The sequence below is a fragment of the Podarcis raffonei genome, chromosome 2, assembly GCF_027172205.1.
Source record: "Podarcis raffonei isolate rPodRaf1 chromosome 2, rPodRaf1.pri, whole genome shotgun sequence".
Taxonomy (NCBI): Eukaryota; Metazoa; Chordata; class Lepidosauria; order Squamata; family Lacertidae; genus Podarcis; species Podarcis raffonei.
Window position 1 is genome coordinate 88,946,346 of NC_070603.1, and position 288,358 is coordinate 89,234,703.

The following is a 288,358-nucleotide window of genomic DNA, read 5'->3' on the forward strand; positions in this document are numbered from 1 at the left end:
GATGGAGCTATAGTCAATAATCCGAGAGTCTGGAAGCGCCCTTAGCCTCTGGCGAATTTTCTCCAAAATTTATGTGAAATGGGCAGGAGCCAGATTGACAGTCGAGATTTGTCAATGAGGCTGGATGGTGATGGGAGGAGGAGGAAATTATGTCATCCTCGGAAAGAACAGGAGTGCGCGAAACGGGTGGGGGTGGCGACGGCCCCAAAGTGCGCTTTAAAACGCTTCGCTCGCCCTTCCCGGGGCTGATGGGGCGCAAGGAACAGCTCCTCTCCAAGAGAGACGCTTCACTTTGCGCACTTGTTTCCAGTCCTTCTCCTCTCCTCACCCCGCCCCGGGAGCTGTGGCAGGAGAGATCGGCTTCCAGGTAAATCCCGCTGCCTCCCCTCCTTTTCCCAACGGAGATGCTCTCCTCTGGCGTAGAGGGCGGCTGCCCTTGCCCTTCCCACTTCCACCAGCGCAAAAGCACCTCCGGCTTATGTCCCTGGGCCTGCGCCTCCTACTATTAAGGGATGCGGTTGGGGGACAATTCAGACGACTGTCACGTCCCTTCGGCTTTTTACACTTCGGTTGTAGGCTGCGATCCTAGAGGCGCTTAAGGCTGTAATCCTGTACATATTGCCCCAGGAGGCAATATCTCACTGAAATAAGGAACTGACCTTATGGGAGACCTTACGGGAGTAAGTGAAATCAGTAGGGTTTACTTCAGAGTAGGCGTGTTAGGCTTGAGCCTGGTGACTTTCAGTGTTGACGAGGACAGGATCGGGATCAATGCAGGCGGCTTGTTTTAAAGGAGCGCGTCTGTAAAAAGAAAAGGAGCAAACGCGTTCACACGGGATTGCGCGTCTTTGGGTGAGGAAATCGAAGAACTAGATGGAATGCGGCTCCTAGGAGTCCCTCAGGGACCCGGTGAGAGCAGCTTAGTTGACTTCGGGACCGCGGGTGAGGAGCCTACAAGCCACGGTGGCGGAACGGGGCGCATCTAGAACAGGACGTTTGAGGATCGCAGCACAGCGCGCTTCTAGGATCGCAAAGGCGAGCCGCAACGTTCCTGAGTGGGCTTGGGGATTTCACGGCCGCGACTTTTGGGGATTATTGGAAATCCTGCAAAAATGTTCTTCCGCCAGTATACTATGTGCTAAAATTGGTCAGTACCAGTGTATGTGGAAATGTGTGTGCGCGCAGGGGGTGACATCACAGATAGCTCCTCAGGTGTTTTTTGGGTGGGGTGGCGGAGAATAAGAAGATAAAAATATATTGGTGTGCCTATGCACCTACATATTCACACACAGGGTTCTTTGTCAGATGTACACGAACGTCTTGTCTAATCTGAAGACGGAGTTGCTGCCAGTAGCCAATAACCACCCCTAGTCCCCCCTCCCAAATATTGCTTCCTTAGCAATAGTAATCGACAATCCTGTCGCGGGGAGTTCCGCGGAGCAACCCGAGACAGTCGCCGGGACTGGGAACCCGCACAATTCCTCTCCGCTTGCTTTGAACCTGCCCAGCGTCTGCTTAGCAGTGGGACGGCGGCGGCGTTGTCGTTTCCTCCTATTCTCTCCCTTTCCTCGTGGGTTTTGGTGTTTTTTTTAATCTCCGCGGTCTCTTTAAATCTCCGCTTGTTTTGGCACCCGCGCTCTTCTCCCCCCGCCCGCCGCCGCCTCTGTTTCTTTGCTGCCTTTCAATCTCTGCGTGAGCAAAAGGGCTTCCTCTGCAGGGAAGGAAGGGAAATGCCTGCCGGCCGGAGCAGCAGCAACAGCAGCAGCAGGGGGAGACCAGCAAGAGCAGCAGCAGCAGCAGCAGCCCTGGGCATCGCACGGCGCGCAGCGACCAAGGACCGTCCACTTGCAGCGAGCTGAGAGCGGCGATGGGGCAGGGCCACCACGGCTCCCCGAGGCACTGATCCCCCCTACACCCAATCCCTGTCCAAGAGGCTCCGTCCGGACACTTTTGGAGACAGAGGGAGAGAGATTTCTGCTGTTGCAACTCGCGTCTCTTTCTCTCCTCGCATTCCCTCCCGTCGCTTGCAACTTGGCTGGAGAGATCTCCTCCCCGCCCCTTTTCCCCAGTCCCTCCATGCCCCGACCTGAACTTTAGCAGCCCGGGGGCTCCGGCTTAGGGAGCAACCCTGAGCGCCTGCCAGGCGGAGAACATGATTTGAAGCCGGGGAGGCGGCCAAGAGGGACGCAGCGAGTCGAGCGCTTTGGCGGAGACTCCGGAAGATGAGCCACGCAGGTAAGGACCTGGAACGCGACCCGGAGAGGAGAAGGGGCTCCCGAGGGCGACCCCGGCGCCTGAGGAATACTTCCTGGCCGGGCGCGAGTCGAGGAGCCCGGGGAAAACTGTGGCGGGGATCGGGGGACTCCCTTCCGAAACAGACGTGCTGAGGGACAGGGATTCCTCAAGCAGAGTTTGCCTTTTTCTCATTCCTGCGGGAGGCGTTTACTCTTCCTCTCCCACCCACCCCGCCAGGGTTATATCCGATCGATCGATCCCGCTACCCGGTTTGGTAATCGATTCCAGTCCGTCCGTCGTTTCTTCCGCAGAATCGAGAGAGGGGAGGGTCGGCGAGAGCGGAGCTGACTCTCTTGCCCTGGCGAGGAAGGACCCGCTTCCCTTCTCCGCCCGCGCCCCGGGCGCGCACACAAGAGCGGGAAGCGGAGCCTCGCCAGGTCCCCCGAGTCCTCCGCGCCCGAAGTGTCCTCTTCTTAACGACCTGCTAATTTTATGGAGCTGAGAGTTTGTGGTTCTCTGGGGACTTTCCCCTTCCCAGCCTGGGCTGGACAGACACGCACCAGGCGTCTAGAGCGCGTCCAGCTCCCCAACCCAAAGATTTTTTGGAACTGTAGTTTGCTAGAGGTGCTGGGAATTCTAGCTCTGTGAGGGGAGGAACTAAAGTTCCCAGGATTCCTGTGTGTGTGTGTGTGTGTGTGTGTGTGTGTGTCGAGGGGTGTGTGCTTGGCCATCTTCCCAAGCTGACCCGCCAGAGGGATGATGGGCTCCCCGGGCTCCGTCTCTGACCCGAAGGATCGGCTGTGCCAACTTCCCCCCCCCCCCTATTTTCTCTTCCTCTCCACACAACCCGGTTGAACGGATCTCTCCGCGGCTGGCACAGCCCTGCCGGTCCGGCGAGGAGCCAGCAGCTTTGGAGGACCCGGGTGGCACACAGTGCGCTGTTTGTTATGCTGAGGCTGTCTCGCTGCAGTTTGTGTATGTGTGTGTGTGCGTTGCGGTGCGCCCGGGGAGCGCATTCGCGGCGGAGGTTAATTGGGGAGTGGGGTGGCGCTTCCTTTGCACTCGCCGGCCTTGGGCAGCCGAGGGCGGGCTCCGAAGAGCGAAAGAGGCTTAATCGACGCGGGAGGAAGGCAGGCAGGCAAAAGGTTAAAACTGCCCGTGTGAACGAGTTTTTCCAATGCGTGGGAACGAGGAGCAAGCTCTTGCACTCAAGTCCTCTTTGCGAGCTTTCCGTGGGTAACCGCTTGGCCGCTGCCAGAAACAGGATGTTGGGCTGGCTGGGCCTCCGGCCTGATCCAGCAGGGGCTCTTCTTATGTGGCCTTCCAGATGTGGATGGTCTCCCTTGGTAGAGCATGAGACTCTTAGTCTCAGGGTTGTGGGTTCAAGTCCCGTTTTGCTGCATTGCAGGGAGTTGGACTGGATGACCCTTGTGGTCCCTTCCAACTCTATAATTCTATGAATAAAGGAATTCGTTGCCAATGCGGACTTGGTGTTGATGGGAGGTGGGCTCCCCACAACATTTGGAGGGCCAAAGTGCCATATTGCAATAGCCAGGATTCAAAGATCAATTTCTCTGGTTTTCATCACTTGACCCATTCTGACTTGGGGCCTTTCCAGCAGAGGGCAACACTATGATTATTGCAATCCCTGCACCATTTGCTGCTTCTGTGATATGTAGGAAGCTGCTTTGTACGGAGTCAGACCTAGCTCTGTATTGCCTACTCTGACTGGCAGTGACTCTCCAGGGTCGCAGGCAGGGAGCTTTTCCCAGCCCTGCCTGGGGATGCCGCAAATTGAACCTGGGACTGTGAAAGACCCTCACGAACCAAAGAGAATGCATGGAGTCTGTGTGTGAAGCAGATGTTCTACCATTGAGCAACAGTGGTACCTCAGGTTAAGTACTTAATTCGTTCCGGAAGACTGTTCTTAACCTGAAGCACCACTTTAGCTAATGGGGTCTCCTGCTGCTGCTGCGCCGCCGGAGCCCGATTTCTGTTCTCATCCTGAAGCAAAGTTCTTAACCTGAAGCACTATTTCTGGGTTAGAGGAGTCTGTAACCTGAAGCATATGTAACCCGAGGTACCACTGTACTCCCCATAAGGTCCTTCCTTATGATTGCAGGTCTTCCTTGCTCCCCTTCCCACTTCCAAATGCTTTTCTGTGTGGCACCTGATAGATTGATGATAATACATCCCTGAGGAAATGTCAGATCGACTGCCGGGGGGGCAAGGGGGAAAGGCAGCGCTTCCATAGGATTCATGCTGCAGGGATTCCCCCCAGCAGTGCTGCCCATAAGACTGAGTTATGAAGTTATTGCAGCTATTTCAATCATCGGTGTGAAAGCGGAACAAAAAATGATAGTTCTAGGATTTTGAGTAAAAGACCTTTATCCTCCAGAGTAGAAATAATTGGCTAGAGAGGCTTTCCTTGAAGACAAGGTCCTCCAAGAACCTCTTAACCTTTGCCATAATTGGTGGTGTTTGTGCATGAGATCCAGGAAAGGAGACTGTAGAATATGTTCAGGGGAAAGAAACTGCAGCATACAAAGAGAAAAAAGTAATCTCTGAAATATTAAGATCAACTTAGTAACTGATGGAATTTCTCTGTAGCAGAACCCAATTGCTGCTTGTGATAGCTATTACTATTTAAAAAAAAAACAAACCTGTTCTGGCTGCTCTCAAAGCAGGGATGGGAAACATGTGGACTTTGGTAGACTACAACTCCCATCATCTCTGACTGCTGGCCTTGCTAGCTGGGGCTTATGGGAGTTCATCCCTGTCTTTAGTTGTTCCTGCTTTTGTATTGGGGGAATGGGAGATGCTCTCAATTGCCACACTTTTGTGGGTGCTTGCTTTGGTTTATGCAAGATATACCTTGAAAGGGAAGGGTGGAGCTCAGTGACAGAAGGTTTGTCTGCAGAAGTCCTAAGCTCAGTCCCCAGCATCTCCGGGTAAGACAGGGAGAGACTCCTGCCCTGATAGCCTGGAAAGCTGCTGTCAGTCAGTGTGGAAAATACTGGGCTAGATGGACCAATCATCTGACTCGGTATAAGGCAGCTTCCTATGTTCCTATATGCAAAGTCATTGTCCTTTATTGGCTTGAGATGGGAAGAGCTTTTGGGCATAGTTCCTTCGCTTTCCTTGAAGCTTATGTCATGGGCTCAGGTACTTTTCTCTTTCAACTTGCACCCTCCCTCCCGTTCTCCAAACCATCCTGCCACTTTTGCTTGACTTTGATTCAGTCTCCAGATAGTCAACACTTTTTTTTCTTTTTCTTTTTAAATGCTTCATTGTGCTCTGAAGGAAATGGATCGAAATTTGCCTTGCCTTTCTGCAATGCTTTGAATGGCAACCATAGGGGAATGACTGAATGCAAACAAAGGCGGGAGTAGATAACCTTCAGATATGTGACAGGTGCTGAATTCTAAGGCTTGATGATTTTCAGAATAGAGTTTTACAGCAGGGGCAGACATACTTCTGGCTTGCAAGATTTCCTCTTTTTTTTAGTAGAACAACAGTGTTTTAGTTAGATCACGCCCATAGTAGACACGTATTCTCAGATATCTGTCCATCTCATGAACAGCTGATCAGTGTAATTGTTGAGCATCTTACTAGCATTATCTGGGCAGGGTCCCAGCAGGGAATCACATGGGCTTGTGGGGGGGCGGGGGGAGAGGGAGAGAGAGGGAGAGAAGGCTTCTAAATAGATGGACCTAGCTGGATTGAGGTAATTGAACTTTGGGCGCTCAGATTTGAGTCAATCACTGTCACTTCCTACACACTGGGCCAGGTCCTATCTCATGCCAATGTCTGCCAGATATTACTTTACTGAATTACATTTATGGGTGATAACAAAACTTATACAGTAAAAATTCTGACCTATTGATTGGGCATCCCAGTAGCTCTGGGCTACTGGTTTCATCTGGTGAGGTGGAGGGGGAGTAATTTGAATTATTACATTGTAGTTCATTTTATCTCTGCAAAGTGACTTCCTGCTCTGACATTCCTGTCCAAATTCCCCATAAAATTTTACAGTAAAGCCGTTACTCTCTTCTTCTTTTTTTAATGCTTGGCCAAATCTTTCAAATGAGTATTTAGGAACAAAGCAGAAAATTAAACTCGAGATTGACCAAAGGATCTTTGACATGAGTGGAACACTTTCTGTTTTTTAAAAACAGTAGAATGAAATAGGCAGAAGAACCATTGATTGCATGTAAGAAAGAGAGAGGGGGACAAATTAGTCTTCTTTCTTTGGCAATCACTTGTAGCCGAGTAAGATTGTCTTCCATAAACACGGTTTTAACAATGAGTCCTTAAGTGACTGTGGAGGCCAATTCTGGATCCACACGTCCTTCCACAGTGGGGACATTGGTTTCCGGGCGGGAGATGTTCACGGCGCGGATTTGCCAAGCATGCCTTCCTCTTTAGCACGTTTCTCCCTTGCGTCCTGAGTTTGAGTGTCTTTAAAGCCCATGACACCTTTGGTAAAGGCTGTTCTCCAACTGGAGTGCTCGCAGGTCAGTGTTTCCCAGTTGTCAGTGTTTATACTAATTGGTATAAACATATTAGTAGCCACCCATCCATCTATCCATCCATTCTTATGTCCCAACGCCATCCCTTTGCTAAACCAAACTAGGGTTCACAATTGTGCAGGAGTTGCTGCAGTTTATCTTGGACTTGAGAACTGTCATTAGAATACACTGCTAAGAATACACTGTTAAGAACCCACCTCCCCTTAGCAGCCAGAAACATCATAGCCAGACACTGGAGAGACCTGTTAGGAGTAAGCATGGACCAATGGTATCAAAGAGTATGGGAAACAGCCTTATTAGAAAAACTAACCAATAAACTGAAACTGACAAATAGAAGAAGATGCCTTCACCCCAATTTGGTTCCCCTTTATCACATATACAGCCCAACAAGACAACAAGAATTACACGACAGCGTACAAATTAATCTGGCTAACCTGATTCAAAAATAGACACTCACACCCCACTCACATACAAAAACAATTCTCACTACAGCCAACCAACCACACCCTAAGCCACCCCCGGCCTCTCTCACCACCAAGGAAATACAAGTGAATAGCACTGACACAACCCCCCCCCCAAGTAGAATAATAGAAGCGTAACCACCCCACTCACCATTCTCTCTCCCCCTTTTCTTTTTTCCCTTCTTCCTAATTGTTTAAACCAATTCATGAACCAAGAACTTATACATTGACCACTAATAAGGAAACATATGTTGCAGATATTTTTTCACATTTATTATGCTATTTTTGTCATATACAAATGACATGAGAAAACTTGGTATACTTATTTGTATAACATTATTCTTGTCTATAAAACCCAATAAAAAAAATTAGATATAGAACACACTGTTAAGTTTTCATGTTGGGCCAATAATAAACTATATTTCTAACAACTGGGATTCCTTTTTCCTTTTATTTTTTGCTGGTCAGTGGTGCTACCCTAGTTTTTGTGCTTGTTTCACAACTGCACCTGCCAAACAGTCACTAACAGTAGCTTTCCTAAAGTTTCCCTAAACTGGATTAAGTGGATCGAGTTAAAAAGAGCTTTTCATAATTATGGCATCACCACAAAGAAGGACTTGCCGTTATGGTTGCCAAGGTAGCCTTGAGTCGTGCTGGCACAGAAGAAATGCCTCCACTGAAGATCTAAGGGATCAAAATGTATTATTCATTTATTCTTCTTCACTGCTCTTCCCTTGTGGACTTTACAGCAGGTTTTTCTGGAGGTCTACCATCTAGGAAGCTTATAAAGCCAGTCCACCCCCTGACTAATTCCGTTAGTGTTATTCACACCATTTTAGATGCCTTCTACATTGTTTAGATGCACAATTTGTTTTGAGGCAAAATCCAATAGCATTTTTTGTTTTGTTTTGGTAGAACTGTCATCATGAGGAACTGCATTAGTCATATTTAAACTCTCTTCATTTCACCTGAGGGAAAACTTCTACGTTCACTTTGTTTTTGTTTTGCTTTAGGTAAAAATCCTGTGATATCTCTCAAGGTCCATCTAATATCTACTTCTAGACATTATGAGGGAACCATGGGTACCACAGCAGCCTCTAGTGAGACACTTAGACTTGGCCTAAGTCAATTTCCTCTCTGAAGCAAGGGACGTGTTGCCCCTCCCATGCATTTTACAGAAACTAATAAGATTTGCAGCTGAATTTTACTTCAGCACTGCTATTGGGGCAGGATCTTCCACTGAACCTGAGGACAGCAAGCTAGCTAAGGGGTTCAGGACAGGTTCCCAGGTGTGTGTGTGTGCGCGCGCACACACACAAACAATATTCCTTTGCCACTGCTCACTGTACCACCACCACCTGCTGCCTGAGGTGACTGCTTCACTCTGCCCTATAGCAGGGCCAGGCCTGCTTGGATTTTAATGGCCTTTCAAGACCAACTCCTCTAGATGCCATGGGATGAAGGTGGGCTCCTTTAGATGATAATGTGTAGTGCTTCTCTTCAGAATATGGAAAGCCAGCCCTGCTGTACTTGCAGGCCTTCCTACTCATTTCGCTGATTGGGGCCTAGAGCTTCTACTCCAAAGTACTGCACTAATGGTGCCACTGGCAGCCACATCTCTCCTCCCTGAATCCTTCCAGTAAAGGAAGTTTAGTACAGAATGTGATGAAGTCTGCTAAGTTTCGCCACTCTCAGCAGCAGGAGTGGGGAACTTCAAGCCTGAGGGCCAAATGTAGCCCTCCAAGCAGAGGCGGTTTTAGCGTGGCATGACTGGCACAGTCACAGTGGACGCTTCCCGGCAGGGGTCGCCAAAACAATGCTGTAGAACAGAGCGTGAGAGACAGGGTGCGCTAAATTTTAGTGTTGCACAGGGCGCTACCAAGATATGAAAGCCCAAAGTTTGCCACTTCTCTCCATCTAGCTACTTCCCCTCTCCACAGGCCACATCCCTTACTTCACACGCCAACTATTTTTGTCCGGAATATGTTTTTGAACTCTAACAATGCCTCTCGCTTCCATGAGTGGAGGATACAGATGGGTGTGTGAATGTGTGTAAAAAGTAAGCCCACTGTACAAAGGGGGAATTATCATTCATTGCTCTACCTCCTTTGGCCTCTGGCCCTCAGAAAGTTACCCAGAAGGCAATGCAGCTCTCAGGCTGAGAAAGGTTCCCCAACCCTTGTCAGAGTTGGATTTAGGGCAGTGTGATCACAACTATGATGTAGTGAATTGAGCAGAATGGAAGGTAAACGATGAGGGATGCCTCACTGCTGAATTTTGGTGCCGCTGAAATTTGAAATACCAAAGTCTGCCTGTTCTTCAGAAAGCATGCTGAGCAGTGGCGGTGAAATTCTGAGGAAGCAATGGTGGCTGAAGTTGCTGGGGAGGTGTGGGGCTACGGCTTGCGCACACATCCCTCATAATCGTGATACCTAGTTTGGACCTCATATATAGACACAACTCATGAAAAAGAGTGAAACCCCAGGGGTGTGAAATCCATGACGTCTTGAAATTATTTACAGTTTCATTCCGCAATACCGTTGATGACAGCTCAGATGGTTTATAACGTCAGCGGAGCTCCTCTTGCTGGAATTATTTCCTTGTAAATCACTCCAACCCATCAATTTAACAATCTCTATAACATATGGGAATCAGGTCACAAAGCATATGCTCCAGATTTATCTAAATTCTGAGAGAAAAAATGATAATATGGCTTATCAGCACAGCCCTATTAAACTGTGGTTTATTGGGTGGTTAAGATAGCCTGAGGAGCAGAAATTAGCATTTGTAGACTTCATCTCAGTGCAGCACTTCTGAAATGAGCTAAAATAAATGAGGATAAAAAAATATTCATCTTTTATTATTATAGTCAGTAATAGTGGATTGCCAAGCCTTTGGTTTTAGCTTTACTGATCGTGTTAGGAAATTGCTGAAGGTCTTGGTGGACCACGTAATGGCTTTTATGCCTGTTGTAATGCCCTGTGCTAGATGCTGTATGCTTTTTAATTGTATTTTTATTGCTTCTTTTATTTCTTGTATATTGTATTTTATTGTATTACAATTTGAATTCTGCAGAATTCAGATTGCAATGCAGTAAAATACAATAGAAGAAATAAAAGAAGCAATGAGAATGCAATTAAAATCAATATGAATATTTGATGCAATGGATGTGCCATCTCCCATCTTCAACCGTAAATCCACAGACATGCCATAGATCACCTGAATGAAGCTCACGTACTACTGGTGGTCCACAGACCATAGTCTGGGAACTCCTGCTGCAGACCATTGCTGGTTCCAGGTGGTTTGGGTGTGGCATTGGGCATGGTGTCCTCACAGTGGGTGCTTCCTCTGTCTGAGAGAGGATGCTGCTCTGTCTCCTCACTGTTTACATGCTCAGAAAGGGCAGGCGAGAGGAGGAGCAAAGCCAGAGGTTAGCAGTAGTCGCCCTGTAGGTGTGAGTTGTTTGGCAGATTCCTAGTGCATTGGCAGGTGACTACCCCTGATGCCAGCCCTACTAAAGGCCCATGACTTTTAATGGGACTTAAAGGTAAAGGGACCCCGACAATGAAGTCCAGTCGCCAACAACTCTGGGGTTGCGTTGCTCTTCTCACTTTAAAGGCCAAGGGAGCCAGCGTTTGTCCACTTCCGCAGGCAGTTTTTTTCCAGGTCATGTGGCCAGCATGACTAAGCTGCTTCTGGCGAAACCAGAGCAGTGCACGGAAACGCCGTTTACCTTTCCACCGGAGCAGTACCTATTTATCTACTTGCACTTTGATATGCTTTCGAACTGCTAGGTAGGCAGGAGCAGGGACCAAGCAACGGGAGCTCACCCCGCCGTGGGGATTCGAACCACCGACCTTTCAATCAGCAAGCCCAAGTGGCACAGTCGTTTAACCCACAGCGGCAGCCACTGGGACTTAGTCACATCTTAATTTTTATGGATTGTGCCTATGCGTAGTAATTCAGAGACTCTTTGGTTCTAATGTCTCTATAAACCACCCACAGGAACAAATTGAATATGTTAGCCCATTTGGAGTGGACCTTTGGTTTGGGATCATAGGGAGAGGTACAGACTTAAGTCAATGTGACTCAAGTATTCCTAATAATGCACTTGATTGCAGCTATAGTCTTTAGGATCATAGAATCATAGAATTGTACAGTTAGGTCATCTAGTCCAATCCCCACCTCCCCTGCAATGCAGGAATCTCAGCTAAAGCATCTGTAGCGAATCCTCCCAATTAATACCACCCATTAATAATGCAGCGGATCTACTCCTGCTAACTGCCCCCAATTAATTATACTGCACCCACCTCAAGGTACACCAATTACACAAATTTCTACAATTTACCACAGATTGTCTAGTGGGGGACTTGTGTGAGGGAAAACTTGATGATTAGAGTCTTAGGCAGAAAATAATCAAACAAATAGGAAAAGTTTTATTAAACAACAACAAAGTGGGTCAGGAAATGCGTTCCTTCAGGTAGAAGTTACCTTGTTTACTTTAACTAACTCTAAGACGTTTCAGGCTTAAATGCAACACTATAGGCACAGCTCTTCTTAAACTTCAGTTACTGAAAATCTGTTGTTACAATTCAGGTGGTAGATGTTCAGTTTTCTGGAATAGATGGTAAAATGCTCAATTCAGTTTCTGTCACTTAGATACTACAATTAAATATTTTCAGCACCATACTTCTTCCTTCACAACTTAATACTTTGGTTCATGAGTGAGGGGCACTTCTCCGCAGTTACCCACTCTCTTCACAATCCCACACCTGAGGTGTTCCAAATGGTATAACTCAGAACCATTTCTCCGTATTTTACTCCCTATTTCCCAATCTGAAACCTTTCTAAACATCTCAAATCAAATCCTATCCCTCTTCTCAAATCCAGCCCTATATCTCATCTTAAATGCAGCCCTATCTAACTCTCTCCCTCAAAAACTGCTCCATTTATCCCCCCCCCAAAGTGCTGTTCCTCCCCCTCTGTGGCTAGCCCATCAGCGAGAGGTTCCAGCACTCTGGTGGAGTTTCAGGGGGACTGCATCACCAAACTCTAGTCCGGCTTTCATGTCTGTCACAGCATCTATGACAGATGGCCATCCAACCTCTGCTTAAAAACCTCCAAGGAAGGAGAGCCCACAACCTCCTAAGGGAGTCCACTGTCAAACAATCCTTACTGCCATAAAGTTCTTCCTGATGTTTATTCTTGTAACTTGAAGCCATTGGTTCGAGTGCTGCCCTCCAGAGCAGGAAGGTTGTTCCCTCTTCCATGTGACAGATAGATGTAAGAGGTTGCTCTTTTTATGATTTATAGAGTGGTGGTTTTCCAACTGTGTTCCAGGGTTACCTGAAAGACAACTTGCCCAATGGCACTGGAACTTCCCATACAATGCGTAGCCACAACAGTCATACTGGGGTTGGTTCCTAGGGCACATTTTCAAGATGAATCAAGCACTATGCAAAGGCAATTGACTTGTGGATATCCTGAAAGTGATTGCATTTGTGATGATTGAGCAGCTCTGTTCTCCTAAAGTCCCGTGTACTTTCCCTCTGCTGTGTTTCCACATTCAGAACGACACAAACAGGGTTTGCATTCTGAGATATGACTACTTTAGAGTCCGGACACTGCTTTGCAGATCTGTTCCTTGCATAATTGTGCAGATCCATGATGTGAATTTGTGCAACAGAGGTTTTACCACCATGGGCTTATGTATGCTTAACTTTTGCCCTACACTTCCTAGGCAAAGGCCCACACTTTAAAGTACTGGGTCCAAGTGCCTTTTTATTTATTTTTTTTGTTTTGCTCCAGTGCTTTCCCCATGAAAACCCACTCTTTAAGACTGAATCAGAACAAATAGCAATTCAGGTTTTCCATGAATTGCTGTTTGCACCAATGCAGCAGTAAAAGAGAGAGTTTTCATGGGGAAAGCACCAGGACCATTTTTTTTAAAAGGGTCTGGACATCGTGCTTTAAAGCATAGACTAGAAACTTGGCACAATAGGAAGTCTGGATGAGCCCCATATGAGGAAGAATAAAGAATTAAGAGCTTAACATTACCACTTCCAGCTTTTTTTGGGGGGGGGGAGGCAGGGAATTGCTTGCCTCTTCATTAGAGCATTTCTTTGCGGCTCTGAAATTGCAGTTGAATGGACTTTCCGAAAAGGGATGTAGCTCTGCTGGAACAGAGTCTCACCCAGAGGAAAGTGGACAAGCAGAGGAAGAAACAGATGCTGACAAGGAAACCTCAAACAATAAGGGGAGGAGAAACACAAGAAAAGCTGTCTGATCCAAAACAGTTTTCCATAGGTACAGGGTGTCTTTTTCTTCTCTGATCTGATCCACCCCCCTTCTCAACCCAGCAGCCCAGTGACAGATCTTTGAAACAAACAGGCATGTTTACCATTTTAAAAGCCTACATGCTTCTCGTGGTGCTGTATATTTTGCCCTTCACAAAGTCACAGCAGAAAAGCTCTGCACTGGCCAGCTGCAACAGAGGCAGAAACGTATTGGGGGTGAACTTGCCCCTGACAAAAGTGCCACTGAGATACTTTGTCCTGGGAGAGATTTTTTATTATTATTATTATTATTATTATTATTATTATTATTATTACTTGATTGCTTACCTTACACATGCACACCCTGATCACTGGTACTCAGAAGAAATGGGGAAGTGATTAAAATGAGCTTAGTCAATAGCAGGTCGTAACAATTAAAGATCTTGCAATCGTGGGAGGATGGCACTCTTAGAAATATTAGAACGTGGAATATTGGATAATGCCAGTGAGACACTGTGTGAATCTGGCTGCATATGGCTCCCCAAAGGCTTCCCTCTTTCGTACCATCTGGTTCAAACCTTTGATAAAGTTCTTGTGGCAAGCTGCTCATTTCCCATACGTCTCGTAAAGATGAGTCAAAAGCTTAAATCCTATTTGGTAATTAAAATAGTAGAATTGGAAGGGACCTCAAAGGTAATCTAATCCATCCTTCTTACTAATGCAGGAAACCTACTCTTACATCATCCCTGGTTGGTGGACATCCAGCCTCTGCCTAAAATCTTCTAGTGAAGGCAAGGCCACTGTCAACCATATGGCCAAAATCTCCTTTCTTGTCATTTGAACCTTGTTGCTTCATAAGGTAGGACCCAAATCAGTTGAGTACAAATTCACTCCATCTGGAGAAGATAGAGAAGAGGCAGCTGAGAGTCCTTTGGATATTTAAACATGGCTGTTGTGTAGTAGATGGAGCAATTTCTACACAACTATCTTAAAAAACCTGAAGGATTACCACCTGCCCTGTCTCTTCTCCAGGTTCAACATGCTTTCCAACTCCTTACACCTTTTCTCCTTGTAGGACTTAGTCCCTAGGTTTCTAACTATCTTTGGCACACCCCTCTGGATGCAATCCAGTTCATGGATCTCTTTCCTAGACAGCAGTGCCCACTTATGTATTGGCGACTTCATCTATACATTTGTAAATTGAAAAGAGAAACAGTAATGGATAAAGGCATTGTATTCCAGCTACTGAGATCACAAAAGTTCTAGACAAATTTGTGGAGGATCCATAGCTGTTATCATCTATGACATGGGTAGGCAAACTAAGGCCCGGGGGCCGAATCCAGCCCAATCGCCTTCTAAATCCGGCCCGCGGATGGTCCAGGAATCAGTGTGTTTTTGCATGAGTAGAATGTGTCCTTTTATTTAAAATGCATCTCTGGGTTATTTGTAGGGCATAGGAATTTTTTCATTCCCCACCCCCCCAAAAAAAAATATACTCCGGCCACCAACAAGGTCTGAGGGACAGTGGACCAACCCCCTGCTGAAAAAGGTTGCTGACCCCTGATCTTTGATATCAAAATAGAACTTAGAGACAGCCTTTATGTGAAAAATGGTTACAAATGGCAAGAGAAGGCTGTTTTTTGAGCTTCCTAGAGGCATCTCTTTGGCTGCATGATCGAGCAAGGAGATGGTTGTCTTGTTGTAGATAGTTTGGGGAAAACCTTTTCCTAAAAAGTCTTCCCATAATCTATATTGTTTAAAGAAAGGGTTTTGTTTTTTTAAGGGATAGTCATGGAGAACTACCAGCCTCAGAAAGTAAGCAAAATGTGTTGGGCAAATTGGGAGGGATTATTTCCCCTTTATTTAACCCTTTCTTCATCCCCCCCCCCAAGCATTACAAATCTCCTAAGCTGTTGTTATAACCACTGGTGTAGTTGTATTTAACTGAGTTGATGGGATGGAGGATTTAATGGCATGCACTCCCCAAGTGTGTTTGAACAATCAAAAGCCGTCATAAACTGGATTTTTGTTTATGTGGCATTACAGCAATGCAAGGGAAACCCACACCAAATTGTGATTTGGGATAATAAACAAGGTTCAGGAACAGCAGGAATTCTCTTGTATATCTCAAGCTGGCAGAAAGCAAACAAGTCTTGTTGTGATATCCTGCTCTGGGGTGTGGCAAAGAAAGCTACTATTCCCTCCTTTTCTGCAACTAAAACAGAGTCAATAGCCGCCAAGACTATCCATCATAAAGCTTTTGTGAGCACCATCAGTAACTTTAAAGCAAAAGAACGCTGCTTGCCAAGGAGACTTACCCTTATTGTGTTGCTCTTTAGAAGAAGCAAAACAACGGAAGGAATTATTTGGGGAAGGTGAACTTGTGTTGACACCATTTCCAGCCTCATGGCTTGATCACAAATATTGCCCACTTCATAGCCATTGGGAGGCGCTTCATTTAGCCAAAGTCGAGCACTTTTAAGTCCCATCACTTTCGGCGGGAAAGCAGTTCTTTAACGAAACTTAAAACGGGACTGGACCACGCCCACATTTTATTGACAATTATTCTTTATTGACTGACTTGCCACTGGAATATCTTTGGATTTGTTTGCTATGGTAGTCAGTGGAAGTAAGTGTTTTGGTTCATCAGTTGATTAAACATAATTTGTGTTCATTGTTTAAAGATAACTGTAAAAATAACCTTGCCAACAGGGTAATCTTATAGGCATGGTTCTCATGGAACACAAAGCCATGGCTTGTTTAACAAATCATGAGCTAACCACAATTCCCACGGACAGCCAAATAAGCCATGGCTTGTTTTGTAAAGGCTTGGTCCCCGTCCATCCCCCAGTGCTCTTACTACATGCCCAGTGCTCTTACTACATGCTGGCCACATGACCTGATTGTCAGGGATGAGGGTTGGGAGTGGCCAAGTTATGGTTATGAAAGGTTGCTGAATTTGCATAAACCACAGTTAAAACAAACAAGATTTGTTACCCAACAGCCCACTATGGCTTCAGGTCATGGTTTGTTGGCAGTACGTGAACCATAGTTAAGTCTGGATAGGGTTCAGATCATCAAACAAACCACAGTTTAGTGCTGTGTATAAAACAGGTCATTGTTATCCAGGGAATGCGGCTGTCATAGTTTTATTGCCACATTCAGTCACTATATATCTATCTATCTATATCTATATCTATAAATATGTGAACTATTAGGCTTATCTAATTTGTAACTCATTCAAATGAATATCACATAGCTTTGTTATCAAACAAAGGTGGGGTTTCCAAGCATGTGGCAAAGTATATGGCTGGGCAATTGTATTCAGCTTGGATGGGTCATAGGTTAAGAATGTAAGCAGAGCCATGTTGGATATATTGTCCAGTGTCCAGTTTCCCACAGTGATCAACCATATGCCTTTTGGGGGATGTGGGCAATTTTTTCTCCACCAATCTAAACTGATGTATCAGTGACTTTGTATCTCCATATTTTAAGTAGCACTAACAACTCAATATATATCGAAGCTTGCTAATATAGCTTTTCCTGTTCTTCCTTCCTTCTCCAGATCTTACAAAGCCACCATTAGCACCAAAGCCAAAGATTCTCAGTCATCTCGCTTCCATAGCTGCTTCCAAATTTCCTCCGTCGCTGTCAAGGTCTGGCACACTTAACAATTCAAACTCTATGTCTAGAGGTCCAAAACCACCCATTGCTCCCAAGCCAAAAATCTCTGCTGACAACGATCCATCGATTCTACAGCGATCCAGTGTTCATGCCAACAATACCTTGAACAAATGTACCAATGGAAAATTGGAGGGAGAGCTTTATGAAGGAAATCAGTGCAACAACACAGATTTCTTAGGATCAGAAGCTGATGATGAATATATAGTGATTTCTGAAGATGAATTGATTGATAAAGTTTATGACTTTGAACATGAGCAAGAATCAGCAGAGAATGAGATCTTGCACACTCCTGAGGAAGCACATGATGAAGAGGATGACTGTACCCACAGCAATGACATCGGTGATCTTGAAATAAATTTATTGGAGAACAATGAAACTGAACCATCTGAAATTCAAGCTCTTGGCAACGCTGAAGCCCTTGAAAAGGAGGATGCTTCTGAGGGTGGATATGACAAGGTGGATTGTGAAACTGATGCCAACGAGAAGAAGATGAACTGTGCAGATGAGTCTGATGAAGCACTCCAAGAACCACATCTGGTAAAGGATAATAACGAGTATAATGTGGACAGTAAGATTTTGAATGGAGATGAGGCTTTGAATGATGCCATATGTGAAGATATTATTTTACAGCATTTAGAGGTGCCAACATCATCTTCAGAGGATCAATCACCAATTTGTGAGGCTCCAGGAGAGGAAGGTCTATCTCAGGTTTTAGAAGAGGAGCAGTCTAATGCTGATGCAGAAATGGGCCCAATGGATAATGATGGGGATGAATCGGCCTCAAATATAGAAACAGAGTTTGCAGAGGATGCTTGTGCAAGCCTAAGCGACCCCCTTGCTAATTATTCTGAAGAAGTAGATACTGGATTAGAACTACATGAAGCTGGTCCTGATCCTGAAGAGACTTTGGGGGAGGCCACAAATGAAGCCGGTGCTGAAAAGGAGGAGGAACTAGACCCAGCGGATGAATGTGAAACAAGCGTAGAACAGGAAGAAAATACAGATGATGGCTACCAAACCACTGAGATGAAGAGCGAGGAGGAAACATCAGAGGCAGCATGTGATACAAGGGAAGACTCCAAAGAACAAAAGGATGAAGTGGTAGACACAGAGACCATGGATGACAGCTGCCAGATCATTCCCTTTGAAAAAGAGTGCAGTGAGGATGCTCCTGACTCTTCTGAAGAAGATTTGCCATTAGAAGGGACTGAAATGAACAGTGATAACCAGCTCTTCAGCCTTCAAGAAGTTAATGAGCTCGAATCTGACTCCCAGCTGGCAGAAAGATCCAAGTCAGATGTTTTACCTGGAGATCACAGCATAAGTGAGTGTGCTTTGGAAGTTATACAATCAGATAACCAAATGCTTGCGGTGGATCACAGCAGTGTTGAAGATACTGCCCCAAGTACACCTGATGAAGGTACAGCTGAAGGTACCTGGCACTCCACAGGAGAATTGGACATTTGCCACCCCGGAAAAGCGGAAATAGACTCAGGCAGTGAATATGTGATTGATGGAACTTCAGCAGTCCCTGAAGTGGTGGTTGTTCCTGATAATGATGGAGAAATCAGCAGTGACTCCCTAGATGACCCATACGTATTGGGAGACAGCTTGCCTTCAGCAAATGAAATCCTCTGTGCTGGAAAAGAAATGGGGGAGGCTGGTGTCCAAGATAGTTCAAGTGATTTCAGAGAGGGAGGGGGAATGGACAGCGAAAACCACTTGCTCTCCATTGATCGGAAAAGCATTGTTACTAGAACAAGGTCCCTCTCCGGGAAAGTGCCTGGGTATGTGCCAGAAACAGTTCCAGAAGAAACAGGCCCAGACACTGAACTGCAGTCCTCAGCCACCGCTTCCACCATGTCTGAAGATGTAAGCCATAGCTTCTCTCTGTCAGAAGGAAAGACAATGGAAATGAATAGAGCCCTACCTGCAAAGCCAAGGCGCTTTGTTTTATACCCTCGATCTTTTTCAGTAGAAGGCAGAGATATCCCTGTCTCTGTATATAGAGAAAGTGAGACCTCCATGTTGGATTACAATAGAATAAACAGAACAGAAGACCTCTCTTTGCCTTGCGTCATTGGTTCCTCAGGTAGTTTTTCCCAGAGGAATCACCTTCCATCCAGTGGGGTCTCCACCCCGTCCTCAGTTGTGGATATTCCACCTCCCTTTGAACTTGCCTGTATCACCAAGAAGCCAATAACGAAAAGTTCGCCTTCGCTTTTAATTGAGAATGACTCTCCCGATAAGTACTGCAAGAAAAAGAAGTCCTCTTTCAAGAAGTTCCTCACCTTAAAGTTCAAGAAGAAGACGGAAAATAAAGTTCATGTGGATGTTCATGTTTCTTCTTCAAGGTCCTCCTCAGAGTCTAGTTATCATGGGCCTTCCAGACTCATGGAACTTGACAGGAGGAGTTTGAGTAGCTCCCCTCAGCTGATATCACGGACCGGCAAGCTGAGGGCATCTGAGTCTCCAACTGTTCTCTTCTACAAGGATGGCAAAAGAAAAGGGACGCCCAAGACCTTTAGTAGGAGTGTGTCACGGGTGGAGTCTTTTGAGGATCGCTCCAGACCTCCTTTCATGCCCCTTCCTTTAACTAAGCCCAGGTCTATTTCATTTCCTAATGCTGATACGTCTGACTATGAGAACATCCCAGCTATGAACTCTGATTATGAAAACATACAAATACCCCCACGAAGGCCAACCAGGGCTGGGACCTTTACTGAATTTTTTGAAGATCCTAGCAGGGCATTATCTGCCGCAAACGAGAATGACGGCTATGTGGATATGAGCAGTTTTACAGCCTTTGAGAACAACAAGCAGCAACCTACCAGCCAGGAAACTGAAAGGTATTGTAACACATATTTATGTAAGGCCTGCTAGCCTTGACCGGAGAAGCTAGGCTTCCTGTGTATTGGGAGTTGGAGGCTTATTCTCAACTTTGCTGGGCTTATCTCCCTTTTTCAGGAAATGCTCTCTATAGAAGAGTGGGAAGAATACAGTATTTTTAAAAGGCATAGTATATATTTTTAAAAGCGAGTCACTAGAAAGTTTCAGTGTCCCCTAATCTAAATGCTTGGTTCATAGATCCCCATATATGGAAGCACTGGGAAAACCAAAGCTTAGTGTTAAAAGCGTTTTATAATGGTCTTATATATATAAAATAGTTGTTCATAAATGTACCAACCAAACACATACAAATATCTAAAGCACATGTCTGAAACCCACAGAAAAGTCCTGAAACTATTTTCTCTCTCCCAAAATGACCTCAAATATTTCTCTGCAAGGTTGAAGGAAATGGGAAATCTCCCCACTGTCTCTTTCCTCTCTTAAGGGCACATTTAAGATATGCATAGGGTGTGAGCCTGTGACCTGTGATCTGGATTTAGGAAATGAGTAGTTATCATAACAAAAGAGTGGCCAGGATGCCCAGGTAATCCAATCAGGTAACCTGGCAGACAGGAAGAAACAACACACCCAGATTTCCGCCCCTTCTCTGATGTATTAAGGCGGTGGTCTGGGGCTACACCCCTTCTGTGATGTGTGTATGATGTTTCTCGAGGTGGTCTTGGACTCCTGGGTGGGTCATTTAAAATGTCTATATAAGGGCTTGCGCGCATGACTTGGGGTCCCGCCTCCCCTCCTGTGTGTGTGTGGGGGGGGGAACACCCTGTTGCAATAGCTTTAATAAAGATCAGGCTTACTAGCTGCTTTGCTTCTCAATATTCTCTGGTTGCTCTCTGTTATTTTCTCCTACTGATAGAGAACCTACAAAATGACTCTATATGGGCTCTTGGGCACCGCATAAGGGAAAAGGAGCAGTTCCCCCCCCCCTCATAACAATAACAATAACAAGCCCATGCAAACTGATGTAAATATTGTCAGAACCTGTGTACACCTTCTCCCCCCTTTGTGCTGGATGATCTACTCTTTTTCTCATAACACTTACTTTAAGGAACTTCTTAACTTCTACAGAGATTAGATTGAATCTTCCTTGTTTTTATTCTGGATAATGTGTCTGCATGCTTGTTTGATTTAGATGCTGTCATTTCAGTGGAGCTTGTGGCTCATCCATTACCTGCCTCCTTAGCTCCCACACTGCATTCTACATTACCTGCTTTTATGCTATTCCTTATTCTCGTTTGCTCCTGTAAGGGTCAGTTCTGGTTCCCAAAAGTTAAAGGATTAATCTGTAGACTTCTCCCAAACTCACCCATTACAAACTATGTGAAGTTCGCTATTTTTACCAAAGTCTGTCATGATCAATGTTTGGGAGAGTTTTCGAATCATTTGAAAAACACATCCAAAGCTGTGAGATCTGAGACATCAGTGAGGCTTTTTTCTTTCTGATCATTTGGAGAGGGGGGGACCCCTATCTTGATCTAACCTTTAATTTCACTAGTTTTCTCTTATCAAAGCAAAGATTTCTTTTGCTTTGACATTCCATCTTAACAATCCCTCGCAGGTTTATAACTCAGAGGAAACACCAGTCAACTTGAAAGCAAATCTGTCCCCATACCAGTCAAGGCAGAAAAAGAGGGAAGGACAACTGTGTGGGAAAGAAGCATCTATTTCCTTAGCTATTATGGGCTATCCAAACTCATCATTGTATTTGGTGGCAGTCAAGGCAACCAGCCAGTGACACATTCACACACATTTCTATAAAAAAATGAATGGGATTTTCACTTTATTTACCATTTGTTGTACATTGCCCATAATCTTGGATAACAGCTTCAGTTAGCAGCTACACTATGCACAGCTAAACTATAATGCTTTAATACTCTGACATAATAAAGTTAGGATGGGGAACTGGTGATCCCTGAGGCCACTGCTTTCTTTCTAGAAATATAGGTGCTGGTACACACCATGAAGTTGTTACAGTAAATGCCACTTTTTTTAACAATAACAAAAAGAGGTGCCGGTACTGCGTGCCCTTGAGTGCCCCCTGAGAAAAAGCACTGCTTGATGTGTTGTTGGACTCCAACTCCCATCAACCCCCGCCATCATGGTAAATAATTAGGGATGATGGGAGATGTAGTCTAGCAGCATCTGGAGGACCAGTTTCTACATCCATGTAACATCAAGGATCCTATATCCTTTTAAATGTCTTTGTGGAAAGGGGGTTATTGTTTTGTTCTTGCCCTTGTTTTTATTATGCATTTTGTGTGTGTTTTTTCTTGTGTTTTTATGCTGTGAACCGCCCTGAGATTTTCAGATGAAGGGCGGTATACAAATTCAATAAATAAATAAGTACTAATAGAAGACATCGTGCCCATGTAGTTTATCCTTGGATGTGGGTGAAAACTGTCTTGCCTTCAAGAGCTAAATTCAAATCCTGATTTATTGATTTTTGCATAGATTTTAACATGTTTTTCTGGGGACCTGACCAAAGAAAAATCTTAAGAATCATACTAGTTAGATTCACTTGTCAATGGATGCACCATTCTGTTTTTTCATTATTATCAACCTGGTAGCCTTGGTTGGGCAGCAGTATATAGACACAGAAATGCATTCATAGCTGAACTCAGACACATGGCTTTATAGGTGTTTATCTCTGGCACTTTCGGTGGTCGCATCTGGACTGAGAAAACTGATATGTCTTCTTGTTGTTGTCAAGTGAAGTGCAATTTCAGAGTGTTCCTTGCGCATAAAAGTTAAAAATATTGAACAACGCAAATGGCTGTGACACATTTATGAACTTCCCACGGAAGCCTTGGTCTGTTAAGGGGAAGCCAATCAAAACTGGTTCAGGAAGTTTCAGCACAGTATTCAAGGCTGCTTCTATGTATGCCAGCACTGGTACTCTGGGAAAAATTGACAACTGCTTTTGATTTATTATTATTATTATTATTATTATTATTATTATTATTATATTTTATAAAAAAGACTTAACAGATGAAACCAGTGCTGGTTTTTTTCTTGGAGGATGCAGGGGTACGCATACCCCTGAACATTTTGTGAATCTAAGTTTGGCCTCATGGAGGGGCAGTATTTCAATATGAGTAGGAAAATGATAGTACCCCTAAACATTTTTTTTTAAGAAAAAAAGCACTGGATGAAACCACCCATTTCGTAAAAGAAAGACAAGAGACAATGATTTCCTCTATGGTTCTGGAAAACCCTGCTTCAATTAAAGCATTGTGGGTTGGGTCCAGACTTAGTCATGCTTAGAGTAGACCCACTGAAATCAATAAGGCCACATCCCAGTGGTAGACCGTCTGCCTCATATGTAGAAGATCTCAGGTTGAGCCCCCAGTTTCTGCAGGTAGGGCTGGGATAGAACCCTGCTCGAAACCCTCAAGAGTGGTTGACAGTGTAGGCCAGTGATGGCCAAACTTGGCCCTCCAGCTGTTTTGGAACTACAATTCTCATAATCCTTGACCACTGGTCCTGTTAGCTAGGGATGATGGGAGTTGTAGTCCCAAAACAGCACTTTATATTATCCAGTTGCAAACCTTACAACATTTTGTAATGCGGCAGTGTGGAACTGGTGGCCCTCCAGATGTTGCTGGAATACAACTCCCATCGTCCCACATTTTCTTTCACTCTTCCAGATATATCCAGTTTTGTATGCAATTATGCCAAATATTGAAAGAAATTTTGTACTCTGCTTTTGTACATTGTTTTCACTTCTATACACACTTTGCTTAATATAATGAATTAACATCAGGAGGCTCGTGGGATCTTCACCTCTCCTGTAGGGTGAGGCAGTATTATAATTGGGAAATGAAGACTAGGAGAGAGAGGTTTGTCTAAGATCAACCAGCGAGTTCATACTAGAGACAGAATGTGATCTGGGGACTTCCTGATTTGCACCTCAGTCTCTTACCTGCCTCTGTACTGCACCAGCTCTAGTTCTCATTATGATGGTTTTTCTGTATTGAATAGAATTCAAAAAACACCATCAAAAAACACCATTTAGATGCCTCGGAAGCCCCAGTGTCTGCAGGGGTTTATTACAACTGGCCAGAGAGAAGATTTCGGTTTTTAATTTCTTTTCTTCAGAAAAGAAAGGGGAGATAAAGGCCTTTGTGCGGGTGGGTGTGGTATATCTTGGCTAATATTTTTTAATTAGATTCCGTCAAATTGATAGCGAAAGAACTCGGTAATGAAAGCATGCAAGAGATTATCTTTCCTTTCAATTACTGATGTGGGGCTTAGTAACTGGAACATTGTCCCCTGAAGGGCAGTTACTAGCGTTAGCCAAAATTTAGCCAACTAGCATTAATAATTAAAATATAATTTGGTAATGCAGCATTAGAAATGCCGTTAAGGTTGTTCTTTCTGTGAAAAGTAGTTAGTCATATCGTGTGGAGAAGGCCTATGGGCCCCACAGTGATGAGTTTTCTGCTGCGTGATGTGGCCTAGCAGCATATTGCCTTTCACCTCTTGTTTTTGGAGTATCATTCTAGACTTTATATTTTCCTGGGGAAATCCCAACATTTTGGGAAGCAGTGTGTTCAGAAAGAAAGACAAATACCTCTGTTGTAATGGCCTCCCCGTGAGTAACCTGACTCACTGTCGGGAATTTCAGGAGAGAGGGTCTTCAGGTAGCGCTTGCCTCAAATCCTGGCCAGCTGCTGCCAGTTTGGGCAGACAGTACTGAGCTAGATGGAGCGTTTGTTAGATTTAGTACAAGGTCATTTCCTTCTGTTCCTTGCACAGGCAGCTCTTGGTTCTCTCCAGTGGCAAGGCGTGGTGGTGATGGATGAAGGTTTTTGTCCATTGTCTCTGAAAAGTCACACAGTCTTGTATGGCTTATAGTCTGTGCATGTGGAACCTGAACAAAATGTTGCAATGTAGAATTTTCCTGTTCAGGTTATTTTATCCCCTTGTCCCTCCCTCCTGATTTTCTGCCCTGCAGATGCTGTCTGCATTCTGCATCGATTGAGCATGCATCCTGGTGCTGTTTGGGGGCCAGGTTCCCACCTACGTATCCCCCCAGAAAATATTGCTTGTACTTCTGTAAACTTTGGGGCCCCCCCACCTGCTGATATCTCCCCGTTCTCCATGGATGGTGTTGTTTTGGATACATCAGAAACTCTGGCCTCTGAACATCAGAACTATGAGAGTGACTCCTATGTTTCAAAACAGAAGACAACGCTTCGTGGGATCTATAATGCTAGTTAGCACTGAATTCCCAATAGTCTGGTGCAGGGGGTGAGATAGTTCCTCTGTGGGTAAAGGTGTAAGAGTATTGAATAAGAGATCAGAATTCTGGGGATGATGAGGCCATTCCAAATATTAGGTTGATGAGAGCGCTGGGCAGTTTTAACAAGATGAAAACTGCACTGCCTTAATGTTTTCAAATAGCCAATTGTGTTTATTGCTCCTATTATATAGTTGTCAGCACAATCAGAGATGATTGTCAGCTGTCACTAGAAGCTAATTGGTTTCAAAGTAAAAAAAAAAAGAGGTGAAATTCAGGACTTGTAATTATTCTGCAAGGGACTAATTCGCAGCAATGGCAATCATTGCGATCAAAGTTAAACAAACTGACTGAAAGCTGTTGTCTGTATCCCACTTTTCAAGAAGCTCAGAGTGGCAGACATGGGTCTTACACTCCCCTTTATAACCTCACAACAACCCTGTGAGGTACGCTTAGGCTAAGAAACATCCACAGGCCCCTGACCATCATGGCTGAGTGAAGGCTAGAGCCTCAGTCTCCCAGGTCTCAGTCCAATGCTCTAACCACTGTGCCAGATGTGCTGTCTACGTTTCCAAGCACAATTCAAAGTGTTGGTGCTGACCTTTAAAGCCCTTAACGGCCTTGGCCCAGTATACCCAAAGGAGCGTCTCCACCCCCATCGTTCAGCCCGGACACTGAGGTCCAGCTCTGAGGGCCTTCTGGCAGTTCCCTCACTGCGAAAAGTGGGGTCACAGGGAACCAGGCAGAGGGCCTTCTCGGTAGTGGCGCCCGTCCTGTGGAAAGCCCTCCCATCAGATGTCAAGGAAATAAACTACTTTCTGACATTTAGAAGACATCTGAAGGCAGCCCTGTTTAGGGAAGTTTTTAATGTGAGACATTTTAATGTATTTTTAATCTTTGTTGGGAGCCACCCAGAGTGGCTGGGGAGACCCAGCCAGATGGATGGGGTACAACTAATAAATTATTATTATTATTATTATTATTATTATTATTATTATTATTAGCTTCGTAACTCACATAATGTATAACAAACACACAAAAAGGTGCAAATGGTGGACTAGTTCAAATGTTTGCCCTACTCACTTGACCCAATGACATTAACGGGCAGATCTCATTGGGATTCATTCATTTCAGTGGGTCTACTCGTGAGCAGAACTAGACATTTCCCTATCTTTCCCACCAGGCTCCTTAACTACCTAGAGGTGTGGAGCAGATGATGCATAAAAACATGGGGCCCAGATTGATACCCTCTTTCTAGCAGCACAAGGGGGTTTCACCTATGAGCACATTGTAGGTGCACTTTTCAAGCTTTCGTGAAAGAGCTTTCTGATGCATGTCACTCTTGCCTTTCCTTAGGTCTGAGCTTTACATTCCATAGCTCAGTACTATCTATTTGTGACGGCAAATATGTCTTACTATTATCTTGGTAACACTTCTTTTAATTGGTATTTTATTTTGTTGGTTTTTATTGTTGTTTTATTGTCTGTTTATTATGGTTAGCCACCCTGAGAGCTCAAATGGGCCATGTAGTGGAATGGAAATTGAGTTAATAGAAGCAGAGAATGAATATATTACATTTCCCCTTGACAATGCAGTATCTGATGCATGTTGCTGTAGGATCTCGCCTGCCCTGGCTGTACAGCTCTGTTAAGTCCTGGTCTGCATGCTATGGTTGCTTCTGCACTAGCCCTTTCCTTTGAAATTGGCTTCCTAAGTTTCTTCACTTTTTGAAAAACTTCATTCATTAAGTGTTTACAGAGCATTCTGATGTCGTCCTTCCGTTGCATTCAAATGGTTTTCTGTGCTGTCCTCCTTTGGTTTTTAATATCTGAATTGTGGCAAAAGGAGGGGTAGTTATACTTCATTGCAGCACCGTCCTGTCTAGTGTAGATAAGCAAAACACTACTGAGGTTTTTAAGGGCACCTGCACGTTTGATTAAACATTTCCTGTTTACAGGTTCAACCTCTGTATAGCCTCTGTTAATTGCCCCACTGTCAGTTACTGTTTCTGGAAAAAGAGGTGACTTTAATTATTAGTTTCCTTACATCACTTAGGTCCCCCCCCCACTGTAATAGAGAAATAGCATTATTTTGCTATAAAAATGACATAAAAAATAAAAGAGAAAAGTTCCCACCTGGAAGTCCGAGAGAGGTTAGTCAAGAAGTAATTAATAGGCCATTCATTGCTAATCCCCTACCTAAGCTTATCAGAAAGCAATAAAACAGGTTGAACCTACAAGAAAAAAAATTGCTGGGAATTTTTGCTGGCTGCAACTTACTGTTGAGCAGACATTACTGAAGGGTTTTGGCAGTGGGACAAAGGGCACTCTCTGATAATATAGTGGTCTTTTATGTGCTGTGTGGAACCTCCTGTTTAATTCCACTTCCAGCTGGTTTTGGAAAAAATAATGCACCACAAAAGGTCTGTAGAGAGCCAGTGTGGTGTAGTGGTTAAAAACAGTGGACTCATAATCTGGTGAACTGGGTTCGTGTCCCCGCTCCTCCACATGCAGCTGCAGGGTGACCTTGGGCCAGTCACACTTCTCTGAAGTCTCTCAGCCCCACTCACCTCACAGAGTGTTTGTTGTGGGGGAGGATGGGAAAGGAGAATGTTAGCCGCTTTGAGACTCCTTCGGGTTGTGATAAAGCGGGATATCAAATCCAAACTCTTCTTCTTCTCTTCTTCTGTAGTGTGGAAGAAACCTGCCTAAGGGCAGAGATATGCATGACACTGGCCATGGGTCTGTTGCCAAGAATGGTATCCTCTTTCACCCCCTCCTGTATCATAATGAGATAATGGTCTGGTGTGTTTTCCTCTCCTCCACTGCACACCATTGCCTACAACTAATAAGGGTAGGAAATGCACAGGTTGTGATGGTTGTCAGCTCGTGGGGGGAGTGCTCCATGTTACAGAAGAGTGAGAGACAATTTGACGCGGATATGCCATTTTCAGCACCTTCCCCATGTTGAATATTAAGATATAGATTTGCACTAAGAGTGATCATTTGGAGTGTGCTGCGGCAGGGCTGTGTCTTATCAGCTCTTTGGCTGTAGAGGAGACACATTTCGCTTGTGGTGGGGGGATAGAAGTACAGTAAGTAGGTGCCATGGCAGATGCTTATAAAATAATACATGGTGTACAGAAAATAGACAGAGAGACGCCGTCCCACCCGCACCCCTCAGCACATCATACTAGAATTTGGACTCATCCCATTAGGGCAAATTTGTACAAATTTGCTCTTGCAAATTACAAGACTTTAAAAGGGGGCTACACAAATTAATGAAGGAAAAGATTGTGATGGATTTTTAGGGTCAAATGCATTTTACATCCAAATATCAAAGGCTGGGACACAAGAATGGGAGAGTGCTGCTATTGCTTACATATTTTGACTGTGGACTTCCCAGATGTTTCTGGTCAGCCAGTGTGGAACCACAAAGCTGGATTAGATGCCTCTTTGGTCAGATCCACAGGGTTCCTCTTACAACTAGACCAGAAGGCAGCCTGCCAGGATTGCCTAGCAAGACTGAGTGCCAGCGTGGGAATTGTTGGCTGAATCCCTCCCTTTCAAGCTGATTTCCTGGCTGAGGGCATTTGCTGTCAGCTTGCCACTTGAAATGTCAGACTGGGGCATAAAACATGAGCCAATTTATCCACGAGTAAGTACAGTTTAGGTAGAAAGCTTTCTTGGAGCAAAATACCTCACCCAGTGTTTATCCTGTGATCATAAGGAACGTTGCAAGGGAAGCCTACCTTATACAATCAGGAAATCCAAGACTGAAAGATGAACAATATTCAGGGCGGAACCATACATTGTAGAATTATAGAGTTGGAAGGGATGTGTCAGGACTTTTTTTCAGCTGGAACTCACAGAACTTAGTTTCGGCACCTCTCAGGTAGGCGCCATTGACGTTATAAGAGAACAAGGGAGGAGTTCATGGTGAGTCCCAGCACCTCTTTTTCTAGAAAAATAGCACTGAATGTTGTGCTGGTTTGGTTGAATAATGGATACTAGATGTGGTAAAAGAAAAGTAATATTCCCTGAATGCCTAGATCCAGGTTTGGGGGTAAGTACTCATTGGTGAGAGATTTAAAATCCCAGCAGAGATTTAAAATCATGAAACATGCAGCAAAGTAAAGCATGGAAATATAGGCTGTTAGGCTTTTAAAATATCTCCTTCTAAGTTGCTTCTAAGTTCCTCACTTCCCTTAGCATAGAAAAAGACCACATGTTTGGTAAGTTAAAAATGGTTTACTTACAAATGCTTCAAAGGCAGGACACAGTAGGGCGTGTTGAATTTTTCAACTTTCAGGTTCCAAAAATGAGGGGTGCTAAAAGTTGTAACACAACTTATAATAACAGTAATAATAATTTTATTTTTTATATGTCACCCATATGACTGGTTTGCTCCAGCCACTCTGGGCAGCTCCCAACAAAATATTAAAAACACAACAAAACATCAACTATTAAAAACTTAACTGTACAGGGCTGTTTTCAGATGTATTCCTTAAGTCATATAGTTATTTATCTGTTTGACGTATGATGGGAGGGCATTCCACAGTACTTGGGAATACAAAATATATTTTGGTTAAATTAATATAATTTGGTTAAATTAATATAATTTTGTCTTACTTGGTAGGTAAAATGTGTGTAAAATTGCATAGAAATAATTAACAATGATTGCCAAGTACATGCAGTTATTTTACCTTTCAGAAGGTAAAATTAAAATTCCATGGTTTTCCAAAAGCAGTTTATGTGCTTCTTCATCAAACATAGATTTACCAAGTTAAATGTTGTCCAATCACAAAAATAATAGCAGATTTGAATTTCTCACACCCAAAATACTTATTTTAAGTCCCATCACTGAATAAATTTGCAAAAATTAAGTTTCATACCCTAATATAGCAAAAAGAAGAGACAGGCAATATAACATAGGTGCCGAAATGGTAAGAGTTTCTAAGTACTGTACCGTATTTTTTTGCTCTATAAGACTCACTTTCTCCCTCCTAAAAAGTAAGGGGAAATGTGTGTGCGTCTTACGGAGCGAATGCAGCCTGCGCAGCTATCCCAGAAGCCAGAACAGCAAGAGGGATTGCTGCTTTCACTGCGCAGCGATCCCTCTTGGTGTTCTGGCTTCTGAGATTCAGAATATTTTTTTTCTTGTTTTCCTCCTCCAAAAACTAGGTGTGTCTTGTGGCCTGGTGCGTCTTATAGAGCGAAAAATACGGTAATTTGCTTGGACCTCCTTGCTGGTAGGGTTCACATGGTGGAAGTGAGAGAACAAAGTGGTAATCCTTCCTCCCAAGGTGCTAAGCCTGACAAGACAGCTTACCCTATAGTCTTAACCCCCTCATGCAGTAGTTTCTTAAAAGTTTAGCACTATGTATATATGTACAGTGGTACCTCGGGTTAAGTACTTAATTCGTTCCAGAGGTCCATTCTTAACCTGAAACTGTTCTTAACCTGAAGCACCACTTTAGCTAATAGGGCCTCCTGCTGCTGCTGCGTCGCTGGAGCACGATTTCCGTTCTCATCCTGAAGCAAAGTTCTTAACCCGAGGTAATATTTCTGGGTTAGGGGAGTCTGTAACCGGAAGCGTATGTAACCTGAAGCGTATGTAACCCGAGGTACCACTGTATGTGCATTCACGGGATCACATCAGCTAAATTGTAACTCCATCACCATTATTGGTATACTGGCAGTAATAATCAGAGACGTGTCTGTGTGGATTCCCCTTTACCAGCTAATGCCTAAGGTAGCATGATGTGCCAGTAGCAATTAGTTGTGTACGTGATGCTGTTCCTTTATCACAACCAGTGGTATCCAAGCAAAACACTGCCGTATACAACAGCAACTGTAACTACTAGAGCATATTATGGCTTATTCCTTCCTGGTGCCATTAGCAACACTGACTGTATACTTTGGCTATAATATTTGTCTCTTCAGCTCCCGTCACTAGAGTGCAAAAATTGTTACGGATAAGAAAGGAGTTCATCAGCCTGCAAAACTAGTCCGGTATTGCCTGTAATGAGAAGAAGAATGAGAATATGGCCAGCGTATGTTCACATTAGAAATCACCAACTCCTCTTCTATCCTGCATAGGAATGCATTATCTTCTCTATATGCTGTTTGCCGACTCTTATTGCAAAGATTTATTGGATGAGGCATGGTGCATTACCACTCTGAGGCAGCCCGTGAATCTTCTTTTCCTTGCTACTTAATGATACACAGTGCCTATATCCCATAGCATTAAAAATGCAATTGCTTTTGGGTGTTGTAGTTGCAGTTGTTACAAATCTAATTCAATAGTTTATGGTCTGTTGTTCAATCCGACACAGTTATTTATAGCATACAGTCCACTTTTAATTATCCTGCAAGAACTGTGCTTTGATGGGACCCATGGGGGTTTAATGTAAAGCCCCTTAATATTGGCTTTTCACTGGCACGCAACAATTAATTTTATCTTAATGGACCAATTAGAGTTAATGGATGGGAGAATGTATTTAAGAGGCACGGTCTGCTTTGCCAGGACCCCTCTTAAAGAGCCAATAAAAGGACCCTTTCGCTTGGGTAATTGGTCGGATTAATTAGGGGGGTATCTCTTCAAAGGCCTAAAGTAAGCATAATTAGACCTATCACCACCAAACACCTTTCCATGATCTACAGGCCACAAGCTCAACTTCTATCAGCTTGGACTGGGTTTGTCACTGGGGCATCACCACACATACTGTAGGACATAATCAAAGCAACAGCATATTGCAAGAATAGTTCCTTCTTGCATCTTTGTTTCCTTTGATCTCTCTAGTGGAGACCGTCTACCAATGCAGGAAGTACTTAGATCCCATAACTAGGCCTCAGTAGCTTTCTTGAAGCTCAGTTCACTTTATGCCATGCCATTTCCAGATGTTCCAATTTCCCCTGTTTATCAGGGACAGACCCTGTTCAAGGAGTGGTGCCTGTTCCTGGTAAAGCACTCTTCCAGTTTTGTCCTTATTTTCCTTTTGAGGAAATAGTGAAGCCAGTGCTGGACAGGCCATTGCAGAGAAGAGCCTGAAGCAATGTGTCATGAAAGGGATGAGGCAATGATACGTGGTGCTAGTACAGGTGAATTTCCTCAGCCTCTTCCCGTGGCTATTCTGCCATTGGACATGGCTTTCAGATACACTGTCCAAAATATTGGTTCTTCACCATGGAGTCAAATAAATGGAGTGATGGGCTCAGAAAATGTGTACTGGGAGATAGCTTCCTATTCTTTGGCACGTTTTGCATTAGTACATGGTAGGTTATTTGATCTGTGCTGTAGGTAGCAATGTACCACACTTCGACTTGTTATCACATTTCCAAAGTACAAACATTTTCCAACTATGGATATATAAAACTGTGAGACTGTTTGCCCACCTGGATCAATATTGTCTATCTGTTAAGATTGGCTGTGGTTCAAGTGGAAGGCTTTCCCAGCTCTGTACTCATATGTTTTCAAGTTATGGCTGGGAAATCTGTGGCCTTCCAGATGTTGGATTCCAGCTCTTATCATCCCTGACTATTTGTTGGCCATGTTGACTGTGGCTCATGGAAGCTGGAGTCCAACAACACCTTTGAAGGCCACAGATTCCCCATCCCTGCTTTTAAGTGGAGATCCCAGCGGTTCCACCTGAGCCTTTAAGCATGTGCTGTACCTCTGGGTAGTGTCCTCTCGTGAATTCCGCAAATCAAAAAGCCAACTTGTTCTCTCCTGTACTTGTTTAGGCCACTGTGGAAATTTGTTCCTTGTCGTGAGGAATTCCATGGAAACAATGGACTAGGAAACTGGCAGGAAATTCAAAATAAAATGTAAAGAACCTTGATTCAAGTTTCATGATTAAGTCATGTTGCCAAACACAAATAAAGTAAAAGTAATAATTTGGCTTTGAAATTAAAGAAAAGGGAACCCGAGAAGGGAAATCTAGACAAATTAGGACCATGCTTACAGTCCTGGTTCTACAATACGTACAGTGTTACCAGTCCATATGAGAGTTTTTTGTCTTCATTTCTTCACTCCTGGGTTAAGAGTTCAGCAATAACTCAAAGTAAGCTTATAGTCAGAAAACTGACTATAAAGACTATATTTAGGCTTTGGGAGTTAAAATCACTGGCAGAATTATATCTATTGAGTATCAGTTCTCATTCTTAATATTGCTACTTCTTGTTGTTTCTTTGCTGCCTCTTATGGTACCACATGAGTAGTATAGAATTTCATTATACTGTAAATCTCCTTAAAAGTCAATCAATTTATCACGAAACCAATTGAAATCATTATATGTGAAATTCTGCTGAAGAGGAAACAGCAAACCTATTAACAAGGCACACCCTCCACACGCCATGTCACACCAGTGCAATGCTATTGGCTTCAGTAGGCTGATGCCTTTGTAACTGATCTGTGAATTGCTCTCTTTCATTCTATGTTTTTTTTCCTATTATGAATAGCCAGCTCTTGATTGTTGTGTTGGCCCATAACAGCCTGGAAAATCTGGAAATAATCTTAGCAAAACAATTGTCCTTTTTATACTCTCCATCCAATTGGTCTGCAAATTTATATCAACAAGTTGTTCGCCCCCTGCCAGGGAAAATTCCATGTTTTGTTCCACCCAGTATATGAATTGTATTATTCTTTGTGTGGAATTCCCCGTTATGAAGACAGCCGAGGTCACTGAATGGCTGCAAGCTACACTTTAAGAATAAATCCAGTGGGTCAGAAACAAGGAAATATAGTGTAAAACCAGGTGGGGTTTTTTTAGGGGGGGGGAATCCACATCTAAAACCTTTAAAAAATGCTTAAAATATTTCTGTACCACCTTCATCACTTCAGATTCCAGGTGCAAAAACCTAACATAGTACAATACAATACTAACAGTGACAACCGTAATAAAAGACAGCAGAATTACAGGGTAGACTGAGGGATTATGCAATGCCTGGGTAAATAAAAACATCTTAACCCAGTACTGAAAAGAGCAAAAAGCAGGTGCCAGCTAGGCAAGTCTCTTTAGGGAAGGTATTTCAAAGCTGGAATGGTGCTGCCACTGAGAAGGCCCTCCTCTTTGTGATTCCATAACACTAAGGAAGGCAGTTGGAGTAGGACTGCAGCAGAAGATCTTAAGACACAGGCAGGCAAGTATAGGGAGAGACTCTCCTTCAGGTATTAGGGGTCAGGCTGCAGAAAGTGAAGAAATAATACAGACAAGAAAGATTCTGGTTATATACAGAGTTTACTGGGAGTACTTCAGCTCTCTCACTGCCAGGAGCGAGCCAACAGTAAATCACATGGAATAAATAAAGTCAAGTCTTCATTAGCAAAAACAGGATCTGCATATGAGTGCCAGGCCTAATGAGCACAGCAACTCTTCTTGGGTAGGTCTTGCCCCTATGAGGCAGTTGCGGAGATGGCCTTTCCACATCTGCCTAAGTCTTCTCCTTCCCAGGGCCTTTCCCAAGCAATCTGAGACTGCACTTCTGAAAAGTTAACTTCTCCTCCACCCTTTTCATACCTCTTCTGGTTCTGGGAGACCAGCGGGGAGGGGAGCTTGTCGACGTCCCTCACTCCACTCTCCTACTTCCATTTCTCCAAACTCACTAAGCCATGTTACCTCTTCAGTTTCTGACATGTCCTCCTCCAAATCGTCTGTCTCTTTTCCCCCTGACCACTCTTTGCCACCCTACCATCAATCCCTGGGCTCTGAGCCTTCTTCCCTTGAGGGTTCCCTGGCTGGTTTTCCCCACCATTCCTCTGCACCCAGCCAGTCCATGACATTCACCCAACATTTCCAAGACTAGGAGGATTGTGGCTTTCGCATCACATGACCCAAATTGCAGGCAGGGATGAGCCACAGCCTATTTCATCACAGTAGTTGCACACTGAACAGCGTTCATTTCACCTTTAAAAACAGTCATCATATGCATACTGTACTTATTTGCAGTAAACTCCATGTGAGTTATGCATGGGTGGGTATACAGTGAGCTTCATACCAGAGTGTGGATCCAAACATGGGTTTCCTCAGTCCTCTAACCACTACACTACACTGCCTCTGGGCCAGCCCTTTCTCTTTGGCTTTGTCTGTTGTCTGCAACAAAGCTGCAAGAATGCTATTTGCTCATAGGGACATTTTGAGGCTGGGTGAGAGAAAAAAGTCGTACAGTGCTCTGAATACTAAAAAGTGCTGTGTAAGTGAGAATCATGGGCTCTGGGCATTGTTATTGCTTTGAAGGAAGTGTCTATCACACACTTCATCTCCCTTACTGAACAGCAAAGAGCAAACTAAGGATTTCTTGCTTCCTTTTAATCATTCTCTCAGAGATCCAGATCCGATTCCGTTTCTCCATATCTTCTCTTCTCCTGCTTTTTATCTGTTTTTAGTCCCTTTTTACACATGGCTGAAGGGGAAATGAAATCAATATTTTTTTTGCGATAATACTTTGCATTAGTTATTTGATTATGATTCACCCTCACACAGAGTGATTTGCAATTTTCACACTGTCTGCATTCTGGATGATCAGTAATTTTAGAAGTCCACCAAACAGAATCTGTGACTATGAGTGCACCATGTGAACATGCTGCGTCTGAGCTGTGAGCTGTGGAAGACCTGCTCTCTGCCTTGCAGCCTTTTTTTCACTTGGCCTGGGAGGGCAGACGCCAGCTACAAAAGCTGAGGCTGCTGAACAGAACCTTGGGCTGGGGTGTTCTTTAGGAGGCAGGGTTGGGATGAGGTTGTTGCTGGGTTTTTTGTTTTTTATCTTTTGATTTATGTGGAAACACAGTCATACCTTGGGTTTCTGACACTTCAGGTTGTGTTTTTTCAGGTTACGGACCACCGAAACCCAGAAGTACCGGAACAGGTTACTTCTGGGTTTCCCTGGCCGCGCATGCGCAGAAGCACTAAATTGCATTTTGCGCATGCGCAGAAGCACTGAATTGCAACCTGCGCATGCGCAGATGCAGGTTGCGAATGTGCATCCCGCACAGATCATGTTCGCAACCCGAGCGTCCACTGTAGTTCAATTCGGTTTTGTACTTTTGATATTTTGCTTATTGTTTTTGACTACTTTTGTTAAGTTTGCAGTGATGTAATTTTTTACGTGTTGTAAGCCACTTTGAGCATGGTTTTAACTTTGGAAAGGCAGCATACAAATAACATGATTGATTGAAGCCTTGATTGGGTTGGATCTCAGAAAGTAAACAAATCCTATGTAATGGAGTAATGGTTCTATTTACTTTGAGTAATAATTTCCTTTAATTTACCCTTATGACATCAAACATATTTGGAGTAAAGATATTGAAAACAGCTGAAATTCACCATTGGCAGCAATTTTGTAAGGGTGTTCAGAGCATTACCTTTGCAACTCTTCACTGGCAAGTTTCCCAGCAGTTACAGAAAAATAAAAGAAACCATCTTTTGCTGTAAAATTGTTCTTCCATCTTCAGCCAGCGAAGCCATTGCCTGAAGCCTCAGGGATTAGTTGGCAGGAAAGTCTATTAATAAGGAGGTCACTGAAAAGTGACTATCCGAAGGTGTTGTTTGAGACTTATGTGTGAACTGGTTGGTTTCTAAGCTGGCGTCCTTGATCTTGTTTTCTCCAGAGAGATGTGTTATGGGGGAATTCTGCTGGTTATTGTATATGGGGCCATAATGTGAAAGATATTCATTTGTTTTATGGTTTTGTGATCAGATCAGCCTTACCTACTTGCTGCCCTATGAAATGCGTGAAATGTCAAAAAGTTCTGCTGATGTTTTCTCATGCCTTACTTAACTTACTACTGCGGCTCATTTTATGTGGAACTGCCTTTAAAATGGTCAGGGATCCATCTTTTGCTGGTCTGAAAGCACATGAAGTTACCACCTTGCTGAAACTAAGCAGGTCTGGGTCTGGTAAGTGAGACTCTTATTCGCCCCAAATAGCTACAATTCCCAAAGTGTCCTCTGAAGAGGGATTGTTAAACCACACAGAATATTATACCTCTCTGAGGGGAGTAGGGGCCTCCTAACAAATCTCAGCACCCTTAACAAACTACAGGCACTCTTGAGTGCCCCTATTTTCCAGGGATGGCCCTGATTTAGAGAAGCCGCCCCGGTTTCAGATTTGATCCTAGAATTTCCTTAGGATGTCCCTATTTTCACTGGAGAAAAGCATGGAGTTATCCAGCTCCCGAGCTTTCTGAATGCAATCCTGTATAGAGAAGTTTTTTTAAAACTGTTTAGCGTTTTATTATGTTTTTATGTATGTTGGAAGCTGCCCAGGGTGGCTAGGACAACCCAGTAAGATGTGTGGGGTATAAATAGTAAAATTACCATTATGGAATGGGACATCCCTATTTTCATTGGAGAAATGTTGGGGGGTATGAAACTACAGCTCCCAGAATTCTTTGTGGGAACTCATAATTTGTGGGAACTCATGAAAGTGGTATCAGTGTGCTTCAAACTTATGGAGTAACTGTGGTCTAACTTAGGTTCATTAATTTCATTGGGTCTAGTTTGAGTAGAACTTCCGCTGAATGCTACTCAGTGTTTTCTCTTTTTGGTAAGTGTGTACATGAGTGTTATGCCTGTATACGTAAGCAGTCCCTAAATTTAAGCCTCCATTGACACTTTATAAATCTTAAGTACCTCGCACGTACTGTATATTGTAGACCTGCAGAATGATAATAACTTACTGTGCTACAGTTCATGATTGGATTCTCTTCTAAGTCCTGAGCAGTGAAAACAATCTCCAGTATGTGCCATTAACACAGCTCCAGTCTGTCTGGCTTTGTGGCCTGGTGACACTTTCTCAAGATTATTATGCTTTTCTACTATTCACTGAGATGCCTCTCTACTTTTCTCTCTCTCCCTCTCCCGTCCTCCCGCCCCCAAGTTGCAATTGTGTGGGAAGCAGCACTAGATAAATCTTCCAAGGTTGCTGCCCTTGTCTGGTGTGTGTATTTGTACAGAAACCATCAGGACAAATGCCTGCTTGGAAGGAGTCTCGACTGTAAAACTAAGGGGGTAGGGTGGGAGAAAGGCTCAAGAAGGTTAGCCAATTTTGCTGCAATATATCCAGACAATTTTCTTGCATCTCTGACAGACGGGCAGAAAAGGTGGTGTTTACACATCCAGTGTTTTGGGTGAGTGATGGCTTGAACCTGTGTGGTGCTCAGCTTAAGCTTCATGATAACTGCTTTTGCCCTTGGGCTGCTTACAGCGATGAGAGTTGTAACCTCATTTCCCCAGAACTTCTAGTCTTAAGCCCATATGGGCCTATTTACTGAGGAAGGTGGGTGAAATGTTCTGGTATTACTCTACAACAAGATCTGCTCTAGATCTGTCCATGCAACATTTCACCACCAAATTTCTGTTAATTGCCCAGCCCCCTGCACTGGCTTAAGCATCCATAAAATAGGGTGGGATCCTAATAAAATGCGTAAATGTATGAATTACTTTTCCAGTTGGCTAGGAGATGTGCAGTAATAACCCTAGAAATGTTTGCATTGCTTTATTTGACATAGCGTAACTACAAACAGCAGAGAAGAATAGATTCTGAAGAGGATACATAATAAAAGCCAAGGAGGGGGGCGGAGTGTTGATTTATCTACTAGTTCACTGCTAATTAGAGATGGGTGAATCTAACAGTGTTGGCTCTCTCAGTTTCTAATTTTCACAAACATAAGTTCAGTTCTCCACACATCCACGTCAGTGTGTGATTTTTTTTAAAAGCCTCTTGAAAATCCACCAGCCTTCGGGAATGAATTTCTCGTATATATATGTTTGAATGCAATTTTATCAAATGCACTTTTGCAAAGCAATTTCCCCCAGTAAAATGCATGTTATTCTCACTAATATATGCTTTCATATGCATACTTTACCATAGAATATACATTTTTTTACACATTACTTGACTGGAGAACAGCACTGCGGGGGGAGAAGTTAAATTTTTAAAGGAGGGATGTGTTTGGGTTATCATATTGTTTTGAAATGCATGAATTATGTAGGTTCACTTTTAAATGTGAAATGATCAAATCCCCCCTCCCAATCTCTACTACCAATGCAGCATCATAAACATTCATTCTGCAGTTTATACTAACTGCCCCCCAAGTTACGCTGCGAACTTCTGTTTTGCCCTCCCTTCCAAGCTTCTATTGGTTTCATACCATTTTAACTATCATGGCCTCCCCCAAAGTATCCTGGTACTTGTAGATTGGTGAGGTGCTGATAATTCTGAAAGAGATCCCTAAATTTCCCTCCAAGAACTGCAATTCCCACCGTTCTCCGAGAAAATGGAAATCCTGTTAAACCACTTGAAGTATCTAGTGCAGGCCTGCCCATAGATTGGAGACAGGGAACTTGTGGCCCTCCAACCCCTATCAGTCCCGGTTAGCATGGACAACGCTGAGGGATTAAGGGAGGTGTAGTCAAGCAACTTCAGGGCCAGGGGGCACAGGTTCCCTATGTGAAGGGATCTGAATTTATTGGTCTAAGCTTGATACTTAAGCAGAATGATATGTTCAGGAGATACCACCACAGTGAAAAGGTAGTGTTGAAACAACCAGAAAGCCTATGTTGATCATGTTTCCGCCATTTTGTTTTGTTAGAATAAAACCACATTTATGGCACGAATGAACATTTCCAGCATTGTCAGTGCTGGATACAGAAAATCCTATAACAGGCTCAGTGAGCTTTTAATAACTTATTATATGTTAACAGTCACCAATTGTACCTCCCAGCACAGCAAGGTTCTGGGTGTGGTGCATCCAACATCAACTATTGCTAGTTCATTGCCAGGTCATCTCCAGGGAGGAAGTGTTCCCTGTTTACAGGAAATGCAGGACGGGGGCCAAGACAGCAAGCAGAACTGCAAAGTGAGATGTAAAAAGCTTGTAAAAGCTTTTGGTTGAACGGAGGCGGATCCCAGGAGTCCCAAGTACAGAATGCTTTGAGATGCTTCTTTTTCAAACCTCCCTTCTTTCATGCTCAAAACCCAAAATTTTGTAAACGCAAGTCATCGTAGTACTTGCTTGCAGCTTCAGAGAGATGCATTTCAGCCCCATGTTTGGATTGCCACTGCAAGAAAAGTATATTTGGGGTGGATGGGGTTTAGAGCAGAGAAGTGATGAGTGTGGAAAACAGTTAAGGCCCACCTTCTCTGCCACGTCACCACTCCAGAATCCCTCCAATAAATTGTTTTAGAGCTCTGCTACATCTGCTTGCATGCAATGTGCAGGTAACCCCTAAACTGCTAATTGTAACTTTGGACAGGGTGTATAAAGCATTCCTCTGTAGCCACCTCCTTGTATCTTGGGGCCATATCAACCCCACTGCTTCCTGGAGTGACTCTGAACTTTCTCAGTCTTGGGTGTTTGCTTTCCTGCTCTTCTTAATATTTTCATCAGCCTGCCTCTCTGCTAAAGGAGCAGTGGTTGTGCATGTCCCAAACATAGCAGCCTAAGAAGAAATTTGGAAGAGGATCCCTGTGAATTGTCCAGAGTTGACGCTTGGCTCAGTTCCTCACTTTTCGAGAACCCTGGCCATGTGGTCAGAGGCTTCCCCAGCCCTCCTGTAATAATCCATTTTCCATGAAAGAGATGAAGGAATCTCCTGCCTGCCAGAATGTGTACCAGGAAGCCACAATCCAGTTGGCAGAGCTAAACGAAAGGTTCTCATCTTCATTATGGAGCCTGATCAGATTCTTGCAGTTGTTAAAATCTATTAACAAATGGGTGGTGCCAGTTCCACCTTTTCTCCTGGCTTCAACAATTCTTTCTCCTGATAGCTACCTTAACACTTGCTTGGGTTTGGCCCAGAAAGCTCAAATGGATTGCAGACATCCCCCTCATGGGCTGATTCAGTTTCAAATTGCTGTGTGTTACAGCTTGTAAATACAGCAGCAGCAGCAGCAGTACTGGCACTTGCAGGCTGGACACCCTTGAAAAAGCTGGCACTAAGATAACAGACCTAATGGGCTTTTTCCATTTTGACAGTCAGTTACCATCCTGTTCTCTATGACTTTTCTTCTTCTTGATGGAGAGGCTATATGCTTCAGATGCATCATAAAACATAACTGAGGTCATGAAGGGTGTATTACAAAGACATTATCAGATGGAAGTATCAGGCTAGGAGTGGTAGGAGCAGGAGTCATAGAGCAGAAAACAAGCAAGATGAACGTCCTTTGCTAGCTGATAAGATATGCCATAACTATAAAGGCTCAACGAGTCCCATGTATTATCCTGGGCAGCTGAAACCAGTCAAGATTGTGCCTGGTTTTTCCTTTTTCTTAATACTTCGGGCAACGCCTGTGGGCTTTGTTTTTCATTCCAAGAGTTGGCTGCATTCAGTGCATATTTAGAATAGCCCATCTTGCAGGGTTGCTGACATCATGAGCATTATTAGCGTCACTGAATTTGCTTTTGCAATTATTTTTAAAGAAGCTGGTGAAATGTAATGGAGGAATGCAAGAAAACCATTCACTTTTTTTAAGGTAATATTTATTGAAGTTTCAAATAATCACAAAAATAAGGGGAAAAAATAATAAAACAAAAAATACAAAATACTAAAAAATAAAAACAATTAAAAACAAATCAGTCCTCCCATTACTTGTCTTTCATTGGCTTATTTCCCTGACCTCCTCACACCTCCCTTTTTTGTATTCTAGGTCAATTATCCATTTCAGCAAATCCTTTCCCTCTTTTCAAATTTTTGTCCTGTAAATTTATCTTGAAACTAATATAATTTTACTTTCCCTCCTTTCACCAATTAACAGTCTATTTTTCCTAAGTCTTTAGCATATCTGCTAAAGTCACATAGATTCATTCCAACATCCTTCTAACATTCATTAATTTTACAATGTTTCTGTAAATAGTCTTTGAATTTCTTCCAATCTTCCTCCAACAACTCTTCTCCCTGGTCTCGGATTCTGCCAGTCATTTCCGCCGGTTCCATATAGTCCATCACCTTCATCTGCCATTCTTCCAGGGTGGGTAGTTCTTGTGTCTTCCAATACTTTGTGATGAGTATTCTTGCTGCTGTAGTAGCATACATAAAGAAAGTTCTATCCTTCTTTAGCACCAATTGGCCGACCATGCCCAGGAGAAAGGCCTCTGGTTTCTTCAGAAAGGTATATTTAAATACCTTTTTCATTTTGTTATAGATCATCTCCCAGATAGCCTTAATCCTTGGGCATGTCCACCAAAGGTGAAAGAATGTACCTTCAGTCTCTTTACATTTCCAACATTTATTATCGGGCAAATGATAAATTTTCGCAAGCTTGACTGGTGTCATGTACCACCTGTATATCATTTTCATTATATTCTCTCTTAAGGCATTACATGCCGTGAACTTCATACCTGTGGTCCATAACTGTTCCCAGTCAGCCATCATAATGTTATGTCCAATATCTTGTGCCCATTTAATCATAGCAGATTTCACCATTTCATCCTGAGTATTCCATTTCAACATCAAGTTATACATTCTTGACAAATTCTTAATTTTAGGATCTAGCAATTCTGTTTCCAATTTTGATTTTTCCACCTGGAAACCAATTTTTTTGTCCAAATTATATGCCTCCATTATTTGATAGTACCAATCTCACACTCTATTTTTTAATTTTTCAAAACTCTGCAGTTTTAATCTGTCTCCCTCTTGTTCCAGAATTTCCCAATATTTCGGCCATTTGGCCTCCATATTGAGCTTTTTCTGAGCCTTCACTTCCATTGGTGACAACCACCTTGGGGTTTTATTTTCAAGCAAATCCTTATATCTTATCCAAACGTTGAACAGTGCTTTTCTGACAATATGGTTTTTAAACGCTTTATGTGCTTTGACCTTATCGTACCACAGATATGCATGCCACCCGAAAACATTGTTAAAGCCTTCAAGATCCAGCACGTCAGTGTTCTCAAGAAGCATCCATTCTCTCAGGCAGCAAAAAGCGGCTGATTCATAATAAAGTTTTAAGTCTGGCAGGGCAAATCCACCTCTTTCTTTAGCATCAGTTAATATCTTGAATTTTATTCGAGGTTTCTTGCCCTGCCAGACAAATCTAGAGATATCTCTCTGCCACTTCTTGAAACACTTCGTTTTATCTAATATTTGCAATGTTTGAAACAAAAACAGCATCCTTGGCAATACATTCATCTTTATCACAGCAATTCGGCCTAGCAATGATAACTTCAGGTTTGACCATATTTCTAGATCCTTTTTCACTTCCGTCCAACATTTTTCATAGTTATCCTTAAACAAATTCACATTCTTAGCAGTCATGTTAACCCCTAGGTATTTCACTTTCTTAACCAGTGTTAATCCTGTCTCCTTCTGAAACCTTTCTCTCTCCGTCACTGTTAAATTTTTCTCTAAAGCTTTAGTTTTCATCTTATTCAACTTAAATCCCGCTACTTGTCCAAATTCTTGGATCAGTTCCAGTACTCTTTTGGTACTAGATTCTGGCTCCTGTAATGTCAATACCAAATCATCAGCAAATGCTTTCCATTTGTACTGATTAGCTCCAACTTGTATACGTTTAACTGTTTGGTCCCTCCTAATCATGTTCAAAAGAACTTCCAGGACCGATATAAAAAGCAATGGAGAGATTGGGCAACCTTGTCGTGTTCCGTTCTCTATCTTAAATTCTTCCGTCACTACATTATTCACAATTAATTTAGCCTTTTGTTCTGAATAAATTGCCCCTATACCATTTTCAAAACCTTGACCAACCCCCATCCCCTGTAGATTTTTCTTCATAAAACTCCAAGAAATATTGTCAAAGGCTTTCTCCGCGTCCACAAATATCAAAACTGCTTTAGTATTAATATTCACTTGTAACTTTTCTAAAATGTTAATTATATTCCTTGTGTTGTCAGACAAGTGTCTGCCCGGGAGAAAACCGGCTTGGTCCTTATGGATTTCTTCTACTAATACCTTTTTTAATCTTTTGGCCAAAATATCTGCAAAAATTTTGTAATCCACATTAAGCAAGGATATGGGGCGGTAATTCTTAAGCTGTGTCTTCTCAGACTCTACTTTTGGTATAAGTGTAATGTAGGCTTCCTTCCACGACTCTGGCACCCTTTTCCCTTCCAATATTCCATTACAAACTTCTTTTAATGGCTGTATTATCCATTCTTTCAGGGATCTATAAGTATCTTGAAGTCAGTCCATCCCGTCCTGGAGATTTACCCAGTTGCATATTCTGGATGGCCCCTTCTATCTCTTGCTCCGTTATTTTGTAATTCAACATTAGCTTATTTTCTTGAGAGATTTTTTGTAATCCATTTGTTTTCAAAAAACAATCAATGTCCATTTGTTTCTGGGTTTCCTGTGTATATAGTTGTTTAAAATACCTCTGAAAACACTTTCTAATCTCCACTGGATTCTGTATATTTTTTCCTTCTACTTCCAAATTTGTGATAGTGTTAAGTTTTTGTCTTTTTTTCATTTGCCAAGCCAGCAGTTTTCCACATTTATTTGCCGATTCAAATGTCTTTTGTCTCATCTGTTTAATTTTCCATTCTATTTCCTGGTTCATCATTTTCATATATTGTACTTGGTATAACTTTATTTCTTTCAAAATCTCCTGCAACTTTGGTTTCACTCTCAGTTTCTTCTCTCCTTCCTTTATTTGCAAGAAAACCATTCACTAATGGGGTGTGGGGTGTATCATAACACAGCTAGAAAGATGGTAGGAGGCCTAAGCTGCTTTTCTTGTCTGTCTAGAAATTTAGATAGCTGTGGCTAAGTCATTAAAAGCAATGAGACTTTAGTTAGTCAATAATCTGTACTCTTGGTTTCAGTGAGATGTGCAGTGCCATTCAAAGCATGTTCATTTAGAACAGGGATTGGGTAACTCTGGTCTTCCAGATAGGTTTAGACTCCAATCTCCCATCATAACTGATCACCAGTCACATTGGCTGGGTCTAATGGGAGTTGGGAGTCCAACAACATCTGGAGCGCTACAGGTTAACCATCCTTGACTTAAAAGATCATGCAGTTTAATGAGACTTCTTGTCTAGAAAGTCTATGTGGGAATTAACTTGCAGTTGCAGCTTAAATCACAACCAGCTTAAGCTAGACCGAGCTTTTGGTTCTAGTCACCATTGCTGTCACCACTCTAGTCATCCCCTTAATTTTATAATACCCTAATCAGAATACTTCTTGAAATGTAGACTTCAGGCCAGGGGTGCCAACTTGAACAAAATATGGGGCAGTAAGTCCCACCCTGCAGATTCGACGTGGTGCATGCACACCATTTGAATAACAACTTTGTGAGGGCCTGGCCCCATCAAATATTTTATTGGAGGGCCAATGGGACTGTGACCCCTAGGAGTTGGTTCCTATGTTTGGGACTGCAAAGAGGGAGGGAGGGAGAGGAAATATTCCAGCTGTGAATGCCTACCTTCACTTGGCTCATTCTTTATTAAACTCCTAGTTTTCTCAGTTCTGACTTCCTACAAACTACAACATAATTAATTTGCTGGTTTATTTGGTTCTTGCTAATGTTTTGATAATGCAAGCCCTACTCTCATTTATTATCCAGAGCTGGCTGAAATAATTAAAGATAAACCTAAATCATATATTCATTTATTAAACAATTGATGCACTGGAATTTTGCAAGTGATTTATAAGATGAGCCATATTTATCCATCTGTAGAGTGTAGCAGATTGTGAAAACATTTAACCATTAATAATTATTTTTTAAAATCTACTAACCAGCAGAATAAATAAGGGATATAAAAAGTTTATGAATGCTACTAACTGGCAATTTCTTCCCCTAACCTCTTAGGTAAAGGTAAAGGGACCCCTGACCATTAGGTCCAGTCGTGGCCGACTCTGGTGTTGCGGCGCTCATCTCGCTTTATTAGCCGAGGGAGCCGGCGTACAGTTTCCGGGTCATGTGGCCAGCATGCCTAAGCCGCTTCTGGCGAACCAGAGCAGCGCACAGAAACACTGTTTACCTTCCTGCTGGAGCGGTACCTATTTATCTACTTGCACTTTGATGTGCTTTCGAACTGCTAGGTTGGCAGGAGCAGGGACCGAGCAACGGGAGCTCACCCCGTCATGGGGATTCGAACCACCGACCTTCTGATCGGCAAGTCCTAGGCTCTGTGGTTTAACCCACAGCACCACCCGCGTCCCTCCTAACCTCTTACACAGGTACAAAAAGTAATAATCACCTTCTACCACCCTGAATGGTTGACATCAGTAGGCAATCATCCATTTGGCAATGTACAAATTCAAGTAGGCATTTTTTGTTAGTGGAAAATGAAAGGACAAGATAAGATGTCACAAGGCAATCAAGTAAATATGGCTGGTGCATAGCATCACTGAACATCAGTTTTCTTTGAGGAAATATTCCTTGCTTACATCAGAGAGGAGACCTGCTTACCTGGACTTGTTTGGATGTAACCTTAGCAACCATGGTTTGTCTGCTGGGTCTGAGCCTTGGACCCATGTACCGTATTTTTCGCTCTATAAGACGCACCAGACCACAAGACGCACCTAGTTTTTGGAGGAGGAAAACAAGAAAAAAAATATTCTGAATCTCAGAAGCCAGAACAGCAAGAGGGATCACTGCGCAGTGAAAGCAGCAATCCCTCTTGCTGTTCTGGCTTCTGGGATAGCTGCACAACCTGCATTCGCTCCATAAGACGCACACACATTTTCCCTTACTTTTTAGGAGGGAAAAAGTGAGTCTTATAGAGCAAAAAATACGGTATTTCATCCTTCCCTCACATGCTCTCTCACCTCTGATTTGGGGCATGCCATTATTTGCTATACAAGAACAGTTGTGTTTACCTTTGAAATCAGAATTGGAAGCCCACTTCAGCTTATGGTTTCCTGTTCTGGTTTGGAGGGCAAATGCAAGCCATAGTTTTCTAATTCAAGAAACAATGGTTTATCTTACCTCAACAAGGAGAAGAATCAATTGGGAGGGCACAATGACCAGAGGAAGGAGAGAGCATGCAAGCCTGAGGATAGAGGAACAAGAGTTTGTAGTTATCGGTGAACCAGTGCAATGTCTCTCTGATAAGCAGATGTTAGCAGACATGTAGAGGTTCTTCTTACCTCATGTTGCCAAATAACTAGTTATGCTGGAAGCACTGCTAAATAATTGTTTTCATTGCTCTGCCTCCACTTGTACTGATTCAGTCAGCTTGAGGTTAGCTTGTCCCAGAAGGCCTATTGCTTCCTCTGGTGCGCTGGCTAACTCTTGGAATGATTGCCAGCAATCATCAGAAGAGCAGGGGATAAAATGTCTGCAATCTGCTCTCATTCAGCCATATCATTGCTACAAGCAGGGAAATTAGTTGAGGATTAGAGAGTCTACGGCGATGCTGTCAGCTATGCGTCTTTCTCGTCCCATCTCTTCCCACCTTCCCATATACACTTTTACTGGCATATTCTCTCTTTCTCTCTCTTTGGCTGCTGCATTAAAGTTTATTGCTTGCAGTAAGTTTTACTTAGCAGTGATTTTAACGATCTAAGGAAGAATATCATTTAGCTGAATTAAGAAACACAACTCCCCTTTTTGCATAGGCTTCCAGCGTTTTATGAGCCTATAATGGTTAATTTTATAGAAAATCTGAGCCTTGTTGCAGCGGTAGTTTAAGATAATGACTTTGAAGTGGCCACATTTTATATACACTTAAAGAATATGCTGCATAAGTTGCTGGAAGGGTTTGGGAAACTGGAGTGCTCATACAGCACATTGGATGTGCATAATCAGGAGCTCTGTTTATTTAACGGTGTTTGCCAGAACTTCTCAGAGGCGTCTAAAGCATTCTGCCTGTGTCATGCTCCCAGAAATACCCTTCCTAGTGGGTAGTGGGAAGTGCTTCTTTTTAATGAATCCCTTAAGTGCTTTTCTGTCCAGTCTTGGGATGAGTGGGAAGCTGCTTAGTCCTATACTGATTTTTTTTCCAGAGAGTGGAATGATTGCATTCTGTTCCACCCAAGGATTGGGTTTTTTTAATCTATGTTTTTAATCCATTTATGTATGTCCATTACTGTACTCTTCTTCTTCTTGTAAGTTGTTTTGGGACTTTATTTTTTTGTGGGGAGTGATTTGTAAATTCAGTAAACCCAAAAAAGGGACATGGATGCTTATATGGATGCTTTAAGCCGTATTTTAATTAACTTTTTTTCCTTTGTTTTTTTCCTATTACTTATTGTAATTTATATTTGGTGTTAGCTGCCTTGAGCCCGGCCCGGGCAGGGCAGGATATATATATATATAATTATTATTATTATTATTATTATTATTATTATTATTATTATTATTATTATTATTATATACCTTTCTGTCATCTGCCTTGCGCAGATATTGTGACCTTAAGAGAGTCCTACCCAGCAAGGCCTTGATAACACACAAGGAAAATGAGCTCCCTGGAAAGACTGGGCTGGGAGTGGAGGTGTCATTCCCATTGACGTGCATATCACCAAGTCCTAGTCTAAGAATCTGAAGGAAGTTTCCCAGGGCACCACCATCATTTCTGAACAGCTTTCATTTTTTTGTTTTTTTAAAATATTTTTTATTAAGGATTTTCTTGTTTTACAGAAGTGTAGTGCCTCGTATTTTTTCTTCTTCTTCCATGTAACATTTTTACAAATCCGTTTCATTTGTTGAGGCATTAGGGGGAGAAGAAAAAAGAAAGAAAAAAGAAAGGGGGGGTGGAGAGAGGGAAGATGGATGGGGGTGGGGTCGGGTGGCGGTGTTTCTATTATGTTTAATGTATGTAGAGTTTGGTGTCAGCGTTGCTTGTGTTGTTCACTTGTGTTCCTTTGGTGGTGAGAGAGGTTGGGGTTGGCCTAGGGTGTGATTGTTTGCTTGTGATTGGCTGTGGTGATCTTTGTTTTCGTGTGTGAGTGAGGTGGGTGGGTGTTTTGGATCAGGTTAGCCATATTGATTTGTATGCTGTTGGTGGATTATTGTCATTGTCCTGTTGGGCCAGAATGTGGTCTAAACCCTCCTTTAAATCCATATCAACGAAAAGAAAAGAACTCACACTGAAACTCACCTACAGGTGGTACCTAACACCAAGGAAACTAGCGCTAATACACCCAGGAACTTCACCAAAATGCTGGAGAGGGTGCACCTCCACAGGCACATACCTCCACATGTGGTGGGAGTGTCCCAAAATTCAACTATTCTGGACAACAGCCATACAAGAAATATGTAAAATAACTAAGCAAGTAATAGACATTACCCCATAATTGGCCCTACTAAACATCTTCCAAGACAACAATGCCCATTTACACAACAAAGAACTCATAACCCACCTGCTCTCAGCAGCCAGAAACACCATAACCAGACACTGGAGAGACCTGTCAGGAGTAAGCATGGACCAATGGTACCAAATAGTATGGGAAACAGCCCTACTAGAAAAATTAACTAATAAACTGAAACTGACACGGGGACAAACAGAAGAAGACGCCTTCACCCCAGTATGGCTCCCCTTTATCACATACACAACCCAACAGCTTTCATTTTGAAATTCAGAGGTGTCTTTTGAGAAAATTGCTGCAGAACCTTTTGCAAAGGCCAAGCTTTGCCAAGAAGTCTCACTGGAAATGTTGCTGGAATTAAACTCCTAAGGGTGCCTTTTCAATTGTCAGCTTTAACCTGGCTTCACATCACCGATGCTGACCTTTGAAAAAGTGTTTGGGCTAGGAAGATATTACACCATGAGGGACCCTTTAAATGTCTCCATTCAACAGATTTTTCTTTTCCTTGCCATATGTCAATTGAGCTTTTATACAACGCTATCTTTCAAATAGTTTTGTGTCATTACAGTCTGCAAATATCAGGGCACTGCCCAATACTGCTTCAGGCCAAGTTCAAGATGTTACTGGTGGTATATAAAGCCTTTAACAGCTTTAACAGTTTACTTGTGGGTTCAGCTTACCCCATATTTGCCCACTTGGTTGCTTCAATCTGAAGAACTGGCATTGGCACAATATTCATTCCACACTTGTAAGAAATTATTCTTTTAGCAGCTCTCTGTATTCTTTTTAGTGTCTGCTTAAAATATTTTTATTTAGGCCAGGCTATCCAGAAACACATGAGGGACGCAGGTGGTGTTGTGGTCTAAACCACTGAGCCTCTTGGGCTTGCCGATCAGAAAGTCGGTGGTTCAAATCCCCGCGACGGGGTGAGCTCCCATTGCTCGGTCCCTGCTCCTGCCAACCTAGCAGTTCGAAAGCATGCCAAAAAGTGCAAGTAGATAAATAGGTACCGCTCCGGCGGGAAGGTAAACGGTGTTTCCATGCGCTGCTCTGGTTTCACCAGAAGCGGCTTAGTCATGCTGGCTGCGGACAAACACTGGCTCCCTCGGCCTGTAAAGCGAGATGAGCACTGCAACCCCAGAGTCATCTGTGATTGGACTTAACTGTCAGGGGGCCTTTAGCTTTTCCTTTTATCCAGAAACACAGAAGTTGATGCGTTTTAATCTCTTTAGTTTACTGCTAATTTTATTTTATTTTATTAAAAAACGATTGCAGTTACTTGTTTTCAACTATCTTTATTGATAATTTTAACATTATAAACCAGTTAAATGTTTTGCAGCAGTCAAGCGGTATATAAATTTTGTTAATTTTTTTAAAAGTGCCTAATGCTGCAGATGCTGTGAAGAGTATTGGAGAAATTGGAAAACAAACAAGCAAGTGACTTAAAATGGAAAAGAATTCATAAGACTGTGTCTATTCAGGACACAGGGAAGAAACTGAAATTTTTGATAACCAGGATTTTGCACAGCTGATCTTTGACAAATTGGGTTACAAGTAGGAAGTTTCCAGTACCACTGAGGATGCTTTCTCATTTCATCCAAGTAGTCCAAGGTCAGCCCATCAGAAACTTTCCCAAGTCCCACGGCAATTATTGTGACCCTGCTATGAGACAGAATGAGGTGGTCATACAGAGTGGCAGATGCTTAGGTATGGAGAGAGAGATGGCAAGAGCTGCAAGCATCACATAGCCTGCCTTGCACCCTCTAAGCCAGCCTTCTCAACCTTGGGTGCCCAGATGTGGTTGGACTACAAGTCCCACCATCCCTAGCTAGCAGTACCGTTGGTAGGGATGATGGTAGTTGTAATCCAACAACGTCTGGGCATCCAAGGTTGAGAAAGGCTCCTCTAAGCTATCCTGCTGCCCTCAGGTGCAGTGAAGGGTGCTGTCCCATTGCTAGTGCTGAAACTTCTGTACCTGGACTGTGGCGTGCTTGCCAGCCTTTCTTGTTTATCAGATTTTCCTTGGAACGGAGACATCTGGATTAAATGGGGGGGGGGAGTTACGTAATATGGGTTGGTACAAAATACTTCCTTGGATAGGGAGTACCAATCTCACGATAAACTCCCATTTTGGAAGCACGCAAGGTCACCACCCTCTGACAGCGATCTGACTTAATCTGTTGGAAGAGAAAAGCTTTTTTTGAATGGCTTAGAAAGAAAGGAGGTCATCTGGAGGGTAGACCGAGAGCCATGGAAATACTGTGAGCGACACTGCCAGCCCTTTGAAGACAAACCACCACTGTCCGATGGAGCTGCGCCCAAAAATGAGACCCAGCACCGTAGAAAGGCATTTCTGCAAGCCTTGCTACTGTACCAGTCATTAATAGCACCATTCAGAATAATTAGTGCCGTAATACACTTGAGACATTCTCCCCAGATTAGAAAGTGCTTCTACATAAGTGCAATGCAGCCATTTGTCTTGGAGCGGAAGAGAGAAACCTAATTCGGCATCTGCTAGGACAATCCATTACAAATGGCAAAAAAAGGGCACTTTCCTGGAGAGACCAGCAAAGCTGTTGCAATGGCTCTCAATCTGTTCCCGGGGTCTGTTTCGCTGCTGCTGCTGCTTTTGCTTGTGCTGAGCAAGCGGCTCATATTTTTTGCTCTGCCACTTTGCAGCCTCTCGGGTACTTTCCGAACGTGTCTCCTTTTGATGAGCTTCTAATGGGGAAAGATAACAGAAGGAGGCGAACATCATTTTACGATCATTAGTCATCATTATTACATACACTCTCGGAATGGCATCAGATGGTCGGTTTTTGTTTGATCCAAGTAGGAATATGGTACAAAATTGCTTGCATGTGTAATGTACTGGCAGCCTTTGCCAACGTGGTGCCCTCCAGATGTTTTGGACCATAACTCCAGGGCTGATGGGAGCTGTAATCTAAAACATCTGGTGGCACCAGGTTGGTGGAGGCGGGCGTGTGGCTCTTGTACATTAAGTACAAGGGGTGGGGTGGGGAGGAAGGCTGAGAATGCTGCAGCCTAAGAAAAACAAATCCAAACATGTCACAAAAGGGAATCAAAGCTGAAGGAGGACACATTCAGCGCTCTTCTACCATTGGTTGATTTCTTGCACAGCTATGAAATAAGGAGAATGCAAAGCTATGGGAGCTAGCAAAATCTGTTCCTCCACAACTCCGCCATCTAGTAACTCAATGAAAGCGCCTGCATAAAAAATATCTCCAAATGCATCTTCACTGCTTGAAGGCCCAAAGCATTTTTTACATAAAAAATCGGGGGGTGTTTCACTGGGCATATCTGGTAGAGAAGAGCACCCCCCCCCATTTCTGGGCAACTAAATGGTATTTTGTTCAATCTCACTACAGGGGGAAAAGGTAGGGGGTGGGGAAAGCTGGGGGTGGCTCTGCAACAGAGCTATCCTCCCGGTGTTTACAACTCCATATAACTCCCATTTCCAGTGATTGTGATCTAGTAACTAGAACTTTTTGCTCCTCCTATATTGGGGATGAGACAGCTGTGACCCTTCAGATGTTGGGGGGACTGCAACCCCCATCATCTCTGACATTAGTTGTGCTGGCTGGGGCTGATGGGAGTTGGAGTCCAACAACAAATGGAGGACCACAGTTTCCCCATCCCTGCCTTCTATCTTTTGATGCCATCTTTCGTCATGGTTTTCTCTTTCAACTGGAGGCCTTTTTTATATATACAACTCCCATCGTCCAAGACCAATCTTGTCTCTAGACGCTTTGGATTTTCCATGGTGGCTTGCAAATGGGTAATGTTTATGCCTAGCCATGCATCCCACGAGAACAGTATCAGCTGCAATATTGATATATTAATATTATAAATGCAATATTGATGCTATAAATGCTTGGTTTTTAGATTTCTTACATGCCCTTCGCAGTGAGGCTCCAGGGTAGGTTACAAGCATTTAAAAATACAATTAAATTGCAACCAAGAGAGCAAGGAGTGCAACAGGAGCAAGGAAGGAGACTCTACTGCACCAGGCCCTGCCCATCTGTCCAAAATGGCTGGAGGGTGGCTAGTTCCCCTTTCCTTCGCTAGTCCCTTCCTGGAGGATTACATAGAATACGTTATGATGTAATTTTTATTGCACTGAAGTTATATGGGTGTTAATTAACCAAAATTCAAACTTCCCCATCCCCTTCACTTTCAGTTGCCCTGAGGCTGAGTGTGTACCAGTATTGATTCACTGAGCGAAATTCGGTTGATTCTCACATGGTAGTTATTTATTATTAAGATGTGCAGGTCTGTTTATGGTCTTCTGCTGTTGCATTGAATGAAAAGAAAATATGTTTTAGAACTGTGAGTGCAGAGGTGGCCAGAGGAGAAAACTGGCATTTCTGCTCTCTGGGAAAGCGTTTATCTGTGCCTGCCCTCCAGATCCTTTGGAAGTGCTCTGCTTTCCCTGGGGTTCTTCCCTGTTCTCCTCCACTGAATCCTGCTGACTTCTCTGCTGTAGCAACCTTCCCTCTAGGCGTTCCTTCTCCCCGGCTTGCAATATAGCTTGTGCATTATTGGCCTGGAGAATTTATGCAGGTGTGAAGTGGGGAGGTGAGCAAGGAACCAGGGAAGCAAGTCCTGAATGCACAGCGCTGCTCACATCCCAGAATGGCTATAAAAGCAGCCATTCCAGAGTTACTCTCTGGATGAAGTGCTATCGGTCCTTGAAGGGCTTGGTCCTTGAGCGTTTATAGGAAGGGTCAAACTACACACTGCATTTTATATTTAGCGTTAAGGTCAAACTACACATTGCATTTAATAGATGGCTCTGCATACACACTATACATTTCAAACAACCCCCACCCCGGCAAAGAATCAAGGGAACTGTAGTTTGCTAAGGGTGCTGAGTATTGTAACTCTTTGATGGGTGAACTACAGTTCCCAGGATTCTTTCGGGAGTGCTTTAGTTGTTTGCTATCTACACAGTGATAGAGATAAATTGATCGACCAATCAATAGACTTAAGAGTGCTCAGCAGGGACCAGTTCATTTTTTCCAGAAAATAAAGACAGTTGTATCAGGTCTTGATGCAGATTAACCTGTTCCTCCCATTCACATTTTCACCAAAAATCACTCTCACCAAGCTTTTATTCCTCTCCCACCCACACCCCAAAGGTGCTATTTACTGAAAATGTCATTACCTATTTATTATTTATTGATTTAATTAGTTATTTCACAAGATTTATATACCTCTTGATTGTAATAAAACCTCAAAGCAGTTTACTTATAATGTCCTAAACCAGGGGTTGGGAACTTGTGGCCCTCCAGATATTTTGGACCACAACTATCATCCCTGACTGTGCTGCCTGGGACTCATGGGGGTTGGAGTCTATCCCTGCCCTACATAGCTTGGAATTGGGATATCTGAAGGATCATCTTCCACAGGAGCCTGCCTGCCCACTGAAAAAGTCACTGAGGTCTTGCTCTGCATTCCGTTGCCATAGGAACTATGGTTGGCTAGGGTGTGAGAGACAGGGTCTTCTTGGTTGTAGCACCCAGGATGCCAACTCATTTATATACAACTTACATGCTTACAGGGAATGTTTACAGACACCTACAGGAAAAAAAAAGAGGAGTAGACATGACACTTGCCTTAGGGCATCAGAAAATATCCAGATTTTCTGATTTATGAACAATCACCGTTCACCATCCAACCATCATTCACCAATCAGCAATCACCATTCCCCTAAATTGAACACATGCTGCATTCTTGAGAGCATTCTGGCTTCGATTTTTGTTTTAAAAATAATCTCTTACATGTGATCAGGATCAGGTGGGAAACCTTATGTGTGAACATGCCTACGTGGTCCTTCCACTGAATGTGTCTGTGTAGGTTTGGAGCAAAGTCAGCAGGCACTATCCTGCTCTGTGTGGGAGGTGGATAAGTGAACAGGGGGGGTGTTCAGGGTTTTGCAGTTGGAAAGGCAGGTGTGCGCTGTGTATTGCTTTGTCAGCCTTGTCACCACTTGCTTGTCTACCCCAACCAGAGGAGAAGATGGCAGCAAGCAGGGCAATCAATGAAGCATCCTTCAGCCAAGAGGCAGATGAGAAGACAGGAAGATCTTGCCTCTTAAAATTGCCTCTCATGCCCAGGGCCGTCTTAAGCATATCTGGGGCCGTGGTGCAAAGATCCCTCCGGTGTCCCCTCCCCTTTCCCAGAGTTGCCAACCTTTCCCCAAGCCTCTGCAGGGATCGCTCTCCTCCCGCGGAGGCTTGGGAGGCAAGCTGTACGCCCGCCAGCCATATGGTTGATGGGGCATAGCTGGCGGACGTGCAGGGAAAGGGGAGGCCACCGGCAAAGCTGCGCAGCTCCCCCATTCACTGGGGCGCTCCTGAGAAGCGAGCGCCCTGGCGCAATGCGCCACTATGCCCAATAGGAAAGACGGCTCTGCTCATGCCCCATCATCTCACTGGAATGAGTGGTGCAGCCTCCTCCTTTCTCAGGGGCCAAGCTAAGGATGCTTTTCCCAGCCAGAAAAGAGCAGAATACGGTGGGAGTAGTAGTGGCCATTGAAGGACAGGAGCAAAACTGATTCAGCTTTTTGGCATACAGACCTGTCTTCCAGCTATGGAGCTAGAAAGGAGCCCTTATAATATTCTGTCTGACTCTCCCCTCGCTTTCCCTGCGGAGAGTGTGTCATTGTGATAGGAGATGGCGCATATATGTTTCTGGTTCTGCACCAGCTCTCCTTTTCAGTGGGTTGATAGAAAAAGGAACTGGCTGTCTTTTTGCAGTTGTGCAATTACTGAAATCATTTGGATCTTTCGATACTGTTCTTAAATAGTGTTGCCCTGGGACTGCAGAGCTGGAGAGAAACACACTCTGGCCTCAGTTCCTCTCTCGCACTCTTGTCTTTGTTTATCAGCAGCAACACACACAACCCCTGCGCCCCCCCCAACCCCTCTTGAAATATGCAGAATACTTGCTGTGTTTGACAAATGTCATGACTTCATGGCACAAAACTGCTGATCGCATGAATAAGGAGTTCCGAAATGGAGCTTTGCTTGAGATCGCTGTACCAACACTGGTACCACTTTCAGAGACACAAGCTGAAAGATAATTCATCATCATTACCTCTAAATGCGGGAACAGCTAGTTCCTGTCCCACTGGAGCTCATTAAGTTATCAGCAGAGATACTGAGAGAGCAACAACAGAGTGTACTTTTAAGTTCCTTTATGAGCAATCTAAGGCAATGCTATAAAGTCATTCTGCTCTGTTTTTGCCATGAAACCCACTGCAATGTATCATCAAAAAGTTATTTTGGCATTTGTGATGGTGTTGTTTCATGGGAAACCCTACGTAACGATCGGGCTCCGTTAAGCAGATAGTTTCTTCTCAGGGATTTTGTCTTAGGGTAGGATAAAGAGGAGACATGCACATTTGTGAAAAGCAGGTGGTAGAGTCCTTCTGGGTAAATAGAGGGCTGCATTTCTGAAGGCTGCACATAAACACGGTCCTTGTAGGAACTTAGCCCCTGTATCAAGAGAAAGCGCCTATCTTTGAAGTGCTGGTATGTTAAATGCAACTGACTTTCCTAGAGTGATTTGACTGGATGGATGCAACAAACAGTGCAGCTGACAAACTGGGTCCACCACAGTGTCTACACAGCCCTGGCCTTACCACCGCCCTACCCTACCCCAGCCCCATCCAAGTATTATGCAGTGGGACCAATGTCAGGATGCTTCTGCTCTGGCTCTATTGTCCACTACTGCTGGCAACGTCTTCTGCAGCTCACCAGCTTCTTCCCAGTGTAACTCCCTCACAAGTCCTTTGAAACCCTATTCCTGTGTTGGGCAACAATACATTACATATATGGTGAACCCTTGGAATGGGTGGGCTCACCTAGGTCTTCAGTTGGTATTTGGGCTCTGCAAACCAAACTGTTTCCCCAAAAGTCAAATCTATAATTAAAAGCTCACCTTTTTCCACATTGAAAGTCCTGTTATATTCCTGTTGATGTAACTGAAGCGCCACAGAATTTTCAGACTGTACCTCCCGCTTCATATCTCCCAAACTTAGATCACACCATACATGGTCTAGAGATTGCAATGAATTTATTACACCCCAGAGTCCAGGACTGCAGCATACATAAGGTCTGCTGTTGTTTTAAGAGTTGAGGTGGAAGCAGTTGCCAAATCCTGAAGTTCTGCAATAGCATCAATATTATCCCTCTTCAATGAACACCTGAGGGACACTACCCTTTTCTACCAAGCTTTGTGTATTGGGGATGAAGGCTTGCAGGGAGATATTAACCACGTCCAGCTGCATGTGGTTAGAATCCTCTCTTCAGTTGGGAACCCTGATTGCTCAGGGATCCTCATTGCAAGGGGGATTCTAACCATGTTCTACAGAACATACAATAGTTAGAATCCTCTAACAGACTTTCATGCTCAATGCACAGGAGAGGAGCTCACACAGGCAAGGGCATTAGGTGGAGGGCCTGAATGCATACCCCTCCCTACTTTCTTTGGAAGAGCTAACGAAGGCTGCTCTGTTTCTCCAAGCCTAGAGCTGCTTTTACTCTGTCCCTCCTTCAGCCAAATGGAATCCATAGCCTGTTGACAAGTTCTACTGCCCTTTCTGGAAAGGGGTTTGCTTAAAATTCTTGTATTGTAAAGAATAATAGCCTTCCAACGTGGAGAAGAGATTGCCCATCATAAATAATCAAGGGTGAAGATGAATGCTTTCAAAGGGGATGCATTTGCAATCATATACTTTGTGTGCACCGAATATCTATGCCATGAAATATCATATCTCATTCCAAGACTATTCAGAGAGATGGTCTTACTAAATCACCTGCCATTTAAAAATGTATTGACAGAATTAATGTGATCTATGCATCTTTCATTATAATCCTTAGGAAACTGCTAGAATACTAGGTTTCTTTCCTTCTCAGGAACCTTTCTTGGCTAGCTCTTATATTATGTGTGATGCTGCTTTTTAAACAACTTTATTTTTCCCCCTTTTGAAATTTGCCGTGCTGACTATCCTCCTAACACATTTTTATTTTTGCCATGTGTTGAGTGGTGTCAATCTGTGGTTCCCAAACATTTTTGGGCCACTGTCCTCTTGGTTCCCTAAACTCATCCCCAGTGCTCCCTACCCTATAAAAAACATTGTTCAGAATCGTGGTTTGCACGATGAAGGTAAGAATAAAATTCATAATAGTAACAATTAATTGCTCCTTTGTTCAACTTCAATGCCCCTTGCCACCCTCTTAACACCCCCCACCCCGGTAATCCCACTGCCCCCTCTGCTGGTATCACTCATTTTGGGAACCACTGGCATAAACCACGGGCCCACACAGCCTCAATCTCATCAGGAATAATAATACAGAGATAGGAAAGACACAACGAAAAGGTTCATTTCATGCTTGTTGTGTTTTACAACCATTCACAAAACCATTCACATTCAGTGATCCAAACTTGAATGGTGCTCCTTTTTTATATTTAGTTTTATGTTTATATTTAGGTTTTTTTTTAACTTTCCCTTTGTGTTTCTTTGTCCATGAACTTTCTTTTGTGATAGAAAAATGAAGTCCCAAAATGTATTCACCTTACATCACCTTGCATCATCCTTACATGACCACATTTCCCCCTTACCAATACATAAGCTGGGAGTGGGAAGGAGGATTGAGGGCTCCCCATAGGCAACTGGCTGGCCACCCGGCAGGCTCTTATGTTGTTTTTTGCAGGTTGACACATTAATTACAACATCTGTAGAGCACCTATATATCCAGTTGCTTTTCGAGGCCTGTCAATCATAGAGTCATAGAATCGTAGAGTTGGAGAGGGCCTTGTAGGCCATCTGCCCCGGCAGGAAATCTAGAGAACCTCCAACAAATGGCTGCCCAGTCTCTGCTTGAGGACTCACAGCCTTGAAGAACCCACCACCCCTCTAGGTACTTGGTTCCATTTCCAAATTACTCTTAGTGTCAATAAGTCTGGTGTAGAGAACCCACTGTGTGTTTGGTTGTTTGTGTGAAGGCCTTTATGTGCATAAGTCAAGGTGCAACCTGCTGCCATCATCCCGCTTCCCCCTCCCCCTAACTATGGTGACTTGAAAATTATGGAAGTGGTGAAGACAGTGGAGGGAAATGAACAGTGGTGAGTGGATTTAGAGGGAATACAGAAAGGCTGTAGAGAACCATATGAGGTTACATGTGTGGTTGACCACCAAAAATATATTGCCCAGAAATGGGCTAGTAATACACAAAAGCGTGAAAACAAAGCTTTGGGCTTTGTTTTTGTGTAATTGGGTGCTGCAGCATTTAGGGTAAATTGTTACCAAGAAAAGTGACTGAAAATTTCTGGGTCTTTGGGAAAACAAAGGGGTCTCTTTTGTCAAAAGCAACTGTGAGAAACTTGGACCAAGTAATGCAAAAACGCTTACGGCAACCACATAATTGATAGTATATGAGCGATGGTTCTCAGCCCATGCACGTAAGGTCCCAATGACGTGAAGGAAAGTTTGGCTGTTCTTGAGCCTGGAGCTATTTACTGAATTAAAGGCTATAAATATCTAATAGCGGGGAGGGGGCAGTGGGGGAATCATAAAGGTGATGAGTTTCCTACTGCAGTGCTTAGGGAATCATAATGACTAGCATTTGCATAGCTGCCTGTGAAAATGTGCCACAGGTTTCTTCCTTAAGCAGTTGCTGTTCATTTTAAAGCCATTATGGCCTCATCGTGTACACCAGACATTATTAACAATTGTTATGTGCTGTTATCAGAGGTATTAGATGATTAGTCTAGAGCCTGCTTGGAATGAGATAAAAGAAATATCAGTCACATGCTCTTCCAGCCCAGGTTCTATGTATACAAGGCTGTATACATTTTGGGGGGAAATTTCAGTACATATGGCCAAAACAAAAAGCAAAACAAAAAAAAGTCTTCTGAATGTTAATATTGTGAATGATCATGGCTGAGTCTTCCTGCAGAACTTTTCCAAAGCATGCCTAGCTGTAATACTGACAAATGTTGGCACAGGGCACAGTTGCTGTGCCCCATCCCAGCATCCAGGACAGGTCAACTCATGCTACGGTCATAACGTAAATAAAAAAAGTAATCTTGATTTCCCTCATAATTGGAACAGGCAAGGTATCATAGGACCATAATTTTGAATACGGGATTGAGCTACACTGCCACAGGCATATCCAGTGTGGTGTCCTCTAGATGCTATTGGACTCTATTTCCCATCATTCCTGACCATTGACCGTGCTGGCTGGAGTCCAACAGCAAATGGAAGCACCATGTTGGTTACCCCTGCAGTACCAGAATGTGGGCTCCAATAGCAGGTGCCAACAGTTGAAAATTAGGATAGACAGATCTCACTTGGCTTAGGCACCAAATTCTATTAGCTTCTTGGAGTCAGTAGAACTATTATTCAGGAGAGATACAAGGATCACAAAACATTGTCTTCTCATATATGTATGCAGCATATTTACTACCAATTTGCCAGGGGTGGAGTGTCAGATTTGGGATACCTGGGTTTAATTCTCACTAAGCCATGTAAGTTACTGGATGTCCCTCAGTTTAGCCTACTTCATAGGGTTGTGAAGAATGGATAGTGCTTATAACCCAGTGGTAGGAGAAATATATTGCATTCATTTTAATTTTTATTATTTCCTAAATTTGTATATTGCCCTTCACCTGTAGATATCAGGGTGGTTCACAGCATAAAATTGCAAGATGAAAACACAAATTACATAATAAAAACAAGAACAAAACAATAACCCTCCTCTTCCACATTAAAAAGGGTATAGGATGTTAATCAGCCAAAGGCCTGGTTGAAGAGGAACATTTTTGCCAAAGGTACTACCCCTCCCTTAACACTCTAAACAGTCAACTGGTAAGACAGCCAACTGGTTTAACTCAGTTTTCTTTGTTCATTATGTTGTTCATATGAGAAAAATGACATAACTCCCATGCATGTTACAATTATGTGGAAGGAGGCTAGGATACATATATAATTCACAATAATTAATCAAATTTCGTTGATGTGTAATGAACTAATAATGATAATAATAATAATATAAAATCCAGATTCTGTTACATTAGATTAACTTCCTCATTCCAATAACATTTAGCTGTTTCTCAGAAATAAACATCTTAAGGCAGCAGCCCTATGTACATATTCTCATCTTCACTGATTGATTTATTGCCTTCTAAGCAACCATCTCAAGGCAAGTTTATACTGAAGATAATTAAAAGCAGTTAAAAACACAAAAACAACAAATACATTTAAAACAAGACAAAAAGCATAGAAAGTAGACATTTGTGGTAAAGACCCATTTATATAGTTGGGAAAATATCATCTGAAAGGGAGAGGTCAGGACGCTAGCCATTATTTGTTATGTACCTTCAATAGCTGAATACAGAGTAAAGTTTGATGATCAAGACTTCTCTCCTCACCATATCTCTAATACCTCTTCAGAAAACAATGGGCTTCCGTAGGTGACCTGTTTATTGAACATTTATCCTGATCTGCTTTCACAAAACCTTACCAGAAGTAAGATCATTGAGACTTTATTCTGACTTGTTTGTGGGGAGGTTATACGACAACTAGCATTCATCCCAATTTCCTTAGTGAGTGTTTTAGAATGTGTTCTTCTTAATCATTTGTCCATACCATATTTTTCACTGCATTTCACTGTTGCATCAAAAAGTAAATAGATAGATAGATGATAGATGATAGATAGGGATTTTAGGGTGACAGAGTTCTTTCAACTATGAAAATCTCAATTTCCAAGATGCACTCGAATTCCTCCCATCAAGTGATCTGGAGGCTACAGGGGCGGGGGGATGAATTCCAGTTACTTGAAGTAAGATTTGATGTAAGATCTGATGCATTTTGAAAGAATCCTTCCTCATGAGGTGCATAAACCAGTTGCTTTCTTTCATCATCATCATCATCATCATCATCATAAATTGTTATTTATATCCCGCCCTCCCCAGCCGAATCTGGGCTCAGAGCGGCTAACAACAGTAAAATGGTACAACATTCTAAAATCAGTTCATTCTAAAATCAGTTCAAATCAGATTAATGGCAACCATTGGGCTAGAGTTCTGTGAGGATTGCCAAAGAAGGGGGTCAGGCTGTGCCCTGGCCAAAGGCCTGGTGGAACAGCTCTGTCTTGCAGGCCCTGCAGAAAGATGTCAAGTCCCACAGGGCCCTGGTCTCTTGTGACAGAGCGTTCCATCAGATTGGAGCCACAGCCAAAAAAGCCCTGGCTCTGGTTGAGGCCAGCCTAACCTCTCTGTGGCCTGGGACCTCCAAGATGTTTTTGTCTGAAAACATCTTTCTTTCTTTCTTTCTTTCTTTCTTTCTTTCTTTCTTTCTTTCTTTCTTTCTTTCTTTCTTTCCTGCCAGTCATGCTTTCCTACTTCTGTGGTTCATAGAGTCAAAACTCAAGAGCTGGAAGGGACCTCAACCCCCTGCAATGTAGGACTCAAAGTGGTTGTTCTGTGAATGCCTCACTGCTTTATGAAGAAGGTGGAATAGTCTGCTTTTCTTCTGCCGTTCACTGTTAAAATACACACACACACACACACACACACACACACACACGGACCTGCTTGACATCAAACTTCTCTACAACACCAAAATGACTGACATGGAATATAAATTTGTAGGTTGTAGAATCTAGCAGGATGATGCTATTTACAATATGGCACAAAGCTCCTAGCACTCAGATTCCGGGTTAGCGCCATCGGCTAATGGCGGATTCTCTCCGAGCTCCGGAGGGAATCGGCTCCGCAGGATCCAGGTCTTGCCGCTGCGGCGACGCGGGGACCCTCAGAAATCACAGGCGCTGAAGCCTGTGAACCTGGTGACTCGGCGGGCACCATTTGCGCCCCCCCGACCCGCGAAGGAGCCTTTTTAAAGGCTTCGGAACGGGGGACGGGGTGAGCGGCGCGGTGCTGAGAGTCGACTGCTTCTCCTGCGGAGTGAAGCCGCATGCCATGGTCGGAGAGCGCTGACTTCTTCTTGTGAACAATTGGACTCTAAAAGCAACAACCCGTGAGTAATACGGAAATTGGATTTGTAAAGAAAAAAATTTTTTGAATTAGGCACGATCGGGGAAGGCGCAAACAGGAAGTCCGTCTCCCCGTCTTATAAATAATCTAAAGCAAGGACTAGCTAACTAAGGTCGAGAGAATTTCTTCTTCTTTATTGGGTAAAAGACATTAATTTCACGATTTGGCAATATAAGTAATTTTACTGGAGGATAAGAGCTAATTTTGAGAGCTGAAGTGCCACCCCCCCGGACCCGGGAGTGATCCGCGAGAGAGCCTGTTGAGGAGATAATAGAAGAGTTTGACAGCTGTCAAATTAGCTGTCAAGAAGGAAAAAGAGAACTTTGTTTCTGCTGTCTCTGCTGGATATATTTGCTACAATTTGGTTATATTTTGTTGAAAACAAGGAAGAACTGATACAAACTAACTTGATTTTTGGATTTGAACTGGAAGGAAGATAAAGTAACCAAAATCCCGCTAGAGGGGATTTTGGGACATTACAAGAATGGCTGAAGGAGGAAAAATTCAAGCTAAATTGGACAGAGTGTTTCTTCTCTTGGGAAAGTTACAAGGCCAAATTGATGTTTTGGCTACAAATGTTGCAACTCTGGACTTAACAGTAAACAAATTCATTGAATTTGATAAGGACTTGACTCATGAAGTTCATGCAGCTGGACAAGAAACTTGAAAGATTTGAGAGTGTGGACACAGAGATATATGTTGTTTCTGAGGAAAAGGAAGGAGGAGATGTAATGTTGCAGATGACAAAGGAGAGCCAGAGGCCTGACATGATGGCTACAAAGGAAAATAAGTACTGGATGATGAAAATCTGTTTTGAATTGAAGATTGAAGAATGGAGAGATCTCCTTATGTGGAGATCTGAAGACCTATGGATTACAAATTTGATTAAGGTGGAAGTTGGAGCTTTTGGGACATTTGGACTTAAAAGGAGTAAGAAACAAGATTCGGGCTCCACTTTTAAGTATGGAGGTCTGGCTGGAAGAAATATGGACCCTATTGGGACAGAGCTTCTCCGAGATCTGGTGTTAAGGACTACCAAAAAAACCGGCAGAGAGGAATTGAGAGAGAATTAAGAGCCTCGGACGTGAGGTCTCCAGGCTGATAGTAGACTAAGACTGATGGACATTTGTTGGGGATTGAAACCGGGAAAGGGGGGGTGGGGTTTGGGAATCCAAAGGGTGCATAATTATAATCTGTTTTTTTTATTTTGTTTTGTTATTAGTATGAAAATTGGGGAATTCGTGGAAGGGAATTTGGGTCGACTTTAGAAAAAAGTTTTAAGAATGAGCACTGATGTTTAAATACTGATGTTTATAAGTTAAAATTGGTTTTTCTAAAATGAATTAAATATAAAAAGGTCAAAAATTGGGGACAAGAACTTGTTGAATTAACAATTTGAATTGGAATATAAGAAGGGGAGGTGTGGGGAAGTCAGGGAAATATGTTATTGAAAATAAGGATTGTAAACTTTATGTTTTTTTAACTTTTTTGTTTTTGTTTTTTTGATTTTTTAATGTATAAAGGTGGAAAAACTCAATAAATATCTTTTAAAAAAAACAACAAAGCTCCTAGCACTCAGACCCAGCATAGTGATAGAGGACCGGAATCTAGAATCTGTTGCATGCAGCCTCTCTTGCTATCATCCATTGAGAGTGTCCTTAGAATAACTTGCTTTCCTCTGTCCACAGTGCCTACACAGAACCTTACAAGGTGTGCCCTATCTCTGTGATTCCTATTGAAGACGTCACATCAGATGAGGAACAGAAAAGTTCTGGAGATGAGGATGGGAACCAGGGAGAGTCCAACCTCCTCCATAAGGTAAAACACCATTTTTAATGGTGTGTGTGTAAATAAAATTTTGGAGGCAGGTCTTGCAACAAATCCAATAGATCTTGTGAGGTGTCTTGAGCCATTTCTGCAATAGATTCCACCCCTGCCCCTGCTCACTGACTGGATCCAGCTACTACCTGCAGGATCCCAACAACATACGATGTGCCTACATCACATTTGTCTGAACTTGCAGCCAGGATCAATGAACAAGTGGGGTGTCAGTATTACATGGTCAGAAGATGCACTGGACATATATTTATTCCTGAAAGTGTTTTTCCCATTATAAGCAGTCTCACTCTATCGTACTCTCAGTTCTGCCCAAAGCAGAACTGTGAAAGTAACTGATAATCAACTGGCAGCCCCTGAGGCAAAGCTGGACTCCTGGGAGCTGCCATCTGCCCTGCACAGCACCACAGGTACCAGATCTCCATTCATCCACTTGCCAGAAACAGGTATTTTAGATGGAGGAGAAAGGCAGATGTATACATGAAGGAGGCAAGATAAGGAAGAAGCCTTCTTGATTGTCCTGCCTGCTCAGACCCTCCAAGTGTCCCTATTTTCCAGGAATGTCCCTGATTTAGAGAAGCCATCCTAGTGTCTGATTTTATCCCAGAATGTCCCACTTTTCCTTAGGATGTCCCTATTTTCATTGGAGAAATGTTGGAGGGTATGGAGCTATCCAACTCCTGAGCCATCTGAAGGCAATCCTGTATAGGGAAGGGTTTTTTAAAAAACATGTTTAATGTTTTATTATGTTTCTATGTATGTTGGGAGCTGCCCAGGGTGGCTGGGGCAACCCAATAAGAAGTGTGGGGTATAAATAGTAAAATTTTCATTTTGGAATGGGAGTCCCTATTTTCCTCGGAGAAATGTTGGAGGGTATGCCTGCCCCCTTCTATCTTTCCCACTTGCTCTTCCACTCATGCCCGCATTTTACTTCTTTGTCTTCACTATGTGGCCTGCAAAAAGTTAAGATTGCAATAAAACATATTGTAAAAGCTGATGGTTTTACAGTATAAAAGCCATTGGGAGCAATAAAACAAAGTAGAATGAGAACAATGTAAATATTTTTTTAAAAAAAGCCTAGGAAAATAAAATGCTTCTGCCTGGCACTTTAATGAAATCTGAGTAGGGGCAAAGTGAGCCTTCCTGTGAAGAGCATTTCACAGCCAGGGTGCCACTACTGAGTAGGCCGTCAGATGGCTGACATACAGAGAGAATAAAGGGGAAGCGTTTGTAAAGTGCCCCTGCCATTTTAATTTTGATCTCCCTTTGTTGCATTCAGCCCAGTTACGGAATCATGTTGAAAGCAAGATATTGCTGAAACATATGATGCTGAATGAAAATTAGCTGCAGATGTTGGAAGTTTGAGTCTTATGCCTGGGCCAAATATATGACTGTTCTGCTTTAGGCAAAGGCAGCAGTTCAACGTGAGTCAAAATACAATTTTCTGCAGTGAAAAGGAACCAGGAAAACAGAAATTAGTTCATTGTTAGGCTGAGGTTTCAGGTAGTTAGCAGGGCCAGCCTTTCCATTAGGTACAACATGGTGCCCTTCAGATATTATTAGACTCCCGTCAGTCCCATACAGCAAGTCAAATGACCATGGATATTCAGTAACACCCAGAAGGTATTAGCTTGGCTATCCTTGCATTAGAAGAGTGAGGCAGCCACTTCAGACAACAGATTCTAGACTGAGGAGCAATGGCACCAGCCTTCTGGCCATTCCTTCTGAGCCCTGCTTAGGCATTCCTCGGTTTTTAGAAGACAGAGCTGTGTGCGTCAGGCACAGAGCCAGCCCTGTACCCCCTGAGCTAGCCTGCTGCCCACAAGTGTGGTGAAGGTTGCTGTCCCATTGTTGATGTAGAAGTAAGATTCAGCTGCATGTCCAGTTGGCATTCCAGGCTATCTGACAGAGTGGCCTCCCTCAAGCAGCAAAATGTCTTATTTAACTATTTATTTCAGGCGTCATTAAAAAAAGGATAGCAGAGAATAGGAGCGCCTAACCATCTTTTCCATTAAACTGCTGATCAACAATCGAAGAACACCCCCTTCATTGCTCATGGTTGCTATGCTCCCTATCAATTGCTCACAATGTGAGATCACCTTAGGCTTTCACCCTGAAGACTCTTGCAGTGTCAGTCACTGCTGGAGGAGAAAGCTGCCCAGACACTGTCATTCGCTAGTCCAGTATTTATGTGTCCGAATGGAGACAGCATCCCCTAAGTTATGGACATGGATTGGAAAATACTGGAGTAACGCTGGTCAGTGTGATAATTCTGCCCCGAGATCTGTAGATGAAGGGCGGTATACAAATTTTAACAACCACAACCACCACAAATTTTCTGACACTTCCTCCTAGACCTTTCAGTTCTTAAGAATTACTGATAAAATTTAGCATTCTCTAAATTCCCAAGATGAATGCTGTCAGAGACACTCCTGACAGGATTGAACAAGAAGGATGGCATGTCACTGATACCATAACGTAGTGCTTGCCATAGTTGGTAATATATTACGACTTTCTGAGGCTTTCACACAAAAAGCTCTCAGCCCTCTGAGAGAATGTTAGGCTTCCAGCCCATATATACTTAGCTCAGAAAAGGTTCCATTGAACTAAGTGGAACTTCCTTCTGCATTCATATGTAAAGAAGGATAGCAATATTAGCCATTTTATCAAAAAGCCATGTCTGAGTGATGAAGTGCAAGTAAATCATCTAAGTACCCAGCAAAAGTACTGTCTCTCTCTTGTAGGGAAATCCTTAGCGCAAGATGAAGTAGTTGTAAAACAAGAGCAAATTTCAGTGCACTGTCACTTAGAGAGAATTGGCAGACTTCAGTAGGTTTGGATGCCAAAAATAGTACCAAGGATTTGGAAGTGAGCTAATCTTGTGAAAACAGTATTTGGGCTGGTCTGGAAGCAAGAGTAAGTTTTTGGTTTTCTTTTTTAATGTTTTGCTTGTTAGTCTATGGTTTCCATCTCCCAGGGGAAAATCAGTCTGAATAAAGGCATGAGATCACCTAGCAGATAAGATCTATGGTTTTATCCAGAAAGTGTACTTTATTTTTATTAACAGTGCTTCTACTGAGGGTGGGAAGGATCTGCTATACAAGAGATTCTTGCTCTTCAGTTTTGTGAGCTTAGATTCCCTTATGTCTCTGCATGTAATTTTATACTGGTTAGAATGGGGCTGTTAAAAATAAGAACAAATAAGCATATATATTAAAAGTAGCCAAAGGCACAATCAGGTGAAACGTACTTAATTTCGTCTCACTGAATGGGAGAGACTTAAGCACCATCCCTTAAATTTGGCTGAATAGTGCCTTTGTGTTTTCATAGAATCACTACACTGTTTCAAAGCAACAGCCACTTCTGACTATGCCACCCTAGGCATGACCTCTCTGCAAATTTGGGGACATAATTTGACTCTTGACCACACTTTAAAAAACAAAGAAAAACCCAACATTCTTAGCAGGGGTGGAGGAAGGGGGTGTGGTGGGGGCGGTCCGCCCCGGGTGTCACCATGGAGGGGGTGACAAAATGCCAGGTGGCACTCACTGTGGGGCCTGCGCCTAAGCTATGCGTCTCTCCTGGGAGTGATGTGGTGGCTTGGGCGCGCGCATCCTCTGCACTGCCCCAAATGGTCCGCCCGCTGCCTCCCCCTTAGCTGTAGGGCTGCTGAGTGGGAGGAGGCAGGCAGACTCCTCAGAGGCCCCATGGAGTGTCCTGCCCCGGCTGGCCTAGGTGCAGGGCACGTGCGCCACCCCAGGTGCCCGATTGGCTTGCTCTACCGCTAATTCTTAGTCTGGAGTGTACATTTGGGTTACATCTTGTGGATCTCTGCTCTTCTGAGCTAACCTCTCTGAAATGAAGCATGCAGCATACCATTGTTATGTTTCAAGGCAGCTAATACATACATACATACATACATACATACATACAGTGGTACCTTGGGTTACATACGCTTCAGGTTTCATATGCTTCAGCTTACAGACTCCACTAACCCAGAAATATTACCTCAGGTTAAGAACTTTGCTTCAGGATGAGAACAGAAATCGTGCTCCAGCGGGGCAGCAACAGCGGGAGGCCCCATTAGCTAAAGTGGTGCTTCAGGTTAAGAACAGTTTCAGGTTAAGAACGGACCTCCGGAATGAATTAAGTACTTAACCCGAGGTACCACTGTACAAGCAAAGAACAAAATATTTTCCCCTGTGGTATAAAACAGCAGATTGCAGGGAGCAGTTTTGATCCCAGACCTGATGCTGGGGGAAGGATTGGGCCCCCTCTCATTTTGCAGCCCCATCACTCCAATCAACCTGGCAAATTCGTGCAGAACATTTTTGTTTTTAAAAGAGAAGGAATATTCTGGGACATCCAGAACGTCATGGGTTTTCCCCATAATAATATGTAGTTTGTCTTATATAATATGTAGTGTGTGTCCCCCCCCCATCCCACCCCCAGAGTCACATTGTATTCTAGGGGAGGTTTTTTGTTTAAAACTGGATTTTCTTATCAAGGTTGGATCCATGGGGGGGGGAATCCCTGGCAGTTGGTGTTGGGCTAGCAAATTTCCAACAAGATGCTGTCATTTTTTAAAATTGCCATGCTACTCCTTGGAGAAGGGGGTGCCCTTCACATAGACCCCTATAGCTCAGTTTTACCCAGCTTAAAACTACCTAAGAGGCATATTGAGGCCATTCTTCACATGTGTGTCTCTTTTATATATTTATTCCATTGCTCTGAGCAAAGGTGACCTTGCCTTTTTCCAGCTTGTTGAAGAAAAAGCTTGCTGGAAGCAAGCATCAGATTGGGGCACAAAAACGCCTCCTTTCCCTGAAATCCTCATTAAATTACCATTTCAGCCTGAGATAAGGAGAGCCCTTTGCAGGAGGGCTGCCTCGTCATTTCAGGTGCCAAGCACATGGACAATTGTAACCAGGGGCAAGCTATATCTACTCCTTGCATGCAGTCAATGGCACAAATCACCCCCAACCAAGCAGCAAACATCTGAGCTTAGTTTGGTCCAACAAGTGACATGTTCTTATCCTCAGTGAACAGGGAAGGCGTAAAAACTGGCATGGCTGCTCCATTGTATCTGGGAGAAAATAGATGCATACATTTGTACGAGCAGCTGAAAATTATATATGGGAAGCAAAACGATTTCACAGTAAAGATTAAAGCGGATTAATGTGATCTCAGCAGTAATGCTAATGTTTATAAAGACAAAACTCAGGATACAGATGTTTAAAGGTCATAATAGAGGCAATTAAGCGTGATTTTGGATTTATAGAAAGTCGTTTGCAGCTGTAGGATGGTCCTGCCTGCCATTTACTCTCAATGCAGGAGAAATAAAAAAAGTCACATTCATTATACTTAACTGCTGCCTGGGGTTTCAATGCAAAAAGTTAATGTGAAATGTGGAGCTAGGAGCAGCACATGTTTTCCCTTGTATGTCTACTCAGCTTGATTCTTCTCCAAGGGGAAGCCCCATTTATGTTAAGAGTAAAAAACAAATGCGGGGGGAGCATTAAGATCCTTCCCTGTGTGTCTCTTTATACCCGTTTGAGTATATTGTAGACACACAAATGGTTTCAGTGGGGTAACTATCACCTACAAGCACCAGAAATTTCTCACCCTCAGGGACCCCTAGGCGTTGGAGAGCTGCATCTGACTTGCACATTCCATTTCAGTTTTACTTATATGATTACAAACCCCATAAACATACTTCCCAAACATGGAGCTTTGTTAATTCAAGGCCTTCAGCAAAGGCTGCTCTGTTTGAACAAAAGACTGTGGGAAGCCTACCGTAAATTCAGATCAGCACCTGTATACAGGGCCGGAATTAGGTTTGATGAGGCTCTAAGCTACTGAAGGTAATGGGGCCCTTTATATGTCTAGCTGTCCTTTGTCAACAACAAATTGCCGCTGTTTTTTGTGTTGAATATATGCTATATAGTCATTTATGGACCTAATAGGTATCTAAAGCCATTTGCACATAACAAAATATATATTTTCTCAAAGTTTATTTGTTTGTTTTTTTATCTTATATTTTGGAAATGTGCATCCAGGTTTTTTTTCCTTTAATTTTTTTGGGAGCCCCCAAGAGAGTGGGGCCCTAAGCTATAGCTTGTTTAGCTTATATGTAAATCTAGCACTGCTGTATATGTAGACCTCATCTTACTCGGGGATTACATTCCTGGCTATCACGTGTATAAGTAAAATCATGTAAAACCTGGGAAGGGCCCCACGCAACCATCTCTACCTGTCCAAAACTGGCACTGAGAACACCTTGCCCTCTACCCTGCCCCGCGAGGCAGAGACCCAGCTCTGGAAAGGTTGTGTGTGGGCTTCCTTGAGGGCTCCCCCAAGATCTCAGATGGCCCTTCCTGGGGTGGGGGTGGGGTTCTTGCTATCCTGCCCTGTTTTGTTGTTGTTTAGTCGTGTCCGGCTCTTCGTGACCCCATGGACCAGAGCACGCCAAGCACTCCTGTCTTCCACTGCCTCCCACAGTTTGGTCAAACTCATGCTGGTAGCATCGAGAACACTATCCAACCATCTCGTCCTCTGTCGTCCCCTTCTCCTTGTGCCTCCATCTTTCCCAACATCAGGGTCTTTTCCAGGGAGTCTTCTCTTCTCATGAGGTGGCCAAAGTATTGGAGCCTCAGCTTCAGTTTTGTTTATTTCTAAATTTTCAGTGATCCACATGAAGCTGCGATTGCGTACGTGAACTTAATGTAAGATGCAATCTGCCGGTACCTTTATGTACCAGTTAATCAACGTATTTGGGAGGTGCATGCCTTCTCCTCTTCTTCCTCCACATCCCTCACCACAGCTCCCAGTGCCTCTTCCACACACACACACACACACACACACACACACACACACACACCACTTTGCTGAAGGCAGTGGGGGAACAAAAGGAGGCCAGAGAGTCCACAGCAGGTGGCAACAGAGGAAGCTGCAGCAGGGATCAAAGCGCTCTCTGAGGCCAGATCTGCCACCTGAAGTTACCTCATGGGTGGGCTGTCCCTGGGCAAGGTCTGCATGTAGGTTCCCACTATTATTGAGAATCCTGATTACTGTATTCTTCCGTCTATAAGATGCCCCCATGTATAAGACGACCCCCATTTTGGGGGACTCTGATTAAAGAAAATGGGGGAGATGGCCCCCATATATAAGATGCCCCCAAATTTTGGACATTATTTTTAAGGGGGGGAAACCTAGTCTTACACACGGAAAAATACAGTATGTGGAGGTCTTGGCAGTAGCAGGGCCAGGGCCAGCAGAGGCAAGCCTGCTGTCCCCTCATGTCCTGTACATTTTAATCCATGTGCTACCCCTGTGCACCTCAAATCATATCATTTCAACTTTTCTCTGCTTGGGGGAAAAATAGATACTGGCCCTTATTATCTGTATGCTCATTTACCTATACTAATTAATTTAAATGCATGTTGATCTGCAATTGCTGTCCTCCTAGCGCTGAGGCCAAACTGTTTAATGGGTTTAGAGACAAAAGAAATAAAATAAACCCAGCGAGGCTAATTTAAAACTTGCCAAGTGGCAATTCTCTTGCCGTTCTTTTAAACCACTCTTAGTCCACCTCCCAAGGAAAGCTTTGAAAATGCTGCTGTAGGGTTTCTTAATAAAGTCTTGAAAATGCAAGAACAGGCTCCCTTTCGCAACTTCTCCTGTCCCTCTACAGGGAAAGGCAGTCAACATCTTATCTGCTGTGTTGGCTTCAAATTTGGAAAAGTCTTTACAATGCAACGAGCTGGTGCCAAATATTTTAAAAATAAAACCTGAGACTAGTGTCCCCTCTTGGTGGGTCCTTCTGTCTAGGAAGGAAAACCTCTACATTTTAGAAAACCTTAATATACCTGGGTCCAACAACTGTTTAACAGGCATAGTGGGGTCTTCAGAATTTCACATCTTTGATACATGGGTCATCAGTGGGAATGAGACAACATCACCCCCACCCTGCCCTAGTGAGTTGCCAGAAATGTATGGCAACAACACAGAGCAAGGGACAGGATGGTGAACAATTGCAGCATGCAGAACAGATCTGTCTGCAAATAGAGGAAATAGCAGGCTAGGCCACAGAGATTTTGCAGAGAGCCAAGCGGCAACAGCCTCACTGTTGCAGCACGTCAAATTGTCTTTGCCGTTTCTTATCTTTCTACTGGGTGGGATTGGTTTCCAGGCTCCATTAATCATTCTGTTTTGCAAACCTTTAACCTTCGTATAATGAAGCAAGCCCACATACTTTTAAAAAATCCAAAAAAGAAAACCTCGTGCATAAGCCACGTATTTGGGGAGTGACTGTTTTGCGTCCCTTTAAGGAAGAGACAGATTTAGAAAGCTTCTCTCCCCCTACTCCACCCCAGAAAGAGGATGTGTATAATTAAACAGATTCCCCAGGAGATGGTGTGATATTCCTCCCTCCAAGAAAGGGAGCAGGAGACATAATTTTCCAGTTTGCATTTTTTAATTTTTAACTTTGAGGCACATAGGTTTTAGGTTCAACTGACCCTTCTGTGATTCAGCACTACTGTCCTGATATTATTTCCCATCCTGTATTGCCATAGTGAACTAATTCTCCGAGTGGGATTGAACGAACTAGTCTCGCTAGATGAAGCCCATGCAAGGACTTCCACCAGCACAACAGGGCTTGGACTGAAGGAACAATTGCCATAGTGCCATGTTGAATTCTTCCCTCTGAATACTACTTGTTTCATAGCCTAAATCCACCAGTGGATAGCAGGCTTGGGGTAATGGCACCCAGAGAAATAATGATACCACTGCCTTCAAAGCACTACTGTGATATCTAGAGTGGTAGAGCAGGTACAAAGGTCAGTGGAAATACTGCAGGTATTGGCTCACCAGCATTATATGCCCTCGCCCATTACAATAAAACAAGAAACTTCTGGAGATTTGTCCCCTGCCAATTTTGACTCCAAACCCACACAAATAGCAAATTTACTATATGTGGAGTAGGTTGGTTGCATGTCTTTTTATAAAATACAGGCCTCTAATAATTATATTTGTCCAGTGGCCACCATTGAGGCCAATGGTAGTGGTAGGGTTACCTATCTCTCTTGGATTCAGTGGCAAGAAAAAACTACAGCCAAGCGTATTACTTCCAGAAATTTGCTCTGTCTTTGCTTTAACTCCTCGAGAAATGGAGGGTTTCCCAAACTGTCGTACTGCCCAATATAAACTTACAGGTTTGTGAAGTCTCTCTCTCTCTCTCTCTCTCTCTCTCTCTCTCTCTCTCTCTCTCTCTCTCTCCCTGCTATAACTTGGCTAAGTACAGGTCCTATATTTGATTGCAGGGTGGATCACAGGGCTGTCTTAAGCATATGCGGTGCCAGGGTGCAAAGATTCCCCCCCCCCCCGGTTGCCCAGTCCCAGGTGTGTAGGAGGGCAGAGCCGGCCGGCCACCTCAGCATCTTGCTGGCTTGGTTGCCCCCGAACTTGTGGTGCATAGCTGCCTGCAGCAGAAGAGCCCGTTGCGGCGCTCTGACCGACAGGCAGGCTCTTCCCCGGACTCAACTCTCAGGCCCCAGACTCTCAGCCTGGTACCCCTGAGAGCCGTGCACCCGGGTGCCCCGCACCCCTAGTGCCTATGGGTAAGATGGCCCTGACTGAACAGTTTCCTTCTCCATTACTTCTTTCTGTAAGGCTTTTAGATTCCCAAAGAACGCTAACATGTTCCATCCTTTTAGCTTCTTATTTTCCATCATGCATATGTCAGGTCTATTAAACCAAAAAGGCAACTGGAACAGGCTGGTTTAAGGCATTGCACTGTTTCAGAATTGCAAGCCGCCTCCCTAGCATGTACATCATCTTTAGGCGAGTGACAGTAACTCTCAGAGGCAGAGCACTTGCTTTGCATGCTGGAGCTTTGATCTTTGGTACCTCCAGGTAGCAGGTGGTGGGAAAGAGCATTGCCTGAAACCCTGGAAGACTGCTGCCCATCAGAGCAGGTGGCCTGAACTAATGTAGCTTTCCAGGTTCTTATCAAATCAGTAAGCAGCTGAAAATAGTAGCTGCCTCAGACATGGCTACCTGGAACAGGCTGGAATAGGAAAACAGGAAGCTGTGTCACTAGTGAGCTAAGGCTCTCCTGTCCCAAAAATGATGAACGGATGTTATCCATAAAAGTGCCTGTACTAGAAAGGGTAAGCACCTCATGAATGAATGAAGAGCTGCTTGCAAAGTGTTAATGGCCTCCTGAAACACATTTGCTCTTGCTAATGCTTCACATCAGACCCTAGCCTGCATTTCCTTGATATTTATCCTGTTATTCATCCCTTTGGCAGACAGTGGCACAATATCAATAAGACACATGCATTTCATATATAGGGCCAAGTCTCTGTTTTAGCCATGCTGTCTGTGTCTTTTCCTGTCTTATCTGCTTGGGGTGTCACACCTGAGCATACAGAGATGAAGACAAAGGGAAGGGAAAAACAGCCTTGAGAGGGACGTTGTGCTGGCTGACACGGGCATGTAATTTCCACCACATGCTTCTCTCATATAGCATATATGAAGAGATTTAGGCACACTTAAGCCTGTTTTATACTCAAACGCTTCTGGTTCTAACTAAATGTAAATAGGACTTGGGCTAAGAGAGTATAAATTTCTAGTTGCAAGTTATGTTTCTCTATGTTTCTCTATGGTGGTCGTTCAGTGTATTCGGCAGTGCAGTTTTGACTTCACAAAGGTATCTCGTGCATTCATGGCTACACCATTTACTGAAACTTAAATCTTTTTAAATAACATTTTATTTTAGAAAGGCTGAGCACTCTCTTGCTCCTCAAATCTTTTCAAAGAAGGTGGCTAACATAACAAAGTCTACCCACCTATTCTGAACTGGCTCCATCTTTAACCAATAATAACCAACCATTTTAGCAGCAAATTCCAGAAGGGGAAGCTCTCCCCCTGTCTTCAACTTTCCTCTTTCATCATAACTGCTGGTGAGGGGTCAGCAGGATTTTGACTTTTTGCAAAGAAAACAAAACAACCTGTCATGGATAGCACATGCCACCACCTCCCGATGTCCCACATTTTGCGCTTGTTCCTTTTAAACAATTCCCACCCCCTGGAAATCTGGGTGTGTCACCTCCCCAATGCTAAAATCCATATCTCCTCTGACATTATATCACCACCACCAGTACTATTTTCCTTCTCTGTGGACTTATCTCCTTATCCCTTATTGGAGTAATAGCACAGCCGTTGCAAATATCATGCTAAAGGTAAAAGTATTTGGAGGGAGGGGGAATCTGGAAAGGCCCTTAGATCTTGAGAAAGATAAGGCTATTAAAAGCAACAGGGCTTGACTAGGCAAGAAGCCAGAACTTTGTGTCAAATCCATTGCTTCCCTCACCAAAGTTAACAGCAGGGGCTGGAGTCTCTGCAGCTACTGGGAAACACGAGTCTGGGAAGGAAGCGTACATTCAAAGCACTTACTGCTAGGCTAGAAAGCAAGCAGCTGGCAAAGTTCTCTAAAATGAAATGGCAGGTCTTCATATTTTCACCACCGCTTGGGTTCAGTGTTAGGAACCTGATAGTTGAAGGACCTGAGCTCCCTACATCTCCCTGTTCCCAGAAGTCTGTCTCCGGACACTGTCGTCAATCTCAGAGTTCATTTCCTGGTTAAACAAACAGCAATTAAACAACACAAGACGGGGCAACGCCTAGAGACACTGTCTCAGAACTCGCCCTAGACAGGCCATGTGACACCAGGGGTACCAGTGTTTTGGCTTTTGGCTCAAGACAAATCAATCACTAATAGAATGGCTGACTGTGACAAACTGTATACAAGAAGAGAGAGGGGGCCTTGGTCAGTAGTGAAATATGCTCCGCTTCTTGGCATATCTGAGCCAAGCCCATCAGTAGAGGACGTGCCGAGTGGCCAGGGTGCATTTCAAGGCTTTCTGGCGCTGCTGTTTAGCAACTTCCTCTGTACCCAAGTGGATGTGTGTATTATTTATATACATCAGTGCCCCTCTCTGTCTGCCTGTCCATCACTCTTTCAAGAAAGCTTATGCCACTGTAGCATTTTGCGATGTCACTGGAGTCTGTTTATTTCCTTTTTAGTGTGTGTTTCCTTGATGTTTGGTGACACTGGCACCATGCCATCATCCCTAGCTAGCAGGACCAGTGGTCAGGGATGATGGGAATTGTAGTCCAAAAACAGCTGGAGATCCAAGTTTGGGGAACCCTACCCTAGAGATTCTAGGGGCATACTATGTCTCACAAAAGGGACGCGGGTGGCGCTGTGGGTTAAACCACAGAGCCTAGGACTTGCCAATCAGAAGGTTGGTGGCTTGAATCCCCGTGACAGGGTGAGCTCCCATTGCTCGGTCCCTGCTCCTGCCAACCTCGCAGTTCGAAAGCACGTCAAAAGTGCAAGTAGATAAATAGGTACCGCTCCGGTGGGAAGGTAAACGGCATTTCCGTGCGCTGCTCTGGTTCACCAAAGCGGCTTAGTCATGCTGGCCACATGCCCCGGAAACTGTACGCCGGCTCCCTCGGCCAATAAAGTGAGATGAGCGCCGCAACCCCAGAGTCGGTCACGACTGGACCTAATGGTCCGGGGTCCCTTTACCTTTACCTTATGTCTCACAAAAGCAAGGAATGTGGTGGCAATAACTTTACCCATTTTTTCCGGAGCTGACCCTCTGTATATGTTATAATAAATGTCATAATTTGTTCTGTTATATAGTAAATTAAGAAATAGCTAGAACTTGGAACAATTTTTGTCTAAGAAGGGGCTCCTGTTCTTTCTGAAATTATCCATTTTTGCCTTCCTTCTTTGTTCCTTACGTACAGGGTAATAATCTATAGCTAAATTAACCATGCTGTTTTAATAGATTATTTTGAGTTTCCCAATAGCTCTCAAATGTCACCCTTGCAGTAATTATCATACGAAGAACCAGCTCCATGTGATCTTTAGAAATTAACATTCCTTGAAAAAGCAAATCAGAAGCGCAAAGCATAATTTATACACCATACTTTATATTTCCTGCAGTCATTCTTTTGTAAGTCATCCCCTTGGACGTGTGTCTCACATATGTGAAAAGATGAGCACCTAATCAACATTTTGCATTAAATGGATGAAATACCTTTTACATTCTCTTAGCAGACAGATGCTAGGATGTGGCCTATCAGTTGTGCCTACTTGCCCCATATGGAAAAGATTAACCAACCTTTTCATATTAAATGGTTGAAAGATCTTGCACATTCCTCTACCTGACAGATACTATAATGGGGTGTATATGTTGTGTTGGTTTGCAGGTGTGTATTGAAGTTTAAGATTCGCCTCCACTGTGCTTTGATGTTCTTAGACCACCAGGTCCAAAGAGTGTTCAGACTGAGAGGATTCTCTGTTATTTTACATTCTCTGTTATGAAGAATTTTTGACCTTTGTTTATTTTGTTTTGTACAGAAAGAAGGACAATCCAGAGCCCACCTCATTGCCCAGGAGCTAGTGTCTTCAGAAAAAGAGTAAGTCCACCAGCTAAAATTTGGTTTGCAGTAAGCTGGGCTGTGCATTGCGCATTGATTTATTCAGCGGTAGCTGGTTGACAATTAATAAAACTGTCTCTTTCCACAGATATGTGGAGATGCTCCGGCTGTTACATATGGTAAGTAAATCATTTTAATTGTCAAAACCTAATTGCTCTCTTACTTAGGTATAATTTAGAAGACAGAAAAGGCAGTTGAAGAGGCTGAGGTGAACTCATCAGGAGTGGCTTGTCGTGCAGAAATGCTCATTGGACCATTGCAAAGGAATCTGTCTTGTGATAAAAGCTATCCTGCTCTGTATGTGCCAGACATGTAGACTCTCGAGTTCCTCATCAGTCGGAATAGAACTTTGACCGAACAGCTTGATAGGATGATTTGTCTAAAATGACATACTTTTTCTTGAAATCCATTTCATGGACAGAAGAGAAAGAAATTTGGAGGCATTGTATGAGTATTTCCTTACAACTTTGGGATGGGAAGAAGGAATAATTCTTTAGAGCTGCTTTCGTCAGCATGGGATGGCTCCAGCAAATTCTTCCCCTATCTCTGTGCAAACAAATATTTTGTATGGTTGAGAAATACAGTCAGCTCCCACTTGGATCTCAGACCTTTGCAGTTCACAGGTCTGTTGTGGAGCCAAAAGCATAAATCATCTCTTAATCTAAAAGACATTTTCTCATTTTTGCACTAGTGGGAATTTCTTGTATGAATCATTTTGTGTGGGGGAAATTAATAATTACAAGGTCGAATAGCTCGTTGTTAACCAATAAGTCAGTTAATTAACTGACCATTGCTGCAGTCCTAATCACACTTTCTAGGCTGTAAGCCCTGTTGAGTTGATTGGGACTGCCTTCTGCATAGACAAGCTTAGAATTGCACTGTACGTAAATGGCGTGGAGATCTCACTGGAGATGGCATTCTGGGAAATAATGGGCGAATCTCTGTGAGGTCACCCTAAAGTACCAGTATCTGGAACAAGCACCTATTAACTAGTGGCTAGGTGGTCTGGTAGTGCTCTGGACTCCCTCAACCTGTTATCTTATCAACCTTTCTGTGCAAAACAGTCCCCACCTGTTGTGGTGTAAGTCCTTCTGGTGGAAAGTCTGAGTCTGAGCTGATGATATTCACCACTCACTTCCTTCACTTCTGCCTTGTTTAATTCACGAACTTTCCAGAAATCTTTGTGTAATATGGGGTTGACCAGATGTCACATAGCTCAAGGAAGGGGGGGGGGGAGAGATAGGCTAGAAGAGCATGCTACTCATTTCCCACTGCCAGGGATGTCAGCTGACTGTTTCATTTTTCTCCCTTTTCACGTACTTCTTACACAATACTTTTCTCCAATCAACATTGTTGATAGGTCTTGTCCTGGGCTTAAGAGCCTGTGATTGATATGCAGGGGAAAGTGATTTTTTAAAAACCTCACCTGCTTTTTATTTTTTCCATTGTTGGCATTGGTCTGTCTCAAGAGACAATGGAGTGTGCATCCAGGGGTGAAGTCAAACTGCTGCATTAGCAGCACCGAAGTGAGCTCCTCAAGGTGCATGCCTGGGCAGTGTGTATGGAGGTCCTGGGCTGCTCAGACCACAAGACCCCCTTCTCGGCCTCACTGATGTGGTCCAAAGGAAACTACATCCTGCTTGGCTGCAGGAGTTGCTGGAAGGAGGCGTACAAGACGCCATCCAACTGTTTTAGGGACACCACTCTGGATTTGTGTAGGCAGGGTATACTTCTGAAGATATTCTGCAAGGCAGCAGAGATCTAGGATCAGAGTTTTCTTTCTGCTAGATGGACTACCTTCCCAAGTGGATGAGCCCCATCTCCCCCTCACTTTACAGCACTTGCAGAAACCGCCTTCTTTGACCATTGGACCCACTATTTGTCTCGTCTGCTCCATCTGCTGGAGCCTGTCTTTGCATGCAGGGGATGTCCCTAAGTCACTGAGGGTTTGATACCCATTGGCTGCGTTCATCTGTTTTAGCTGGCCAGTCAAAGCTGTTTCCCGGGGTTCGGCCGCTGTAGCATACTGACAGCTTCTAGGAGCCACAGGTGAAAGTTGAGTGCAGGGTGAGAACCAAAGGTGGACAAAATATCCCAGAAGGAGCATGAAATGAAATGTTCCCTGACCAAAGGTGCTACCCCTTTCCTTACCCTATACACCCCAATTTTATTCATATTAAGAACACAGGAACACAGGAACACATTTTCTGAGAATTCTCCAGAAAAATAATCTTTCAAAGGACCTGTTGATGGCATTTTACCATTGTACTGTTGAGAGTGTATTAACTTATGGTCTGTGTGTGTGGTTTGGGAGCTGCACAGTCAGGGGAAAAACAATGCTGTCCAGGGTTGTAAAGACTGTGGAGAGAATAACTGGGTGTGTACTCTTCCCACCTTGGATCAAATCTATGCTTCCAGGTGTCATAAGAAAGCGGCAGAGATAGCGCAGGATAGTGCGAACTCCGGAAATGATCTCTTTCAGTTTCTGCCTTCTGGAAGAAAGTACAGGGTTATAAAGGCTAGGACTAGCCGCCTGAGAAATAGTTTCTATCCAAATGCGATATCCAGGCTGGGATAACTGGGATAGCAGGCTTGTTGGTTTTTGAATGTCTGATGTAGATTTTTTCAATTTCGTTGTTCTGTATGGGACAATGACAATAAAGATTATCGTATTGTATCATATCATATCGAGGGGGGATTGAGGCCCCAGGATTCCTTCTTCTACTTGTCAGCTATTTTAACATAGGTAGTTTTGTCATTATTAGGCACACTTTGAAAAGGTAAAGGTAAAGGTACCCCTGACCATTAGGTCCAGTTGCGGATGACTCTGGGGTTGCGTGCTCATCTCGCTCTATAGGCCGAGGGAGCCGGTGTTTGTCCACAGACAGCTTTTCTGGGTCATGTGGCCAGCATGACTAAGCCGCTTCTGGTGAACCAAAGTAGCGCACAGAAACACCATTTACCTTCCCGCCGGAGCGGTACCTATTTTTCTACTTGCACTTTGACATGCTTTTGAACTGCTAGGTTGGCAGGAGCTGGGACTGAACAATGGGAGCTCACCCCATCACAGGGATTCGAACTGCCGATCGGCAAGCCCTAGGCTCTGTGGTTTAGACCACAGCGCCACCTGCGTCCCTAGGCACACTCTTAGATACCCTTATTTCTGATTCATTATCACTGTTCCTGTCAATTCAACATTCGGGGGGGGGGCTTTTTTTAAAAAAAAAACACCCCACTTTGTGTCTTCTGTTGCATCTCAGTAGAGCAAACAAAAGTGCACCACACCTTCATTTAGAAAAAGAAACAATCTTTTTATTTCCTTAAAGTCTCAGGAACACCAACTTTTCCCTGACACCTCCCCCTCCCCGCAAATTGGAGCAGATCCCCACTCCATTCAGCGGAACTGAATCAGTTTGGCCTTTCAGCAGGGACCTTAATAGTTTGATTGATTGCCAAAATGATGACATTTCCATATACTCACTCTGCTATTCAACCGAAAGAGTGGAAACATTTTGTGAGCTCAAACTTTATATTAGCTGGTGTGGCTCAAAAATAAAGTGAATGATGTTAATCTGGAAGTGTAGCTGCTCTTCATCCTGCTTTGATCACAGTGTTTTAGTAAGAAGTTCAACAAATTGTGGGGAAAGGAGATTGGGCAAAATTAAGAGGAAAACTGACTTCCGGTCGGCGCCAGCGTCTAATGGCTGCCTCCTGCTGAGCTCCGCTCCAGGAGGCTGCTTCGCGAGTTCGGGTCTGACCGCTACGGCGAAGCGGGGACCCCTAAAATCTCAGGCGCAGAAGCCTGGGAGCAAGGAGGCTCGGTGGGTACCTTAAGCGCCCCCCCTCACTGCAAAGGAGTCTTTTTAAAGGCTCCAGAGCGGCATCGGGGAGCGCGGTACTGAGAGCCGCTACCCAGCCCGCGAAGTGAAGCCGTGCTGCCATTTGACGGAGAGCGTCGATTTCTTCCTGACATTCGGAACGTAATTGGATTATCCGTGAGTAAGAAGGAACAAAATTTTAAAAAGGAAACTTAGAAATTGGCTGAAAACGGAGAAGGCAAAAAATAAGGAAGTCTGCCTTCCTCGGACTGCATGTAAGCAAAGCAACGAAACAGGAGGCTGCAATTTGACAGGAAGCAGCTTTAAAAATTGACGGACTCGAACATTGGACCTAATCCCCCCTTTTAGCCGGCAGGAGCAGGGGGGGAAGACTTTTGATTTATTTTTCCTGCATGGAGAAAGCATAGAAGGGGAAATTTCTGCCGTCTTGAGCCCTTGGGGAGGGCTGCCTGGAAAGTGAGTCACCGGGACTGAGAGCTGTCACTGGAGGTTGCTATAAAGTTACAAAGTTGGTGCTTTGCCCATTTATAACAAGTTAAGACTTTATTGGTGGCAAGTCTGGCACTCTGGAAAGTTACAATTTGCCATTATTTGGATACAATTAACAATTGGTTATTACTTTTGTTGCCTTTGAAAGGAGTTTCTGCTGTTTTGCAATAGGAACTTTGGACTGCTCCCTCTAGAGGCTGCAGGGAAATTGTTATTACCTTTATTGCAAGGAATAGACTTGTGGAATTTTCCAACTGAAAGTAATTCCCGTGGGAACGACCTTGGGATGAGTGGCCCAACAGAAGAGAGAATAATAACAAGAGCTAAGAGTAAAGTTGAAATTAAAAGAAGGGGGTCAATTTCAAATCCAGCTGCAGCTGCTACAACTCCCTCTATGGATACAGTGACAGTGACAAGGGCATTAGTAAAAATAAATGAATCTTTGGAAGCGCTCACAAAGCAGAGCACTGAAAATTCCAAACAGCTGTCTGAGCTGTCAACAAAATTGGATTTAAATACAGAGACAATAAATAAATTAGTTAAAGAAAATGAAATAACTAGAAAAATTGCGGAGGAAGCTAAAACTTTTGCAGAAGAGGCAAAAAATTCTGTAGAAAATGTACAGGAAAAATTGGTACCGGTCAGTAAAAAGCTGGATGAACATGAGGCGGCCCTCTCTTTAATGGAATTACAGAGGAAAAATAGAAATTTGAGATTGAGATCAATTCCAGAAAATGAAAAAGACAATCTGATAGAATTTCTTACAAAAGAATTTCTGGAATTTTGGCAGGACGATTTGAAAGAAGAGGAATTTAAAATAATAACTGCTTTTAGACTGGGCAGGAGACAAAACAGAAAGAGTCCAAGAGATTGTTTGATAACCCTGAGATCTCAGGAAGAGAGAGATAAGATACTAAACTTACATTTTCAAAGACCCCTTGAGATTCAAGATTTCTGTGTGCAGATTTTTAAAGACATTCCTAAATACATCTTGGAAGTGAGGACCTACTACAAGGATTTGGTCACCCTATTAAGAAAAAACAACATACTATTCAGGTGGGAGTTTCCACAAGGCCTGTCCTTCAACTACAAGGGAAAGAAAATCAAGATAAAATCAGTGCAAGATAAAGAACAATTTTTGGCAAGGAACCAGGAGGACCTTTTGAAGGGAACGGTGGAACCTACGGACCTAACAGAAGTACCAGACATTTCAAACCTATCCTTTGGGATCAAAACACCAACAGAAGAAGACTTGCTGGGAGCAGCTGGGGGAGTAACTAAATAAATAACAAGATGTCTCTGCAAATTCTAAGCTGGAACTGTAATGGACTGAACCTCCCTAGAAAAAGACGTGAGGTTTTTCATATTTTGAAAAAAGAACAATTGGACTTGATTTGTTTACAAGAAACTCATGTGACCAGAGTTCACGAAAACTACTCATTAACAAAAGATTAGGACAAGAATTTGTTTCATCGGACAAAGTGAAGAAAAGAGGTGTGGTGATTTATGCAAAGGAAAAGTTGGTTCCTAAATTTGTATTTAAAGATGAACAAGGAAGGTATTTGGCAATTGAAATTCAAGTTCAAGGAGAAAAACTATTGATTATAGGAGTTTACGCACCGAATGAAGGGAAGTCAGAATTTTTTAAGAAATTGCATGAGACATTAATGGATTATTTGGATTATAATGTAATCTTAATGGGAGACATGAATGGAGTGGTCTCTACGAATATGGACAAAGCACAAAGACAGGTGGTCTCCAAAGATGGGAGACTACCTAAGACCTTTTTTGAAATGACTGATAACATGAACCTGATTGATATTTGGAGAACAAGGAATCCTCTTGAGAGAGAGGGAACTTTCTTTTCTGAGGCAAAAATGACCTGGACTCGAATTGACCAAATCTGGGTAACTAGTGGAATGGCATCTAAGATAAAGAAAGTAGAAATCTGCCCAAAGACTTGCTCCGACCATAACGCCGTAAAGATGGAAATGAACACAACAACAGCTGGATCCTTTAGATGGAGGATGAATGACTCCCTATTTAGAGATGAAGAGGTGTATAAAAAGGCCCAGAAGGCATTGAAGGACTACTTTGAGATAAATCTGAGAACACAAGTGGAAAAAAGAGTAATTTGGGACGCAAGTAAAGCCGTCATGCGAGGATTTTTAATACAACAGAACTCTATAAAAAGGAAGAGACATAATGAGAAGAAGGATAAGATCTTGGAAAAGATAAAAGAAGGGGAAAAGAAATTGAGATCCAAACCAAAGTCACATGAAATTTTGAGAGAAATTAAGTTTTATCAGAGACAATATATGGATTTGATGAACCAAGAGATAGAATGGAAAATAAAACAAATGAGACAAAGGTCATTTGAATCGGCTGATAAATGTGGGAAACTCCTGGCATGGCAACTGAAGAAGAGACAAAAACAGAATACAGTTACAAACCTAGAAGTGGAAGGAAAGAACATTTATAAACCAAATGAGATTAGAAACTGTTTTCAGAGTTATTTCAAGAGACTTTATGCACAAGGGCCGGTGAACGAAAAGGAAATAGAAGAATTTCTTAAAAAATATGGATTACAAAAAATTTCTGAACAAAGTAAAGCGATTTTAAACCAAAAGATTACTGATCAAGAAATTGAGGGAGCCATTCAAAGTATGCAATTGGGAAAATCTCCGGGACCTGATGGACTAACCTCCAGATATTACAAAGCTTTGAAAGAATGGCTTATACAACCGTTGAAGGAGGTCTGTAATGAAATTTTAGAGGGGAAAAAGGCACCTGAATCGTGGAAAGAAGCTTATATTACACTTATACCAAAGTCAGAGACTGAGAAGAACCAGGTCAAGAACTACCGCCCTATATCATTACTCAATGTGGATTACAAAATTTTTGCAGACATTTTAGCAAAAAGATTGAAAAGAGTTTTGGTGGGGGAGATTCACAAAGACCAAGCGGGCTTTCTTCCAGGAAGACATTTATCAGAGAATGTGAGAAACATAATAGACATTATGGAGTTACTGGAAGTTAATATTAACACTAAGGCAGTACTAATATTTGTGGACGCGGAGAAAGCCTTTGACAATATTTCTTGGAGTTTTATGAAAAAGAATCTCCAAGGGATGGGGGTAGGCCAAGGTTTTGAGAACGGTATAAGTGCAATTTATTCTGAACAAAAAGCAAAATTGATTGTAAATAATGTGGTTACAGAAGAATTTGCTATTGAAAAAGGGACACGACAGGGGTGCCCAATATCCCCATTGCTTTTTATATCAGTCCTGGAGGTTTTATTAAACATGATTAGAGGGGACCAGCTGGTTAAAGGGGTTCAGGTCGGAGCTAAACAGTACAAACTGAGAGCATTTGCAGATGATCTAGTTTTAACTTTACAAGAGCCAGACACTAGTACGAGAAGAGTTTTAGAGTTAATACAAGTATTTGGTCAAGTAGCAGGCTTTAAGCTGAATAAACAGAAAACGAAAGTATTGGATAAAAATTTAACAAGTGCAGAAAGAGAGAAATTCCAGAATGATACTGGTTTATTGATAGCAAAGAAGGTGAAATACCTGGGGATAAATTTGACATCTAAGAATGTGAACCTATTTAAAGATAACTATGAGAAATGCTGGGCAGAAGTGAAAAAGGATTTAGAAATATGGTCAAGTTTGAGACTTTCCTTGTTAGGCCGAATTGCTGTTATTAAGATGAATGTCTTGCCGAGAATGTTATTTTTGTTTCAAACATTGCAGATTGTGGATAAAATGGATTGTTTCAAGAGGTGGCAAAAAGATATATCTAGATTTGTCTGGCAGGGCAAAAAGCCCAGAATAAAATTTAAGATACTAACTGACGCAAAAGAAAGAGGGGGGTTTGCCCTGCCAGACTTAAAACTGTATTATGAATCAGCGGCTTTTTGCTGGCTGAAAGACTGGCTACTTCTTGAGAACACAGACATTTTGGACTTGGAAGGGTTTAATAATAGGTTTGGTTGGCATGCATATATATGGTATGACAAGGTTAAGATTCACCAAGGTTTCAAAAATCATATTGTTAGAAAAGCCCTATATAATGTATGGATTAGATATAAAGACTTGTTGGAAAACAAAACACCCAGGTGGTTGTCACCGATGGAAGCTAAGGAAGTGAAAAAATTAAACATGGAATCTAAATGGCCGAAATATTGGGAAATGATAGAGTATGAGGAGGGAAAAGTTAAATTGCAAAGTTATGAGAAATTGAAGTCCAAAGTAAGAGATTGGCTCCATTATTACCAGATAAACGAAGTTTTTAAACAGGACAGGAAAATCAGCTTTCAGGTGGAAAGGTCGAAATTAGAAACAGAGCTTTTGGAATCCAGTACTAAGAATTTGTCAAGAATGTATAACTTGCTGTTGAAATGGAATACACAGGATGAGATGGTTAAATCAGCTATGATTAAATGGGCACAGGACATTGGACATGACATTATGTTTGCAGACTGGGAACAGTTATGGACCACTGGTATAAAGTTTACGGCATGTAATGCCTTAAGAGAGAATATTATGAAAATGATTTATAGGTGGTACATGACCCCAGTCAAGCTTGCTAAAATTTACCATTTGCCCAATAACAAATGCTGGAAATGTAATGAAACTGAAGGTACTTTTTATCACCTTTGGTGGACATGCCCTAAGATTAAGGCTTTCTGGGAAAGGATCTATAATGAAATGAAAAAGGTGCTTAAATGCACTTTTGCGAAGAAACCAGAGGCCTTTCTCTTGGGCATGGTAGGCCAATTGGTGTCAAAGAAAGATAGGATGTTTTTTATGTATGCGACAACAGCAGCAAGAGTACTTTTAGCAAAGTACTGGAAGACACAAGAACTACCCACACTGGAAGAATGGCAGACGAAGGTGATTGACTACATGGGATTGGCTGAGATGACTGGCAGAATCCGAGACCAAGGGAAAGAGACGGTGGAAGAAGACTGGAAGAAATTTAAAGTTTACCTTAAGAACTGTTGTAAAATTAATGAGTGCTAAAATGTTTTGAGTAATGTAAAATAGAATTGCAGCGATAAACAATTGGACATGGGAATAAGGATTTAAAGGAAGTGCCATAAGTAAATAAAATTAGAGGTTGCTGGAAAAATTTTAAAACAAGGATGCAGAAAAAGGAGGTATGGGGAAGTCGCTGAAAGAAGGTTTAAGGAAAAGAAGGTTAAGAAACTATACGTGTTTATATGTGTGTTTGTTTTTGTATTGTTTTGTATTGTTATTTAATATGTGTTGGAAAATCAATAAAAATTTATTTAAAAAAAAAAAATTAAGAGGAAAACTAAGTGGAGAGTTTATTCATACCATGTTCATCATATGACTGCAGAATCAAGTGCTGACTCACATATATGCCACTAGAAAGCAAACACGATAGAGAGAACTTGCACTGTCACTAGGCGCCACTTCAAACAGGGCAGGCCCAAGAAATTTTGCTGGGAGATAAGCCCCAGAAGTGGTGGGAGGTTCAGCTTCCCACAGATTTCTCCTCCCACCCATGAAATTTGCCAGGTGATTCCCCCCTTGCACCCCTCAACCCCACTGTGGCTCACAATTTGAACTGAAAGTTCTTTGTTGAGAACATTTTTTTCAGTACCATCATAAGTCCTTCCATTTGTCATTTTGCTTTTGCATCAGTGGTTTGCTAGAAAGACAGAAATAGGTTAGACACTACGCATGAAGACCAAAATGAATACAGCTATACAATGCTACATGTGTTGCAAACATCATGAGATTTGAGCCAGTAATAATTAACTGGAAATGATTAGGAGGGGTAGTGAGCAATGAGCCAAAGCACACTTTCTTCTGCCTTGGGTTTCTTGGACAGCATTGAAAGTCCTGTTGGACTAATCAAGTGCTTGTTTTGCTAATGAAATCTCCCAATGAATGGGAGAAGTCTGTCTAAATGAAAAAAATACGTTGAATGTTACAGTGCCCAAAGCACTTGACAAAAGCTTAGAGGGATATAACATCTGAGAACAATAGGCTGTTTTCAGCTGCAATTGGCTGATTCATTTATTCTTCTGCGTCTTCATTTTTTCCTAGTCAGCAGGTGGGAAAATAGCTCTTCATGGGTCTTTACAGAGGGAACAGGAAGCCAAAATGGCTGTTCAACTACTTAGTGTCCCTCCTTTAAACGCACACACACAGAGAGAGAATGTGTGCCAGCCCTTCTTGGCCTTTGGCCAAGTACTTTGCAAACAGCCTACTGGTACAGTATTTGAAACGTGCATTGTACAGTTTGCCAGTGCTTAGCCTCATTTGATTTTGGTGCGTGCGCAAGTTTGTGTGTGTGTGTGTGTGTGTGTGAGTGAATGAGTGAGTGCATGTACTGAGGTCACGATCCATGACCTAATTTCCACCCAGCAGTTGAAGGGTAGTAGGCAAATTGTGTCTGCTGTGTTAGAATTTACTGCAGTTCATCTTCAACTAGAAAAACAGGGGTGGCCAATGAAAGGATTTCAGAGCATTGCTGTTCTCTGCTGTGCAAGGCCACTCGTTCTGCACCCTCAGAGATGCCTCAGCTTAGCTCAAAGCATAGACTGTGGTAGCTTGGTCCTTGCTCACCTTAGAGACTGTCTTGTACTCTGTGTGCCACCATGGTCTCTTAAATCTGCTAAGAACAGTGCAAGTTGCTGAATCAGTGTACCAAGTACATATGACATGAGGAAGCCATCAGGCTTTCTGGTTAGCTGACCAAACTGATAGCATGGTCTCCTGTTGTCTCCTTGGCAGTCCCCCACCTCCACAATGCCACTTCTACAGCAGCCTCTTGGCAAATAGGAGGTGTTGTTGATCTCATCCCATCCTTTATCCACCCCCCGATTCCTGGTGTAGATCTTCACTTACCTCTTCTTCCCTGGTGGAGTATGTGTGCCATTTTGTGGTTCTCCTCAGGTTGGGCTGGCCCTGGTTGCGATTAACCAGCATTTAAGGTTCAGACATAATGCTGCACTACTTTTCAATTGTGCAGCTGCACAGGTGGAGGGAAGAGGAAGAGGGAGCTTACAAGTCCCAAGCTCATTAGTGTAATAAGCCATAGTTTATTTTTACATCTGAATGCTGCCATTGACTAATTGACACTTCCAGCATTCATGAGAGAGAGGGAGCTACAAAATGCTGGGATTCAAATTCTCTTGCTTAGGTCTCAGGACCATGTCACATTTATGTTCTACACAGTGTCTAGAAAATAGCTGGCGCTCTGTGAATGTGAAATAACAGTTGCAATTTTTCTAATGGCAGAAATAGTGCCAGGAGCATACACTCCGGTTTGAGCCTCACAAGTCACTTAGAATGTAATTGGATGGCTCTAGTTCTTTCCTCAGTTCTCTAGCAGGGAATTGTATGAACTAAAAAATATTTTGTACCTTTTCCCTCTTCTTTCTTGGACTGTGTTTTTCAGATGATGAATTTGGAGACCTTTCGGGTACTGTGATTGATCAGAGTTATTGAGACTGCAAAAGTACTTTACCTGTGATTAATGGTTTCCCAGGCTTTCAGCACTTTAGGCAACAGCATTTTTTTTTCTTTTTATGGATGCTTACAGCATTACTATTAGGCTTTGGTTTTGCAGAATTAATCATTGCGAGGCTAGCCATCCTGGCTGCTGGAATTAATTCATTTGTCTGAGAATTAATTATAATCACACATCTATTGAGGCAATTAATAATATAGTAACATTTGCTTGAAATCCATGAGAAAGAAAAACTTTAGTTTCGTTAAGTGATTTTTTTTTACAGATTTGAGGCATAGCTTTGGCTGCTATAGTGTGATGATGTGTAGTGAACTCTCAGGGGGAAATAATCTAGAGAAATTCTTGGATTTCTCAATACTGTCAACCTTTAAACTGAAATGGTAAAGGGCAGCAACAGATGTAACACACAGTGCAAATGATCCTTCTGCTTTTTTTAAAAAGACAAATAGAAGAGAAGATAAATGAGCCTACACTACTTGCCTCATTTCATGCTCATTTTTGTGAGTGTTCACAATCACCTTCCATTTCCTGCTATATTCAGCACCTGTGATCACATCTGTGTTTCGGTGGTGTTCTTTGCAGCAACATTTTCCTTTTGCTTAAATCTTCTTCGCCACAGCCCTTGGTTCCACGTGTCCACATTGCCATTTGTTACCAGTGGCTTTAATAACCCACTTGATCTGTTCAGTGACACCACAACACATTATGTAATGTGATGGTATCATGGATGAAAATTATCAAAGTTTCTGGGTCACCACAGTCAGTAAGGCAGAAGTGTGGGCAAATGAGGACTGTGAGAGGAGTGAAAATGCAGCTGAGAAGCACCAGTGTCAGTCAGAAAGACAAAAAAGGGACATCAAATAGCATTGAAACAGTGAGAACGTTTGGTGAGCATTTTTCCCACCTAGGATTCATTCAGCTGAATGCGTTGCTTTCAAAGTGAACCCTGACATTTGAAAATGTTTAGTGCATCTCTGACATAGACTCGTGAACATCAGCCTTAATCCTCAACCACCAAACACCAGCCCACATGGAGAGTGGTATATGTCTTGGAAAATTCTCCTGTTAGATAAATCTTGCTCTTTTTCAGGTAGTTTGTGTTAGAAAGAAAGAAAAAATACATTTCAGATTAAAAGAGAATAATACAATTACAAAGATATATATTAAATATCTAAAAGCAGCAGTCAGTTTTAAAATCAAGAGCAGCAGATTCGTACATGAAAGCCTATTTCGAAAACACGTTAAGGAGGAAGCCTGACTTGTCTCCACTTGGAGAGTATTCCAGAGCCTTGACACCATCACTGAAAATGCTCACTTTTGTAATACACCGAGTTGATGGCAAGGAGGACAAAGCAGGTCAGTATAGAAGCAGACAGCCCTTAAAGTAATTATGTCTGGGACCCTTTGGCATAGGACTGGGCCATTTTTTCCAGTTCATGTGGGGCAAAAATAAAATCCCCCCCCCCAAATACAGGAGGGGGAATTCTGAGAAATAATAATAATATAATACTAATTTATTATTTATACCCCGCCCATCTGGCTGAGTTTCCCCAGCCACTCTGGGCAGCTCCCAGTTGAGTATTAAAAACAATACAGCATTAAAAAATGTTCAGATTGGCTTTCCTTAGTTAGATGAGATGGCCAAAATTGTTTTCATTTTTATAGATTATCATTATCAATTTTAAAAAGCCCAAGCAAACAGCTGTTTGCCGCTGATGTACAACTCCACAGCCACCCCACTGCATGTTCTGTAGCCTGTGACAGAATTACAATGGGAGTTAAACTACATCGCATCATGTCACATAGTGAATTCCATGATAAGTCTGGCCCAGGCTCCAGGAAGCACAGACCATAGAAACCCTGGTTGGTTGTGTGGCTGTTCACAGCAGCTGCACTGGTCTCTACCCACCCCCACCCCCCAAATCTTTCTTTAAGGGGGGGATATTTTTTTTAAAAAAGCCCTCGACCACTTTGTCTAACTTGGGTTAGCCAAACACACCCACCCTCAAATATTTCTCAGAATTTATCCTAATCCCACCCCGCAAACCATCAGAAAATCTACCTCCACTTTTTCAGGGATAGAATGGATCCCCCCCCCAAAAAAAAACGTAGAGGCAGATTTTCAGGATACCGTGGGTTGTATCTAACATTAGTTTTACTCAGAGTAGAGTATACCCTTTGAAATTCATGGGCATTGCTAATTTGGGTCCTTTCATTTCAGTGGATCTTAGTTGGATACAATCCCTTTAGTTCAGAGCTTGAAAGACGAATAATGTTCTCTCGGATTGGTATGGTGTGTTTCATGGGACTGAGTAACAGTCCCGATTAATTTGAGGTGAAAATACTAGAAGTTCCAGATTAATTTGAGAGGAAAAGCTCGAAAGTGCCTATACATTTTTTGAGTATCTGTGTAGTTCTTCGTGAGTGGAAATGGAAAGTGGCAAAGTGATACAGTGCTAGTATTAATGATGGAGGGAGATAATGTGCCAAGCTTTCGGAGCAATTTACCAGCAGTGGTAAAGGTGTAGCAGTAGAATGGCTACGCTGTGTAAACTTCACTTTTACTTTGTGCTTGCTGGGGAAAGTCAACATAGTTTTTGAAAGCAGCCATAAAATTTCGAGTTTCTTCACTGAAACCATGAGTGTTTGATTTTGCATTGCATCTAACCCGATCTATGAAGGTACCTAAATGCATGAAGTATGAATGGCATCTTTGGATGAGATATATGGCCATGGTAGTTTCCTATTAAAGCACTCTCTTGCACTCTCATAGCATGTTTTGCCATACTGCATGCAGTGTGACTGGGAAATGGTCATTCACAATTTTGAGAGGATGGTGGCTGCTATTTCTATTAACTCTGCTGAATCTTTGCTTTTGGTGGATTGTTAAAACAGCTGCACTCCCCTCTGCCTGGTACTCCACTCTGGCTGGCAACATTCTAAATTTTTGCTTGTTCTGTGTACAGTAGTCTGTAAAAACACAAACTCTCACCAGGATTTATCCAAAGTGTCTGGACATGGAATATCCTGTCTCAAGTTTAAAAGTGTAATGATATTAAGGCAATGTTTAAGGCTGCAGTTCTAACTCCACTCAGCTGAGAGTAGAGATGGAAAGACCTGTCCATTTTGATTCTCTCAGTTTCTCCTTTTTCCAATCTTAAATTCAGCTCTCCATATTCCTGCAGCAATCAGCAACTTTAAAAATATCCTCATGAAAACCCATCAGCATTTTAGCGTGACTTTCTCCTAATAAACATATTTTTTTGCTTACAGCTTTGACTCATAGACACATTTTCCCAAGAATTTTTCCTAATGTACGTTGTTTGCACTAAGATAGTCATTTTTAATGCATGCTTTTACCTCATGTATTCACTTTTGTGAACGTTGTTTGTTTGGAGGCCTGCATCACAATATTTGGATAAGTGTGAATTTCAATGGATGGCTACATTTTGGTTCTCATAATTGTTTTACAAAGTGTGAATTCAATAGATTTGTCTTTAAATGGGAACTGAATTGATTTTCTCCCTCATCTTCACCGGAACCCCACTAAATTCAGTAAGAATCACTTCTTAGTACACATGGCTAGAATTGTAATATAAACCCTTTGGGTCTTACTAGGGTTTGGCCCAGTGAGTAAACACTGGGTTGAGGATCATACACAGGCTGGTAAAGGCACCAAGTGAACTTCCATCCATGTTTGTCATCCAGTATAATGTTGGTGTTGACAACATCTTCACTGGATCCAGATGGCTTCCTAGTTTAATTCAAAGCACTCAGCATGACATTTGAAGCTCAAAATCAGCTCAGTCCATGACACTTTCTATAATATGAACTTATTCATATATTCAGATCTTTCTCCAGGAGCCCGGCCTGTGTGTGGCCTTCCCCATCTGAGACTGAATGGGAAATTCCTTGGGAACAGGCCCTCACAGCGGTGTTTCATCTCTCTCAGCTTTCAGGAGCCAGGCAAAGGTGGTTTTATTTCAGAAGTGTGGGCTGTTTTAAGTTTAATTTCTGGCTAGGTTTTGCTGCTTAGTTAGCTTCAGCTGTGTTAATTGTTTTTTTTTAAAAAAATGATAATTTAAAATAAATAATCTGGTTAGCATTTATGTGAACAGGAACTCCTTGTTCATTGAACATAACATAAGGACATAAGAAGAGACCTGCTGTATCAGGTCAATGGTCCATCTAGTTCGGCATCCTGTTCTCACAGGGGCTGAGAAGATGCCTGTGGGAAACCAGCAAGCAGGATTTGAACACAACAGCAACAACTGAATTCTCTAGGATTTACTTCTGATTGGGCAGGGCTGCCTTAATTTTAAACTGTGTGGCAAGTCATTCATGCTGGCTGGGCTACCAGTAAAACAATTTGAGCCTGCAAACAGGTAACTTTTAGTTCCAAGGAACAATTCCCCTCAGAAGCCCTAAAAGTGCTTTGCTGCAGTTGAATTTTGTAACAAAACAAAACATGGGAGGACAGCGATGCTGTGTGTGGATTCCAATACGTAAGGGAAGGGAGGACATCAATTCTGGAGAAAAAGGCTAGTGTACAAGCAACTGTGTAGACCAGGCATAGGCAAACTCGGCCTTTCAGATGTTTTGGAACTACACTCCCATCATCGCTAGCTAACAGGACCAGTGGTCAGGGGTGATGGGAGTTGTAGTCCCAAAACATCTGTAGGGCCGAGTTTGCCTATGCCTGGTGTAGACCTACATACAGGATAAAAATGCTATGACACATGAAAACAGTGACACTGAGGGAAAGAGAGGAAGTTCCAGGCGCAAGAACATTGTGTTCTTGTGTGTGTATGTGTGTCACAGGATATCCTTTGATCAGCTGGAATTCCCGTCACCCATAATCCAACTATGTCTCTTACCAGGCATATTCCTGGTACAGTGGTACCTCTGGTTACAGATGGGATCCATTCTGGAGGCCCAGCCGTCTCCCGAAAAGTCTGTAACTGGAGGCACCCTTCTGCGTACGCACGCAGCGCGATTGAGCGCTTCTGCGCATGCGTGCTGCACACAGAGCACTTCTGTGCATGCGCGTGTGGCAAAGCCCAGAAGTATACACTTCCGGGTTGGCTGCGTTTGCAACCCGAAGTTTACGTATCCAGAGGGATACGTAAGCAGAGATACGACTGTATTAGCAATAGCTACAGTGTCATTGTGATATTCCAGGTAGTTTTTGTCTGTTGCAAGAGTTATTGGTGTGTAGAAACAGCAAAGGAAGGTCAGATCAGTACAGATAAAACTTTTTTTTAAAAATGAAACCAAGAAGCTTTGTAACATCCACATCTGCTGTGGCTGCTATCAACGAAGAACCCCAGGGAGCTTTCAAACTCTGCAATTTTCAGAGGACATCTCTTTCATGCTGGCTTTCCAGTCGATGGGTCCCACTCTTCCTCTCTCGGTTGCTCGTTCTTCCTCCATTCCTTCCTCTTTCTTGTGCAATTAAAATCTCCAGGCACTTCCATGGTTTATTGGGATGCAGAGGAGGAATTGGGAAAGCGCTGGATGTTTTTCTAAGTGATTCCATATGGTCCTCCACTGCTAGCAGAAGCTTACAGTTTGCTTCCAGTTCCCTCCGGTGTGCATTTACTTTTGTAGACAACGAAAGATCCAGTTATTTTTCCCATAAAGATTAGATTGGCAGAAAAGAAGACATTTTGCCTGCAAGAGCCTTAGCGCAGGCCAGAACGAGGAACACCCAGCTGCCTGGCTCAGACTCCTCTCTAAGTGTATCCGCTCCAGGGGAATAAAGAGAAAGATTTATACCCATGAATAGTTCTTCAGGATACTTGCCAGGCACAGTAGAAATACTCGGCTAGCTTCTCTGCACAATCCCTGCCATGTTTTGTTACTGTCAGAAGGGCATAGGCTTATGGGATGATGCAGGATACCAGAGGAGGAGCAGAGATCAGTTTTGGACATCAAATCCATGGGCACTTAGGCACAGCAGTTTAATATAGATGTATGCACAGCATAGGGACGTGGGTGGTGCTGTGGGTTAAACCACAGAGCCTAGGACTTGCCAATCAGAAGGTCGGTGGTTCGAATCCCCACAACGGGGTGAGCTCCCGTTGCTCGGTCCCTGCTCCTGCCAACCTAGCAGTTCGAAAGCACGTCAAAGTGCAAGTAGATAAATAGGTACCGCTCCAGCGGGAAGGTAAACAGTGTTTCCGTGCGCTGCTCTGGTTCGCCAGAAGCGGCTTAGTCATGCTGGCCACATGACCCGGAAGCTGTACGCCGGCTCCCTCGGCCAATAAAGCGAGATTAGCGCTGCAACCCCAGAGTCGGTCACGACTGGACCTAATGGTCAGGGGTCCCTTTACCTTTACCTTTATGCACAGCATCCACATGGCATTGCCCTCATCAAGTATTTTCTTATTTAATCCAGATTTGCCATTTCTGCAGAAAATTGTATAATTAAAAAGAACACATGGAAATGGTAAATCCAGCCTCCCAACTAAACTTGGATAGCGTAACAGTGGTTCTAAACCAGACCAAAGGAATGAAGTTTTGGCAGAAAAGTGGCAGAAAAGTGCTTCGCGGAAGCCCAGTGAGGCCCTGATAGATGTCCGTGAATTTGATAGCAACATGCTTAACTCACGCCATGTCTTATGTGTTATCTGGGAATCAAAGGGAAAAGAAGTGAAAGGTGTGGGGGAAAGTGATTTTGCTACTCTGCTTTTTACTATTCAAACAATATAGCTTGTATTTAGCAGCACCAACCATTTTCGAGGTGCAAATAGTCACAAATGTATACCATTAGGCTGAAAGCTTTTGGCAAAAGTGGTGATGGGCAGTCTATGGTAAAGGAAAGGTGCTATGCATCCTATCACCATATGTTCCAGTGTTTAACCTTTTCACCAAACACAGTTCCTAGAGTTGAAATTTGATTCAAACGAAGCCTTCCTTGGCAGTGGAATAGTTTTGCCTATTGCTACCACAACGAAGAGGGATGCGGGTGGTGCTGTGGATTAAACCACAGAGCCTAGGACTTGCCAATCAGAAGGTCGGTGGTTCGAATCCACGCGCCGGGGTGAGCTCCCATTGCTCAGTCCCTGCTCCTGCCAACCTAGCAGTTCGAAAGCACACCAGTGTAAGTAGATAAATAGGTACCGCTCTGGCGGGAAGGTAAACAGCGTTTCGATACGCTGCTCTGGTTCACCAGAAGCAGATTAGTCATGCTGGCCACATGACCCGGAAGCTGTACGGTTCAGACTTGACATCTTTCCGCAGGGCCTGCAAGACAGAGCTGTTCCGCCAGGCCTTTGGCCAGGGCACAGCCTGTCTCCCTCCCTCGGCAATCTTCGTGGAGCTCTGGCCCAATGGTGGCCAGTGGCTTGAATTTAATTAATTTTATAATGAATGATTTTAGAGTGTTGTTTGTGTTGTACTTTTGTATTGTTTTATTGTTGTTAGCCGCCCTGAGCCCGGCTTCGGCTGGGGAGGGCGGGATATAAATAAAAATTATTATTATTATTATTATTATTATTATTATTATTATTATTATTATTCCCTCGGCCAATAAAGCGAGATGAGCGCCACAACCCCAGAGTCAGTCACGGCTGGACCTAATAGTCAGGGGTCCCTTTACCTTTACCTACCACAACGAAAGGACATGCACAACTTGAACATGGTCCCATTTGACATACATTTAAAAATCAACAATGACAAAACAATTGCTATGGGTTATTGTTGATGGGCACCATTCCCCCCATTTGCCTTGTTTTTGCTGCTGACTTTTGTGGAATAAATGGACCTGCTGATGTGTGACAACACAAGCCCTACTAACAAGGGCTAGCAGTGAGGCAAAATGCTTATTACAAAAAGGACAGATGAACAGTGATCTATGATTTGGTTCCATTGAAATGCCTTGGAGCTATATATTTTCCGATAGACACTAGCCTGCGGGACTCTGCAGAAACCGTACAATCATCTGTGAAAAGATGACTCAGATCCCTGGGCTCTGAAAGTCTGGGGAGCAAACTGCTGCATGCCTTTCACACTCTTTTCACATAGCATGCATTCTGCTTTGTGCCTTTCCAGATGTGTTTGCTGGTGGTGTTGACAGTGACACTGTTCAGTTCCAAGAGATTCCATCTCATGCTAGGGACCTTAACAGTGCAATCCTGTACATGTTTACTCAGAAGTAAGCCCCAATTAGTCCAAAGGGACTTACTTCCAGGTAAGCAGGAATATGATTGCAGCTTAAATCCAGTAGTGCTGCCTCTACGTCTCTATGATTGGGGCGAAGAGGAGTGCATAACTATCATAATTTTTAGTGGAGGGGTTTTGTGGTTTTTTTGAAGTGCCTTGACTATTGCATAAGGGCAGACAGAACTGAAATTCCAGTTTTCCACATGGATGTGCAAGGAATTTGTTATCTTGAAAAACAACACTATAATGAAGTCTGTTTTGAGGAAGGGTTTATTTAGCGAAGGCAGATGTTGTAGGGCAAGGAAGCAGTACTGAGGAAAGTATAAAAGGGCGCGTCAGTGAGGTGAACAAAGGGTGACCATAATGCATTAGGTTTTTTGTTTGTTTTTTACAAAGGGGATTAAGGGAAAGATGGAATTGAAATGTAGTTTGGAGCAGAACAGTAGGACGTCTTTAAATATGAAGACTAGGGGTCTTATTGATGCATAAAATTAAGGAAACTAGTACATAGGTTTTGGTAATGTTATTGTGGTGATACAAGACTAGACAAGTTGTTTTTATGGGGAAAGATTTTCTTTAGCATTGTAAAAATTGGTTCAAACCAACAAACAAGGAGACAATCATTGTCCGGCTGGTCTAGTTCTCTCATTTGTGACATCTCAGATTTCACACAGTGCCTCTGTGTCAAATTCGCACCCTGTTTCAAGGGTCTTTCTGAAAGGTTTTCAAGCTCTTGACAAGGGAGCGCTTGAATCCCACAAGAGGACTGTGTGGCATCAGAAAATTATGGTTTGGGTCAACCTTAACTTAGTTGAAGAAAAGTGAGGCAACAAGAGGTAAGGAAAGCAAATGGCTAGTCAGGAAAAGAAATGACCAAGGCACAGACAAGAAATTTGGCACTGAATGACAGGTTTTGAATATGGTAGTCAGGAACATGTGAGTAGGATTGGGCAACAGCCTACAGATGATATTCTGAATTGTGTGTACACAGGATTTCTATGAAGCTGTCTTAAAAGTGCTGGGAGATGAAGATAACAATGACCATGAAGAAGCAAAGCTCAAGGAAGGATTGAATGAGATCCCAGAAATCTACAAACTACACCAAGAAATACTGGAAGAGCTGGAAGAAAAAGTTCTCAATTGGTAAGTGATTTAGCAAGGCCTTTATACCATCTCAGGACAGCATCCTTTCCCGACATCCTGAAATCTTTAGGAAAACCAAGTACCTATTTCTTTTGAATAGAGGGAGAATCAAAAGTAACTGAATGTGAGACAACTTGCCTCTGTGATGGCCTCACCCTGAATGCTAAGAGGCTATCCTCCACCCTGAGATTTTACATTATATCTGTTACAAGAACATGGTAGCATGATCTGTAAGAACTCCAGATGCTATGCACTCAGGCATTATATATCTGGCTACTGAATGACCTCATTTTCAATAGATTCCAGATATGTTTCCTCTACCGTTGTTAAAGTACATTTTGCTGGAAGGTTGGGATCCTGATAACAAGATAGTAAGTCACAGATACCGTCTGCAGTATTTGTGTAAGTGAAAAGAGATGTGCAAAAGCCACACTGAGCCTGAATGGATAGGGTGGGATATCAACATTTTAAATATATAGAACCTATTTATTTGCCATCAAGACAAATAATAGCCCATCAACCATATATTGTGCTTGTGGGACGTTTGACGAAATCCTTTTTTTCACAGTCCTAGGCCAGCTCCCCGAACAGGAGGTTTGTTGAGGTTCTGCTGGGCCACCAGATGTGGCCAGTGGACTGTCTTCAGATAGGTGTGTTGCATCATGTGTGGACCTGGAGTATTAAAAAGGCCTGTTCTTCACAAAGCAGCTCAGGGCTGATAAATGGGAATGGCTGTGGGCAGCATCCAGTAGAGGTGGGAAAGATCCAAACCAAAGACCCCCTCGGCTGTTTCCCGCAGTGGCTAATATGGCTTCCTTGGGAAGCAAAGAATAGGAGATGAGGGCAATAGCACCCTCCTGCTCATGTTACCCAGCAACTGGCAGTTAGAGACATATTGCTTTCAGTTCTGGAGACAGGGTATACAGTCACCATGACTAGTAGCCAATGACAGCCTTATCCTCCATGAATTTGTCTAATCCCTTTTTAAAAAACAACAACACTCAAGATGGCAGCCACATCTTGTGGCAGTCAATTCCATGTGTGTGTGTTCCTTTTGTCTGCACACTAGTCTTCCACCATGCGACATCACTGGATGACCCTGGGTTCTAGCGTGATGAGAGAGGGAGAAAAACACCTCCCGGCCCACTGTCTCCGCACCATGCATAATCTTCATATGCCTGTATCACAGGCATAGGCAAACTCCGGCCCACCAGATGTTTGGGACTACAATTCTCATCATCCCTAGCAAACAGGACCAGTGGTCAGGGATGATGGGAGTTGTAGTCCCAAACATCTGGAGGGCCGGAGTTTGCCTATGCCTGCTCTATCATGACCTCTCTTACTTCCCTGTTTCCTAAATGAAAAAGCCCCAAATGTCGTAACCTTTTCATTTGTTTGTTTGTTTGTTTATCCTGATGTGGCTTTAGGGAAGATCACCAGAAAGTGGCTGACATTTTCCTCTCCAGGGAATCAAGGTTCATTCACCACACGGCTTACATTATGCAGTTTGATAGGAATTTGGCTTTGCTGGATGAAGCCCGCCTTAAAACTTCCCAGCTGGATACTGTCATTCGGGAATTTGAGGTAAGGGCCCTCAGTCCTTTCCTCACACTGCTTTAGGACTGTCCTGTAGTTCTCTTTCTCACTCTCTCCTTCCTTCCTTGTGTGCCCTCCCTTCAGAGCTCAGAAAGGGTCATGTAGGGGGGTATTAATGATGACTCAGTTCAGGGATAGCTTTGGAGGAGGGTTAAGTCTGGAGGAGTACCTATTAGATCCACTTGCACACCTTCAAGTGAGAAGAATTGGGGTTGCTTGTGCCCTTACGTATGGAACGCAAGGGCTGCTATAATAAAACAACAACAACAATGAATGTGTGATCATCCATTCTCACATAACTGTGGGCAGCTATGGGAGATGGAAGCAGCAAGAATTCTAGGTCAGGGATTGTCTTGTTACTGAGCACTCCATACCTGACACCAAATGTATGGGAACTAAGTAATTCCTTCATCCTCTGTCCTGCACATTACTGCAACCTGGCCTTTGCTAACTTGCCAACAGTCTCACAGGGAAAACCATAGGGCTAGTGTGCTCATGCTCAGTGTAGAAGGAATTTAGAATCCCTGAACGGGACTAATGCAAACTTTGTCCCTCTCTTCTGCTTCCTGCCACAGTGACACTTCTTCTTCTGGTGGTGATGCACACAATGTCAGCCTTAATATATATCCATTTCTCCATTTGTAAAGGGTAGGGGAGGAGAGGTAGTAATATTTACTTATCTGACAGAAAAGGTTACGAGGATAAATTGGCTGCTGTATTTTTAATGTGGCTTGGGCTGTCAGGCCCTTGAGATATGGATTATGTCTCCCTCTGCAGCACATCTGAAATATTAATAATGATAATTCATTAAAATGACCGTTTGTCAACATTTGCCCGTGGATATTTCACTGTCTGAACTCTTGAGGCCAAAAATATAAAAATGGAGTCTAAGAATGCTGCTCTGAAGGCTTTGATCGGAAAGGCAGACTTCTAATTGCAATAATTGTTTTTTGGGGCTTATCTCAAACTTGGTTATCCTGTGGGCTGTACTTCCTTGTTGCCCAGGTGTTCGATATACTAGAGTCAAAAATTGCTTGTCTCAAAGGCAATGGCAGTATTCTCACCAGCAGGGATATATTCACAAAATGCATCTCTGTGTGTTTGATATTCAGAGCATATTCCTACCACAGACTTTATCTGGTTTAATACTTACTCTCTTTCCCTAGAGAACCTTGTAAGCTATAATTTTGTGAGGGGATAAAGTGGAAGAAACTGAGAACTCTCTGTTAGAATAAAGACAGGAAGGAGGTTTAGATGTGCTAACAGCACCTGGCTTAGTTCTGCTCCTCCAGGGGGTGCATATTCATTGACTGTGAGAAGACTATGGGATTCTACACTTACAGCAACATATGGGGTTGGTTCATCTGAAAGCCTTCTAGACATAGATTCTTACTTGAAAAGACATTTTCTAAGGTAATATTTGCAGGGCAGAGAATATGTGTTCCAAACACTTCCATCCCACTAAGTCTGTCCACCTTGACTGTAACAGAGAATTGTCAGTCCGTTCACCAGCAGTGGGGAACGTCTGACCCATGGGCTTCATTGGGGCTGCCTGGCCTCCTCATTTGGCCTAGGACATGGTTTGGCTCACCATGTCCATCATCTAGTGTCATATGGTGCCAATTTCAATTTGAGGAATCAATCTTCCTTTACAGCAGTGGCTGCATTCAAGGGAGACTTGCAAAGGACGCATCGGGAGCATATATAGAGTTCTTCCCAGAAGTTTAAATCACCTGATGTGATTTAAATCATATGACATTAGCTGACTGACAGGTGCATGGCTTTCTGTCTCCGCCCTTCACTAACTAAAATTCAAAGGATTTTTTGTGGAAACCATAACAGTTAGAAGGGTATAAATCCTGTATAAATTTGTAGTGTAGATACCAGAGCTTAGATCAGGATTGATGTAATTATCATTTTGGAAACCCTAATGCTGGTAGCAGGTGCAAATTATGACCCTGAATAGGGGCCAAATTCAGGGAGCTGCTCTCCTTTAGTAGTAGGGTCTTTGTTTTTGTTCTTCCTTTTCTTGTCACCAGCTAAAAGTAACACATTTCCTTCAGCAACCAATCCACTGCCATTTTCTGGCCTCAGAATACCGTAGATGCAGCAGCATTCTGGGGCACTGTGGAAGGAAAATGGCTGCCACCACAAAAAGATAGCAGCAGCAGCAGCCATATTTTTTTTAGCAGCAGCCATTTTCCTCACTACCACCACCATGCTCCAGAAGAATATTGTGTTTAGGGCATGCTGAGATCCAGAAAACTAGTGTGGGCGCTCTCTCTCTCTCTCTCTCTCTCTTTTAAAAAAAGTTCAATTTTTAATGTCCCCATAGGCAGCAATAGAAAAATAGGAAAAAGGTAAAAATAAAAAAGGAAGATTTAACTGTTTCTGGGATCAACCCCCCAATTTTCACCACATACATTTGCGGGGGTGGGGAGAGATTTGGACTTAGCCCCAGTAATACACTCTTAGATTCTTCCTTGCCTAATTCTGATATGTATGCCTAAATGGTCCTCCCAGTTCACCAATTCAGAGGTAAATTAGTGCCTGACCCTATATCCAGAAAGGTCCCGACTCTCTTTGAGTTTATGCTTGGCAGTTGAATGTGCTCTATTCCCTTGGGACTAATGCAGAGTCTTGCCTTAATCCTGCTCTTCTTGTCTGGCACATAAATTAGTACAGCTCTTCTGAAGATGCCTTTGGTGTGTTTCAGATCAATGGTTCTTACTCTGCCCTTTCCCCATCTCCCTCGCAGTGCCCCAGGAAGCAGGGTCAGAATGTATTTCACAGGAACGTCACAGACCCTACTATTAAGTAAGGGATAAAAGTTGCCGTGTTAATGCTTTTATCTCAGCTTGGTGTGTTGCCCCTCAGTTCCGCTACAAGTGGAGTTAATGGGATTTTTATTGGAGTCGTAAATCTGAACTCAGAAGCTTCCTGTGGGTTTGGGTTTTGCTTCGCGTTTTTGTATCCTTGATTTTCTCCCCACTCACAACCGTATCCAAATAGGAATAACACTCAGTAACTTCGTTTAAAGGGATGGTGATGGAAGAAAGACAAATCTCTCCTGTACAGTGGTACCTCGGGTTACAAGCACCTCAGGTTACAAACACTTTGGGTTACAGACTCTGCTAACCCGGAAATAGACCTCGGGTTAAGGATTTGCCCCAGGGTGAGAAGAGAAATGGCACGGCGGCAGTGGGAGGCCCATTAGCTAAAGTGATACCTAGGTTAAGAACAGTTTCGGGTTAAGAACGGACCTCCGGAACAAATTAAGTTTGTAACCAGAGGTACCACTGTATCACTTTCGAAACTGATCCTGATCCTGTTCGGATATTTGTGTGTGTGCAAAGTTGGAAATGTTTGAATATGGAGGTGCCAAAGGCTTGGTCAGTAAAAAGGGTTGCCTACAGCTTCTTTAGTAATTAGGGTGCCTCCATATGGCAGGTTTTTGGGGGACTTGGTGCTGCTCACACATGGAAGTTTTGCATAACGTCCACACCGTCATCAAAATGACACCCCCTTTCCCCCTTCTTTTCCTCCGTATTTGCCATTTCCACTGAAAATTTGACTGCGGGGGGAGGGGAGAAATCTGCAAAACTTGCAAATCTAGATGAAATGAGGTGGCGGAAAATATGGAGTGACATTTTGATGAGGACAGCATTGTGTGGATGCTGAGAAGATCCTCCATGCACGAACAGCACCGAGTGGACAATAGACAGCTGTGTTGAAGCGGCCATCACTGCATGATGATCAGAAACTGAACAGACACCGCTTCCCCTTTCACCGCAAATCCATGACAAGAAAAGCAGCAGCAGCAGGTGGATATCTCAGGGAAGGACTGCAGCTCAGTGGTGGAGCATCTGCTATGCGTGCAGAATGTCCCAGCTTCAATCCCCAGCATCTCCAGGTAGGACTGAGACAAAGTCCTGCCTGAAGTCCTGGGGAGCCACTGACATTTACTATAGACAATACTGAGTTAGAAAATAATAATAATAATTTATTACTTATGCCCCATTCATCTGGCTGGGTTTCCCCAGTCACTCTGGGTGGCTTCCAAGAGGAGATTAAAAATACGTTAAAACCTCAGTCATAAAAAACTTCCCTAAACAGGGCTGCCTTCAGATGTCTTCTAAAAGTCAGATAGTTGCTTATTTCCTTGTCATCTGATGGGAGGGCGTTCCACAGGGAGGGTGCCACTACCGAGAACGCCCTCTGCCTTGTTCCCTGTAACTTGCTTCTCTCAGTGAGGGAACCGCCAGAAGGCCCTCAGCGCTGAACCTCAGTGTCCAGGCAGAACGATGGGGGTGGAGACGCTCCTTCAGATGAATCAGTGGTCTCATTTCAGTATAAGGCAGCTTTTGAAGGTTCCTAAGTGCACTAGACAGCATCTTAAAAAGCAGAGACATCACCTTGCCAACAAATGTCCGTATAGTTAAAGCTATGGTTTTCCCAGTGGTAATGTATGGAAGTGAGAGCTGGACCATAAAGAAGGCTGATCGCCGAAGAATTGATGCTTTTGAATTATGGTGCTGGAGGAGACTCTTGAGAGTCCCACGAACTGCAAGAAGATCAAACCTATCCATTCTTAAGGAAATCAGCCCTGAGTGCTCACTGGAAGGACAGATCCTGAAGCCGAGGCTCCAATACTTTGGCCACCTCATGAGAAGAGAAGACTCCCTGGAAAAGAACCTGATGTTGGGAAAGATTGAGGGCACAAGGAGAAGGGAACGACAGAGGACGAGATGGTTGGATAGTGTTCTTGAAGCTACCAGCATGAGTTTGACCAAACTGCGGGAGGCAGTGGAAGACAGGAGTGCCTGGTGTGCTCTGGTCCATGGGGTCACGAAGAGTTGGACACAACTAAACGACTAAACAACAACAACAACAACAACAACAAATGCCACTTAGCTAGCAACTCTAATGCAAACTCCCTGGGTTTTTCCTTTGTTTCCTTTGTTGAAGCTGCTATGGAAACTTAGGTGGAAAGTAGCAAACGGATGAGACAGTAAGTTGTGGCAACGTCGTCCCATCAGAGACATGGCTATTCATTTTTAATGGCTCCAGGGCCGGCCAAGGCAGCCTGGATTGTCGCAACCTGTTTCATACTTCATCCATGCCAGATGACCCTTGTTAACTTTTGGCTGAAGTTTGTTCTCAGACTTCGAAACAGGAGGAGTCGGAGTCGCAGTAACAAGATGCTTATTTCTACGTTACTTGTTTGTTTCCCTGTCGAGATATTTCCATTCCGTTTTCAAGGCATGAGACTTTACAAAACAACCCACAACGTAGCGAGACAAGTACAATTAAAGAACACTGAGGATCCAAAAACACACAAACTCAACCCTAAGATAATAAACACATGACCAAAATTAAATGTAGAAAAACAATCCAGAGAGCCAGAACAAACATCTAATAATTTAAGCAGCGGCAGGGATCAAAGGCTTGTTGAAAAACGATTCAACTGCTGGTGGAACCTAAGTACACAGAGAAAGAGCTAATCCAAGCTCTTGGAGCAGTGAGTGCTGCCCTCACAGGAAAAGCCCTCTCATATATTACCATGAGTGATAGATGCATGTGTTGCATCAATGATTGGGCAACTGTAACAGGCTGCTGGAAGCTTCAGTCAGTGCAGAATTATGTGACTCCATTGTTGTACCTGCTGCACTAACTGTTGGTTCAGCTCTAAGTGCAATTTAAGTTGCTCGTTGTTAGCTTCATAGCCATGGATTGCTTGGGACCAAGCCACTTGTGGGACCATCTCCTCCTATATGAATCTGCCCATATGTAGAGCTCTTGAGCATGTTGCTGCTTTCCGATGTATTATTTGTTTCTTTTTCTACGAAAAACATTTTCAAAATAGTTTTCAAAAAAGAAGATAAATTACATTAGAAAAAATAGGAGCAGAAACAGCGCGCCCCCTCCCGAGACAATAAGATAATTCAAATATGGCACTTGACATCAGTTTTGAGTCTCTGCTAGTGATAACTTACACAACTCCCCTCACCTTGACTCAGCTCTGTGACAAAATACTTTCTACTAATTGAACCATGCGATGGCAAGCCTAGTTTTCCCCCCAGCCAAGACTGTGTATACTTTTTCATGCAGTTGGTTATATTCAGAGCTGCTGTTTGGGGGAAATGAAACAATTTTCATTTGCTAATACATCTTAAAACTTCTGCCAGAAATTCTGTATTAAAAGGAAAAGAGCAGCCTGCTTTCTGCTCTGTGTTTACCTCAGTAATCCCCGCCTGCTTTTCCAAAGGAAAGTGGTCCTTTCACTTTTTAATACCATTTGTGAGCATGTCACAATAGAGAAGAACAGTGTTGAGGTCAATGGGCCATATCTCGCCAGATGTGTCAAATAGTCATGAAGGCACATCTATTTTCTCTGCTAGCCCTATGATTAGCTACTGAGCTCATGTCAGGCCCCCACTGTATACTCATGACCTTTTAGCCCAAGTGAAGAGACACTTGCCCTGTGAATTGCGCACAGCACTAATGTCAACTTCTTCTGGGAAAGTTCTTGGATTTTATATTAGCCTTGAGATACTCATGCATTATAAATATCAAGCTGTTTGTGGCAGGAACCCTCCAGCTGGCTCCAGTCAACCAGCTGTAGCCACAAAAATATACAAGGGTCACTTGAAATCTGTAGTTGCATGGAGTCTGAATTCTGAAGTCTATTTTGACTATCGACCAAAATATAAATAATCATGAAAATTTAATATTGGGTTTTAGTTTCATTTTGAAACATTGTGGACAAAAGGTCAGCTCCTGGAGACTACCTGGGCACATCTTCTCTCTGACAGCGCTTTAAATGTCTCTCTTGCCAGTCATGTGAACCTGGATGGATGACTGATTATTTTCTGATTGTGGATGTCTGAGCTCTGACCTTCACCCTCCTTATTTTCCTTCTCTTGAGGACAGCAGTTTCGTGGTGGGAGTCCCTTGAACGTGAAACATCAGCTCTTGAAAGTGGTGCAGCGCATATTCCAGTACCATGTGCTCCTCACAGGTAAGCAAGATATAAAACATGCCACTCCCATGATAGGAGGTTCCTCCTTTTGCCTGGTTTGTTCCTAGCTTATAGTCATTCTCAGGCATTATCGCCCTTGAAAGTCAACCTAGAGCTTATCCGCACATCCTCTTGTCCCACTGTCTTCCTCCAGGGAAAACCGCTTTTTAGTGCTCAGTCGGTGCAAATAACGATTTGGATTTTCCACAAAACATTGACAGAGCAATACTAATGAATCTGAAGAGGCAGAGGCAGAATGAATTAGAGCAGGAATCCCATACACTCTGAGAGAATCCCAGTAACTTGTGACTCATAGCACACTTGACTTAAACATTTCAACCTTTTGTTTTCAATGTTATCGTGGATTTCTCTCAGTGACAGCAACTCCACTGAAAAATGGAGTGGAGAGTCTGTAGCTCTGTGGCAGAGAACATACTTTGCAACACGTAAGATTATTGTCTTCTCCACTTTAAAAGGCCTCGGGTTGCAGTAGTGTGAGGATAGTCTTTCTTCTGAGATGTTGTAGAGTTTATGCCAATCAGAAAATACTGTATTAAACTCTATATCCCTTCCTTCTCAGACAAATGTAGGGGCAGCCAACATGCTTTGGAAGGAAACAGAGTGTGGTAGCTGATCTCATCCCCAATGGACTCTGAGAACAGACCTTGTGCACATGGGCTAGGCTCTGTATACAAGATCAGAAGCCACTTGCTTATGCATAGGATCTGTTCCCAAAGTCTACTAAACACATGTATGTCAGGAACAATGCCTGATCCTATGCTTCCGCTCCTCCCCATGAATGTTCAGCATCCCTTGTTTTGTGTCAAGCTGTATTTGTAACCCCAATGTTTCTGCCTGCCAAATGTCACCTTCATTATCACTGCTGGAAGCCTGGAAGCCACCAGGAGAGCAGAAAAGAATAGCAAAGTGAAAAGCCTGGCAGGCTGGGTTGAAAGCAACCTCATCCCAAAGCAAAGCATGTTGGATGAGTCCACAGGAATTCCAGCTATGGAGCATTTCAGGCATAAAGATGGGCAGGTGGCGGGGGTGGCCCATGTCTTTTGGTGGAGAGTGACATACGATGAAGTTTGCAGGGGGCGGGCAATGGGAAGAAATCCCACCCATATTCAGCAAGTGGTAAAAAAAGCTTCAGAACATATTAGAAAGAACTGAAATCAATGGACTAGAACAAAGGGAACTTCCCGAAGAGAACTTCACAGCACTGATTAGAAGTACTTTCATCTTGGTCCAAGAACATTGATCATAAGTCCAAAGAAATGCCGTCTTCCCAGTGGTTCCTGTTTTTTGTGGGGGTTTTTTGTTTTTGTTTTTGCAAGAACAGCAGCACAAGTGACTACCAGATGCCAATGCGTGATTTTGCTGGGTGATTTGGTTTCCTCCACAGATGCTAAGCAAGGGGGCGTTAGTTCACTACAACTATCTTAATAGGTCCATGCATCTGTTTCGTACATTAAACAGATTTGTTTGCTGTAAAATTATGTTGTAAGCCAGCCAGAGTAGCTGGGGAAATCCAGCCAGATGGGCGGGGTATAAATAATAAAATTAGTAATAGTAGTAGTGAGATGAGTTTGGTGTATTCACATATAGCAGGGGTGGTGAAACTGTGACCCTCCAAAGGTTGCTGGACCAGAACTCTCATCATTCTAGGTCAGCGCCTGTACTGGCTAGGGCTGATGGGAAATAGTATCCAACAAGAGCCACTGGCTAGCCACCCCGGCATATAGCATGCCTGTAAACAGCTTGCCTGCTGTATAACAAGCCCTGTGAATGTCACACTCCCATTCACTACCAGATACTATAAGATGTTTTCCTGATCTGAGCACCAGTACATGGACAGGTCTGACACTGGGTGTTAACAAGATTTTCCTCTTTCTGCACTGATCTAAAAAAAGGGATCATTCTTTGGGGACTAGTTCAATGTTACGTTGCCCTGTCCAACTTTAATTCAACTACAATGAGAAGTTTTCTGTCAATTTCATTTGCTAGGAAAAGGGAGGGGAAAGGTTTTCAGGTAGCAAGAAATGCAGATACTCTGGAGTGCATGTGCTCTGTAAGTGGGAAGACTGTTAGTTGGTTGATCCCTAGTCAACTTTCCAGAGAACATAACAATGACCCCAAATGACCTCAAAAATCATTGACTTAGAACCGCTCATGGAACTGTACTGCTGGAGGGAGAGGTGGCTGATATTTGCTGCTTGCTCCTTTCCCCTGTAGCTCTCTCTGCTCTCTGAAAAGCTGCTGAAGAGGGCTTTGAGATCCTCAGGTGTAGGAGATGGTATGGGGACTGCAGGGAAAAGGAGACAAAAATTGCCTCCCATCCTTCTTCCGGTGGGAACCTCAGCTGGATTGCAGTTCCTTCTGTGACTCTGGATGTAACCTGCTGCCCTTGCTCCTGTCAAGCAAATGTCTTGAACTCTGCAGTTGTTTGGATCCATCCCTTCCTCATCTGCACAATCTGCTATTGATCCTTATGCCCCATTTACTTTAAGCATGTGTAACTGGCTAGTGGCTTGCAGCCACATTCTCTTGCTTTAATTCTCTTTTTCCAAGTAGGGAGATGAATGTTTGTTTGCTGAAAAGGGCTCAGAGGACCCCTTTCCCCCACTTAAAGGACTGTTGCATCTCCTCCTGACAGGGGCCCATCATTCCAGCCTTGTTGCTCTCATTCGTATTACCAAACAAGAGTAATAAAATTCATTGCAGGATACACTTAGGAGGACCAGCCAAAGCACTACAGCTGCAGTGCTTCTGCCTTCCCATACACATTTGGGAAAAATTACTGTAGACCACAATGATTCATCCGGCAGGGATAAGCAATGCCTCAAGTCCCCAGCGACAGCTTTTGCGTATAGCCTACACAGATATTGCAAAGTGGTGATTGCAACAGCTCTTCCCTTAGTCCAGGGAGATCCAGAAATAACAGATTCCCTCATCTTCTTGTATAAACTTCTATCAGTAACGCAACTTGTATTCATTAATTCAGCGCAGTTGTAATCTGTATCAAGTCGTATGCAGTCAATAATTAAATATTGCTTTACTCAGTTAAACATAATTTCTCAATTTGGAATAAGTTTGTGTTTATCTATTTTTAATCCTTCATAGGAGTATCCACTCTAACTAAACTAGAATATAATTAATCCAGGGGGGGGGGAGCATCAGTTGGGGAAATTGTTCCATTATCTTAGGCAGTTTGGAATTTTGCAATTAAAAATCCCATTCTTTTGACTCTTACCCTAGCACTGGCATCTCCTTGAATGAACTGAAACTTTTAAAGCTTCCGTCGTTCTTATGTATAGGGAAATGATGCCTGTCCTCATGCATTCTGTTTCTCCACTACTTAAAAGAGTGTCTCATCCCATGTGATCCTGTCCATCCACTTAGATCAGCTGAAGAACCCTTTTTGTATTTTCCTGCTGCTTTCTGAAGTGCAATGGGGCCATCTTTGTTATGGGACATAAGATGCAGAACTTCTTTGCCTAGGGAAATCTGCCATGCCCCCTCTTTGATAGCATTTTGCCTGGTAACAGAAAACTGAGGTCTACAAGTGGTTGAAATATGGGGTGGGAGACCATAGTGGTCACTGAGTTGGACAGCTTTCAAAGAGGATTGGAGGAATTCATGGTGAAGGCTGCCAATGGTTACTAGCTATGAAGGCTATGTTGTGCCTCTACAACTTCTGAAGACTGGAAACAACAGAAGGGGAGAGCACTCATATGCTTGGATCCTGCTTGAGGTTTCCCACGGGCATCTTGGTTGCTACTGTGAGAGCAGGTTGCTGGATTGGATGGACCATTAGCCTGACCCAGCAGGCTCTTCTTATGTTCCCAGAACACTCCTAAGCTGCAAACCTGTTATTAAACCTTAGGTTCAGTGTGGTTTACAATCCTGTGTATGTTAACTCGGAGGTAGATCCCACTATGTTCCTTAGGCTTAGTCTCAGGTTAAGTGCAATGGATTGCAGCCTGAGGCTGGCTGTCTTCAGCATGACAGAATCCGTTCCACCAGTCTGAGATCTGGGCTGAAAACCCACCTAGATTAAGGGTTTAGTGTTTAGAGTGGATCAAAAAGAATTTATTTGAGACTTACTACCTGCTTTATATCTGATTCCCCACAGATTACTTGAATAACCTTTGTCCTGATTCCGCTGAGTATGAAGAAACACAAGGTAATTCAGAATTTAAAAAATGATAATAATAACTATTTATTTTGCCTAATAAATAGCTAGTGTCTCTACTTGTCCAGGAAGAAGTCTGTGAACAAACAACATCACTGTACTCAGATCTCAGCTTGATTTTAAGATAAATTACCTCTCTTGTTCATGTCATTTGGGGCCACTCACTCATCAAAACATGTACTGTTCTCTGATTTTTAAGTTCCTTGTGATCTCAAAATAGGTCATATTAGATATTTAGAATGAACAATGTATGTGATGACCAAATACTTAACATGAAACAATTTTACTATCTGAAACTTTGATCGTGAGTAGTGACAACACTTTGAATTGTCAGGCTGCCATCCTATATACACTTAAGTGTGAATAAGTCCCAATGTGCTCAATGGGGCTTATTTGTCTGTATATGTGTATAGGCTTGCATTGCAAATGGCCCTCGTAATAATTTATTATTATTTGTTAAATTTATTAGTCGCTTTTTCTTGCTGCAGGCAACTCAATGCGACTTTTCAAAGCAACTTTGAAAAGCAGTTGGTTTTATGTTCATGGTCAAGAACTGGTTGTTACTACGCAGTTTGATTTATATGGAAAACTGAATCCAGGAAAGGGATTTTACTGTGCAGTGTTCTCATTTGAAGCATTCTTAATGCCTTGCAACCAAAGTGTATATGTTTTGTCTTCTGGATTTGTGCAAAGTATAGCCAGTTACATATGCCAGATTGTGGCCAGATCCAAAACCTAGAGGGTTCCAAAATGCGTTGTTTGAGCAGAGGCAAACACAATATTCTGCTTAATATATATATATATATTAAAAAACCCCACCAAAGTCTGAGCTCTACCATTGCATTTGTTCACTAACTCACATTTATTCAAGTAAATTTATCCAGTGTATCGACACCAGTTTCTGCCAACCTAGCAGTTCGAAAGCACACCAGTGCAAGTAGACAAATAGGTACTGCTGCGGCAGGAAGGTAAACAGCGCTTCCGTGCGCTCTGGCTTCTGTCCTGTTGCACCAGAAGTGGTTTAGTCATGCTGGCCACATGACCCGGAAAGCTGTCTGTGGACAAATGCCAGCTCCCTTGGCCTGAAAAGCAAGATCCCATAGTCACCTTTGACTGGACTAAACCATCCAGGGGCCCTTTACCTTTACCTTACATATAATGTATATTTGCAATAACTGTAACTGAGACAAGGGTGCAATAGCCCCCTGTTCAATAGGAATGTTGCTATCATTTTGTAGAAGTGAGGCTGAGCTGTAGCAACTTGTCTAAGGCTCCCAGACCAAGTAATGGTTGAACGGGAATTTGAACATGTATTTCTTGAACAGCATTAATTCCTAGGCAGTACAACTTATTTTGGTCTTAGCGAGACTCCATACCTAAGAAGGATATATATTCTTCCTCCTAAAAATCTGCACATCTTTTCTTTTCTGAACCTCAGTTAACGTGTTCTGCTTTCTTCCACCGCAGCTGCCTTGCTCATCGTCTCCGAAGTTGCGGACCGAGCCAATGACAGCATGCAGCAAGGGGTGAGTTCCACCTTGCCCTGATGCCTCCTAAGTGCTACCAGTTCAGATATATCTCAAATCAACATGTATATTAAAGTGTAAAACTTACCGCACAGGGTAGCTCCCCAATGCCCACGCAGAAGCAAGTCCTATTGAATTCAGTGGGGTTTACTCCCTGGTAAGCGGGGTTAGTACTGCAAGCTTACTTCTGGGTAAACATGTGTACGACTGTGCTGTAAAGCAACGATGAAACATTCCAGTGTTAAAACAAAATATGACTATGCCTGAGCTAGGTGGTTTGACATAGTATGGGGATTGCTTATAAATAGACAAAATAGCTATGCAAATTCGGGTTAAACACTTCCAACATCAGGGCATCAAAGTCTCCGTGGCAGCTGCTTTTGAAACATTTCCAGAGATCTAACAATTGATCTGCTGTGTCACGTCTAGTTTGGCTCCCACAGAAATAGAGTTCAACCTGGAAACCTACATTGCAATTTTTAATTCCATAATGTAGCAGTTTTTCTTTCCCTTGTGCCACTTCCTTCCCCCACCTGTTCTAGCAAACAGAGCTCCAGGGGTGTCTCTCAGCAGGCAGGAAATGGAAGCCAATGTTGGGACCAAAAAGAAACAATACCTGCAGTAGAGCATCTGTTTTGCACACAGAAAGTCCCAGGTTCAATCCCATGCATCTTCAGTTGGGCTGGAAACTGTGAAACCTTAGGAAGTCTCTGCAAATCAGTGTAGGACCGTCCTGAGCTACATCGACCATTGGTCTCACTCAGTGTCAGGCACCATCCTGTGTTCCTATTAAAGTTTGCTGTTTCAAGAAAACTGATCTACGGTTGCAACTTGGCAGCACACATTTTCTTTTCCATACACCCATGTTCAGCCCACGTCTTCTGCGCCTGCATGGGCTGGGTGACGGGAGCAGCTTCTCCGACCTTCCGATCACAGGAACACAGGAACACCAACACAGCATTCCAAGGAATCAGTCCTGGTGCTGTGGACTCACATCTGCTCTTGAAGAGTAAACGGAAGCAAAGCTGTGGAGGTTTTGCAGTGTACCTAATTTATTTCTACTAATTAAAGAAATAAAAGAATGTAAGAAACATGTACGAGAGGAGCAGCTCTCATGCAGCCATCCTGTCGCAGGACAGTTCAAAGGGAAAAAAAGTGCAGCAGTACTAGAGATGGAAGTCTTGAAGAGTAGCTTCTGCCCCCTCCTTTCTCACAGTATGAAAGTAAAACAAGATGATCAGGTGATCCTTGCAATGGGAGGGATGAAAATACAGTCATACCTCGTGTTATGGATGCTTCAGGTTACGTCTTTTCAGGTTGCATCCCGTGGTGACTTGGAAGTACTGGAAAGGGTTACTTCTGGGTTTCACCGCTTGCGCATGTGCAAAAGCGCTAAATTGCGCTTTGCGCATGCGCACAAGTGCCAAATCGCACCGCTCACCTGCACAGATACGGTGCTTCAGGTTGCACGCTTTTCAGGTTGCGAACAGGTCTCTGGAACGGATCCCGTTCACAACCAGAGGTACCACTGTACTGACATTTCTTGCATCCTAAGATATAGAGGCAACTCTTACAAGAGCCTGTGGACAGGTGCCTTGAGACTTGCATGCTTTTTAAACCCTACAGTAGATGACCACCAAAGAAACAAATTCACTTCTTAACTATGGCTTTTAGATAGGAAATACATGGACTTCCGACACTTCTGTGGAACCACATGGTGGGGACTGTTATACTAATTCACCTGCTCTTATATGCTGCTGGGGGATTGTGCAAGAAATCTTGTTATGCTTTTGAAAGGCGGAAGCATCTGGGGAGGGTAGCCTGCCAAGTGTCTGTGGGCCAGATCCACCCGACAGCTTGCGTCTGGTCAGATGCAGCCCACCTTCTCTTTACAGAAATTTAGGATTGCTGTGTGCCTGTGAAGAGGAAACTAAGCTTCCACTTTTTTAAAAAAATATATTTAAAAAAGGAAGCCATGTGCTTTGTCAAGATGGAAAGTCAAAGCAGCTGCTTAAAATATGGCCAAGAATGTCCCCCCATTTCCACACAGCTGGGAATCTCCGATTGTGGGATTTAAAATCCATGTCTCTGAAACATGTGCCAAGACTGAGCCCGGCCAACATTTTCATGGTCTGTTTTACTGTCCAGGTTTCAGCAACAGTTTTCCTTGTGGACAAAAAACAGATGGGTCTTTGCACTGCGAAGTCTGTAGACATTTGCACACTGCCATTTCCACTTCATTAAAGAGGAAGAAAACGTATTTGGCGGGGCTGGGTGCATTACCACCTGCAAGCAGGATTACCTCTTCCTCCCCACCGCCATCTTTCTGGCTCGGCTCCTGTGCCTTTCTCTGAAGGTTGGCACACATAAATTTTGAAGGTGAAATTTCCCCTGGCATAGTGATAGACGTGCTGGGGGGAATGTTTAATTTTTGTACATCCAACTGCTGTGAAAGGCTCAAGAGGGAGGACAACAGAAAAGCTGGCAACTTTCTAAAGAGCTGAAGATACAAATCCTGAAAAGCCAAGGTCTCACTCTTTTTGCATTAACTTTGCCCACAGGAGCTGACTCGGTATTAAGCATTTCCTGAAAATAAATGTTAGACAAGAAATCTAATTCCTTTCAGAATAAGACTAGGCTCATGATCTAGAAGTCTGTGGCTATGCCATCCATTTTCCTTTCATCAGTTGCCTCCATGAAACCCTCCGGTCCACCAACTGATTATTATTGTTATCAAACTCTATGAAAACTGCCTAAAGGGGAAGTGGAGAGATGAACTAAGTCTACCAGTGGCCGTCTCCCCTTAAACATACCCACCTATTTATCTTCTGCCCTCCAACTCTGAAACTGTTTTATGAAGCTTTATGGTCACTAATCAAGGTGTTTGGATCTCTTTCAAAAGTAAAATTTAATATATACCAAAGCAACAATGAAAAATGCAATAAAAATGAATGACGCTTCACTTCCTAACATTACTTTTGGTTGAATGAAAGGCTTTTAAAATAAATTATATATCTTGCTTTTTACTGGGTGTTTAATTAACCTATTAAAATAATAATTACTCCCAATTCAATTGATATTTTTCTGTTGTTTAATGAAGCTAGCAAATTTTCTCAGCTAAATACCCACCCCGAAAAAAGATGCATTGTGAAGAAAATGCTTTTAAAAGCACTGATTGTATCATGAGACATAGCATCACCTGTGAATAGGACTTCCATTTCCCCAGACAGGGTCCTGATTAAAATTCAGTCCACTCCTTTAATTTTTGATTAATCAATTCATCATACCAATTAGTCAATTAATTCAGCCGTAATTATTGGCACCGGGCAAAACTTAACTAGCACTGTTCTTTTCCTTTCCAAGTCTCCTTCATAGCTCAATCCTGTGTGTGTTAAGTTGGAAATAAGACCCAGTGTCTTCAAAAGCAGTTAACACCGGAGTAAGCGTATATAGGCTTGCAGCCTCAACAAACCATCTGCCCAATTAAAATGTTTCATGGGAACAAGAAAACATCACTGCAATGGAGACATGCAGACTTAAGATGTTAGGAGACCAAACGCACCAATGCTGCGGATGTAATGAGAGCAATTCATTAAAAACTCATCCCTTTCGTACTGAAGTGCCATCCAGCATTGTCACTGTAATGGGAACAAAGGTCTCATTAGATTCATTTTAAATACCATACTGTGGAAGATTACACAACTTGCCAGGACTCATTGATTGTGTCCAAGCTCTTCAATGCAGGTAGGCAGTTAATAGGGTCAGACTCCGTTAATGAGTTCTCTAATCTCTGCAAAGGACACCAGATTTCATTACTTACTTAATACTTAACCTTGCTTGTAAAGACCACAGCTACATATCTATTGCTGCTGAAGGTGAAGCATCACAAATAATCCTGTCAACAATTCTATGACATTCAAAGGTGGGTTGTGGTTGAGGTGTTTGTTTTTTTAAGAATTTGCATAATATTTATTTATTTATTTATTTATTTATTTAAAACTCCCTTTTATCTACTGTCTCTCTCTTTTGCAACTGCATTTATAGCCCAAAGCAGCTCAGGAAAAGTTGCAATAAAATAAAACACCCCAGTATAAAATATCCTATTTAAAATTCAGTTAATAACAAATGTAATGCACTAAACCACTTAAAGTCTATGAACTTTGGATTGTGTGATGTATATGACCTAGAGGAGGTCTGAAATGGACTAGACTACTTCCCAACATTACAGATACGTGGCAAATATTGTGACTGCATATAAGTAATTTTATACTCCTGGTCTCCAAAGTAGACTTTGGGATGGTAGTCTGGTGATGCTGTAGACAGCAAATTCTCTCATAAAGATCCCTTGCCCCTGTTACAGAACTAAATATCCTGGGAAGGAATGTTTGTCCACAGAGACAAAACAGTTAACTATACTGATGTTGTTGTGTGCCTTTGTGATGGCAGGCAGTGAGTGAATAGCTGATTTCTCATTACTGCATCTCAATGCCAAGAAATGTTTCACATGTTGACCTGGTGTTGATTCAGTTCCTAAGATATAGTTCTTCTTCCAAAAAATATGGCAACACTCCTATATAGGGGCCTTAGGCTACTTCCACAACAACCCTTTTCTCTGGAATTACCATTCTCTGTTCACTTTTTATGGAAAAGGCAGATGTTGCATTCCATTATTTTCTGTATTGTTTGCATTTGCTTTTTCAGACCTGATTTGTGGTACATCTCCACCCCCAATAAAATGCTGATGCCGCTCCATCCTGTCTACTGTGGGCAGGCAAACTTCTGTTGTGGTTTCTAAGGGCTCCTGAGTCTTTAATTAAACACTTCCTGTTTGCAGATTCAGCAGGTTTTACTGTTTCCCAGTGAGGATAGCTGAATGACAAAATTACATATTGCTTCCCCCCTTGAACAGCAGAAATGTCTGTTTCTGAAGTGGGAGAAACAATTAGCAGTTTCCTTTCATTATTTTTGTGTTGTTGTTTTTTAATACACAAATTTCTGTATAAAAACATAAATTACCAACTCTCTTCTCCTTTGTACACATAGTTCATAGCTGCACCATACATTAAAAGGACATGGCTTCCCCCAGGTAATCCTGAGAACTTTTGTTTGTTGAGGGTGCTGGAAATTATAGCTCTGAGAGGGGTAAACTACAGTACCCAGAATTCTTTGGGGGAAGTCATGTGCTTTAAAAGTATAGTGTAGGTGTGACCCTGGAAATGGAAACGGAGGCACTTAAGACAAGCTGTTCAAAGGGATAGTTTGCAGACTACATACTGCACCCAAAAGCGAAAAAACTTTTAATTAATGTTGCAATGAACCTTTGTGGAATGCTGCTTCCTCTTGATTAATCATCATAAGATGATTTGGATCACATTAACTTCTGGGCAATACAGGGCTTCTTGTATAAAGGCTGGTTCACAAGACCACACTGAGGTGTTCCAGGGTTTAGTGACTCTCTGCTCAAATCCACCCGTGCCACACCTGTTGTGTGACTACTAACAGTTGTGCAGCTGTCAATTGCCTTTCACATCCCTGCTATTGTTAATGCTCTGTAAAGTTGCTTTAAATTTATTGGTTCTCAGTTGCTGGCCACTTTGGAACCTCTTTTGGAGTTGGAGAGCAGGGTAGAAATATTTGAAAATAAATGAATTTTTTTTGAAGTGCTTGTCTGGAGCCTCCATGTTAATTCTGCTTCTAGCACGCTTCAGAAGATTAATGCCTCAGCAATGATAACGCTTTCTAATGGGAAGGCCACCTTCGGCCCAGCTGGTTAGTGAAATCCAGGTGTAGAGCCGGCCCTATTATTAGGCAGAGCAAAACAGCTGCTTCAGGGAAAAAATGATTAGGGGGTCATGAAAGGGCAGCAAACTGTGACTTAAGTCTTTGTTTCTTTATAACTGCTAGACAGAGATGTTTGTGGCATTTCCTGCTTCAACTGCCCAAATAACTTGGCGAGGTTTGGACATTATTTACCTTGACTTGTAGGGTAGAGGGTGCCATTTGCTGTTCTGCCTCAGGTAGCAAAATGCCCTGTCTTGGTGCATTTTGAATTTAAAAGGGAATGTTTTGATCACCTTCTAAGAATTAAAAGCTAAACCTTTCTTGTTTGTTTTTGGTCCTTTCTCTGCCGCAGGAAAATTTGCAGAAGCTGGTACATATAGAGCACAGTGTCAAGGGGCAGAGCAACCTAATTCGACCAGGAAGGGTGAGTTCCACCTGGTTCGGTTCCACTTACTGTAAGGTTGCCATCCTTTTTTCTGTCAAGGCCCCAGCGGCTATTATCATTAGCAGCTTATATGGTAAGTCTTGAACTGCCCTCTGGACATTCGCATCCCTGCAGCTTAGCAGAACAGGCCTGGGGTAGGGTAGGGTGGTGGCAAGGATGCACCAGCAGGGCATCTGGCAGCACATCCTTGCAGGCACAACCTCACCTCCACCCTGCAACACCCCAGCCCCATCACCTCAAGGACTGCTTCCTGTGGTTTGGATTGGTTATCACCCCAAAGAGAAAAGCTGCTGGTGCTTTTAAGCTCTTCTGCTGGTGCCCTTCTCCAAAGGCTTCCTTCAGTGGTGAGGGAGAAGGTCCTTTCAGCCATAGCATCTCAGTTATGGAGTACCATTGTTGGAGAGGCTTCCCTTGCCCCCAACATTTTCAACTTCAAGGCAGAAAGTAAAAAAACACTTTGAATTCACCCAGGCTTCTGTTCCTACTCCTACTAAATTGTTTATGAATCACCATTTACATAAAAGTCTTAGAGCAATTTATATGCATGTCATAAAAACAGGCAAAATTCATTTTTTTAAACAGTCCAACAAACAAACCCCAAAATGAGTTTAAAGTAAATACAAGACAAACACCTAAGGCAGAGATCTTTTCATGCAGCTGAGAAAGCTTGTCAAAACAAAAATGTCTTTGGTTGTTTCTGGAAAGTACAGATAGTGGACGTCTGTTGTATCTCAGCAGGAATGCTCCTCCATAGAACAGGGGTTTTGACACTGAAAGCCCGACCCCAAGTTACTGTGGAACTGAGTTATGATATTTTGGAGACCTTAAGAAGAAACTCTGCAGAAGAACGCAGTGACCTATATCAGAGATAAAGTGGTCTCTCAAGTAACCTGGTCCTGAGCTGTACAGGGCCTTACATGTCAACACCAGAACCTTGAACCTAGCAGATTGGCAGGCAGTGCAAATCCTGCAACCAGGTGCTATATGAGCCAGCGTGGTGTAGTGGTTAAGAGCGGTAGACTTGTAATCTGGTGAACTGGGTTCGCGACTCCGCCCCTCCACATGCAGCTGCTGGGTGACCTTGAGCCAGTCACACTTCTTTGAAGTCTCTCAGCCCCACTCACCTCACAGAGTGTTTGTTGTGGGGGAGGAAGGGAAAGGAGAATGTTAGCCACTTTGAGACTCCTTCGGGTAGTGATACAGCGGGATATCAAATCCAAACTCTTCTTCTTCTATATGCTAGTTGTGATTTGCCCCCCACAAGCAACCTAGCTGCCACATTCAGCGCTAGCTGCTGCCTGCAGTCCCATCTTCGAAGGCAGGAGGTACTGACTGAAGGCTCTGTTTTCCTCCTCAGGTATTTCTTAAAGAAGGGACGCTGATGAAAGTGTGTGGGAAAAATAGGCACCCTCGACATTTGTTCCTGGTAAGAATACTTTAATCTCTTTCACACTGCAGACACATGCAGACAAGTAGGTCTTGGTGACTGAGGCTTGTGATCTAAACATCCCAGATAGGAGGCCAGCTACAATGAATGCGGTGGGATTTGCTTCTGAGCAAACGTGTTAGGACGGCACTGCAAAGCTGCAATTCCATGCACCCACTTTGAAGTAATTCCCAATATGCTTAGCAGACTTACTTTAAAGCCCTAAACAGCCTCGGTCCAGTATACATGAAGGAGCATCTCCACCCCCATCATTCTGCCTGGACACTGAGGTCCAGTGCCAAGGGCCTTCTGGTAGTTCTCCCACTGTGAGAAGCCAAGTTACAGGGAACCAGGCAGAGGGCCTTCTCGGTAGTAGCACCTGCCCTGTGGAATGCCCTCCCACCAGATGTCAAAGAGAAAAACAACTACCAAACTTTTAGAAGACATCTGAATGCAGCCCTGTTTAGGGAAGCTTTTAATGTTTAATAGGTTATTGTATTTTAATATTCTGTTGGAAGCCGCCCAGAGTGGCTGGGGAGGCCCAGCCGAATGGGCGGGGTATAAATAATAATAATAATAATAATAATAATAATAATAATTATTATTATTATTATTATTATTATTATTATTACTACTACTACTACTACTACTTCTGCATAAACAGGCATAGTATATGATTCTGTATATTAATTGTCTCATAACCATTATACCCTAACGATGGGCTAATAGGAGCCACCCTTTTGGTCTCAGGATTTATTTGACACAAGGAATGACAATATTTTAATTTGTGGCAGTATTTATTTTTTACAGCTATATCCTATGCAGCATTAGTTAGGTGTGCCTCCTCAATCCATTGATTTCAATGTAAAGTAAAGGTAAAGGGACCCCTGACCATTAGGTCCAGTCATGACCGACTCTGGGGTTGTGGCACTCATCTTGCTTTATTGGCTGAGGGAGCCGGTGTACAGCTTCCGGGTCATATGGCCAGCATGACTAAGCCGCTTCTGGTGAACCAGAGCAGCGCACGGAAACGCCTTTCAATGTATTTAGGTATATATTAACTTCCCCTTTCATGCTGATGGAAGTGCCTCTGTTGGGAGCAAATAGAAATTTGCTAGGCAGGAGGATTTCTGTCAGGACTGTTGGGGGAGAGGTCCAGTACCACCTCAGCTACAGTCCTGACCCTGGTGTCCCTGGTCTTGCTGTGGCTCTTACTTGGTAAAACAAAACAAAACTAGACAGGTAGAAGAATGCAATCACACACATTCAACATCATGTCCATCTTGCTTCCAATGCTATAAAAGATCAGGCTGACACTTTATTTTCACTAAAACCTATTTTCCTGTATGCTTAGCTCTGGAGCATGCAAAGTAATATCCATGGCTGAGGTGCCTCTGAGCGGGAGAAGTGTGCCTTCCTTTGATTGCTAAGGAGTTTCAGTTAGCCACTGCTGTAGTTTTAAAGGCAGATCTTCCAGGGACCAGGATACTTCCTTGCAGTAGTGTTCCTTCGCTCTTCTTGCTGCAATGCTGAAGAGGCAGTGGGAGATGTAAGCACAGCCTCGGCTTCAATTATGCTTTTCACAGTTGTCCTCATCATAAAAAGTTGCAGAGACGGAGGCAGTGTTATAGTTGAAACAAAGTGTGCATTGAAATGAGAGTAAATTTACCATTAAAGGGCTATGGGGTGGCAATTTCTCCATGAGACATGAGTTTAGGCTTCTGTTAAACGTTGTGTTGAATGGGCTAAAACTGGCTGCTCACTGCAGGGGGGGAAATAATAATAATCCCTTGGCATATGGAGATACTGCACGAGCTCATTCTTGTGGGATTTAACAGACATACCAGTGACTCTTTTTTTTTTTAATGCTTGCCTGCCAGAAATGAATGATATGGTCATGCATATGTGTAGTATCACGAAAGACAAAACTGCTGGAGTTTAGATTGAAAAGGAAGAATAGGGATCAACCAATTTTAAAAAGTGAAACATCTGGGCCATGCAGTCCCATTCTTGGTAGTTTTTTGTGGGGGTTTTTAAAGGGAAAGATTTCTAGGACAATCCAGGAAAATAAAAGCTTGAGAAACCTGTGATGTACTTCTCAACACTATCGATTGAACTGAAAGCCATCAATGGTTCTGGTAGGAATATCACAATCTGGAGTTTGAGGTTGGGAGGCAGCTGCAGAGGAGAGGATGGGGAAGCTTCATTGCATGAGTAGTAAAGACTGGAGATACTATCAGATTGTGATGTTTCTACCAGATTTTGAGGCTTTGTGTGGGGATGCAGGAGCAAGGAAGAAGACAGGGAAGTTCCTTTGTGCAAGTGGAAGCCTGCTGTGCAAACGGAGCCAACATATGTAGATTGTGCGTCCATGTATTGTGCGGCTACGATAAAAGTAGAACTTCCCCAGTGATATTTTCTAGCAGGGGACTGAAACAGTCTGAGTAAATGTGTGCTTGGAAGGAGGTAACATGGAGTTCAGTGGGACTTACTTCCTTACATAAAGGGCTGCTGACCAAAAGGCATTTCTGGATCTTCAGGTGGCAGAAAGATGGTCCTTTAGAAATCACATTTTGCACAGCAAACAGACAGTTTTTTTATTATATTTGAAATAATTTGGTGATCCATATGCAGGTTTCATTCCATGCCCCACAGGTAAACTGGCTGACAGTTCAATGCTTACAGAATATTCCAAAGGTGTTTAAGCTTGGAGGGGTAGAGAGTGTCAATTCAGCAGCGTACCCTGGTGATCTTTGAAAAGAGGATCCAGCATCTCTGTAAACAGACATTGGACTCAGGAAACAGGCAGGCATCCAGTGAAACAGAGCAAACAAACATCCTGCCAGGATGCACCAAATTCAACAATACTGCGCAACTTTGTGGCTGCAAAACTACGCAGGCTCCCAGCGTAACATAGGTTTTCCCCATTCATTATTCCCCTTACCAGTTAATGAAGTAGTTCTCAAGTTGTGGGGTTTGGATCAAATTTGAAGGTGCTGGAACATTTGGAGGAGGAGGGACAAGTTCCAGGGTGCAAGATTATGAGTCAGGCTGCACCTTGATCTCTCAGAAGTCTGTACCTGGATAGATTGAATGGGAATGAGCCCTTAATGAGTTTGTGTGTGTGTGGTGGCTACTTGTGGGTTGTATGCTGATTTGTGAATATGCAGAGATCCTTGCACACTAGAGGAAGAGGTACATTTGCGTCCACCCCCAAAATCCAGCACTGAAAACGGAGCATAACCTTAGAATGGAGCTCAACTTCAAATGTTGAGAGGCACAAACTAAGCTCATGCATATAATTCATATCACAGAGCACTACACGCAGGCAGGATTAAAAATCCTGGGCACATAAAAAATGTCCTAACCTGGCACTGAAAACCAAAAAGAATACAATGTCTGTGCCAGTCTGACTGGGGGTGGGGGGGCATTCCACTGCTGGGAGATCACCACCAAGAAGGCAGCGTCCTTTAAGGCTGCATTTTGCAGATGAAACTGAAGAGGGCCTCATCTGAAGAACTAGATACAACTGGTCACAGATGAAAGAAGCAAGCAGTGACAGAGGAAGACCAAGTGATTTATGTTTCCCGTTTCCTTGTTCTTTTTGGACTTTGCATCAGAGGAAATGCATGAGTCCCTGCTTTTATTACAGCGTGGAAATAATCATTCACGCTTCTTCCACAGTTCTTCTGCAGCTCATTTGAACATCTCAAAATTGTTGAGGTTCTTTCCCACACTTTCTCTAGGAAGACTGCTCCAGAAGTCTGATGTCCAACCTAAATTTATGAATGCTGTTTTATAGTCATGAGAAGATACTGCACAAATATATTGTCATCTTTATCCTAAATAACTTTTTTTCACAATAAATTTAAAAATAAATTAAAAAAATGTCCAGTAGCACGTTAGAGACCAACTAAGTTTGTTCTGGGTATAAGCTTTTGTGTGCATGCACACTTCTTCACACATGCAGACACCTACACACCAATATATTCCCTGTCGGACTATCTTCTGTATTTGCAGTGATTCCAATCTTTTCATCTATACAAAAAGGCTAAATGCAAGTCTTGGGTTTCCTGGCAGATCTGACTGGACAGATAGTAAAGCTCACTGTAAATTTTTTTGTTTTGTTTTGTTTTATCTCATGGAAATAACTTTTTTAATTGATCCCATCCACATATAATAGCATAGATGAGGTATAGAGTTCTTCCCAGAAATGCTATCAATAGCCCATTCTGAAGTTAACCTTTTCCATGTGTACATGCTCACTGATTTACTTCAGATACAATACTACTGTGCCAGGCATTATTTAGGAAGACATTGCCTCTCCTTTGTCTTATAAACTGGGAAAAGGGAAAACATTTTGATAGGCACTTACAAAATTACTTAAGTCTGAGCATCACTTAGTTGGCTATTGCCACTTACCATTCTTAATGGTATTATCTCGGTTTCCCCTGCTATATATTTGTATGCTGCCTTGGTATCCCCGCAGATTAAGGATGCCTAGAAGCATTTTCAGTCAGTCAAGAACTGGCTAAAATATTGCTATAATGGTAGCAATGAAATAGCAATGGGGAAAAAATGGGGAGGGGGGAATGGCTGGTACGTAGTGCTGGTTATCTCATTCATACTGCTCTTTTATACAGATACTCAGACCCTGCATGGATATTTAGCATTACCATCCCCCTCCTAGTAAGCTGAGTAGCATTAATTTGAATTTCATAGTGGCAAGTCATGGCCAGTGAGGCCTTAGAAGAGACTGCAGACACATTTCCTTGAATGTAAAGACAAAACAGATGGGAAATAACTCTAATGGGCAATTAACAAAACACAACCACCATTAATGTTTAATAAAACTGAGGGATACTAATCATGGCTACCATAGCAACAGTGCGCTAGGGTGGCTTCCTTAATCATCACCAACCATACAGTGTCTTTGGTTTCGTGGAAATATTTCTCATAAATAAAATAAGCAGAATTTGTAGCCAAGGGGTGTAGCAGTGCATGCTGGGAAGAGCCTGACAATGCCTCATATGAACTCATTTTTTTTTGTTGGCGGGGTGCCCTTCATTAGCTGTCTTTTCTGAGACTTGGAATGACCCTGAACAATGTGGCTGCATTACAGGCAAAGAAAGTGTATGTATGGCCTTCTCTGTAATTAAGCAAACTTTGAATATGCAAAGGGTGCTGCAGCCCAATTCTCTTATTTATTTTTTGCACCAGCACCATCTCATTTGGGAGGCTGAATTACTAGCTGCATGAACCAAGAGCATTTTTGTGGCTTAGTATCAAAATTAATTTCTCTTGATACTCTTCCTGTGGCATTAGTTCCCATATTTAATCTGTTTTTGAAATAAATAAATAACCACAGCCGAATTCATTTCAGTGAACTATTTCTTAATAGCTGAGGCTTTTCCTCTGCTAACCTCACCAATCCCCAATTTCCAAGAGGCTGTAATGAATTTGTCTCTGAGGGTATGTTTAGCCCTTGTTAAACAGGGATACATAATGAGATCACAACAACGTGGGGGTCACCAAGATGATTAGATTAATGTTGGCAGGGTGGGTAATTTATGAAGCAATAAGTAAATGATACAAAAACTTCCCTGACAAGCCATTTGTCACCTTGTCATATGGAAAGTCTGCTGTTGAGGCTGTTTGAGAAGCAAACATGGGCTCTTTAAAGGGATAAGAAAAGAATATATTTCTCCTTGTGCCATAATAAATCTGATAGACAAAGAATAATGCGCAGGAAGCAGCGTGAGTGAATAGCATGGAAGGATCTAATGATCAGGATTAGAGCTTCCCAGTTCTATTTTCCAGTGTTCAGAGCTATGGTGTATGTTTTGCCAGGTGTAAGGTCCCAAGTTGCATGCCTAATACCTCCAGTTAAAGGACTGCATGTTTTATGGTTAAGAAGGCAAACTGCTGTTAAAAGTTGACAGTACTCAGACAGAACAAAGACCCTGTGTTAGTCAACACTATGTCACCGTCATGGTGGCTGGAGTTTGCTCCTGGATTCTACACTTGTGTGGGTGCAATATACAGAAACACAGATAAACACACTAAATTTCCTTGTAAAGAGAGCTTCTTTCCTCTCATATTGTCCATAGGGCTGGTGGCACTCAAATGGTTCCCCCACTATGCTCCAACCGTACAAATTTTCCCCAGTCTTGAAATATTTTCCCCAGTCTTGATTAAATAATCCGGCGGTAGTGGCATAGTAGTGGATTGTTGCTTATTTTTTATAAAAGTTTTGACCCTGTGGAGATTCATGGAGTGGAATCATACAGATACTACTCAGGGAATAATGATAGCCTGAGAAAATGTACAGGGGGAAGAAGGCCCTGATTTGCCTTCTCCCCACTGTAGCAGATTATACTTTAAAAGAGAGATCTTCTGAATCTTCCGCCATTTTGTCTAGCTTGGCCCTTAACACTTGGTAAATCCCAGTGTGAGGTATGAACCCATGGTTTCATACAATTGACATTTCCTCAGCATAATTAAATATGCAATATTTTGGGAATCTGTAACAGGGATGGGGGAGAAATAGGCTGTAACCAGCCAGGAAAGCTACTGAATGTTTGCACCACAGGGGAAAGTGTGCCACTGTTCCAGTGTGTGTGTGTGTGTGTGTGTGTGTGTTTTAAAATCAAAAGGGGCAGCGGAAGCTGAACATGGAAAACATGAGAGGAGTATGTTGTGATTATGATGTTACACAGATACCCTGTAAAAGTGAGTAAAGCACGGCTATTTCACAGTAAGCAGTGACACTCAGCTGAACTCCTGAACTACTATTTGTAGATTTTATATAACAGCACACACCTTTCTAAGTGCTGAATGCCACAAGTTAGCCAATTGTACCACTGTGTCCTGAATGATTCTATCTAAGCAGGCTTGTTTTTAGTGTTCTTTAGCCAGTATTCACAAGACATTTCCTTACTATTACTACTTTTCTTACTTCTTACTACTTTTCTATATAACTTTTGATAGTTAATAGGGTTTGTGCTCTTGCTGGGTGAGGCTATTCCCACAACAAAATTTCCAGAAGAACTGTCTGCTCATTGCATTATAAACAGATAATCTGAAAATGCCCCATATCATTTGACCCACTGGTAGAAGTTATGCAGGTGTTTGGTTAATGTGAGCCGGGTTACAAAGCAGGCGAGTGGTAAAGCCGCCACTCAGCCACTCCGTCACATGACAAATCCTCCCACCCACATTTGAAACACTTCCATTTGGTCCTTTCAGGAACTTGGCAATCAGACCGTTCCCCAGATAGTTCATCAAGTTGCTTCTTGTAGTGGACCTAGAATGCCAGTGAGACTTGTGAGGTATGTTGCAAGTAATTGATTTTGTCTTTCTCTTTGTACAGATGAATGATGTTCTGCTGTATACGTATCCCCAGAAGGATGGCAAGTATCGCCTGAAGAACACCTTGGCTGTGTCTGGCATGAGGGTAACGTTAACACCCTCTCTTTTGTGTAGCACTGCATTTTCATCCAGCTGGAAGCCTTTTAGTTCTCTTTGGCTGGAAGGGAGGAGAGATGTTTTATCTTCAGGTTATCTTTGTTTGCTACAGGAGCTAAAATGAGAAAAGTATTTAAAGTGCAGGAATTTAGAACAAGTTCAGCAGCAGTGGGCAAGGATGTTAATAAAGTCCTAATGAGGCAGTTTCCAAAGAGGCTGGTCCTGAATAATGTAAATCAAAATTGATTTACTATCTAGTCAGGATTCCCTTTGGTTCTCTTTGCCGCTCCTGAGAGTTGCTTTAGCTAGGGGTTAATGTTGGAGCACTAACAAGAAGCCCTTCTCCACATCAACAAGTAATAAAGCAATGTGCTGTTGGACGTGGCAGTGTAAGAAGTTTTGGATCAATTTAAATTAATATGTTTCTGAAGAATGTGAAAATTATTCATTGCACCTGTGCCTCCCCAATTTTTTTTCTTTAAGAGATTGGTGAGAGGACAGAGTATATGCCTGATTTGTGAAGTATTCAGAACATTTTAAATTTAAACAACAGGGAAAGTCCTGCGATACCGGTTTAGCTTAATTTCTCCACACTGCCTAGAAAGCTGCTGTCCGAAGCCGTGCTGAATGGATCCAAACCTTCAGATGTCTATTATTCTTTTTCATCCTTTAAGAACATTCACTTTTCCACCATCTCAATTCCAGAGAGTGGGATCCAGTGGACTAGGTGGTCTTGACCTGGCATTGTAGCCGACTAAGTTCTACTCTACCTATTTAAATTAAAACGCCTTAGCGATGTCTGCTGATTTCAATGAGTGTGACTAAAATAAAGTTCAACCCCTTGTTTCTCAGCTTCGGTTTCCCATTCATAACATGGGAATAAAGATCTGCTGGTGTGCTCTTTGGAGGCTCGATCTGCTGCCTCCCCAGTAGCCCCCCCCCCAATTTTGCCTCTACAGAGGCCTCTTGGTGAATATGAAGCACTGCTGGTCTCCTCCCACACTTGTAGATCTTTATTCCCGCCCCCCTTTTTCCTGATGTAGACCTTCACTCGCAAAGCCATTTTGAGGTTTGTCTCAGGTGCCAAAATGTCTTGGTCTGGCCCTGCAGCTGCCTGAGGTGATGCATTGCTCCCAACAGAGTACAAAGGCTTTCACTCATTCGGCTGGCCTTCCTTCTGTGTTTACTCAGTGTTATGTCTGGAGTTGGGGTCCTTGAATAATAGGCAGGGAGGGTTTTATAATGTAGCATCTTATTGGCCGTTGGAGCCGTCCAATCTGGCTCCAGAAGGGAAGTTTGAAGTAGCCTATCAGGTGTGACCTTGGGTGTGAATAAAGGATATATAGCCTGGGTCTGGGAGGGGCCAGCCAAGCAACACACCCAATGACTGTTTTTACCAGCACACTGAAATAAACTCCATGAAACCTATGGCTGTTCTCTTGAGTATATTTCACTTGGCATGCCTCCTTGGAAAACCCATCACTTAGTTTTATATTATGTGAACACCTAAGAATGCCTGTCTGTGTTGATGGGCACTTTGAGACCTTCTTGGGAACCAGAGGCCACCACGTTGCCCCAGCTCTATGACAAAAGGGATTTAAGTGTCTGCATGCTCTGGGCATGGATGGTTTTTAACAGATTTCCTTCCTACCTACAGACAAATGTCATTTGTTTTTAGGTTAGCCGTCCAATGACAGAAAAGGCACAAAATGTCTTGAAGATTGAATACGCTGAAAATTGCTTAACTCTATCGGCAAGGTAGGCAATATCATAGCACTATTCGTTTTTCTGGAAAAAAATTGACTCCCTAGACGAGTCCAACTGCATCCCAAGACTTAGCTGGCATCTCACTATATTTAAAATCCATTCATATCCATGGTGTCCTAGTGGATAATGGGCAAGTGTTCAACTATAAAGAAGGCATTCATTTTGAACGTATAGCTCAGAAGACATAACTGTCTCAGCACTTATAATGAGCCGAAGGCTTTAGCTCAGCACTTCAGAAGATCTTAGACAGAGAGCGGAGAGCAGAAAATCTATTTCTAATAGACTCGTGGTCTGTCTCTTGATCTTTCGTAACTTCCCTGCTGTCACGCTTTGCCTCTTACGCTTCTTATAACTTCACTTGTCATGTCCCTGAGGTAACTGGTGGGCTAATAAAAAGTCATAATTACCTAATTCTGCCTGGTGGGTTTTAGGGCATTTTATAGCGCTTAAATGAAAGAGGAAAGATTATTTTAAAAAATAAAAAAATACTGACAATGTAATGGGGGTCTCTGTTTACAAGGAACCTTCCTAATGAATTAACAACTATTAAAACCAAAAAGTGCATTGAGATCACAGGATTGCCGGCAGCACAAATGGAACCTTGCTGCTATTACTGCATCTGGGCTCAGTGAAGAAAAGTTTAGGTCTTAGAAAAAACTACATTCATAGGGTTTTGCCTTTATACCCTGTCCACTAGCTCCCTTTACCTCAGTTGGCAAAGAGCAACAGTTCAGGTAGGAATCAGAAGAGCACATGTTTAGAATCTCACGTTAGTCAAAGTGATTTTTTTCCATACCTTGGAGCAGTTCATTCTCATGAAGCAGGAATGAATAAGATGCATGAGTTGCAATTAAGCACTGTGAGAAGGAAATAGACAAAAGATTAGAACTGTATCAATGCATGGGTCATAGGGACCCATTAGAAGCAACTTTTAAGAAATCAGATGACCCCTGAAGTCTGCCATGGGCACAGATCAAGACCACAGGGGGGGGGAACATCTGTAGTCAGACCTAGTGGTATATCTGGCCTTGAGATCTCTCTCATCTTTGTTGTGTAGCTGGCTGGAGTTAGCTCTTATGCAGACTGCAAATGAGATTCTTTGTGCTTTATCTGTCTGTCAGACACACAAGCCCAACCAGGCAGTGCCCCTGCAACAACGGGACTTTAGATAGTCTTGTGGGAGGCTATTCAGCAAAATTATCGTTAGGCTGCTGTGAAACCCTGCTTAGCATTGAGATTTGTAGGGTCTTCCTCGTGACTAGTTCCCGTGCTGCACTGATGTTCCTTGCTGCCTGCCACAGTGCGGTAGCAATCAGGGTCCACGTTTCCACTGTTCTTAAACCAGGAATTGGCAAAATGTAACTCAAGATCAACTGTTAATTTGAACCTGGGTAATCTGAAGTGAATAGGCAAGTATTTCTGGCTCCCAAACTGTTGAACAAGACTACAGCAGTATGACTCCCTCTCCGTAATTATACTGTTGAAATTAGGGGTAGGGGTGAAGAGGTAACCAGGACTGATTTGTGTGTGTGAAAGGACTGTAAGCTTAGTTCAGTTCTGGTCCTCAAAAAAACAAATTCCTGGGCTGAGCATTACTGAATTCTAAGTGTATCTCTTTTGCACTTGGTGAAACAGGGTTCTGCTAAAAATCAAATATTGCAGTTTGCTCATCGCTTGATATGCAGAGTTAAAAACAAACCAGCTTTCACGATGAGGGCCCAGGAGGCCACAACAAGATGATGATGATGATGATAACAATACATTTATTTTTACCCCGCCTGTTTTCCTGGTGGGACTCAAGACAGCTTACAGATCAGAAGCAAGATACCTTGGGTGGTACTTTTGGTAGTTTTGGCTTGTGCATCCAGAGCTGTGAGCCCTTCTTCATCCCCAGCAAGCTACTTACACAGAAAAGATCAGTGCCAATTAACAAAGCAGCAGCCAAGTGTTCTCTCTTCACTTAAGCAATATATCAGTCCAGAAGCAGTTTAATGGAGCAGAAAGCAGATGGGAAGTGTCTGTGGAAGATCAGGCTTTTGTTGGCATATAATCCCTGATCAGATGTTCTGGCTAACTTTGCTGTAGTGCACGCTGTTGGTTTGTGGGTTCATTCTTTCCTCTTTCTCAAAGATGCTTTGAACTTCGTGGCAGGTGATTCTATGCTGCACTTTGTCTATGCATATATCTGAGGGATGCCCCATATTTCATGCTGAGCATATCTGGCGCACATGCATCAAAACCACCCTGTGAAGGGGGCCATATGGATTTAATAAATAAGAATAATAAGAATAATAAAAAGTGAGAAGTATGACAGTAGTTGGAAGTCGTTCACCTTGCAACAAGTAAATGCAGACACAGGCATCTTATCCAATTGGCACTCCTGTCTAACAATATGCAATAGTGATAGCTAAAGAGCCATCCACATTGCTGCTTTCACCTGCAATTCTTTTCAAATCCTCTTTCATTTACTCCCTGTCATAAATGAACACAGTGATTGTGGGCCAGTCTTCTGTTAGTGCAAGGGCTTTTGCTAGTGCAACAGGGCTTTCCTGTCCCTACCTATATCCTGTGCCCCCCTAATTGGTTTAGAAGATTGAGAGAAACCCCAGTACAGCATATGGGGCGGGGGGGAATCATTCCATCAGAGAAGCATTGCTTGCCTGACAGAGCAATCTCCTTAGTGCTACATTGAATTCCTCCCATTATTTCCAAAATGCATGTATATATCCAGAGATTTCAGCTAGTCTTGATTTAGCATTTCAGGTGGGTTGGGAGGGGTCTTGTGCCTTTATCAGCTGCATGAAGCTCTCCCTAGCATTCAGAAGTGGTACTGGGGCAGAGGGAAATCTACCCATTAAATTTTTGTTGTTAATAAAGGAACAAAAGTCCTGCTGGAAATAAGTTACAATCGGGAAAAGCTTTCTGACAGTAAGAGCTGTTCGGCAGTGGAACAGACTTCCATGAGAGGTGGTGAACTCTCCTTCCTTGGAGGTTTTTGAGCAGAGGATGGATGGTCATCTGTCTTGGATGTTTTAGCTGATATTCCTGCATTGTAGGGGGGTTGGACTAGATGACCATTGGACCCCTTCCAACTCTAAGATTGGCAATGCAAACATCAGAGGTCTTTAATAGATGGAAACCATCTTGCAAGTAAGGACTTGGGTGCGGGAAGCACGTGGAGAGTAAATAAAGCTGGGAGGCACAGACGCAAGGTGACGCAAGGTATCTCATCTCATTATGCCTCTGTCCTGGGCCTTCTTCTCACCAGCAGGGTAATTGAGTTTTATAGCAGCTGATGTTTTTCACAGTTAAGTGCTCATGGGGGTGTGGGGATTCAGCCTCAGTCAAGCACCATTGATCAGCTTCTGGTTTTCTTTCACAAAAGATAAACTAGTCTCAGATGTCTTTGCCTGATACCGCACACAAGAGCACAAGCTGGAGAGATAACAGGGGCAATGCTGCAGGCCCAGCACTGATGCTAGTGGTGATTTTATACAGAAACTAAAGAGCAGGTCACATTAAGATGTTGCTGCTGCTCCTGTTAATTTCTATTTTTTGTCCATGCCCACCACAAATTTGCAGGGTTGGTTACAGCAATTTAAAACACAGCATGAAAACCAGTGTAAAACGGATTACAGTCACAAGACCAGGGTGGGTCCTAAAATACATATATCTCAAGTGTCAATTCTTTGTAAAGTTCAGAGAGCTCAGAACTGCACACTCACTGAGGAGCAAAGTCACCAGCATCCTGCATGCTTTTGATACAAAATTCCCTCAGTCTAAATTTGGAACTAATGTCTTTTTGCAAAGGGGAACTTAATTTAGCTTCTTGTAATAACCATTGGTCTCATTCCCTGCCAATGGTTACACCAACCAACCTGCAACGTTAGTATCGTGCAACCCAGCAATACTTTATAAAATCTAGGGCTTCTAACCGACTGAAATGCAGAACTCTTCAAATGGCATTTCACATGAGACTAGAAAGAAGCTGGAATGCAGCGCAGGAGGGATCAGGGGATCAACCCTTTACAGATGCTCTTCAGCTTGATATCTTGGCTCTCCTTTAACCCTTGCCCACTCTTAACTTTCTTACGGCTGCTCAGCCTACAAGCTGTAATTTCTGCTTCAGGCACTTCCTCTCTCTCAACTTCAAGACAGAGGGAGGTTTAGAGCACCAGCAAGACAAAACTTCCAATGGAGCAGGGTTTTGTGACCACTGAGCCATTTTCTCACAACTAGATGAGAGGGCAGGAAATTCGTAATTAGATCTCCCATGTTTTTGGGAAAAAGCAAATGCAGTTTTGCTGGGAAGGGGATTCACTTCTGATCCCCGGCAATGGAGGTGAGGGGTCCTTAGGGTTCATCCAGCAAAACCCCTTGTTTAGCACTGAATTGGAACCAACAGCAATCAAGTTTCCGCAGTTTGTCATTTGTTCCAATTTAGCACCAAAGAGCAGGTTTTCTGGGGGAAAGCAGCAGGACAAAGGCAAAGCCACTTGGGTCCAAAACTGCTCAGACCTGTGCTTTCTAGGCATGAGACAAGCAGAAGCACGGACAAGCCCTTACTTGCACATATTTTTTGTGCTCTAAATCTATTTCTTCACACCCTACCTGCCTTCAGCTGCTATTTGCCCTATGGGGGTAAACATAAAGATACCCATATGCCAGTTGCAGAGGAACTGCAAAGCAGGTGGAATAGTTTTAACTCCCTAAGAATTACTCTCTGAAAGCTTTTCATAGTGCAACAGCGACCTCTAATGTCTGCAGAAGTATGGGCTTACTGCTCTTGCATGCAAGTTTTGGGGTTGTCATTTTTTGCAGCCTTGAAATGTCGTTGGCATCAAAAATGTATTTTTCCCAAGGGAAATCCAGCAAGTGTTTTTGTAAAACAAAAATGTGTCTTCTACGACTCGTTTGTTGTTGTTGCAATTTAATTGACTCGTTTGTGACATCTACATAACGCATTACAAATTAAGACTCATTTCGAAGCACCTCAGATTAGTGCAGATTTCCTCTCCTGAAGGGCACATGGACAGACTGCTATGAATGGGAGGGCTTTGCATGACCTCCGTGGACAGCCAGAAGAAGAGCAAGGGGAAAGGAATCTTAAGGACAAAATCCTGCCGTTAAGAAACAGGATGCCCAACTCTGACCAAGTTGCTTGCATTTCTCTCCACAGCTCATGCTCTGAAAGGGACGAGTGGTACAGCTGCATCAGTAGATGTATCCCAGATGACTACAGAGTTCACACTACAGCTGCCTTTCACAACAGTGTTGAAGTAAGAGCATGTTCCAGTGGCTTGTCTGACCTATTTGAGTAGGTTTAAGAAGACCCTCCATGAGCTAGGGACTTCCCTTGCATGTGAAGAAAGGCTCCAGCAGATTGAGTGGACAAGACCAATAGTGGGTCCAATGGTCAAGAAGGACGGTTTCTGCACATACTGTAGAGAAAAATGAGAGGCAGATGGGGCTTGTAAACCTGGGAAGGTAGCCCACCTAGGACAAGGAAAACTCTGATGCTTAACCTTGCAGGTTATCTTTGGGAGTGTAAACCCTACACAAATTCAGAGTGCAGTCCCTAAAACGGCTGGATGGTGCCTTGTACGCCTCCTTCTGTCAACTCCTGCAGCCAAGCTGGTGTCAAACTTACGGTATTGCTCTGCTTTCCTTTGGAGCACATCAGTGAGGGCAAAAGGGGAGGGGGTCTTGTTGTCTGGGCAGCTCAGGATCTCCATACACACTGCCCAGGATCGTGCCATGGGGAGGTCACTTTGGTGCTGCTAATGCAGCAGTTTTACTTCACCTCTGCAGGTGCACTCCATTGTCTCTTGAGATAGAGGGATGCTAACAACAACAAGGAAAAGAGTCCCCTATGGCCAGGCATTTGGATTATTTTCATGTAAATTGCCCTGCCAAAGCTAGACAGCAAAGGTCACCAAAGCATGTGTGTTTAATATTCATCCATCATGTGGTTGCTCCTGGAATTTTAAAATTCTTTCCAGTTTTATTGTTGTGCAATGAGATACAGAGGGACTCCAGGTATCTTGCTGTAATGAGGCTAGCATTAGTTGGTGTTTTATTTTTGCAAAGCACTATTATGTGATAGTCCAGGATTCACAGACTGATGTTTGAATTGGTGGGTGGGTGGTCCTGCTGAGGCTGCACTGGATGGCCTTTTGATTATTTTCAACCCTGGTTCTCTGTGCTTAAATGTGTTTTGTTTTAATTTAAATATTTATAACATGCAAGGGTAACAGACACTGCGATAATATTAAACAAAAAATCACATAAAACAAGAAATAGAGAACAAAAGAACAATACAAGATTCTCTGTACTGTAACTTGTAAATAAAAGTTGGCTTGAAAAATGTTTTGCAAGGACATAAGTAAAAAAAATTCCAGTGCAATTCTATATTTCTTCCCACATACGGTAAGTATTCCCCTTTCCAGATGAATCTACCTGTATGCACACTATTGTACAAACTGAAAGCAAACTAGCACCTTGGGAACATTTTTTCTTAAAAAAAAAAATCCCCTTCCGTTTTTTTGAGGACAGATAAAGATTTGGAATAAGAACCTATGCATTCAGTAAAAATCCAGACTGAACACTAGATTTGGGGTTGTTAATGAAATTAAATCTATATACAATTTGTTAGATGTCCTAAGACATCGTAAAGTGACAGTTTAAGCCTGCTTCACATACAATTTCCTACCTAGATGTAAGTTTTGTGCATGTAGACACAACTGTGTGCTGCATTCACCTCTTTATTTGCACATATAGCAAAATGGATATGCATTCATTCATGATAAACAATAGTGTGTATCTGGCCTAAGTGTAGCTTTACAACATATGCATTATTTTCTTTTAGGCGATCATAAAAAGTAGACTTGTCTGGGACTGAGCAATAAAATGTTCTTTTCCATTCAATTAAATCCTGTGGTAGTTGCCTGCTGTGAGCAGTTCTAGACTCCGTCTGGATTTTTAGGGTGAATCCAGAGCCAGCTCCCTACATGCAGCCATTTCATGCTTCATTTGGAAGCTTTGGGAATATGCTAGGGTAGCAGACTTCGGTCTCTTGTTACAATGGTGCTAGAAAAGAGGAAGTGACTCAAAGATGGTGTTGCGCATGCATGTTCCATTTACTGGAGGAATGGCACCCTCTTGACTGATCCTCAGAATGTTGGGGGGGGGATGTCTCCAAGGCATCACTGTCCGTATCTATTGCATCACTGTCTGCATCTACTGCCATTCTTTGAGATGGCATCGTCCCAAATGCAACCACTCTTTAGAAGTCTGCACATAATGAACATGCAAAGCACTGCCTTGGAGGCACTGCCTACCCCCTCTACTGCCATTGCAAGGAAGCAGGACCCACCAGATCAGGTTTTTGTGGGTTGCACTTTTCATGCTGAACGGTGAAAAGACTGGGGCTAGCACTGAATCCCAATGCACATACCCGCCAGTGAGTAGTTCAGGTGAAGCATAGCCTGTACTACGTGGCAGAGCTAAGAATAAAGCCAGTGCATTTTTGCATTATATTTTCAGCTTCGGGAAAGGCTGGGAATGTCCTTGGGTGAGAGACCTCCAACCCTGGTACCCGTGTCTCACGTAATGATGTGCATGAACTGCGGTTGTGACTTCAAGCTCACGCTGAGACGTCATCATTGCCATGCATGTGGGAAGGTAATTCATGTTAAATCTGGCTGTTTTCACATATCTTAGCAACTAAGAGCACTCTGCTCAAAATATCTTCATTGCACCAAGTAGGACTTTCTAGCAGCTTATGACAAAAGTGGAGATGCCGTTTCTACACATAGGATGAAGAGTTTGGATTTGATATCCCGCCTTTCACTCCCTTTAAGGAGTCTCAAAGCGGCTAACATTCTCCTTTCCCTTCCTCCCCCACAACAAACACTCTGTGGGGTGAGTGGGGCTGAGAGACTTCAAAGAAGTGTGACTGGCCCAAGGTCACCCAGCAGCTGCATGTGGAGGAGCGGAAACGCGAACCCGGTTCCCCAGATTACGTGACTACCGCTCTTAACCACTACACCACACTGGCTCTCATAACTGGATTTCATAACAGCATTGCCCTGTGCTTCATGAACACAGCTGGGACTGTAGTCAAGCACAGATCAGTTTTACAGTGCTTCCAGAAGGCCTGTGGAGGCTGATCCCTGACATGGTGCTGATGCTGCTGTTACTCATTTCAGAAGATGATGGGCAGGATATAGCTTTACTATAAAGAATGACGGCCACACATAAGTGGAAGATGACAAACAATGTGGTTTTATCCAGGAAATAGAATTAAAGAGACTTGTTTCATTACATGAGTCATCTCAAGCTCTCTATCCTGTCCTCTGCTTAATGTACCTGGTTTCTGCTTCAGGGCAAATTGCATTGAGTGTTGGATGAATATGCAGTGGTGGCAGTGATGAGACTGGATGGTCCTGGACTGGATTGCTTTTAAGTCTCTTTTGGATGTTTTCTACTCATGTCTCACTGGTCTGCAGAATGCATACATACCACATCTTCTGTTCTTGTAGATTATATGCCGAAATTGCTCAAGAAACAAGTATCCTCTGAAGTACCTCAAAGATCGGCTTGCAAAAGTCTGTGATGGCTGCTACACTGAACTGAGGAGGAGAGGTGAGTCCTCTCTGTCCCGCCTCACATACCAAAAGCAAAAGGCTTCTTGGAGAGCAGCACTTTTTGACAGAGACACCCATGACAGAGAACTAATTTTGTGTTCACCAGCCATCCAGCAAGATTGATTCAGGCAGCAGGCATGAGCTGGTTACTGCACCAGTTCTCTTTGGAGCAATTAGCTATACCCTGCCACTCCTGGAGGGAAAACATTATACTGTGCTTGATGTAGGGTCAGTCAGTACACAAAGATCACATTTGTTCCCAGAGAAGAATATCCTAGAAGTTTTGACTTGTGTGAAATGCCCTTAATTATTGAGGGGTGTTTTTATGCATTGTTGCCACATCCTAGTCAGACCAATGGGCTTTCGTGTGTAGAGTTTAGAGATCCAATTGGGTGGTGTAGGATGAGTGTTTGACTTGAACCGAAAAGCCTAAGCTCAGCTATATTCAGTCTTGCAATCTAGCCTACCTAACAGGGCCATTGGGAAGATGAAGTAAGGAAATCTGTGCATGCTGTCCTAATCACTCTGGAGAAAGGGTGGGAAACAGTTGCAAGAAATAATAATGAAGTGCTTTGAGACTGGATCTGTTACTTGAATACAGAACAGGGTCGGCCCGCACAGCAAATAATTATTTCCCCTTCTTCCTGTATCTACTATTGCAGAGCGGCCACTAAGTGTGAGCTTCCCTACAAGTTCATCCAGGTTTTCAGGCAGTGCCTTCTCTTCTGTCTTCCACAATATCCACTACTCATCCTTCAAAAGACAAAAGAAAATCCCTTCAGCTCTTTTGGAGGTAGGATCAAGGATGCCTGCAAAAAGGCAAGGAAACTAAAAGACAGGAATGCTCATGTTCTATGATCAGTATATGTAATTTTCTCCATTGCAGAATTAGCCTGCTCTGCACATCATTTGTGTCACTGTGAGCTTCTACTGGGATATGCTGTTGTACCAAGGGATATTCTAGAATGGAAACATATAAAATGGGGGGGGGGGAATTCTCATGTTTCCATCTGAAAAAAACAATTAAAAGCATTTTTAAACAGACTTTACATACATACACACACGCACGAACACCCAATATGGAACCATATTTTATTCACTTCCTTGTCAACACGCTTCCTTGTCAAATTGATCACAACTGAGATGTATAAAAATGAGGGCAGCATGAACAGATTGAAATGTCACAGGTTGCAACTTAGTATTGTCCCAAGTTACCTTGCCACAATCTTCTAGGGACAAAACTCTGTCCATTTTGAAACCAAAGCTGGTATCAAAACAATACTGCATTTTATTAGTAGTTACACCCAACAATCCCAGAGGGTGAAGCAGAAGCAAGACCAGCTAGCCCAGATCAAGGGTTTCTCACTTGAAACAGTTTCCCACTGTTAGTTTCTCACAGTCAAAAGAATATATGGACTCTGCAGTGGACTTTAGTGTCATTGCTGCCTTGGGCATTTCTTATTTTTGTGAAATGGGAGATATAAATGTAACAAATAAATATGTGTTGGCCTTACTAACTTCTAGATTCACACTGCTAAACTTATCCGATTGCAATAAAAGCAAATAAAATTCAGATATATGGACATATTTACCTTTAATTCAGTTGGAAGCCTTTTAAAATAAAATAAGCACAGCAGTGTAGCTTTAAGGAATTGAAAACACATTTCAATGCGTAAACATCAATTAAATAAAAATAAACTGTAAGTAGTCCATTTTCAGATGCAGCATTAAACTGTGGTTTACTGTTAGTGAATGAGCTTGCCCCACCTCCTCATCTGGTGCAGTTGTGAGATCAGAAGCATCTGCTTCTAGTTTTAAACTAACCACAGCTCCATTACATTCAAACTCATGGGAACTGTGGTTAGTTCAAACTGTGGCTTTATCACCCTTGCTTGTTCACTTACCAGGGTTTAAGCTAACCACAGTGAGCTGTGGTTTAAAAATGGGAATCAGGTGGTTCTGACCTCATTGTGGCTGCAACAGAAGAGAGGGGTGATGGAAGTGCACTAGGTTATGGCTTGTGAACGCTCATCCCTGCAATGCTAATAAAGACCAAAGCACCCCTTTGCGTCTCTTCAGTTAACAAACTCCCCTCAACAAAGGACTGCAGTATAGTGGCAAAATACATGTGAACTACAGCCTCTCTATGCACTTTGAAAAATATCCAAGGTGAAGCATTATAAATGTCATATGCTGTTTTGCTTAATGTGGGGGTTCCTGCCAGAAATAGGGACTAACAGACACTAGGATTCAAGAGATGCCACTGTGAATATCACTAGGATAATCCACAAGAATGGTCTTGTACTCCAGTTTTGTATCTTCCAACTACCTGAGTGCCACAGCATTTTGTGTTTCAAATTATTAGTAGTTAGAACTGTCCTAATCTAGCAGCATCAACCTTACTTTCCATCTCACTGAAAAATGCTGTTTTGCCAAGTAAATATTGGTCTGTGCTTTCTACAATGTTCTGGACACCAAAACCCCATCATGTGCATCATTATTCAGAACTACTGTCCCTTGTCCAGGTAGACATAATCTAGTAGTATAAATGGGCAGCATGGCCAAAGATTTGGGAACACACACCTAGGTTGTGCAAAGGGTCCATTTGGTTGCAAAGCGGTATGCTTTTAATATTCTTGCTACTGACATGGATGCTTGTTTCAGAGGTATGTACATATCTGAATGGAAAGCTATTTAAATCAGAGGGGAGGGGCACATTCCTGGTCCTTCAAATTAATCTGTTCCTTTCCAAGGCATTTGTTGTCATGAATGGTTTGGTTCTTGCCCATTTACAGGTGGCAGCTTCAGGAGAGGGCTCTTCTATCAGTGGCTATCTCAGCAGATGTAAGAAGGGGAAAAGGCACTGGAAAAAGCTGTGGTTTGTCATTAAAGGGAAAGTGCTCTACACCTACACAGCGAGCGAGGTAAGGTTTGCTGTCATTTGAGATCATTCTTAGGCTATCTATCATGTACTGCACATTACATGCACAGAACTGGAAAGTGTATCTGGCACTGATAACTCTTATCCCCCACCGGCATAAAATGGTTATTTTAAACCTGTAGGACACTTCAGGATCATTAAAATGTGCCACTGAACTTCGCTACAATCGTCAAGTGGGAGATTTCCGAAGATGGTTATCTGGAACCCAGCTTTGTTTATATTTTGCTGAGGCCCCAGGGCATACTCACTTGTACAATGAGAAACGGGCCTACTCTCTTTCTCAGAGCTCAGATCTCTGTGTGTAGCACTCCCTCCCTCTAAAGCCCATCTTCCCTTCTGCACTGATTTCAGGATAAAGTCGCCACAGAGAGTTTGCCTTTGCTGGGTTTCACAATTGCCCCAGAAAAGGAAGGCGGAAATGTGAATGCAGTTTTCCATCTTTACCACAAGCAAACTCTGTTTTATAGCTTCCGAGCAGAGGATAACAATTCAGCACAGAGGTACTGAGTGTTTGATCTGCCCACGATAACATACTAACCTGTGGGGGGAAACACTGTTTGCAATGCTTCTAGCTCTTCTAATGTGCTCTCACTTCCTTTTTGAAGCTCTTTGAATGCTGCTAAATACGCACAACTGCTTTTGCATCAGCTTTACATAGTGCAATCTGTTAACACAAACAGTCCAGCAAGCATTAACCCAGCAACAGAATTGGCTTGGCCATGGCAAAGGGTCTGAGATGGTTTGGATTGATGCAGATAGGGAAGCTCTGTGAAGGCAAATGAATTTCTGGTGTAATACAGTGGTACCTCAGGTTACATACATTTCAGGTTAGACTCCGCTAACCCAGAAATAATGCTTCAGGTTAAGAACTTTGCTTCAGGATGAGAACAGAAATTGTGCTCCGGCGGCGTAGCGGCAGCAGAAGGCCCCATTAGCTAAAGTGGTGCTTCAGGTTAAGAACAGTGTCAGGTTAAGAACGGACCTCCGGAACGAATAAAGTACTTAACCCGAGGTACCACTGTAATTGGGAGTTGCTCAGTCCAAGCATATCATGTTACTTGGGGCCAATGAGTGTTATGTATTGGTCTTAGAATGCGCCTGTAATTGCTGTGCTTGAACATACGTGGGAATACATGATATTCTGTTAGGGTAGGTTTGTTTCCTACCAAACCATGAATGCTTGTAATTTACAGTGCAGCTTACATTTACCTGTAATTGTAGCCAGCCATAGGTTGATATGGAAGCTATGCACTTATGCAAACACAAGTGAATGTTTATACAAATAAGGGATAGTGTGAATAAGTGATCCTGTGATGGAAAATGCATCAGGCAACTCATTCTAGTATTTTCCAAATTTCACCTGTGTGGCATATTATGTTTTTTAAAATAATAATAATAATGGAGCAATGGAACATACAAGCAGGAGGTTTACGGCACAATCCTACACATATCTACTTGGAAGTAAGAACCACTGAGTTCAAGGTGTGTATAAGATTGCAAATCTGAAACCTATTTGTATCTACAGCTGTCCATACATTATAGCAACCATCTTCCATGCAAATAGGGAAGTGCGGAAGGTATCTGGCATCCTAGCTATAGTACAGGTGATGAAAAGCCAGTGTTGCAAACTGAACAATGTTCCCGTAACCCCAAAAATCAAGTCTAGGCTATGCATCATTCTGCATATGCGTGTTAATTCTTGCATGAGCTTTTGAACAGAGACATACAATAAGATGATTATGATTCTACTCTTTTTTTTCTTAGATGGATTGAAGCCATGGAGGAAGCATCTGTATTATAGCAGTTATCAACCAAGTGGACTTTGAATGAACACATTTATATTTGCAACAGCACCCTTCTGTTGGAAGAAACTGTATATATCCCTATGTGGCTAAACACACAGGAGAGAACTTGTATAAGACTATTTTGTTCCTTCCTCAAGCTTATTCCCTTACAGGTGGAAACCTTTAAAACAAGGAATATTTATGGTCCTTTTTTCTATCTCTGCAAGTTCAAGTTCATCCTTCGCTGTACTCCGCTCCCATATAATACAGTTGCATATTTTCAAGATTTAGAATAAATGTATGCATTATTTCAAAAAGATACGCTTAAGTCACTCATAGCAACTGGTTCAGTCCTATTTACTTAGAGAGTATCATCAGCTTGTTTCTCTGTCAGCCATGAAGCTGAAGTATGGTTTCCTAAATTTTATTCAGATTACAGCTTCTTATCTAAATAATTCTGGACTGACATACCACTAATCCATTTACAGTGCCTGGGTGAAACTGTCTCATGCTTATTGGAATTCCTGCCAAAGAAAATGTGCCTAAACCACACAATGGTAAACCATTTCAATGGTAAGGAACAAAAAGGTTAATTCAACTTGGCATTTACATAGATGGTGGTAAGTCTTCTTTCTTACCTGTTTCACCAGTCCTCTGCAAGTCCCAACCCGATTCTACTGAAGAATACATCCATCTCCACTCCAGAGGATGTTAATTAATTGCAAACCTTCACATAAGGTTGTCTGAAACTGATTGTATCTAGAATTATTATACTGTTTTAATCGCTGAGGGCATCAGATTTTTAGTAGTAATATAGTAATAAGATTCATAATCCAAATCTAGTGTCAGCAGCACTTAACTCCAAAGGCAGAAAAACATTTAACTGTTTTGGTGGCAAGGTAAGGAAAGCTGAGAGAAATACTCCATTCACAGTTTACACCAGCTCTATTCCGGCACTCAGGCTGCACCCACACCATACAATGAAAGCACTCTTGCACCACTTTGATGGCTGTGGCTTCCCCCCAAGGATCCTGGGAAGTGTAGTTTGAGAATTGGGAAGTGTGGCTTAGTGAAGGCTCTGGTAACAACCCTTTGCCCGGTTGCTGGGTTTCTTTGGGGGAAGCCATGACTATTACAGTGGTACTTTAAACATATGAGTGGCAATCTCTTACATCCCCATCTTCAATGCATGAAGGTCTTTTTTTTTTTATAAAAATTTTTATTGGTTTTTCCACATATAATATAAAACAATACAAAAGACAAACACAAACAAACAAACATATAAACATGTATAATTTCATAGATTTTTCCATGTACCCAATTTCAGCGACTTCCCCATGCCCCCCTTTTCTGCATCTCTGTTTTGAACTTTTTTTCCAGCAACCCCTGATCCAAATTATTATTAATTCCTTTCTTTAACCTCTTTCTTTCCTCTTATCCAATCATTTATCGCTGCAAATCTGTTATGCTTTACCCATAACATTTTAACACTCAGTAATTTTACAAATATTTTTAAGATAAAGTTTAAATTTCTTCCAATCTTCTTCCGCCGTCTCTTTCCCTTGGTCACGGATTCTGCTCGTCATCTCTGCTAATCCCATGTAGTCGATCACCTTCGTCTGCCACTCTTCCAGTGTGGGTAGTTCTTGTGTCTTCCAATACTTTGCCAGTAAAACTCTCGCTGCTGTTGTAGCATACATAAAAAACATCCTATCTTTCTTTGACACCAATTGGCCTACCATGCCCAGGAGAAAAGCCTCTGGTTTTTTGTGAAAGGTACACTTAAGCACCTTCTTAATTTCATTATAAATCATTTCCCCAATGCATGAAGGTCTTAAGACACAAACCTGTTGTATGTGCATAGGCTCCTTGGCCAAGTTAGAACCCTGATCACGTAAAACATCTAGGAACCTACAAGCCTAAAGCAGGCTCCCTGCTTAAGACCTTTCCTGCAATGTGTAGGGTGGGGGAAAGCAGCAAGCACAAGAGCAGGGCCAACCGCTGTTCATATGATGGCAACCATGTGCATCTGAGTGCCTTAGTGGGGCTATTGCTTCATCCAAGGAAATATACACAACTACACTCTTTAATTGTGCCACTCACTTCAAGAATGGTGGCTGGTATTCCACTGTATTCTGCCAACGGAGCAAATGTAAGCATACTGTGGCCATAGCCACTAATGCTTCCTTGTCTAGCAAAGGATTACGAAGATGTGTAGCAGCCATTACACCTCGCAGTGTATCTCCAGTGGGTGCACGTACTCATACTGCTCCATGGGTTTGCAAGCTACCTTTAATCAGGCTCTGACGGGAAGTATTTAAATACCCAATGTGGTATAATGGTTAGCATATTGCACTAGGACCAGGATTCAAAATCCCACTCAGGCATGATGCTCACCATCTTTCTTAGCCTCACCTACCTCACAGGGTTGTTGTGAGGATAAAACTGGGGGGGGGGGGGGAGAGAAGCATATACGCCACCTTCAGCTCCCTGGAGGAAAAGAGGGGTATAAATATAACAAGAAATTAAGTAAATGAAAATGTAAGTGGATTTCACACAACGTAGCAGCTGGTTATCGGAATGAGATACTGTCTCCCTCAATGCTCACTTGCAAATCTGGGCTTTGGTTCATTCTTTCAATCAAGAGTGCATCAGTAGGTGATGGTAGCAGGACCCACAGAAGAGGCTGATGTGATGTCTTTATGATGTCAGGTAACAGGGCCAGTAACACAAATAAACATCTCCACACTGTTTTTAGAAAAGCACTCTCTTAAAGCCTAGAGAAGCATTTTTAGAACTCCAGTGGCAGAGCATACTAAAACTGGATTGCTCTTTCAAGGGTTTTTATGAGGATGGGCCTCATTTTAAAGCCACTGAGACTACCAGAGCGAAGCCATGTTTTAGGTATGGTACCCATTGATCCAAAGGGTTTGTGCATTATTTTGCTTGAAAAGCTGTGTTTTATACCCAAGTAATGGAGAGGGGAAGGCATAGTATTGCATTAAAGTGACATAGCCTAATGCTGCATTACCAAATAAGTGTTTAGGTTGGGGATTTTAAGCATTGTGTTAATCAAATATCATAATCCATGTGGATATTGCAATGTCAATACTATCAGTTCCACAATAGACCAATACACTGCTACACATTTCTGTCCCAAATGCTTATTTTGAGATCTTCTAGGCAAGCAAATCCAAGTAGGACTGGTACCTTAGTGGCAGTCTTTGTGACACACAGCATCAGTATATTGTTGTATCTTTCAGCAAAACAGATTTTCATTCATTTTTAAAGTTACAGTACCTTCAAAAATTTCAGATGTACAGTAAAATACATTTTTGTTAAATAATAATAATAATAACCTTAGTATTTATATTATGTTCTCTGACCTGAACTCCTAATTAGACTTTTGACTGGGTTTGATCTTCCCCCATTTGTATAAAGGTTCACACCAATTCAAACACACAATTATTTGTTGTGTTTCTATAATCTATGTGTCTTAGGGGAGGAAATAAACACAGTAGCATGGATTTGTTACTTCACTATCAAGTTTTCTATTTCATAAAGCAGATAGTATATAAAAATGAATTATGAAAACAGAACTTTCACATTACCTTCAAATAAGTTAACTTTCAGTCACATTTCCGGTTTCAAATTTGGGTTTGCTAAAATCATACTATTATGAAGTGGAGGCGCAGAAGGGGGAAAAATTGCACTGACAGGAACAGAATGTTAAATGCCAAATGTAACACACTTAACAGTGCAACCTTGTCTACTCAGAACTAAACCAGTTCAGTGGGATTGACTCCCAGGTTAAGACTGCAACTTACTTGGTAATAAGCCCTATTGAACTTAGTGGGGCTTACTTCTGAGTAGACAGATATAGGATTGCACTGTAAGTAACTAAATGTTTTTGCTTTGTGTTTTTTTTTATATGCACTACAGAATAACAGTATTATGATATTTTGGTGCTAGCATTTAACTACTGTTGTATGAAGTCCGCAGAACAAACAACTACTCAAATTTCATTGTAAAAATACAGTAATTATTTAGTTCTGGTTTTAAGAAACATGGAAAAATAAAATGAGAAAATACCAGGTCCCTAGGAATTTGTTGCCATTTCTTCTTGGTTTGGAAATCAGTATTTACATAAATTAATCCTGAACCTATAAAATTGGCAGATACTCTTTGCAATGAATTCTAAACTTCCCAGGGAAAATACCCTCTCTCTCTTCTTTTGGAGCAGGGGCATTTAGCCAACCAACACCCTGCATGCATGTATGCATGCTCCACTATGCCTGAATTACCAGGAGCAAGAGACTCAGCCTAGCTAGACAAGAAATCTATAGCTGTATATAAATAAAAGGCTGTATATAAATAAAAAGCTTAATTTATTTCTGCATTACAAATGTTGGTTTGCTGTGGTGGCACTCTCCATCTACCTAATGAGAAAGCCACAATACTGTCTAGCAAATGGGCACTGGACTGATTGGTCATGCATGCCTTTGCTGCCAATATTGCTGTAATTGCTGTGTGCAGTTTGGTATAAGCTTAAGTCTAAAATATCAGGGATCCAACATTGCCTGGAAAAGAGGAGATAGGATACTCATCTTCAAATATCTAAAGGGCTGTCACATGGGAAGATGGAGCAAGCTTATTTTCTCCTGCTCTGGAGACTAGGCCGCAAACCAATGGCTTCAAGTTACCAGAAAGGAGATTCCAACTAACATCAGGAAGAACTTTCCGATGGCAAGAGCTGTTTGGCAGTGGAACAGACTCCCTTGGAAGGGGGTGGACTCTCCTTCATTGAATGTTTTAAAGCAGAGGTTGGATGGCCATCTGTCATGGATGCTTTAACTGAGATTCCTGCATTGCAAGGGGTTGGACTAGATGACCCTTGGGATCCCGTTCAACCGTACAATTCTATGATTCTATGTGTATTCTGTATATATTTCAAAGGGTTGGTTTTAGCATAAAACATCCTTAATATGAGACTACTATCAGCAGCAGCTTGTATGATTTGGGCTGCTATATAGTACAGGTAATTTGCAACTTATGCACATATAACTTGTGTGCATTCAGCTTTATGCACTTAGCAATTTGAAATAAAGGGGGGGGGGCATAAAGGCTGGCATCCGGGGGGGGGGGGACCTTTGGCAATTCCATCCGCCACTGAACCAAATGAATGTCTTTTGACTATATGTGATTTTGTCTTTATGTGTTCTCCCCAGAACATGACCCCTGGGCAAGTTGAGATGCCTGTATTCATAGACATGGACACAAAAAGCTCACCTCTTGAATGAGCCCTATCCTGTTGAATGTCTCTCCATGCATTGTGGCTATTTATCATCATTATTCATTGTTTATTATTTCATAAAATTTACATGCCGCTTGATTGTAAAAACAAACCTCAAAGCAGTTTACAAAAGATAAAACAGTAGAATCAAGAAAAAATTACAACTGTACTTTAAAACATACAAAAGTTAAAATATTAAAATAGTTCTGGGTCTCTAAACAGGAATGTTTTTAGCAGGTGCCAAAAAGAGAACAGTGAAGGTGCCTGCTAAAACACATTTAATGCATGTTCTTATAGCTCTCTCAACCACCCCACACTATATTTGCAAATTACTATAGGAAACAGGATCAATATTTCATCTCTAAATCAGCCATGCATAAGCCAGAATTAGTTATCAAGAGGCATTTTTATACTTGTAGGATCCTCTACCATGAAGAGTTGTTTAAACATCTTTTGAAAGTTTTATAAAGCACAGCTCAACCAGTTGGAAGTACTGTAATCATGCAACCAGTTGTCTGTCTGGTGTGAATCACACCACACAAATCAGGTATGTTATATACCCTTTACTTCCATGATTATGTTCTTCCTTAAAAGCCCTCAGCACACCATGTACATGAACCATAGGCAGTCTACAGAGCTTTTCATTTGTGCCAACCTCTGGTGAAACAAAGGCCAAACAGGCTATTGTTTGGATTTTTAATATGTTTCCCATTGTCCTGTTTTTACTACATCCAATATAACAACTTGAACTGCTTCAGTCAGTTATCATCTTGACACAAGTTCAATCCAACACCCAGATTTAGACAAAAATGCAACTTTGTGATGGCTTGACATAGGGTAGTAAGCTTTTTCAGCTAGAGCAGCCCTCTTTGGCAACCCTCTGGGGACTGCATCCAGTGGTGGTCATGCACCACACAAATCACACACATATATGGGTATGCATACACCACACACATGCACACAGATTCCCCTCCAGGCAATGGAGCTTGAAAACATTATTTTAACTTTTCCCCAGCCTAACTGCTGGCAGGAAGGTGCTCTTCCTGGATAATGAAGCTGGGGAGGGTGGGTTAACCATTCCCTTTCCCCTACAACAATGAGGCTTGAAAAAGTTTCATTCTGCTGGAAGACAGGACTTACTGGTTTCAGAAGAGTCCTAAACCAGTAGAATGAAACTCACTGATAAATTCTAGTTCAGCAATTTCACACCTGAGTGTCCCTTTGTTGTTCTTTTGTTGGAGAATGGTGACTTGAGATCAGTGGCAGAGGGTCTTGGGATACTGAAATGTTGCGATTTCTGAATATTGCCATCTTTTATATCAATTGTATGCCCATGTTTTCTTTCAAAAACTAACTTGTTTGTCATAGGTAGGGAGCAGAAAGGCATTGTTGGCAGGTTATGGCCTATATCAACTTGGATACAAGCAGGTGAATGAGCTAATAGTGTAGCAGATATTATCTGAGGGAAACAATGCTGGGGTTTGTTTCTATTTGGTGGCCTATCTTTGCTGCAGAATATCAATTTTAGAATAGAGTGCTGTCTGTAAGAACTCTCCTTGCAGTGGGTTCTTGGTTTCTAGGATAATTGTTTGATATCTTGGCTTAATAACAATCCATCATTTGCCAAGTTCAGGAACAGCAACAAACTTATGTCTGTTAATAACAAGAATAGAAACTTAAACTTATCCTTGTGAGCTAGGTGGAGGGAGGGATGTTCTCTTGAAGAGAATACACACAAGCAGCCCTCAGATTAGGCTCCGTTTGAATTCCAAGAATACTAGTTTTCTAGAAAAAGCATAAAGCAATTTTCAACTCCATTGGGTAGATCAGATCTATTGAGAATGCTATCAGAGAAGTAAGGCTTTTTAAAAAAATTATAACCTCATGCCATTTATCATGTATCTATTTTGAATGGCCTATATTACAGCAAATATAATTTAAAAATCAATCATTCACAGAAATTTTATGTTAGGACAACGCAACCCCACAACATAAAATAATTTTTAGGTGGGAAAAAAGGCATAATGTACACAAAACTTTCCAAAGAAAGCAATAGAGAGAAATAGGTAATATAGGGAAACATTTTCCCCCATTGTTAGAATTTTGTGGTACCCACTACTAGATTTTAAAACTTAAAACTTGTTTATTCAAAATTTACATTAGAAATCACAATGCATGCCTCTCACCTACTGATAGACAGGAAAGAGGCAGGACGCTAACCATAATTTCTATAGATATGCTACATAGGAAACCACTTTACAGATTGACAGATAAAGAAGACAGCATAGCCAAGCACAAATCTTAGGTGCCCTCTTAAATGTCCTGGTAGCCACACCTCTGAATGCTCTCAAAACTTTTATTAAGCAGCTTACTAAATGGGTCTCTCCTTGGTTTTGCAAAAAAAAAGCATTTTAAAAAGTTTCAGACACAGTAAAACACATGGCAGTACTTTTAATGGGCCCATCTAAGATGCAGAAAACGTCGGCTGATCCAAAATGGGGCAAGCTTGTTTACCGGGACTGGCCAATACAATCAACCTATTACTTTGCCATCTGTACAGGCTTATAGTCAGTTTCCAGGCCCAATTTAAAGCCCTGCTGTTAACTTTTAAAGCTCTAAGCCAGCACTTCCCAACTGGCGGTCTGTGGACTGCAGGGGGTCCGTGGCACCATTCACACGAGGAAAAGCACCACAGAGATATCGAACTTTTCAAAAGTCCATGGCTTTGGCTTTTGAAAAACACGGGGACTGTCGTACTTGGGAACCACTGCTCTAAGCAATGCTCGAGGACAGGATACCTGAAGAGATTACCTCTCGCATGCCTGAGATCAGGACGCCCCTGAGGGGAACTTCTGCCCCTTGTGAAGCAGCCGCGAGATAACCGTTGCCAAGGATGGCGCGGGCGCCGCCCGGCGGCTTAAGGCTCTTCCGCCTGCGGCGTCGGGGTTCCAGGAGGCGCGCGAGAGCGAGCTCTGCCCTGAGTCCGTTACCCCGGTTTGCAAAGCGCAGGCCGCGCACATGGAACCCGGACGCCGCCAGTTGCGCCTTAAGGATCGCAGAGCTAGAATGGGGAGGGGGGGGGAGAGAGAAGGAAGCTGTGTGGGATGGGACAGGAGGCACGCGGGCGCTCGAAGCCGCCGCCGCCGCCACCACAGGTAGCCCCTCCCTCTTCTCTGCCGCTTCCCCAGCTCCGGCCCCGCCTCATTAGGCGGAGGGGGTGGCGGTGGGGGGAAGAGATGGAGGGGGCCGCGGCCGGCGTAATGCTGCGAAGAGGAAACGAGGGGACGCTCCCAGGCGGCAGAGGCGGTGGCAGCGGCGCCCGGCGGGGTCACGAACTCTGACCTTTCGGCACAAGACTCCCGTTCACCCCCCCGCCCAGAAAATAATAATAACAACAACAACAGAGCGGCTCTCCTTTCCTCCCCCCCTTCTCTGCTCCGTGCAGGGCAAGACGTTAACCCCTCCGGTGCCGCTGCCTCCGCCTGCCTTTATTCCCCCCCTCACCCCACTCGAGGGGCCCGCAGGGTGGGGGGGCAACCCAGGCCTGGCCAGAGACCCGTTGCGAGGCAGCCACCGCCGGGCTTGCTTGGCGCCAAACCCTGAGGTAAATGAGCTTCCTTATTCTAGCGGGTCGCGGCGCGCTTCGGGCTCGGAGGGGCGACGGTTCTCTCGAGGCGGAGAGGGAGGCGCCGAAACGGGCGGGCGGGTGTGTGTGTGCTGGCGGAGATCGGCGGGCTTCGGGCGCTGCGCCGTTTCCTTTCCCGGGGTCTGCCGTGGCCGCGGTGCCGCGAAAACTGCACCGGCTCCGAGTGAGGGAGAAAAGAAGATGGAGTCTGAGCGGGCGGAGGCAGTGGCTTGAACCCGACCCTTTTACCTTTGCCACCGGGAGGGCGGAGGGGAGGGGGCGGCGGGTATTTTGCATACGGGGCAGCCCGTCGCCATCTTAAGCGGACTCTTCCCCCCACCCTACTACCACCACCCGCTTCTCTCCCGCTCTGGGCTGCCGCTTGCCACGCTCTGGGTGCCCGCGACCGTGCCCGACCAGTTACGGGCGAAGGAACGTTAGGGAAGGCGGGGAGACTAATGGCGGAGCTTTTGGACTTGGCTACCTGCCAACTCCGCCATCTTGTGCTTCAAGAGCCTTTTTCTCCTTATCTCTCCTTCCCCCCCCTCCGCAACTTTAATTGGGGGGCGGAGGGGGGAAGTGGCCTGAAGGGCGGTCGCATTGGCCAATTATACCCGTTGTGGCAGTGGGAGGGCGGGCTTTCCTTTCCGCTGGTGACGAGAGCCGATTGGTTGGGAGAATGCGCGAAAAGGGGTTCTGTGGAGGGCGACGCTATACCCCTCGTCAAAGCTTTCGTTCCTGCCATCGTAGTTCCTGGCTGAATTAATCCCCGTTTTTCACAAAAAACGTTGAACAACAGTATCCTGTGGGAACGCAAGGTTTAGGAATGTTTCTCTTGCCTTTAGCAACTTCAAGAACACCGTTATAATTGCGTGTCACAGCTCAGACTACAATCGTAATCTCGTTTACCTACGAGCAAGCGCCACTGAATTCAGCTGGACTTGCTTCTGAGTAGGATTGTGCTCTTAGCCTGTCCCCACTAACAGAAATTTACCAAATTTTGCATCTGTGTTTCTGGAATGTATAAATTGTCACATCCTGAAGCCTGTGATGTGTACTTAAAAATAATACTTTGTTGCAAATATGTTTCAAATACACATTTTGAAAATGATTTTAGTATGTCACACAAAACCACAGAAAAATTCAGGAAAACTGATGCAAAGCATATGTTCCACAAAAGGTAACCAGTCACTAGTTTAAAAACAGGTCAACCCAAGCTGTCAATATTTAGCGGGAGGGGTCCAGTCACCGGACATTTGGGTTTGCACAATTAAAGTGGATTAAAACTCTCGGACACAACAAATGCACTTTTAAAACCCTCGTTTTTTGCAGTTAGAAAAGTGACATGGAGATGCACTAAGAAGAGTGGGGTAAATTGTTGATGTGCAACCTCACAAGCAAATAAGAATGAAGACTCGTACTGTAGTCTTAAAACTTTCCAGCAAACAAACCTGAACAACTGCTTAATGAATAGACCTTACTTACAAATAAACTTTGTGTAATCAAATGAGGATGAATGCTCAATAAACAAATCATCTTGAGGAGCTCATGGGCCACAACTATACACTGAATGTCCTTTATTCCTTTAACCCAGGTGTAGCCAACATAGTTTCCTCCATATAACTCTCATCAGCCCCAGCCAGTATAGGAGTGTTAGTCCAGCAATATCTGGGGGTACAACATTGGCTATCCCTACTTCAACCAAATGTAATTTGTAAGTTTAGATCATTACTATTACTATAATTTGTTTTCCAGTTCCATTAGTGATGACACTAGTAGGGTTGCCATATTTCAGAATGTATGTGAACTGCCCTGAGACCTCCGGGTGTAGGGCGGTATATAAATGTATAGGGCAGTATATAAATAAATTCAATAAATAAACAAATAAAACAAATGAGTTTTTTAAAGGGATAATTGCTCTTAGTCCTGCTGGACCCATTTCTCCTTGTTGCATTGCCTAGATGGAATGAAAGCAAGAGGAGAAGAATGTGACTGTTTCTTCAGATTATGGTTGCTCTGTTTTGTTTGCATCCTTTCTCTCTGGGGTGATGGGGAGAATTTGGTCCAACTTCTTGCCAGCACAGCTGCTGCAGGGAGGATTGTACCAAGAGAATGTGCACAAGAAGATGTGGTGATGTTTACCAATCTAAATTATTATGCTGCTGACCTGTGCCACCTGTCCATCTTGCACTACACCTCTTCTTCAGTGGGAGGTGGTTGTGTTGCTTTCATCACTCCTGGCAACAACACAGCACAGTGGAAGAGGACATCCTAAAGAGGTGGTGGGGGCTGCAATTCAGCAATGGTCACAGCACTGGTGTTTTGGCATCTGTAGGAAATAGTTTTGGGAAGAGGATTGGCCTTTAGCTAGAATGCATATATAAATGTTAGTTCCCATTCTACTTTTGGAATACTCTGTCACTTAAGAGTGACCAAACTCAGGTGCACCACTTTACTCTTCTGTCTAAATGAGTGGCTGCCATTCATTCCTATCTCTCCCTGTAGCACACAGCTTCAGCATGTTTTGTGTCAGTTCCCGCATGGTGGTGAAGTCTAGAATAACCAACCTATGTGAACTTAATCTGCATCCTCCAGTACTTTCCAGGATCGCCTGGAACATGCAACAGTTTAGTGACAGATGTGTGGGTCCTTGGTAAGCAGAATAATGTGGAAAAGGTTCACTGTGTATGATGCAGAAAAGTGTGTTGTGCCTGCCTCCATGGGATCCTGTAATATACAGGCCTGTGTTCTGGCTTTCTTTCCTCTTTACAAAGTACAATGATAGGCATTTTCTTAGTTGCTTTATAATAAGTGAAATCCTAAGATAATTTGCAATTTCAGTGGTGTGAAAAGATCTGGAAATCAGCTTGTTCTTTTAGTTCTATATAGTTAAGTCACTTTATAGTTCCCATTATCCCACCAAAAACAGTTGGATACACCTGCATTTCCTCAAAGCTATGTGAAAGCAAGAAGTGTTCAGTCCTCTGTTGCGGTAAGCATGGAAGCTAGGAAGCATAGTTTCTTTGGCCTTGCTAAGCAGCTAGTGACGGCTTGCAAAAGCAGATAATGAATACTACTGGTTGTTTCTTTCTGAACTAGGTGGAGATGGTTATTTCATGAAAGTGGCAAATGTTTTCTTATTTCATCAATCTGATAAAATTAACACTATTTCACAAACTGAACACAGGATTTGGTTATTTCACAATAACCAACAATATTAATGCCTATTCAAAGGTGCTTAGATTTTGGTTGGGAGGAAAGCTCTGAATGAGCTGGGAGATACTCAATGGACGAGATAATATTTCTAAACAGATGTGAGTGTCTCCCATGGTGGCATGAGCTGTGAATCTGTCAGGGGTCTGTCTCTTGCTTGGCATAAGAGACATATCTGCAGTGTGTGAAGAACTTGAAAGAGATGAGGGGCCTCTCCATGTTGTGCTCATCCACAAATACAATTACTAATAAGAGATTCCTGGTCCTTTTGGCAACCTGGTGATGGCATATATGGAGCTCAGTACCTCTTTTATTTTTAAAAATGTTATTTTTACTTTTTTCATGAATAAAGCAATTTAATGAATGTAACATAAAATCACTGTTTTATAATGAAACGTTTGAAACTGTGTTCAGTACTATCACGGGGGTGTATACTGTACTATATTTAATTGTTCTTAGTAATAAAATGGCAAAAGCTTTAATTTTTCTGTTGCTGATAGAAGTTATTGGCATCTCTCCAAAAAGGTTCTCTAATGATCCTCCTTCACCATGACAACCAATATGGAGGTGCTGGCTCAGCAGATAGTGGAGACACAGCAGGTGGCTGAGGTGAGTGAAGGATGATATTACAGTAACTCTTGACTGGTTTTTAAAAAGAAAATATAATTGTCTATTGTTTACAGATGGTCAGATCTAAAGTGGATTTTTTTCATAAAATGCTGGTTATTCCACTTGAAAATATAAAGCGATATTTTTCAATCCCCATGTTTTGTACTGAACTTCATTTGTATATAACAAAATGTCCACCAGGAGAGCAGAGGGTAATGCCCTTCTCCACCTTCTAATGACAGCTTGTCATACAGTGCTGCTGGGTGAAAAAAATGCGGGGTCGCACTTAATTCTGCAGCCATCCCCCTATATCCTGCATAGTCCTAGCAGCCTGGCTGAAGGGCCTAGATGAGACCTGTAGGCATGTGCAAGTCTTTGAACATGTCCAATGTGGCTTCTGCTGCTTCATCCATATAGATATTTCTTATGCTTTTAAGCAGATCTATTTGCTGTTAGGTAAAGGTAATGGACCCCTGACCATTAGGTCCAGTTGTGACCAACTCTGGGGTTGCGGCGCTCATCTCGCTTTCTTGGCCAAGGGAGCCAGCGTACAGCTTCCGGGTCATGTGGCCAGCATGACTAAGCCACTTCTGGCGAACCAGAGCAGCGCACGGAAACGCCGTTTACCTTCCCGCCTTGCTGTTAGCTGTGAACTAATCTATGTTTTTCTGATTAGTGTAATCTCATATCATCCACTTGTACCATCCCAGCCAACACATTTTTTATTTCTGCACCAGGCTTCTAACTTATAATAACATACAGGAACTGTTTACAGAATGGGTGTTAAGTGATTGTGTATTTCTGTCAAGGAGGTCATAGATTATGCTGTTGATAAGTAGTTGCCCATTGTCTATCAAGCCTGCATTGTAGAGTTCTATTTCATTTATGCATCCTTTGCATACAGTAAGCCCTCAACTTAAGTGGGGGTTATGTTCTGGGGATCGTGCCTAAAGCCAACATTGTGTATAGTCAAAACCCATTAGGTTCAATGGTGGGTACGATTGCCAAAGTCATTTTCCCTGGAGCCCTGCCCCATTTATTTATTTATTTATTTATGCATGCATGCATGCATGCATGCCATGCACATAAAGCTGAATGCACACAAGTTAAATGTGTGTAGGTTGTGGGCTTACTCTATCTTTTAAAAATGGCCAGGAGCCTTATCATCTTCATCTAGTGAAAATACTGCCTTCATTTTTCCCAGATTTAAATCCAGTGACCGTATCTTAAGGCTAGATGACTGTATATTAATAAAGATTATATCCCAGTTTTTTTAATCTGTATTTGAAATTAAAGTTTGTTAAAATTTAATGAAATATTCCTTGAAGTAAATATAAGTAGAGTCATGGTGTTAAAATGTTATTGGTATTTTTTGTGACATAGTCACATTGTTCAACTAGTTTCCTCTGTTGCACAATATAGTTATTGTAGTCCTTTGTTTTATCAGTAGCATTGCAACATCTACTTTTTACATTTGGGTTTTCTGTCTTGTGTTTAACATTGTCATATACAGTAGTGCATTTTTTGTTTCTAGGTTTTTACTCTTCAATATCACTAGCCAAGCTGTCCAGTTAACTGAGTTAATTCTGAAATAGTCTTCAGTTCAGAATAACCAAATACATCTATAGACATTATTTTTTCTGATTAGCAAAATACCCATGAAATTATTGGAATGTATGTTATATTTGCTTATTTGCATTACTGGAGGAGAATGACATTGAGTGGGCACTAGGACACCACCAGGTGAACGTTGTTGTATGCCATTCATTTGAAGAGAAAGAAAATGTTAACCTTTAGGGTGAGAACAGATTTATCTACTTGCTCCTCATGTAACAAGGACCCTCTATTCCTAGGTGAAATATTGTACTCAAACCTCTATATATCCTATGGCTAAAGAGGCAACATATATTGGCTTCACATAGTCTGCCATTATTTGTGGTTGCCATACTCCTCTTTCTTCCCTTGAGTCCTCTGGCACACACAGAAAAATCAGGGGAGTCTGATTTAATCCATAGTGCGGAAGAGGGGCAAGAGATTGGTTTCTCAGTTGGCACAGTGAAATACACCCCTGAAAACGTGCAGGGAACTTGGAGTTTTGCATTGAGCATGTGGGAGAGGGATTGTCACCAATGGTGATCTATGACCTTTCCATTCCTGTCAGTTTCCAAACTATGCCTATCCTAACTAGCAGTAAGGTGCTTGAAAATAGGAAGGCGGACAGACTCAGACACAAATGAGCATAAACGTTACGTGGATTGGGGTTTTGCTTGGAAAGGATGGTCTTGTTAGCTGCTGAAGTACCGTAGTTGGTCTAATAATACAGTAATTTGCCCAGTGCTGGGGGGAAGCATTGCAGTTCAGCACAAAGCATGTCACTGAAAGTGCCATCTTTAATTTAACCACTTTCTGAACAATAATAACCTGACGCTATGCATAAATTTATGCAGTGAAAGTATATTGCATATAATTTTTTGTAATGTCATGGTTTCAGCACTTTAAAAAAGCTGAATCAACATAATGTGGTCCCCGCCCACCTTTTCAGAAGTTTCTGTGATTTTCGAAAATTTTAGTGTGTTGTGTTAATTTACAAGACTTATAGTTATCTAGTTGTTGTTGTTGCTCCTCCAGAGAATTAAAATGGTAGCTTTAATTCTTCTAACACTTACCATGAAATTAATGGATTTATCATTATGTGCATTAAAACTGATTCCAGGGCAAAATATTTGATGGGTGCACAAGAATGTAGTGTTTGTTTAGCTATATTAAGTTAATGAACTGTAAAGATAAAATATGTCCCATAGGGAACAAAATAGTTTCCTTTTTTCATTTTACTGGTCTGAAAATTATTCAAGAGCTGGACAAATTATTTTCTCTTGAATTTTGCTACTTTGTAGTTTGTATTGAGCAGTAGTAGTTGGGCACAGGGGAGACAAAGAGAAGGAAAAGCTTTGTAACCTGGGTACATCTCCCCCAGTGAAATTAATTGTATTATTAGACAAACTGCTTCAGCAGCTGGCAAAACAGCAGGAACACGTCGATTCTGCTTCCTTGGTTACAGGGAGTGATAGTGTACTTGACCTTCAGAGGAGCAGGGTCATAGAGAGGGCATTTTTAAACAATTCTGTCTGGTTTTGTGATTGGAATCTTTATAAATGGAGCTCGGATACAAACATTTGAGAACAGACTAAAACTGATCTCTTCGTTCCTCTTCGATTGTTTTGGCCAAAGAGCTTTGCTGAAGAAAAATGTAAATAAAGCTGCAGAAGGATTTGACACTGTAAGTACTAGAGTCTGTACAGTATCAAGCGAGAGGCTCCAGGAAGCAAATGATTCAAAGGTTATTGAAGATGGGAGTGTTGTTATTTTTAATAAGAAACATTTATGTTAAATGTATAGTCCGTTCACTTTGCTTATCTAATCCTTGTAAATGTTTTAACTTAACAGCAATTTTAAGTAAGAGTGTATTGCTAATACTGCTCCTAGTTTAAATTGATTTAAAATTCAGAATATTCTAATTTCACAGTAATGGCCATTTATCTGGAAGCTGACTTCTAATTAATAGTTTGAATAATTAGCACTACTTGTTCTCTTTAAAGAGTATGTACAGTATTTTAGCACAGAATTTTAATCCACAGTTTATAGCAGTTTCTACAACAAGCGTATTAAGATTTAGTTTGTATTTCCTAAACTAGAATATACTGCCTTTTGCTCAACAGAAATGAAGGGTTATTACAGGTTAAAATTTCAGAGTAGGAATAAATCTGATACCAAGTAAACTGTTTACCTACCTATTGCCAAATGCTGCAGATGACTAACCTTTTTCTGACCTGTGTATAAAGGTGAGATTTAAAGAGAAACCAGTGGGTACTGACTGTAATAGTTGTAGAACTACAGAGATATAGGATTCAAAATAAATTAGTTAGAACATGTTGGGTAGCTTTAAAAGTGGAGTTAAATATTTAAAGTTAAATGTCCCTTTTTTACATAATGCAGCATCTTCTCAACATTTGCTATATTTTGTCGGTGTCAGAAATGCAAAGTTAGCTTTTAAACAGAAAGCTCTTGCATTGTGCTTTTGAACTTTCCTTATGGATAACAATAGCATTCTGCAAGTCTTATACCATTTTATTGTGTGGGTGATAGCTAATGTTAGTCATACACAGAGTAACATTGATTACTGGGGGGGGGGGCTGTTCTGAGTATGACATTATTGGATATCACCTGTTTATTTACATAGCTGGTCTGTTTCATCTAAGATCTGTAGGCAGTACAGCACCAAGGACCAAGCTGAGGAGCTGCAAACCACTTGTATATTTCCTTTGTGTTTACCTATTTAACACATTTTGCATAGAATTTTAATATGGTGGCTTTGTGTGCTTTCCCCATGATACTCCCTGTAGCTGCAAGACTACAAGTGACATTCTGAGGATATTTTTCTTGGGAAATAATAATTAGTTAATTGTGTTCTTAATGTAAAAAATAATTAGTAACCAGATAACACTATTGCATGTGTTTCATATTAAAATATTCCTTTGTATTTATTTTTATTTATGCACTGTTTAATTACAATAGTCTCAATGTGGTGTAAAAGGAACACAATACTATATAAACAAACATTGGTTAAAACTATAAAAATAAAATTAATTCAAAATACCTTCCAGGTACAAAAAGGAAAGCCTCCAGTAGGCACCGGAAGTTAAGAAGGGAGGGAACCTGTCTTACCTCAGTTGGAAGGGAGTTCCATAAAATGGGCCCACAATTCTGAATGCATGGCTGCTAGTAGATACAAGCTGTGTATACAAGCTATGGTGGATCACTGGCAGTGACTCCCCCAAATACCTTAGTGGTGTCTTCAAGAAATAACGGATCAGGTAGTCCTTGAGGAATCCTGGACCCAAGGTATTAAGGGCATTGTAAATTAACACAAGAAGCTTGAACCTGGATAGGGATTGTTTTGTCTTTACATGCTTTTTGTTCTGTAGAATTTATATTTGCTTAAGGGAACAGTTGTGAAAGTAAGAAATTCTGTTTGTCTTGTGTGTGAAAGGACACTGAGCAAGATCACTTATTTGATGATAAGTGGCCAGAACTTTCTGTTTGGTCAACTGCTAGATGCATATTCCGAATTTGCAAAATAATAGCTACAAAATGCTTTATATTGTCATATTTGTAAGACTCGTCTGAGGAGTCTCTCTCTGTGTGTCTCTCTCATTCTTTCTTTTGCCCAAGATTCTCTTACATAGAAAAAAATGGTTCTATCACAATGGCTCAGTTGAGATGCAGTACCAAGTTGTTGTTTGGCATTATATACACAAGTCTTGGTCTTGCATGCTCCCTTCTCCTTATGCTATCCCTGACTTTGGCTGCAGTCCTATCTATACCCACTTCTTTGGGAATAAACCTCATTGAACTCAATAGGATTTACTCCTGAATACATCTGTACAGGAGTGTGCTATTAGTCATGAACATCTGAACTAAGCAGGCGATGGAAAGAATCTGAGCATGCTGTGGAGGAGGGAGTGCATGATTCTGAGGCTCAATTACTTTCGTATGGTGAAAGAAAGCAGGCTGCAACTACAGATGGTTGAAGGGTTGGACCCATCACTGATGCCAGAAGCTACATTTACCAGAGGCTTGTTTGCACAACCTAAGCAATAACCCTTAGTGCCCATTTTTTCTTTCTCCCATAAAAGTGAATGACTGCCATTAGTGCCTAGCAGAGCAGGAGTAAACTGCTGCAATTGCACACCAATGTGATGGTGAATGGCCTGGCCTCCACTGACAGGGATCCCATAGAGAGGTCTTTCATACACACATCTCAGGTATCACTCAAATATTTGACTTTTTCTTTGCCTGCCGCACATTATACTTATGCTTCTATTTTAAATTAAGATAAAAATTACCGTATTTTTTGCACCATAACACTCACTTTTTTCCTCCTAGAAAGTAAGGGGAAATGTCTGTGCGTGTTATGGAGGGAATGCCTACGGGTGGCATGCCTACGGATTTTCCTCCTCTAAAAACTGCGTGCGTGTTATGGTCGGGTGCGTGTTATAGAGCGAAAAATAAGGTAACAACTGTATATTGAACTCTTTTTATTTAACCCCCCCCCACTAATATCCTGCCTATGGTGGCTCACAAACATCAGTTAAGGCAATACACAGTTTGTAGAATAATTAAACAAGTGAGCAAAATAGCAGCTAAATTCATAGAAGGCAGAAAGAAACTAAATCAAACTAAAAATACAGCAAAACAAAAAATGGTATTTGCAGCACACCAAAACACTGGTAAAGATGGGGCAGTGTGAGCCTCCTGGAACTGGGAGTTGCACAGCCCAGCTGTGCAGTTGAAAAGGCCCCTCTCATGCCCTGACCACTTAGTCTTCAGTGGCAAGTGGATGCAAAGCAGGGCCTCTGATGAATATGGCAAGCAGACTCATGTTGGAGCAAAACTATCCTTCGTGTATCCTGGTTTCAACCATTGGTGGGGAACCCCTGGCCCCTTTTCAATCTCGCCCATTTCCTATAAGGATATTATGCTTGTGGAGGATCATTTGCACAAAAGGGCCTTTCCCCACTAAATTGCTGCAAACGGGGATTTCGTGGGTAGCAGCTGAGGAGCGATGGGTTAATCCTCCCTTTTCCACACTGTGCTACTCCATCCTCAGCCAAGTGATAACCAGCACTTTGAATTGTGGTCAGAAATGAACTGGTACCCAATGCTGATTGAACAGTATGAAAAGTATTTGTGCTGAAAAACGGGCCCGCAACAAAACTCTGGCTTCCAAATTTTGTATCAGCTGAAGTTCCTGAACAGTTTTCAGAAGCAACTTTCTATAGAGTTTATGTGACCAACGTTAGATCTGCTTTTTACAGAAAACAGTTGGTACATCTCCTGAAGCTATGCAAGGGCCCTCTTTCCCACAGCCAGTTAGTAGTCCCGAGAGGCTGTTGAAGAGGCTTCCAAAAAAATCTAGTACTGAAACAAAAAATCTAGTACTGTACAGATACAAAAATTATCCTAATGGAGCCAGAGTAATTGAGGCAACATTTCCTGCCATCAAACTAGTTCTTCCTTGTTGTATATGGTGACAGCCCCATCAAAATCCTCGGAGGCAAGGCGGGCAAGCTGAGCAACTGGATTGTAATGGAAGCAGTCTTCCCTTGCTGGCAGTTGCCAGGCAGCAGGTCCTCTGAGGCAAAGGACCAAATAAACAAATCAAAATGCAGATAACTCAGATTTATAACCCAGGTCATAGGTGTGTAATTGCAAGAAAAAAGAGGTAGATTTCAGTGACAAAAACACGCCAACCTGTAAGGTGCAGTGGCTGTGTTTGCATGTCACACAGTGGTTTAGCAAAACTTGCACAAGCAGGAAGAAGCATAGTTCTAAGTTGCCTTGTTTTGAATTTGACCATATTTAGCTTGTGGGGTGGAGAGAATAACTGGGGGAGGGAAGGAGTGTTGTCCCTGTCAATCTTCTGAGAGGGAGACTTCAAGTCCTTATTCCTTTCCCTGCTGGACTCTATAATGTTAAAAGGAACAGGCTTAAGGCTGACTTCCAGCCCTGAACCTAAGCATTTTATAGCTATATAAGGTGAGCAGGATGTTTCTGGAAACTGGTAGCCATTTTCCTTCCACCACTCCTAATACCTCCCCATATTGTGGTGGGAGGGGGATTTCTTTTAATGCCACAACACACATTCATGAGAACCTAATCCCCACCTTCAGAGTCCTATAAGCTGTTTGCATCTCAACCTGGCCAATTCCTCCTCCCATTCCTTTTCTTTTTTTCGCCTCAGCTGACAACATCCATATGCCATTCAAATGAGCTCAGGGTTCTGGAAAGAAGTAAACATAGACCATTTAGGCTGCTGGTGTATTATCTGGAGAATCAGAATAATGTTTTATATAATTCTACATACTCAAGGAGCCCCCTGAGTATGCAGAACCATTGTTGTTATTTTTATATGCCCCAATTCATTGCCAAAAGGATAGTCACTGAACCACCCAAGTTCAGTATTAGAAGAAACAAGTGGATTTGCAACACAGTGCCGCAATCTATCCTTACCTCCGAAGTGGAGTGCTGCTGTCCTGGGCTCCATATACAGCCAGGAACAAGAGTCTTGCAGTCCTCTTCAGGTCTCTTGGGCAAAGGGCTCAAGGGTGGGAAAGGGCCTCCTCCAGGCCTTCTCCAAATACTCCATATACAGGGCTGCCTGCTCCAAATCCGAACCTCCATTTTCTTTCCTCTTCTCCCACAAACAACAGATGTTCCAACATTCTGTGTCTTAACTGCTTCCAGTCTCAGTAACTTCTGGTTCCGTTGGTCCTCCCTTCTCCCCCTTCTGTTGATACAAACTGTTGTTTGCATTTTGTAACCTTGCAGGCATTTTTGTTACTTCAAATAAATAGACAAACAAACTTCTGCTTATTGAGGAAGCCCTCATCTAGAAACCACTCCTTTATTTTTAAATGACCCTATTTCATTTTCAGGCACTCGAGCGTCTGAGTTCACTGTTACAGAGTGTGATCATGATGATTCAATATTTGGTTGGTTGTAGAAGGAAACTTCTAACTTTCCTTTCAAAAATGGAAATGTCTGTGAATGTTTTTTTTTAAATGCCCAAACAATCAGTACTACCCCATATTTAATTTTGTATATGATTTCTGGTGATCAGTGCAACACTTACTACCTTAACACTAGACAAGTAGCATCTTATCTATAGTCCTAAACTGGGGCATCCGATTTCATGGCTGATCATCCTGTTAGAGGAAGTGTTAGTCCTTTGGGTATGGGAGTATTAGTGAATTGTTTCAGATAAACATTTCCTGCTGGAAGTACTTAGTATTTGAGTTTTAACCATTTTCACAATTGTGTTTGCCATGCATTAAATCAGTTTTTAAATTATTCAATATAGGTGCAAACCGTACAGACAACATTATCTGAATCTCCAGTGATGACCAGCCCTTCCCAACGCATCCAGATAATCTCCACAGATTCTTCAGTAGCTTCACCACAGCGCATTCAGGTATAAGGGTTTTCCCACCTGTGAATTTGGTTATATCATCTGACTTTTCTCTCTAGCTGCTAAAACTGTATTTTCAATCATAAAGCAATTTTATTTTAAAAGAATCATAGTAGGAAGGGATCTTGAGGGTCATCTAGTCCAACTCCCAGCAATGCAGGAATCTCAGCTGAAGCATCCATGACAGATAGCCATCCAACCTCTGCTTATAAACCTCCAGTGAAGGTCCACCACCTTCCAAAGGACTCGGTTCCACTGTCGAACAGCTTTCACCATCAGAAAGTTCTTCCTGATATTTAATCTGAATCTCCTTTTTTGTAACTTGAAGCCATTGTTTCGGGTCCTAGTCTCTGGAACAGGAGAAAACAAGCTTACTCCAACTTCCATGTGACAGCCCTTTAGATATTTGAAGATGGCTATCATGCCTCCTATTCCAGCTGAGCATACAATTCTCTCAGCCGTTCCTCATAAAGGCTTGGTTTCCAGACTTTGATCATCTTGGTCGCCCTCCTCTACACTTGTTATGGCTTGTCAATATCCTTCTTAAATTGTAGTGTCCAGAACTGGACAAAGTTTTCTAGATGTGGTCTGACCAAGGCAGAAGTGTGTGTTACTATGACTTCCCTTGATCTGGAGCTAGACTTCTGTTGAAGCAACCTAGAATAGCATTAGCGTTTTATTTTGCTGCTGCATCACACTGTTGACTTGTGTTAGGCTTGTGGTCTACTAAGACCCGTAGATTCTTTTCACATGGCAAGCCAGGTGTCCCCTATTTTTGTGCAGCTGGTTCTTTCTGCCTAAGAGCAGAACCTTACATTTGTCCATATTGGAATTAATTTTGTTTGTTTGGGCCCAGTTATCCAATCTGTTGAGGTCATCTTGAATTCCAATTCTGTCTTCTGTAGCATTTGCTACCCCTCCCAGTTTGGTGTCATCTGCAAATTTGATGAACATGCCCTCAATTCCTTCATCCAAGTCATTTATAAAGACATTGAACAACAATGGGTCCAGGACAGAATCCTGTGGCTCCCACTTGTTACTTTTTTCCAGGATGATGAGAAGCCATCAGTGAGTATTCTTTGGGTTTGGTCAGTTAACCAACTACAAATCCACCTAACAGTAATCTTGTCCAGCCCACATTTTATCAGCTTCTCCACAAGAATATCATGGGGGACTTTGTCAAATGTCTTCAGTTTAGCTTTGAGGTCTTTGACAGTTATGTCACTGTTGTTGTTTCCCCGCCCCTACATTTTTTACCCAAATGCTCTCAATCTGCCTTGCATGTGCCAAGTCATGGATTTCTTCACAAGCGTACACTACACAAAATGCTACCCCTCACCCCTTCCTATTTGGTCTATTCCTTTTGAATAGGTTACACCCCTCAATTTCTGCATTGCAGCCAAGTGTCTCATCCCACTAGGTTTCACTAATGTTTATTAGCTCATATTTGCCATCCTGTATTAAGAGCTCAAATTCACCTTGTTTCCCATTCTCTGTGCAGTAGTCTAGAGACAAGTGAAACCATGTGTCATTCCCTCCAGCTGTTTTCTTCTTATAGTTTCCTGCCCTTTGACAGGTTGCTATAGCACCACCTCAGTTTCCTGTGCGTCAGTGAAGCTGCTATCCCCAGTACCAGCTGTTCTCTTGTCGTCTGTACTATTGTCTCCCTCCCCCTCAAGTTTTAGTTTAAATCTCTCCTGATCAGATTCACAAGATTCTTAGCAAGCACATTCTTGCCAACCACCATAAGGTGCAATCCATCTCTTGCCAGAAGTCCTCCTTCAACAAAGTGGAGACTGTGGTACAAGAATTCAAACCTTTCCTGATGACACCACATGTGCAGCCAGTGGTTTACTTCCAGTTTTTTCTTACTGGGCCACAACCTTCAACAGGAAGGAAAACCAGAAAAAACACCTGAGCCCCAAGGCCCGTCAGCTTCCTACCCAGAGTCTCATAGTCCCTTGTTATACATCAAGGGTGTGTTGATACTAGCAGTATTGTTTGTACCCACATGAATCATCAGGAAAGGGTTGAGGTCAGTAGGCTTTATAAGACGTCTCTGTTGCATCGTGAATCTTTGCATCTGAAAGACAGCACACCTCCTGTTAGCTCCGCACACTACTCTCTCAGTCCCCTTCAGTAGGGAATCACCATTACACCTCTCTTCCTCATCTGAGGAGTGACAGGAATTCTTCTGTACATTGTACCTTACATAGCCACCTCAAGTACTGAGGTCTGCAACTGCTGTCCTTGCTCCTTTGGTCCAGAATCAGTGTCCAAGATGGGGGCATGTAATCAATTTTTCAGCTCCAGTGACAGAGCATGGCTCCTGACAGTCCTACTTCTGTATGTCCTATTCCTCCAGTGGTTCGTCTTATGCATTGGACAGTCTTCTTCCTTCCTAGGGGCACCCCTCACTGCATTACTGTTCCAGGACTGTCCACTCTGCTCTATCAAGAAATTTCTCATCTTGCCCAATAACTCAAGTGTGAGTTACAGTATCTCTGCAGGTGTGAGTTTTCTTGGTTCAGGTGTAGTTTTGCACATTCTCAGGCAGGAAGACAAGCATGGCACAGATGTTGCAGGCCACTGCAGGAGCTTTTTTGCCATCCATGTCTTTTGATCCTAGATCTTCTATGTGTTCAGTTTCATCCTTAGTAAGAAGACAGTATTACTAATAGTTATTGCTTAACAACTGCCAGATTTTGTTTCATTATTGGAACTGTATTTTATGTTTACATCTTGCCACAAAAATTATTCTTGCTTATTTGTGCACTGTGGATGGTGTGTGCATTGGGTGGAATCCAGTTGGTCCTTCTAGCCCTGTTGTTCCAACATTAGTATCTGCTAATGGAGACGGGGAGGCCAGTTTCATCCTCTCTATTGCAGTCCAGCACCCCCCACCCCCCAAAAAAAACTTGTTTGGGAGGGTTTGGAGACCCTTCAAAACAAATTTTCAGGGGGAATTGTGGGCTGTAGTGGGGAGAGAAAACATACAAAAATAGTCTCTTCTACTGATCCACTTCTTCCTGGATCAGAAGTCTTTGCACTTGTGCAAATGCACCAATTGGATGTAGCCAATTCATATTCCATACTGATTTGCATTCTGAGTTGTCACATACATAACATGTACATAAAAGTTTTTACTTCTTCTATACCCTTTTGTGGCTTAACTGTGCATATAACCTAGCAATGGAGGGAAAACATCACTTTATGAAGTTATAGAATATGATTCTAATAAATTGTTAAATCTCACATGATAAAATATTTCCATTTTTGTTATAGATTGTCACAGATCAGCAAACAGGGCAGAAAATCCAAATAGTAACAGCAGTGGACTCATCAGTCTCCCCAAAGCAGCAGTTTATATTGGCTAGTCCAGACGGAACAGGAACAGGAAAAGTGATATTGGCTGCACCTGAGGCTTCTAATACCAAGCAACTTATCTTTACCACCACAGATAACATTGTGCCAGGCAGAATACAGGTAAACACAGCAATTAAATAAGGGTATATGTGTCAGCCATTAAGCAAAGGAAACGTTACATAGCTTATTAAAAATAAAATGTTTGTTTCATGGGATGATCTATGCAGTGAGTATAAGATGTATGCATGAAACAAAAGTAATCATATTCACCACAATAAATAAATATGAATGCTAAACAAAAAGAATTGTCTCTGAGAATGAGTTATGTGTTATATGAGGCAGAAGGTATATAGTTTTTCCTGGATTGTTATATATACTGATTCAATGGATATGCTTAATGGTCAGTTATAACATGTCTTGTTACAATCTGATTCATCTAAAATGATTTACTGTTGAAGAATTGCTTGTATTACCGTATTTTTCGCTCTATAGGACGCACTTTTTCCCCTCCAAAAATGAAGGGGAAATGTGTGTGCGTCCTATGGAGCGAATGCAGGCTCCCTGGCTTCAGCGATAGCAAGGCAAAGCCTCCGAAGCCTGCGCTCCGGAGGCTTTGCGTTGCTTCCGCTGAAGCCAGGAGAGTCTGCTCTTTGAGGCTGGCGGTGGGGAAAGCAGCGCTTCCCCCATCGCCAGCCCCAGAGGATGGGGGGCAGCAGGAAGGCGTGCGACGCCTTCCCGCTACTCTCCAACCCGGGTTTGAGGCTGGCGGTGGGGAAAGCAGCGCTTCCCCCATCGCCAGCCCCAGAGATTGGGGGGCAGCGGGAAGGCAGCGATGCCTTCCCGCTACTCTCCAACCCGGGTTGGAGGCTGGCGGTGGGGAAAGCAGCGCTTCCCCCATCGCCAGCCCCAGAGATTGGGGGGCAGCGGGAAGGCAGCGATGCCTTCCCGCTACTCTCCAACCCGGGTTGGAGGCTGGCGGTGGGGAAAGCAGGGCTTCCCCCATCGCCAGCCCCAGAGGATGGGGGGCAGCAGGAAGGCGCGCAACGCCTTCCCGCTACTCTCCAACCCGGCTTCGAGGCTGGCGGTGGGGAAAAAAGCGCTTCCCCCATCGCCAGCCCCAGAGATTGGGGGGCAGCGGGAAGGCAGCGATGCCTTCCCGCTACTCTCCAACCCGGGTTGGAGGCTGGCGGTGGGGAAAGCAGCGCTTCCCCCATCGCCAGCCCCAGAGATTGGGGGGCAGCGGGAAGGCAGCGATGCCTTCCCGCTACTCTCCAACCCGGGTTGGAGGCTGGCGGTGGGGAAAGCAGCGCTTCCCCCATCGCCAGCCCCAGAGATTGGGGGGCAGCGGGAAGGCAGCGATGCCTTCCCGCTACTCACCAACCCGGGTTGGAGGCTGGCGGTGGGGAAAGCAGCGCTTCCCCCATCGCCAGCCCCAGAGATTGGGGGGCAGCGGGAAGGCGTGCGACGCCTTCCCGCTACTCTCCAACCCGGGTTTGAGGCTGGCGGTGGGGAAAGCAGCGCTTCCCCCATCGCCAGCCCCAGAGATTGGGGGGCAGCGGGAAGGCGTGCGACGCCTTCCCGCTACTCTCCAACCCGGGTTTGAGGCTGGCGGTGGGGAAAGCAGCGCTTCCCCCATCGCCAGCCCCAGAGATTGGGGGGCAGCGGGAAGGCGTGCGACGCCTTCCCGCTACTCTCCAACCCTCCTGTGGGCTTTTGGGGGAGATGGGGGAATTCCCCCACCTCCCGCAAAAGCAGGCAAAAGCCAGGCGCTCTTTAAAGGGGCTCCGTGGCTTCTGCTGGCTTTTCTAGGAGGTGGGGGAATTCCCCCACCTCCTAGAAAAGCCCGCAGGAGCCGCGCACCCTTTAAAGAGCGAGCGGCTCTTGGGGGCTTTTCCCCAAGGAGGGAGAAGGGACTGACTGGCCGAGTCAGTCCCTTCTCCCTCCTGCGGGCTTTTGCGGGAGATGGGGGAATTCCCCCACCTCCCGCAAAAGCAGGCAAAAGCCGTGCGCTCTTTAAAGGGGCTGCACGGCTTTGCTGGCTTTTCTAGGAATTCCCCCACCTCCTAGAAAAGCCCGCAGGAGCCGCACAGCCTTTAAAGAGCGAGCGGTTCTTGGGGGCTTTTCCCCAAGGAGGGAGAAGGGACTGACGGGCCGTTTCAGTCCCTTCTCCCTCCTGGTCGAAAAGCCCGCAGGAGTCACGCGGGGCTCCTGTGGGCTTTTGCGGGAGGTGGGGGAATTCTGCCACCTCCCGCAAAAGCAGGGAGAAGGTCTTGGAGTAGCGCACAGGCTGCGTGCAGCCTGTCCACTGCTCCCAGAGCTGGGGGGGGGGGGAATCATATTTTTTCCTTGATTTCCCCCCCTGAAAACTACGTGCGTCCTATGGTCCGGTGCGTCCAATCGTGCGAAAAATACGGTATCTGAAAAAAATGTAAGTGCTGTGACAGTTGAGGTGGCTACTGATCAGCTCCTTGCAGGGTTATTTACTTAATTATACAATAATTTATATCCTGCTTCTTCACTCAAAGTGGCTAACAAAATATAAAAACAAACACAATAATAAAACAAACCATAATTAAAACAAGTTACCAAAAAACTAAGGCAAAAAACAGCTTGAGAGAACAAGAGCAATGAGAGCCAGAACAATAAATTAAGTAACAAGCAAGTCAAAAGGTTTGAAAAGACATCTTCAAAATACTGGCAGAATGCAAATGGGATGTTATTTTGGGTCAGGGAATTCCAGGTGCTGCCACAGAGAAAACTCTTGTACATTGTCACAGAACAGCTGGTCTTAAAGGATAGGGTAATTCACATGGGAAGAGTGGGTGTTTCAGGTAGTTTGATTCTAAACCGTTTAGAGCTTTAAGGATAACTGGCACCTTGAATTGCACTCAGAAATGAAGGGGCAGCCGGGGCAGCTGATACAGTAAGACACCAGTTTGCCCCGTGAATATTTTATTGGCAGCATTCAGCACCAATTAAATTGAATTGAATTTTTCAAGGGTAGCTCCACATAGAGCATGTTACAGTAGTCCAGTCAATATGCGACTAATGCATGTTGGACCAATGGTAGGTCTGACTGCACCAGTAATGGGCACAGCTGGCACACCAGCTGAAGCTGCACACAAAAGTACTGCAGGCCACTTGAACATATTGTAACAAGACCAGATCCAGAAGTACTCCTAGGCCTGATCTTAAGAGGAGTGCATCCTGTCCATAATAGACTGATATTTTATCCCTATTCTAGTAGGCCTACTGACTTGTCCAGATTTAATTTCAGGCTAGTCACTCCAAACACCAATTCAGCAGCTCTCCAGAAGGAGATGGCAATAAGATATAGAACTGAGTTATAAAAATTGCCTCCAGAAGGTTGCCTCAAGGGCATGCTAGTCTGCAAGACTTTTGGCTTGATTAGGAATGTATGGAGCAAGCCTGCCATATGATGCCAGCCAGAAAACATTTAGTTGTGGAGCTGCCACTAATGTGATTTTTCTCTTTCCATTGGCCTGTCGTTAATCCAATATAAGGTTTTTCACATTGTCTTCAAACCACACCTGCACCTCTGTATCCTTTCCCCCTTTTTTCTTACTGTATTCATATTTGTCCATTTCGTTATTTTTTAAATCTCAACTTTTTTGCATTTTTGTTACTCACTGCTACTACTTCTGCATGGAACATCTCCCTTTCCAGAGTCTCCATACTTCTCTCTTTCTTTCCTTGCAAAGTACCTAAAATCCTTTCATTACTTTCACTTTTCTTCTATGTTAACTTGAATGGGACTTCTTCTGATACAACTATGTTTAAAATATTTAGGCAGCTCCTTTTTCATTTAATTTGAGATGGAGAGTGGCACTGTAAGCCTTCTAAATATTTCATTTTAGATTGTGACTGACTCTGCCTCTGTGGAACGTTTGTTGGCTAAAACTGATGTCCAGCGACCCCAAGTAGTAGAATATTGTGTTGTCTGTGGAGACAAGGCATCAGGTATGTTCTGTAGGAGAATTATAAGATGTGGTGCAAGAAATTGACTGTGCTCACGGAAGTAAAAAAATGGCACTTGTGGATGTTAAACAGATGAATTTGATTCTAGAACATTGTTCTGGCAAAACAGCTCAAGCTAGATATTGCCCAGCAGAGTATAGTTCTATTCCACTTTCTCCTGAGAGTAAGTAGCAATATTATGAGGGCCTGGAGAAGAATAAGCTGCTACATGGCATAGGTGGTGTTGAGGAAACTTCTGATTGATGACATGAATTGCCTGGCCACATTTAGGTGTGCCTGGCATAGCAGCTTCACAACAGATGGAAGTTTAAAATCAACCCCTAAGAGCTGTTATACATCTTGATCCTTATGCAAGCAAAACTCAAGCTTACAATCCAAATATACAACCCTCAGAAAATACAGTATTTATCACCATCAGGGTAAGCCTGGGGATTATTTCAAATATAGTTTGCTCAACTACAGTAATACCTCAGGTTGAAGTAGCTTCGGGATGAATATTTTCAGGTTGCGCTCCATGGCAACCCGGAAGTAACGGAGCACGTTACTTCCGGGTTTTGCCGCTTGCGCATACGCAGACGCTCAAAATGATGTCACGCGCATGCACAGAAGAAGCGAAACACAGATGCGCAGTCGTGTGTTACGTTCATTTCAGGATGCGAACGGGGCTCTGGAACGGATCCCGTTTGCATCCAGAGGTACCACTGTACTTTTAACTTCAAATTCTAGTATTTTGACGCTCCTACGTACATCACACCAGTTAGCAACAGAAACACAATAACAAGGCCACTCTTGTTTCCTGAGCTGAATGAAAGCATAGATAGCATTTTCTGCTTTCCGAATATCTGTGGGTAGATACATAAATTCAAAATCTGGCATAGGGCTAAGTTTTCATTTTTTTAATGCAGAATTCAGCATTAATGCCACTTCTGCTGTCCACCTTGTTTTAGTCAACTCATTGCCAGTGGCGTAGCGTGGGGGGTGCAGGGGGGGCCGGCCGCACCGGGCGCAACATCTGGGGGGGCGCGCGCTCGCACTCGCAGCTCTCTGCCCGGGTTAGGGGGCGCAAATTACTTGCCTTGCCCCGGATGCTGACAACCCACGCTACGCCACTGCTCATTGCTGCCTAACAATCATAGGAGGGACATTGTTTGAAGAAACAGCACTAAAAACTCATGCCAAACAGCATTATCCCCCTAAGAGAAGTTTTCTCTTATTAATCGTTAATTTGTGCCATGCAACATGAGGACTCCTAATGCTGACACAAAATCAGAGCGGCCAACATGGTGCAGGCACTCACCCAGCAGCAGCATCACTGCTCTTTACCTAGACAGGGGTGAAAGGTTATTGACAAGGTCAAGACTGCTTGGGTGTATCAGTGCACCTGTGCATCCCCAACCTGACCACCACTCTGCCCCACCCTTTAGAGTTGCTGCCATCAAGGGGCGCTGTGGCCCCCTTCTGCCATGTCAGCCACTCTTGCCCAAAATTCAATGGCTAAATTGCTGTATGGGAGCCAGACAAATGAAGCATACATCACGCCAATCTTAAAGCCCTGATCTGTTTCTGGTCACAGTTGAAAATATTGATGTAACCTTTAAGGTTATACGGTTATTATTCTCCCACATGAATCTGCCTCAATGTTACAATCATCCTCAGAGGCCCCTTTTCAAGTCTTCCACCCTGGCAGGGAGATTGGGCTTATAGCTGTGGTGCTCTGATCCACTTGGTACTGAGTCCGATGTGTTTCATTTGCCCATGACTTAGATTATGAGTTAAGCTGGCCCTACACTGGCATATATTTAACTGTTCTGTGTTTTCTACTTTTAAACCTTGTTTTTTGGTGTTTTGAATGTTGTTAGTTGGTCTGCCTTCAGGCTGAAAAGCTGGATAAGAAATATTTTAAATAAAATAAATGCTATGAGTAACCATTTTAGAACCATACTAGTACATCACTGATGGGTTTAATACACCCCAGTCTAACTAAAAGAATAGCATGAGACTTCTGTGTCTATGTGTGAAACCTGAAAATGCATGCAAATATTTGAGGATTTTCTTCTGATTGGAATACAATGCATATTAAAAATGTGAAAAAACTGAAAAGCAAACCACAGCAACATCTGAACAAAGTACCCTGCATATTATAAAAATAGTTCTAAAATCCACCTTCCTGTCACATTAGTTGTATATTCTTAATTTCTGGCTTTTTTTAGGTCGTCACTATGGTGCTATCAGTTGTGAAGGATGCAAAGGCTTCTTTAAAAGGAGTGTGAGGAAAAATCTGACCTATAGTTGCCGTAGCAACCAGGACTGTATCATCAATAAACACCATCGGAATCGCTGCCAATTTTGTCGGCTAAAAAAATGCCTTGAGATGGGAATGAAAATGGAATGTGAGTCTAAAATACACAGAGTGGTTCTTTGTCTATCAAGTGATAGATATGCATAGACAAACAGCCTGTTCTGTCAAGTATAGTTTAGAGGCTTGTGGTTAAATCAATTTCTATTGTTCTTTTTTATAATTTTTCATTATCCAAAATAAAAATTTATTTACTGTTTTATATTCTAAGTCCTAGTTTTTGGATCATTTGCATTGTGAATGTTAGAAATAAGCATTAACTGACTTATAATGTTTTTTGTTACTTCAACCATGTAGCAGCAGTGGTTGAGGTTTGATAATATTCCAATCACAAAAATAGCTAAGATGCTATTCATAGTGAAAGATGTATCTAAAGGTCAGATACCTTGAAAAATGGCAGTATGATAAGAAATAAGAAAATAGCCACAGGGCATGAGATCCAGTAGCCTGACAGTACAACTAGGCAGAACATTGGAACACTACTAAGTAAGATGGCATGACTTGACAGTGATGAGTAATGTCTAGGATGGGCATGAAAGTTATACGATGGTAGAAGCAATGAGGTCACTCTTAACTGAATAGAAGCTGCTTTTAGGTAGCTATTATGCTTAATAATGCTGCCATGTCTGCAGGTATCCAGTCCTGGTTTAGGTATGATTCATAGTGCCAAAGCACACAGAAATGCCGTTTACATTCACACCACAGTGGTACCTATTTATCTGCTTGCACTGGCATGCTTTCGAACTGCTAGGTTGGCAGAACGGCTAGCTGGGGCAAAGCAACGGGAGTTCACCCTGTTGCACAGATTCGAACCGCCAGCCTTCCAATCAGCAAGCTCAAGAGGCTCAGTGGTTTAGACCACAGTGCCACCAGTAATCAGCCATCTCCACATTTCTGAGATTGAACTATTGAGTAGAACTGGAACTGGTGCAAAGCATTCACTTTCACTGAACCAAATTGAGCTAAGACTGTATGCAAGCTAAAGTCCTGCTTTAAGAATTTACATGTTTTACAAGTCTTTAAATGAATGATTTACTTTTAAAGCTCTGTATCTTTATGTGATTTAGCTGTACAGAGTGAAAGGAAGCCATTTGATGTGCAACGTGAGAAGCCAACGAACTGTGCTGCTTCAACAGAAAAAATCTATATCAGAAAGGACTTGAGAAGTCCTCTAATCGCAACCCCAACTTTTGTAGCAGATAAAGATGGGGCTAGGTATGTGACAAATGAATCTTACTGAGGTGTATGTAATTCTGAGCTCTTTCAAAGTCACAGAAATAGAAGATAGCATTTAAAACAGGACTCAGTTGGTTCCTAATTAGTCCCTAGTTTTGAGATGGTTCTTTCTTGTGAGTTCAAATGCTATTATAATGTATCAGTCTTTCCATACTTACTTGGATACTACCTGTCTTAAGTAATGATGTTAATAAGAAAATATAGCTTTTTATTATTCTTATTATTATAAAGGACACAATACAGCTTAATGTATGACAGAACCTTGCCTCAAAGGATATGTACTGTTGAGGCTGAAATGAGGCTCTGATATTGTAAACTCCCTGAGACAAAGACTTGTCATGTGCTCATCTCTGTTGTATCATGCAAAATGAAAGGGCCTCTTTCTTTCACAGAAGGCATTGTGATCCAGCAAAGGCTCTTGCTGGAGCAAGTGGGGAAGTGATTTTTACTGAATTTCCTCTTCCTTCTGCCAAGTCTCCCTGCCAAGTAGCCACTCATCCTGTTCCAGAAAGATCCCCTAAACTTCTAGTCCACGTTCGGGGGGGGCATACAGGGTAGAGGATGAATTGGTAAAAATAGTTCTACTCCTTCCCAGCAGTGTTGCTGTTGCATGAGTGGAGTTCTGCTTACAGGATAACTGGGTCCAAGTCCTAAAGTGTTTACCTGTCTATATGAGAATAGCCAATATTCACATTTTAAATCAGAGGTGACTAACCGTGGCCCTCAAGATGTTGTTGCATGACAACTCCAGACATCCCTGGCTGGGCCTGACAGGAATTGGCTTCTAACAATATCTGCAGTGCCATGGATTAACTATCTGCTTTCAAACTTGAAGATACTTTGATAGAGAAATCTATCAAAACTGAAAGGCATGGCACTACTTTTGATTATCTGAAAGGGAAATGGTGTGGTTCTTTAATAATAGATTATTACTCATGCTCCCCTTTTTTGAACAGATCAGCTGGCCTTCTTGATTCAGGGATGCTTGTGAATATTCAGCAGCCGCTAATAAGAGAAGATGGTACAGTTCTCCTGGCTACCGATTCCAAGGTATCTTCCGTAGATTTCACTGTACAGTCCATATTTTGTTGCTTCAATAAGGTGCTTTCTGTGCAGATATATATGAATACATCATTCCTCACAAGGCACACAGCTCAGTAAAACTATTGAAGGATGATTGTGTAGAGTAGAGCATATCCCAGCAATGAAGAAAAAAGACTTGGCTCAATCAACTGGCCAATTTATATTTTGTTTATTTTTCATTTTTCAATGTAGTTTTAAATTGATTTTCTCTCCATTGCCATATTGGGAAAGTGGCATAATGGTTTTAATAAATAAGTTTACTTAACATGTATTTTTGCATATATATATATATATATATATATATATATATATATATATATATACACATACATACACACTTTTCTTTTGTAGGCTGAGACAAGCCAAGGTGCCTTGGGGACGCTAGCAAATGTTGTAACTTCACTTGCCAGTCTCAACGAGTCGCTTAATAATGGAGACACTTCTGAAATTCCACAAGAAGACCAATCTGCAAGTGAGATCACTCGGTAGGTACTTCATTATTAAAAACTTACTTGACTCATCTCCGAGTCCATTATATGTAGTTAGTTAACTGAATAAACTAAAGCAGTAGCATGCCAGGCTATGGATAATAGGCAATGCCTTATATTAAAGCATCACTGTCAAGTTCTATATTTAGATTCTGTCATCAACCTGCATAACTTTAATTACTCTGTTTAGCATTTCAGGGAATGGGTTATAAATAGCAAGATAACAGAATGCTGCTGTGAAGATACTATGACAGTGAAGCGATTTTCTATTAAACTATTTCTAATTTGCTGTTTTCTAGTCATGGGATTCTACTACAGAAGACTCTCTTTAAGTTTGTAATGGATACAAATGTGACCTAGAACAAAAACTTTCAGTGTGGAATGCTTCTATTCAGAGTCCCAGCCATTTTGTTTCATTTCATTCACTGACAACGTTCAGTCTTTGGAAAGTGGGGGTGGGGAATTCAGCCCTTGGAGTTCTTATACCTCCCTTTTGTGTGTAGAAGTTGCTATTTTGGTAACAAAAGAATAAGTACTCAGTGGCCTGGTTCGCATGTCACAGTAAGCCAAACTATGGGTTACCAGGACCACACCAAAAATAAAACTGACATCATAATGCCATTATACAAATCTCTGATGTGACTTCACTTGGAAAACTGTGTACCGTTCTAGTTGACTCAAAAAGGGTGTTGTGAAATTGGAAAAGGTTCAGAAAAGGGCACACTTGAACCTTGTGGGGATCCTATGAAGTTGAACATTGGAAGATTCAGAACAGTTAAAAGAATTACTTCTTCACACAGCACATAGTTCAACTCTGGAACTCGCTCCCCAGGAGGCAGTGATGACCACCAACCTATGTGGCTGTAAAAAACGAATTAGACAGAGGAGGAGAGGGATTATCAATGGCCACTATCCATGATGGCTATATTTGGCCTCCACAATTGGCGGCAGTAGTGCTTCTGAAAACCGGTTGCTGGAAGCAACAGGAAGGGATAATGCTCTTGTGCTTGAATCCTTCTTTCCCACAGGCATTTGCCCACTAGATGGGTCGTTGGCCTGATCCAGCCGGCTCTTCTTATGTTCTTTTGTGGGCTCCTGAAGAGGAACTTGCAGCTGCTTTCCTCCTTCCTGGACTTTTTCATTGCTGCACTGAGCTAAGCCAACCTTTGGCTTACTGTGTTACCTGAATAAATCTTGACTATAGTTCTTCAGTAGTGAGGAAACAGCTTGACCATGAGCGTACATTCAGACAACACACTAAGCCAACCTTTGGTTCAGCTCAGCACCGCAAAAGAGTAAAAAAAAGACCAGGAAGGAGGAATGCAGCTGCAAGTTTCTCTTTGGGAACCCACACATTTGCACAGCCCTGGTAACTATAGTTTGGCTCACCATGCATGGCATGTTAAGCAGGCCAGATAATTAATTCACTATTGATACATATGTATCTGCGTACAGAAGTATAAGTGACATTATGTTTTAATAGACTTACTCTTATTTGCAGTGCATTTGATACTTTGGCTAAAGCACTTAACACCACAGATGGAGCAACAGCTCAGAATCTGGCAGATGGGATGGATCCCACAGGTGGTGGGAACATTCATGTAATCAGTAGGGATCAGTCTACGCCAATCATTGAAGTTGAAGGACCCCTCCTTACAGATACTCATGTGACATTTAAGGTGTGTGTGTTCCCTTAATTTATTTGGGCAACTGAAAAAGTTCTCCAGCTACGTAAAATTTGAGAGCAGGACACATTACTTGACTATAAAATGGAAGAGTTTTCTGACTATGTACCAAATGCCACACATCTGTAAAATACAAAAATGAATTCACAATATATGTGTAAATTTCAGACTTTTCAAATTGCTAATAGTTTTATGCATTGTACCTGAGTTACTCTATATTCACAGTCTTGAAGTGTTATTCCTAACTGTATTGCAGACCCTATTTTAAATTCAAACCAATTCTTTCTGAATACAAAGTGTGGCTTCATTTGAGCTGTCATTTTAATGGGGCAGACTTTATATTAAGAAAGCTGCATTAAACTGTTACAGAGTTTGAATGTTTAAAGAATTAACACTATAAAAGTATAAAGGCATATGTATATTTATGGTTCCATAACAAAATGCTCTGAACATGTTTTGTATCCAAAATGCATCTATTAATGATTTTTAAAAGAATTGATGAAAATGGGCTTTTATACATGTACATTTCTGTTCTCTTACAGTTAACCATGCCAAGCCCAATGCCAGAGTATCTGAATGTGCATTACATTTGTGAGTCAGCATCCCGCTTACTTTTTCTTTCCATGCACTGGGCTAGATCCATTCCTGCTTTTCAAGCACTAGGGTAAGCAGATGATTTCTTTTTCATTTTTTACATAAGGAATTGGAGGGATCTTCTCAATCTAAACTAGCTGTGAAGAATGAAATTATCACACATCAAATGACACCTCACTCTTCCACCTGTCAGACTCCTGACTCTTTCATGTCCCCACTTAGTTCTCACTATCATTATCTTCTACACATTTTCCCACTATAACCCCAACCTCAATCTTTTCCATCTCCTTATATATCCCCGTCTCTATTTCCCCTTCGTACCAAAGCCTTTCCAACACCCCATATTCCTTTCACCCTTATTTTGTTATTGGTGCATGTGCTTCTGGGTTATGAAGCTGGCTTGCTGAAACTATTTGTTAAAGCACAACCCCAAATTCAGATGCAACAATATGCTGAGCTGACGAAAAAGCTAAATAAAGGTTTCCAGTGCCCTCCTTCCAGCTACACTGGGGGGAAAAGAGGAGGGGAAAGTGCTATCCCTATGAGGCTAGGTTCATGGACACTGTGCTAATCCAAGGTTGCCAATATTTTTATACCCGTGGGTACTTTTGGATTTCTGAGCAAGTGCTGGGGGTGCCACCCCTCCTAATCACACACAGACGAGAAAGTACCTATATGCACACTTTAGAATTGACCTGAATCTTGGAAAGCTCATAGAGATGAAAGAGGAAGTGGAAATATGCAAGTTCCTCATTCAGCCCTCTTCAAGGAGGAAGAGGTAGCAACCCTCACCATCTCATGGCCAAGGGGACAGGGAATGGGAGGTGGGGGCTCAGAAGCTTCTCAGGCACCAAGGAAGACCTCCTGCGCACCACATTATCGGCCTCTTGTGTAAACCATGGTTTAGTGTGAAATCCTAATGCGGCTATCAATTTCAGTTAAACCGTCAGAAAATCTTACACAGATCCTATCGTGTATTTTGCTAGCATATTTTATGTCTATTGTGGGAGGGAGCTTAAGCAGTTCAAAGTAACCACCACATTATCTTTAAATAAGGGTTCTACATTTTTCTTTCTGTAATCAAGATTCTACTGACTTTTTATCGTGTTTTGAAGATTTCTGTAGAACTTGGGAACATTGCTTTTTGGCACAGGCTATGAAGTAGTGTATTGCATAGCTGCTGATATTCTGTTTGTCAGATATTTTGCCTGTGACTGCTTTTCTCCCTCTCTTGATTCGATGGTTCTTTCTTAAGTGTAAGTTCGTATGTAACATTACATTTTCTGTGTTGCTGTTCAGCATGGAGACTACCAAGATGGGGGTGGGAACTCAAAAAATATTTGGAATGAGGGGAGCAAGCAAGGGACTTTGTAAGCAGCTACCATATTGTCCATTTTTCAGGACAATTTTTCTTCCAGCTGTAACTGTTTTTTGAATGGGAACATTTGCCCTCCTACAAGCTAACACAAATTCCACCATTCTTTTCAGCACAGCAACACGAGCCAGTCAAACATTGCATGTAATACTATTGCATAAAATAAACTTACCTACAATAAAATCCTAATGGAGCCCTAATGTTCAGTAGTTACAAAAAGAATTATAATCTATGCAGAAAAATGATACTGATAAATCTTACTATATTTATTTGCCTTTGCACCTTTAGGCAGGACTGTAATACAAGCCTCGTGCGTGCATGCTGGAATGAACTGTTTACTTTAGGCCTTGCACAGTGTGCACAGGTGATGAGCTTGTCAACTATTCTGGCAGCCATTGTCAACCATCTACAGAACAGCATACAGGAAGGTATGTGTGGCTGTTTTTTAAGGCTGTGATTCTAAGCACAGTTAACAAGTTGTAATCATGTCATTAGGACTTGCCTTCCAAGTATATGTGTATAGAGTCTAGGTGCTAAAAGCATCTGTTGGGTGGGAATAAAAATTTTACTAAGTTGTTTCTAGAAAAAATGTTTCACCAACAACAAGGCATGGAGCACACATGTTGGGTTGTATATTCAGCTGCTACATTGTGGTAGGAAACCTTGCGCACTCAGCAAGGCAGAAGGGAATACACCAACCACTGTAATATTTATTCTCTTGTGCACATATTTGTTTTTTGTCATAAAGGTTTCCTTGAAGAATTTACTGATTTTCATAGTAGATTTATGAAACCAAATCAAATAGTTCTTCAGAAAAACACAAGAGTCCTTTGGCTTTTTTGTGTTTATTTTTAAAATTATAGGCAGAAGTTTTAAATGGAGCTCTAAATGTGGAACAATGATTGTAGCCTATTTAATAGGCACTTGACAGTAACAATTACTGTATGAAAGCCAATGAATAGCCACTTAACTGCACTAGAGAAACTATCTGAGAAACAACAGTTCCAAGCAAGCATGAATTTTGGCTTAATTCTTTCCAAAGAGAACAGGTACCAGTTGGAAAGTACCTACTGGATGTGGAGATTCTGAACTGTGGAATACCTTACATGGTTTGCAAAATAAGGGTCAATGTTTAGTAATAAACATGAGTAAAATGTACATCTGGAATTCCATACCTTTCTGTTCTTGCCTACTTTCATTTCTGGATATAGCAGAGTCTGTCCCAAGAATGCTGCCTTTGTCCAGCAGATAACAGAAATATCAGTTGTTGTACAAAAAGCACCTGCTAGAACAGTAATACTATATTATTAAGTTGCAGGCTCATGTATCTACAGGAGAACTTTTTAGTATGATGGGTTTGGTTTTGGCTGTCTTTTTGTGCTTGTTATGGCTCTAGAAAAATAAAGTTAGCAGTTACCAACATTTACTGATTTAATTTGTTAAATCCTTTCAAACTTAATTATAATAGGCAGGTTCCGCCCCCAAGCAAAGCCCTCAAAAACAACAGAACTGATGTAGTTCCTCTGGGCAAGGAAAGAGGCAGGATATTCAGAGGCCATGGAGAGGTAGGTGCCCTACGTTTGATTAAGTGTAGGGCTGTAAGATTTTCCAGCATCCCAGATTTGTGGAAAGAACAGGCACAGTGAAATTACTGGCCTCGTGGAAAGCAAAGGATCACAGTAGATAAGAGAGCTTGCTGCAACTGTATGGTTGTAGTGCACTGCCTTTTGAGTTAAACCAATTTTTGAAGGCCATGGATAGATAGAATAATTAAAGCAATGTTTCTTGCCCCACGATTTGGGTTGTAGGTTAGATTAAACAGCAAGATCATTGCTATTCTTTGATCAAGAGAAAAGGACAACTTGCAGCCTGCTATTTGTGCAATGTTTAACAAATGTAGATTAAAGGTTTTCAATATTATGGTGGCAGAAGAGTCATAAATATATACAGTTATTACCAACACAGGCCAAGGAAAATATTTAAGTCATAGTGAACTTTGCTTATTTTATATATAGGTCATGCAGCATGCAGTTCTTAACAGAGGAAAATGGGGAACTAGTTCTTGAATGGCAACTTTCTGTTCAGAATCTTTTTCTACAAATGGCAACTCTGCTCTTTTGCATTGACTTGCATAAATGCAAATGTTGCAATATAAAGACCAAAAAAATGCCTCATACTGAGAAGGAATCATTCCACAAACCTTTACAGTTTAAACTCCCCGACATTATACCTATCATCTAAAGAAAAATGTCAAGTGCTCTTAAATTCTGATAAATTACAACAAAGATTGGATTTTCCTCAATCATTTTAAGAAGGAATTGAAAATAGCATGAAGGAGTGGACAGTCTTGAAATGTTATCACACCCATGCCATCTTTTCCCCTACACACTTCAGCCTAGCACCAATTCTATAGTTTCCCAACTAGAACCACCTCCTTACCTTGTACACTGCTTCATTAATTTTCAGATTGTCTACACTGTTAACAAAATAGCAAGGGGTAAGTTTCTGGCATATGGAGGAGAGTATAGAAACATTCAATTAAATCTATGAAGCATTAAAAATATGAGGGTAAGCTGCTGATTCCAGTCTGCTAGATAAAGCATATATTTCTAAATGTGCATTTATAGAGGGAAACTGTCAGTCATCATTACATTGAGCTTTGTCTTTCAAATAACTAGATGCCTGTCTGGGTAATGCATTTTAGGTTACTTGGCAGTCACTTAGGTCTCCAGTGAACATTTGGTCATATTCCAAAGCCTCTGTAATTCAGTACATATGGAAGCTTCTGGTTTACAAATTAAAACTCACTGAGTAACCAGACATGTGGAAAAAAGAATGAGATTTAGCAGTTTGATACATTTTTCCATGAAAGACTGCATACGTTTGAACAGTTTAAAACTGGTTGTCATCTGAAAAAGTCTAGATAATTGGTTGACTTACAGTTTTGCGCTCTGTTAAGAGAATGTGTAATGTCTACTTGTAGATAAACTTTCCGGAGACCGAATAAAACAAGTGATGGAACACATCTGGAAGCTTCAGGAGTTCTGTAATAGCATGGCTAAGCTTGATATTGATGGATATGAATATGCTTACCTTAAAGCTATAGTCCTCTTTAGTCCTGGTAAGGCATTTGGTAATTATTCCCTTCTCTTAAATTCTGTTTTGGTGCTCACTTTACAAGAGGGTAATACTCTGACACCAGTTAAAGCCAATGCTGAAGAAAATGCTACAAATGAAGGTACTTCATAATATAGTTCAATTAACTGACATATTTTTGTTTATTTTTCCTTTTGGTTTTATTGGGATTTACTTATGTTTAGTATCAAAGTATTAGCCAGACGCTTTCTTAAAAGCTATATCATCAATCCACCCTTTTGCTGCTATTTCATCTGTCCACATCTGGAATAACCCCAGCAGCATGAAATACTCAGTAATACACTTGAGGATAACCCTAAAGCAGACAGTGTAAGGCTAGTGGATTGCAACCAGTCTGCTGCAGTTTTTCCACAGCGTGCACACCACTTGTGCTAACTTAGGCTTTCCAGGAGGAAGCATTAATAGCGTGGGATGCAGTCTGCAGAGACATTACCTATCCTTGTGCCAGAAGAAATACTTGATGACAAGTAAAGAGCTGAACTGTGCAGGACATCTAAAGTTTGGGAGAAGGCTTTGTTTGCAAAGCTGACAATGTTTTATATTGGATGTGGAATATTAACAGAAATATGTTTGGTAGCTTTTAATTTTAAAAATTATAAAGGAAAATGCTATTACCTATTACACCCAACTTACAATAAATTTGTACTGTTTAAGAAGCAGATTAACAGTGCAGTCAGCTCCTAATATTTAACTCTGTAATTTGTCTCCCAGTTTCATGTATAGTAATCATTTCTTATCTTTAATAGAATAGTGAAGAATATTAAATATTTTTTGTGTTTTTAGTCTACTGTATATTTTCATTGTTTTTGCTTTTGTACATTACCTGATAATGTTTACATGACAGGCAGTATATAAATATTTTGAAATAACTTTAAATGAATTTATGAATGGCACACAAACATTTGAGTGTCCCAAGAGACTGAAATATTACTATTTCTAATGTCAGATTTGTATCCATTTATTTTGTGTAAAGGCCAACCTGCTTATTTTCTATAGAAAGCAGAAAGTCATGAGATAGCATATATTGCCTCTGGAAGCTTTTCAACAGAAGATTGCTTCTAAAAATAAATGTCATGTTTTTGATACAAGTAAATGCACAATGAAATGTTTGTGTTTTCTTTAGATCACCCTGGTCTCACAAGCTCCAGCCAAATAGAAAAATTCCAGGAGAAAGCTCAGATGGAGTTACAAGACTATGTTCAAAAAACGTATCCAGAAGATACTTACAGGTATTTTATCTCTCTCGCACTTGCCTGGAAGTAATTCCTGTTGTTTCCAAGTAGATGTGTGCTGAGTTGTATTCTAAGTCATTATGTCCCCCTCTGTCGGTTACCTATTGGGACCTGAATTGGCTTAGGTGTCCAGTGGCGATAAAATCCACAAGTGAAGTGTAACAACATTTAGTGTTGTTAGCTAGAGGATTTGTGAGTAATAATAATATATACAAGCTGTTAAAACTCTTAAAATTTAGATTAAAAATAATGGTCTTATTGTTACATATATAAAAGCAGAATATGGTTTTAACCTCTTGGTAAATTTAGAACCTCATACATTTATGAGGTTACTCTCTATTTGTAAAAAAGAAAAACCCAGTCAGATAGGTATGAAAACACAAAATTGGATTAAAAATTATAACCCCAAGCCAGTGGGGTTGCTGTGAGCGGTTTAAAAATATTTGTAAAACATTTTAGCAAACTTGAATCATTTCATAATCCATCTGCTCTTCAATAGTTATGGGATCAGTTGCCCCGTGGTGCTTCATCTATATATCTCTCTTTTCAGTGTTTTTAAAATTGGCATTTAATTTATTAAGCTACCAGGGATCCTATTTATCTCTACAGAAATGAATGGAACAGTGAAACTACTAACTGTCTATGCTAATTCTGTTTCAAGCAACTTCTCAAGATAGGATAGGGAAACAGCACTTTGCCTGTATCATAAATTCTATTTTGGGGGGTTGTAAATAAATATATCTGTACATATAAATAAATATATCTGTACATTCCTGTACAGAATGTACAGGGGGGGAAACCCTATTATAAAGCACTGCAGGGTTCTGTTGGACTCCAGGAATAAATTTTTACCCAGAAGGTTAATTCTACTCCAAGTTGGTTTTGTTGTGATACACAGGATAGCACCCTCATAATGTAAATTACTCCCAGATAAGCGTGTATAGGATTGCTGTCTAAAATACAATACAGCAATAGAATACTTATGTTGTATTCTGTTAATTATGTGTTGGAGTTTTAAGGAGTTTGTCCTTGGCAGCATCCATTAGTGAAGGAGAAAGAGGAGGAACATGATGTTGATATCGTACCTCCACTATTGGAAGGTAGTATGCCTCTGAATGCCAGTTGCTGGGAATTGCAAATGGGCAGAGTGCTGTTGTGTTCATGTCCAGCTTGCAGGCTTCCCACAAACATCAGACTGGCCTATGTGGCGACAGGATGCTGGACTAGATGGTCCATTGGCCTGACTCAGCAAGCTCCTCTTCTATTCTTTTTTTCACCTAATCAAGTTGCTATAAGTGGATGCCAAACTGGTAACCTGATGTATACCTTTTCATATTCTACTGTCTTCTTATTTCAGACTAGCCCGGATTCTAGTTCGCCTGCCAGCACTTAGACTGATGAGCTCTAGCATTACTGAAGAACTCTTTTTTACTGGGCTCATTGGAAATGTTCCAATAGACAGTATCATCCCTTACATATTGAAAATGGAGACAGCAGAATATAATGGCCAAATAACAGGCTCATCTTCCTAGAAGAGATCAGTGCATCTTCACAGATCAACCGAGTAAATCATAATTCACTGATTAACCTTGGCATTGTGTATAAATATTTTGATCATGTTCCCTTTTCTTGTTAAATTTATTCCTTTCCACATTGAAAGAACAACTTATTCCTACCCACGTTGAAAAACAAGATTTTAAAACCTGCAAAAAACGCTTTTTCTAGGATTCACTTCTGCCAGAAGAAATACTTTAATGCCTTTTGATGAAAGGGTTACAGGGAATTGCTGAGCAAGATTTTTATTTGGAAATTATCGGTGAGCAAAAATAGGTTTTATAATATCAGAGTACTTATGAACGCTGGCTTGGATCCAAAGAACTACAGGTGGAGTTCTGCTCATGAAATGAGTCTCTCTCTTAATCCCTCTTCCTTCATGCAGCCACTCCAAGTCACTCCTAAGCAGTGACAACCCATGCAGCAATCCAGGTGGGGCACCACTGCTCTTGGTTTTCAGACACAGTATGCCACTGGCCCACTCTCTGTTCTCCACAGGATGGAGAGGGGTGAGGAGCTCAGGGCTGTGTAGGCACATGAGGGCATGTGTTTGGCTCTGTCATACCACGCAAATCTGATTGGTTCTATCATGCCACCCAGCCCCAAATTGCTCACCGGGGCAAGACGGTTTGAGCCCAACTGCATCCTGGCCCAATTGCACTGGCTGCCAATTAGTTTCCAGGCCCAATTAAAGTGCTCGTTTTGATCTATAAAGCCTTAAACGGCTCAGGATCACAATACCTCAAGGACTGCCTCTCTCCATATAAACCAATCTGGACTCCTCAATCATCTTCTCAGGCCCTGCTTCATGTGCCTTCTCCATGAGTGTTGCAGAGTGTGGCAACCCGAGAACGGGCCTTTTCTGCAGTGGCTTCCTGTTTGTGGACTGCTCTCCCCAGGGAGATCCATCTGGCACCTTCATTATACATTTTTAGGCACCAGGCGAAAGTGTTCCTCTTCAATCAGGCCTTTGGCTAATCAATATTCTGTGGCCTTTTGATTGGTTGCAGGAAGCTCCTGCAGCCAATTGGAAGCTGCAGAAGCCCTGCCGGACATTTGGCTTCCAAAAATAGTATTTGTGGGAGATGGGGTTATTGTTTTCTTCTCAACTATTTATTTTTGTGTTTTTATCCTGCATTTTTATCTTGTGAACAGCCCTGAGATCTTCAGATGAAGGGCTGTATATAGATTTAATAATATAAATAAATTTAATAATATAAATAAATAACCCCCCCAGGTAATCGTCAGTGATGTGCTGTGTTCAGAAGCCAGGAGAGCAGTAGTGTCCTTACCTATGCTACCACATGGGCTGCTATTGCCTAAGGGTCAGGTCACCCTCCAGAGTGTTATGCAGTGCCACATGGAAGGTTGCAGCTGGCAGAGAAAACTGTCAACACACTCACCCTTGAGCAAGCCGGAGTGCTTTCCACTTGATTAAGGGTTCTTTGTATCCAAGCCCATATTTTATATATTTTAATTTATATTTTAAAATTATCAGGATGTAGTCATTATCAGCACTTTCAAAGCACTTCTTGTTAAAGCTATGATTTTGTCATCCTCTTGCTTGTATGAGCAAGGTAAGTGATTAATAGCATTCAGGGTAAATGAATAATTGTGTTTTAAATGCAGTCATATGCTAGTGATTTCTGTGAAAACATGGAAGAGCTGTGGGAGACAATCATTTATGCTACAAAATTTCAGTTGTATGTGTTTATTAATAATGTGATCCTTTCTATGAGATTTCTATACTATTTGAAGTTAAACTTTACTAAATGTTTACAGCATAAGTGACACAAGATTTATGGCTTTGCTGTCAGCTGAGTAAGATGCCGTAGACGTTATTCACACTAGAAAAGAGCATTCTAACTTCTTGGCTTTGTAAAGGGTAACCATTGAGATTTTTGAGCCTGGTGCTGTTTACTTATAAATGCATAAGATGCCTTTTTATTGTGCTGCATCAGTCGCTAAGTGATGAGGAATCATAGAGTCATTGAGTTGGAAGAGACCACAAGGGCCATCGAGTCCAACCCCCTGCCAAGCAGGAAACACCATCAGAGCACTCCTGACATATGGTTGTCAAGCCTTTGCTTAAAGACCTCCAAAGAAGGAGACTCCACCACACTCCTTGGCAGCAAATTCCACTGTCGAACAGCTCTTACTGTCAGGAAGTTCTTCCTAATGTTTAGGTGGAATCTTCTTTCTTGTAGTTTGGATCCATTGCTCTGTGTCCGCTTCTCGATGCTATCAGTTTCAAAGGCAGCAAATGTGTCCTTTAGTACATTATAATTTCAAACTCATTCATTCTGTCTGACACTTGAGAATACTATTTTGGCATATCACATTGTCCAGTACTGTGGTTACTTCAGAATTTGAGGCTGTCTTTTGCTTAAAGGTTAGAAACTCTGTTTTACGGTCCAAATCCTATATGTGTCTATTCAGGAGAAAGTTCCACTGGGTTCAGTGAAACTTACTCCCAGGATTATAGCTGCTCTGAGCAATCCCTAGCTATGGTAAGTCAGTGTAACTTAAAACAGCTTGAGTTTCCCCATCCCAAACTCCTTTCAGGAGGAATTCGACTGACACCACCTTTTTCACTTGTCACCTTATGCCAGGTTGCTAGGTTGAAAAGGGGTTAGAATAGGTCTCCCCTTGCTCTGTCGTGTCCCTTTGGACCATGTGGTGGCATAGTTGAGCCCCGGCTGAGCCAGACTGGGGGACTTATGCTGGTTTAGCCACTCAGCCAGGAAAGCCAACTCTCTCATCCTGGAGAATCTTTGGTTTGAATTGCACTGTTTGCCATTTTCCAACCTCCACTTGCAATACAGCATATTATATTCTGAGCCACTTTGCGCATGGCATTTTCTCTACCTGGGCATAATTCTGTAGGAAAAAGTGTGCAGTCAGCTGCATGCATATCATACAGCTGCCCATTTCCACATGCTTGCATCTGTTAAGGTGTGTTTTGTTCTACTGTATCCAAAATAGACATTTCAATGATTTCCCCACTGCAAGGCTCATGGAAATATAGTTCTACGCAGATCTTACCTCTATATAGGAAAATTACCGTGCATGAAGGGACTCCCTGCTCCCATAATGTAACTTTGTGGATTCTTTTTAAAGTTTGGAGTACTAAGAAATATTTATTGTGTCATAACCTGTCAAAATGCTTCCAAGGGCTGGCAATTTTCTGTTTGATCTGTGTTGCTTTATTTTTAAGATAATGTGGTGTTAATCACACGAAAACAACTTCTCAGATTGCTCTTCATTTGAGATCATATTCCAACAAGGTTGTTTTTTGTCTTTCTAGTTAAGCTCTCAGGTGGAATGTTGGAGGGATGTTTTACAGGACCAGGCACAGTTCAGTCACCTATTTACCCCCATTCATAAGAATCTTCATTTATAACCTACATTTCAGGAAGGAATTCAGTGATTGCGTAAGCTGACATAGCTTATTCTAAATCATGATTCACTTAGTAAGCTCCTAGGTGTATCCAAATCAATTACACTTCCTACTTTTAAAAATGTTTAAAAAACAGGGTGAGATACAATGTAATGCAAGTGGCCTTCACAGTGGGCTCTTTCTTCCTCTCCTCCCCCATTCCGAACCCCCAAAACTTGTTTTTGAGAGTTGGGAGGCACTCTGAAGCAGTTTTTATGGGGGCACACGGGGCTGGAGGGTAGAGAAGAGAATCCAGAAGCACCCTTGTGCAAGCAGATTTCTATTGCGTAAGTGGACAGACAACACTGGGTGTCACTTCCTTTAATTCACACAAGAACTGCTTCAGAGGAAGTGAAACAGTGTTGTGTTTCCTTGACTTACTGTTTAGCTCTGACTTTATTCCTAAAATAATTTATGCACTTGCAGTCAATAGTACTGTGAGCACTGAACGTCTTTCAGTAAAGAAAATACGATGTCAAAATCATGATTAAAATTAATCAACTCTTGTCTTAATTAAAAATGACAAAAGGCACAACACGATGAACCTATTATACTATTGTGGTATAAACAAATTAAGGTATAATCATATATTTTATAGTATGTATAGTGTCAAGACTTGAGTGTGCACTTTTAATGAAGAAATTTGTAATTTACCTGATAAAATATCCTAAAAATAATTTTAGTATAATTTTGAGACCAAAAATGATTCCTTATAAAACTCAGAGGAGCATATGCTTTTAAGGTGATGTCTGCTACACTGAAATCTGTGTGTTGCAGGTTTGCACAGCTTGATCCACAAACCTTAAATTAATTTGGCTCTGCTTTATTTTGGATCCAGCTGAAGTACTGTTTTTAAATAGTGTCATTTAATGACTGCTATGAAATATTTCAATATTTATTTTTTTGCTAAAAGGCACCTGTTTCGTCATTCACTGTTTCCCATCTTGCATATTCTTAAGGAAAAAAAAGTGTTACGTAATTGCTCATTGTTGATTAAAGTTCAGATTGTCTAGGGTTAGTAAGCATCCTTGGAAGCAAGTTCCTTTTGAGATCAGTAAAATACATGTATTTATCTATCTACAAGATTGGAAACATCAGCATTTAAAACGAATTTACTGTGTGCCCTGCCAATTGTTAAATAGGATGGCAATCTTGAGTTTAATTGATTTCAGAGTTAGACATGCATGTCTATTAGTCTGCAGCCTCAGTGGATTATGGGAGAGCCTATCTGGCAAGCTAACTAACATTGTGCTCTCCCCCAGAGCTTCGCTTGCCATGAGTTACAGGGGTTCTGAGTTCTGCAAATAGTTTCTGTGAAAGGAGAGTCACAATTTAAAAAGTATGTGTCTGTAGGTGTTCCTATTTCTTCAAAACCAATTTGTGATGTAACATTGGAGGGAGGAAGAATATGCCTTTGATGGGGGAGGAGTCAAATAAGGTGTACCCAAGCTCTTGAGCTCCCCTAAAGAAGTGCTTTGGATCCCGGCCATATTTATTTGTGTGTATGATGTTTTATGTGCTTGTATCTAACTTAGTCTGGTATATTATGTACAGTGTAATATAAAGTGTGTATGTATGTATATATATAGAACTATGTACAGTCATGTAATCATATATATCAGATTTCTATATGTTAACAACAAAAAAAGATTTATAAATGCATTGCAAAGATTGAGCTTCCTAAATTTTATTTCTTGCTCAAAGCTCAGTCCTGGTATGATCATTTGCATCTCACGTTCCTTGGTAGAGTAGGTACCTGTTTCTAAACCCAGGGTGTATTTGCACTTTTTCTTAAATACTGAAACTATTTAATAGTTCCACATCTTATTTCTAAATACACACAAGCCCTGTTGAAATGAAATGAGGTTGTGCAGTGATAGTGTTTGGTGAATTGCATCTGTGGACCATAAACGTTTCTTATGTTATTGACACATGCAAAGGGGGCTTTTAAAACTCTTCTGAAAGGTTTTGCTTTTTTAAAATATATATATATACAGTCTTCTTTTCTAAAGCATGTAAAGCTTCATCACTGTGTTTATAATGTCTGTATGTCCCTTGAAGTTGCTAATGAGAAGGAACAAGGTTGCTGCACAACAGATGTGTGTAGTTTTGTATTGACAACCATCTTGTGTAACTGAGCATAAGGCAAACTGCAGGAGTAGCGTCATAAATGTCACTATCTGCTAGCTACATAATACATGGCACCATACCTTTCCTGGCAAATATAATACATTTCTTTTTAGAGACAGACCACTAAAAGGAATTGTCTTCTGCTACTAGTGAAAGTCTATTGAAGGTTTCCAGATAACCTGTGCAGGAAAGTAGTTTGTGTGTTACAGACAATATTTCTTACTGTCCTACCTTCCCTAAAACCTGTTTATATAGTTACTCTGGCTTGCTTAGGCATTCTTTCCTTCTTTTCCCATGGAAGAAACTTTGGTTTCAGACGGCAACAGTTGGTCAAGAATGACAGCTAGCTGAGCATGCATGAGTCGTATAGAATGTGGTCTGAGATAATTATGAACATATTTTAAGGGCGATGTTTTCTTTTAATGAAAGAGTACTAGATTTGTGAAGTAAACAAAGGACAAGATGCTTCCTGGTACATTGAAGGATCTCCGTCGACATTCCAAGAAAGACACATTTCTCCCCTTCCTCTTTTGGCATGTGTGGATGAGAGCCATGCACCCAAGCGGGAAGCCAAGATATTATAGGCTATGGCAGGTCTGTGTGTGCCTCCCATGTCATCATCCAATCTTTGCTTTCTTTGGAATTGAAGTAACATGCATAGCATGGAGGGTGGCAGGAGCTTGATGGAGGACTTGGGAGGTACACACACTTTCCACAATGCCTTGGCACTATATCCACATCCAGAGAGGAAAGGAGATAAATTGGTCTCTTGTGAGGATCACTTCACATACAGGTACCTTGGTTTTTGAACAGAATGCATTCCGGGAGTTCATTCGACTCCCAGAACCATTTGAAAACCAAAGCACAGCTTCCAATTGGCTGCAGGAGTGTCCTGCAGCCAGTCGGAAGCCACACTAGGCATTCGGCTTCCAAAAACCAGAACACTCACGTTTTGATCGTTCAGGAGCCGATTTGTTCAGAAGCCAAGGCATTCAGCTTCCAAGGTACAACTGTATTGTACTAGCACTAGGAAGACCTATGCCCAAAGTTAATTCTTGGAAAATGAAGCTTGCTGTTCTCTTCACCACCTTAACAATCCTCCTGGTGCCTATACAGTCTAAGACCTGATTTCCATACATTTTCCTACTGGTCAGTGCTCTAGGTCTGATCTTTTAAAAGTTTTGGTGAACTAAGGAGTGCTCCTAGTAGTTGTATACAATCTAGCACCTGCATAGTCTTGCACTTGCAGGATTTGAGTTCTGACTGTAAAGTTCATAAATGCTCCTTTATGTTGGGCGCGCAATCCTTGGAGAAGCATTTCTGCCCAGCTACCACTTCCTGACCTGCTGCTTAATAAATGTACATAGTGGGGTTTTGTTTTGTTTTTTTAAAAAAGAAATATTTCAGCTGCGTATTTTTTTGAAACGTTTTTGGCAGGCAGCTCCATTGATTTAGTGTTATGACAATCGGTACTCTGTTTGCTTTAATTAAACTTAACATTGAATAGAAGACTTCTATCATAAAATGATTTCCCCATTTTTTATTGTTCCTTACAATCCCCTGTAACAGAGGTACTAACCTGATTTCTGATTCTGGCCAATGGGCCAATGGATGATTTAAGCTGTTTCTGGAAACAATTATGTTACTTTTGCTTTCTGTACCACATTTGGAGGGGCAGGGGTGTGGAAAAATGGAAATCTTACCATAAGGCTGGAGGAGTTTTGAGTAGTCTATTGACCAAAATACAGTATATTTACTTGCAGTATCTATGGAACTCATATGCCGAAAAGACTTCTGTGACTAACCACTAATTCTAAATAACACCATTGTTCCCAATAGTTTTGTAACAAAACAACTGCTCATATTTATCCATTATATAATTGTTGTATGTATTTGGAAAACCCTTCAAGCGCTAAGCTCTTATTAAAGCTAACCTATTTGCCACAAGATAGGTGATAATTCCCTGGGGTATCTTTTGTAACCCTGTGCTTTTCATTGTCTATTGTCTCTGTATCTTCTTTTTTAAATACAAGGTTTAAAACCTGACAAAAGCTGTTGCTTCCTCACAGTTTATTTTGTGAAATCAGCTTTGTAAATGTGATAGCATTTAAAATAGCATGTTCTTTTTTATCTGAATTTTTATATCTAATCAATGTCTTCAGTCATGAAGAGAAATTTGCATTGTTGTGTGTGTATATAGAGTATTGCAGTGCATGCTTATGCATTTTATTAAATGCTGTCTAAATGTGGCATTATATTGTTGTGGCTTAATATTTCTGCCTACAGAAGGTTTATACTATTAAAATAAATAAAGACCCTTTTATGGCCTCTGAGTTCTTTTTTCAGAGCAGGTAATTATGGCATAACTATAAAAATTGTTGAATGGGTTCATAATATTCTTTGAGAATGCCTTGAGAGTAATGTTAGGATCCAAAGAATTGTTCATCTACCGGTAATTTTGCCTGCCTAATAGGGTTTTATCCAAGTGTTTCTTCGACATAAGAATGTTTTCCCATCCTTGCCATAGGGCAAATGACTTTTCAGACAAGGAGGATTTTAAAAGCAGTTTGCGGTGGTTGGGGTTGGCTTCTGCCTAAAAGTGGAGGAAATCAAAAATCCCCATTGGGCATGCCTAAAATAGCTCTTTGGATACTGGCCAGAGTACTGAAGCAGTTTTAACTGTATGGAGAAAAACGCCGTTTTCTGGACTGGTTGCAACCTACAAAGCCCCACTTGACTTCTGAGTTATTTGAAAAACCCAACCACTTTCTCTCTGGATCTTCTTTCCTGCCTACTTCTGAAGGGCATTCGGTTGGAATGCGGGAGAGGGCCTTAGTTGCTGATGCCAGCCTCTCTTTGTTGTTTAGTCGTTTAGTCGTGTCCGACTCTATGTGACCCCATGGACCAGAGCACGCCAGGCACTTCTGTCTTCCACTGCCTCCCGCAGTTTGGTCAAACTCATGCTGGTAGCTTTGAGAACACTGTCCAACCATCTTGTCCTCTGTCATCCCCTTCTCCTTGTGCCCTCCATCTTTCCCAACATCAGGGTCTTTTCCAGGGAGTCCTCTTCTCATGAGGTGGCCAAAGTATTGGAGCCTCAGCTTCACGATCTGTCCTTCCAGTGAGCACTCTGGGCTGATTTCCTTAAGAATGGAGAGGTTTGATCTTCTTGCAGTCCATGGGACTCTCAAGAGCACCAGCCTCTCTAACTCCTTGCAAAAGGAGCATCTCTGATGACCTACAGTCAGCAAATAAATATTTTTATTTAGAATTTGGTCCATTGGCTGAATTGAAAATATGTTGACTTTTTACACCTGTTTTTCTGTTTTGTTTGAGATTACTGATATTTGATTATATTTGATTATTTTTAAGTATATTTTGTGGTGTTAGTTGCTTTGACCATCATTTGGTGGAGCGGCGGGATACATACTTAACAAGAATGGAAGAGGCTCCACATGGTGAAAATACTCTGTTCAATACAATTCCTGTTGGCCAGGAAGGAAGCATTTGAACGTTTCTGAGTGCTGAGCTGTGTGAGATGCATTTCCTTTTTTCCATATTTTGAGAACCTTGCTTTTTGGATTTTTATTTTAACAGAAGCTGGCTTTCTTCACTCCACATATGATCAGGGTCACTATATATTATTTAGGGTATGTTCAGGGGAAAAACGTGGTTCCATAGGGGAAAGATGCCATACTCAATTTGGTACAGTGCTAGATTTTTTTGGAAATCAAAGCTTTGCCTTCCTAGTTCAATGCTGAAAACTCGGCCTTGTACTGAAGCCGCCACTTCAAACTTTACAAACGAGCCGAAGCATCAGAACAAGATCTCGTGCAGCGCAAAGTTGTGAGAACAGCCTGCGTAACTTGCCCATGCACTCAAATAGTTGCAAATCAGCGCCGCCAGCCGAACGTCTGGAATGCCTCTCCGTTTGCGCAGTTCTAGGTGTTTTGCGCTCACTATTCTCTCGGATCGCCGTGTAAACAACCCCCGATCGCAATGTAAACAGCCCTTCCTCTTCCGATCCCTTTCCCTCCGACTCGTCCCGCCTCCTCCTCCGCGCTCCCGGAAACTACACTTCCCGCATCCCCTTGCGATCGGCACTCCGTTTCCTCTCCCGCCCGGGTGGGTCGGAGCAAGGAAGTTGCGCCGCCGACTCGTGTCTCCGCCTTTCGTTACGCGGTGCGCGCGGGGCTGCCGCCAGCCGCCACCATGCCGATGAAGGGCCGCTTCCCCATCCGCAGGACGCTGCAGTACCTGAGCCAGGGCGACATCATCTTCAAGGACGCCGTGAAGGTGATGACGGTGAACTACAACACGAGGGGGCCTCTCAGCGAAGGAGCCAGGTGAGCGGGGACCCCTCGAGCAAGGAGCCGCCCTCCGTCCCAGGGATTGTTGCGCATCTCTCCGCGCTCGCCATGCTGCTGAAGCGTTCGCTTCGCTCGGGGGCTGGGGAAGGAGCCCCAAGGCAAGCCGAGCTGCCCCCTGGCATAGGGGAACCGATAGATACGGGATTGGACTTGGTCCCGCGCAGACCATCCTCGTCCATTGCCTGCTCCGGTGCGGGATAAATCCGGAACAGGAAGACCTTCAGAGATGTCTACCCACCCACCTAGATAACTAGCTCCATTGCCTAGCTCCTCTGATACCAACAAGTTTCTTCCAATGGTCAACTGAAATCTGCCTTCCTGTAGTTCAAGCTCAATAGATTTAGTCCTGCTTTCTGGGCAGCTCCTGCCCACCTAGCAGTTCGAAAGCACGTCAGAGTGCAAGTAGATAAATAGGTACCACTCTGGCGGGAAGGTAAACTGTGTTTCCGTGCGCTGCTCTGGTTTCGGCAGAAGCGGCTTAGTCATGCTGGCCACATGACCCAGGAAAACTGTCTGCGGACAAACATTGGCTCCCTTGGCCAGTAAAGCGAGATGAGCGCCGCAACCCCCGAGTTGTTCGCGTCTGGACTTAACTGTCAGGGGTCCTTTACCTTTAATGTTCCTCAGCCTGCTTTGAGACTGCACAGTTTCCTCATTCAGTCAGATGAGGTAACAGCTTGCTGTTGTTATTGTTATTCCTTTCTGTGAACCGCTTTGAGGTTGTTGTTTTTTAACAATCAAGTGGTATATACATTTTATGAAACGAATAAAATAACACACAGCCCATCTTTCCTTCCAAGACCTTAATGTGGTGCATGCAGGCCACCCTTCCATTTTATCTTCACAACAACCCTTTGAAGTAACTTGAGCCAGTTTCCATCTCGAAAGCATCAAAGGGCTGAGCATGGCTTAGAACCAGGGCTGTCATCCTAGCTCAATATAACCACGGCATCATATTGGCTCCCTGTGGCTTTTATTTACACCACAGTAAATTTGTTACTCTTCCTCAGTGTTCATGGACATTTTGGTTTTTCAGCAACTGATTAACATGCCCACTGTTTTGGCATTGCTTATGCGGATATGTCTGCTATGAGACATGCTGGAGGGTGAGGGAAACTACCTCTGAGCTTGGGTTTCTGCCTCCTGAATCTGGTGCCTTTTCTCTCTCACACACAGAGCTGCCTTTTTCTCCTTTTCTTTGGCAAGAGTCTTAAGTTTCACTGAATTCATATTCTAAAAGGCTGAGTGCATCCACTGTCTTCCTTACTTTTCTCCTGCTCTTTCCACAGAAAATTTGTGTTCTTCAACATACCTCAGATTCAGTACAAAAACCCTTGGCTTCAGATTGTGATGTTTAAGAACATGACACCATCGCCATTCTTAAAATTCTATTTAGGTAAGTAGAATCATAGAGTTGGAAGAGACCACAAGGGCCATCGAGTCCAACCCCCTGCCAAGCAGGAAACACCATCAGAGCACTCCTGACATATGGTTGTCAAGCCTCTGCTTAACATGTTTAGCTTTTGTTGAAGTGCATTGGAATACCCTCTGCTTAGGCAAACACCTTCCCAAGACTGAGTTGACAGGTGGGCAAATAATGGGTAGCGCCACTCTCTAAAGGAGACGGTGTCTTCAGAGCATCCTGGTTGAGACAGCTGCCTGTAGATATCCTGTCATGCTCTCTCCTCTGCAGATACTGGAGAGCAAGTCCTGGTTGATGTGGAAGAGAAGACTAACAAAGAGATCGCAGAACATGTGAAGAAAGTTCTTGGTAAAAGCGAGTAAGTAAAACACACATACATACATATATGGCTCTGCTTGTTTTTGGCTGTAGAACCAAACTTTTGAGTCTACCCACTCAATTCGACTGGGATAAGGGCAATGTTTTAAATGCACACAAACATGCTATTAAAACTCCATCCTCCTGCAGGCTTGAGTTCTGCACCCTAAAATAAGCTTTCTGGTACGTAGCCCACATATCCTTTGTCATAAATGACCTTATTAGCCATTTATGGGCACCACTTGATGGCCTGAGAAGGCTGGAAAAAAATACCTTCATTCTTTAAATTTACAAAAGCCTGGTCACCTGGAGGCAATGCTTACTTGTTCCAGGTGATCTGCTAATTACAAGCTTACATTAGATGCTTATTGCGGATAAAGGTTTTGCAGCACTTCCCAAAGTGTTCACATACTGGGGAGCTTAGAGAATAGTCAAGCTTAGCAGTGATTAATGTTCATACAGTCCTAGGGTTACATAGCCCTGTGATGCTAGATGACTAGCACAGCAAACTTGGGGCAGCTTTAATACCGAGAGAAGCCCTAAGCACTCAAGGGCAGAACTATTATTACAGCAGTTATGTGTTCCCAGCAGTTTTGACATAAAACCTGAAATGAAGGGAGGCAGCATGTCAAACACCAAACAATCATCTGTGATAGAGGAAGTCATAGTTAACAATTATAATTTGCTATTAAATACATGAGGGGAGAGGAAGAACCATTAGCTTTCCAGGTTTGGGGACTTCTAATAGCCATAGCCAGTTTGGTCAAGAGAGTTGCTCTCCCAACATCTGGAGGAACACAGGTGCCTCAACTGTACTTTCAAGAATTATGTGTGAACTAGTTTGATTGTTGCAATGCATTGATCACTGTCTAGCACTTCTTGTCCTTACACCAAATTTCTTTCTTTTTATTTTGTAGGGAAACACTGCAGGGAGAAGCACAAGAGAAAATGAAGCTACGGCATCCCGCAACCTTTGGCCCCAAAAAGTACCACTTGCGGGAATGCATGTGTGAAATTGAAGGCCAAATTCCCTGCCCTGGTAAAGTGCCATTACCAAAGGAGATGACTGGGAAATATAGAACTGCCATGAAAGAGAGTGCTGCTTCCTAAGCCAGCTTTCTACAGCAGGGAGTAAAGCATTCAGACTGACAAGGAAGTGGGCATCTTAACACTGATGACAACACATTGGTCTTTTTACAAACCACCATTTAAGTAACAGAAAAATATCTGGACTTACTTAAAACAAGTAAGGATGACTCTTTTAAATAAATTCTGGAATTGTTCTTGTGATGGACTGGATTGTGAATATATATGTTTGCCATTTGTTTTTAAATCAAAGGAGAACACATCTTGGTCGAACCCTGGTTTAATGAATCGTGTGCTTTTTTTGTGTAACATACAACCATCCAAATACAGAATCCTGTCTATATGATATGTGCCTGGTCTTGGGAGGACAGGCTCCCCCTTCACTCAGATAGCTGCTCTTAGTGGCGAAGGCTCTGGATTTAACAAATCTCTGGATTATATGCAAGTTTTGGGTATGCTGCAGATCTGTAGGAGCAGTGGAAAAGGGCAGGGTATGGGTTATATTGTGTGCCAGCTTGACTTCCTAGAGATGCTTATGGTTAAACAGGATGTCTTTAAAAAGAAACAAGCTTTTAGTGTTTATAAAACAAATACATGCTTTAAAGAGTGACTAATGCCTGCTAAAGTCCCAGGCAACAAAGGTAGCTAAAAAGATCTCCAGTAGTTAGCTAGACTTCAGGGCTGGTCATTCTCCTTGCCTGTCTATCCAACTAGCATGAATGAGGCAGGTTTGTGTAATGTACACATGGCAGGAATTAAATTGCCACGGCACGGAAATTAAAGTTTAGAGTGAAGTAACAAAACTGAAGGGGACGCGGGTGGCGCTGTGGGTAAAAGCCTCAGCGCCTAGGGCTTGCCGATCGAAAGGTCGGTGGTTCGAATCCCCGCGGCGGAGTGCGCTCCCGTTGTTCGGTCCTAGTGCCTGCCAACCTAGCAGTTCGAAAGCACCCCCGGGTGCAAGTAGATAAATAGGGACCGCTTACTGGCGGGAAGGTAAACAGCGTCCCGTGTGCTGCGCTGGCTCGCCAGATGCAGCTTTGTCACGCTGGCCACGTGACCCGGAAGTGTCTCCGGACAGCGCTGGCCCCCGCCCTCTTAAGTGAGATGGGCGCACAACCCTAGAGTCTGTCAAGACTGGCCCGTACGGGCAGGGATACCTTTACCTTTACCTTTTAACAAAACTGAAACAGCCCCCAAACTACTTTTGCTGGTAACAGGTTGAGCTGCCCAATATGAAAAACACAAGAGCTACTGGGTGGAGGCGGTTTAGTCAAAATATAGTCTTTTCTATTCAAAACCATAGGGCCTTGAGAAAACTTGGCATTAAAATTTACTGCATTTCTCCCCAAGTTTTGGCTAAGGCTGTTCTTAGCTCCTTGCTAAATCTCAATAGGTAGATGTATCGCCTATACTATGAAGAGGCCCATTTGTAAATAAGAACCATTCTGTATTTTGTTACTTTATGTTTGTGCAAGAAAAAAGTATCATTTAAAGCTGATGTAAATCTGTTGATTACGAAGAAGCTTTATCTTCAGCCAACAACCAGTTCAGAGGTGGGTTGCCAACTTACAAGCAGGCGATGCTACACACCATTCCCTCTATTTGCAATGTTCAAGTTATAATTGCTGTTGCTATGTAGCTAAAATGGCACAATGCATAAGTTTACAAAAGTATTAATTTTGTTCTCAGGGGAAATCCTAAGGAGAGGACTCCCCATAGCCCAGTGAGGCCCATATACACACACTGGCCACAGAAGATGCTGAAACCTCAAAGGGAAGGGGCCTATTGATAGTGCATCAACTGACTTGGGCCTCTTATTTAACATGAGAAATAAATCACACATACAAACCAATATGTTATTTTATTTCTTCAAAGCTTGCAAATTAAGAGTAGTGCATGCAAGTGTATAAACGGATGTCTTTAATGTTAATTCTCACAATGGCATGGTTTTGTTCTGTTTCATAGTGTAAATTCAGTAGTACAAATGGAAGGCTGTCAAAATGTGAGTCTACCACCATCCTATCAAGAAGGCTAGTTACATTTCACATTGACTTGCAGTCATGGAGCTACAAACCAACATAGTTACTAGTAAAAATACATCAATACTATGTCTTTAAAGAGTATTAGACTACAGAGTACCTAAAAACAAGGCAGAATTGATGTAACAAGGAAACATATTTTAAATGTAAAAAAAACAACCACTGAAACATTCATTTTGGCTGGGATATACAAAGTATTCCAGTTAAGTCTGGTGTCTTGCTGCCTAGAATAAAGTATATAGATGGTTTTGTTTTAGACAAACCACTGCTCCTTAGCTGGTAGTCACATAAAAGCTGTGGTGCTTGCTTACTTTAGCTATATACATAAATTTCTTTATTTACTGCATTTTACTACACATCCGATATTAGCCTGTCCTGTTAGATTTGTTAGGTGCACCTGTTCTGCAAGCCCAAGCCCAGTTATTTCCAATTAGGAAAAAGAAAATGACCTTAAATTCTTAGGTCATCTGCCCTTACTACTCTTGCCCTAAGTGCTGTCCTCAGGTCTGTTTCCACAGGATGGCTCAACACAATTCTGAGTGCTTTTTAAACAAGCTGACATAGTTTTAGGCAATACTTTGTAAATCAAATTAATTTTGAAGCTGAGCTCATTTTCCTCCTACCCCGCCCCACCAAAGCTACCACTGAAACAGTTTTAGTCAATACTATGTATATTAAATTAGTTATGTAAATTAGCACATTCCTCCCAGCAGACAGAAAAATCAAATGAAAGGGAAACTAGAAGGAATGGGGTTTTTTCTAAATCGCCTAAAGCCATGCCCCAAATAAAGAAGATATATAGAATTGATTCTGTAAAGTGCTACTTTAACTCTTGACCATATTAAGCACCCCCCAAGTAACAATACATCTCTGTAAACATTTTTTCTGGAATCCCAACTTTTTCCTGGAATTACTGTTCAGGTTTAGAAATCCTGAACCAGCTATTAGTGTCTTGCTACTCCTGGATTAATCCCTTGTTTCTGTTTGTAGTATTTAAGCCAAAGCTTTTGAATGTGTGAAAATCTACATTTTTTTACACAGCAAAGCTAACTCAGGTCCCAACTGCTGGGCCTTTTCCCCACTCATGAATGAAGCAAAATTTGATTTCTACAAGCCCATAATAATCCTCAGGAGTCAGCTCCCATGTGTGACATTCAAATTGCTCTTCATTCTTAAAAAAAATAATCAAATGCGACCAAATCATGTTCATTCAGCAGAACTGAAACCAGAAATTGTTTGATAGCCCTTCAGTTACATACAATTATTTTTATACTTTCCCCAAAAATTCCATTTCATATTTTGAACTGGAAATATCCAGTGAGTAAAGAAATATCCAAAGGACATAATTAACCAGTTTTTTATATGGAAAAATTAACCACCCAATCCCAAGCTATGCTGCTTCACAGCTTCTAGTTTGACAGGGTACGGGCTTGCACAGACCCTCCACAGCAGTAATAGAAACTACACAGCAACAATGGCTGGTAGATTCAGCTCCCAAACATCTGAGCTTTGTGCTCTCCTGGAGCACACACCATGATCCCATTCTGAATTTATAAAGGGAACAGTATATTTTATATTCAAAACAGGTGTCAAACCTTGAGAGAGGTAGCTAGGTGTTGTTTAAAAACTGAGGGAAGGCCATCTTCACATGATCAGATCATAGTTGGCTAACAGTTTGCTTTTCCATTGAAATCAGACTTCCTCCCTTATAGTATATAACTGGTGCTTTCTCCCCCACCACACACACTTTGCATGCATATGCTGCAGTTATCATTTTAACAGTCATAGCATTTCCGCTAGCCAGGGAATTTTGAGAATTGCAACTTTTGAGAGAAAGCAACAAGAAAAATCAGTGCCCTCAACAAAAGGTGCTGTTCCAAAGGTTCGCTAGACAAAGCTATTAAAATAAAAAAAGCCCTGAAAGGCAGGTGATGGAGGGAACAGAAGTTCATTGGGGTTTACATTTTCTAAAACAGATATTATTTCTATAACATCACATCTACCCAAATCTACTTTAAAATCCCTTTATATTATCTTTTGTATTGCACAGTCAGATCATTGGCCTTGGTACTGTGCAGGTCACACTGCATCTCAGCAACCTGCTTTTTAACACTTGCCCTTAGCATATATGGCAGTTACACACATTTGCTAAAGGCACCATCTTATTTCATGCTTGACACAGAATTTACCAGACACTCTGGATCCCTTATTAGTGGAAAAGCCAGCTTTAGAAGGCCAGTCTGCAATACTGCAACAACCAAACACAGAGGGAAGGATTGTATTTTCCTGCACCTTAAAGCATCCATTTCCGTATTAGCCTACAGAGTTTACATCTGAAATAAAAGGAATGCCAAGAAGCATGACAATGTTAAGAGGTTAGGGTTGTGATAAAAACTGGTTGTGATACATTTTAGATTTGTAAATGTTCTGTGACACAGTTTTAGGTTATTACAAAATCATAATAGTGTGGACAGTATTAGCAAAGTCTGAATAATAGTGGAAATACCCACACCAAAGTGCAGACAATTGGAGTCAATCCCAAAATTCCCTCTTGCATTTTAATTCCACCTGCCCGCCTTTGCCTCTGGGACAGTCAGAGAACTGTAAAGTTGTATGTGCATGGAAACAGCAACTAGCTGGATTTCTCCTTCTGTTTTGCTAGTGTGCGTTTCAGTTCTTTCAAATTCTCAGTCAGCACCTCAACCTCATCCATCCGCCCGCTATGTTTGGCATCAAAAATATAAGCTTTTATATTATCTATCTGTTGGAGCAGTAGCTCCTCTTCTATGATGTCTTCCCTTGACACTTCATTATCATCATCCTCTTCAAAAGGATTCGTGGAGGAAGACATTTCCTCAAATGGATTTCCAGATTCCTGACGAGCTGTGAGCACACAAAATGGATTTCCAACAGCATCTTTAAAGGGATTCGGAGTACTGACAGCTACTCCATTTGCTTGATGACAATCCTCGTCGTCTTCAAATGGGTTATATTCTTTTTTATTACTGTGCAAGGTTTGGGTGGGCAAGGGAGCCACTGTGGAGGAATCTTCAGCAAAGGGATTATTGGGTTCCCTCTTTAGAGTGCTAATTACTGGCTCATCTTCAAAAGGGTTTATGGGAACATTTTTATTTTGCTCCATTGCGCTGTCATGCTCTTGGATCTCTAGAAATTGCCCAGGAAAGACTGGGCTCTCTTGCGCTTGGAGCTTGTCACCACCACATGGTGAAGATGCTTTAGAGGCTGGGTTACTTGTATTCTGAGTAGTATCAAGGTCCAAAGCCTGTGCTATTTGGTTTATGCTCTCCTTCCCAATCTCTAACTTACTGTGCTTCACATCTCTGAAATCCAGGGAACGTGTCCGTGAGTGTTGAGACATTCGTTTTTTATGTTCCCTCTCCCATTCCTTTTCACAAAGGATCTGCAATTGTTCTCTCTCCATCTCCTCCATCTCGGCTTGCCTTCTAGAAAGCTCAATGGCTCTGTCAGTTTGCTGTTGATCATATTCATCCTGAAGTTGTCGCAGGTTTTCCTGCAACATCTGGACCTCATCGAGACGATTTGCTTCTTTGGCTTGTTTAATAAAGGATGTTATATTGTCAATCTGCTGCAGAAGTGGGTCTGTGAGTTCCTGCTGGCGAGATAAGTTCGCAGTGGGCAGCCAACCTTCAGCTTTCTTTACTGCAACCCGTTTTGGCCAGGACACCTCACCGTTAGATGCTACCAAAGATCTGGAAGCATAGTCCATGTGCTTCTCCTCCATTCGTCTCTGCGTTTCAAGTGTTGCCTAATCACAAGTAAACAAACAAACCAATAAATAAAGCAGGTGTGGAAATAACATCTTAAGTTGCAAAGGATTAGTTGTATTCGTTTGCTAATATTTGCATTATATAGAAGTATGCCCCACTTTTTTCATTGAACATGGCATACAAGACTTTCAACAGGATATTAAAGAGCCACTAGTTTTAATCGACATACAGATATAAAACAACTCTTAGAAAGGCGTCTCAGTACTGACTGAAATATTCACCTGTCTCTCCATCTGAAGTTTTCTGTCCAGTTCTTGTTTCCTTTTCTCTTTCAATTCTTCATATTGCTCCTGGGTTGGTAATGACATCAGACCAAGCAATTTTTCCTGAGGAAATGTTTTCAAAATATTGTTTTTTAAAAAGGGATGGACTATCAAGCTCCCAAATTTATTCAGAAACAGGAAGCTGCACAAAACACATAATATATCATAGTTATACTTACATTTGTTTTGGGGGGGTTGGGGGGGCAAATTAAACATTTCTCCATCAAATATGAGTGGGACGCGGGTGGCGCTGTGGCTTAAACCACAGAGCCTAGGACTTGTCAATCAGGTCAGCGGTTCGAATCCCCGCAATGGGGTGAGCTCCCATTCCTCGGTCCCTGCTCCTGCCAACCTAGCAGTTTGAAAGCACGTCAAACTGCAAGTAGATAAATAGGTACCGCTCCAGCAGGAAGGTAAATGGTGTTTCCGTGCACTGCTCTGGTTCGCCAGAAGCGGCTTAGTCATGCTGGCCACATGACGTGGAAGCTGTATGCCGGCTCCCTTGGCCAATAAAGCGAGATGAGCGCCGCAACCCCAGAGTTGGTCACGACTGGACCTAATGATCAGGGGTCCCTTTACCTTTACCTTCAAATATGGTCAAGGCAGCTTACAATACAAGAAGTTGGTTCAAAAACAAGTCAAGTGGAATTCTTTTCAGGAAACAGGGCATACCTGGCTCCCCTATGCACTACAGCTCCCTGTGCTCCCCCCCCTGCAAAAAAGGCTGCTTCTGAACATTGAGGGGCTTCTGGGATGGTACAGGATGGGGTGTGGGTGGGGTCAGCAGCATGATGTGAAATTTGGAGGAATTCAGCAGGGCTGTCTCCCATGCAACTTTTCCACTCATTCAGCCCATCTCTGGACCAAAAGCATTAAAATTAATAAATCAACTCAGCTAAAAAGTTTTTAAAAATATAATAGTATCTGACACCTAAAAGACAAAAGCTTAAGCGCCAGAAAAAAGGTATCTGGGGAGGATATTATAAAGGAGCTCTGCCTCTTACACCCACCAAATCTCTTAGGGTAGAGGCACCTGGAGTGAAGCTCCTAATTATCTTAGCTTGCTTTTGTAAAATAAAAAATAAAAAAAATCACCTTTCAACCTAAAAAATCCCCAATGTGACTTACAAGTCAATATTAACATAGTGGTGTGTCAGCTAAAAGGCAAGAGGAAAAGAATGAAATATTACACTTCTGCTTAGTTCTGGGGTTCCTGCTACCACTGAGCCCGGGGTGGGGCAGCCCCTTCCCAGTATATGTGCTCCCAGGCAGCACCAAAAGCAACTTTTCACTAGGAAGTGTGGCTTCTCCTTTGCACATGCTAGATGGAATGTGGATCCTGGCTCATCTGTTAAAAATTGGAGCAGTCAAAGAAGATGATAAAGACTCTCACCAACTCTGATGTTCCTACTATCACTGATTTGGGTCACTGAGCTGTGAGGCTTACAGTGCAATCCTATGCACGTCTACTCAGAAGTAAGCCTCAGAACAAAATCTACTTTACTCCCAGGCACAAGTGTATAAGATTGCAGTCTTAATTATGCATTGGGTTAAGTCACGGGTTTGTTTGTCTGTGCCTCTCTAAAGCCCAAATGCAACATGGGTGAAGTCAGCTTCAATCTTACATAAAGTACCAGTGTTTCAATCACTGTGACTCAAGTAACTTTCAAATACTTTTAGTTAGCTAAAAGTAAAGCTAGCTGCCTGGCAAGCAAGCAAGATTATCTCTATCCTGGTAAGCAAAAGGAATTATCAAAGTTAAAGAATACATTCCAGTAGAGCAACAGAACTTGAGAATGTGGAACAAGGCTGGTAAAGAGTGCAGCCTGGTGAGACTCTAAAGGCCACAGAGAGAGGCATTTGGCCTCCAAACCTTAAGTTTCCCACCCCTAACTTAGACCATCCTGAAAATATTTATCTGCAACATTTGTATGTCATATTGTGTCCTGTATACCTAAGAGCTACTCCTCCCTCCTAGATGACCTACCTGAACAAAAAGTGTGGCTGAATATCTGATCATTCTCTGAAGCTGCAATGTTCGGGGATGAGGTTGTGGTTCTTCATTCAGTCCCAGAGTCAAAATCTTCTTGCTGAACCCAAAAACCACAAGTGTATCAGCAATACGAACTTAACAGTCAACTATGAGCAATATGTAGGCATATGAAATAGTCTTCCTAATTATGTTGTCCCAGTTACAATAATATAAATTGTTGGTAACTTTTTTTAAATGGACAGTTTAGCATTGCTTGCAGTACACACTTCATCACAGTATTTTGTCACTGACATTCATGAACTCTCCAACAACGGGACTGTATTGTCATGCGCACGCACAGAAAAAAATGCACACTGAAGCGTTTTCCAAAGTAGCCCAATCAAATCAGTTTTACTTCTTTTGGGCACTGACTGATTAAAACGTACTAAGTCTTTGAGCCATATATTTCCCAACTAAGATCACAATACAAACTACATTCAAAATTTATTGACTGAAATTTTTTGTCTTTAAGTATGCTTGGTCTAAGGCAATTCATATTAATTTACTTATACACCACCACCTTCAAAATTGATTTCAAGGCAGTCTGCAACAATATAAAAAGATTAAGCACAAAAATCAAAATACAAATGCAGAAATCCCCTCTTTTGAGTTCCGTCACTTACCTTAGAGCATCTATTAACTCATACATTTTTTGCACCTCCATCCTAAGACTGTTAGCATGTTCCAGACTGTAAGTTGTCTCCCCAACACTGGAAGAAAACATGCATTGTTACCACAATTACCTTGGCAAGTGATTTTGCTGAAGCCTACACCAGTGCACCAGTTTCAGCAAATGTGTTTAGAAACGAGGCAGAGTTCCATCATCAAAACTGAGCCAAGGCCCTACGTTAAAAGCTTGCCATGGTGGCACTTTCTAGGTATGACACTTTAAGCACAAGAAGTTGAAAATGTGTTCTTCATAGTTAGCAAGAAGATGAAACCTCAGAAGCTTGGGACAGATTTATTTCAAAGGCTCTTCTTTGGGGGTAACAAAGGCAATGTTGCATGTGCAGACACTTATATGATAGCAAGCAAGATTGCTCAGGCCTGCCGATACCATTGAGTTTCACAACATCCAACACACACACAAACATACTTTACAAAAACAACAAAGTTAAAGCACAGAGAGAAAAACCCTATGTAGCATCTTTACTAACTCAGAAATGTGGAAATATTCCTCTGACAGTGCTAACACAGGAAGCATTAACAATACTTTTTTACATTTATTATCTGAAGGACAGTTCATACTTTTGGATAATGTAAAAATTGCTTACACAACAACAATTTTACATATCAGTTTTGTGTGATGAATAACTTGCAAGTGAAGAAGTTCTCTTGTTAAAAGACCTGTTACTGGTCCCATCTCAGATCAAACTATTGAGCACTGGGCTTTGCACTGAATTTTATTTTATTTATTAAATTTCTATCCTTCATCCAAGGATCACAGGGTGGTTTCCAATGTAAAATTGTAAAACGAAAAAGTCAGTTTACCACAGAGAAAAAGTAGGAGCACAGGATAAGGGCAAATTCAGACAATACATTTGTGTATGCACCACACAAAGCTGGTGAGGTTAAAAATAACCTCAGAAGGACTTCACAGAATCTGGAAGTGACATCTGTGTTGGGTCATAGTCTGTTAATATGACAAAAATTCTAGGTAACCAATTTGATCCATTGCGGGGGGGGGGGGATGAAAGCAATAGTAGGGTAATAACTTTATCAAGACCGAAGTAGCAAGCTAGCTTTCAAGTTCGCCAGAATTCTTTAGAATGCATCTTGAGCATAATGTGGAGGGGAATAAAAGAATATTGATTTTTCTAATCTGCTGACTGGAGCTTATGCATCATGCCCACAAGCATCCTCCCATCCCTCACAATTTCCTTTTTCTTTATATCCAGCCATTAATATGAAACTACAACCAGGCTTTAATGATGTGTGTGTCCTTCTTTCTTCAAGAAAGAAACAAGCTTCTTTCTTCTTGAACATTAAATATTAAAGACATATTTATTAAAAATGAATAGGCTTACTTTAATGATTCCGCCATCTTTATGTATTCTGGGGCCTTCTGGTCAACCTTTTCCATGCAAAGTCGGAGTTTCTTTTTTAATCAATAAAATTAATAGATTAAAATAAAGTTATTTATAGCAACAAATCAGATACACAATTGCTTCACATGCCTTCAATTTTTCCTGTCCTCTGTGTGTAACACTTAATATTTGGTAGTAGTTGCTATCCAGAGAATCAAGATATATTCTTTCGGGAGACCAGGTCTCAGATTTTAAATGTGGAACTCCATATTTTAAAACCATTTCTAATTAAGCTCAGTTTCGAAAGCAGTTTGAAAGCACGTCAAAGTGCAAGTAGATAAATAGGTACCGCTCCGGCGGGAAGGTAAACGGCATTTCTGTGTGCTGCCCTGGTTCACCAGAAGCGGCTTAGTCATGCTGGCCACATGACCTGGAAGCTGTACGCCGGCTCCCTCAGCCAATAAAGCGAGATGAGCGCCGCAACCCCAGAGTCGGCCACGACTGGACCTAATGGTCAGGGGTCCCTTTACCTTTTTTATTAAGCTCCCTAAGACTGCAATTTTAGCCCACTTACCTGGAAGTAAGATCCACTGAATTCAGTAGGACTTACAAGTAAACATGGTTCAGATTGCACCTCTGTTAAGGTAATATTGTCAATAACTGGTCTATCATCTGAAAAGTTACAAAACCAGTTTACGCTGAGGCCATAAGGCAACTGGAATATTTTAATCAATTTATTGGCATGCTTAGATGAGTAAGTTGTATCCGTTAATAGCCAGGACCAGAACTGGATCTGGGCTGTATCAGAGCAAACAGTTTCAGTGTATAATTTTCATACATCTTTTCTCAGCCAACCCAACTTTAAAAGAAACCCACTTAAAAATACCAGGTTAAAACTTTATTTAAAACTATAAAGTTAAACTTAGTTCCTCTTTCCTATTCCTTAGAAGTATTTAGCTGGAAGTTACATGTCATTGGAACAGGCCTATCTTGTTTTTAAGATGAAGAGCACCTAGTATATTGTACAATAATAATAATAGTAATAATACTGCTTAAGTTATTGATAACTGGAAAATCCCACTTCACTTCCAGTTCCTGTTTATTTAGTGTCATTTTACCTCATAAAGTTTCACGATGTCTGGTGTGTACTCTTTCTCATCAATCTGTTGCTCTTTTTTCAGCAGTGTGTCTTTACAATGTCTACAACAGCGGATGCGATCGTCATCCTTTTCATCCAAGACAGAGCTCACACTGCTCACACTACTGATGCTGCCACGGCGAGAGCCCTGAATGCTGTTGGGTGAGCAGTTTGGGCTAGTATGAGAGGCCAAGGCTTCCTTGCTAGCAGTGGTGAGTTTGCCTGGAATGATAAATCCAGAAGATATAATGGTCACAAGCCAATGGTCCAACCAACAGAACGCTGGTCTTGAATATGGGTTCAAAAATTCAGTTCAGCTCAACTCCAGTAACTCATCATAAAAAGGAAATATCAAGTGCCAATTTTATAGCATAGTTGCTAGAAAGAACTAAATCAGGACCCCCACATCACCATCTTTAGCCTTTAGAGCCCTTAAGTGATGTTTATGTTCTAGATAGCCATTTATTAAAAAAATGTAAATCCAGGATTTACAGAAAACCTCCTATAACCATCCCTACCTGCCTGAAGCTGGTGCTGAGTGGGCCTTGCCCCCCCCCATGCTTCTCAGCTCCACAGACCCCCCCCCCAACCTGAGAAAGTTAGTTCCGGCATCAGAGACATGGGTCCAAGACATCTATACCAGTGTACTCACTTGCAAATGGGAGGCTGACCAGTTCCATGCATTTCTTGCACATGATAGACCCACAAAGGCGGCAGTGGTGACGTCTGTTCCTTATGCTGAACTTGTTACCACAGTCCGGACAAAATGGCACATCCTGATCATTAACCCAAGGCACAACAGACTTCTCTATTGCTGGAATAGAATGAGAAAATCTACTGAACATCACTAATGAAATCCAAATTAGCAAAGGTCGAACATGCTTGCACCTACCTCTTATCTTTGCAGAATCTGTATTGGTTCGGTCAAAGGATGTAAGCTGTAAAAATATTAAAACCAGAGGTCTTAATGCAAGTTTGCTACTAGAGAACTCTTTACAACAGTTCAGCACAGGACTCAAAAATATTACAGTGTCTGCTTTCCTAAATTTATTTTGCTAAAATCAGTATCTTTCCCTGAGCATTCCTTTACGTCACTTATCTTGGTATTGGGCAGATGTTATTGTCCTTCTAACAGAGAAGGAAAAAATAAAAAAGCCTCAAAATTAAGAGCTGAATGCCTATAATACAGTGTCCCTAATCCCCCACCTCCCACAACTACTTCAAAAGGATACTATGGTCAACAATATCAAAAGTTGCAAAGAGACCAAGGCAAACAAACGGGGGTCACTCCCCAGCCATCTCTCTTCCAAAAATGTCTTCTACCAGAGCGACCAAGGCAGTTTCAAGACTACAACCAAGCAATATTTGAAGACATGTGGAATCCAAAGGATTCTAATCCACCTATTTGTCAGTTCACTTGAAACTGTGAACCAAACAAAACTATTCTCCACACATCAGAAGCAATACTGTAGTAGCATATAGTTTAAAATGAACTTTCACACATTTATGTGAAAAATGCAAGAGTAACCCATTTACCTTTTCTAACCTGATTATTAACTTATTGACTTCCACAACATAGTGATCAATTCTGGCTGCTCTGTGTCTCTTAAAATCAGAAAGATGGCTCTTCGTAGCACCTGGTAAGAAACACTGTTAGAAAACTTGCCAAAGTCATTCAACTCTATATTCTTAGTTAAAAGGCAGTTTAACATGTTGTTATTCCTCTCTCACTCTTAGGCTGAAATTATATGTTAAAAAATGAAAGATGCTTTCATCATAGTGTTCTGTGTACATGTGTAACTACATTCTGTTGTGATCTTTATTGATGAAATACTGCTCTTTATTTCTGCCTATATGATTTCAGAAGACAAAAGCAACAACATTCCCTGGCTACTACAAGCTACTAGAGTACAATCCCATACATATTTAGTTAGAAACAAGTCCTACTGAGTTCCATCAGGCTTACTCCAAGGTAAGTGGGTACAGGATTACAGTCTCCATCTCTCAATTACTGGTCAAGCCCAACTTACTAAAAATATTTTTTTTTCACATACTAGCATGCCACAAGTTCTTGCAGTCATGGTGCAGCTTCTTACATTAAAACAATAAATGGCACAACACTATTACATACTTTCTATTTGCACTGCAATGTAATCCTAGGTCTCAATCAAATACAAAACTAAGCAAAAATGTTTAAGAGCAAAGCAAGCAATTAAGCAATAGAGCTTAAGTGTGTGTATAGTTTTGCACTGGATTGTGGCCCTAGTGTTTCATGTATATCTTCTATTTAAAAGATCTATTAATTCCTGACAACTTTGCATCATTATGCATAGATTCCAGTGGAGATCAGGGGGCTTCCCAGTGAAAGTTGTGCATTATTTGCATCATTCTTGACTGTTTACCTAATTCTTGGGGCTCCCACATATACGGATCCACTCCACCATAGCTGTAAGACTCATATCGTTCCTGAGGCCCTCCATCAGTTCGGTCATCTTCTCGTTTCAACAATTTATTCTTTGCTTTTTTAGCTTTTTGGACCAGATCTGAAAGAAGATCAAATGTTACATATTACACACACACACAAACACTTATTTCAGCATCCTTGTAAGAGTTACCCATCTTCTTCCAAACCTCCTTGAGGTATTTGCCTCTAGGACTTTGAGCAATATAAGTGACCATTCTGCCTCCCACCTTCTGCATCTGTTGACACCAGAATCATGTTTTACCTTCTCAAAGGAATGCAATTACAAGTTTGGTGGGGGGAAGTCCTGACGGTGAGAAGACCTGTGTAAAGGCTTCACATAAGAATACAATCCCAATAAAATACTTCTACCTGGCTCAACCTGACGAGAATACAAATGTGCTAGTTAATCAGTCAGTCCAATTATTGGCACCTCAAAGGAATGTTCTGTATCCGGAGACAGCCTTAATTTGGAAAGCAATTTGTGAAACAGAACACCAGACACAGTAAAATACAAGAGCACTTTATAAAGGTAGAACAATGACGCATTTAATAACCCTTCAAAGAACTGGGAAACAACTTGTAACAAGTGTAACAACAATTAGCACTTCAACACAACTGCTTGCTTTTACAATTCACTGTGAACTGACTACAGAGTTCTTGGCTATTTAAACAGGGAAAAGTACCCCATAATTAGTGATTGAACGCATTACATTTCTTTTGTATTTTTATAGCTTAAGCTATTATTCAGCTCTTGCTACTAATTTGTATATTCAATGGCTGAAATGGTACGACTGCTAAGCTCTAGTTCCCATGCCATTCCCAAAAGACACTCTCAGTGTTTGAAAGCATCATTGACCAAAGGTGGATACGGCAAAATCACTATGACAGTCAGGAGTACTCCTGAACTAGAAGCAATATGGCTGCGTATATGTCCTTGGGGGCAGAAATATGTGCAAACCCTTAAGGTACACTTTTTTCCTAAGTAAGTGTAACAGCTGCTAACACCAGCAAGACCATAATAACATTGTTCTGTAAGGCCTTCCATAAGGAATTGTACACTAAAATCAAATCCAAATTATGACATCAAGATGTATTTAATCCTTAGTAAATGCTAATTAAATTCTTTTAATAAAGGAAAGATTCTCCAAAGTTTTGAATAGCTAAAACATTTCAAGATTTTGTAACCCTGTATCAGGTTTTCATGGCCTAAAGACAGTTGTGCTATCAGAATGAAAATTCTGCATTTGTAACCAACTTTCTACTTTGTATAACTGAACATTATTTGCATTTCTATTCTTCCTAATGAAATTTTGTGTAACTCAGAAACACATACACTTCTACATATAATATTTTCTGAGAAAATATATTACTAATTATGCAAGCCAAATGATAAATATGGTGGATAGTTATATTTTACATCATAACAGTCAGCAGCTACTGCCTTCCTTACTTTTAAGTTGTCCTTTAACATCTTTGTCTTCACTTGAATGTTCTTCTTCATAATGAGACTGAAGCTGATAAAACGATTGCAGATCCTTCAGACAAAGGGGGCATAGAAAACCCTCCCTCACCTCCCCGGGGTCATCAAATGGAGGTGTGTAGCTTGTTGCCATAGTGGTCCAAGGACTCCAAAGATACTGACACACTCCAGGTCTCAGCAGCAATGGAACAATGGCATGCCATTCATCACTAGAGAAGTAGGCTAATAGCAAGAAAGTAGCTTTTGCTCCTGTTGCTTGTGCAAAACATTGCCCTGAAAGAGATCCAGGAACAGTTTTAAATAAGATGACCTGTTTAACTCAGTAACTTTCTCTAATATTTTATTAAGTCTTATGTACTTCCTTTATTTATAAATTTAGCATATACACCCAATGGTAACATAATTAAAAATCACCATGTATCATATCCATTTCATAAATAAATAAATAAGTCATGTACATTTGATAAGTATGTCAGCTTAAAAAATTAATAAACACTGGCAGTAATTAGGATGCTCTAGAAATACCTTATGAAAGTGAAAATTCCATCTAAGTCTATTAAACAAGCCTAATGTAGAGTATATTGCATTCAAAATGCAAATCTTGTTTCTTTCAAATTATCAACGTCCACAATTTTAAAAAACTAATCCTCATATAAAACCTATCATAATACATATGAACCAACAGATCTTTTAGTAATCCTTTAATGGTACACTTTTTTCTTTAGTAGACCAAGCAAGCTGCTGCTATGGAGTTGAATCCAGCTAAGTCATTGCATGAGCAGAAGAACTGCTGCTTGCACAATTACAATTCCTTTCTCCTCCCCCTATGCCCAAATCTGCTTGAGAGTTGGGCTAAAACCCTGAGCTGTTTTGGGTGTGTGGACTTACATTGGGGCGGGGGGAGGAAGTGGAAGTTAAATTGCACAGGAGGACCTCATTCTATTTGCTGGATACAACCCATGGAATTTTATTTCATGTCTCCTTTTATTATTTTGAATCAAGACAAAAAAGGAAGAGCTATCTCAAGAGTAATGCACTTTTTTGTTAACACCCAATGTGTTTCAGCCCAAATAGGCTTTCCTGGGAGGTTTTCTGTTTACTTGGGAGAGTTCAAAAACATTTTCAGAAATCACTGGAAAGCAAAATGGGCAGCAATGTGTTGGGCATTGATACTGTTGGCTTCTGGATATTGGTTTTCCTGTTTGTTTTGTTTTTTAATTGCTTCCTTCTTTTTGTTTGTGGCCTTGAATCCATTAACCAGTTTTTAACAGCAACCTTTATGGGGGCTTTTCGGAGGCTCACTGAAATCCTGTGACCAGCCTAAACCTTCCTAAAACTTTACAGTATAATCCTGTGTGTATGTGTTGTATGTAGGAGCTTTAACTGAGAAGAAATTCCCATTGAGTTCAATGAAATTTTCTCTCAAGTGTACACAGCCTAAATGACTCTGAAATATGAAGGCAATACACACACATTTTTGCCAGAACTTTGCTTCCCTTAGATAAAATGTGAAGCATGGGGCAGGATGGGGAAGCCAATTAAAAGAAACCCATGTGTATAAGCCAAGTGAGCCTCCTCAAACATGTTTGGGATGAGGTTAACATTTTGTCTTGTCTAGTAAACATTCAGCACTTTTGAACAGCTCCATCCAGGCCATTAACTAGACAAGACAAACAAGGCAGTTAGGGTGGGGAAGATTGGCAAGTGCAAAAGGAAAGGAATGCAAAGGAGAGGAAGAAGGGGGTGGGCTGTGTACAAGCTTATCGGTTGTTCTCCAAAGCAAAGTATTTGCACAATATTTGACTGCTTTATCAATAAACATATTCCTACTCTGTAAATTTGGGCTGTGCTTAAGTCATCCTTCACCCCAGCAACCCACCCACTAGCACAATGAGACCTTCCTCTCTCTCTTCCTGGTCCCTCACCAAATGTGCTGTGGATGGGAGAACTCCAAGAACAGCATGCAAGGGGAAGAGAAGGGAGATTGTTCCATCTGGCACGCAGAAACGACAGAATGACAGCCTTATTGCACCCATGGAGTAGAGGTTATGCTCAATGTGGCAGCAGTGGGGGCAGAACAGCAGTATGACTTTGAGACAAGGCTAAACAAACAGCCCCACATCCTCTTTCATCATGCTTCTCTCTACATGTGTTGAACACAACTAAAGGGATATGGTGGAGAAAAAACCAGGGTGGTATAAGGAACATCCAGGTTTGATTAGCTCAACATAAAAAGGTATAATCTGCTACAAGGTGTTTGCTTGGTGAGAAAAGGTTGGCTAAGGGTTAGCTGTGTTATCTGTATGGTTAGTAGGAATGCAGAGTGAGGCTTGCAAAAGAAAATTGCTATGGATGTACTTGTGAGTGGTTACTGAGGTAGGGGAAGCATAGGTGCGGATTTCATTTCAATTATTTTGTTTAATTGCTAATGATGCTGTATATATGGAGTTTTATTGTATTACTGCATTTTTTATTTGTAATGGGTTTTTTTAATTTAAGGGAAGATTTTGTTTTCCTGTTAATCATGCTGCTTTAAATGTATATTCTGCACTTTACTTTGCAATGTTTTAATTTGAAATGTTCTATTTGATGTTTTAAGGTAAGTTTTACACCACTTTAAGATTGTTTCAAAAATAAATATAAAGCAGAATAGAAATGATTTAAATAAAATTAAAAATGCACATTGACAGAACTAGATATTAAGGCAAGATACCAATTCACTGTTTCAAAGGAATCATAGCCTGTAAGCCAAGAATAGTTCAACTAAGAGAGATCCATTAATACTTCAACACACAAACACCGACTCCCTCATCAACTTAGCATTCTGTGTAATTGGGCTATCACACAAATCACGGCGCACACTCCATTTTCTTCAGATCATTGTTATAATCCAGCCCCCTGTGACATGTTTGTTACAAGCCAGTTGGAATCTCCCAATTACTTCCCCCATACAAATCATCAGAACAAAAGAGAAAGGGTTGAGTCTACACCTGCAGTATAATAAATAGCCTGTACCACTTTGGACTGCAGGCAAATGGTCGGTTTAAAAAGACTCCCTGTAAACAGAAATCCATCACATCAGGGAAAAAGTTTTAGGACAACCCTTTGCTTGCTAGATTGGTCTTCTATCAGGAAGGGCCTTTTCCCACCGGGGAGCATCCAAAAATCCAATCCTTCACCCTCAAACTGAAGTGGTGCATTCCACCTTGGCACGCCACCACCTCAAACCTGCTCCTTGTAGGCGAGGCCCGAGATGCTGTTCCCTCCTGGTTTGGGCATGCGAATCAGGCCGCACACCCACACAGCTGGCCCAGGCACCTCTCAGAAACAGCAGGCGGGGAGGTTTCCTTTTGTTCAAGCAGGATTCCTGCACAGGCAGCAACAGCTGCCTGACAGGTGATGCAGAAAGAGGTTGGGGTGGTTTGGTTTTTAATCTCCTTAATCTCTTCGCATCACACAGCTGTGAAAGGCGAACACACACATGCCAACCTGTCAGGGAAAGGAGCGGCATCCCTTGGGACCAACCAGCGTCCCTCTTATCTAACCCCAGACGTTTAAAAAAAACGAGTGGAAAGGAGCCAACGCGGGGCAGGAAAGAGGGGCTCGCTGCTTTGGGCAGTTGGGGGGGGGCGACCGAAATCCTTATCGACATCCTGAGGAGGAACTCCAGCTGCTGCCGTGGCCTTGCTGGAGGAGGGGGGCGTCTTCCCCCCCAAACAAACACACCCGCCGCTCCCCATGAAGAGGCAACCCCAAGAATATGGACGAGAACTACTGTATGGGAAGGGAGGGCGAGGGGGGGGACCCAAAGCGACGTCTCCACACACACACAACCCCGGGAGCCGCCTCGCCTGACCCACCCCGGTACCGCAGAGACCCCCCGCGACATCCCCCCAAGTGGGACGGAGGAGGCCACCTCACACCTGCGCGAGGGGCGGCGGCTTCCCTCCCCGCCCGAGGAGGAGGTGGCCTCAGTGACGGCACCTGAAGGGCCGAATCCCGCCCCGACTGACCTGAGGGGAGAGGGGGCCTCCTCCTCGCGCGGGCGGCAGCTGGGCGAGCGCCGAGGCACCGATGGCGCGGGTGGGAGGGGCGGCTCTCCGCCGAGGCGGTGGCGGTGCGGCAGGGAGAGGGCTGGGGGTGTCGAGCGCCGAGCAATGGATGGGATGGGGAAAGGGAGGGGCTCCGGATCGCTCCGCGGCGGGCGCGAGGGAGGGAGGGAGGGAGGAGCTTACGCGGCGCGAGGAGGCTGTTGCGGCATCTCCTTCCGAGCTGGAGACTCCTCCCCGCTTTCAGGATAGAGAAATAGTAGAGCCCGGAAAGGGCAGCGGGGAGGAGCTGTTGGCGCTGGAACAGCTGCTCAGTAGGAGGAAACGGGGTGCAGCCGGTTTGCAGCTTCTTAGCTGATTGGGGTGGGCGGGCAGGTACTCCCCTGGGCAGGGCCGGGTTTAGGTTTGATGAGGCCCTAAGCTACTGAAGGTAATGGGCCCTTTATATGTCCAGCTGTCCTTTGTCAACAACAAATTGTCGCTGGTTTTTGTGTTGAATATATGCTATATGTCATTTATGGACCTAATAGGACCTAAAGCCATTTGAACATAACAAAATATGTATTTTATCAAAGTAATTCTTGAACTGAAATACAGTCAAGAAGAAGGGCATTGCCATTGCCCTTCAAATAAAAAATAACAGTGATTTTTTATTCATAACGAAATAATGCAAACACATTGGCATTTGGCAATACCAAAAGTTCCTTTAGAAACACAATTTACAAAGACTCATAATCTGGTTTCTAGAAACTTGCTATAACATGTAATAACAGGTGTAAATATATGATGCAAACTACTAATAATTATAAATAGCAGAATGTAGGCACCCTATATATAGAAATGAGCAAGCCAGTGATATTTTAGGGAGCAAGCTAGCAGGCGGGGCCCATTACTAGAAGCATACACAACACAAAACGCTGCTGTCAACTTACAGATTTGAAAATAAGGGACCAGCAGCCTCGAAAATAAGGGATCAGCAGCCAAAATAAGGGATTTTCCGGGCACAGGTATGTTCAACTTCTGAGCCCTTCCGAGCCAAAGGCAGAAAGCCCAGCCAACAGCCAAACGAAGCCTCATCAATAAGGGACAGCAGCGGGACATGGCGCTAGGATAAGGGACTGTCCCGCCAAATAAGGGACACTTGACAGCTATGGCTGTATGTAGCGTTTTTTTTATTTTATTTGTTTTCATCTTATATTTGGTAAATGTACAACCAGTTTTTTCCCCTTTAAATTTTTTGGGGGTGCCCAAGAGAGGGGGGCCCTAAGCTATAGCTTGTTTAGCTTATACGTAAATCTGGCACTGAAGATTATCATTACTTGATTGGGGTGGTGGGCAGGTGCTCCCCTGGGCTACGCCAGTGCATTTTGCACCCATCCTGGCCTGATTGCTATGGCTGCTGATTAGTTTCTGGGCTCAATTCAAAGTGCTGGTTTTAACCTATAAAGCCTTAAACAGCTCAGGACCACAATACCTCAAGGACCTCCTCTCTCCACATGAACTAACCTGGACCCTGCGATGATCATCTGAGGCTCTTCTGTTTTCTCCTGTTCTGGAGGGTCGGACTCAAGGGCTTCAACTTACAAGAAAGGAGATTCCGACTAAACATCAGGAAAAACTTTCTGACAGGAAGAGCTGTTTGGCAGCAGAATAGACTCTCACAAGAGGTGAGAGTCTCCTCTCATGGACTCTCCTTCCATGGAGGTTTCTAAGCAGAGGCTGGGTGGCCATCTGTCATGGATGCTTTAGCTGGGATTCCTGCATTGCATGGGGTTGGACTAGATCTTCCAACTCTAGGATTCTATTATCTTTGTGTGCCTCCTCCACAAGAGTTCATGGGCATTGCCATTCAAATAGTCTGTGAGCACCATGTTTTGTGATCAATGTTGTGAGGCAGGGCTTACCGCCCTCCTCTCCAATATTTTATTCAAGTTACCACCCCTAGTCTGGAGTCTGTCAACAGGAGAGCTGGCCTTTTCTGCAGTGTCTCCCCACAGCTCATCTTGGGCTGCAGCTCCCTCTTTGCATCATTTATTCTGTTATCGCTAAGTTGGGCGCTGCTTTCCTTTTGGGTGAATACAGAGGCAAAGTAAGTTTTGAGCAGTTCTGCCTTCTCTCTGTCACCCAATAGCATTTCTCTCTCTTCTCTATACAGAGGACCTACTACTTGCCGTTCCTCCTCTTGCTTCAAAGGTAGCCGAAGAAATTTAAATTATTTTTAACATCTCTGGCAAGCTTGAGCTCACTCTGTCATGTTGACAATAGGAATACAGTGGACGCTTGGGTTGCAAACATAATCCATGCAGGAGGCACAATCACAACCCGCAGCGGTCGCAACTGCAGTGCCACGTCTGTGCACGCACAGGTTGCGATTTGGCACTTCTGCGCATGTGCAAAGTGCGATTTAGCGCTTCTGCACATGCGTGACCGCCGAAACCCGGAAGTAACCCGTTCCAGTACTTCCGGGTTTTGGCACGTCCATAACCCGAAAAAACACAACCTGAAGCGTCTGTAACCCGAGGTATGACTGTAATCCCTTTTTGTAACTAAACCTAACATTTAGGAGTAAACGTGTGCTATGGAACTTAGTGTAAGAAAACAAGATGAAGAGCATAAAAAGCAGCCTTAATCATTGTGTTGAATTGATGGATAAAAGAAGCACCTCTGAGACAATGAACTAGTCCATTGTTCTCTGTGAAAGATACTAATGAACCTGGGCAGCCGTTTGTTCCAGTAGGAATGTAACCTCATAAGGAATACTTAAGTGAGGAGAAGCATTATTCACCAGAGTTTAAATATTCTTATGAAGTAGATATTTGACTGTCACTCTCCCAAGGGGACTGAATAGTGTTATTATTGAAATGTATCCTAGCCAGCACAAAGTGTTCATCCACAGTGTGAATCACTGAATAAGTAAAGTAATGTTCTATGTAAATTCAGTCAGATTTTTTATTGTCAAGCACACAGAATGTTCATTTTCTCACTGAAAAGGGTTTTAGATCACTTTCCTTAATGAGAGAATTCTTCCATGAAATTGTGCAACTCCCATTAAGCTATGTAAATTGATATGTGAAGTGTAATTGGTTGTCAAACCTTCCTTTTGCAAAAAGAACCCATGTTTTGCTGTTAATGTCAGGGACATTTATACATGGGCAATGCCTATGTAATACTAAGTCAAAACAAAGTCAAAGTCCACAAAGTCAAAGCCAACAAACCATTGCACTTTGAAATAATATTCCAAACAATTCTATAGGCTTCCCTAGGTCCGCAGTGGTATTTTCAATCGGAGTAAAAGCAACCTAACTTGAATACAAGTTAACAATACTTTAATAATACATTGTGATTGCACAAGTAGAAACCCATGGGAATATAATCTGAAAATGCCACTAGATGGTGCATTTTGCTCATCTAAAATGAAAATTCTTTTTCTTCCGGAGATGGACAATAGGCCTTGGAGCACTTATTGTGAAGAAATGAGCTGCTTGAGAAAACTTACCTTGCTCTTTTTGGGGGGAGGGGACAGAGTTGGGGCCTGTGTAACAGTCTAGAACACACAAGTAAACCACCTGTTCTAATATTGTCTGTCTCCTATAATTATCATTTAACAACAAAGAGTGTTTTTTTATGAATCTATTTGAAATACAGTGTCAGAAAGTGCTAGTCCTGCAGAAACTCACAGTGGCAAACAAAAGAAAACCCAAGTTGCTTAGAAATTTGGAGAGGAAAGAAGTTTTGTTTGGATTTTTAATTAGTGAAAGTTAGAAGAAAAATGTTTTCCTTCCCAGGAAAAAAAAATGAAAAGCTGTGCTCTCGCTCTCTCTCTCTCTCTCTCTCTCTCTCTCTCTCTCTCTCTCTCTTTTCCCCACCCCCCACCCCATTAATCCAGATTTTCCCAGTCCACAGATAATCTGCTAAGGAAAGACAATCCAATATATATTTGCATGTCACCTGACTCTGGATGCACTAAGGCGCATTGTGTGAAAGAGTTGTTTTTTTAACGTGGTCACATTTCTCTGTGTACCATCTACTGCCATGTCCCCTACTTCAGTTCACCTGAGCATAACGCAAGTCATTTTCTTTCTACCAGCCCAAAGCAAAGGATGCAGCATACCTATTTTTACCACTTGTTGCTCAAGGCACATTTGCAATAGATACATTTTCAATTTTAAAAACAGCTGTTTTGTGCCAAACTGCTCTTGTGCAAAAACAGCTGTATTGAAATTAAAAATTAAATTGGCCCTTCAGGAAGCTTTTGGTGGTCAAAATGAATAAATGCTTATTTCCATTTGTGGCTATTTCCCTGTATCGTCCCAATTTTAGTATATATGCTATCGAAGCGAGCACCTTTTTGTGTGTGGATGCACCGTCCTAGAAGTATTGCAGTACCAGGTTGATGCATGGAGTAGATGGAGCAAGCCCCCATTCCATCTCCCAGCTCAAAAAATCCATTAAATAGATAGTCCTCAAATAAAGGACGTATCAGATATTAAACTGATAAGAACAGATACCACACCTGATCTTAGCCAAAAGCCCGAGAAGCGTGGCTATTTCTAATTGCTGCATGTTGAGGGTACATTTGCAGAACGTAGTAAAGGTAAAGGGACCCCTGACCATTAGGTCCAGTCATGGCCGACTCTGGGATTGCGGCGTTCATCTCGCTTTATTGGCCGAGGGAGTACAACTTCCGGGTCATGTGGCCAGCACGACTAAGCCGCTTCTGGTGAACCAGAGCAGCGCACGGAAACCTTCCCACCGGAGCGGTACCTATTTATCTACTTGCACTTTGATGTGCTTTCGAACTGCTAGGTGGGCAGGAGCAGGGACCAAGCAACGGGAGCTCACCCCGTCGCAGGGATTCGAACCGCCAACCTTCTGATCGGCAAGTCCTAGGCTCTGTGGTTTAACCCACAGTGCCACATGCGTCCCTTTTGCAGAACATACATCAAGCTTTTAATTAAAATAATAATACAGAGGTTTTGTGCAAGAGCAGTCTTGTGCAAAATGTCAACATGAATAACCAAATAAATAATATGAACATGAATTGACAGCTAAAATATGTAAACATGAATCGGGAGTGAAGGGAGATGGGAATGTGGAGGCAATGAGGTGACGTGCTAACCTAAGGACAAGGTGGAAAGAAAAAGCAATTTGAAAAGCTATCTATCTAGGGAGCTGGATAAAAATCCAACATTCCTGAATGTTCCTGAACTGATAAAGGAGCTGTGATATGTTAGCATATGCAGCTAGCTCTGAAATCTTGGATAGCTGCTGCCAGACAGTGTAGACAATACTGAGTATTTTGATTGATCCAATACAATACTGAGCAAAATGGACCACTGGTCTGATGTGATATAAGCCAGCTTCCTCCACTCCTCTGAGTGTCTGTGCAAAGTGCATCATAAGAACATAAGGAGAGTCCTACTGAATCAGGCCAAGGACCTATCTAGTCCAGCACTCGGCTGTACATCCTGCTTTTCTGTTGGTGGCTTATGAAATGCTAATTCACAAGGACTCTCGCTGCATGGCCAGTGTGTTTACATCTGAAACTGACATGCTCCTCTAGACTCAGAACCTGCTTAGTGATCCTGTGACTTATAAATAAAAATCCACCTGTGCCAGAAGTACCGGTTGATATTAAATATTTTGGCAAAGTAACTGCACGTTCAGAAGGTGGGGGAGAATTCCCATTTGATTTAGCTGTCTTGTTTTCAGACTCATCTGTCAAAATGACACGATATGGAGATTTATAGGCACTGCAAATGAGAACTTGTCAAGTGCTTTTCAAATTATTTGTCTATTAACTGCAACAGTGATTTTTGGCATTTCAGAGATCGTGTATGTGACTCATTCCAACTCTGCTACTTTTCATGATCACAACAAAAGCCTTTGACTCTTGCAGCTTCTCTTAAAAAGCCTTCAAGTTTCTATTGCAGCATTTGTCAGGCTGAAGAAGTTGATTGAGGACTGTGGTGTTTGGGCCCCTTGAAGCTTGGAAAGCACAGAATGCGAGATGTCCAAACTGCCTCCATTTCCTCTGTCCCCAGGGCCATTGCTACAGCCAATTTGAAGAGAACATAAGAGGAATTCTGTCTTGGAAAGCCACTCATGTAAACTTATAAATGGCTATTTAAACTTCCCAAGCTGGAAAAATTTTGGGGGGATTTTGCACAAGTTTTTTTTAAACAAAGAAATGGAAATAATGCACGGGTCCTTACTCCATCAAAAGTTCGCTTTCTAGCAATAAGTATATGATGGAGCATGAACCAACAAATGCTTTCAAATTCTTGATCTGGTCACCCTAATGAACCACAGACAGGCAGGGTAATCCTTTTAGTCCTTACATCAGCAGCCAGCTTACGCACACCATCATTGGGAAGTGCATCAAGTTTCATTTTTGTTTTTTCAAAAAAGAATAACATCATTTAATAAAATTGATATGCCACTCGATTGTAAAAAAAAAACCAACCAACCCCAAACCTCAAAATGGTTTACAAAATGAATAAAAACAATGAGATTTTCAGTAAAAGCAACTATTTAAAATATTGAAACAGAATTAAAATGAATGGTAAGTTGAAAAACAGCTTGAAACATGCACCAGCATTCTAAGTTACCTGAATAGGCTTCCCTAAACAAAAAAGTTTTGAGCAGGCACCGAAAAAGTACAGTGAAAGTGCCTGCCTGATGTCAATAGGCAGAGAGTTCCAAAGTGTAAGTGCTGCCACACTGAAAGATTGATTTCTTACAAATGCAGAATGAGTATTATGTACAGGGGTGGAGGAAGGGTGTGTGTGGTGGGGGCAGGCCGGCCCAGTTGTCACCACTGAGGGGGTTAACAAAATGGCAGGAGGCACTCACTGCGGGGCCTGCAGTGCGCCTGAGGCACGCATCTCTCCTGGGAGTGACGCGGTGGCTTGGGTGCCCGCAGGCTCTACACTGCCCCCAAACAGTCTGTCCACCGCCTCCCCCTCAGCTGTAGGGGGCTGAGTGGGAAGAGGCAGGCAGACTCCTTGGAGGCCCTGCAGAAGGTCCCACCCCGGCTGGCCCCGCCCCCGCAGGCGACTGGCCCTGCTCCATGGGTGGCTAGCCCCACCCCCAGGCACAGGGCATGTGTGCTGCCCCTGGCACCCAATTGGCTTGCTCCACCACTGATTATGTAGCACATGCAACAGTGCCAGTTCCATAGATCCATTGAATGGGCATATATCGGGTAAGGCAATCCCACAGGTAAACTGGCCCCAAGTTGTTAATAAACCAGGGGAAAGAGGTGCATCTTCAGGATGTGATGAAAACTGTGTAATGAAGCTGCCAGAAACTTCTGGGAGCTGCCACAGTCAACGCCTTCTGAGTTAAGCACATGCACCCCAAACTTCTGAGAGCCCTGGGAGAGCTGATCTTAACACCCAAGAGAGTCTGCAGGGAACAAGGGGATCTTTCAGGTATTGGGCATAAATCATTCAGGGCTTTAAACACAAATATATTGAATCGGTACCATAAACAAACAGGCAACCAATGCTATTTTAGGAGTTCTAAAGGGAACTCCAGCTAGCATTTTGGACCAGTATAAGTTTCCAAGTTGTCTCCAAGGTCAGCCCCACAAAGAGCACATTGCAGTAATCCAGTCTGGTGTAGTCATGTACCAGCCAAGCAAAGCCTATAAAGGAGAAACAAGGCTAAATTCTTGCAGCTGGCTGACAAAGAGAAGCTGGGGAGGGAATGCCCTGAAGTTCATTGCTCTAAATTCTATGTCTTATTTTTTACTCTTCTTGGGAAGCTAACAGGCACGCATTGCAATGGTGGTCAGAACTCACATAATAGAGTATCCTCACCCTTAACTGACTTCTGGAGGTACTCTTGGAATTCTGCACATGGAGAATTATTTCTCTCCATGATAATAAACTGAAATGGAGGCTTTAGGGTTTTATTTCTGCTAAACTCCTTCAGATGATGAGTCATTAAAATAATAATAATAAAGGGTTACTCAGTGCGGCACAACCCTAAAGAAGGTGCAGCCCATACTAATTATAATGATTTAACATGGAGGACGAGCCCTTCCAGCAGCATCTTCCTGTGTGGGGGGCACACTTTCAGTGATAACATTGGTTTCAAGTGAGTTGCAAGAGGTGCTAATTATACAGCTTGTCCCTGTCTTCTTAACCAAACTGGGGAACAGGGAGCTTGGAGAAATGTATAAAGGTCACTGTGAAGAAACCTAACTATTTAGTGCTTCCTTTGCTGGAATTTCTATAAGTAAAACTTCTTTGGAAACAAAGTTCATGACTGAAGGAGTATGGTTGGGACTTACTAATGTTGGAACGTAACAGCTGAGTGGACTCCATGTGCCTTAAATGCCATAATATATGTGTCTCAAAAGTGTGCTGACTGGGGCAAGGTTCTTCGTCCCTCCCCTATCTTCCCAGCTGCCTCTCCATGGCAACACTGACATGGGAGCCAGTGCCTTCCTCCCTCAAGGTCCTTCATTCCCAGAGGCACTTTTTGCTCTCTGGCTCTGATCTGTGTCTGACATCAGGACACAAGAAGCTTTCAGCTTCTTTAGATCTAGTGGGGGTTGGCCCAAATAGGGCACTTCCTCACAAACCTCTGTCTGCCCCCACTAAATGCCCAGTCCAAGGGTAGCTCTGTCTGTTGCCTTCCTCCTCATCATTGTTGCCCTTGCAGGGAGAGGGGTGGGGAATTAGTTGGCTCTGTTTGTGATTGGCTCTAGTTCCAGCTCCTGTTGGCCTCTCCCTTTTGCCCTATGAGTCCCAATGGGCACCACCCACCTCTGTTTAAGTCCCTGGTTTGTTACATCCCAGTTTTCAGACAATGGCAGCTGAGGCTGTGGCAGTCTCTACAAATGACAGAAAGCAACAGTTGGTCCCAGGCAGCCTACATTCCCCCAAGACTGCTAAGAGTCTGGGAGAAAGAGCAACTCATGGTCTAGCCCTGAAGAAGACTTGACAGCTGACTCTACATAAAGAGAGCCTTGCTGGGTTGCACCAAACACCCACTTGATACAGGAGGGAGGAATCTATGGCCCTCCAGAAGCTGTTGGACTACAACTCCCATCACCCCTCCAGCCATTGGTCATTGTTGCTGGCTGGGGTTGATGGGATACAGAGTCCAACAATGCTTGGATGGTTCTCCAATTCTCTTCTCAAGAGTGGACAGCCAGTTGCTTCTGAGAAGCTTACAACCTCCTTTTGGCTCGTCCTCAGCATCTACCATTCCAAAGTACATTGCCTCTCAGTTTGGAAGTTCCATTTATCTACCATAGCTAATTACTGTGTTCTTCCCTCTGAGGCTGGGGATTCTGCTTCCACAGCTTCCACAGCTCTGGCTGCTCATCAACCACTTGGGTCCACTCCTCCATGCTCTCTGGGGTGCCAACTTGAATAAAATATTGGGAGGGGGGGTAAGCCCCAACCTGCATATTTGATCACAAGACATGGCACACACACACACACACACACACACACACCCTTTTGAATGGCAATGCCTATCAACTTGGGGGAGGACAGTCCCCTCAAATATTTTATAGAGGGGGCTGAAAGGACCTCAGTCCCTAGGAGTTGGCTTCTATGGCAGAGGACATGTCTGGTTTCCATTCAGTGGTATCAAGCAAGTATACCATTCCTTTCAGTTCATTCACCTGAGGAGCAAGGCTGGTGCTTCTAGGCCTGCTTCATAAATTAGCAGCTCAGTTGAAATCTGATTGCTAAAGCTGGGCTGGTGTGGTCCAGCAAGATTCTTCTTGGGTTCTTACGTCTTGCCTGGGACCATCCCCAGATCTTGGTGAACCTGCTGCCTCATGTCTGCACCCCTGCGGTTCCCTGTAGTCTGCTTCAGAGGTCAGCCCTTTTCAAGGTGCCCCAAGTGCCTTTGGACTCTCATCATAGCCAAGACAGGACACAACACACCTTTGGTGCATTGCCTCCCCCAAGCCAATTTTCAATGCCCTGCTTCTTTGATGTTCTCTGAATGTGATGGCTCAAAACACTGGTGATGGGACAGACCTAGCTATTCTATATATACAGATGCACCCCTGCGGGCTGTTAATAATACAAATAAATAAAGCAGCATGCACTTATGCTGTGGTGTTGCCATAGTATCTTTTTTCTTCAAGACATTGCTTTCCCCTACAGTGGAAGGTTGGCAATTTAATAAGCGGAAAACAGAGGTCTGCAACTCCTGAGCACATGTTTAACCATTATCATGCAATTACACTAATTAGGCATTGGAATGGAATGGATTAAGACTGTCCCACCTCTATCTTCTGGGGGTTTAGGTTGCCAGCTGGCAACAGCTTCTAGGTAGCAGCTTGACTATAATGGGGCTGCAATGTGTCGTTTGGTTTATTACTTGATTCTTTCAGATCACATGGAATATTTTCATGCAATCGGTGTGCCTTCCTTGTACTAGGCTGATCTCAGGAAATTTGTGGTCAGTGGAGACAAGAACTAAATTAGTATATCTTAGTTTTATAACATGCAGGGCCTCCCCACTCAATATCTACACAGTTTGAAGGCCAAAATATTGTGTTCTTTATTTAGCAACACACTCCATTGTTCATTTATGAATTGCTTCCTATAACCTCTAATATACCAATAGAGGCTTGGGTATTGTTCTATCAAAACACCTTACATACCATTGGCGACCAATCAAGGGCATCTCCCCCCAAAATACCTTTGGTCTCCCTTTTTCTCTTTATTGAAAAAGAACAGAATATTTGAATGCCATCATCATCACAGAAGTGTCTGTAAAGGGGATATATTCATTAAAAATGTTAGTTTTTTCTTTTCTTTTTTAAAAAAGGAACCTACCTGTTACTTAAGTCTGACACCAGAGGTCCTTCTCTAAATATCCCTGCCACTCTGTAGCGTTTCTTAATAATAATTACTATTATTTATAGGCCACCATGTGACTAGGTTGCCCAGAGAGCCACGTTTTAGACGTTTTCGGGGGGGAAAGATTGCCCAGGATTTTAACTGATTTTATACCTACTACTTTTTGTATTTTTTACTGTTGCTACAATGAATGCTTTTGTTTCTGATGTTTTTGATCTGTTTATATTTGTTTATGGTTCTCTTTTGTAGGCTATCTTAAAAATCTAGATTAACAAAATTATGTTCCCCCAAAAATGAATAGCTTCCTATGAAGCTATTACAGTGGTACCTCAGGTTACATATGCTTCAGGTTACAGACTCCGCTAACCCAGAAATAGTGCTTCAGGTTAAGAACTTTGCTTCAGGATGAGAACAGAAATTGTGCTCCGGCAGCGCGGTGGCAGCAGGAGGCCCCATTAGCTAAAGTGGTGCTTCAGATTAAGAACAGTATCATGTTAAGAACGGACCTCCGGAACGAATTAAGTACTTAACCCGAGGTATCACTGTATTGGGACGCGGGTGGCGCTGTGGGTTAAACCACAGAGCCTAGGACTTGCCAATCAGAAGGTCGGCGGTTCGAATCCCCACAACGGGGTGAGCTCCTGTTGCTCGGTCCCTGCTCCTGCCAACCTAGCAGTTCAAAAGCACGTCAAAGTGCAAGTAGATAAATAGGTACCGCTCTGGCGGGAAGGTAAACGGCGTTTCCGTGCGCTGCTCGGGTTCGCCAGAAGCGGCTTAGTCATGCTGGCCACATGACCCGGAAGCTGTACGCCGGCTCCCTCGGCCAATAAAGCGAGATGAGCGCCACAACCCCAGAGTCGGTCACGACTGGACCTAATGGTCAGGGGTCCCTTTACCTTTACCTTTACCTACCACTGTATTCCTATGAAGATCCTTACTGGATCTTCTTTCCAGTAAGAGCCTGAATCATTTTCATTCTTTGTGTAGGCCCTGCAACAAAATGTTGCAGTGTGGAATGTTCCTGTTCAGGGTCTAGTGAGCCAGCCAAGTCTTCTTCCAAAATGCTGCATTCTGTTCCTCCTCCCCTCTGGTTTTCTGCTTTAACCCCTTCAACGGACCACTCCTTGGGCTGTTTTTGCAGGAGGATTCCCTTGAAATATCCCAAGCATGTTGATACCTGCTGTGTGTTTCTTGGTGGCATTTGGGGGCTACAGTCCTGTTGGCAATCACAGTTGAATCAGCCATTTAGAAGGAGAGGTGATGGGGATGAGATCCCATCTGCCTGGGTCCGGAAGTGTTAACTAACTTCAGGCATGCTTCAGGTGGACCACTTCAGGTGGTATTGTATGGTCCTATTGGATCCATCAAAATGCTAAGCAAGCTACAGAGCAGAACAGCAGAAAAGCTGGGGAGATGGCTATTTTGGGAAGTAATCTAGGTCACCTGAGACTGGCAAGCATTCTAGAGTTCATAGCTACCTGTCTAACCCTGTGTGGTGGGTTTCATCTAGGGGTGGGGAAGAAATTCAATTCAGTTTGCATTTAAAGGTGAATCAACTTAATTCTGTCTTTCCAAAGCAATACGTAAACCAAAATACAGTGATCCTTGAAGAATGGCACTTCTCTAAATTTTGCAAAGCACTTTTCCAGCAAAGTAATGTGCACAAAAATGCATATACTACGGTAAAGTGTGAATACAAATACATATATTAGTGGAAATAGGAAACAAAAATGCATGATGTTGGTGGGAAATGCTTTGCAAAAATGTGTATATTAGGAGAAAATTGCACTAAAATGCTTACAAATTTCCATGAAGATTTAAATATATAAATATATTGCAAACCGATTTGGACAACTGAATTTAAGATTGGGGGGAAATGAGAAACAGAGAGAAATTGAAATAGGCAAATTTCAACGTGCTAAGTTCAGCGTTAACTCCTTTTAAAACTTTCCACAGTTCAGCAAGGAGGACTGTTGCCCTTAGCATGTGAATAAAAAGCTGGTGCCATAATCTGTGGGACGGTCATGTTCTTATCTGCATGGAAGCAGTCTTCCTGGGCGCAAAGAGCAGAACAGCCACGCTCCTTTGCACACTGGTGGATTTCAGAACAGTGTGGGTGGCTCTTGGTCTCTATGGATCTCTAAGAATGCGGGGAGGACAGAGGAAAAAGCACTGCACCACCTGGGGAGAATTCTGTGACTTGGGACATTAAATGCCTAAAATAAACCAAAGAAAGTCTTTAATCTCCCTCTAATTAGCAAGCCATCCCTGCATGAAAGAGTCTTTTGAAAGCCAGTTTGGTTATGCATTACTTCATTATCTTCCTGTGATGTTTATAATTGTTGCATGTAAAGGTTCTGTGCATATTTACCTGGTTTTGGCCCAAATAAAAAAGAAAAAAGGCATGGATTTATTCAGTTACAAGTTTCTATCCGTGTGTGTGTGTGTGTGTGTGTGTGTGTGTGTGTACTTCTCCCACTGCCCCCTCCCCCCACATAGAAAAATCAAAGCTGGTGCAACTTGTGCCTCCATCATGCTTAATGGATGTGAAAAGCTCTACATGTTGAAATTCCTTCTCCTCTACTATGATGCATCCTGTGCATTCCCAAAGTTAGTTCTTGAAGCCTCATTCGCACGACGATATACACAATCCATATTGATCCTGTAGTTTCTCGACAAATACTGCCGTTTGATGCATGTTTCAGAACGGTGTCAACATTTGAGAGAGCCTTCACACATGCACAGATGAGTGTACATTGCAGATTACTTCATGAATAGTAGCATGGTCAAAGAAACCAAAAAGGTCATGAACATCAGGTGAAGACACCCCCACCCACCTCTCCCCCTTTCTGATATGAACAAGACTGCGCAAATGTAGCTTGAAATGCAGCAGAAGAGGAGCGAACTCCATTCTGTTTTAAGCTGCAAATATGAGTATACCTGCATACAAACCTCTTATTTCCAAAGGATGTCAGTTACCAGGAAAGGTGTGTGGCTTTGCTCTGAAAAGCAGTGGTGTGTGTGTGTGTGTGTGTGTGTGTGTGTGTGTGTGTGTTTGAAGAATATCAAAACCAGTCATAAGTCACCACCACCACCCAACTGCATTGACATTACTTGTAGATCAGGCTGCCTCTTGGAACAGATTAATTACTGACAAATCAGAGATGCTGGGTTGTATTCAGCAATGTCATTCCACACACACAGTGGATCTCCGTTTGCACAACAGAACTTTCCTCTCCTCTCTCCTGCATCCCCTGTGATGGACAGACCACTGGGTCATCATCCTGGAAACCCTTAGCCAATCATGTCAGGGAGGAGAAATGGAAAATCAGGAGAGACTGAGAATGTAAATGGAGATTTTGACAGTTTAACTGGCAGGTAAGGGCTGGCTACAGAAGTAGCTAGTGTGCTTAAGGGTTTGTCAGGCAGAACAAATCTGTTTAATTTCCTCAGGTGGAGGGAAAGGACCTAGAAAGGGGCTAGAGGTGCTTTAACAAAAAAGCTAAAAGTGGTTAGCCATTCTAGGAGAAGATCGTTTCAACAGAGACCGTTTTGTTGTGGATAATTATTAGTGAAGTTCTTGTTTAAACCTAAAACAGCAGCTCTGACACACACAAAAAGTACTGTGCCTTTGATAGTGAAGCCCTAAAGCTTCATCCCGCTTTGGGGTTTTGTTAATAAAAAAAAATGGTTTTCATTTCCATCTTGCCTCAGCTTTAATTTATACCCAGTTCAGGGAATAAATTGTCACAGGAACCTCCAATATGAAGAGTCCTTGCTGCAGGTTTACATTCTATGCTACCACATATAGAGAATCCCTGAATTCTCAGTGGCTTTAGAAAGGAGTGATCAAGGGGAAATCACCTCAGACTTGGTCATGTCTGAGGTGATTTCCCATCTTCACTGAGGGAGTCCCTCTCTCTCTCTCTCTCTCTCTCTCTCTCTCTCTCTCTCTCACACACACACACACACACACACACACACACACACACAGATAGAAAATCCTGGAGCAGAATTTGGGGGCTCACAAGGAGAGGAAAGGAAGGGGAAGCAAGGAAAGGAAGGGGAAGCAAGGGGAAAGGAAGAAGTCGACTCATGCAGCACTGGATACAACCCATTAATTTCTTAGAGCAAAACATTTGGCCTCTGCCTTGTTCAGCAGCTCAGGTGTGAATCAAAGGATGATTTCCACAAAGACACATCTATGTATCTCTATAGTAACATGGCCCCACCCCCAAAACATCCTTCTTCTCAAAAGCTTTGGACCCCTCCCGAACCAATGTTGATTATTTCTTTTAAGGAGGATGCTAGCTAGTTTACATATGTTCATTCTGATTTTTTTTTATTCATCATACACAAGCAGAAAGTTTCAGAAAACTCTATTTCTACACAAAGCAACCTTCCACACCAATAATAAACCACTGCTCTATACAAACATGTAATCATCACCATACACAAGTTTTGACTTTAAAAAATTCTGTTTTCCTCCATCACAGTTTGGGTTGATTTTTTTTTCTTTTTTAAATTCAGGAGGGCATTGATCATTTGGAACATTGTTTATTTGCTTTCGTATGACCAAAAAGGATAATTGAACATTAGAGCACTGTTAATGATGGATATTTATTGATTTGTTTATGGTAAATAAACACCATTTGTCTACAGAAATTGAAAACATTCCATTTTGGGACAACAGGCAAACTTTTCCATATTTTACAAATGAAAATCCACATAATGAAACAAAGACGCCTGCTTGCTGCAATTTAAAATATTTATTGTAATTAATCCTTATTTGGAAACAAAGTGAGGCATTGATTCAAAGACAGCATACTGGAACCCAGGCCCTGTGAGGATTCTCAGCTGTGGATTTTCCAAACAAAACCGTGCACTACTATGAGTCACTTTTAGGGCAAAGGATAATAGCAAATGTCAGATTTGCTAAACAGGCATGTCATTTCTCTATGCACATTAATCCTGTTCATTAGCAAGATATCTGTCCAATCCACCTTTGGCAGAATAGAGAAGGCAGTGGCTGTTCACAATCCCCTATCATCAAGACCACTTGAAAGCAGCATTGCCACATGGAGAATAGCTAGAGGCCCGGCATAAAAAGTTTCCAGAAAAGTAGCTTCATGGAACCCGTGTGGATATGGATGGAATGCAATTATAAAGGTTGGGGAATACTGACCCCAGTCAGAAATCTACACACACACTGGTGTTGCTTATACTTGTGGATCAGGCTCCTTGTGGATTTTTTTTCTTCATTGCAATAGCGTTTGGACCGTTGTCGTCCCTGCTGCCTGCATGACGAGTCATCTCGTCAGTGCATAAAATGGTTTCCCTTTTAGAAGAAAAAGCAAACCACTCTGTCTACTACAGGCTCGCACAAGCTAAGCTGTCCATGTGGCCAGAGTCCTGCCCTAAGCCCTCCCTCCTTTATCCACAGGCTTTCACGTTAACTTCCACATGGGCACAACCATTGGCGTACGTTTGATGGAAGCACTTCCCAATTTTCAGGATTAAAAGGGACCTGCAGCTGATTCTGGCACTCTGTTTCTCTGACTGAAGCCCCATAGGAGGAAATGCTAGACAAAAACAGCAAACAACATACTCAGAGATGAGTATGAAGCGTGCTATTTGCAAACTCTTTTGGAGTTGGAATGCCAATTGCAAGCATCATGAAGACTGACATCTGACTACCCTTCCGTTTGGATGGGTTTCGTCCCCTTTGGCCCACACAAGAAATGAAACATTGGAATCATCCTTGACTAACACGTTCCATTTTAAGCATGTGGGGGTGAGCCTGGCCACATGCCTCTCAAGGGGTGGGGGCACAAAGTGCCATGCTTAAAATGAAATCCGTACGTCCATGCATTGCTAAATCTGGACCATAGCCCACCAGGAAGGAGCACACTATAAAGAATCACCTGCGAAGTAGGTTTCAGCAAGCAGAAAGGAAGGAAGAAGAAAAAGGGTTATGGATGGAACATTGAATGGTTGGGAGAAATCGTTCGGAGGAATGAAAACAACGAGAAAGCACACCCCCTAGCCACCTCTCATTCCTCTTCCTCCAACGCACCATCCCATGAAGACCTTCTTCCGGGATGTTGCCGCTTCTCGTCGACGCGGCCCTTGCTTACGTTATCGAGCAACTCTAGCAGCAAACTGCCTTTGCTACATTCAAAGGAATCCTGGGGCTCGCAGGGGACAGTAGTGTAGTCTGGGTTCTCTGCATCCACCAGATACCTCTTGCCCGGATGCTGTCGTTTCTCCAGGTTCTGCTCACCCTCATCAATCTCCTCCTCCCAGCTCCTCTTGCCAGGGTGCTGTCGTTTGCTGTATGTCAGGTACCTCCTGCCTGGATGTTGCCTTTTGGAGAATTCATCCAGATAAGCTAGCTGGCTGCTGCTAGGGAGGTCAAGGTATTGTTCTCGCAGGTACCTCCTGCCTGGGTGCTGCCTCTTCTGCACTTCCAAGTAGGGATCAAATTCATCCTCTTCCTCTCTTTTCCCAGGGTGCTGACGCTTCACAGTTTCTCCGTAAGATTCCTCATCCACATCTTCCCTTTTCCCGGGATGCTGCTTCTTTTCTAGATCGTAGAGAGATCTCTTTCCAGGGTGCTGCCTTTTCGAGATCCAGTCTGGCTGAAAAGCTCCTGGCTCTGCCCAAGGAAATGAACAGCATTAAAACACTCCAAGAATAAAGTTGTTCTTGATTGAAAGGGAGCGTTTATTTATTTAACACCTATTAGATGCCACCTGAATGTGATAAAACCTCTAAACAGTTTTCAAAAAAGCCCACACTGTTCATTTAACACCAATTAAATTAACTGTGTCAATAACATACAGTTAAAAACAGATATTCAAAACATTCAAAAGGTAATTAAAACCAACAGTATGCTTAGAAAATTAAAATGCATGTTAGCATTCTACATATCTGGATGGACTTGCCCAAAAGCTGTGAAGTGGATATTTTGGGGGTCAGACAATCCCGAAACATTCAGCAAATTTGCCTGCAATGTGCATATGCTAATTTATATGTATCTAATATAATTTATATGCATCTGGGGATGTCTACTATATTTTTCCTACTATACACATTTTTATATGCAGCTTTCCACAATATGCACACTTTTGCCAAGTTATTTTCCCTTATGTAATGCATTTTGTATGCTGTTTTCACTAATGTATGCATTTAAATGCACACATTACCCCCTTGTATATGCATTTGTGTACACATTACTTGGCTGAAGAACTGCACTGCAAAATTCTACAATGGGAAAATTTGAAGGATGGTTGTGTTTCAGTTCTTGTATTCAGAACCTGCAAATGTTAAGTTAGCCTGTAAATGTGAATTGAATTGTCCCTTTTCTCTCTCGGTGCTCCCACACAATCCATTGTCGTTCCAGTGTGTTGTCTGAATAATCCTTCTGCATTTCTTTAGACATAACCCATGGTGACTTCTTGTATGTGTGAATGACACCTTGGGGGCACATTATACGGATGCTGCAAAAGCCATTCATACACAAGGAGCACTCATTCCACAATAATCACCCATCTGGAAGCTCCCTGAGATATTCCTTTTTCACAATTATCTGGGAATGGAATTAAAGTGGAAGTAACATCTTTCCCCGTGGTCAAGATCCTTCTCTTAGCTGGATCCAACTGGTGTTCTTGCTTGAGTGACCAAAAAACAAAAAATGTATGCAGTGTCCGTCGAACAATATAAAACTATTATTAATAATACACACCCCCAATCAGCAAACACTAAAAGCAAGTATACAATACTAGTGTCTGGGTAGGCTAGCTGAAATAATAACGTGTTTAGAAGGCTTTTTAAAATAGTATAGCATGGGTGCCTGCCCAGTGTTCATTGTTGAGAGAACATATTTGGAAAGTTGCAGTCAGATGCAGCCCCAGAACAGACTAGTCTCTCAGGCATAGGCAGGTTAACTCATGTTCTTCCAGGAACATAGGATGTAGCTTTATACTGAGTCGGACCATCAGTTCCTCTAGCTCAGTAGTATTTACACCAGAGGTGGGCAGGTTTCAGGTGGGCAGGATCTACTTTGTTTTTTTTTTACTAGAACCAACCAGATCCAGGTGCAAAACAGTGATAGTGGTCATGTGGGGGTGTGATAACACAGAAGAAAGAAGAAGCATCCGTCTCAGCACAGGAATCTGCTTTCAGTATCAAACTTCTGATAGCAGTCTTCTTATTCCAAAAGTCCATCTCTGGTGCCACACACTCTCAAAACCTCCTTTCACCTGAACACAGCCTAAGCTAGAAGGGGAGGCTTTTTGTTCTTGCTATTTTGAAAAAATAAAATTGGAGTCAGAACTCCTTGATGATCCAATGTGCAATACGATTTAGTTAGTGCATAGGAAGACGGGAAGGCGACTGAAAAGAACAAGGGGTTTATCCTGACGCTGTGAGCAACAATGTTAACACAACAAGCTAAATACAGCCCTGAGTTTTTGCTTCTCCAGTGGCAGCATCCAACCGTCAGTTTGCCCTTAACTTCTGCAAGTCCCCCTGTGTCACCATATATATTGTTAACTGCACAGTTGATCCCAACCTACTAACTGCACACCCCTGGTCCCTATAGACTGTCAGTGGCTCTCCAGAGTTTTGTCAGCCATACCTGGATATGCCATAGATTGAACCAGAGACCAGCGTGCACATACTGAAAGGTATAGTGCCTCTTCCCTAGAGAGGCCAGTCTGAAATGGAACTGAGTGGATAAGGGAGCAAAAATGTGATTTAATAAAGAATCGCTTGCTCTCAGCATGCAGCAACTGCATGGCTCTTCTTCCTAACAACTGTCATTAAATTCCCTAAACCTCAACACACACACACACCCTTTGAGGCCCTTTACAGACAGGGAAGTGGCATATAAACAAATACAGCCATGAACTTCAGCTACTGCCAAGGTACACCATTTACCTTTGTTGGGATCTTCTTTGTCATCGTCCACCTTCTTCAAAATGGACTTCAAGATGATGTTTTCTGCCCTTTGGAGGATGCCATCCAGATTGCTCTTTCCCTCATTCTCCATCCCCTCTGGAAATGGCTGCCCCACATTGACACAGACGCTGGCAAAAGCCAAGGAGAGCAGGAGCAGGAGCCGCTGGACCGATGTCATCGTGGGACGGAAGGTCCTGCAGGTAAAACAGGGTGGCAGAGAATGGAGCAAATATGGAAAGAAATGCAGCATTCCTGATAATGCAAAGAAACATGGAACGTCCGGGAGCTAAATGTAAGCTTTCCTGCCGTCATCCAGGTCTCCTGAAGTTGCCCATGGAAATGGGTGCTTGTCCCTTTAAATATTCTAGATGCACTCTCACTTTACTCGAAGATCTTCAAATGAATTTGGATGTTTGCCTTTGAGCAAACACAAGGACTGACTCAATATGAAAGCAAATGCTGGTGGTACAGTATTTTAACATACAGTGGTACCTCGGGTTAAGAACTTAATTCGTTCTGGAGGTGCGTTCTTAACCTAAAACTGTTCTTAATATGAGGTACCACTTTAGCTAATGGGGCCTCCCGCTGCCTGCCGGAGCACGATTTCTGTTCTCATCCTGAAGCAAAGTTCTTAACCTGAAGCACTATTTCTGGGTTAGCGGAGTCTGTAACCTGAAGTGTCTGTAACCTGAAGCGTCAGTAACCCAAGGTACCACTGTATTCATTTAATGATGAAACACACACACACCTCTCTCTCTCTCATCCCCCAGCAATGAGATTTTTAAGTGGCCAAAGAGCTAACTCGATGTAACCTACACACAGTGCTTCCCCCCCCCCCAAATGATACTTTCATTTTGACTCAAGAAAATCACCATTTTATACTCCAAATCAGGAAAAATAAACACAGTAAATGGACAAAAGTAAAAAGATTCACAAAATATTCAGGGGTATGCATACCCCTGCGTCCCCCTAGAAAAAAGTACTGCCTACACTTATCCAAAGTTATATATAAAACCTTTGCTTCCAAACATTGGCTTAGATTTTGTTTTGTAGTATATATTTAAAAATGCAAAAATGTTTAAAATACAATTATCAGCATATAATTATTATAGCTTGCATAAAATTTCTTTCTTAAAGGACTGTTTTAAACCAATATATTGTTCTAGCTTTAATGAAAATCCATTTTTATTTCGGCTTTTTGCCATTTATTTTCTAACAGCCCTCAAAACATTTTTTAATGAAGCAATGTTAAAAGCTTGAATAAAAACTACACCATGATGTTATTTTATATTTTGTCTAATAATGAAATGCATTTTAGCATGCTGGAAAATGTAACAAAAACATAATGTGATTGCTTTTAATGTAATGCCAACTGTTTTATATTTCTAAATCTGGTATCTGGCAAACTATCAATGATTATTTTAAGGCACCCACTTTAATCAAATCAGAGTTACTTTAAAAAACAACAACAGAATGCTTTGCTAGTAAATGAAATATATGCATTCTTCTTTAAAGTTTTATAAAGCTATAACTCAAATTCAGAGCAGGCATTTCCCTTAAATAAATAGCAAATATATATATATAACAATGAAGATCATAACTGAAGAAAATCTGTATCTTAGCGTACAGACTTATGAGGTGTTGTTTAGTTTCAGCCTTCATCAGAAGGAAGAACTTTAGCCAGACAGCCTAGCAAATAAATCTAAATGAAAATTACCTTCTGCCCCAGTGCTTTATTCCTTTGCTGAGGTTACCAAAGAGTTTTTTCCGAGCTCACTGTATTTCTGCAGCTATTCACTCGTCTGAGCTTTGAAACTGTCCTTTCTCCTTTGAATCACATCAGCTCTCCAATAGAACTGCCCCTGAGTTCTCTTTGGTGGGTTAGCTCTTCCCTTCTTATACTGTGCTGTCTCCAGACACATTATGCAAATAGCCGTGAGGGAACTAACGTATGTGATGCGTTGTGTGTCTCCCCCACATACACCCTTCCCCTTTCATTGATGTCAGTGATCTGAAATTTGAATGCACATTAAAATTCCTACAGTTATTAAGTGACCTCACGATGCTACTTTTTTTGTTTCTTCTTTTGTTTTGCAAAACAGCATTAAATGAGGGGGGGAGTTTGTGTCTTATATAAAAGGCTCATGAGCTTCAGGTTAGGGAAGGGTTATGAGTCACGTCTAAAGGGCTCAATTCAACATGCAATGCAAACAAGTGTAAAATGATGCGTGTCGGGGCAAAAGACCTTTGTTGGCATCCATCTGTCTTGGGAGACCATGGAAGAGTGCACCTTCGGAGCGAAGTTCAACGGTTGGAGACTTACAGCGCCTGATGTGGCTGTAGAGACCAATACAGGAGAGACATGTTTTATTGCAGCTGAGTCTGGTTTTGCTGCTACAGGTGCACCATAGAGTTCCTCCCTCTGCATTCTTCCCAGTGGTCATCCCTTCTTTGGACACTGCTGTGGATTCGGGACTGATAAAGGATTTCTTCATGCAGTGCATAGTTCAGCTAGGGAACTTGCATCGCCAGCAGGCAGTGATGGCCACCAACTTAGATGGCTTTAAAAGAGGATTGGACAAATTCATATCAATGGCCACTAACAATGATGTCTGTTATGATCTCCCTCCACAGCTGGAGGCAGTAATGTTTCCGAAAATCAGTTGCTGGGGGAACCACAGGTGGGGAGAGTGTTCTTGTGCCCAGAACCTGCTTGTGGGCTTCCCACAGGCATCTGGTTAGCCACTGTGAGAACTGTGAGAACAGGATGCAGGACTAGATGGGCCACTGGCATGATCCAGTAGCCTCTTCTAATAAGTGAAAAGCAAACTAAAAAAAAATTAAATGAGATAGAAAGTATAGGTTTATAATGTATTGATGTGAGGGCATCTCAAGGGCAGATTTTCGGTTCTGCTTCCTGTGGAAAGTGAAATCATCCACACACAAGGAGGCAATTTCCTGCAGTCCATCGATGTGCAATGCACACTCTGTACCAAGGGTTGAGAAAATGCCACCCAATATACATTTTGAATTGAAGTACTGTGATTATATTAACAATCCCCACCCTCACCCCAAACCACAGAAAATCTTGAATAAAATCAAAGCTTTTCTAGCTGTTGTTTTAACCCATGCAGTTTCTTCATCTGGCCTACGCATCTCCAGTAAAGCTTTTATTAGAAAATTTTGCTGCATTTTGTTAAATTCTCTTGGACTATATGTTGACAATGAGACAATTAAAAAGTCTCAGTTCATGTTCCACTGTGTGAAGAGAAAGAAATAGCTGTGACCATAGAGAGTGGGTTGTCAAGTATATCCATTTCATTTTTTGTTTCACTGCAGACTACGGTAGAAATCCAGAGGCAATAATATCTCCTTTTGTTATCTATCATCCAGTCTGTGCCCCCTGCCCCAGAAGCGACACAAACTCAAATGCTATGGATGCAGATCATTCAACAATGCAAAATTACATACACATTATTAGCTGAATCATTTATCTTGAGAGGAGATTTGAGCTATCTTGATGCAGAATTTGGATTTTATTTTGTTGGTGATCAGCCTTACCTTTCCTTCCATCTGTCAGTCCTACAAGGAATGCATTCAATAGAAGTGCCTGTTAAGTCCTCTTCATACATACTTGTATATCACTTGATTATAAATTGCAAGATTAAGTGATGACCTACATGTGTGAATGTGCCATCACTGCCTAAAAAAACACAGACAGATGTTTTGCATCACCTAAAACACAATACCTTCCAAAATAATAAAAGAAGCAGTCCACACATTCACCATCAAGTCTTCAAGATCTAGTTTACATGCTCACAAATTCAGCGATCATGTCAGTGCATGGTTGAGCACCGGTGACATGGTATATTGTCCAGTGTGGATGTTACATATGTTCGTATTAAAGTCCAGTTCCATGGTCCTTTTCACTTTTTTTAGATGAAAGGGCCCTCAAGATTGGCCATATGCCCTGTAAAAAGTAAAGCGACCCTTGACCATTAGGTCCAGTCGTGGCCGACTCTGGGGTTGCGGTGCCATCTCGCTTTATTGGCCGAGGGAGCCAGCGTACAGCTTCCGGGTCATGTGGCCAGCATGACTAAACCGCTTCTGGCGAACCAGAGCAGTGTACGGAAACACCATTTACCTTCCCGCCAGAGTGGAACCTATTTATCTACTTGCACTTTGACGTGCTTTCAAACTGCTAGGTTGGCAGGAGCTGGGACAGAGCAACAGGAGCTCACCCCGTTGCAGGGATTTGAACCACCGACCTTCTGATCAGCAAGTCCTAATTGATACAGATTGGGGAGAAGGAGTACGTGAGCTAGTAGGGCCCCATTATACATACTAGACTGTGGCATCAATGAGCGGGCAAACTGGGCCCCCAAAATTGAAAAAATGAACTGGGAGAGATCAATTGATGTCCATGTGTGTGTAAACTTTCAAGACCTTCATTGTATACCCAGTGACTGAAAGCAACTGCTGTATTTTCAAGCATGACATGGTCTTACACTGAAGAGACAAATTGTTTCTAAAGCTGTCATACAAAAAGATGTTTTTGGTCTTTTGAGTGGGATTCAAATCTTCTCTTCCTTTTTTAAACTAAGGAAACTTGAAGTGTGATGAAAATAGGAGCACAACAGCTTTGTGGCTTTATAAGGATCCTGTCAACTTTAATCAAAGTCTCTGTCACTATTGTTTACGACATTAGACATCAGGGCCCGAGATCCTCAGGGTCTGTGTTGCTAGAAAATTGGATTTGGGCATCTGCAACTTAGTTTACTCTAGTGGGCCAGTAATTAGAAAGAGACACACACCACTGAGACAAAAGAGGGGTTGACACAGAATAATTCAGGTGACAACTGATCTTCTGAATTGGGAACTGGGGCTGTACTGTAATTTTAAGATTGTCCTGGAAGCACACAAGAGAGCTGTTCTTCAGACTGCAATGGGTTGATAATGTAGGGGCAGAAAACCCATCTACTATATATTTTGGTGTTTGCCCATCCATTCATTTATCCATTTTCTATAGATTTGGCTCCCTATTGGGATACAATCACCAAACTCGGCACAAAAGCTCCTGGGTTTGGGGTGGGAATATTCACTGATGTTTGGGTGCCAGGTGCCATTTTGAATCAATATGGCAGACTGAAACTTCACTTTGGCAAGACTTCACCCATTTTTTGGCATCAGTTTGGCTACCTTTTGAGATATCATCACCAAACTTTCCATGAGGAATCCTGAGGTGGGGGCAGCGATCTTGGTAATTGTTTGGGTGCTAAGCACTATTTTGAATCAAGACGGCAGACCAAAATGTGACTTTGTCCAATCTTTGGTGTGTCAGGTAAAAATATAGCTATTATGCTATCCATTTCTAAAAAAATGCTTTTAATGTTTCTTTGAATTCCCAAGCAGTGCCAAGCACTTCCAGCTAGTGCATTTTCCAGTGGGAGCCAATCTATTGACTGCAAAAAGTTCTATGTAGTGTATGCCATTAAAAATTGTTAGGAAGCTGGCAGCCCAAGCAGATGCTGGCCAAGAACAAGGGGTTTCCAGAGAAGAAAAACACAGCATGCTACAGAGAGAAAGTCAGATCCTTTACTGATATGAACAATTACCGGTAGTTCCAGTGGTTCTAACAGAACTCCACCAATATTGTATCAGCTCAAGAGTTCAGATCTCCACTACACATGTGCTGTATGCCTGGAGGAATCAGTGGAATCACAGTGTTAACCTCTGTACCTTCAACCACAACCTCAGGCACCCTGAGGCTTCTGGATTTCTGCTCTCAAGCACTTAGATTGGAGCACTAGCCAGTAGCACTAGTCAGTCAGAGGGGAGGGATCTGTGATCATCAGAACTAACAAAGCACTGTGCCTTTGCCAGCTCAGTTTGATTTCAAGCTGCGGGGCAAAAGGAAAACAGGTCACATGACATCACTGTAACATTAGGTCAGGGGTCAGCAAACTTTTTCAGCAGGGGGCTGGTCCACTGTCCCTCAGACCTTGTGGGGGGCCAGACTATATTTTGGGGGAAAAAATATGAACAAATTCCTATGCCCCACAAATAACCCAGAGATGCATTTTAAATAAAAGCACACATTCTACTCATGTAAAAACATGCTGATTCCTGGACTATCCGTGGGCCGGATTGAGAAGGCGATTGGGCCGGATCCGGCCCCTGGGCCTTAGTTTGCTTACCCATGCATTAGGTGATTGACAGATGGGCAGCCCCACCCACCTAGCATATTTTTAAAAATCATGCCCTTTTAAATGCGTTGTGGAAGGGGGAAATCATTGGGTGCTCTTTGTTTTGTTTTTGTTTTTATAATGTATTTTGTGTTTTATGTATTGTAGTTTTATGCTTTGAACTGCCTTGAGATCTACGAGTATAAGAGGTGGTAAGGAGTATAGGAGGTGGTAAGGTTTCTCCAGTAGTGATATATGGAAGTGAGAGCTGGACCATAAAGAAGGCTGATCGCTGAAGAATTGATACTTTTGAATTACGGTGCTGGAGGAGACTCTTGAGAGTCCCATGGACTGCAAGCAGATCAAACCTATCCATTCTTCAGGAAATCAGCCCTGACTGCTCACTGGAAGGACAGATCCTGAAGCTGAGACTCCAATACTTTGGCCACCTCATGAGAAGAGAAGACTCCCTGGAAAAGACCCTGATGCTGGGAAAGATGGAGGGCACAAGGAGAAGGGGATGACAGAAGACGAGATGGTTGGACAGTGTTCTCGAAGCTACCAGCATGAGTTTGACCAAACTGCAGGAGGCAGTAGAAGACAGGAGTGCCTGGCGTGCTCTGGTCCATGGGGTCACGAAGAGTCGGACACAACTAAACAACAAAAGAGCTTTATTTTACTAATATACAACTCACTTTTCTTCCCACTCTGTGACTAATTTCTCATAAGCAGTTTTGTACACAAGCTTTTGGAATGATATTGTTTGTAATGGGCTGGGTTCGTGAGGAGTCCCACAGGGCATTGTGCAGAAAGACATTTCACTTAAAAGTGAGGGGCAATAACTAAGTCTCTAATGCCCAACTTCCTTGGGAGTTATATACAGGCATGGTACGGCTTTACTGCACTGCCACCGTCCTGACGGCAGCACCACTGCCACTTACTGGAACAGTGCAGAGGGGAGGTCAGGTCTGTGCAAGCATGCCAGCAGATACAATCCATTGCTCCCAGTGATGTGCTGCTGTGCCCCTGCCATCCCAAAAGGTGGAGCAACACCACCGGGGGTGGGGGGGCAGTTGGCATTATGGCACCAGTCTGGCCACTCCAGGGTTGCAGCAATCATGCAAAAGTTAAGAGGGAAAAAATACTTTACGTTTCACATAAACGGAGAGGGTGGAGTACCGAAAAGAAGGGGAAAGTGCTAATGACGTATGGATCAGCAGTATAGAAGAGTAGCTACATTTTGGTTCGTTCTGGGATAATGCTTTAATCTACTAATCTTCCAACTCCTCACTTTGACAGCTAATATACAGACAATTTGCATTCCAAACACATTCTCCCATCCAGTAAACAAATTATATAAACATATATATATAAACAAGAATAAACATCTTATGTACAGGTCACATCAAGTGTAATATGGATAAAAATACACATCTTCCTTATTTGTACACAAACTTTTAAGTAAACACTCTTTGAATATCATCCTATATGCTTATTCTCTTAGTATATCTCCTTCTGTAACCAAAACAGCAAGAGGGAGGAATCACTGGGCTTGGGGCACTCCCTGTTGGAAGTGCAACAGCAAGAATAATTCCATTTGCGTGGACAGGCGGAGTCCCCCAGATCCCAAGCAGCCCCCCCCGACATGTGGAATAACGACTCAAGACAACGTGCTATGGGATTAAATTGGCCACAACTTTATTAAATTTCAAATGTGGGTAGACCTTGGCCCAGGCACTGGGCATTATCCCTCCCCAGTCCCCAGCCGGGGACCTAGGGAGCATCAGGGTTATCCAGAGAACATATATTCAAGCAGAGATAGCCGCCCCCGTTACGCCGCCGCTGCAGGGGAGAGCAATGACGACCTTTCAGCGTACGGTCAAAGCCTCCCTTCAGAAACCCCTTTAACGGGGAACCCTGGTATCGCCGCTGCAAAGAGGAAGATAGACTAAAGGATTCCGCCCAAGGCCTGATAACTGCCAAAGTTGTGATGTTTTGCTACGGGAAAGGCAAAACCTGCCAATGCAGGGCATTTTCTTTCTGGCCCTTTAACAGCGACCTTAACGTAGCAGCGCCCGCATACCTGTGAAGAAAAGTTAACCTGCAAAACCTGTGAAGAAAAGTTAACCTGCAAAACAAGACATTAACTGAGGGTGGGTAGGGTAGGAGAAGCTCTGGAGCCAAGTGAGGATTCCCAGGTAAGATCCTCCCTCTATTGTGTGGGCAGGTAGTCCCTCCCCTACCTGGCCTGGTCTCCTTGGCAACGCTTCCCCCAGGCGGGATTGGACAACTGACTGGGGTAGGCGGAGACCTCCAGGTATCCCACCTGAGGGAAGGCAAAGCCAAGCCTATGCTGATGGAGCCGCTCCAGATCCAGGGGCTGCGCGCGTCCACGCAAAGGGCGCCCCCCGTTTTATGCGGGGAGTGGTCATTGTAACTTATGGGTCAGTTCTGTTATCAGTAAATCAAGGGAGTGAGGGAGTGGAGGTATTGATTAGCAGCCAGGCAGTATGGAATTAGATTTGCTGAGGTAATGGGTACCCTGATTGGCTGTATAATTCTAAAGGAGTTCTTCCTCTGTATATGTGGTTGAATGTCTCCCTACTATGTACAAGGCCTCACGTAAGAAAGACAAAAGCTTTCTGTTTATTTCTGTTATACACTGGGGAGGGTTTTCAGTTTTCTCACTAAAATGTCATTGGGATTGATTCTCATTCTGGATTCCATCTCTGTTATTTAAGTGTTTTTACTTACAGCCCTAGGAACACGAGTGGCACTATGATCTAAACCACTGAGCCTCTTGGGCTTGCTGATCAGAAGGTCGGTGGTTTGAATCCCCACAATGGGGTGAGCTCCCGTTGCTGGGGTCTCCGTGCGCTCTGGTTTCCGTCACGGTGTTCTGTTGCACCAAAAGCCATTTAGTTATGCTGGCCACATGATCCTGAAAGCTGTCTCTGGACAAACGCCAGCTCCTTTGGCCTGAAAGTGAGATGAGCGCTGTACCCCATAGTCACCTTTGACTGGACTTAACTGTCCAGGGGTCCTTTACCTTTTATCTTTACTTAATAATAGCCCCCATGTTTGCAGAAGTACAAAAAATATATATATTTACGGGAAGAATCCTAAGCACAGGGGCAACAATGATCCAAAATAGCTCAGTGTGGTAATGTGAACTCCAGGCTGAGACTCTGGAAAACTACCATTACTGAGCTAGATAGAAACAAAGTTTTAGATAGAAACAAAGTTGTAGATTCTCTACAACTCAAATTCATATTCATGTATCTGTGTGACCATGTGTCACCTGTCTTGAAAGAGCTGCACTGTGAGCTGTCAGGCCCAACTGAAGGTGTTAGTAAAAGTCAAAGTGAAGTCTTGTTGGGGATGGCTTCACCTGGCTGCTGCCCAGTTGATGTTGACCTGTGACAGGGCCTTTTTGGTGGTGGTTCCCTGTTTGTGGAACATCCTACCTGATGAGCTGTGTCTGTCCTCGCTGTTTTTGACTTTCAGGAGAAACATAAAAACATTTCTGTTTAACGAGGCATTTGATGGCTGAAAAACACTGTTCCCAAGAAAATGTGATTGTTTTAAAAACATTTTAAACTGTTTAAATAGCATTTTAATTTTTGTTGTTTTAATTATGTGTTCACCACCCTCAGCTCCTTTTGGGATAAAGGGCTAGATATAAACTGAGTGAAAAATAGTATGCCCACATTAAAATGTTCACATGTTTGATTTCTTTATTGGTACTTCATCAATTCATGGGAATGAGCTTGATTCTCTCCTTCACATAAATTTTATGTAAATCCGTGGGATTACTACAAGTTTGAAGCACCAGGATTCTTCACACTGCCAGGAGGATGTGAAAAGGTTTGTAATTTACATTCTTCCTACTAATTTTCTCCTTGCATGGGGCTAATCAGGGGGACAATGTGGAAGGCTGTATTTATTCATAGTGGGTGGACAGCTCTCTCACTCTCATGTACATGGAAATAAAATAGCTCCATGGTAAACAGACTTATACCAGATGTAAAGTAGTCTCCTGTAGAAGCAGTTTCCCCTAGAACACCACATTGCTCAACTGACTGATGCCCCAGTCCTCAGCACCTACTGAGCAATAAATACTGCTGGTCCTCTTTCTCAACAATGATCTCCTCCGAAGATAAGTCGGGGGAATTAATTGATCTCCCTCAATATTGGGCTGTCTACATATCTATCTATCTATCATCTATCTATCTATCTATCTATCTATCTATCATCTATCATCTATCATCTATCATCTATCTATCTATCATCTATCTATCTATCTATCTATCATCTATCTATCTATCATCTATCTATCTATCATCTATCTATCTATCTATCTATCTATCTATCTATCATCTATCTATCTATCTATCATCTATCATCTATCATCTATCATCTATCATCTATCATCTATCTATCTATCTATCTATCTATCTATCTATCATCTATCTATCTATCTATCATCTATCTATCTATCATCTAGTATACCACCCTTCATCCAAAGATCACAGGGTGGTTCACAACATAAAAATATAAAATGAGAACGCAAAATACATAATAAAACAAAAACAAACCAATAACCCCCCTTCAGATCCAAATTTTAACAAACGGAGGACCCAAGAACCTTTGATGGCCTGTACTTGATGACCTCATTTTTCAGTCCTTGGAGAAGATAGCTGGGCTCAGAATCTGGGTTGTTGCTTTTTAGTTATTGTACAAGATGAGAGCATGACATAGTTCAGGATCAGGAGGCAACTTAGTGGGGACAGGCCTGGCCCCAGAGGTTGCCCTTGTCAGGAACACTGGCTGAAGTCCCCAGGAGCTTGGAAGGGCTCCTCACTGGCCCCGCCCAGCTGTGCCTCCATTTGGCACCCTCCCTGCTGAACACCAGGGTGCCTTTCCACAGCGGGTGGTGATGCTGCCTTTGAATGATAGCCAAGCTGAAGTCACACCCACAGTTCCCACCAGCCATTTTAAGTCACCCAAATATGCAACATTCCAGGCCATAGTCGTATGAAATAATCCAATAGATACGCCTTTTGGTATGTCCCAGAATCCTAGGACTTTCCATTTTGTTTTCTGATTCTGATGTTTTGAACTGAATTTTAATTTCACTCTGAATATCACATGGTATGCAAAAATAAATCCAAAACCCTCGACCCACCTAATTCCAAGTTGCTGCTCTACTTTCCTTGCAGTTCACAGGAACAGTGCAGTTTGGTAAATAATCCAGTTCAGTAGCTTTGCAAACATAGAAGTGCAAATCCTTTAATGTCTTGAGTTTCTTGAAAATAATAGGAAACCCTCTGAGAAAACTTCTACAAAGGAAGTAGATATCCTTTCTCTGATAATGAATAGGAGGACTGTTACTGAATGAGATGAGGGCATTAATTTTATGAGCAAGGGAGCTCTTAATGGAATTAAGGAGCAAATTCTTCACAGAGCACAACAAAATCGGCTGAGCTGTTTACATCCATACAAAGTCCAGACCAGGCTGTTATATTCAAGTGTGTGTTTGTGTGTGTGAACATCTGTACAATCTGTCAGTGAAACTTCCTTTATTCACTGGCATGTCATTTAAGAAAACTAAACTGATTCATGAGCTAATGAGGAAGAATAACCAAGATACTACGGCATTAATCCTCCATATCACTTCCCTGACAGACTTCTCTGTAGGTAGACGGCAAATTACGAAGTCGGCACTTGGCATGCTTAATTGTTTGCTTAAAAGTCAGCCTAACTCACCGCTTGCTTCAGAATTAAGTATTTTGGCAGAGCTCACTGAAAGGTTTCTGTATCCCATTGTTAAACATGCCATATTTATACACAGTCGTTCGCATGGGTTTTTCAAGCTCGTTGTGCCAGAGAAGCACCCTAAGAAAAAGCAGGGTGGCTTCATTAAGTTGCATTTTGAGGACAGAGTGTCCAGTAAAGTAGATTCAGTCTGCTAGGATCGGAGAAAAGATGATGCAATAGCATAGTTGATAGCGTTAAGAGGTGCAATACTACATTACAGGCTTGCTTATACTTGGCTTCTTTTCATATTGTTCATGAACAATGATCTGCAAAATAGAAGGTCACCTGAATCTCAACCTCTCAATCTGTAATACAGCAAATTCTGGGATAATATCTGGTATATTCAGGGTATTACCTTTGCATTGTTTATATTGCTTAGGGGTATGGAAACAGCATGCACGGACACTTCTTTGTTTGTATGCTGCATTACTGAAATAAATGTACATTATTATTTGACTGAAATTTTGTTAATATTTTTAAAAATGTTTTTAAAAGGATTAGAAGGACAGTATTGTCATGAGTCCCACGGCATCGGCTGGGATAGAGCAGGGGTGGCAAGATCTGTTGACGGAGGAGAAGCTGAAGTTGGAAGTGGGGAGAGCTCAGGCAGTGACTTGGGAGAGGGGTTTGCCCCATTGTTGCCAGATGTCACGGAAGGGGAAGGGGAACTGCCTGATTCAGTTTCAACCCCACCCCCTGAGAGTGGAGTTCCTGTGGTAGCTGAGGAGATGGATGACGGACCAGCAGGTCTGGCCAAATTGGAGGCGGCGGGAGTCAGAGAGTTGGACTCAGGTGTGGTCACCAAGGAGGTGCTGCCACCTGCTCCATCACAGATATACCTGGCTTGCCTCCCTTCCCCACGGGGCACACGCTTGCAAGCATAGTCTTCTAGCTTGGGAGGTGAACTGCATGCACGAACAAATGACTGGTCCTTCCCTACTCTTTAAAAGCAGAGCAGGAGGAACATGTGAAGTGTTGGGACAACCTCTCTGCTAATGTCTAGCCATGTACCTTAGAAATCTGCCTGTAGGGTGTAGAATTCTGTGTTCCTACACCTTGATGGGTGGCGCTGTGGGTTAAACCACAGAGCCTAGGACTTGCCAATCAGAAAGTCGGTGGTTTCGAATCCCCGCAACAGGATGAGCTCCCGTTGCTCAGTCCCTGCTCCTGCCAACCTAGCAGTTCAAAAGCACGTCAAAGTGCAAGCAGATAAATAGGTACCGCTCCGGCGGGAAGGTTAACGGCGTTTCTGTGCACTGCTCTGGTTCACCAGAAGCGGCTTAGTCATGCTGGCCACATGACCCGGAAGCTGTACGCTGGCTCCCTCGACCAATAAAGCGAGATGAGCGCCGCAACCCCAGAGTCATCTGCAACTGGACCTAATGGTCAGGGGTCCCTTTACCTTTACCTTTTATACCTTAAGCTGATGCTGAGACCATGTGTTGATTTCTTTAATAAAACTGTTGGGTTTCCTTGAGCCAAGAATCTGAGTACTGTGTCGGAGGATGGGAGCTACAACAAACATTTTAAAAACCAAGGTCTGGTTCACACAGAACATTCAGCAATCCTTTGCTCAGCGGCAGACGAAGCCGCTCAGGTACCTGGGGTGGCGCACCCAGGGGTGGGGCGTACCACCCATGCGAGCGGAGCACACCTGGTGGGTCTCTGGAGTCTGCCTGCCTCCTCCCACTCAGCCGCTCTACAGCTGGGGGGGAGGCAGCGGGCGGACCGTTTGGGCAGCGGGGAGTCTGTGCACCCAAGCCACCATGTCTCCACCCAGCATTTTGTCACCCCCCTCAGAGGTGACACCCAGGGCAGCCCGCACCTACCACACACCCCTTCGTCCACCTCTGCCTTTGCTTAGCCATAGGCTGGTTTGTTTGAATATCTGAGCCCATCTCAGCAGATTAAAACAGGTAACCATGACTTACGGAGAAGATATATACGTGTGAAGTAACTAGAGACAAATGTTTCAAGGAACACTTTATGCAGCTCACTGCATACTTAACTTTAATTGTCCCTATCAGCTAGGATGCTCCACTTTGCCCAAAGGACAAAACTGTCCATTTATGCACAGTAGGAGTAAAAGATGCAACCATTCCAGGAGTCAGACTAATCTTGCAGCCTTTTTTATGAGCAGTAATTACAATGATTCCACTTCTAAAGTATCCCAAACACCCCCAGAGGGCTAGAACTGGAAAGCCTTGCTTACAATTAGTGACTTCATTAAACCAACAGATATATTTGGGGAGTAAACTATAGTGCTGATATGCTAAACGGAACAGGAGGCGGCTCATGGAGACTAGAAGCAAAGAAGAACGGGGTATTGTTTTCAGGTGGGATGATTTACCTGTGCACTGCCCCTTACAACCTAGCCTCCGCTCTCTCTTCTGTAAAACCTGCTGCAACCCTGCTATATTAAAAGTATCTCTAAGTGGTGTGCAAAAAACTGAAGTAACAGCAGACAGCTTAAATGAAATAATACAAAAAATACACAGTTACATATAAAAATGTTACCTTAATACAAAGTTACGCTAGAGAGAGAGAGAGAAGGAAGGTTTGTCAGAAGGAAATGAAAGGAGCTATGGATGTATAAAAAAAAAAGCAGAGACATCACCTTGCCAACAAAGGTCCGTATAGTTAAAGCCATGGTTTTCCCAGTAGTGATGTATGGAAGTGAGAGCTGGACCATAAAGAAGGCTGATCGCCGAAGAATTGATGCTTTTGAATTATGGTGCTGGAGGAGACTCTTGAGAGTCCCATGGACTGCAAGAAGATCAAACCTCTCCATTCTTCAGGAAATCAGCCCTGAGTGCTCACTGGAAGGACAGATCGTGAAGCTGAGGCTCCAATACTTTGGCCACCTCATGAGAAGAGAAGGCTCCCTGGAAAAGACACTGGTGTTGGGAAAGATGGAGGGCACAAGGAGAAGGGGACGACAGAGGACGAGATGGATAGTGTTCTCGAAGCTACCAGCATGAGTTTAACCAAACTGCAGGAGGCAGTAGAAGACAGGAGGGCCTGGCGTGCTCTGGTCCATGGGGTCACGAAGAGTCGGACACAACTAAACGACTAAACAACAACAACATGGATGTATATCTATATATCTATATCTATATATCTACCATATTTTTCCGTGTATAAGATGCCCCATGTATAAGCCGACCCCTATTTTTTAACTTCAAATTAAGAAATTACGGTAAATTATTTAGCTTTTTTGCGGTGGGGGAGGTCACTTCTGCCAATCGCTCACCCACCTGCCCGCTACTACTGATCGCTTGCCGCAGCCACTGCCGATCGCACAACTCGCCGCAGCCGCCAATTGTCTGCCTGCTCACCACCACCAACAGCCCACCCACACACTTGCCGCAGCTGCCAATCACCTGCCCACCTCGCCACAGCCGCCAATCGCCTGCCCAATTGCTGCAGCCACAGCCAATCGCCAGCAGGCCTTGACACAGCCACCAATCACTCGCCCAATCACCGCTGCCAATCTCCTGCTTGCTGCTGCCATTAATCACACATCCCCCCCCCCATATTCACTACCTGTGTATAAGATGACACCCAATTTTTGCCTAATTTTTTTTTTGTAAAAAGCATCTTATACGCGGAAAAATACGGTACATATCTATATCTCCTTTCATTTTCCTTCTGACATACCTTTCGTCTCAGCCTTCAACTCATCTCACCCACAAATGTCTCAGAGTGAGAAAAATTCCTGGAAACAATAAACATCACCCTGGTCTCTCACTCTATGCTTGATGCTATTTCCTCAGGCTGCCCACAGCTGTGTCCCATTCAGAGGCACTCTCCACACCCAATTCCAGGAGCAGCAGGTTTGCTGAGTTTCTCAGAGGATGGGGAAAGGGCCGCCCCCACCCACAGCTCTTTCTTCACTCTCCTCCTCCAGTTGCCCTGTTGAGCTTACACTGACAAGGACAGAAGCTTTTTACCTCCTCACTTTTCCTTGCTGTTTTCCTTTTCTTTTTTAAATACAGTGGTACCTCAGCTTAAAAACTTAATTCGTTCTGGAGGTTCTTTCTTAACCTGAAACCGTTCTTAACCTGAGGTACCACCTTACCTAATGGGGCCTCCCGCTGCCGCCGCGCTGCCAGAGCACAATTTCTGTTCTCATCCTGAAGCAAAGTTCTTAACCTGAGGTACTATTTCTGGGTTAGCGGAGTCTGTAACCTGAAGTGTCTGTAACCTGAGGTACCACTGTAATGGCATTAGCTCCAGGGCTGGCAAATTCTCTCTCTCTCTTACACACACACACTTTAGTGGTGGATCCAGGAAATGAAGAGCTTTTAGATCTGGTGGATCCAAAGCCTCCCTTGACCCCTGACCTTTTCACCCTTAGCACCCCTGGAACATTACCAACAGGCCAGCTGTAATGGCAGAGCTTTCCTCTGCAAACTCTCCTCTCCTGGACAGACCTCTTTCTCAATCCATACTAAGTTGTCTACACTTGAATCTGAATTCAGTAAGCAAGGTACAACAAAGTATACAGATGGGGTATGTTTTCATGGAAAACTCATTTCTCTCTTGTGACTTTTTATATTAGTAAAGCTGGTCCATACAGCACTCAGACAACTAGTACATGGTTCTTCTTGTGGAGCAGGCCAAGGAGCCTTGCTTTCCAAGTCTTGTAATGTTTCAGGCTTGTTGCTCTGTCTCCCAGTACCATGCAATCCAGTACCATTTAAGGACCTGGGAGTGTTAGAAGCAAATTTACAGGGGTTAAATCTTTCCTTCTTGCCATTTCTGTAGCTACTTGGGGGAAGACATGTATCACAACATTTCGCAAAAAAATCATTAGAAGCAGGCTGTCACAGACTGTTTATAAAATAGCACCAGGGAGCTCTTCACAACAATAGTTTAGGCTTTCGAGTCTTGGTTTGTTTGAGTAACAACCAGCAGAAGACAAATTTTATTGCAAGGTGACATTATGGAAATGTGGAGATTACCTTGTAAACTGATGGCACTGGTGTTCATTGACATTTCTCAATGTATCTCCTGTCTTTATGTCAGTGGGGAAACAAATTATCTTTAGTCCACTGGTGGAAGAAATCCAATTGTCCATATTAGATTAGCTGTAGTTAGCTTTTTGGGGCAGCAATAACTCCCTATTTACTGGAATAATTTCTCTTTGGTATTGAGGTTTTGGATCAAGTGGAGCAATTATTTATCACAACATAAAAAAGTAAGACTGTAGTGGGGAAAAGAAACTCTCTGTAGAAACTAAATTATATGTCTTGTTTTCCCCTCATCAAAGGGATAAGAATAATCTTTGTGGAAAGTGAGCTCTGTGAAATTTTGCAGAAATGCTACATTGTATTTTTCTTAATAAATCTGATGTGCTTTTCTTTCTGCTATGTCATGCAAACATCCCGTTACCATGCATACCATTCAATTCATGCTGGCACTATGATTAGTTGAGAAAGTGGCATTGCCAGTCTTGTGGCCTTCTGAACAACTGAATGAGGTGTAGATCAGATGGCTTAGGACATGCTAATGTCCTTGCCGTTGAAGGTTTTTGCACCATTCATCTTATAGAATGTTTAGTGGTATCATTTGTAAGAGAGAAACATGTAGTAGCAGTGAGGCAAATCCCCTCTGTTGCACAGCGGACTTCAGATATTTTCCCAGCTGCATGGGAGCTCATATCTGAAGCAGCCTTTAGGAAGTAGATCATCTGAATGACCAAGCCAAGTGGGTGGGGAGCAGTCAGCTTGGTCTTTCACACTGAGCCAGCCTTGTGACAGGAGAGAGGGCGTCGATTCCATGGGAAAGGCCGTGCAATTAGCTACTTCCCACAGGGTTAGATCATTTCAATGTTCTCCCAGCCACGTAGGAGTATATGAGAGATTATCTAAAGGGCCCCTGAGAATGGCAAAATCAGCAAAGTTTCTATCTTGGTATGTGGGACAGGCTGCAGAAATCCCATAGGGACTTGAGAATCAATGACACACCAATTAGGTTGTTGAAGTAGAATACTGTTGGCATCCGTCTGTCTCAGGAGACAATGGAGGAGAGCACCTTTGGGAGTGAAGTGCAGAGATTTAGCTGAATGAACTGGGAACTCTGCAGATCTAGCCGGATACATCAGACTCCAGCCTACGAAGGCAACAAAGAAAATACAGAAGCTACGATTTGCACCAGGAAAAAAAACACCTGTGACTAGGTGCACTCATGATTAAAAATCACAGAACACAAATCTCTTAGGGGAAAGCCGAGTGCCAGATCATGCAAATTGTAGCCCAAGGCAGAAGAAATCTCCTTCTCCTTCCCTAGGGATGGCTGTGGATTTAAAGACGTGGTTTAAAATTCATTATTCTGCTGCCAACGTTCAAAAAAGGACTCCATTGGGATATTATATGCAGAGCTCTTCCATGGATCTTTTGTAAAATAGCAAATTACAGAACATAAAGCCATGAATCTGTATGAAAGAAAGGAGCGCTTACTGTCTCCATGGTGGGAGTGGTGACTGCAGCCTGGTGTGGCCATGGCTGGGCGGAAGTGGCCATCTGATTCCTGTGTGGCTGGGGGAGGCCGTCATTTCCCCCTCTTCTGGCCGCATGGGCTGCCAGAGCTTGTCTGCAATTTAGCCAATAGCAGGCTAGCTAGGGGGCATGGCTTACGGCATGGACCAGAGCAAAGACTCCAAGGCTCAGTCTTCTCTCTGGTCTTCGCCCCAGGCATATAAGTGGGGTCTGCCCAGACCCGGCAGCTCATTCGACGTGGGATTTAATACAAAATACAGCCCAAGGCTCAAGAAATCTCCTTCTCTTTTTCTAGCGAATAACGATGGCTGCAGATTTAAAGACTTGTTTTAAAATTCATTATTCTGCTCCCAACGTTCAAAACAAGACTCCCTTGGGATATTACACACGGAGCTCTTCCATGGATCTATTGTAAAATAGCAAATTACAGAACATAAAGCCATGAATTTGTATGAGGGGAAATTGCTTGACTAGATGGTGGGTTTATAACTCTTTGAGAGAAACAATGGTCTAGGTAGCAATGCACACAAAGTTGAAACCCTCGCTCTGTTTGCAGGGACATAGCTAGCTGCTCCAGCACCTGGAGTGGCGGGGGTGGGGTGAGCTGCCCACGGGGGCACCGTGGCGATCCGCTCAGGGGGGCACCGCGGTGAGCTGCCCACAGAGTCCGCCTGGCGGACGCAAGCCCCACGGTGCCATTTTGGGCAGTGTGGGGGCCCCGAGCCACCACATCACTCCCAGGAGAGATGTGTGGTTTGGAGGGGGGCCACTAGGGGGCGCATCGGAAGATGGCTGACAATAACATCTCTCCAGCCCACACAAGGTAATTTGGAGGCTATGATGGGGGTAATTAGCCTCCTTAACCCCCCAGGATGGTGGGGGGGATGGCCCTTGCCTGCTGTGCCCTATACCACCCCCGAATTTGTGGGGATGGGGGCACTAGGCACAAAGCCCTCCTGTGGGATTTCGGCACTCCTGGACACCGTCCCTGATTCGCGCCACTAGTTGCAAGAACTTCAAAAGAAACAATTTGGACAAGACGAATTGCACATACTTCAAGGAAGGAGGGGGAGTAAAGACTGCTAACAGAAGAGATCTCTGATAAAACAAGACAAGAATAAAACATGAGAAGATACGCCAAGACACGGTACAGCAAATGACTGATGGGGGAGGGGAAAAAAACTTTCCTTTCTTTTCTTATGTGATTAAACAAGAATCCCCTCCCTTTAAGAGTCAGAAAAGTCGTTTTAAGGACTTAAGCTGTGGATTTAAGGCTGTGTGGAGATAAACTTTCGAACCAAAGCATGTTTCAAGAAGAGCCTGGAAGGTATTAAGAGCTTTGAAATGACGCAGTTAAAAATGTCGTCGCCATATTGGGAAGCTCTGTTGGAGGTCTTGAGTCTGGGAGGAGAAAGAGAGAAACAAGCTGTTTATATATTGTGGATTAAATTCCTCAGTGGGACTTAAGAGCGACAGTTTCGCAAGATTATGATGGAAAGAGCGATGTTATCTATGAAGGAGATGATATGTGGAAACCATCTTGATTTGAGGATTGGAAGAACGGAAAATTCACACAGGATTATTATTACTATTGGTGTTTATCGGCTTAAGGAGACTATCAGAAGAGATCATAAAGAAAAAAGAAATTATATGAACAAGATGTGATGTGGAAACAGCAAGATAAGATGGGATAGAATTATGAACTTTGTCTGGACTGATTTGGACATTAACGCAGTAGCAAGAAGATGATCAGAATTCCCCTTCGGATCTTGAAGTATGGGTCCCCCCAACAAAATTTAAAATTTGGCTTTGTAATTCGGAATTTATGTGATGTGATTTAATCTGATGTGATTGGCCAGTTAATAAAAATTATTTAAAAAAAAGAGAGAGAGAGATGTGTGGTTTGGGCACGCTGCAGGCCAGGCCCCATGGGAAGTGCCCCCCCCCACAGTGTGCCATTTTGTCACCCCCTCAGGGATGACACTCGGGGCAGACCGCACCCCCTGCACCCCCTTCCTACGCCCCTGTTTGTTTGTGCTTTGTATGCTAAAAAGACAAATTAATCCCTGAAGTTAAATCCATTTAGCTCTTCAGAGGAAGAAAAGGCTTATTGAGTCCTACAAATGGTCCTTCAAAGCCCAGGACATCACCTATGCCTTTGGAAGAAACTGCAAGATAGTAAGGAAACAATGAAGTGCTTCCTCTCTGCCCCCCCCTTTTTTTACTGTAGGGCTGTGGAAAATGGAGACATTCAAGTAATGAATTAAAAAGAACTGCCCTGAGGTGGATGAAGAAGAAATTTAATAAATAAACAATGAACAATAACATAATAAAATTCAAGAGACCCCTGAACAGGTCTGTCCCTTTCATGTGAGTTTTGGCGAGTAGAATATGCCTATAGACAGGAAGTAGTCCATTTTCATAGCTTTCTTTCTCTCTCTCTCTCTCTCTCTCTCTCTCTCTCTGTGTGTGTGTGTGTGCATGTAATGTATATTGTTATAATTTCATTTTATAATGTATTTAACACAGAGAGAATTATAACAACAGACAAAAATTGAAGGATGAAAAACAAACCTATAAGATAGGTGCATAGAATGAGTTAAAATAGCAAAGTCTAAGTAAAAACTATCAACTTCATCCAGTGCTTTTTTTCTGGGGGGATGCATACCCCTAAAGATTTTGTGATTTTTTGTACTTTTGTCCATTTACTGTATTTATTTTTCCCAATTTGAACTAAAAAATGGTGATTTCCTTGAGCCAAAATGGGAGTACCTCTAAACATTTTTTTTCAAAAGAAGCACTGGCTTTATCGGATCAACTATACTATAGCATAGCTTCCACTACTGAGACCTGTTGAAAACAAAGAAGGAAGATGAAACTCCATGGAAATTTTTTTTACAGAGAACGAACCTTATAAATTAGATAGTCTTTCATTTTTAAAGGGAGAGAGGTTGCATTGGCTTGGGGATGGAAATCTGTGGAAGATCAGTTGTTTGCAAGTGCCCTGGAAGGAAGCAGAGGTCATTACGGGGATTGTAGAAGGATGAGTGGATTTGGAATAGCAGTGGGGATGGGGGCTAATATTAGGCCTTCAAGATGTTTATGGAGTGCAACTCCCATTATCCTCGGTCTCTAGCTATGCTGACTATGGTTGCAGGAAACTGGAACTGAAAAACAACCCCTTTGCTAACCCTGATTTGGAGACACTGCCCTGGGAAGAACCTCACTATAAGGACCAGGGAAGGAAAACTATTCCCCATCCCACCCCCTGCCCTCTCTCACACACCAAGTTTCCAGACACCCAGTCCAGATGATTCCTGACCCTGTGCTATGCTTCTCCAAATGGTTGTTTTGAAAATCCATCTGCTTATTTTGATTCCTCTGCATGAAACACCTAATCTGCCTTGGCTCGCAACTCTTCCCCTGCCTTTGCTATGCTCCACGCTTCAGCTCTTCTGAGAAAAGTCTAAGGTTTGTTTAAAATCCTTTCTTATACATTTTAAATGTGCTTTTTGTGGTGATAATGGCAAACCCCCTTGATGGTGTTAGTTTCTGGCCTTTAAAGAAACATTAGCATACTAAATAAAATTGTAATTGGTGGTGTGCATCTAAGAAACTGGTAGGATAAATCTGAACTCACAAATAAAATTAACCTGCAAAACGCAGAAACCCATCACATTTACACGAGCATTAATGATGTTTTGAAATCACTTGCACCTAGTCCTGGTGTTATATTAGCACCATTAAACTCATAACTCAGAAGAAGAAAGAATTGGTGGCATTGAAATCTTGGGATTTGCTAGCATTTTTTATTATTGACATAAATAAAAATTTTGGAGGCAAAAAGAAATCCTTTAATATCATAATATTAATCTTTATTATTTTATTATTTTTACCCCACCCATCTGACTCAGTTGCCCCAGTCAATATGGCTTGATCACTTTTGTATTCCCACTGAGACCTGATTTATATGTCACATAAACAGTTGGTATGACTTCAGTTCTGCCGAGAAAATTAAATCTTGTGAACACCTTCCCACATGGCTTCAGCCGTGCATAGGAACATAGGGAGCTGCCTTCTTCTGAGTCAGACCATTCTATCTTGCTCAGTATTGTCTAAGAGGTGCAAAACTGCATCTGGCCCTGATCCTCATCCTTGCACATCCCATGGGCCAAACTTGCCAGGTGAGTGGAGCCACCCACCTGTCAATCATCTGACATCACAATGACCCCAGGTGACCCATTTTTGCCCACATGGTTTCAAATCAAACCACATGGGCAGAAAAGTGTGCGCAGTGCCCCCCGAGCACTGGCAAGCAGCTGGTCATTGCTGCTGGGAACGCCCAGAACAAAGTACTTCCCAAGTGCTGACAATCACCCTTCAGCCATATATCAAAGTTTCTCTAATATGTTCTGCTTCAATTGAAAACTTTCAGATTAAGATCTGTGTCAAATCCTTATGATACTTAGCAATATATAATAAAATCTAGAATCAGAGATAGATATCCTTTTTATCACTACCAGTTTATTGAGCATTTGTCTTGGTTTGTTTGCACAAAGTTTGCAGGGAGTTTCTATAATGCTGTCTGTTTACTGAGCATTAGTAAAAGAGTCTCTGGAGCATCCTCAAAGTAAGCATTTGAAACGTACAAGAAATAAACTGAATGATCCTCAAAATCAGGGCCAGGCCCTAAACTACTGAAGGTAATGAGGCCCTTTATATGTCCAGCTGTCCTTTGTCAACAACAAATTGTCACTGTTTTTTGTGTTTAATATACTGTATGCTATATGGCAATTTATCGACCTAACAAGTATCTAAAGCCATTTGCCACTGTTGCTGTATGTAGGTTTTATTTTATTTGTTTTTTATCCTTTTTTTTTCCTTTAAATTTTTTGGGGGCCCTCAAGACAGTGGGGCCCTAAGCTACAGCTTGTTTAGCTTATACGTAAATCCGGCACTGCTCAAAATTCAAGGCCTCAAATTCTGCCCTTTCCATTGAAAGGAAGTCTGAGGAGGGTCCTTTGTCCTCCACTCTCCCTCTGTCACCCTTACGACCAACCAGTCTATTCCCACATAAAACAGCAATGCAGTAACAAACAGTTCTGTACAAAATACTTTTTGTTTTCTTTTTTGTTTTCCCTCTTAGGTAATGAAAGTCATGCTTTGTGTTAATCAGAGTAAATAGAACTAAGGTGTTGATTAAGGTCCTGAAATAAAGGTAGCAAACGTGTTCAGCACTGATGAAGAAACATTTTCTGAAACTCTTTTGGGAGTCTGCGAGCGTCACTTGAGTAACTTCAGAATATATTGACGTGCAAGTGAGGCGATTGCCGGCTTTCTGGTTAAAGAGGAGACACACACTGTCCTCGCTGCTGTCTCCTTGCATCGCTGCAAAATCATGAGGCAACCATCATACTTAAGTATTTTCATTTTACAAAATGGGAACGGAAAACCATGGATGACACCCTCAGCTTCTCAGAGGAAGGCAAGACCAGTCTGAGACATTGTGCTGCCTGAGGCAAAGGGCAAGATGGTGTCTGCCTGCCCATTCCCCATATACAAAAACCACCTGAACTGGCAACTGAATCCTCCATTGCACCTGGTGCAGCAGGGGTCCAGAACAGAAGCTGTGGCTGACACAGCTCTGAATAACCAGGCGTGGGGGCTCAGGAGAAACAGCCAGGGAGCTGCTACTACTCCTCCCCAACATCTGCCCAAGGCAGTTGCTTCATGCTGTCTAATGGTAAGGCCATTATTGGAGGAAAAGAAGGATAAGAATGCAGTCAACTAATATGAATTTGCTGGTGAAGTTATGGAGGTCAATAGAACCACTATCATGTGGTTGTCTGCCCTGGAGACTGAGACTCTGTACACACCATTTGTTCAAAGCACATGATTTCTCCCATGGGATCCTGGGAACTGCAGTTTATCCCTCACAGAGCTGCAATTCCCAGCACCCTCAACAAACAACAGTTCCCAGGATTCTTTAGGAGGAGGTTATGTGCTATAAGTGTATTATGTGTACCAAACCCTCCAAGTGCCAGACTTACAGAAGCCATCCCAGTTTCTGAATTGATCCCAGAATGCCCCTCTTTTCCTTAGGATAGCCCTGTTTTCATCAGCAAAATGTTGGAGGGTATGGAGTTATGTAACCCTCGAGCCAAGGAGATAAATAATTATACAATGTTTAGACAGGGCTGTCATACATCCAGAATTGTTGTCTTTTTTGTGAATCCCCCCCCCAATAGTTTTAAAACATTTTTGAGGAGATTTTGCGTCCGGATTATCACTTTTTGAAATATGGCAACCCTAGGTTAGAAGATATCTGAAGGCAGCCCTGTATAGGGAAGTTATTAATGTTTAATGTTTTGTTGTGTTTTTATATATGTTGGAAGCCACCCAGAGTAGTGGGGCAACCCAGTCAGATGGATGCAGTGGTATTATTATTATTATTATTATTATTATTATTATTATTATTACTATTATTGAATAGGACATCCCTATTTTCATTGGTGGCGCTGTGGGTTAAAGCCTCAGCGCCTAGGGCTTGCCGATCGAAAGGTCGGCGGTTCGAATCCCCGCGGCGGGGTGTGCTCCCGTTGCTCGGTCCCAGCGCCTGCCAACCTAGCAGTTCGAAAGCACCCCCAGGTGCAAGTAGATAAATAGGGACCGCTTACTGGCGGGAAGGTAAACGGCGTTTCCGTGTGCTGCGCTGGCTCGCCAGATGCAGCTTTGTCACGCTGGCCACGTGACCCAGAAGTGTCTCCGGACAGCGCTGGCCCCTGGCCTCTTAAGTGAGATGGGCGCACAACCCCAGAGTCTGTCAAGACTGGCCCGTACGGGCAGGGGTACCTTTACCTTTTACCTTTTATTTTCATTGGAGAAATGTTGGAGGGTATGAGTTTCATTCACTCCCTGCTGCAAATGTCTGTTTTCAACCTCAAAAGCAAAATGGGCAAGCTCTCTACTAGATTCCGCCATTGTCCCCTGCACATTTTCTGACCCATTAAATGTGCATATACTGTTGTGTCTGAGATGGCTTTCACTTCCCATACTACATGCAGGGCAGGCAGATAATATGGGAGCGTCCATTCAGTTTCCTCAGGGCCATGGTGCTTGCCCTTCTTTTCTTTTTTACCTGCCATATCAATCCAATCTGCACTTAGCTGGACATTTAAACCATTAGGAGTTTCTTCTAAGAAGAAGTGTATAGGATTGCACACCAAATCTTGCTATTCATTCTTTACATTCTAGAATAAACTTGAAGACTGAAGATTTGCAAATGGCCTCTTAAGAAACTGCAGATAACACAGCAGAAGGAATGATGTTTCATATATGGTGGGAATGCGGGAAAATTTAAAAAAATCTGGAGTTCAATCCACGAAGAGCTAAAAAAGATGTTTAAAACATCTTTTGAGAAAAGGCCAGAAGTCTTCCTAATAGGTATTGTTACTAAGGACATCTCTAATGATAAGAAAAGAATATTTTTATATGCCATGGCTGCTGCCAGGTTGTTGATAGCTAAAAATTGGAAAGGGGACAACGTCCCCTCAATAAAGGATTGGTTAAACGAATTATGTGAATTCATAGAGTTGGCTAAAATGACAGCAGCCATTAGACTTCAGTCGAATCAAAAACTCAAGAAGGAATGGAACTGCTTAGAAGAATATATGACAAGACATCATTCCAAAACAAATTTATTGAAATGCATGGATTAAGTTCATAAAAAAGTGGAAAAAATTATTATAAGATTGTTCTGGGGGCCAAAGTAACTAATATATATAACACAATGATAAGTTGTCCTATATTAGAGGATGTTGTTGTGGTGGAGGGAAGTCACAAAAATAGAATGAGATAGACACAGAATGGAAAAGGGGGTTTTATCAATGTAATAATTTATACTGTATATTCTTTATACCTTAGAGTACATATTACATGTTATAACAATTAAATGAAATAAAGATTGAAAAGTCAAAAAAGGGAAAAAAAGAAATTGCAGGTAATTTCATACTGTTGTTTCTTTGGGGGAAAGATAAGAAAAAGAAATGTGTCCATCATGTATCTTTGGCTGTTCTTAAGTCTCACAAGCAGCTTCTCACAAGCCTATTAAGCTTTTATTTTTCTTCTACTCAAATTTTGTCACATTGTTTAGATTCTTTCGTATTTCAACCACAGTAAAACTGTCAGAAGAATCACCAGAAAACAGAAAGAGGTAAGGATCGCATTTGACAACATCGGTTCCCACATCTGACAATTTAACGTCCCGTTATTTAGCACAGCAAATTATTTAGTGAGTCAGAAGAACATCGCTGTCACCATCCATACAGCAAATTACAGTGATAGCGGACAAGAAGTTACATCTATAAATAACATTTTGATAATACTTGCTTGTCTTATTTTGATAATGCTTGCTTGCCTTATTTGTGCATGGAGCATTGCTTACTTTTTCTAAAGTGTTCAGGCCACCAAATATATCATTAAAGCAACCCTGTAATATACCTTCATATTACAGAACCGGAGGTGAGATGGTGGCTTGTTTAATGATACATAGTGAGCTCATGGCTGCCTTATTCCACACAGTCTACAAACCCAACAGTGGCAGACCTGTGTGCCAAAGTGAGGTAGATAGGGCATACCAGCCAACTGTCCTGTTCTAAGCGAGACATCTCGGAATCACAGAATCCAATCCCAGCTTCTGTTTGCATCCCAGAATATGTCCCCCTTTTTTGGTCCAGCGCTCGGTCATGACCCTGCTGATGTCCTGATTTTGGGGATGAAACTGTTGGCAGTTATGGGTAGAGGTGGGTGACCTCACCCCAGATCATCTTGGATTGACTTGGAAATGAGTTGAATTATTTCCAGAAACAACTTGGCTTCAACGCTTGCAAAAATGTACCCACTGTCCCTGCCAGCCCTCCCCAGACCCCCAGACACACTCCCTGCCATCCCCCCCCCCCATTACATGATACATCTCCATGAAGACTTTCTGGGAAGACTTCAGAGGGAACACTGTACCCGCAGTGGCTGCACAAAGGCCTACTCAACATGCATTATTATTATTATTATTTGAATTTGAATTTATATACCGCCCTATACCTGCAAGACATGAGGGGGGCTTCTCAGCCTGGCTGAGTTGTTACAAGAATAAAAGTAAAAAGAGAACTATGTGCATCAACCAAAGCTCCTTGAGGGAAGGGCAGAATGCACTGGTCGGATCAAACAGGGTTGTCTTACAGTATGTTGTTAAATGCAATAAACCAACTAAGTAACTTACATAATAAAAGCTAAAGTTTAAAACAAAGAAGGGGAAAACAATCAGGAAATAGGCATGATTCTGTAAAGGTTAAGCACACCTCCATTTCATTTCATTGCCCCACTGCAACAATGGGACTTCTTAACTTTGGCCAAAATCAGTGATTCGAAACTAATGGCAGCGACTAAATGCACCAATAAATGAAATATAAAGGAAATGGTGGAATCCCCATCCCATATCATGCATCAGTAGCATGTTGGAAAGAATCCAGGAATAATTTTAACAAATTAAAAAGCAACTCATGCAATTCAACAATCATTGACAAATCTTAACAAAACAACTAGCAGGGACGCGGGTGGCGCTGTGGGTTAAACCTCAGCGCCTAGGACTTGCCAATCGCATGGTCGGCGGTTCGAATCCCCGCGGCGGGGTGTGCTCCCGTTGCTCGGTCCCAGCGCCTGCCAACCTAGCAGTTTGAAAGCACCCCCAGGTGCAAGTAGATAAATAGGGACCGCTTACTAGCGGGAAGGTAAACGGCGTTTCCGTGTGCGGCTCTGGCTCGCCAGAGTAGCTTCGTCACGCTGGCCACATGACCCGGAAGTGTCTGCAGACAGCGCTGGCTCCCGGCCTATAGAGTGAGATGAGCACACAACCCTAGAGTCTGGCAAGACTGGCCTGTACGGACAGGGGTACCTTTACCTTTACTTTACCTAACAAAACAACTGAGGACAGTTTACTTGTTGCATCTTCTAAATTCCACAGCAGATCCTTGCATGTTATGGACCTTCTTATTCTGCAGTTGCCATTTTCATGATATCTTGAAAAGTTAAGGGTGGTTAAAATGACAGCCTTTCTCCAAACCTAGCAGAAGACAGAACTCTTCATGTCTATGAAGGTTTCAAAGGTAAAGTCAAAGGCAATTTTTAAAAGGTGATTTTGTAAAGGTAATTTTTAAAAAGAAAAATAAGCATAAAAATGGCTTCTCCAAAATGTTTGACCGGTGTGTGTGGATGGATGAGAGAGAAAGAGATCAATTGTGCTGCCTTAGCTTCCTCATTGTCGGGGCTGTGGAACCTGTGGCTCTCCAAGGGTTAACCTACAGTTCCCATCCAATCATTGACCAAGCTGGCTTGGAGTGATGGAAGCTGGAGTCCAGCATCATCCTGTCTTACTTTAAATATCAGTCCCTGTGCCTCTCATCTAAAGAAATGGAAATCTATACATCCACCCCCTGCAACAGTTCCCATGTGCAAGCTGAGGCAATTTTATTACCCGAAATTGCCGTGTACCTCAAAGCACTGTGCCATTTGTTGACTATATTATCTCCCATTTTACTTAATAGACTTTCAACACCAGTCTATTATTTGTACCAGACTACTGCAAAGAGTGCTTTTTATTGCTCTCCTTATGGCATACACGCACAGGCAATTCAGTTCCTACGTTTCCACAGAAATTACTCAGAAAGACAATGCGGTTCAATTGAGACTACTATTCTGTGATGACTTTTGAGCATTAAACCATTTTTTACTTTTAGAGATTATGAGATATAGATGCTTTGAAGGAAAATGGATGGCAAAGATGAAATTTTTGCTGTGATTTATAAGAATGTGCCTTTGTTTGTCTAACAGTATGGCGGGGGGGGGGTTGTTAGTCACCCACTGACTTTATACAGTAGCTTTATGTATTTTTTCCCTTCCAAAAGAAAATTGATCACCAATTTAAACAAACTGGCAACAGAATCATTTGCAATTGTTCAGTTCACAGGTTACTACCACATGAGAAGCTGCCCTTTCTCCCCACAGGACACTTTGAAATAATTAAACAAGACTACAGTGGGACGCGGGTGGCACAGAGCCTAGGGCTTGCCAATCAGAAGGTCGGCGGTTCGAATCCCCGCGACGGGGTGAGCTCCCATTGCTCAGTCCCTGCTCCTGCCAACCTAGCAGTTCAAAAGCAAGTCAAAGTGCAAGTAGATAAATAGGTACCACTCCGGTGGGAAGGTAAACAGCGTTTCCATGCGCTGCTCTGGTTCGGCAGAACGACTTAGTCATGCTGGCCACATGACCCGGAAGCTGTACGCCGGCTCCCTCGGCCAATAAAGCGAGATGAGCGCCGCAACCCCAGAGTCGGCCACAACTGGACCTAGTGGTCAGGGGTCCCTTTACCTTTACAGTCTGATAAGGTACGGCCATGGGCTGTGTACACACTTGTTGAACACATAGTTTTTCCCAGGAGAGAATCATTCATGCTTGTCGTCAACATGCTGCTTTCAGTCTAGATTTATTCTTGATCTTGCTGCCCACAAGGGAAGATGTAGTTACTTAATACTCATTTAAAAACCCTCCCTTTGGTTAGGTTAGCCACAACCCCCTCCCCTATAGATGCCCCAGTGAATGAAGGAAGAAATGGTGATTGCGATCTTGGTGTGCGTCAGCTCGTGTCGTTGGGTAGGTGTGGAGACAAAAGCCATTGCCAGGACCGCCTACTTCTGTTTTCAAATGGACACACTGCAGGGTAATGCGGAATCAATTTGCAATTAGCTTTTATTTTCAGAACGAAACCAGTTTCTCGAGAAATGCTTTTCAGGGGCGCCAAAAGTATACAATAGATTGTGTGCGCGCTACTTAGGAAAAAAAACAATTACTTATCAAAGGATTATTGAATAAAATGTTGTGCGCACACAGATGAGTCAGCATGAGATGAACCAGGGAGCCAAACCTAAGCACACCAGGGCTACAAAACCTTGTTGCTCAAGTAGGACCCAGCCCAAACAGGAGGTCTTTACAGCTTCCTGTCCAGGAGAAACCAACAGCTCGCCTATGTGGGCAGAACAATCCAAAGTCTGCAAATATTTCACTTCCTGGAAGATGTTCCACCCTGCAGTTCTGGCTGTTCAGTATATGGGGCAACTGCACACAGAACCAAAGGTTCCTGGTTCTAACACAGAATGGGTTTTATTTAGGAATGGTTGCATAACCACCTCCATCAAGACATCAGGCACCACTATGGAAAGACACATTGAGCACTTGCTGGGTCCGCCAAGTTGACCCTACTCAGCTAGCTCAAATTACCCACGAAGGGCAGGGGCTGAGAGGGAGCATGCTGTGGGCTGAACTACACCAAATACCTTTTCCGTGTCTGATTGCTCCAGATAAAGTGAGTTCCTATGTCCACAGGTGTACAAATATTAAAAACTATGCTTGCACTACATGCACTTCTTTTTATGGACTCAATTAAAGGAAGAAGATATCACCCCCACAAGAATGGAAACACAGCTGTGTTTTAAGGCTAATTGCCAGTTTGCAGCACTAAGTTGTCGCTCCCCACCCCCACTTCCTTCCTGCAATATCCCAACCACTGCTAACTCTGCAAATCTGGTGTTCTGTGGTGCGAAATGGCACACAGCTGAACAAGATGGAATTAAAAATGTACCTTTCATTCCTCCCAGTGGCTTTGTCACTTCTGGCAGGACCATTTTCAATCCATCAACATCATAGCGAGAATTAGAACAAGGCTGGCCCATTTCTCCCGAATGAGAAAAGCCATGTTGTTTCAAGAAAACTGCATTGACTAGTTTGAAAACATTCAGGAAGCTTCAGGGTTCTCTTGTGGTTCACAGCCACCCATGAATTTCAGCTGGACCTCCTTGAGCTGACACTGTAAAAGTTCTGAACTGAACATCAAACAGAGTTCAGGGATGCATATTTCACCCATGCACCTGGAAAAGACTCAAGAGCCTGGGAAGAAAGTTTCCTGGCTACTAGAAAGCCACATGGAGAACAAAGCCTATTGGTATGGTTCAGCTAAGCCTTCCACCTTCACCCTTTTCACTGCAGGGCAGAAAGAGGAAGAGTAGCTGTCGGAACAACCTTAAATTGCTTCCTGCGATGGATAGCCCATATTCTGGTGACCTCCTTGCCCCCTCACCTTAAGGAATTCCAGTGGAGTCTCCTTCAGTTAAGGGATGGTGGGAAGGATAGAGCCATTTTACTCTCACTAATGGCCAGACTCTGGAAAGGGGAACTGAGCAGAGAGAAGGAGAGGGGGGGAGAGAGAGAGAGTAGATGGTGGAACCAATCCCAACCACTCTTTCTAATCTCATCCTGTAGCAATCAGATTGCTTGACCTTATTTTACATATGTAACCTGCACCAAAAAAATAAAACCCTCTATGGGCTCTTCCAGATTAGGTACCTAATGTGGAATGAACACACCTCATTCACTCAAATTTTGCAGGTGGTCCAGAAGATGTTGTGGGATGTAATCTACTGGGAGCAGTCAAGTATAACATTCCTTGTTTTGGTAGAGTGGACATGCAAGGGAATTTTTGGTCCAGCCAGTCAAAACTTTCTGTTTCTCCTGGCCTGGAGCATCCTTCCTTGCATGTGACTAGTAGTTGGGCATGACCTTCCCAGACCTGGTAAAAGGCCAAGTCACGCTGCTACCTTCCTCCCCCCCCCCCCAACCTTGCTGTTCATCCTGTCTGCTTCCTGCATCACCTGGACTGTACTTCTGGCTGCCACAGCAGTCCCCCAGGTTATCTCCCATACGCGGTAAACCTGTTTCTACATGTTTGTAACTTTAAGCCTAAAGCCTGCCTTCAGGGATCACACTGTGCTCTGCCTGATCATGAGTAAAACTACTTTTTGTTACTTATGAACAAAACTGTGGTGTCTTTATTCTCTTAGAAGGGATTCAAGAGGTCTTACCAGGAATATTAGAACATATCTCAATCTGGACAAGCCAGATTGAATTGCTTTTTGTCTTAAGAAACTCACATGAGTTTGCAACCGGCTTTCTGCTACATAAGAAGAGGAATGCACTCTGCTAAGTGAAGGAACTTGCTAGCGCAAGTTAGGAAGGATATTAATAAACAATATATCCTCTCCTGCCACCCTCAACAGTCCCACCGATGTCACCAACCTTATGTGACCAGCCTGTGTTTTACCACCATTGTTTTATGTTTCCTGCCCCCACCCTGCAGAATATCCAACTTTAAAAGAAAAAGGAAAGGCAGAGCAGGGGGATTGAACAATAGCAGGTGTTCTTTATGGCCACTTCCTGATTTCCACCTGCTTCAATACTTTCTCTTTCTAGCACTGCTAATTAAATTGTTCCCCTCCAACAGCCAAAGAATTCCAATTGCTCAATGTGTGTCTGTGTTCTGTTACTAAAGCTGCAAAGAGTTCTGTTACCTCCGAGGATGTGGACAGGCTGCTTGGACGAGTGAAACCAACCACCTGTCCCCTGGATCCTTGCCCATCCTGGCTTATAAAAGCTAGCCGGGAAGGACTGGGCGATGGGCTTCGTGGTGTGGTGAATGCTTCCCTCCGTGAGGGAGCCTTCCCAGACCCGCTGAAAGAGGCGGTTATTAAACCGCTTCTTAAAAAACCATCTTTAGATGCGGCCACGATGGCCAACTATCGCCCAGTCTCAAATCTTCCATTCTTGGGCAAGGTGATTGAGCGAGCGGTTGCCGAACAACTCCAGGCACGCCTGGAAGAAGCGGACCATTTGGATCCCTTCCAGTCGGGATTCAGGCCTCATCATGGGACTGAAACTGCCTTGGTCGCACTGGTTGATGATCTCCGGCGGGCTAGGGACAAAGGTGAGAGCTGTTTCCTAGTTCTGCTGGATCTCTCAGCGGCGTTTGATACCATCGACCATAACATCCTTCTGGACCGTCTTGAGGGGCTGGGAGCTGGGGGCACTGTCATACAGTGGTTCCGCTCCTTCCTCCTGGGCCGTGTTCAGAAAGTGGTGGTGGGGGATGAGTGTTCAGACCCCTGGGCTCTCACTTGTGGGGTGCCTCAGGGTTCTGTCCTCTCCCCCATGCTTTTCAACATTTACATGCAGCCGCTGGGAGAGATCATCAGGAGGTTTGGGCTGGGTGTTCATCAGTATGCGGATGATACCCAGCTCTACCTCTCTTTTAAATCAGAACCAGTGAGGGCAGTGAAGGTCCTGTGTGAGTGTCTGGAGGCGGTTGGAGGATGGATGGCGGCTAACAGATTGAGGTTGAATCCTGACAAGACAGAAGTACTGTTTTTGGGGGACAGGAGGCGGGCAGGTGTGGAGGATTCCCTGGTCCTGAATGGGGTAACTGTGCCCCTGAAGGACCAGGTGCGCAGCCTGGGAGTCATTTTGGACTCACAGCTGTCCATGGAGGCACAGGTCAAATCTGTGTCCAGGGCAGCTGTTTACCAGCTCCATCTGGTACGTAGGCTGAGACCCTATCTGCCTGCGGACTGTCTCGCCAGAGTGGTGCATGCTCTGGTTATCTCCCGCTTGGACTACTGCAATGCGCTCTACGTGGGGCTACCTTTGAAGGTGACTCGGAAACTACAACTAATCCAGAATGCGGCAGCTAGACTGGTGACTGGGGGCGGCCGCCGAGACCATATAACACTGGTCTTGAAAGACCTACATTGGCTCCCAGTACGTTTCCGAGCACAATTCAAAGTGTTGGTGCTGACCTTTAAAGCCCTAAACGGCCTCGGTCCAGTATACCTGAAGGAGCGTCTCCACCCCCATCATTCTGCCCGGACGCTGAGGTCCAGCGCCGAGGGCCTTCTGGCGGTTCCCTCATTGCGAGAAGCAAAGCTACAGGGAACCAGGCAGAGGGCCTTCTCGGTAGTGGCGCCCGCCCTGTGGAACGCCCTTCCAGCAGATGTCAAAGAGATAAACAACTACCTGACATTCAGAAGACATCTTAAGGCAGCTCTGTTCAGGGAAGTTTTTAACGTGTGATATTTTACTGTATTTTTGGTTTTTATGGAAGCCGCCCAGAGTGGCTGGGGAGGCCCAGCCAGATGGGCGGGGTATAAATAATAAATTATTATTATTATTATTATTATTATTATTATTATTATTACTGCAGTTTCTTAGGATGGGCACAATTTAAACTTAAGTCTGAATGTACAAAACAGAAAAGAAAGAAAAGCATGGAGACCACAGAGTGAGAGGGAAAGTCATTCTGCAAAAAACACTTTACTTTCTCTGGCTGGGAGGAGGTGCAATTCCCAGGCAGATATGCAAAGCTTGCTGAAAGGTTTAATTCACTGTTAAGCGGTATACAAATTCTGTCCAACCAATTAAATAACTAAACAGGCCTTGTGGGTCTTTCCCTGCTACCTCTTCCTAGAAGAAGAAGAAGAAGAAGAAGAAGAAGAAGAAGAGTTTGGATTTGATATCCCGCCTTTCACTCCCCTTCAGGAGTCTCAAAGCGGCTAACATTCTCCTTTACCTTCCTCCCCCACCACAAACACTCTGTGAGGTGAGTGAGGCTGAGAGACTTCAGAGCAGTGTGACTAGCCCAAGGTCACCCAGCAGCTGCATGTGGAGAGCGGAGACGCGAACCTGGTTCCCCAGATTACGAGACTACCGCTCTTAACCACTACACCACACTGGCTCTCAAAGGGGTATGAAAGGATGCTGTTTAGCCATGCAGTGACTAGACTCCAGGTACAATAGGGGGTTCCCAGGCCTGGAGGGGCTTTTGTGGCATTTGTAACACAACCTTGCACAAGAGGATTGTGAATTGTGCCCAAAGGAAACGTCAGAAGCTCTTTCCTCACTCGTCTTAAAGATCTTTTGACTTGCCACCATCATTCCAGGGTAAAGCCTCTTACATAGCTCACTAATATAGTCAATTACGGGTGTTATTTATCCCGGACTGAGTCTCAAACAGAAAGGAGGAGAATTTTGTTCAGCACTGTTTGAAAGTAATAGATTATCGAACCATCTCTGGTTCATGTGGCAAGTGCTTTGAGGGACCATCACAGCCAATTTTCTAGCTGTAGTTAAAAAACCCTTTACCAGCCAGTGGGGAAAAGAAATTTATAAACTCGCCCACTTACGTATTAAGTCTCATTAAGTGCAAAGGGAGTCTGGTTTAGACATTTAAACATCACTTCTCATTAGTCATTGACCTCCAGTACGAGAAGGTCTTGCCACCTCCCTCAAGTGGATGCCCTGGAACTAGAGCCAATTCCCTAATTTTATTTCACTTGGTTTCAGTCCCCCCCCCCCGGTGCTTTAGAAGTAAAGGGCCTGAGGTGATTTGACAAACCACATCTCAAGTGGGCAAGATAACGCAGGGAGAAAAAGTTAAATGAGGCTTTATTTGCTGGTTTATTTCAGAGCATTAGAGTGGCTTGAAGCTATTTCAAATGTTAAGGAGAAACAGTGATTTTGTTTGGTCCACTTACGCTGGACAAAGTGGGATTAGGAAAACCCATACAGGCCATCGTGTAATTGCTTATTTATTTATCTATTTATTTCATTTATTTACACTCCCCCTCAAAAAAAACCCTATGATTATTGTTCTTTTCATATATCCAAAACTATACAAACATACATATCCACTCCCTAACTTGTCTCCCCACCCCACCTTTGGTTAAGACAAAAAGTATCTAGTAACCTTTTTCTCCTTCTCCTCCTTTTATACCACTGTACTTTTCCATAGATTTCCGTGAACAGTAGGTGATCAAAAGCCACATTCCTTAGATGCAGTGTATGAAATAAAGTCTGATTTATTATAGCTACTTAATAAATCAACTGAAATTGTTAAAATCAATCCCGGAGCAAGGTTAAAATAATTTCATGTCACTTCTGTGCCTGTCAATTTATTTGCTAATTTATTTATTAAACTTCAGCTCTTCTAAACAAGAAGCCCTTGTCCGAAATGTGTGCGGGACCTAAGTCCTCAGGTGGATATGTAGCGGGCTTGGAGGCATTCTGCAGACACTCTGGTCAATACTAGGAGAAGTCTTATACCAGCTCCATCGCTATCTTTCACATCGTCTGCTATTGGATCCTTTTAACTGGATAGGCCAAGAATCAAATCTGGTACTGCAAGCATAGCATGCACTCTATCACTGAGCTGTAGACACCCCACTGATATGGCCACTGATATAGTCCACCTATTTCAGTATTGTCTATGGTGACTGGCAGCAGCTCTGCAGAAAATCAGGCAGGAGACATGCCCAGCCCTACCTACAGATGCCACAAATGGAATCTGGAGTCTCCTCTGTCTCTGAGTGTGTGGTCCCTTCCTATAAAGACACTGCTGTTTGTTATTACTGTGCTTTGTCACAAGTTCCATGTCTTAAAAACCTTGTACTAAGAATTAGGGTCTGGGGGTGAAGGAATAGGTAAGCCAAATGGGTTCAGAAGTAAACTAATGAATGCAGAAGTAATATTGCAGGTGTAAAATCTAGCATAGTTCTGGCTAATAACAGTGGTACATTTGGGCAAGATGCCCAATGTTTAAATGGCTTGAATGAACAGTGATGTGATCGTCTATGTTAGTGCAGTCCACATGGACATAATTTTAAGAAAAGCAGAAAATTGCTTTTAAGAGTGTCTTTGTGAGTCGAGTTTGGTATATCATCATGATTTGCATATTTTTATTTCATGTTATTTTTGTGTATTGATGTTTGCACAGAAAGTATTATGCCATGTGTAAAATTTGTGTAAAATTTACAAGGGACAGGAACAGATAGAGCATAGCAGACAGGTCGTCTAGGGCCCCTTTTCCTCCCCTTATCCTGATAGAAATGGAGTGGTGCTCAGCAAGGTTTTACTCAGAGCAACCTTGTTGAAATTAATGGACCTAACGTAGTCATGTTCATTAATTTCAATGGGTCTACTCTGCATTTTTTTAAAAACAACAACAACTGCCTGCTACCCATGGTTTCATTTTGTCGTTTATTAAGAATTTGATGGCCTTCTCTCATTTCAAAGTGACCTTAATAAACTGTTCATTCGATTTAACAAAAAGACTAAAACCACAAGCACTTCTCATTTTCAAAAGAAACCAGATGCACTCTACTTATAATAACAATTTCAACCTTTGACACAGGTCAAATTCTTATCTCTGTCCTACCTCGGGAAAATATGGAGTAAATCCAGTGGTGCTTGTCAATTCCTCTGGCCCCTCAGCTATCCCAATCTGGAGATGATGCCTTAAACACATTTTTTAAAAACCACCCAAGCACACCACCCATCAGAGTTGAGGATGGAGCAATGAATCCACTGCTTTGCTCCTACCCATTTAGGATTGCTTGGCCCTTTAGCATCTCATGTTATTACAGATCCACAGTATTACGTGCTGGCTTCTAAATCTTGCCTTGAAGGTCCATTTGGGATAGATTTTCCTTTCCTTTCCTTTTTTTTTTTTTGCATGATAAGTTTTTATTGATATTATACATATATAAAAATAAACGTATACAAAATCCAATATATAGGTTACACATAATATATCCACTCCATAAATCATAAGTACAGTTTTAGGCTCTGCCGAGCCTTGGACTTCCCTCCACTCCTTTGGTAAGTATCAGATAAACTCTGTAGGCACGTATTTTATCTCTTCTAGATAATAACCCATTACTGTTAGAGTTATTCCACTCCCGCCAGTGTCTTTTTTAATTTGGTTCCAATATACATCCAATGTTTTACCCAATTGTCATGAAATTTCTGTTCATCTTGATCTCTTATTCTACCCGTTATTCTAGCGAGCTCGGCATAATTTGTCAATTTAACCTGCCAATCACTTATATTAGGTATAGCCTCTGTTTTCCAATTTTGTGCTAACATGATTCTTGCGGCTGTTGTGGCATATAGGAATAGTGCCTTATCTTCTTTTTTAATTTCTTTACCCATCATTCCTAACAGAAAAGCTTCAGGTTTTTTGGGAAACGTGTATTTAAATTTTTTTTTAATTTCGTTGTAAATCGATTCCCAGAATCCTTTCACTTTACTGCATAACCACCACATATGATAGAAATCGCCATCTACCTCTCCACATTTCCAGCATCTTTTATTCTTTAACCTGTAGATCTTAGCCAGTTTCGCTGGCGTGTGGTACCACCTATATATCATTTTCCACATGTTTTCCCTTAATGCCATACACGCCGTGAACTTCATATTAATATTCCATAATTCCTGCCACCTCTCAAATTCGATGTTATAACCAATATCTATTGCCCATTTAGTCATGACCTCCTTCACCTCCTCATCTTTTGTGTACCACTCCAATAAAATTTCATAGGTTCTAGACAATGTTTTGTTCTTATCTTCCACAACTTTCACATTGAATTTAGATTTTTTATCTTCAAATCCTGATTTCTTTTTATCTTCTTTCAACAGATCATTTACCTGGTGGTATTACAACCACCCGGTAAGTAGGCTTTTGATCTCTTCATATGGTCTAAGTTTTATGCCTTGATCCGTTTTTCTTGTAAGTTCTTCATAAGTGGCATTCTTCCCTTCCATATTAGTTTTTTTAACCGTTAACACCTCTATTGGTGAAATCCACCAGGGTGTCTTCCTTTCCAGTAAATTTTTATTTCTTTCCCATACTTGGAATAAAGGTCCTCTAAAAATATGATTTAGAAAGCCTCTATGTACTTTCACCTTTTCATACCACAGGTACGAGTGCCACCCGTACCTGTTGTCGAAGCCTTCCAAATCCAAGATGTCTCTATTTTCTAGCCTTATCCAATCTTTCAACCACAATAGACACGCCACCTCATAATATAAACTTAAATCCAGTAGGGAGAAGCCCCCTCTTTCTTTTCTGTCTACCAATATTTTCATTTTTATTCGTGGTCTTTTTCCCTGCCAGATGTATCTCGCCAAGGCTCTTTGCCATTCTTTACACTGCTTTAGACCTTTAAGTACCGGGATGGTTTGAAATAAAAATAGCATTCTAGGCAGAACATTCAATTTGATAACTGCAATCCTCCCCAAAAAAGATAATCTCATTCTCTCCCAAATTTCTAGATCTTTCTTAATGTTCTTCCAGGTGACCTCATAGTTATCCTTATATAAGTTAATATTTTTAGCCGTAATCCACACTCCAAGGTATTTCACCTTCTTTGCTGTCATGATTCCCGTCTTTTGTTCTAGATCTGCGATATCTTCTTTGGTTAAATTTTTAGTCAGCATTTTAGTCTTATTCTTATTAACCTTAAGGCCTGACACAGCACCAAACTCTTCAAATTTTTGTATAGCTTCTTTTACACTGTGCTTTGGATTTCCTAATGTTAATACAATGTCATCTGCAAAAGCTTTAATTTTGTGATCCTTAGTTCCAACCTTGACTCCATTAACTTCTGCTGTTTCCCTCAGCCTCTTAGTGAGTACTTCCAATACTGAAATAAATAATAGGGGGGACAAGGGACAACCTTGTCTAGTCCCTTTAGATATGTCAAAAAATTCTGATGTGGTATTATTAATTACAAGTTTTGCCCTTTGCTCGTGGTAAATAGCCTCTATGCCTTTTCTAAATCTTTCTCCCATCCCCATCCTTTTCAAGTTTTCCATCAGAAAGCGCCAAGAGACATTATTGAATGCCTTCTCAGCATCGATGAATATCAAGGCCGCTTGTTTATCTATTCTGGTTTCCAAATATTCAATGATATCTATCACATTTCTTACATTGTCCTTTAATTGTCTCCCTGGAAGGAAGCCCGTTTGATCTTTATGAATTCTGTTGTTTAATACTCTTTTTAATCTTTCTGCCATTATGTCCGCAAATAGTTTATAATCATTATTTAATAACGAAATCGGCCTATAGTTCTTCACTTCTAAGGCGTCCACATCTTTTTTAGGGATTAATGTAATGTAGGCTTCCTTCCAGGTGTTCGGAATCCTCCCTTCTTTTAAAACATTATTCATCACTTCACATAGAATTGGGCATAGTTGGTCACTTAATGTTTTATAATATTTGGCCGGTAAGCCATCCGGCCCCGGCGCTTTCCCAATTTTCATCTTTTTTATTGCTTTCTTTATCTCATCTTCTGTGATCATCTGATCTAATAACTCTTTTTCTTCAGTGGCGATCTGTTGTAAATGGTGTTCTTCCAGATAGCACTCTATTTCATAATCTGTTTCCTTTCCTCTTTTATATAAATCCTTATAATACTTCTGAAATATCCTCTTTATCTCTTTTGGCTCTTCTACTATCCTTTCTCCATCCCTTATCTTGCAGACCGTATTTTGTTTTTTCCTTTCTCTTATTTGCCACGCTAAGTATTTTCCTATTTTATTAGCTGATTCAAAATCCTTTTGCTTCATCATTTTGATTTTCCACTCAATCTCCTGGTTGACTATCATAGAAAATTGGGCTTGTAGTATCTTTAAGTTTTGCTGTATTGTCTCCTCACCTGGTTTAATAGCTAATTGTCTTTCATTCTCCATAAGCTGTATTAGAATCTCCTCTTTCTTTTTCTCTTTTTCTTTTCTTAAATGACAATTTTTCTGGATTAGGAAGCCCCTCATAACGGCTTTTCCTGCATCCCAAACCGTTTCTAAGGCTGTCTCTTTGTCAAGGTTCCACTTGAAGTATTCTTCAATTGTTTCTTTTGCCTCACTTACTATCTTTTGATTGTTAAATATATATTCATTCATTCTCCATCTAGCTACTCTAACATCTTTACCCTTTATCTCTATAAATACCGGATTGTGATCAGATAAAGTTTGTGGGAGAATTTCAGATTTAGTTAAACTCTGTATCAACTCCTTCGAGATCCAAATGTTATCTATTCTCCCCCAACTCTTGTTTGGATTTGAGAAAAAGGTATATTGTTTTGTAGTAGGGTTTTTAAACCTCCAAGCGTCAATTAGTCCCATATTATCAACCAAATCAAAAAACGTTCGAGGTAACTTGCCTTCCTTTGTCTCTTGCTTTTTTGTTGACCTATCCAAGTTTGGAGACACCACTCCGTTAAAATCGCCCATCAGTATCATTTTTTGGTCCATCCACTCTAATAACTTATTACCTAATTCGGAGAAGAAAGCCGATTTTTTATCATTAGGTGCATATATTCCGGCGACAATTATTTTTATTCCTTGAAATACGATCTGTACTACTATCATTCTCCCTTGTTCATCTTTATACAACAATTTCGGGTCAAATTTTTCCTTTATGTATAATACCACACCTCTTTTCTTAACCTTATCCGATGCCACAAAATCCAACCCTAGTTTCTTATTACTCAGAATTCTCTTATGCTTTCTTGTTACATGAGTCTCTTGTAGACAGATTAGGTCAAGTTTCTTTTTTAGTAATATATGTGTAATCTGGTTCCTCTTATTTTTATTGTTAAGCCCGTTAAGATTCCAAGACAGTATTTTTAGCGCCATCGTTTATATACAGTTGGTAAGTTGTCAAATCTAAATTAAAGCTACTGTTCTTTGTCTTCTTTCTCTTCCCCTTCCCTTTCTTCTGTTAAATTTGTCTCTGTCTCTTCCTCTTCACTTCCTCCGCCCCCACCCCCTCCCCTAGCCGCTCCCCCACCTCCTCCCACCCCGCCATCCTTCCAAGTTCCTTCTCGTATCTTCTTGCAAATTTTTCAAGTTCTGAAGGGCTGGACAGTTTAAATCTTTTATCCTTGAAATAAAATGAAATTCCTTCCGGAAATTCCCATCTATATAGGATCCCCTTTTTCTTCAGTTGATTGGTTAATTTTTTATACACCTCCCTCCTTCGAAGAAATCTTGAAGGGATCTCTTTAAATATAATGATTGGGTTTCCTTCAATGCATAGCCTTTTGCTATAATTCTGTTTCAATATTTCATTCCTCATATCCAACGAATTGAACATGACTATTACATCTCCTGGCAATTTTTTCCCCTTAGCTTTAGCCGATTTTGTTTTTATCTGAAAAATATTTGCTAAAGAATATCTTATCTCTTCTTCCTTCCTATCTAACCAGGTTGCCAACTCTTTAATCATTTTAGACCTTATGTTCTCATTTGACTCCTCTGGGATCCCTCTAAATTTCAGGTTTGACTGGTTCTGTCTCCTTTTCAGGGGGGTTAACTGTGCTTGATATCCCCCCCCCCGTTTCTTCATTGGTCTTTAACTTCATTTAGAAAAGTGGGACAGTGTCTCCCTCAAGGACTGAAACCCCACAGTGCCTGAATATGCAACAGGTGCCATTGAAACCATATACAAAAATCCTATTATAGTGGAGGCTGCCTTGTTTAGTTTTGTTCTGCGCTGTGTAACGTTTTCACAATTTTGTTTAATTGACGAGCAGCATTTAAACCTCATTTTAATAAACATTTCTGTTCACTTTAAAAAGGGGGAAGAAAGAGCATGAAAATAAGTGGATGGCTAAAATTGTTAGGTTTCTGTTTGTGCCACTGTGCAGTGCTTGGAGTCACAAGACTCTGTTTACATTCCAGATATTCCAGACGGTTGGAAGTCTCATGGGAGACGGATGTTGATATTACTGGTTTCCTGTTCCTTTGTTCCAGTTGCCTCTCTGCTTTCACAGAAAGAGGATGTATGTTTCTTTTCTGTCTGCGTAGTTAGAAATAAAACTCTTAGCAATGTAGCTCATATTTCTCTTCCTCTTCTGCTGCTTGGACACTGCATAATGAGGGAACATGCCTGGAGCCTCATCAAAGGCTCACCGTTGGAGGGCTCGACCGGAGGAGTAGCTCGGCCAAATGCAAGTTCCGAAAAAAATGACTGGCATGGTCAATCCTATCTGTTTGACAGCAGCAACTTGGGGAACTGGCTGACATATTGATAAAATGAGAGATGAGTGGCTGGTGAAATGACTGGTTATTATATTGTTTTCACCCATCTGCAAAGATGTACAAGGAGGGGTTCTGGCAACTTTCACACATGGAAAGGCTTCCATAGGATTATATGAAGCTGCTTAACACAAAATCAAACCATTGTTCTATTTACTCTTAGTAGCCAAATTAGATGAGACAGTGGAGATCTGTGATTCCACTTGTTTGCTTGTTTTTAGCTTCTTTCAAAACAGTCACTGAGTGGGGTGGATTGGATCTGGAGAGTTAACCTTTCCCTTGCACAATTTTCCTAAAATAAATATGTATTCTGCTTCCCCAAGAGTCCATCTCCAATGCACATCTTAGGATCAAATGACAATGCAACAAGTCTGGGTACAAACACTCTTTCTTGGCAGCGGCATAATCCTGTTTCAAGCATCAGGCAGTCCATCCTTCAGGTTATTACTGTTTGGCTCTCCAACCTGCCCCCCTCCATGTTATATGTTCAGATTTGGTTAGATTTGTTTTCTCTATCCAAAATGTCATCTTCTTCTTTTTAGGAGGCAAAGAACAGGATTTGAGACTTTTTTAAAAAAACACCTAAATAAATAATTTGAGTTTCAATGTCTTTCTGTGCTGGGTTACTGGTTGAACTGAATTTCCACTGACTAACTCATCCCATTGATTCAAATGGAACCTAAGTTCAACTTACTTAGGCTGGATCCCCTCTTTCGTCACCAGTGCAAATGGCTCACCAGGCATTCATTTCTGCTCATTCTTTTCTCAGTGTTCAGCATGAAATGTTCTCTCAGACAGAACATTTCTGCCCAGCTGTACTTCATTTCAAGATGCTGTCATCCTGGCTGGAGGAAGGAAGTCACAGTAATCATCTGAGGAACATTTCATAGCCAGCATGAATTCTGCTGCCAGTAATTGGGAAATTTCTGCCCCAGCATGCCAGTCTTAGCTGCAGTATGTTTGTATGTGTGTGTATTTTTTGTGTCACCTGAATTACTCTGCTTCGTTAGTTCAGGCAAAGACAGGTGCCATATTTTTTCTGACACACACATAATATACTATATAACTTACATATCCCATCCTTCAGTAGTCAGTGAGAGTCTCCTTAAGCTGTTTAGCTCTCCATTAAGCATATCCTTGATATATTAAGGGCTAGCACAGGCATAGGCAAACTCCGGCCCTCCAGATGTTTGGGACTACAATTCCCATCATCCCTAGCTAACAGGACCAGTGCTCAGGAATGATGGGAATTGTAGTCACAAACATCTGGAGGGCTGGAGTTTGCCTATGCCTGGGCTAGAAGGAAATGGCTGGTGTTGCCTGGGATTTCTTAGAAACAAAAATAATAATAAATGGATAGTATAATTTTAGAGTTTGGGCCCGACATGCCAAAAATCAGGTGCAGTCATGCCAAAGTCACACTTCAGTCAACCATCTTGATTCAAAGTGGGTCCTGGCATTCAAACATTAATGAAGACCCCCCCACCCCCCCTTCGGGAACCCATGTGCCAAGTTTGGCAGCAATATCTCATGTGGGGGGGGGGTCAAACCTATGCCCCAAACAGCCCATGGCCTGGAGGTTTATGACTACTGCAGTAGGTAGGAAACACTGGAGTACTGGCAAAATTCTTGTTTCAGATTTTAAACTGTAGACACATTGTATTATTTTGCTCATAGCTGCTGCCATAGGCTTTAATGGTGAAAGAAAGCTTCATAACTTTCAAAGTGCTGCTCAGATTTTCACCAAACTAATGAAAGTACGCCTTCATAAAAAAGCTTGAATAAAGTGCACCAGTAGTTTTCACCAACTGGAAAGACATATATGATGTGTATGTACTGTATAAAAATTGCTAGTTACTATTATTCTATAGGGACACCTTTATTATTCTATATTTGCTGCCAGGGAGGAAAGAGGGGCTTCTGAGATTTTATGCCTCAGGTGCCTTTGATGCTGTAGAGTAGACCTTCACTTTGTAGGGTGGAGGATGCTAATTGTTGCTCAGTCTCAGACAGCAAAAATATTTTGGGCCAGCTTTACATGGTAGTATTTCTCTCTGTCTCTACCCCTCTCCCAAAGTGCAGGTGGCTTTTAATAGACTCATTTGTCTTGCTCAAGTATGACCAATGTTACCTGAAACCGTTCTTGTAATTTGTCTTGTTTCATCACAAGATTTAACAAGAGTTTTGCTCTAAATGCGTCGCCAGAAACATTCCTTGCAAAACTGGGTCTTAACAAGGTTCTCTTGTTCATATAGTGCTTGTTAAAATGTAACAGGTGCTGTCCAGAGTGCTGATTTCTTCTGCAACTCAAACCGAGTGTACGAATGACTTCCCCAAACCAGAATTGCTTCTCACATTACTATGAATATTTTATAGGAGGATTTGAGCATTATGGGAAGGCTTTGTAACTGTTTCAGCTCCTTGGCCAAAACATTCTCAGCCACAACTAGAAGTGTGACATACCCACAACTAACTTGCACAGTGAGGCAGTTCTCATATAAGACACTCATTTCCACACAGTTTCCCCCCCCCCCTACGTATGGGATTTCCTGGAGAAATGTGGTCTTGAAGCAGGCTGTAATTCAGAACCAAATGTTATTAGACTAGAACCCCCATCATCCCCACTCCAACATCTGGCTGAGCCAGATGAGAACTGGAGTCAATTTCCCTGTCTGTTCTCTACCTGAATAATTCCAGCAGTGGGCACTGTCCATTTCTGTAACTGCCCTTGTACCAGTATCAGTTCTTTAGCTGATGAATCGCTCCTTTTGGATTGGGGGTCAAATGACGCACACACAAAAATTTAACATTTTCTGAGTGGCAATAAAATCACCAGGACAAGAATGAATAGGTTCTTTAACCTGAGAGCTCTGGGCTCTTCTCAGCTGAGCAACCTACCCTGCTCTACAGTGGGGCTTCAGGTTCACAGGGAAAGTGGAGGCAATGAAAAGGACAGGCCTGGGCAAAAGTCAAGGCATGTCTCCAAAAGCTCTGCTGGTCAAGGTTTGGAAGATGTTTCCCCAGCTAAGAGATGGGGACCATCTGAAACCTAACCTAGGATGGCAAGTTCTGTGCAGCAGTTGGCCCTCTCTCTTTAAGGAGATGGCTGACTTAATGGGTCCTTGTCCACCTCTACAGAAGCTAATTTCTACACTGTGGAAGGAATCAGGAGGGCTCATCCGCTGAGTTCAAGGCAGGCAGGAGGGCTATGTCCTCAGGATAGGAGGGACCGAGGGGAGCTGCTGAGCATCACTTCCTAGTTGGTGCAGTCTGTATTTCCTCTGTCTTCCTAAGGGTAGTGTGAGGGGCTGGGTCCAGGAATCACGACACCATCAATTTACTGCATTCAGTAAAATGACAATATCGTAAAGGGGTGAGGTGTCTGAACCACAATACATTTGCCTGGGTGGAATTGACATATGCCCCAAGCTGAAGTTGTTGGCCATCCTGGATGTAGGTAAAGATATTTCTAGATATCCTTTTATCAAAGTGTGCAGCGTTGTGATTCAGGCGCTATGACTCAGTCCCAAGCCCCTGTTTATGCAGCTTTGGGCTGGTGACCCAACTCAACCACCCGGCAGAGTGTTACTGATTAACTCCTAACGAAAAGTAACACTAATAGATGAGGTGACTCATGGGCATCTAGGCTGTTGATCTGGCCATGGTGTGTTGTTATTGCTGTTGAAAGGAACTTCAATGAAGAGTTCATTTCTTGCTCTTGCTCACTTCCTCAGCAGAAAAAAACACAACAGACACCAAATGGATGTAGATAACTATTTAATATATGGTAAATCACGCATCTCCCCTTAGATGCCTCCTGCTACACAGGATGATATAGATGTCCCAGCTACTTATGGTCATGTGGTTCTCTCTATGGGGTTCACTGTCTAGATCACTGAATTCTCTTTTATAACATGACAAAAGCCCTGCTCACTGAATTTTATGGCCTGATCATAAAGCTATTGTAACTCCACAGATTTCAGTAGTGGTTAACAAACTACAGAGGGACTACCGTGTCATTTAGGCATAAGGTCCCCTGTTGTTGTTTTTTAAAGTTCCCATCTTTTGTAAGCATCTGAATCACATCAGCGCACTGCACAACATGCATGACCTAGTCAGTCATAAACAATTCATTCAGAAGATGCATTGACTCACTCATTAACTGGATTAATCCTACACCGATGACTCCTATTCATGTGTAAGTTGTATTTTAAGTTGTATAAACTTATAGATGTGGGGAAGGAACTCTGGAAATGACAAATCTGGAAAATCACTAACAGAAGGAAACTTTATGGCTGGAAGCCCCACAGAACATGCCTTTTATTGCATTCTGTAAAGTTTTTTGATGGGTTGGTTTGATTTTTATCCCACCCTGCCAAGGACAGGAAACACAAAACTGATAAAACAAAACAATTAAAAACAAAATCAAAACAAATCGAAACCTTTTTTTAAAAATGAAAAAATCTGAAAACATTTTAAAAGACCACATCATC

At 42.5% G+C, this 288,358-nt stretch overlaps 5 protein-coding genes, 1 long non-coding RNA gene and 1 other non-coding gene across 14 annotated transcripts; 4 read left to right on the forward strand and 3 right to left on the reverse strand.

Annotated features, from left to right (window-relative positions):
• Nucleotides 1-250: 250 nt before the first annotated feature.
• On the forward strand, nt 251-145,061 carry FGD5 (FYVE, RhoGEF and PH domain containing 5). Of its 4 annotated transcripts, none has more exons than XM_053378066.1 (21): nt 251-367; nt 17,069-20,036; nt 65,327-65,456; nt 78,916-78,974; nt 79,084-79,114; nt 99,996-100,147; nt 101,575-101,731; nt 108,677-108,764; nt 112,900-112,950; nt 114,427-114,485; nt 120,619-120,690; nt 122,069-122,137; nt 129,510-129,593; nt 131,283-131,362; nt 136,551-136,650; nt 138,917-139,054; nt 139,915-140,017; nt 140,682-140,812; nt 142,815-142,943; nt 143,312-143,460; nt 144,725-145,061. In XM_053378066.1, the coding sequence occupies exons 2-21, from the start codon at nt 17,188-17,190 to the stop codon at nt 144,759-144,761; spliced, it is 4,668 nt and encodes a 1,555-aa protein (XP_053234041.1). In that variant the 5' UTR covers nt 251-367; nt 17,069-17,187; the 3' UTR covers nt 144,762-145,061. The 4 variants fall into 4 exon arrangements, with proteins under 4 accessions (XP_053234041.1, XP_053234039.1, XP_053234036.1 ...); XM_053378064.1 differs by lacking the exon at nt 251-367 and adding an exon at nt 1,572-2,235 and having other exon boundaries at nt 108,680-108,764; XM_053378061.1 differs by lacking the exon at nt 251-367 and adding an exon at nt 1,574-2,235.
• An 818-nt stretch (nt 145,062-145,879) lies between these two features.
• Nucleotides 145,880-148,840, forward strand: LOC128408399 (uncharacterized). Its single transcript, XR_008329064.1, has 2 exons — nt 145,880-145,939; nt 146,576-148,840. It is a non-coding gene; the product is annotated as an uncharacterized LOC128408399 (long non-coding RNA).
• A 4,412-nt stretch (nt 148,841-153,252) lies between these two features.
• Nucleotides 153,253-188,701, forward strand: NR2C2 (nuclear receptor subfamily 2 group C member 2). 5 transcript variants are annotated; one of them, XM_053378067.1, is made up of 15 exons: nt 153,553-153,641; nt 157,401-157,484; nt 166,405-166,515; nt 169,798-169,998; nt 173,757-173,859; nt 176,088-176,267; nt 177,301-177,448; nt 178,426-178,519; nt 178,904-179,037; nt 180,542-180,719; nt 181,268-181,389; nt 182,983-183,122; nt 185,678-185,815; nt 186,974-187,079; nt 188,440-188,701. In XM_053378067.1, the coding sequence occupies exons 2-15, from the start codon at nt 157,425-157,427 to the stop codon at nt 188,612-188,614; spliced, it is 1,890 nt and encodes a 629-aa protein (XP_053234042.1). In that variant the 5' UTR covers nt 153,553-153,641; nt 157,401-157,424; the 3' UTR covers nt 188,615-188,701. The 5 variants fall into 5 exon arrangements, with proteins under 5 accessions (XP_053234045.1, XP_053234042.1, XP_053234044.1 ...); XM_053378068.1 differs by having other exon boundaries at nt 153,575-153,641; nt 157,376-157,484; XM_053378070.1 differs by lacking the exon at nt 157,401-157,484 and having other exon boundaries at nt 153,253-153,641.
• A 9,663-nt stretch (nt 188,702-198,364) lies between these two features.
• Nucleotides 198,365-201,645, forward strand: MRPS25 (mitochondrial ribosomal protein S25). The gene is made up of 4 exons (XM_053378073.1): nt 198,365-198,551; nt 199,865-199,971; nt 200,269-200,356; nt 201,273-201,645. Exons 1-4 carry the CDS (start codon nt 198,418-198,420, stop codon nt 201,463-201,465), a joined length of 522 nt encoding a protein of 173 aa, XP_053234048.1. The 5' UTR covers nt 198,365-198,417; the 3' UTR covers nt 201,466-201,645.
• A 1,642-nt stretch (nt 201,646-203,287) lies between these two features.
• Nucleotides 203,288-220,833, reverse strand: RBSN (rabenosyn, RAB effector). The gene is made up of 11 exons (XM_053378072.1): nt 220,707-220,833; nt 216,664-216,966; nt 215,152-215,292; nt 214,286-214,386; nt 213,402-213,687; nt 212,730-212,971; nt 211,612-211,682; nt 210,208-210,294; nt 209,540-209,642; nt 207,511-207,615; nt 203,288-207,267 (listed from the first exon to the last, which is right to left on the reverse strand). The coding sequence occupies exons 2-11, from the start codon at nt 216,824-216,826 to the stop codon at nt 206,113-206,115; spliced, it is 2,454 nt and encodes an 817-aa protein (XP_053234047.1). The 5' UTR covers nt 216,827-216,966; nt 220,707-220,833; the 3' UTR covers nt 203,288-206,112.
• Nucleotides 220,834-225,095: 4,262 nt separating this feature from the next.
• On the reverse strand, nt 225,096-225,285 carry LOC128409660 (U2 spliceosomal RNA). Its single transcript, XR_008329283.1, has one exon. It is a non-coding gene; the product is annotated as a U2 spliceosomal RNA (small nuclear RNA).
• A 12,029-nt stretch (nt 225,286-237,314) lies between these two features.
• On the reverse strand, nt 237,315-242,440 carry TRH (thyrotropin releasing hormone). The gene is made up of 3 exons (XM_053378074.1): nt 242,268-242,440; nt 240,530-240,744; nt 237,315-238,244 (listed from the first exon to the last, which is right to left on the reverse strand). Exons 2-3 carry the CDS (start codon nt 240,726-240,728, stop codon nt 237,640-237,642), a joined length of 804 nt encoding a protein of 267 aa, XP_053234049.1. The 5' UTR covers nt 240,729-240,744; nt 242,268-242,440; the 3' UTR covers nt 237,315-237,639.
• Between the last annotated feature and the right edge of the window lie 45,918 nt (nt 242,441-288,358).

Coding starts and splice junctions, on each gene's coding strand:
- NR2C2 (XM_053378067.1), top strand. CDS start 157,425: ATGACAACCAATATGGAGGTGCTGGCTCAGCAGATAGTGGAGACACAG. Junction 157,485..166,404: donor AGACACAGCAGGTGGCTGAG/GTGAGTGAAGGA, acceptor TATTCAATATAG/GTGCAAACCGTACAGACAAC. Junction 169,999..173,756: donor TTGTGCCAGGCAGAATACAG/GTAAACACAGCA, acceptor ATTTCATTTTAG/ATTGTGACTGACTCTGCCTC.
- RBSN (XM_053378072.1), bottom strand. CDS start 216,826: ATGGCAACAAGCTACACACCTCCATTTGATGACCCCGGGGAGGTGAGG. Junction 213,688..214,285: donor TAATAATCAGGTTAGAAAAG/GTAAATGGGTTA, acceptor ATATTTTTACAG/CTTACATCCTTTGACCGAAC. Junction 211,683..212,729: donor ACATCGTGAAACTTTATGAG/GTAAAATGACAC, acceptor TGATTAAAAAAG/AAACTCCGACTTTGCATGGA.
- MRPS25 (XM_053378073.1), top strand. CDS start 198,418: ATGCCGATGAAGGGCCGCTTCCCCATCCGCAGGACGCTGCAGTACCTG. Junction 198,552..199,864: donor CCTCTCAGCGAAGGAGCCAG/GTGAGCGGGGAC, acceptor CTCTTTCCACAG/AAAATTTGTGTTCTTCAACA. Junction 199,972..200,268: donor ATTCTTAAAATTCTATTTAG/GTAAGTAGAATC, acceptor TCTCCTCTGCAG/ATACTGGAGAGCAAGTCCTG.
- FGD5 (XM_053378061.1), top strand. Junction 112,951..114,426: donor TGAGTATGAAGAAACACAAG/GTAATTCAGAAT, acceptor CTTCCACCGCAG/CTGCCTTGCTCATCGTCTCC. Junction 131,363..136,550: donor TGCTTAACTCTATCGGCAAG/GTAGGCAATATC, acceptor TTCTCTCCACAG/CTCATGCTCTGAAAGGGACG.
- TRH (XM_053378074.1), bottom strand. CDS start 240,728: ATGACATCGGTCCAGCGGCTCCTGCTCCTGCTCTCCTTGGCTTTTGCC. Junction 238,245..240,529: donor CAAAGAAGATCCCAACAAAG/GTAAATGGTGTA, acceptor TTCCTTGGGCAG/AGCCAGGAGCTTTTCAGCCA.